Here is a 288358-nt window from a genome sequence, read left to right as displayed (position 1 = left end):
TCTCATGACGACTCCCAGGGATGAGCCAGCATCCGCCCATAGCCTGGTGAGACCCTCCCCCAGAGGGTTGGAGCTGGTTCAAGCTGCAGGACCCTCAGAAGTGAGGGGTTTGGAAACACTAGCCCCATCTGAGATAAAATTCAGGAGGGAGGGGCTACTTGGCAGGCTGACAGCTTGGTTGTGGACAGTGGAGAAGCAGGGATTGGACAGAGACTGGAGGCAAGGAGGGGTGCTTGATTGCTGGTTGGCAAGAGTACAGAGTTCTGATACTAGAGACTGGGAATCTGGATGTCGCCATTTTCACCTCTCCCGCGCATGTTCATGCACACATACACGTGCCACACCAACCCACCCCAGTAAGCTAAGCAATGCCTCTTTGTGGAGAATGGAGCTGTTACACCAAGCCCCATCCAACTGTGCCATCCAAGCCCTAGAGGAAAGCCACAATGTTCTCCACCAGCTTAGTGTACGGTGTATAAAATGCTTCATAGTTTGATTTCTAGGGGAAACTGGATGTAATTTCGTTCAGATTTCATTCTGTTTAATGGTCCATTCATTCGGGTTTTTTTTCTTTTCTTGGATAGAGAAAGAGAAAGAATTTATTTTTATTTTCCGTTTTTATAAAAAATATTTTTATTTTTTTCCACTATATTTTTTATTATTTTTTTGTTTTTTTGTAATTTTTTTCAGTCTATTTTACTTTCATCATTTCATTTTACTATTTTATTGTACACATTTTTTAAAATTTTAAACATTTTCTTACCTTTTTTCTTTTTTTTTAAATTTTATTTTCTTTCCCTTTCTTCTCTAGTCTATCAAGCTTCTTTCAGAAACCAGATCAAAACATACCTAGAATCTAGTTTCCTTTATTTGATTTTTTTATGTTGTTTTAAATTTTTTATTTACATTTTTTATTAATTTTTTTCTTTCTCCAAAATGACAAAACAAAGGAATTCACCCCAAAAGAAAGGACAGGAAGAAATGATAGTGAGAGATTTAATCAACACAGATATAAGTAAGATGTCAGAACCAGAATTTAGCGTCACGATAATAAGAATACTAGAGGGGTTGAAAAAAGCATAAAATCCCTTTCTGCAGAGATGAAAGAAGTAAAATCTAGTCAGGATGAAATTAAAAATGCAATAACTGGGATGCAATCTCGAATGAATGCCATGGTGGCAAGGATGGATGAAGTAGAGCAGTGAATCAGTGATATAGAAGACAACTGTATGGAGAATAATGAAGCAGAAAAAAAGAGGGAAACGAAGGTAAAAGAGCACAATATAAGAATTAGGGAACTCAGTGACTCATTACAAAGGGATAACATCAGAATCATAGGGGTCCCAGAAGATGAAGAGAGAGAAAAGGGGGTAGAAAGTTTATGTGAGCAAATCATAGTGGAGAACTTTCCTAACCTGGGGAAAGACACAGACATCAAAATCCAGGAAGCACAGAGAACTCACATTAGATTCAACAAAACCCAACCATCAGCAAGGCATATCATAGTCAAATGCACAAAATACACAGACAAAGAAAGAATTATGAAAGCAGCAAGGGGAAAAAACATCCTTAACTACATGAGACGGTTCACAGCAGACCTATCCACAGAAACTTGGCAGACCAGAAAGGAGTGGTAGGATATATTCAATATACTGAATTGGAAAAATAGGCAGCCAAGGATTCTTTATCCAGCAAGGTTATCATTCAAAATAGAAGGAGAGACAAAGAGTTTCCCAGACAAACAAAAACTAAAGGAGTTTGTAACCACTAAATCAGCCCTGCAAGAAATTTTAAGGGGGACCCTCTGAGGGGAGAAAAGACAAAACAAAACAAAAAAGACCAAAAGCGACAAAGACTAGAAAGGACCAGAGAACACCACCAGAAACTCCAACCCTACAAACAACACAATGGCATTAAATTCATATCTTTCAGTGCTCACTCTAAATGTCAATGGACTAAATGTTCCAGTCAAAAGACATAAGGTAACAAATGGGTAAGAAAACAAGATCCAACTACGTGCTGTTTACAAGAAACCCATTTTATTTTATTTTCTTAATACAATTTATTGTCAAGTTGACTTACATATAACACCCAGTGCTCATCCCAACAAGTGCCCTCCTCATGCCCATCACCCATTTCCCCCTCTCCCCCACCCCCCCATCCACCCTCAGTTTTTTCTCTGTATTTAAGAGTCTCTTGTGGTTTGCCTCCCTCTCTGTTTGTAACTATTTTTCCCCTTCTCTCCCCACATGGACTTCTGTTAAGTTTCTCAAGATCCATATATGAGTGAAAACATATGACATCTGTCCTTCTCTGACTGACTTATTTCACTCAGCATAATATCCTCCAGTTCCATCCCCATTGCTGCAAATGGCCAGTTTCATTCTTTCTCATTGCCAAGTAGTATTCCATTGTATATGTAAGCCACATCTTCTTTATCCATTCACCAGTTGATGCAAATTTAGGCTCTTTCCATACTTTGGCTATTGTTGAAAGTGCTGCTATAAACATTGGGGTGCATGTGCCCCTATGCATCAGCACTCCTGTATCCCTTAGGTAAATTCCTAGCAGTGCTATTCACCTCACATTGGTCAGAGTGGCTAAATCAGGAAACTATAGATGCTGGTGAGGATGTGGAGAAACGGGGACCCTCTTGCACTGTTAGTGGGAATACAAACTGGTGCAGCTGCTCTGGAAAACAGTGTGGATGCTCCTCAAAATTTTTTTTTAAAATTAAAAACAAGAGACCCATTTTAGACCTAAAGACACCTTCAGATTAAAAGTAAGGGGATGGAGGACCATCTATCATGGTAATGAATGCCAAAAGAAGACTAGAGTAGCCATACTTATATCAGACAACCTAGATTTTAAAATAAAGACTGTAACAAGAGATGAAGAAGGGCATTATATCATAATTAAGGGGTCTATCCACCAAGAAGATCTAACAATTGTAAACATTTATGCCCCCAACATGAAAAACCCAAATATATTAATCAATTAATCACAAACATAAAGAAACTCATTGACAATAATACTATAATAGTAGGGGACTTCAACACTCCCCTTACAGCAATGGACAGATCATCTAAGCATAAAATCAACATGGAAACAGTGTCATTAAATGACCACCTGGAGCAGATGGATTTAACAGATATATTCAGAACATTTCATCCTAAAGCAGTGGAATACATATTCTTCTCGAGGGCACATGGAACATTCTCCAGAATAAATCACATACTGAAACACAAATCAGCCCTCAACAAGTACAAAAAGATCGAGATCATACTGTGCATGTTTTCAGACCACAATGCTATGAAACTTGAAATCAACTACAAGAAAAAATTTGGAAAGACAACAAACACTTGGAGACTAAAGAACATCTTACTAAAGAAAGAATGAGTTAACCAAGAAGTTAAAGAGGAAATTAAAAAGTACATGGAAGTCAATGAAAATGATAACACCACAGCCCAAAACCTCTGGGATGTAGCAAAGGTGGTCATAAGAGGGAAGTAAATGGCAATCCAAGCCTTCCTCAAGAAGGAAGAAATGTCTCAGATCACAACCTAACCTTACACCTTAAAGAGCTAGAAAAAGAACAGCAAATAAAACCCAAAACTAACAGAAGATGGAAAATAATAAAGGTTAAAGCAGAAACCAATGCTATCGAAATCAGAAACAAACAAACAAACAAACAAACAAACAAAAACAGTAGAACAGATCAATGAAACCAGGAGCTGGTTCTTTGAAATAATGAACAAAATTGATAAACCCCTAGCCAGTTTGACCAAGAAGAAAAAGGAATGTACCCAAATAAATAAAATCAAGAATGAAAGAGGAGAGAGCACAGCCAACACTGCACAAATATAAACAATAATAAGAGAATATTATGAGCAATTATATGCCAATAAGTTGGGCAATCTGGAAGAAATGGACAAATTCCCAGAAACATATAAACTACCAAAACTGAAACAGGAAGAAATAGAAAATTTGAGCAGACCCATAATCAGTAAAGAAATCTAATTAGTAATCAAAAATCCCCCCAAACAGAAGAGTCCAGGGCTAGATGGCTTTCGAGGGGAATTCTACCAAACATTTAAAGAAGAGTTAACACCTATTCTTTTGAAGCTGTTCCAAAAAATAGAAATTGAAGGAAAACTTCCAAACTCATTGGGGAAGCATTTCCCCCAATGAGGCCAGCATTACCTTGATTCCAAAACCAGACAAAGACCCCACTAAAAAGGAGAACTACAGACCAATTTCCCTCATGAACATGGATCCAAAAATTCTCAACAAGATACTAGCCAATTGGATCCAACAATACATTAAAAGAATTATTCACCATGATCAAGTGGTATTTATACTTGGGATACAAGGCTGGTTCAATATCCGCAAATCAATCAATGTGATACATCACATTAATAATTAAAAAAAAAAGACAAGAATGACATGATCCTCTCAATAGATGTAGAGAGAGCATTTGACAAAATATAACATCCTTTCTTGATAAAAACCCTCAAGAAAGTAAGGATAGAAGGATCATACCTCAAGATCATAAAAGCAATATATGAGAGACCCACCACTAATGTCATCCTTAAAGGGGAAAAACTGAGAGCATTCCCCCTAAGGTCAGGAACACAACAAGGATGCCCACTCTTGCCACTGTTATTCAGCATAGTATTGGAAGTCCTAGCCTCAGCAATCAGACAACACAAAGGAATAAATGGCATCCAAATCGGCGAGGAAGTCAAACTTTCACTCTTCCACAGACTGACAATGATACTCTATATGGTAAACCAAAAAGATTCACCAAAAAAACTGCTAGAACTGATCCAGGAATTCAGCAAAGTCACAGAATAGAAAATCAATGAACAGAAATAAGTTGCATTTTTATACACCAATAATGAAGCTACAGAAAGAGAAATAAAGGAATAGATTCCATTTACAATTGCACCAAGAACCATAAAATACTTAGGAATACACTAACCAAAGAGGTGAAAAATCTATACACTGAAAACTATAGAAAGCTTATGAAAGAAATTGAGGAAGGCACCAAAAAAAATGGAAAAATAGCCCATGCTCATGGATTGGAAGAACAAATATATTATTAAAATGTCAATACTACCCAAAGCAATCTACATATTCAATGCAATCCCTAACAACATAACAACAGCATTCTTCACAGAGCTAGAATAAACAATATTATAACTTGTATAGAACTAGAAAATACCCTGATTAGCCAAAGCCATACCGAAAACGAAAACCAAAGCTGGAGGCATCACAATCCTGGACTTTAAGATGTATTACAAAGCTGTAATCATCAAGACAGTATGGTACTGGCACAAAAACAGAAACTCAGATCCATGGAACAGAATAGAGAACCCAGAAATGGACCCACAAACGTATGGCCAACTAATCTTTGACAGAGCAGGAAAGAATATCCAATGGAATAAAGACAGTCTCTTCAGCAAATGGTTCTGGTAAAACTGGACAGCGACATGCAGAAAAATGAACCTTGACCACTTTCTTACACCACACACAAAAATAAACTCAAAATGTATAAAAGACCTAAACATAAGACAAGAAGCCATCAAAATCCTAGAGGAGAAAGCAGGCAAAAACCTCTTTGACCTCCTCTGCAACAACTTCTTACTCAACACATCTCCAGAGGCAAGGGAAACAAAAGCAAAAATGAACTATTGGGATCTCATCTAGATAAAAATCTTCCACACAGCAAAGGATATTATCAGCAAAACTAAAAGGCAACTAACAGAATGGGAAAAGTTATTTGCAAATGACATATCAAATAAAGGGCTAGTATCCAAAATCTATAGAGAACTTATCAAACTCAACACCAAAAAAATAAATAATCCAGTGAAGAAATGGGCAAAAGACATGAATAGACACTTTTCCAAAGAAGACATCCAAATGGCCAACCAATACATGAAAAAATGCCCAACATCACTCATAATCATATCTCAAAACCACAATGAGATACCACCTCACGACCAGTCAGAATGGCTAAATTTGACAACTCGGGCAATGACAGATGTTGGCAAGGATGTGGAGAAAGAGGAACCCTTTTGCACTGCTGGTGGGAATACAAACTGGTGCAGCCACTTTGGAAAACAATATGGAGGTTCCTCAAAATATTAGAAGTAGAACTATACTACGACCCAGGAATTGCACTCTCAGGTATTTATCCAAAGGATACAGGTGTGCTGTTTCAAAGGGGCACATGCACTCCAATGTTTATACCAGTGTTATCAACAATAGCCAAAGTATGGAAAAAGCCCAAATGTCCATTGACAGATGAATGGATACAGATGTGGTATATATATACAACGGTGTATTACTCGGCAATCAAAAAGAATGAAATCTTGCCATTTGCAACAATGTGGATGGAACTACAGTGTATTATGCTAAGTGAAATTAGCCAGTCAGAGAAAGACAGATATCATATGACATCACTCATATGTGGAATGTATGATACAAAACAGATGAACATAGATGAAGGGAAGCAAAAATAATATAAATACAGGGAGGGAGGCAAAACACAAGAGACTCTTGAATATAGAGAACAAACTGAGGGCTGGTGGAGGAGGTGTGGGTGGGAGGATGGGCTAAATGGTCAAGGGACATTGAGGAAGACACTTGTGATGAGCACTGGGTGTTACATGTAGGAGATGAATCACTGAATTCTACTCCTGAAATTACTACTGCAATATATGTTAACTAATTTGGATGTAAATTAAAAAATAAAACTAAATAACAATAATAAATTAATTAAATTACATTTAAAAATAAATATAAATAAAGACATAAATTTAAATATGGAAAGAAAACGATTTCCAAGTCACAGATTTTTAAAAGTTGACATAAAATTCACATACCATAAAATTCCCCCCTTTGAAGTACAGTAAAGTGGTTTTTGGTATATTCACAAAGTTATGCAACCATCACCACTATCTAATTCCAGAATGCTTTCTTCTTTAGAAATCTGTACTCATTAGCAGTCACTTCCCATCTTCCCTCTCTTCAGCCTCTGCCAGCCACTAATCTACTTTCTGTTTCAATTTAAAGCTTTTTTGTTTTGAATTTTTTCCTGATCTACATAAACTACCAAATTAAGCATTACATATTTGTGTGTGTGTGTGTGTGTGTGTGTGTGTGTGTGTAGTGGGATTAATTATAAACCAAGAGATTAAATAAATTGCTAAAAAACTGAAAAACACAGCATCCATGCATAGTGTTTACTCACTTATTCATTCAACATTTAACAATAATTTATTAAACCCCTTTTAAGGGCATGCTAGATGTAGGGGCACATATGAAGATACACATTGGAGGAAGAAAGACAAAAAATTAAAATACAATAGAAAATAGTGGGGTGTCTGGGTGGCTCAGCTGGTTAAGTGTTGGACTCTCGATTTCAGCTTAGGTCATGAGCTCTGTGAGATCGAGCCCCACATTGGACTCCATGCTGACAGTGTGGAGCCTGTTTGGGACTCAATCTCCTCTCTCTCTCTCTGTCCCACTTCTGCTCATGCTCTCTCTCTCTCTCTTTCTCAAAATAAATAAATAAACTTCAAAAAAAAGAAGAGTTTGTCGCTGTCATTTAAAAAATAAATACATAAAATAAAGTAGAAAACAGTACAATAGAAAAGAACATAGAAATATAGAAGGCATATAACCACCATACTCTGGCATCACACCCAGAGTAGGCTACCTATAGGGGATGGGCAGGAAAAGACTATGGGGGGGTGCGGTGGGGAGAGGGATTAGGGGACCAGAGAAGATGGTGCTGTTTTTGATCATCTTACTATGGTTATATAAGATGTTAATTTCAGGGAAAGCTAAGTGAAGGGCATATGAGAATCCTACCTTATTTTTGAAACTCTTCTGTGAAGTAAAAAATTATTTCAAATTTAACTTACAGCAATACAGGCTTACCTCAAAAAGCAAGAAAAATCTCAAATAAACTTTATACCTGAAGGAGCTATAAAAAGAAGAACAAACAAAACCCAAAACCAGTAGAAGCAAGTAAATAATAAAGATTAGAGAAAAAATAACGAAATAGAAAAAATAAATAAATAAATAAATAAATAAATAATAAAAAGAAGAAGAAGGACAGATCAAAGAAAGCAGCCAAAAGCCAGAAGCTCAGAAGCTGGTTCTTTACAAAGATCAACAAAAGCAATAAACCAAGGGGCGCCTGGGTGGCTCAGTCAGTTGGGCATGTGACTTTGGCTCAGGTCATGATCTTACAGTTCATGGGTTCAAGCCCTGCATCAGGCTCTGTGCTGAACGCTTGCTCAGAGCCTGGAGCCTGGTTCAGATTCTGTGTCTCCTCTCTCTGCCCCTTCCCTGCTTGTGCTCTGTCTCACTCTGTCTCTCAAAAATAAATAAATGTAAAAAAAATGACAAACCTTTATACAGACTCATAAAAATTTTTTTAAAAGGAGAGAGAGAGGACTCAAACAAAATCAGAAATGAAAGAGGAGAAATAACAACTGACACCACAGAAATACACAGAACTATAAGAGAATATTATGAAAAATCATATGACAAAATATTGGACAACCTAGAGGAAATGGATAAATTCCTAGAAACATATAACCTTCAAAAACAAAATCAAGAAAAAATAGAAAATTTGAACAGACCAATTACCAATAATGAAATTGAATCAGTAACCAAAAAATTCCCAACAAACAAACATTCAGGACCAGATGGCTTCACAGGTGAATTCTACCAGATATTTAAGAAAGAGTTAATACCTATTCTTCTCAAACAATTCCAAAAAATAGAACAGGAAGGAAAACTTCCAAATTTATTTTATGAGGTCAATATTACTCTGATACCAAAACCAAATAAAGACACTACAAAAAAGAGTGAGAGGGAACCACTCTGTTGAGCCAAAACCTCAACAAAATATTAGCAAACTGAATACAAAACATCTTAAAAAATAACTCACCATAGTCAAGTGGGATTTATTCCTGAATTGCAAGGTGGCTCAATATTCAGAAATCAATCAACATGATACATCATATCCACAAAAGAAAGGAAAAAAACCATATAACCATTTCAATAGATGCAGAAAAAGCATTTGACAAAGAACAGCATCCATTCATGATTTAAAAAAAAACTCATCGGGGCGCCTGGGGGGCGCAGTCGGTTAAGCGTCTGACTTCAGCCAGGTCACGATCTTGCGGTCTGTGAGTTCGAGCCCCGCATCGGGCTCTGGGCTGATGGCTCGGAGCCTGGAGCCTGTTTCCGATGCTGTGTCTCCCTCTCTCTCTGCCCCTCCCCCGTTCATGCTCTGTTTCTCTCTGTCCCAAAAAATAAATAAATAAAAAACGTTGAAAAAAAAAATTAAAAAAAAAAACAAAAAACTCATCAAAGTAGGTTTAGAGGAAATATACTTCAACATAATAAAGGCCCTATGTGAAAAGCCTACAGCTAACATCTTACTCAATGGTGAAAACCTAAGAGCTTTCCCCTAAGATCCAGAACATGATAAGGATGTCTATTCTCACCACTTTTATTCAACATAGTACTAGAAGTTCTAGCCACAGCAATTACACAAGAAAAAGAAATAAAAGGCATTCAAATTGGTAAGGCAGGAGTCAAACTTTCACTATTTGCAGATAATACAATACTATAGAGAGAGAACCCTAAACACTGCCCCCAAAAAATGACTCAAACTGATAGATGAATTCAGTAAGGCCACAGGTTACATACAGAGAAATCTGTTTCTGTGCACTAATAATGAAGTGTGAAAGACAAATTAAGAAAACAGTCCCATTTACAATTGCACCAAAAATAATAAAATACCTAGGAATTAAGCTTAACCAAGGAGCTGAAAGACCTGTACTCTGAAAACTATAAAACACTGATGAAAGAAATTGAAGATGACACAAAGAAATGGAAAGATATTCCATACTCATGGATTGAAAAAAAACTGTTAAAATGTCCATACTACCTAAAGCAATTCACAGACTTAATGCAATCCCTATCAAAATACCAACAGCATTTTTTACAGAACGAGAACAACCTTAAAATTTGTATGGAACCATAAAAGACCCCAAGTAGCCAAAGCAACCTTGAAAAAGAAAAACAAAACTGGAGGTATCACAACTCCAGACTTCAAGGTATATAACAAAGATGTAGTAATCAAAACAATATGGTACTGGCATAAAAATAGATATAAAGATCAATGGAACAGAATAGAAAACCCAGAAATGAACCCACACTTATATGATCACTTAATCTATGTCAAAGGAGAAAAGAATATACAATGGGAAAAAGTCTCTTCAACAAATGGTATTGGGAAAACTATGCAACTACATGCAAAAGAATGAAACTGGGCCACTTTCTTACACCATACACAAAGATAAACTCAAAATGGATTAAAGACCTAAATATGAGACTTGAAACTATAAAAAATCCTTGAAAAACGCACAGGCAGTAATTTCTCTGACATTGGTCATAGCAATGTTTTCCTAAATATGTCCCCTGAGGCAAGGGAAAGAGAACCAAAAATAAGAAACTATTGGGACTACATCAAAATAAAAATCTTCTGTACAGCAAAGGAAACAATCAACAATACTAAATGGGAGAAGATATTTGCAAATGACGATATAAGATTAGTGTCCAAAATATATAAAGAACGTCTATAACTCAACACCAAAACCCCCCAAAATAACCCAATTAATAAAGAGACAGAAGAGGGGCACCTGGATGGCTCAGTCGGTTAAGCGCTGACTTCAGCTCAGGTCACGATCTCACGGTTCATGAGTTTGAGCCCCATGTCAGGCTGTGTGCTGATATCTCAGAGCCTGGAGCTTGTTTCGGATTCTGTGTCTCCCTCTCTCTCTCTCTCTCCCCCCCCTCCCCCATCACACTGTCTCTCTCTCTCTCTCTCTCAAAAATAAATAAACATTTAAAAAAATGGACAGAAGACATGAACATACATTTCCACAAAGACATCCAGATAGCCAACAGACACATGAAGAAATGCTCAACATCACTCACCATCAGGGAAATGCAAATCAAAATAACAATGAGATATCACCTCACACTTGTTAAAATGGCTAAAATAAAAACTCCAAGAAACAACAAGTGTCAGCAAGGATGTGGAGAAAAAAAGAACCCCCTTGCACTGTTGGTGGGAATGCAAACTGGTACAGCCATTGTGAAAAACAGAATGGAAATTTCTCAAAAAATTAAAAACAGAACTACCATACGATCCAGTAATTTCACTTTAGGATATTTACACAAAAAAACACAAAAATACGAATTTGTAAATATATATGCACCCCTATGTTTATTGAAGCATTATTTACAATAGCCAAATTATGGAAGCAGCCCAAATGTCCATCAATAGAAGAATGGATAAAGAAACTGTGGTATATATATTCAATGGAATATTACTCTGCTATAAAAAAGAATGAAATCTTGCCATTTGCAACAATATGCATAGATCTAGAGAGTATAATGCTAAATGAAATAAGACAGAAAAACAAATACCATATGATTTTACACACATACGGAATTTAAGAAACAAAACGATGAGTATATTAAAAAGCAAGAGACAAACGAAGAAACAGTCTCTTAACTATAGAGAACAAACTAGTGGTTGCCAAAGGGGAGTTGAATGGGGGTATGGGGGAAATAGTAAATGGGATTAAAGAGTACACTTACCTTGATGGGCACCGAGTAATGTACAGAATTGCTGAATCATGATATTGTACACCTGAACTAATATAATACTGTACGTTAACTATACTAGGATTGGAATTTTAAGAAAGTTTTTCAAAACTTAAAAAATAATTAGGGATTTAGAGGAACAAAAATTCTTATTTCTCCAACATACTTACTTAGTAGCTAGTAACCACTGGCTTCTAACCTTCTAAAACCTTCAAAGTAGAATGCCAAAAACAATCTTTCCTCAAAGACGGTTTTGTTGTTTACATGGGAGTGCAAACTAGACAAGAACCATTCTTTGGTGATTTCTCAAAAAGTAATTGTCCACCGCTAAGACAGTATAATTTTAAATAAATTATTACTCAAGAGTTTTTTTAGCTGTAAAGTGACAGAAATTAAATTCAACATAAGCTTCTTTAAGCAAATTAAAAAGGGGAAAGATGGGTATTTGTTGGCTCACTGGTTGGGAGGTATATTGGGGCAGAATTAATTGGGGTGGAATTAATCTAAGGGAGTGCTACCAGAAATCAGGGCCTACAGTGAGGAATGGAACCTCAGTGCTCCCCCAACTCTCTCCCATCCTCTGTTATCCAAGCCTGCACACTAGAATCATTCTTTCCTGCCAGACTTCCTTCAGGTAGCCAAGGAAGATGGCCACTGGCAATGCCAGGCTCTCATTCTAGTTGAACAATTCCAGCAGAAAAGGCAGGGCTTTTTCTTTCGAGCTTCCTTATAGCAATCTTCAGAGAGAATCTTAATTGGTTCTATTTATGTCATGTACTCAATCTTTTGTCCAATCGTTTCCAAAGTATAGAGTTCTTTGATTGGCCAAATCTGGGTCACTTGCAGTTGCTGGCATTGCAATGTCCCACCTAGGTTCCCTTCAAGAAAGTATTGGCTGCCCAGCTGTGAAGAATGTGGTTAGCTGATATAGATTTTGTCTCATGGTGGCTTGATGGTTCCTCTGCCCAATTCTTCTTCCTCTTTTCTTGTCACAGATGTTATCCCACCAATAAACCTTCACAAGTCAGGACTCCTTGGAGAAATAATTAGTTTCAGGCCTGAGATACGTATCTCTGAGAAAATATGTAAAATAATCTGGGAACTTCTTGCCATAAAGAAAGCAAGGAATCTATCAAAAACCAATTTTAGCAACAATAAGAATAATATCTGCAACAGGGGCACTTAGTTGGCTCATTGAGTGGATCATGCAACTCTTGATCTCGGGGTTGTGAGTTTGAGCCCCACGTTGGGTGTAGAGATTACTTAAAAGTAAAATCTTTTTTTAAAAAAATAAAATATTTGCAATGGATTGAAACACACCAAATATGTTTAAATGCATGAGTTCACAATGATTCAACATTTTTTAACTCATTGGACACTTGTAAAAATTCTAGGGAACAACTCATCATTTTGAAAACTGGTAAATAGGGGCACCTGGGTAGCTCAGTCAGTTAAGCATCCAACTCTTGATTTCGGCTCAGGTCATGATCTCATGGTTTGTGGGATCAAGCCCCACATAGAGCTCCACGCTCACAGTGTGGAGCCTGCTTGGGATTCTCTCTCTCTTCCTCTCTCTCTGCCCCTCCCCCAGTTGCTCTCTCTCTCAAAATAAATAAATAAACTTAAAAACAGTGAAAACTGGTAAATAAAGGGAGCAAATAATTTATTGGCCATTTTATAGGAATTATACCAGAAGGTAAACAGTTGATGAGGAGAATTTTCTCTATTTAGAAGCATTACAGGTAATAAATAAGGAAGGGATGTGTGTGAGCCCCCTGTGAAGCAGACGCCAAGACTGAATGAGAAGAGCAAGGGGTTTCTTGGGTGAAATGATTGTGTGAAAGGAAGTAGAGAAGGAGCAGGAAAGGGCTGGGAAACCGGTTGCATCTGGACTGTGATGCAAATCCCCCTGGGCGTCAAGCAGAGGGAGAGAAAGCTGGTTGAAAGCATTCTAAATGGCCATGCAGTCTAAGGAAGGTTGGCCAGAGTCAACTGCAAAGGAGTCCATGTCTGCCTTAATATCCCCACTGCACTCAGTCACTGGAGGAGCTGCTTGTGGAGGCAGGGCCTCAGTGCCAAGACAGCACTAGATTTCAAAGTGCAGCGGTTGGACGCCAGTTAAATATGCTCCGTGCAGACACAGAAAGTCTCCTAGGCATATTCCCGAGACTGCCACAAAACCATAAAGTTAGAATGTCATCATTTTGCACCTTCTAATGGAAGAATAGACCTAGGCAATGATCATCAACCAACACCAGACAAAGAAAGATGACTAAACATTATGAGTCTTGTTAAGAAAGTATACAGCAAAAAAATTTTACCAAAAAAGTTTGACGTGAATCTGATCAAGCTTCTAGATCTACAACCACTTTACAGGAAATACAGGGGACAGAGAAATATGTTAAATGACATCATGGGGATATAACCTACCAAATATTGATTATAGGAAACACTCCAGACAAACAACCAGGTTTATTTCCTACAAAGGCATATGTGGAGAGGAGGGCAAGGAGACTAGGGAATAGAGACAAGAAAGGACATCTACAGATTTAAAACAACTTAAAAGATGTATCAACCAATGGCGCTGTGTATACCTTATTTGGATCTTGATACAAACTAACTTTAGGAAAAGCAAATTTATGAGATAATCAGAAAACTTGAACATGGATTGAATATTTGATGATATTAAGAAATTGGGGGAGAGTGAGGTGTAACTTTTTCAGTTTATAATTTTTTTAAGAGTTTCTTTTAGAGATAATACTAGAATATTTACTGATCTTTTTCTTTTAGAGATACATACTAAAATTCTTACTGAGGAAATGATATGATGTCTGGAATTTGCTTCAAAATTATCCAGAGGAAGAAAGAAGTTGTAATTGGATATGGATATAAATAAAACAATATTGGTCATGAGTTGATTATTATTGAAGATGGATGATGGGTCCATACAATAATCTCGACTTATTTTGGCTTAAATAAATACAATGATTTTAACAATTTGCAAAAGCCAAGCAGAACCATATGAAACTTTCCCTCCATCACAGTCTATGAACCACAGACAGAGTTCAGTAGGGTGGCCATCCAATGTCCACAGTCTTCCCAGGCTGGGGCACTGTGACATAATAACATATATATGCATATTTTGTCTTTGTCCCCAGCTCCTGATACAGAGCTTCTAAAACTATGGTAATTTCCTGAGTGATAGAAGCATCTTTTTTTTAAGACGTTTATTTATTTATTTTGAGAGAGGAGAGAGAGAGAAAGAGAGAGAGAGAGCACGAGCAAGGGAGGGGCAGAGAGAGAGGAAGAGAGAGAATCCCAAGCAGGCTCCACGCTGCCAGGGCAGAGCCTAATGCAGGGCTTGACCTCATGAACTATGAGATCATAACCTGAGCTGAAATTAAGAGTGGGTCGCTTAACCAACTGAGCCACGCAGGTGCCCCTGATAGAAGCATCTTTTGATGATGGGAATCCGAAGTTTCAGGCAAGTCATGTTAAGCTTGAGATGCCTATCAGACATTCAAGAGACATGTAGAGTGAACAGTTTTTCTGGCAGCAACCCTATTTCAAATGCATCCCATTGTCCCCATTTAAGTCAAAGCTTTTGGGTCAGAAAAGTAGTCACTCAGCTTTCTTCATAGTTCCTTTCTCTTTTTCTTGGCTCTATTCCACCTCTGCATTGGCCTCTGCATCGGCACCAATTCAAGTCCTATCCTTCAAGATTTACTTTCCATAGAATTAATTTACTTTCCCAACCCACAGTGAACCTCACCGATAGTTAATCCCTATTACATAGTATTCTGCCCACATTTTTTCTGTCTGCAAATATGTCATATCACATTCTTCTCCAGTTACCACCAGCATACCTCAAAGAGCTGGGCTGGGTGGTTAAACTCTTATTCCCCACTCTTAATTCTCAACACAGGCTTGACATGACTTGACCCTTTCCTTCATACATGAATATTTATTCATGAATAAATATTCAGGGCTGGGATCAGGTTGAGGCAAACAAAGGGCGCATGGGTGCAAAATTTAAGACGCTCTTGGGGCACCTGGATGCCTCAGTCAGTTAAGCATCCAGCTCTTGATTTCAGCTCAGGTCATGATCTCAGGGTCATGAGATTGAGCCCCACGTCAGGCCCTGAGCTGACAGCATGGAGCCTGCTTGGGATTCTCTCTCTCCTTCTCTCTCTCTCTGCCCCCGTCCCCCACTCGCACTGTCTGTCTCAAAAATAAATAAAAATAAATGTAAAAAACAGAAGAAGACATTCGTTCTTAGTGAAATTTCAGGGCTAAAGGATATCTTCTAATTCTGATATATAATATATATTAATACTATATAGTATATATACTATATAGCCAAGACTGTTTTCCAAAAAGGAGAGTACCAATTTATAATGCCACCAAAATCAACCAAGTCTATCCATTTTGCAGAACTTTGTCAAGACTACATGTCATCACTGTGAGGAAAAAAAGCACTGTGTCAGATTGTAGTTGGTACCTCAAGCATCTTTCAGTGGTATCAGCTTACATGTATTGAACACTAAAATAGGCCGCACATTATCAATGACTCTCTAATGACTGGTAGGTACGCCTGACTTCTCTAATTTTAGAGCTAAGGAAACCAAAGCTCATGTTTGTGAGGTGACTTTCAGAGGCCACATAGCTAACAAATGGCATGACTAGGATTTTATCCCATGTCAGCTCAGCTACAAACTATGGCTCTTCTTACTACACCAAGTTCTTTATGTTATTTTTGTACACATGTGCTTCTTCCTTCAGAAATACTTGTTCACAGTCTTTGGTTTCTGATTCGTAACTGAAGCCTTTCAGAACTGAGAGAGATCAGCCTCCTTCTCACCCACTGTGAGGTGTTTGAAATGGCAAATATTTCCCACAAGAACAGGGCTAATGTCAGACTATAAGGTGAGAATGTGAGAGAGTTTGTTGTGAAAACACCAGAGTACACAGATTAAAGTCCATTTCAGCCAAATCCTAGCTGCCATCTACTAGCCATTTAACATCGCTGTGACTCAGTTGCCCTGTCAGTTAAATGGAGGTAGCCATTCCTACCTTACAGAATGGTGAGCAGAATTCAATAAATTAAAACATGCAAAGCATTTAGGACAGTGCCTAACACATAGTAAGCATTTCATCAACATTAGAGAAAACAAAAAAAAGAAGTCCAGAAAACAAAAAAAAAGAACGCAGAGAAAAAAGAGAAAGAAGTGTCTGATTAGGTATGGAATTCCAGATAGCCTGTTTTCTCCCAAATGGTGCCAATAAGCTTCCCAATATAAATATGGCAATAGATATACGCTAGACCACATAGCATATTACTTGTTGTGTTAAAGGAAGAAAGTAAATTTTAAAAATTGGTAAGCTCTTCCAGGCATGTAAAACCAATCAAATTATACAATGAATCAAATCCTTTTTCCCCCTAAAAAGATACGTGATTGTACTTCACACAACCCAGGAGAAGGAACACACCTTTTGGGGCAAGAAGTATTTTCACTTTCAAGTGAATAGGAATACACCTTGCTGCCAGACTTACACTGGCCAATAAAAACCTCTGAATCAGTTCGTTGTACTATGTGCTGCAATAGAAACACACTTACTTCTCTGTCTCCACATATCTTTCTCTTCTAGTGAGATTTGCTCCCAAGCCACAAGACACTTCCTGCTCAGAACCTATTTCTTAACTGTAAGTACTCTAAAATTAAGCAATTCTTTAAACGTTTATCTTAGCACTGGGGGGGAGTAGGGCAGGTTTTTTAAAAGTATTCGATTTAAAAGTATTTTATTTCTAGCGTGCTGTAATTTGAGATTCAGCTGAAAGAGCAATGTTTTCTTATCTACTTGGTTAAAACTTAGTCAAATTCAACAAGTATGTGCCAAGCATGTGTTACATGCCATGCTTGTCAGAGTAGTGTTAAGTTAGCCTTGTATCTTCATCAACATTAAACACATCCTGGATATTGTGCTTACTAACCTGATCGTTAATTTCATTCTTTGTGTTAATACGTATGCATGTTTACTTGTGCTGGTCTAATCTCTTTGTGCTTTGCAAATATCTTACTTGATCTGTCCATTTAAAATACTAGAAATTGGAAACGGAATTTTTTGGATTTAGCTAACGAATCATGAGAATCCTTGAATTTTTAGCATGAAAGTAAGAAAACAGACTAGAATGCTTCAAAATTAAATTCTGGTGCTTCATTTATATGTTTAGAAATGTTACCTTTCTCATCTTACATTTGACAGCTAATGAGGTGAGAGATTATGAAATGAAAATGTTTCAATTGAAGTGAAAAAAATCGGGGTGCCTGGCTGGCTCAGTCGGTGGAGTATGCAACTCTTGATCTCGGGGTTGTGAGTGTAAGCCCGACGTTAGGGGTAGAGATTACTTAAAAATAAAAGCTTAAAAAAAAGGTGAAAAAATCAAAATTTAACACCAGTAAACACTAGGAAGAAGAGGAAAATCTAGGCAATGTACTTAGTCCCTGGATTGACTAATATTAATGGGATTAATGTAACATATTAACGCTATTGGCTAATATTAATAAGGTGATAGGCTGTCTTCTCAAGAGCGAGGTGTTCCAAGGCGGAGGAGACAGGTATATGGTTAGTTGTAACTAAGACTAATTGGTGAAATTAGGATGTTTAAAATGTGAGCCAAACTCTGCAAGGTTTCCTGGCATTGAGGTCATTCTAAAGAAAGGACTTGTAGTCTCTTCAAAACTTGTGCACCAAGATTCCCTTTTCAATTCCTCCTGCCCCCATTTGTTCTTTTTCCTGAGTGGCATTTTCCTTCCCTCTCTGATCCTGTGGGATCAAAGATGGCACAAAACAAAACAGCTATGTGGTTACTCAGTGACGGGCAGAGCCGCTGGCCGTGGAGAAGAACTACAGACATCTCCTCGGTCCCCACCAGATCTAACACAACGCTTTACATACATTGGGTGCCCGATAAATGCTTGCCGAATTAGACTGGATTTGTAACAGAAGAGAAATGAAAAAGCCCGGGGCCACGGGTTGCAAAGTGTGCTCTGCAAAGCCACTAGCACTGTAATCTCCCACGATGCCAGGGTTCTGCACAGGCAGACAGCAGAGGAGGGAGTGGGGCTAGGAGGGAGCCTCGGGCAAGCTGGAGGCCCTGGCATAGGCTGTATCTGCCTGGAGAAATGGGTACTATTTTCCTAATTCTCACCTAGTTGTGTCTACCCAAAAGGGCCACCTTTTGGCACAGGGGCAGCAGCCCTGAGGGTGCTCAGTACAATTCCTCCATCCCAGCCCATCCTACCCGAATAACAATTTTTGAGGCTAATGCCCAGCATTCTACCTCTCCAAGTGGTTTTTACGCCCAGTAAGCATTGAGGACCACTGAACTGGGGAGACAGGCTTGTTGTAGATAAGGTCCCAGAAATTCTTAGCAAGGTTACTGGCACTAGAGAGATTTCAAGAAAGTTGTCTTTTGTTATCACCACCACCTCCCCCACCCCAAATACTGTTGATTTCTGATCTTGAATGGCTAGGGTTAAACACTATTAGATACTTAAGGCTGAAGCAAAGAGATTTGTAGCCCCTGGGGAGGCTTTGCATTTGTTACCGTTTTACATTTTATTGCAACTTAAAGTTCTCTAGATTTTTGAAATGATCTTTGAACCACAGAGCTGTGTAAGAGTGTGTTTGCTTTCTCCTCTCAGTTTTATAACTTTCAAGGAGGGTATTTCCTTGAGTAAGAAATCTCACGTGAGAGTTTACAAAACCCTTTGAAAGTTAGCTAAATAGATCAGATGAATGTCTGGGACACTGGTTCCTTCTAGCACTACTCTTCTGGGCTGGGCTGGATAGAGCAGCCTTCCTCACTCCTGTAGGTAACCTTCAGCAGAAACGAACTTCTTTGAATAACAGGAGAAATCTCTTGAGGCTCAGTTATCGGCGCTAAAGTCCACGGAAGCACCTGGCTCCCCACAATTTCCCATATTTAAAAGAGGAAGTCAAAAGTAGTGCAAGAAACAAACCTAAAACTTGGGTGTGCTGAAGACTGTTTCCGCCACTAAACTGAGAAAGTAAATTTTTGCACAAATTAAGAGGCAGTCAGCATAGGGATATTTTGGATGAAGCTGTTTGCTACATAATGAATACACTGGTTGGACTTCAAAGGTACTCCGAGAATGTTCAGATCTTATGCTGCTAAAAGGGCTAATAGCAGCCAATTGGAATTCATAAACACGTATAGTATACACTGAGTGAAGACAGGTGAAGGGAAGGACAATTCTATAATTGCAGACAAATTTTTACTCTGCAATTTTCAGATTACTGTTACTATGTTAAAATCACAATGCAGACTTCTTAAAAGATAAGCGGGTTACATGAACATGTTTTTCCTCTGAGAGAGGTTGTGGAAACATTCACTCACTCACCTGGTATTTATTGAATGCCAGTTGTGTGCCAGGCATTGGCTGGGGGCTAAGGAAAAAAAAACATACAAACGGCTCTAGGATAATCGGCATGACCCCTTTACAATTTTTTTAAATCACAGTGTTTGTTTTTTGTTTCCAAACTGGGTATTTCCTGTGTTAGTTATAAAAGAAGTAAATGGGGGCACCTGGGTGGCTCGGTCAGTTAAGCTTCCAACTCTTGATTTCAACTCGGTCATGATTTCATGGTTTGTGGGTTTGAGCCCCACATCAGGCTCTGCAGCCTGCTTGGGATTCTCTCGTCTCCTTCTCTCTCTCTGTTCCCTGCCACCTGCTCACGCTCTATCTCAATCTCTCTCTAAATAAATAAATAAATAAACATTTCTTTAAAAAGTTCCCCAGGACTTCTCTTTTAATGAATGAATGAATGAATGAATAGAAATAAATAGAAATAAATGTTCATTGTAATTATTTAGGCAATACACGAATTTATAAAGATAAAAGTAAAAAAAAAAAAAATCTATCAGTCAAGTACCCAGAGATAACCAGACACACTTCGTGGTATAGCCTCTTATATTTTTCTGATATTTGATTACTGAAATACCATATATCTATAGCTATATCTATATCTGTATCTATATCATCTATACACACATATGCATTTTTTAAAATATTCCCCGCAATGCCTCTTCTTCCCCAAATGTAGGAAGCTATCACGCCCAAATTTGGCTTCTATCACTTTAGTACTGGAGTTTGGGATATAGGGAAAAACTGAGTCCTCATACTCCGGCAGTCTAAAGGGTCCTGCGAAGAAGGGCCATTGCTTCAGCAGGCATTAGCCAGTGTCTGATGCCCACCATCTCCAACTGGCATCACGCATTGCCTCAGCAAGATGGGGATTAAGAGCACGTGGTAGTGGGAATGTTAGAGGGCACCTACTGTGTGCCAGGCCCCATACTAAACTTTTGAAGTACATCAGCGAAAACAGACCACAGAATTCCCTGCCCTTGTAGAGCTTCCATTCCACACTGGAGGCTTACCTTTCCCAAAGTCAAGCTAATTGTTGTGAAAGGGTGAGCACCTGAAAGGAAAGAATTGCAATTACTTGCTTTTTCATGAGATTGCCAGAAGGAAATTGTTCAGAGAGCTGCGGTTGCTGCCCATTAAGATAAAAACTGGGCAAGTGCACCGGTAGTAGAATCTGGGGCCCACCTAATAGACGTTAAAATCAGCGAGGCGTGTTACTTTCTTTCTGTCTTCCTTCCTGATCAGAAGGAAGCTGATCAACCCACACCAGCTGATGAAAACGTTTCTAAATATATGTAAATGCCTAGTGAGACTGGGTGATTGGGGCACGCGGGGCGGCCGGCTGGCTGCCGGTGAAAGGGGCCGCTGGAGCACCTGTTCCAGTCCCTCCCCCCTTGTGCTGGACCGCTGGTTCTGCGGCTCCGCAAATGCCCAGCCTCTGTCTCCTCCAGGCGCTTCCTGACCGCCGCGCTCCCTTTGTCCAGTGCGTCTCGCCGCGTCCAGCTGGAGAAACCAGCGGGTCCCAGCTTCGCGGACCCTCCCTACGGCCCCGAGGGGCAGATGCCTGGAGCGGTCGGCCCCTCACGGCGGCCAACCCTGCCCGTGGGACGGTGGCGGGTTGCCCTGGAGAATTTGGAGGCACAGGCAGGGGAGACAGCCCGGCACCTAACCAAAGATAGCAGAAGGCTGAATGTGGGTTGGAAAACACCTTCCTCTCTGGCAGGAACACTGCAGCTCGCACTCACCATCCTTGGTGGCGGGGTTGGGGGGGGGGGCAGACCAGATGAGAAGCCCACCCCACACTCCGCACGGCAGAGCTGAAGCCAGCCTGCCCCCTCATCCGGGGAGGCCACCTCGCCCGTGGATCGCAACTGGGGCCAGATGGGCTGTTTGCTCTAAAGAAAAAACAGGGGCTGCTGACGGGCAGGGAGGGTTTGACAGCTTGGTTCAGCCTGACACCGACCTGCTCTCCGCCTCCTTGACCTCCTCCCTTGAAGGGAAGCGAGCACAGCCAGATGGTTCACTAAATTCCATCACTTCAAGATAGACGACTCCTCCCCACGTGGACACCCGCAAATAACAACCCCCCCCCCCATGATCAGCCCCCAGGGGTTTGTGTTTACTTACTACAACATTCCTTCACGTTGTTTTCTTTGACATCCACAATCGTTAGCCTCTCCTTTATTGCCAAACAGCAGTAAAAGGCCATTATGGTATTTTTTTTTTATAAAGCAAAAATCAAAACCAAAAACCACTTGAATGTATCTTTAATGTATCTTTATTAAGGGAAATTTAAAACAAGTTTCAACTATTCTGGATGCAGTTTACGGTATTTTATACAAAAAAGGGAAATTCTTTAGAATAGTTCCTAAGAATAAGGGAGGGAAATTCAACAATTTTATAATGGCTGTATTTACTTTATGCATTACTTGAATTTAGGAATATATTTTTACAGCATTTGTAACAGATTGTTTTTATATTTTCACTGTAAATCCTATGGGGCTCCCCTCTTCCCGTATTCTTTTTTATGTTTTGTTTTGCTATATTTTGATAATTTTAGATTTATGAGAAATGTTGCAAAAATAGCCCACAGAAAGACAGACAATAACAAACTTTGACCAGGATGTGCAATAATTGTAACCCTCGCACAAAATACAGCCATTTGGGGAAACAGTTTGAAGCAAGTCTTCAAAATGCTATACCTAGGTCAGCAGCACAGTGGTGAACATAGCTGCCTTCCAAAATGCTAAATATGGAGTTACCATTTTGATCCAGAAGTTCAAATTCTAAGTATATACCCAATAGAAATGCAAAACAAATGTCCACACAAAAACCCATACACGAATAGTAATCTAACAGCATTATTCATTGATAATCAAAGAGTAGAAACATCCTAAATGCCCATCAACTAATGAATGGATAAACACAAAATGGTATATCTACATAATAGAATATTATTAAGCAATAAAGAAGTACTGATACATACTAGAACCGAGACGAACCTTGAAAACATTATGATAATCAAAGGAAGTTGGTCACAAAAGACGTACACAGTCTTCTATATCCCCAGGATATGTTTTAAGACCCCCAGTGGATGCCTGAAATTGCAGATAGTACCAAACCTTATATATGCTATGTTTTTTTCTTATGCATACATACCTATGATAAAGTTTAACTTATAAATTAGGGACAGTAAGACATTAAAAACAATAATAAGGAAATAGAATAATTATGACAATGTACTATAATAAAAGTTATGTGAACATCGTCTCTCAAAATGTTCTTATACTGTACTCACTCTTCTTCAGATGATAAAAAAAACTTATGTGATGAGATAAAGTGAGGTGAATGACTTAGGCATTTGACTATCATTGACTTGACCATAGTTCAGAAGGAGGATGCTCTGCTGCCAGACTTTGGTTGACCATGGGTACCTAAAATCACAGATAAGGAGGACTACTATAGTCTATGGTTCCATTTACATGAAACGTCTAGAATAAGCAAACCAATAGAGACAGGTTAGAGATTGTTTGGAGCTGAGTGAAGTGAAGGGAAGTGGGTGGTGACTGCTAATGGATATGGGTAGATTTTAAGAGGTGTGTGATAAAAATATTCTAAAATTAGATTATAGTAATGGCTGTGCAACTATGGATATACCAAAATTGCTGAACTATACATTTTAAATGAGTGAATTTTATGGTACATAAAATATATCTCAATGAAGCTTTTTTTTTGTAAAACACATATTGAACCCCTGTATACCCTTTACCCAGTTTTCCTGGTTCTTCATAGCCTAGCATAAATATTGAAACAAGAAAATTGATGTTGATAAACTGCTATTAACTAATTAATCTACAGATCTTATCCTGATTTTACTAGTCATCCTACTAATGTCCCAGGGGAGAGAAAAGCAGTCCTTGTCACCCAGGTGGCCCCAGGTGCCTGGTGCTGCCAGCCAGGGTTTGCTATTGCTGCAAGCTGGCCTGGCCTTCACACTATTTTAGTTTCCGGTCTACAACATGATGATTCAATATTTGTATATATTGTGAAATGTTCACCACAATAGGTCTAGTTAACATATGACCACATGTAGTTACAAATCTTTTTTAATGAGAACTTTAAAAATTTGTTTTCATGTTTGTTTTTGAGAGAGAGAGAAAGAGAGAGAGAGAGAGACAGAGCGTGAATGGGGGAGGGGCAGAGAGAAAGGGACACACAGAATCCGAAGCAGGCTCCAGGCTCCAAGCTGTCAGCACAGAGCCCCATGCAGGGCTCAAACTCATGAACCATGAGATCATGACCTGAGCCAAAATCGGACGCTTAACCAACTGAGCCATCCAGGTGCCCCCTTTTTTAATGATAACTTTAAAGATTTATTCTCTTAACAACTTCCAAATATACAATGTGGTATTATTAACTGTAATCACCATGCTATCCAATGCATCCCCAGGACTTACTTTACAACTGAAGTTTGTACATTTTTACCACCTTCCCCCATTTCTTCCACTCCCCATTCCTCCCCTCTGCAACCACCAATCTGTTCTGTGCATCTGTGAAGTTGGTTTGGTTGGTTGGTTTTAAATGTTTATTTTTGAGAGAGAGGGAGAGAGAAAGAGAAATAGAAAGAGAGATGGCAGGAGGGGCAGAAAGAGAGAATCACAAGCAGGCTCCATGCTGAGCCACCCAGGTGTGCCTGGTTGGTTGATTTTTAGGTTCCACGTATAAGGGAGATCATACAATATTTGTGTTTCTCTGTCTGACTTATCTCACTTAGCATAATACCCTCAAGGTCCATCCCTGCTGTCACTCACACTAGGTCTTCATGTTTTTCTCTCACAGGTCAACAATTTCACAGAGTATTCATGTCAGATAAGGCTAGTCTGTGATCGTGATGGATCAAGATAAAAACACTAGCATTCCATAATCATATTTGAACACATATTTGAACTTTAAACATTATCCAAGCCTCAACATACCAAATGTTTTCCTTTCCTGGCTAATAAGAATGATTGCTGCTGCTTTACCAATTGCAGGGGGTAGCCTTGCACTAGTCAGTGCTCCCTGTAGATAAGATTTATTAATATGCCCACTCATAGAATTGTATTACACTTTCTGGATCACCTCCATTTCCTTGATCCTTTTCCAAAACTACCCAACTGAAGTGTCTTCTAATGCCCTGTTACTCAGATGCCCTACAGTCCCCGTGGGGTGCCTTCTCCCCTGCTATAAGGAATAAACTCAACTTGTCCAACGAGAGTTGTGTTCTTCATGATCTCTGGTTGGAGAGCATTGACAGTCCTTTTCTGTTCCAGGATTCATTTCGGGGTCCCAAAATGCATCTTGTCACCATGTCTCCTTAGTCCCCTTCCACCTGTTTTTCATGATCTTGACACTTTTAAAGAGGACTGGCCAGATATATGGTAGAATATCCCTCCCTCTGTGTTTGTCTTGATACTTCATCATGAGTGGATTCTGAGTATGTATTTTTGGTAAAATAACACAGAAATGATGCTGTGTCCTTCAGTGCATGATAATAAACAAATACATGATGTCAGTATGTCCCATTACTGATAATATTAATTTTGATTACTTGGCTAAGGTAGTGTGTCTGCCAAATTTCTCCACTATAAAGATGCTATTTTCTTCTTTATAATTAGTAAGTAGCTTTGGGGGATATACTTTGAGACCATGTAAATATCTTATTTCTCATCATACTTTCAATGCGTACTAGTGTTAGCATCCACCTATGAGTCTTGCCTTCAACAATTATCACTGTGGTGTTTGCCAGATGGTGATCTTGTATCTCCATTATTCCTTCTACATTCATTAATGGGGATTCTACCATAAAAAAGCACTATACCTTCCCCCTCATTTTAAAATGTATCCTTTTATTTATATCAGAGTGGAATTATGGGATAGTTATTTTGGTTTATTAACATTGCTGAAATTGTCCCAGATTTGGCCACTGCAAGAGCCATCAGATGGGCTCTGAGGTCCTGTCTCTAATCCATTCTTGAACCCTTTTTTGCCTTTTGGTCCTGCAACAAGATGTTCCAGTTTTCTGTTGTACTTTCCCTGCCCTAGCCCTGGAATCAGCCATTTCTCCAATGAACTCTGGCTCGTTTTTGTTGGAAAATGGCATTTTGAAACGAAGATTTGGGCGTGAGAGATATAATAAGTGATATTAGGTATCTATATCTGTGTGTGTGTGTGTGTGTGTGTGTGTAAATAATCATGAGTTTGTATCCCTGGTTCCTATCCAACCACACAGGATTCATAATAGCCCTCCTCCTTTCCTTATTTATAATTTCTTTCTCTGATAGTAAAAAACCTCAACCTCATTATCCACAAATATATTTATTTATTCAAGCCCATCATGGATATATATATATATAAAGAAATTTCAGAATTGCTAACCCATACTCTTATGAAAAACAACTTTACTAACTAGGGTATAAATATTTGTTCTTTTTACCTTTAGTCTTACATTACATAGTCAAAACATTGATTTCTGAAGATGTTATGGTTACCTTTTTCTTCCCCACTCCTTTCAATGTGGTTCTAACATTAATTATAATACAGGGGCATCTGGGTGGCTCAGTCAATTAAGCATCTGGCTTGGGCTCAGGTCACAGTCTCATGATTCTTGAGTTCAAGCCCCGTGTCAAGCTCTGTGCTGACAGCACAGAGGCTTGCTTGGCATTCTCTGTCTTCCTCTCTCTCTCTCTCTCTCTCTCTCTCTCTCTCTATCTCTATCTCAAAAATAAATAAATAAACATTAAAAAAAAAACCAGAATGGACTCTTCCCATGGTGGTGGACTCTAGTCCTACCTCTCCTGTTTTTTTTTTTTTAATATTTTTTTCCTAATGTTTTTATTTGTTTTTGAGACAGAGAGAGATAGAGCATGAGCAGGGAAGGGGCAGAGAGAGAGGGAGACACAGAATCGGAAGCAGGCTCCAGGCTCTGAGCCATCAGCACAGAGCTCAATATCGGGCTCGAACTCACAGACTGTGAGATCATGACCTGAACCGAAGTCGGACGCTCAACCAACTGAGCCACCCAGGCGCCCCCTACCTCTCCTGTTTTGACTCCCCTTTGTCTTCCAGTAGGCTCAACTTAGTTAGCTGGTGACTTCCTCATGATGATTGATGTCACCCCATCCCTACCATTCCATTTCCATTCTCCCATTCTTTTCACCCCATTTACTCTGAGCATAACACATCTATTCATTTCTGGTTTATTCCTTCTGTAATTCTTATTGTATATGTATGTTTTCTATATATTCCTTTATTTCAATTTTTTTAATTTTAATGTTTATTTATTATTGAAAAACAGAGAGAGAGAGAGCATGAGCATGGGAGGGGCAAAGAGAGAGGGAGACACAGAATCTGAAGCAGGCTCCAGGCTCCCAGCTGTCAGCACAGAGCCTGACGCGGGGCTCGAACCCACAAACTGCAAGATCATGACCTGAGCCGAAGTCGGATACTTAACTGACTGAGCCACCCAGGCGCCCCAATATATTCCTTTATTTCTTACATAAAGGATGTCAAATGACAGATACTCTTTTGTACATTGCTTTTTTCATTTAACAGTATATCCCGGAAATCATTCTCTATGAATTTATAGAGATTATCTTCATTCTTTTTTTTTTTTTTTTTTTTGGTAAGTGACTTGTTAAATGAGCCCTTACCCTGTGGGATCTGAGGCTATCTCCTGTAAACGATGTCAGAATTGAGTTGAGCTGTAGGACATTTGAACTGGTATTGCAGAATTGCTTGGTGTGGGAAAAAATACCACACGTTTGGTGAGTAGAAGTGGACTATTCTGTGGGTAGACAGAAAACAGGGGAGGTTTTCCTTTACAGCTGCTAATCAGAAATAAATTCAAAACAAAAGGGAACATATAAAAGAAACAAGAGGGGAAGGATGTGTGTGCACACAAAAGCTTAGGCTGGTGGTGCAATTTTAGAGAAGCCTACTGTGTTCTGCAATTCACTACTTCTGACAATGATTATAAGTTGGTCATTTGTTCCCGTCTTGGGTAGATACAAGGTACCTGTCTAAAAACAGTACCAATAACCCTGTTTTGCTCCCTTACTCCAAGAGAAGCAATTGTTCCTTTGTCCAGTTCAGGCAATTCCTTCCCCCAGGGGCCTCCATCCTGTGGGGGGCAGAGACAGAAATTATCTTCTTCAAAGATCAGCCAGGATGGAGGGAGGTGGGCAGGGGATGCACTAAGTGGGTGATGGGTGATGGGTTTGTTGTGATGAGCACTGGGTGTTATATGTAAGCAATAAATCATTAAATTCTATACCTGAAACCAATATTACCCTGTATGTTCACTAAAGAGAATTTAAATAAAAACTTTATTATGTGCCTGGGTGGCTGAGTTGGTTAAGCGTCCGACTTCAGCTCAGGGCATGGTCTCACAGTTCATGAGTTCAAGCCTCACATCAGGCTCTCTGCTGTCAGCACAGAGCCGCCTTCAGATCCTGTCTCCCTCTCTCTCTCTCTCTTTCTCTCAAGTAAAAATAAACCATTAAAAAAAAAAACCTCTCAATCTATCAAAAATGTCAGCAAGCAACTTAATCTAAATTGTCACGCCCGCCTTTGAAGTAGAATGCACCAAAACAGGTTTCCATGAGCGAACTTGACTACCTACACCAACTTTTTCCTTTTCAGACTACTGCTATTTCAGACCCTGCATTGAAAATGCAAGCTCAGTCACCAATGGTCATTGTGACTCAGCCTGGATATGGTCCTGTACTCCAGAACCCCAACTGGCAGACAGGCCTGTGTGATTGCTTCAGCGACTGTGGAGTCTGTAAGTGCTAAGAAATTCCCCTGTAATTGCCATGGGGGTGAATGATCAAAGGCCAAAGCCTTCCCTCATCCCTCCCTTACTGTATAGTAAAGGTGCCTGGCTTATTACAGAGCAACTGGCATGTCAGGCAATGAATGGTAAGTTAAGAAAAAAGGCTTGTGCTGATTATAAGTTAATTTTTCTCCAGCACATGAAACAATAGTCTTACTTCTTATTTGTTTTTTACATTTTATTTATTTTTGAGAGAAAGAGAGACAGAGCACAAGTGGGGAAAGGCAGAGCGAGAGGGAGACACAAAATCAGAAGCAGGCTCCAGGCTCTGAGCTGTCAGCACAGAGCCTGACTCAGGGCTCGAACTCACAAACCGTGAGATCATGACCTGAGCCGAAGTCAGACGCCCAAACTACTGAGCCACCCAGGCACCCCAGTCTTACTTCTAAAATAAGTTCTGGGGTTAAGATAACAGTACAAAGCTGATGATTCTCACAATGAGTGGATATGGTCAAATGATTATAAATGGACCAGACATTAATTTAAAAGACACACTTCCAGTTTAACTTGATTTAAAAAAGAAAAGAAAAGAAAAAGGACTGTTTTTGTTATATATAAACTCATTACTTTATAGCTACATTGTGCCCAGTATACAAGGGGTATTACTCATCCATGATTTCAACATGAGCTCAGAAAAGAATTATTTTAATTTCTATATTTAGGTTTTTTATATACCTGAGAATACAGAATTCTAAAGGCAGCCGGCTTCTGCCTTTAGAAAGAATCTCTGGGGGCGCCTGGGTGGCGCAGTCGGTTAAGCGTCCGACTTCAGCCAGGTCACGATCTCGCGGTCCGTGAGTTCGAGCCCCGCGTCGGGCTCTGGGCTGATGGCTCAGAGCCTGGAGCCTGCTTCCGATTCTGTGTCTCCCTCTCTCTCTGCCCCTCCCCCGTTCATGCTCTCTCTCTGTCTTAAAAATAAATAAACGTTGGAAAAAAAAAATTAAAAAAAAAGAAAGAATCTCTGACTCTGCTTTGCTTTCTTTTTGTGAGATCTCTCTAAGTAAAGTTGGGGGAAAGTAGGTTTGGCGGGGGTGGGGGATGTTAGATGTCAAAGAACTTAGTTCTCAACACCAACAAAGAAACAAACAAACCTGCCTACAAAAAAAATTTTTCTCTGGGTTTTATTTGCCTGCCTCAAGTCTACATAGTGTTCTGAGACAAGGAAAGAAAATACATTAACCTTTAACTTACCTGTGAAATTGAAATTTGGAATCAAGTTGACTCCTGAACAACCTAGGTTTGAACTGTGTGGTTCACGTATATGCAGTTTTTTTTACCGGATAGTACTATAACAGTGTTTTCTCTTCCTATGCTTTTCTTAACATTTTCTTTTCTCTCGCTTACTTTATTGTAAGAATATAGTATATAATACATATAACATATACATTATGTATTAATCAACTGTTTGTTGTAAGTAAGGCAATAGTAGGCTATTAGTAATTAAGTTTGGGGGAATTCAAAAGCTACACACAGGGGTGCTTGGGTGGCTCAGTTGGTTAAGTGTCTGACTTTGGCTCAGGTTCTGATCTCACCGTTCCTGAGTTCAAGCCCCACGTCAGGCTCTGGGCTGACAGCTCAGAGCCTGCAGCCTGTTTTGGATTCTGTGTCTCCCTCCTTCTCTGCCCCTCCCTCCTGTTCTCATGCTCTGTCTGTCTCTCTCTCCCTCTCAAAAATAAATAAACGTTAAAAAAATGTTTGTTTTATTTTTTTTTTAATTTTTTTTTCAACGTTTATTTATTTTTGCGACAGAGACAGACAGAGCATGAACGGGGGAGGGGCAGAGAGAGAGGGAGACACAGAATCGGAAACAGGCTCCAGGCTCTGAGCCATCAGCCCAGAGCCCGACGCGGGGCTCGAACTCACGGACCGCGAGATCGTGACCTGGCGGAAGTCGGACGCTTAACCGACTGCGCCACCCAGGCGCCCCTAAAAAAATGTTTTTAAGTTACATGCAGATTTTTGATTGTGCAGGGGGTTGGGGCCCCAAATCCCTGCATTGTCCAAGGGTCAACTGTACATTAAAAAGCACAGAGAGAGGGGCACCTGGGTGGCTCAGTTGGTTAGGCATCCAACTTCAGCTCAGGTCATGATCTCGCCCTCTGTGAGTTTGGGACCCACGTTGGGCTCTGTGCTGACAGCTCAGAGCCTGGAGCCTGTTTCAGATTCTATGTCTCCCTCTCTCTCTGCCCCCCCCCCACTCATGCTCTGTCTCTGAAAAATGAATAAACCTTAAAAAAAAAAAAAAGCACAGACAGAAAAACTTACCTAGAAAATGGAACAGTGGTCTTGTTCATTGTCTCTCATTGTCTTACTGAATGACCTGGGGTGATGACTTACACATCTTGAGACTTTAGTTCAACATCTGCAAATCATAGTAATAGTAAGACTACATTCCTAAAACACTCTAGAGATGAATATTTAAATCTTCCAGCCCCTAGTATTGTGACTCAAATAAATGAATTACAAGTTCTAAATATAAGCTTAATTGCTTCATGGCAGGATTTCTTAATTACAACCCTGACCAAATCATTCTTCCTTCTTAAAATATTTCAGTGGTCCCTCATGACTTTCATAACCAACTCCGAGCACTCGCATTTCATCATCCAGTCCCCAACCTGCCTCGTCCTCCAGCTTTATCCCCATCCCATCCAGCCATACTGAATGAACACCAGCCACGATTGGGGCTGCCATTCGTCAAAGCAAACTAATTTCAGACATGGTGGGAACAGAGTAGAGTAACTTGTGCCTCTGGTTCCATGTGTCCAGGTCTCTGTGGCACGTTTTGTTTCATGTGCCTTGCTTGTCAAGTTGCAGCTGACATGAATGAATGCTGTCTGTGTGGAACAAGTGTCGCAATGAGGACTCTCTACCGGACCCGATACGGCATCTCTGTGAGTCTCTTACAACACTGTGTCATTCACATATGCTCCCACCCTCAAAATAATCGCTCTAAACCTGGAAGCCATTTGATGGTGTCCATCACCTGAATTTGATTGGTAGGTGTTTCCTATCATGTGCAACCTTGTATTCAGTTGCTGTGGCAACAGATCCTTTGGGTATGTGACCTCCTTCTAGGTTTCTGTTAAAGACCCTAGAACATAGGCAGCTCTCATTTGTATGGATATCATACAATGGAAGGGGATTATTCAGCGCTTACCAAGCCCCAGGTACGTTACATATAGTTACCTCACTGAATGCTTACACCACCCCTGTAAAGTGAGTAGGTCCACATTTTATAGATGAGGGCTTTCAAGTTTTAAGAGGTGGAGTAACTTGCCCAAAGATACGCACCAGCAGCAGAAGTTATCAATATTGAACTGTAACTTGCCATGCATACACATTCCACTCTACCACAAGCTATACTTTATGTAATAGGAGAATGTGTTGGTCAGGGCTTTCCAGAGAAACACAACCAAAAGGAGATATAGATGATATAGACATAGAGAAATCTAGATGAAAATAAAGAGAGAGATTTTAAGGAATTGATTCATAGAATTTTGAGGGTTGGCAAGTCCAAAAAGCAGAGGAAGCTGGCAGGCTGGGAAGAGTTGCAGTTCAAGTCTGAAGGCAACTTGCTGGCAGAATTTCTTCTTGCTCTGGGGCGGTCAATCTTTTTCTATTAAGGCCTTCAACTGATTGGATAATGCCTATCCACATTACAGAGGATAATGTGCTTTACTCAAAATCTACCGATTTAAATGTGACTCTTGTCTAAAAAATCTTCACAGAAACATCTAGAATATATGGGCACCATGACCTAGCCAAGTTGCTACATTAAATTAACATCACAAAGAACAAATGAATAGAATACTTTAGTAACTTTTTTTATTCCATTGAAATTATTTTATTTGTTCATTTAAAAATATTTGTTAGTTTTTTATCACAAAAATAATATATGCTGTATACATAATTTTATGACAAATTCAAACACTGAACTGTGTGAAGTAAAACGTGAAAATCTAACCCCTTTACACACAATTCCACCACTCAGTGATAAACCCTATTAATAATTTGGTGTGCACTCTCTTTTTAGGTTTTTTTCCTATGCCTGTAAGACATACAAATATAGATTAGATGTAGCTCTAGCTATGGATGTGGACATATGGAGTTTGGGGGGTGAGGGACTCTTTTATTCTAATTTGTTTTTATCTTTTAAAATGGTGTCATATTGGGACGCCTGGGTGGCTCAGTCGGTTAAGCGTCCGACTTCAGCTCAGGTCACAATCTCGCGGTCGGTGAGTTCGAGACCCGCGTCGGGCTCTGGGCTGATGGCTCAGAACCTGGAGCCTGTTTCCGATTCTGTGTCTCCCTCTCTCTCTGCCCCTCCCCCGTTCATGCTCTGTCTCTCTCTGTCTCAAAAAATAAAATAAACTTTTGGGGCGCCTGGGTGGCGCAGTTGGTTGGGCGTCCGACTTCAGCCAGGTCACGATCTTGCGGTCCGGGAGTTCGAGCCCCGCGTCGGGCTCTGGGCTGATGGCTCAGAGCCTGGAGCCTGTTTCCGATTCTGTGTCTCCCTCTCTCTCTGCCCCTCCCCCGTTCATGCTCTGTCTCTCTCTGTCCCAAAAATAAATAAAAACGTTGAAAAAAAAATTAAAAAAAAAATAATTAAAAAAAAATAAATAAAATAAACTTTAAAAAAATTTTTTTAAATGGTGTCATATCATACTGTAGCTTGTTTTTTTTTCCCACTTAATATTTAGTAGACCCCCTTTATGTCTGTAATACAGAGCCTTTTTAATGTGTTAATAGTATTCCACCATATAGATAATTTATTTAATCACTTCCCTACTGATGAAGAGTTAAGTAATATTACAGATTAAATAGTTGTTAATACATATGCTTCTGTATAGGCACTGGTATTTTTGTGGAATAGTGTCTGAGATTAGATTGATAGACCTCAGTATCTGTACATTCAAAATGTGAAACTGTCAAATACCCCTCCAAAAATATTATATCAATTTATAAATCCATTAACATTATATGTGTGCCCAATATTGGATTTTTTTTCCTTTTTCCCATCAGAGAGGCAAAATGATATTTCATTGTTGTTTAAGTTTTATTAGTTAAGATCAAGCAAATTTTTTAAACTTCTTCGTCTTTTTGCATTTCTTCTATAAATTATGTGTACATATCCTTTGTGCATTGCTTTATTTAATTATGCTATATTGTTTAACATGAAGTTTATCTAGTTTTTTAAAGGCTTAGTCCAAAATCAGCAGTTCCTGGATGGCTCAGTGTCTGACTTGACTCATGTCATGATCTCGTGTTCCGTGAGTTCGAGCCCCACGTCCGGCTCTGTGCTTACAGCTCAAAGCCTGGAGCTTGCTTTGGATTCTGCATCTCCCTCTCTCTCTCTGCCCCTCTCCTGCTCTCACTCTGTCTCTATCAAAAATAAACAAACATTAAAAAAAATTAAAGGTTTAGTCCATAATCAAACTTTCTTTTTTTCTCTTTTTTTTTAGTTTGCATCCAAGTTAGTTAGCATATAGTGCAAGAATGATTTCAGGAGTAGAATCTAATGATTCATCCCCTACATATAACACCCAGTGCTCATTCCAACAAGTGTCTTCCTCAATGCCCCTTGCCCTTTTAGCCATTCCCCCACCCACACCCCTTTCACCAACCCTCCGTTTGTTCTCCATATTCAAGAGTCTCTTATGTTTTGTCCCCCTCCTTTTTGTTTTTAATTTTTTAATGTTTATTCATTTTTGAGAGAGAGAGAGAGAGAGAGACAGAGTGAGAGCAGGGGAGGGGTAGAGAGAGAAGGAGACACAAGGTCCAAAGCAGGCTCCAGGCTCTGAGCTGTCAGCACAGAGCCCGACGGGGGGCTTGAACTCAAAAACCGCAAGAACATGACCTGAGCCGAAGTCGGACGTTCAACCGATGGAGCCACCCAGGCACCCCTCCCCCTCCTTTTTTTAATATTATTTTTGCTTCCCTTCCCCTATGTTCATCTGTTTTATATCTTAAATTCCACATATGAGTGAAATCATGTGATATTTGTCTTTCTTTGACTAATCTCGCTTAGCATAATACACTCTAACTCTATCCACATTGTTGTAAATGGCAGGAGTTCACGCTTTTTGATTGCTGAGTGATACTCCATTGTATATATATACCACATCTTCTTTATCCATTCATCTGTCGATGGACATTTGAGCTCTTTCTATACTTCGGCTATTGTTGATAGTGCTGCTATAAACATGGGGGTGCATGTGCCCCTTTGAAACAGCACACCTGTATCCCTTGGATAAATACCTAGTAGTACAATTGCTGGGTCATAAGGTAGTTCTATTTTTAATTTTTTGAGGAAGCTCCATACTGTTTTCCAGAGTGGCTGCACCAGTTTGCATTCCCACCCTCAGTGCAAAAGGGTTCCTCTTTTTCCGCATCCTCTCCAACATCTGTCATTGCCTGAGTTGTTAATTTTAGTCATTCTGACTGGTGTGAGGTGGTATCTCATTGTGGTTTTGATTTGTATTTCTCTAGATAAACTAGATAAATATTTGATTTGATGATGAGTGATGTTGACCATTTTTTCATGTGTCTGTTAGCCATCTGGATGTCTTCTTTGGAAAAACGTCTATCCATGTGTTTTGCCCATTTCTTCATTAATTTATTTGTTTTTTGGGTATTAAGTTTGCATAATCAAATTTTCTTAATGCTCTTTAGGAGTCTGAAAAATTAATAACAGTCTGAAAGTGAGGTGCCTGGGTGGCTCAGTCAGTTAAGCGTCCAACTTGAGCTCAGGTCATGATCTCACGGTTCGTGAATTTGACCCCCATGTCGGGCTCTGTGCTGACAGCTCAGAGCTTGGAGCCTGCTTCAGATGCTGTGTCTCCCTCTCTCTACCCCTTGCCTGCTCACACTCTGTCTGTCTCTCTCTCTCTCAAAAACAAATAAACGTTAAAAAAATAACAATCTGAAAGTAAAAGTTATTTGGTTTTAACAAAAATTTGGAAGATTGGAAGAAAGAGGAAGAATAAGGCATTCTAAAGACTTTATTTTGTATGACATTGATAGCTATGCATAGTTATTTTCCATTTGTAAAAAAGCAACTTTATTGATGTATAATTGACTTATAATAAGCTGCATATAAAGTGTATGATTTGATACGTTTATATATCCACGATACAGACCCATGAAACCATCCTCACAATCAAGGCAGTGAACATATTCATCACCTCCAAAAGTTTACTCATACCCATTTGTAATTCTTTCCTCTTTCCCCTCTTCTCTTCCCCAACTAACTGCCACTGTTTTCTGTCACTATAGTTTGCATTTTCTGCAGCTTTATATAATAGAACTATACAGTCTATACTCTTTTATCTAGCTTCTTTTACTCAGTATGATTATTTGAGATCCATCCAAGTTGTGTTATGTACACTCAAAATTTGTTAAGAGGATAGATCTCATGGTAAGTGTTCTTAACACAATGAAAATAAAATTAGTGGAAAAAGAAAATATTTGGATGGGAAATAAGCACACAAAAAGATGCTCAATATCATTAGTCATTAGAGAAACATAAATGAAAACCACAATGAGATACCACTACGCAACTAAGGGAATGACTAAAATTAATCAGACCAAACCACAGCATTGCCAAATATGGAGGAACTGAAACTCACATGCACTGCTGGTAGGAATGTAAAGGTATTTTCTTAAAAAGTTAAACACACCTCCCATTTGAGCCAGCCATTTTACTCCTGGATATTTACCCAAGGAAATTTATATCCATACCAAGACTTCTATCAAATGTTCAGATCAGTTTTGCTTGTAACAGCCCCAAACTAAAAACAATCCAAATATCCCCCTGCAGGTGAATGGATAAACAAAGTGTGATATATCCATATAATGGAATACTACTCAGCAATAAAAAGGAATTATTGATACACACAAAAACCTGGATGAATCTCAAGATAAATATAATTTTAAGTTGTGGGTAAAAAATGAAAGGAAATCACTAATCAGATAAAAATTAGTGGGACGTCTAAAGGGAACGAAAGGAATCAGGAAAGACCTCTGCAGCAAACGGAAGAAAAGAACTAAAAAAAAGAAAAAAAAAACATTCAGTGAATACCAAACATAAAACAATTGGCTATCCCATGAGTGAGAGAAATTTAGATTTTTCTGCTGTGCTAACATATCTTTACCTTTTGTTTCCCCTTTGTTTAAGTGTGTCTTAGGGAATCTGATCTCTTGGAAGATAAGTGAAGAACGGCCCCAGTACTTCCCCCTCTCCTCTCCTAGGGCCCAAAGCCCACATCAGAGTCCTCTGTTAAGGTTATCTGCATGCTGTCTCCTGGGACAAAGCCAACAGGTGGCTCTGGACTGGCCCCAATGCGCAGGCAGGCTTCAGTTAACTTCGCGTCTTCTGCTCCCCAGCCTGTTCTTCCTCCTGAGTTTCCAGGTTTTTGAGTTCGCTATTTAGCAAATGCCCTGCCCGTGACCCTGTTAGGTTTCAGGTTCCCTACCTCTGTTTTACCTTCTCCATCAGTGTAATCCTATCTGCTTCCTATTTCCAAAAAAGTACTCAAAATTTCTGGCCCACTAAATAACCCCACTCCTGTTTTCTAGTTTGGCTTTAATTTACTTACCAAAGCTCTGCAAGCACATAGTTTTTTTAGATTATCTAATTTTGTTTTAAGTTTATTTATTTATTTTGAGGGGGAGGGGTAGAGAGAGAGGGAGAGAGAATCCCAAACAGGCTGCATGCCGTCAGTGCAGAGCCCAACTCAGGGCTCAATTTCACGAACAGGATCATGACGTGAGCTGAAATCAAGATCGGACGTTTAACGATGGAGCCAAGCAGCTGCCCCAGATTATCTGCTTTTTGTTAAGAAAAACAGTAGTCCACAAACTTCTCTCCCCTACTGCCTCAGTCCCAGAACTCTGTGAGTGTTTCCCTCTGTATCTCCAAGTCATAGACTGTATTGCTACTTTTTGAGTTTTAAGTTTGGGGCATTGTCTATAGACCTCCCACTCTGAAAGATGAGAATTTATTTCCCTTTCTTCTCCTTCTCCACCCTCTCCCTACCCCAGTCCTTCCAATATTGTTATATGTAATTTGGGCTAAATCCATATTTGGTACTTACATTATGAGACTTCTGTTAGCTCTTCAGATTTGCGTCATGTAGTGAACAAGATTGCCTTTCCTATTAAACTTTGTTTTCCTGGTCTTAATAATTCTTGGCATTTTCATTAGTAATTCTCCACTTAGCCACGAGTAGTTTTCCACTGACTTTACCTCCAAAACTACTCTTTCCCAGTTTTCTAAATTTCTTTTCAACACATTCAACACATTGGACATTCTATCATTTTTATCTTCTTGATGAAATCACTCCCTGACTTAAACTACCCTTTGAACTAGTTGCCCTTCATTTCTGATGCTTAGATCTCACCCTGGGTTCTCCTTCACCATGAGCCTGGAGATTTCATTAGCTTCTTTCCTGGGTTAGGCTCCTGTTTCTTATATCCCACGTGTTCCTCTTTCTAGGTCTCCTCCCTCATTGTGATGGAGGTATCCTCACATAGCTTCCTGAGACAGGGATGGGGTGTGGGAAGCAAGAATTTTGAGATTTTACTTTCTGAAACTCTTTGTTTTTTCCTCTTACAGTTTGGTTGATTGATATCTTCTATTTTCAATATTACAAAGTATAGGAAACATTCGATGTCATAAAAAGAGGAGTTATACGGAAAAATCAATTAACATTTTCCTAAATGTATCCATCCAAACTCTGAATTCCAAGGATCGGTTCCTTCTGCTTCTCTTCAAAGTGTCTTGAAAATCCACAAGTTCTAACTTCCTAATAGGTGGATTTTAATTTCTATTTCTTTTATCTTTTCAACCAGGGATCCATTTGTGATGACTACCTGGTGACCCATTGCTGTCCTCAGTGTTCTCTTTGCCAAATCAAGAGAGACATCAATAGAAGGAGAGCCATGCATACTTTCTAAAAAAAACCTAATGGTAGGTTCCAGAAACTGTGTTTTTAAAAAATATATATAATTAAGGGATTTGTAAATTTGCATTATTTTGAGTAATGATTCAATAATAACAATTCTTTACATCTTTCAAATGTTATCTTCACATAAAGATTGATCTTGGTTTCCTCTTATGAAGAAAATAGCTTTATTAGGTTACTTGGGCCACCATAACAACAGCATAGGGTGGGTGGTTTACACAAGAATTTATTTCTCACAGTTCTGAAGGCTGGGAAGTCCAAGATCAAGGTGTGGGCCAATTCAGTTCCTGTGGGGGCTCTCTTCCTAGCTTACAGGTGGCCACATTCTCACTGTATCTTCAAATGGTGGAAAGAGATCAAGCTCTGGTCTCTTTTCTTATGAAGACAGTAATCCCATTGTGGGGGCTTCACCTTCATGACCTTCTTTAAATCTAATTATCTCCCGGAGGGTCTGCCTCCTAATACCATCACACTGGGGGTTAGGGTTTCAACAAATGAGTTTTGCTGGGGGCACAAACATTCAGTCTATAGCAATAGCTTTATGTTTTGAAATCATATTTTAGTAAATAAAGGGATGGTGACTTTTCTAGACTTCTCAGAATTCTCTTGATCCATTAATGAAGAACTTACCACTTGTAAAATAACAGAGTGTGGTGAGATACAAAAAAAGTAGAAAATAAGCCCCCTACTTAGACAAATTGACAAAAGAACTTAGTAAATAACTACGAAGTAGTAGAACAAATAAAAATTACATGCTTTGTAATATTTGAATTGATTGCAGCATAAAGCATCTATCAATAATGAGGTGAGTTTAAGCTGGAAAATCCTGTTGGGAAAAGTGAATCCTGAAAGTGGTGGTTATAGAATATAGAATATTTGAAAATGCTATATAGAATCTGAACTTCTGACAATCAATCAACTCATTTCCAACTAATTTTTCCAGGATGCTCAGAATTAGCTATTGAAGATGTAGTAAAGTAGAAATAAACATGATTTTGTCAGTCCTCTATAGAATTTATCTTGAGTATGGGGAAAAAAACGTTAATTTTCCCACTCTTAGTAATACGTCACTTTCTTTTTCAAGGGAATGCGAACTCTGTATAGGTTAACAAATATAACTCATGGAGAATATATTTTAAAATATCATTTATTTAGCAGATAATGTATCAAGTACCTAGTACGATGCAGGACACTGTTAGGTCCTGTGGGGAACAAAAATAAATAAGCTGGTCTCCTTGTCTTTAAAGACTTTATACTCTAAAAGAAAGGATTAGATAGCCTTTAAATAAAATGACAGGTTTGACTAATGACTTTAGACCAAGTGCTATTTTAAGTTCAGAGGAGGGAAAGATCATATTCTACTGACATGTGTAAATGAAAGTTTCTTGGGGGCATCTGGATGTCTCAGTTGAGCACCTGACTCTTGGTTTCAGCTCAGGTGATGATGTCATGTTCTTCAGTTCGAGCCCCTGCGTTGGGCTCCATGCTGACAGAACGGGGCCTGTTTGGGATTCTCTCTCCCTCTCTCGAGAGAGAGAAAGAAAGAAAGAAAGAAAGAAAGAAAGAAAAGAAAGAGCAAGCAATTTTCTTGAAAGAAGTGGTTTTTTATTCTAAAGTGAAAGTGAATATTAAGGTCACAATAGGAAAGAGATGGCACTGAAATTGTAATAGTACAAGGATTTAATGAAAACTACTTACAATAAAGGTGTGGGTGGGAGGTAGAGGGAAATGACCAGGGATGGTGCTGGAATCTAGGCTAGAAACAGTTAAACTATATCACCCCTTAGGGGCACCTGGATGGATGGCTCAGTTGGTTAAGCATCCAACTTCAGCTCAGGTCATGTGGTTCCCCGGTTTGAGGCCCGCCTCAGGCTCTTTGCTGACAGCTCAGAGCCTGCTTTGGATTCTATGTCTTCTCTCTCTGCCCTTCCCCAGCTTGTGCTCTGTCTCTCTCTCAAAAATAAATAAAAACATTAAAGAATTTTAAACTATACCACCCCTAGGCCTCAGAGAGGCAAGGAAGGAGAAGTTACTTGAAACCCAAAGGAGTGAGCTATGAGAAGAAGGCAGCCCTGAGAGGAACAGTAACCTCTCACTAGAAAGACAGGAGTAGCCTGGGGCAACCTCATAGGAAGGAAGTAGTCAAGAGAAAAAATTCCCTGACCTCACTTTCTGATGTCCTGTCTAGGCTTCCCACTGGCTGAACCCACAGGAAGGCAGAGGGCAGGAAAGTGGTGCTGTAATATACAGGTCAGCCTCCCAGAACACAGAGCAGGGAAGACAAGGATGAAAATGGATCAGATGGGACAAACATTAAAATTTCTGACACAAGATGTGGCTTTAATTAATAAAAATGGATGTGGCTTCTTTCTGTTTTTTCTTCAGCATTTTCACTCAGTTGCATTTTTTTAAAATTTATTTATTTTGAGGGGGGGGGGGTCAGAGAGAGAGAATCCCAAGCAGGCTCCAAGCTGACAGCACAGAGCCCCACATGGGGCTCAAACTCATGAACTGTGAGATCATGACCTGAGCTGAAATCAAGAGTCAGATGCTTAACCCACTGAGCCACCCAGGTACCCCTGGATGTTGCTTCTAATCAGCAGCAGCATTCGTGAAACTGTAGAAGCAAAAAAGGGAAAACATCTTTGTGAGTGTAGGTCCACTCAACTTGGTAGGAACATATAAGTAGGAAAATAATGAGAAATGAAAGACTTATAAGTGAGTTGGGCATGGCATTTAATGTACTGAAAACTGGGCTGATGATTTGGCCTTTGATTTGGTAAGCAGTGGGGAGTTACTGTAGGCTTTATGTAAGGGGGTAACATCAATAGAGCTATACTTTAGAATAATTAATCTGATAATGGTATATAGCTATAGCACAAACTGGACAGGATGAGGTCAGAAGCAAACATGTGGAATTAGACCAGTTTAACACTGTTTATTTAAATAAACACATGAGACAGGTTGGATGAAATATATACCCACACATACATAATGAATCCTAACATCTGACCTATTTCTTTTAACCCCAGAGAAATTATCTTACTGAATCAGTGGGTTTGAGGTAAAATACCTTGGTGGTTTTGACTCTGGTGCATCACCTTTGACCCTACATTATTCATCAACAGTGAAACTTTAGACATACAAACACCTGAAATGGGAGAATCAAGAGACAAAGATCAAAGAAGAACATGATTTATGTTAAGAATAGGTTGAAAAGGGGTACATGGGTGGCTCAGTTGATTAAGCATCCTGCTGACTCTTGATTTTGGCTCAGGTCATGATCTCATGATTCATGAGATCGAGCCCCAGGTGGGGCTCTGCACTGACAACGCGGAGCCTGCTTGGGATTCTCTCTCTGCCCCTCCCACCCTCAAAATAAATAAAGAAACACCTAAAAAAGTGGGTAAACCAAGGGGACATAAAAATAACTGAAAAAGCTCCCAATTGTGAACACTGGAACAATTGAGGCAACAAAGTAAAGTAGCATTAGATTATAAATGGAAAGATTATAGCCAAAATAAAATATCTATGAGTCATACTTCTATAAATACATGATTACACAAACAAATAAATGGGGGAGAGCAGACGAATTTTCCAGAAGTACGGAAGAATTCCAAACAATGTATGTATGTGTTCCTCCCTCAAGGCAATGGAGTGTAACTCCTACCTCGTAAGAATGGGTTTGCACAGTAACTTCCTTTCAAAGAGTATATATGAAAAGGATGAAAAAAGAGTAGCCTTATAGTGGAGAAACCTGACAGAACTACTTCAGCCAAGTGACCAAAGTGAACCTCATCAGTGATAAGTCATGTTGATAGCATGTCCCCTTGAAATGATGTGATGAGAATGGCACTCTACCTTCGAGGTCTTCTCTCAAAACCCCGTAACTCCAGCCTAACCAGGAGAAACACATGGGCCAAATCCAAACTGATGCATAGGTATTCTGCAAAATACCTGACCAGATCTCGTCTAAACTGTCAAGGCCATCGCAAACAAAGAAAGTCGAGAAACAATCACAGTTTAGAGAAGCCTGTGGAAACATGACAACTGAATGTAACGTGCTGTCCTAGATGGGATCCTGGAACAGAAAAAAGACATTAGGTAGAAATTGAGAAATCTAGCTAAGGTATATACTTTTATTAATAATATTATGTATCAACATTGGTTCATTAGTTGTAACAAATCTACCATAGTAAGATGTTAACTGGTAGGGAAACAGGGGCAGGGGATGTAAGAGCCCCCTGTACTATCTTTGCAACTTTTCTGTAAATCTAAAATAATTCTAGGGCGCCTGGGTGGCTCAGTCGGTTGGGCGTCTGACTTCAGCTCAGGTCACGATCTCGCGGTCCGTGAGTTCGAGTCCCGCTTCGGGCTCTGGGCTGATGGCTCAGAGCCTGGAGCCTGCTTCCGATTCTGTGTCTCCCTCTCTCTCTGACCCTCCCCCGTTCATGCTCTGTCTCTCAAGTAAATAAACGTTAAAAAAAATTAATTCTAAAATTTAAAGTTTATTGAAAATTAAAAAGTAGATTGAGGAAGCTCAAACCTATTCTTTGTGTATCCCTTATAGGTGAAAAGCTCTCACTGAAGCAACTAAAACCAGCAGGCATACACCTCTTCAGTTTGAATCCTTCTCTGCCTTTTGCAAATGAAATATGACAGATATGCTTAATCACAATCAATGGGATAAAAGAATGGAATTTTGATTTATTTTAAATGAATGTTTTTGCTTAGTTTTGCTAAATGGTTCAGCTTAGCTTCTCCTTGCTTTCATATTATTAAATTTTCTGGCTTATGAATTTTGTGTTACATTTCATATATAAACAAAATAAAAGATTTTACTAACAAGATACTATATGCTTCCTTGCTGTCAATGTCTTTAGGTCATTAGTTCATTTTAAGGGTCCATATCATCTTTTGTTCTGGTAGTTTGGTTTCTTCACAGGAGAGTTTGGTCCACAATAACTCGGTTCTCTTTCATCTAAGAACTTTGAGATAGAATGAAAGACTATGGATAGCTATTATAAGACACTTACAATACATTTAACTAATACTTTTTCTCCTTATCATGTTACCCAATAAGTATTATTAATGCTGACAAAGTAACAACACTCTATGTCCTGCTTCCCTGGACAGGGAACGTGGACAGGGAACCTGATGGGTTCGTTGTGTTGATTTTCTTTCTCTTTTGAAAATGAAGTATCAGGACAAGTAACAAAAATTCAGTGATCAAATTCAGTATGACTATTTTGATTAAATATTGATGATAAATGTGTGAAGCAAGAATTTTTTTCACATTTATTACTCTCTATGTTCCACATGCAACATTTTGCCCTGATGAAAATCTCACTTTCCCAGTTTTCCTCCTACACTTGAATCCATTTCATTTGTTGGGGTAGGGGAAGGGGAGGCAAAACTACCGTACAGGTTTATTGTGAAATTTCAGAGAGATAAAATGTAAAGGCACCTACAGGTCACCTGTGTGGCTCAGTCGGTTAAGCGTCCAACTTTGGCTCAGGTCATGATCTCATGGTTTGTGAGTTCGAGCCCTGCATTGGGCTGTTAGCACAGATCCTGCTTCAGATCCTCTGCCCCCTTCTCTCTTTCTGCCCCAGCCCTGCTCATGCTCTCTCTCTCTCTCTCAAAAATAAATAAATATTTTTTAAAAATTAAAAAAATGTAAAGGCACCTGGACCTTAAGCTCAGCAAACTGGAGTGCTCTGCCCCTTCTTTTATTACCTCATAGATTGTGGCGCTTTGCAAGGTTGTATCAGGGATCCGCTCCTTTTATAGCTCACGTTCTTCCTAGTGTCATCTACTCCTAAGGCTTCAACTGCCTCCTATAAGTCAAGGAGGACTGTATGTCCAATCTCCCCACCTTACTATTGGTGTTCTGAATGACTCTTCAGCTGCCTACTAACCAAGTCCATCTGGATGTCCCCTAGGCCTTCTCTCTACCCAGCATGTCAAACGATACCACCACTTACTCAAATGTTCAAGATCCAAACATCGATGATTCCTGAGTTGTCTGATCACACCCTTCTCCCTTATCCTCACATCTAATCAGACACTGGCTTCTGTCCCTTAAATTCCACTTGACACCCCAATGGATGACCTATTTTATTTGTTGCTATATCCCTAGTGCCTAGAACAATGCCTGACACCTGCTAGATACCCACTCAAATCATTTATTGAATGAATCAATCTGACCTCTTCTCTTTATCTTCACTGCCATGAATGTAGTTCACACCCTAATTATCTCTTTGGAAAATCAGGCACATAGCTCCTGAACTAGTCTACCTGCCTCTAGTAACTGCCGCTCCCATTACCATCTTTCCACTCCATCATATAAACTGCCTGCCACAAGTTAAACTATGAACATTCTGAAAAAAGACCCCAGATTTTCCCTGGTCCTTCATAATATAGCCTCAGTTTACCTCTTTAGCCTATCCTCCTGCCACTTCTTCACTCATATAATTCCCTATTTTCGCTACGTTCAACACACATACATTTCCAAATTTCAAATTCCACTGTTCATTGACATATATAGGAAAGCCGTGGACTTTTGTATATTAACTTTGTATTCTACAACTTTACTATACTTGTTTTTTAGTTCCAGGAATTTTTTTTTTCTGATTCCTTGGGATTTTCTGTGTAAACAATCATGTTAACTGTGAACAAAGACCGTTTTTTCCTCCTTCCCAATCTGTATAAGTTTAATTTCTTTTTTTGGTCTTATTGCATTCTTAGGACTTTCAGTATGATGTTGAGTAGGAATGATGAGAGTAGACATCCTTGCCTTATTCCTGATCTTAGGGGGAAAGATACTGGTAATCTATTTTCTATTAAATATGATGTAGCCACAGGATTTTTTGTAGATTCTCAATTTTAGGAATAAATAATCTAGCAATCTATTTTCTCACCATTTTAAAAAAGGTTTATTTGTGCTCGCTTTGGCAGCACATATACTAAAAAATGTTTATTTTTGAGAGAGAGACAGAGAGACACAGAGCATGAGTGGGAGAGGGGCAGAGAGAGGGAGATACAGAATTCAAAGCAGGCTCTAGGCTCTGAGCTGTCAGCTCAGAGCCCGACCTGGGGCTCAAACTCATGAACTGTGAGATCATGACCTGAGCACCTGAGCCAAAACTAAGAGTCAGATGCTTAACCTACTGAGCCACCCAGGTGCCCAGTTTCTCATCATTAATATGATGTCAGTAATAGGTTTTTCTGTAAATGTTATCAAGTTGAGGAAGTTCTCTATCCCTAGTTGCCTGAGAGTTTTTATCATGAATAGGTGTTGGATTTTGTCAGATGCTTGTTGTTTTTTTTTTTCTGTGCCTGTTGATACAATCATATGATTTTTCTTTAGCTTGTAGATTCTCTTAGAATATCAAATATATATATATATATATATATATTTAAAAATTTGACAGTAGTTGCCTTCCAGTTTGCAATATACATTTCAAGTAATCTAAGTTCATGTTTAAATACCACTGTACTGTTTCATGGGTAGTGCAGGAATCTTAGAATATTCCCAATTCCTGCCTCCCATCATTGTTGTCAATTATTTTACTTACCATACAGTATAAACATTCAAAAATGGTTACCATTGTTAGTTGGAACAAAGTTATCTATTAGACCAAGTAAAATTTTTTTTTAAAGATTTTATTTTATCTTCATCTATTTGTCCCCTGATGCTCTTCCTTTATCCAAGTATCATTTCCTTTGCTCTGAAGAACTTTTAGCGTTTCTTGTAAGGCAGGTGTCCTGGCAACAAATTTCTTTAGTTTTTCCTCAGAGAGTCTTTATTTTTCTTTCACTTTTAAAGGATAATTATGCTGGATTAATATCCTACATTGGTAAGTTTTTTCTTTCACCATCTTAAATATCTACAGTTTCTTGCTTGCATGGTTTCTGACAAGAAATCCAGTATAATTCTTATTCATGTTCCTTTACAAAAAAGGTTTTTCCCCCCCAGCATCTTTCAAGATTTTCTTGTCTTTGTTTTTTTGCAGTTTAAATATGATATGCTTAGGTGTAGATTTTTTTTGGTATTTATCATGCTTGCTGTTCTCTAAGCTTCCTGGGTCCGTGGTTTGGTGTCCTCATCAATTTTGGAAAATTGTTAGCCAGTATTGTTTCAAATATTTCTTCTGTTCCTTTCTCCCTGGTATCCCCATTATACCTATGTTACCATTTATATAATTGTCCCATAGTTGTTGGATATTGTTTTTTTCTTTTTCTTTTTTTCCTATTTGCATTTCAGTTTGGGAAGTTTTTACCTACATATCTTTAAGCTCACTGGTCTTTCTTCAGGGTGTGTTCAGTCTGATGATTAGTCCATCAAAGGCATCTCCATTTCTGTTTTTTATTTCTAACACTTCCTTTTAATTCTTACAGTTTTCACCCCTCTACTTACATCACCCATTTCTCTACTTACATTGCCCGTTGCCTACTTTTCCCATTAAAAACCCTTAGCAAATTAATCATAGCTATTTTAAATTCTTGGTCTAATTAATTCAAACATCCCTGCCACACCTGTCTGATTCTGATGCTGGACTTATGTCTTCAAATTGTGTTTTTGTTTTTGTTTGTTTGCTTTTTCATTATGCTCCTTGCAGTTTTTTGGTTGAAAGTCAGACATAACGTATCAGGTAATAGGAACTGAGGCAATTAGCCTTTTACTATAAGGTTTTATATTAATCTGAGTAGGAGCTGGGTTGCATTTAATGTTTGCTATACCTGTGTTAGAGACTTCTGTTTCCTCTATTTTCGTTTGTATTCTTCCCTGTTGTATTGTTTACCTAAGACTTCTTTCTTAAAGAGTGTCCTGCAGCTCATGAATTCCACTATTATTACACTGGAGCCCCTTTTGATGGAACAGATTTGGGAAGCAATCTATAATCTTTGATTCGATCTCTGTTTTTTACTTATCTGAGTCCCTGGGCTGTGACCTTCAGAAACCTCCCGCCACCTTCTCTTACATGACACAAGAAGACTCAAGAGGGCTAGAACTGTATAACTGCACTTGCCCCATGTCAGACAAGGCTCTGGTAATGGTATTTTTCCTTAGAGGAAAGGTCTTTGTCATGGAAAATCATCCAGGTGTATTTCAAAATAGTTACTTTCCCCTCCCCTCCCCTGCCCTGCCTGAAAAACAAGGGGATCCCAATCATACTCCTGAGACTCTGATGGGGTTCCTGGGGATGAATCCTAGAAAGTGTAGGGGTTCTCCTAAGAGTGGGCCCTCAGGGGGCTTTAACCTTCCAGCTAGTTTACACTCAGCCTCCAGTAACTTGTCAGTTACCGTTTCACGGTTCATATCAGTTACTGCTCCAGAAGCTTCTGCTCCCAATAAGTTCTCTCAACTGCGATTCTACCTGCCTGTCTTTCCATTTTGTGGTGGTCTGTCCCGTGACCTCAATTCTCCGGTGGAAATAAGAGAAGCCATTGATTTTCAGCCCGTTCAGCCTTTTTCTTACTGTGAAAATGGAGTCAGGCCCTCCAAGCTCTTCACATGTTGGAGCTGAAACTGTAACCTGCCCACAAATTTTTTTAAGAAGTCCTTTCCCCATTTTCCCTATAAAGCTAGCCTGCAATAATTCTGAGAGGCCTTCCCTGATCTCTCTGCTACCCAAAAAGCTCCTCCCCATGTGATCTAGTACTTGGTGCAATTGCAAGTATTACACATACCATCTATCGGCTCTGTGACTCTGAATGCCTGGAGAACAGGCATTACGGTCTGTCTTTGCATTTCTAGCATATGGTATAAATCGATGTCTGTTGAATTGAAAGGAAAAATGAACAAAACACCATTCACTAATTAGAAACAAAGTACTACTTTTATTTGGCTCACTTCTCCATTTATTAGAATTACCACATTTGGAGAGGCACAAAGCACTTAAGTTTTACATGACTACAAAGTTATCACAAATCCCAAACTTTTTAGCCACAGATATTTCACTTACTCTGTTTAAAGAAAAAGCTTTCAAAACATTTGAGTTAGCTTGATACATAGAGACCCTGAATATATGGTAACTACATATTTTTAAATGCTTGCACTTTCTGTTCTAATGTCTTCTTTAAATGGAATCCAGCATAAAAGGGATTGAAATATGTAAGGTCATGATGCAAATGCTTTGGACAGACAGTGAAATTAATCTGTACAACATTGAAAAAGATGTAGTGTGCACAGAAGTTTTGTAAGGATTCACTGAGCCATCTGGGCTTCCATGGCTTGTGCTGTCCATTCTGGTGCTGTCTGGCTAATTTTCTCCAAAAGGTTATTCACTTGGAAACAAAGTGACTGGATCTGTTTGTCCCACGTTGGCAGGGCTTCTCGTGCTAAACAAAAAAAGAAAAACGTACAGAGTTTACTCCATACATTACTCCATATATTCATATGGAATGTGAGTTAAAAGATAATTTATAGCAGTATTAATTTTAAAAGTTTCTTCTGAAAATCTTGGCTAATAAAGTTAAAGCTAATTAAGCAATAATTAAGGAAAGTACCCAAATTACTGGCACATGGTATAAAACAAAACCAAAACACATACACGTAGATACATATTATTATTCAGGAAAACAAAATAAAACCAACCAATCAAAGCACCTCAGTCACAAAAACCACCACAATAAAAGCCTCACTGAGCCATCTCATCACCAGTTTTTCTTGATTCACAAGACACTGCCACCTACTGGAGAGAGCAAATCTCTTTATATAGTCAAAACTGTCTCTACTTGACTCTGAAGGACACATATTTTACTGATGAAACAAAAACCAAAAAAATTCATCATGAAAACACAAGGTTTTTCTCTATACCAGCAATATACAGTTAGAAATGATGAACTCAGGGGTGCCTGGGTAGCTCAGTTGGTTAAGCATCCGACTTCAGCTCAGGTCACGATCTCACGGTTCGTGAGTTCCAGCCCCGCGTGAGGCTCTGCGCTGACAGAACTGGGAGCCTGCTTCAGATTCTGTCCCTCTCTCTGTGCCCCTTCCCTGCTCGTACTCTGTCTCTCTCTCAAAAAATAAATAAACAAAGAAAGAAAGAAATGATAAACTTGGGGAACATCAATTCAAAATAGCACCCGAATTTACAAAAGTAGGCACAGAATTAATGAAAAAAACTAAAATAAAAAAATTTTAATAAAGGACATAAAATAACTTTAGACACAAACCATGGTCCCAGATGGAAAGATGCAGTATCATAAAAATAACAGTCCTTCCCTATCAATATATACATTTTAAAAACTTACAAAGATAATCACCCTGATCTCTGTTTTGCTTTCTACACAGGATAAAGTTATTAACTACAGAAGAAGTGATGTTTGAGAACAGTCAAGATAATTTTGCAAATTAAGAACAGTGGCAACATTGTAGGATATCTCTACAGTGGAATGTTATTCAGCCTTAAAAAGGAAAAAAGCAGTATGTTAAGTGAGAGAAGCCAAAAGCTCACTTAGTGTATGACTGCATTTACACGAAGTATCCAGAATAGGTAAATCCATAGAGATAAAATTCAGACTTCTGGCTGCCAGGGGCTGGGAGGAGAAATGAGGAGTAACTGCTTACTGGGCACAAGATTTCCTTTTGGGAAGATGAAAATGTTTTGGAACTAGGTAGAGTGGGTGGTTGCAAAACACTGTGAACATACTAAGTGCCACTGAATTGTTCACTTTAAAATGGTTAATGTTATGTGAACTTCAATTCAACAAAAATACATTAGTAGAGGGGTAGGAGATGCTTTTCCAACAGTAAGATTTAGTCTAAATTTGTTTATTACCATATTGTTACAGATCAGTGGAAAGAAACTGATAACAGAAAGAGACCCAAACATACATGTGGAAGCTAATATATGTCAAAGATCAGAAAGTAAGTTTTACCTAATAAATAGCACTTGCAAATTAACAATACATCTTTAAAAAAAGACAAACTAGCCCATACCTTAAAATTATATACAAAAATGAACTATAGACAGATTAAATTTCTAAATATAAAACAGTAAATAAAAATATTAGAAGAAATTTTAGAAAAATATTAGTTTTACCCCAAGGTAAGTGAAACCTTTTAAATTAATACAGGAAACTAAAAAGCCATAAAATTAAAAAGTGACATATTTGGCTACATAAGAATTTTATTTTTTTTATTAAAAAAAATTTTTTTAATGTTTTTATTTATTTTTGAGACAGAGAGAGACAGAGCATGAGCAGGGGAGGGGCAGAGAGAGAGGGAGACACAGAATCCGAAGTAGACTCCAGGCTCTGAGCTGTCAGCACAGAGCCCGACGCGGGGCTTGAACCCACAGGCTGTGAGATCATGACCTGAGCTGAAGTCAGACGCCTAACTGACTGAGCCACCCAGGCGCCCCTGGCTGCATAAGAATTTTAAACTGTGTTTATGGTATGCATTGCCTTACTTCAAAAACACGACTGACAGAATGGTAAAAAATATTTGTACACATTAACAAAAAAGAGTTTAAATTATCATTAAACCAAAAGCTATAGCAAATTGATGCTGAGAGATCTGAAGGAGAGGTGTGGGGCCAGGAAAGAAACAGACCAGAACTAACATCAACTCCACAGAAGAGGAAATGCTAATGGCCAGTAATACATGGAAAGATATTAAACTTCCTCAGTACCAAGGAAATGCACATTAAAACAATAATGTAGTATTTCCCCCCACAATTAGCAAAAGATAAAAAGAGGAACAATATATAGCTGTTGAACATTCATTTCTTCATATTGGTGAAAGTGCAAATGGCTACACTTTTCTGGGAAGCAAACTGGCAGTACCCATTAAGGATCAAAATACATATGTCCTTTGATGGAATGTTATCACTTTTGAGACCTTGCTCTATAGAAGTAAGTGTACCATATATAAAGATATGCACAAGGAAACCACTTGAATGTTCATCAATAGGTGAACAGTTGAACTCCATGAAATTCTACATAGCTATTAAAACAAATAAATTAGATTTATGTCTACTGACTTGAAAATATGTGCATGATTATTTCAAAAAGTCTGTAGAACACTGTGTGCTTAAAATTATTTTTAAGTTAAAAAAAACTATGTTCTTCACATATCTATATAAGCATGTAGAAGCTTTAGATTAGTACTAGTTATGCAAGGGGGAGGAAAGATATGATGAACTCTTATTTTTGTTTATAGTTGCAATACTTGTTATTATGAGCATATTTTTCATGGCAATTCTTTAAATCTAAGAAAACTGGAAAGAATATTACTCTATCAAGCTGTCCTTTCACTTGGTGACACGTCTGCTAAACTATTCATTATGTACTGTTTGTTTTTCCAATACTTATTTACTTCCCACTAAGAATGTGTGGGGCACTGGAACACATGTTCTATATATGATGAGAACAAAAGAGACTTAATATCTACCAGCAGGAAGCTTAGCTGGGAAGCAAAAACAGACATTTAGACAAATGGTTACAGAAATAAAAATAACTGATTAATGCTAGGAAGAAATTCAGAGTGACCAAAGAATATAGAACTATAAGCCATAACTAACCTGGGGAGTCAGGAAAATCATTACCAATTAACGTTGCTCAAACTAAGACACGGGAACAAAAATAGCTGAGAGGATGCTGGTGGAGAGAAGTGGGTATTTCAGAATGTCTGATGTGGGAAGGAATTTACAGTGCTAGAAAGAAACAAAAAGACCTATGTGGTTGGATTAGAAACAGAAAGTTATAAAGATCAGGCAGCACCTGTTGACTTCACAGAACTTTGTTCTATAAGCCATGGGGAAGCCATTCATTACAGTGTCAAAGAAGAGAGTAACATGACCTAACAATTTGTTTTTTATATTTGTTTTGTTTGTTTGCGTTTAAAAAAAATAAAGATCACAATCATTCTGGCTATACTACAGCAACTGGACTAGAAAGGAGCAATTGTAGATGTGAGGGAAAAAGCCCAGAAGGTGGGAGAGGCTTCACAATAGGCTAGTGACAGTAAGAAATGAAGACAAGTATGTGGATTCCAGATACACGCAGGAGGTAAAACTGAAAGGATTCTGGGCAGTGAAGAAGAGGGGTCAAGGATAAGAAATGCTGGAGAGAGTGAATAATGTAGCTTTTGGCTGGCTGGTTGGTTGGCTGGCAGGTTGTGGGATGGAGGCAGGAAGGAGACATGGTGAATTCAGTTTTGGATATGTCCATTCTGAGATGTCCAACAATCAGTCAGGTGGAAAATACCTAGCACGCAATCAGCACCACTAGGTCTAGGACTCAGAAGAGAAATTTACACTAGAAAGGCAAATCTGAGCATTGTCTGCACAAAGATAGCAACTGAATCGATGGGAACAGATGAGATTACCAAGGAAATTTAGTAGAGTGAGGAGGAAAAGGCCTTGGGAATAAGCCCTAAGCAACTCCAATATTTACACTTAAAGGCACTACAGAATCTACGAAGAGGACTGGAAGAATACCTGGAGGAGGAGGGAAAGCAGGAGAAGGGGGTGAAGGAGACGACAAAAGCCATGATGGCACAGGGTGGTGGGGACAGTTCAAAAAGGAGTAAAGGATCAATGCTATTCGATAATGTTAAAAAATTAAAATGAGGTCTGAAAGATAAAAGTCTTTTTGTTAAAATGGGAGAGACCCAAGTAAGTTTAAGTATTAAAAAAAATTTTTTTTTAAGTTATTTATGTTTTGAGAGAGAGAGAGAGAGAGAGAGAGAGACACGCAGGGGCGAGGCAGAGAGGAGAGACAGAATCCCAAGCAGCTTGTGCATCACCAGCGCAGAGCCCAACGTGGGGCTTGAACTAATGAACTGCAAGATCATGACCTGAGCTGCGATCAGTCGGATACTTAGAACTGACTGAGCTACCAGGTGCACAGCCAAGTATGTTTAAATACTGATGGAAAGAAGCCAACAGAGCAAGCAAGGGTGAAAACTGACAAAACAATGGCTAATTTTAGGTTCCTAAAAACCTGTTTTTGAGGGATAGGGGCAACAGTCAAAGAAGGGAGCCAAAGCACAAGGAGAAGAACTGGAAAGGAAGACAGAACACACTTCCAGCAAAAGACAAAGGAGGAAAAGGTAGAACTAGATGATATTTAAAATTCAGAAGGTTTTTTTTTTGATGTCTACTTATTTTTGAGAGAGAGACAGAGTGTAAACAGGGGAGAGGCAGAGAGAGAGAGGGACACACAGAATCCGAAGCAGGCTCCAGGCTCTGAGCTGTAAGCATGGAGCTTGTCACAGGGCTCAAACTCACACACCCGAAGATTGTGACCTGAGCTGAAGTCAGACATTTAACCGACTGACTCACCCAGGTGCCTGTAAAATTCGGAAGTTTTATAAATCAGATAAAGAAGTTAATTTAATTTCACCCTGACAGATTTTTTTTTTCTGTGAAATATGAAACAAGGTTTGGTGCTGAGAATGAAGGAGAAAAGTCAGAGATTTAAGAAAAATGAAATCTGAGGGGCGCCTGGGTTGCTCAGTCGGTTGGACGTCTGACTTCGGCTCAGGCCATGATCTCGCGGTCCGTGAGTTCGAGCCCCGCGTCGGGCTCTGTGCTGACAGCTCAGAGCCTGGAGCCTGTTTCGGATTCTGTGTCTCCCTCTCTCTCTGACCTTCCCCCGTTCATGCTCTGTCTCTCTCTGTCTCAAAAATGAATAAATGTTAAAAAAAAAATTTTTTTTAAAAAAAGAAAAATGAAATCTGAAATCCCCTTGCAGAGTAGAAAAGAAGAGTAGCCTAGAGAAATGTATCAAGAATCCCAGGTACTGCTGAGAACCCAAGACCTTGACTTTGCAGTGGTACCAATCTCCAGCAATGTTAGTTAGCTACTCACGTACTGGAATGAAAAAGATGGAGAATGGGTTCATCCCAGCTGAAGTTTTGCTGGACAGCCAGAACAAAAAGTTAACAGGCAAGTGATCTAGGGCATTTGCGAAACAGTAACTGGAATAATGAATCATGGAATCCATGGATAGGAAAGAGTAGTAAAGACAAAAAAGGGCTGAGCTGACTGGAAAAAAGTAAAAGTTAATGGACTGGAGGCTCAAAGGTAGTCAAGGAAGAGCTAAAGTGGAAGTAACTGACACAGACTGCTAGAAAGACAGGAAAAACGTTGTGAGAATGGGGCATTTCAAATTGAAACTTTACACGTAGAACAGTTCCAGTTATAGGAAGGTCCAGGGTGTAAAGAGGTAGGAATAGGGGCTGAGGAGGTAATACACAATGAGAGAGTCAAGAGATCAACTTATCTGTCTGCCTCTACTAGTTTAATGAGCTGCTGAAGAGGAAATCAACTGGCATTCCCACATGCCTGATACATGGTATGTGGTTAATCTATGTTTGATGGGTAAATGAAAAAACTGGTAAGACGACTCCATCTTCCAATTTTTCTTCAGCATAAAAAATGCTGTATTAAATAGATTCTTAAATATAAGCTCATAAAAATTATTCTAAATTATTTCTTTGGAAAATGAGCTCATTCTAGTAGTAATATGCTGGGTTAAAGGAAATTGTTCAACGTGTCTTAATCACAAATATACAACTGTTTACTGCCATTTCATTATGACAGAAATAAGCAAAACTTACTTTCAAAATGAACTATTCCATCAATCTGATCAATAAATCCATTCATACGTCCTTCTGTTATCATTTGTGATGCTATCTTTTCTGCCTGTAAAAGAAAATCCAAAAAAAATTCTCACAAACTTTAATTATCATATCCAACAGTTAGTTACTCATGTATAGAAGAACTGAAATCTCTTGGTTTAGCTACCCACACGCTTTTCGTATGCGTTCATCTGCTGTCCATTACAACAGTGAATCTAGTAAAGCTGCCTATTTTATTCCCCAATTCTCCCTGGGTATAATCGATTATTTTAAGTTAACTGGGATGTTTTTCTTGTTGTCAGATTTTGGACGAGAATCTAGTGATCTTAACAACTTTTTCCTCTGCTTAAAATCAAACTAACAATTTTTCTTCTTACTGAGATGCATACACAGGAACACCCAAAGTAGTTTTTCCTTTTACTTCATCTAAATTTTCACAGTGTTTATCACCTAAAAAATTCTTTAAGAAAGTGGGGTGCCTGGGTGACTCAGTCGGTTAAGTGTCCAACTTCGGCTCAGGTCATGATCTCAGTTTGTGAGTTCAAGCCCCGCATCGGGCTCTGTGCTGACACCTCAGAGTCTGGAGCTTGCTTCGGATTCTGGGTCTCCCTCTGTCTCTGCCACTCCCCCACTCACACTCTGTCTCTCTCTCAAAAATAAACAAACATTTAAAAAATAATAATAATAATAAGTTAAGAAAGTAATTATTTTTGAAGAAAAAATTATAAGGAGGAATGATCTTCAAATTTGAGATTTGAGATTAAGGGGCGCCCGGCTGGCTCAGTAGGTAGAGCATGCGACTCTTGATCTTGTAGTTAAGAGTTCAAGCCCCACACTGGGTGTAGAGCGGTTACTTAAAAAAATAAAAGCAATCATTCATTAAAAAATTATAAATAAATAGCAATTAAAAGAGGATTTAAAAGACAATTAAAGGGAACCAAAAGTTCTTCTACCTAGTTCCTAAAGACACGTTTCATATTTATTATATGTAAGAAAACTGGCTTATGACTTAGTCATTTTAGTAATTCTGACCATCTTCATGATTAATCCTAAACAGACTGTGACTAGCATTTATTGTTAAATATATATTCACTTCCCTAAGTGTCAGCCTAAGAAAAAGTATCTTTTAATGGTAACCTCAGCTTTGGTTCCCAAATTGTTCCACTTCTTGTACTGTGTATTAAATATGCACAAGTAAAGTAACCATGTTAGGAATTCTAAATTAAAATTTCTCAACAGATAAAAGGGGATGTAATCATTACTACATGACTGTAAGGTATGCAAGTTAGGTAAATGTAAGGTTGATTGCTTGTTTTTACTCATATTTAAAATTAAGAGAATGTTTTGTAAATGATACCTGAAATACCCTCTACGTACTATTGGTACTTTGTTGGTATTTGTACACAGCCAATCAAACTCTTATCGTGACTAAAAATGAAATTAATTTCCTAGTAACTCAGTCAAATTAAGATAAATCAAGCAGAAAAGTTACAAGAGAATAGCCTGGAGAATTACCACAGTCATTCTTTCAAAGAGATGAAATATTTAACTGTGAGTCAATCCAGAGCAGAAAACAGTAAGGCATGTATCAAAATCTTAAGTTTGTCAGAAATCAGAAACTACAATGAACTGGATTTAAACAGACACCACTCGAAATGGGTATCACAACCCAAAACCCCTTTAAGATTTTCATTCTGGTTCACTTTACATAAAATACAGTTTAAAAGAAGCAAAAAACAAAGACAATTCCATTACAGTACTATTGTAACATTCAAATAATTTATTTCCATTTTCCTGAGGTTTTTATGTGTATTTTTATTGCAGTTGCCAATACTTATCAATTACGTATTTTCTTACTACAGCAATAGTTTAGTCTCTTAACTTCTTTTTTTATATATTAGAAACAAGAAAATACCTTAGCTGCAGGAATCTCTAAAAGAGCTCCAAGTTCTTCAAAGGTAATATTATTATATAATTTGCTTGCAGACAACAAATTGTGTTCAATAACAGCTCTGTCCAAGATGCTAGAACCTTAAATAAATATAAATTAGACAGTTTTAAGTGAGACTTGTCTTACGCTTTTAAAATACTCATCCTTTTTTTCTAAAAACTTCTAGGCACATAACAACCCATAATCATTGTCTTTATTCCTCTTACGAAATTTTAAAAGTAACGAAAATGCCTTATTTAGTAGAGTTTAAATAGTATACAATTAAATACAAATAACATATTTAGAAAATGAGTGACTAGCAAATAGTTACTAACCGGCTGAATGGATTTAACCCTTAAGGTTTGAAGTTTTACTTCCTTATGGTAGCTGTCAGATTGATTAACTTTACTTTTCTTGGTAGGAGCACAAACTTTTGTTAGCAAGAAGTGGCAAAACCCCCGTGCAACCTGTTCTATAAGCTTGATAAAGTCAGTGCATGTACAGCTCAGTAGAAATACCTGTTTTCTTTTGGGCACTCTGTAAGTACCTTACCATGATGCAAAGATGAGAAATGTCTGGAAGGTAGGGCCAGCTAACCATGAGAGATCAGCCATAGCACCGTCCCTTAAGTGAAGTAATATAAGGCCTGATGAAGTACTGGACACAAGGCCCCATTCTGAAGGTGCCTGACTTGCTAGGCTCACCCAATTCTTTTTTTTCTTTCCAGTTTTATGGAGATATAACTGACATATAATATTGTTGTTTTTTTAATTACAAGGATTTTTTTCAAATTTTTAAAAAAATTCCAGTTAGTTAACATACAGCGTAACATTAGTTTCAGGTGTAGAATCCAGTAATTCCTCATTTCCATACACTACCCTGTGTGCAACACAACAAGTGCACTCAAGTGCACTCCTTAATCCCCACCACCATTTAACCAATCCCCCACCCCGCCCACTTCCCCTGCAGTAACCCTCAGTTTGTTCTCTATAGTTAAGAGTCTGTTTTTCTAGTTTGCCTCTCTCCCCCCACGTTCATCTGTTTTGTTTCTCAAATTCCAAATGAATGAAGTCAGATGGCATTTGTCTTTCTCTGACTTATTTTACTTAGGATAATATTCTCTAACTCCATCCACGTTATGGCAAATGGCAAGATTTCACTCCGGTGGATGAGTAATACACACACACACACACACACACACACACACACACAACATCTGTATCCATTCGTCAGTCGATCAACATTTGGGCTCTTTCCATACTTTGGCTATTGTTGACAGTGCTGCCATAAACATCAGTGGACACGTATTCCTTTTGAATCAGTAGTTTTATATTCTTTTTTTTTTTTTTTTTTTAACGTTTACTTATTTTTGAGACAGGGAGAGACAGCATGAACGGGGGAGGGTCAGAGAGAGAGGGAGACACAGAATCCGAAACAGGCTCCAGGCTCTGAGCTGTCAGCACAGAGCCCGACACGGGGCTCGAACTCACGGACCGCAAGATCATGACCTGAGCTGAAGTCGGATGCTTAACTGACTGAGCCACCCAGGCGCCCCAGTAGTTTTATATTCTTTGGGTAAATACCGAGTAGTGCAATTGCTGGGTTGTAGGGTAGTGCTATTTTTAACTTTCTGAGGAACTTCCATACTGTTTTCCAGAGCACCTGCACCAGTTTGCATTCTTACCAGCAGTGCAAGAGGGTTCCCCTTTCTCCGCATTCTCATCAACATCTGTTGTTCTTGTGTTGTTAATTTTAGTCATTCTGACAGATATGAGGTGATATCTCATTGTGGTTTTAATTTGTATTCCCCTGATGATGAGTAATGTTGAGCATCTTTTCATGTGCCTATTAGTTTTCTGTATGTCTTCTTTGGAAAAATGTCTCTTCATGTCTCCTGCCCATTTTTTTACTGAATTATTTGTTTTTTGGGTATTGAATTTTGTTAAGTTCTTTATATATTTTGGATACTAACCCTTTATCAGATGTGACCTGTATTAGTTTAAGGTATACAACATAATGATTTGATATATGTACACACTGTGAAATGATTATCACCATAAGTTCATATAGCATCCATCACCTCAAACAATTTTTTTCTTGTGGTGAGAACTTTTAAGATCTACTCTCTTAGCAACTTTCAAATATAAAGACCTAAATAAATGGGAAAATAGAAAGACCTAATACTGTTAAGATGGCAACAGTCCCCAGGTTTGTCTATGGAGTCAGTGGAATCCCTATCAAAATTCCAGCTGGCTTCTTTGCAGAAACTGACAAACTGATTTTAATTTAAAAAAACTTTTTTTTAAGTTTATTTATTTATTTTGAGAGTCGGGGAGGGACAGAGAGAGACGGAGAAAGACAATCCCAAGCAGGCTCTGTGCTGATGTGGGGCTTGTGAGATCAGTTTGTGAGATCTTCACAGTTTATGAGCTCATGACCTGAACCAAAATCAAGAGTTAGACGCTGAACCAACTAGGCCAACCAGGCGCCCCCCACCCCCCCCTGCCAATTTTGTTAAGTAGGCTCCATGCTCAGCATGGAGCCCAACATGGGGCTTGAACTCAAGACCTTGAGATCAAGACCTGAGCTGAGATCGAGTCAGGCACTTAACCGACTGAGCCACCCAGGTGTCCTGACAACTGATTTTAGAATTCAAAGAGAATTCTAAACTGATTTTAGAATTCAAAGAGAAGCCAAAACAATATCGGAAAAAAAGAAACCAAAAAACAAAAAAAAAACAAAAAAACTTGCACATCCTGATTTCAAAACTTACTACAGAGCAACCAAAGGGCACATGGGTGGCTCAGTTGATTGAGCATCTGACTCTTGATTCTGGCTCAGGTCATGCATGATCTGATGGTTCGTGGCTTTGAGCCCTGTGTCAGGCTCTGTGCTGATGGTACAGAGCCAGCTTGGGATTCTCTCTCTCCCTTTCTTTGCCTTTCCCCCACTCGTGCTCTCTCCTCCTCTCTCAAAATAAATGAATAATTAAAAAAAAAAAAAAAAAGAGCAACCAAGATAGTGTGGTACTGGCATAAAGATAGGCATATAGAATAAAGGAAAAGAACTGAAATTCCAAAAATAAACTCTCACATTTATGGTCAACTGATTGCCAACAAGGATGCCAAAATAATTCAATGGGAAACTTCTAGTCTTTTCAACAAATGGTGCTGGGACAACTGGATACCTACATGGAAAGAGTAAAAATTGGACCCCTATCTTACACCATATGTAAAAATGAACTCAAATGAATATAAGAGCTACAACTATAAAACTTACAGAAAAAAACACGGCAAATCTTCACGACCTTGGATTAGGCAATGGTTTCCTAGATAGGATACTGAAAGCACAGCAAAAACAACAACAAAAAAATCCCAGATAAACTGGACTTCATCAAAATTAAAAACTTTAATGTTTCAAAGGACACCATCAAAAAAGTGAAGAAACAACACACAGAATGGAAGAAAATATTGGCAAATCATCTGATAATGATCAGGTCTAGAATATATAAAGAATTCCTACAATTCAGTAATAAAAGGACAAATAACTCAATTTAAAAACTGAAAAGGATCTGAGTAGACTTTTCTCTAAAGATATAAAAATAGCCAATAAGTACACAAAAAAAATCTTCAACATCATTAAACCTAAGGGAAATGCAAATCAAAATGACAAGATACCACTTCATACACACTAGGATGCCTAAATCAAAAAGATAATAAATGTGGGCCAAAATAAGGAGAAATTAGAACCCTCACACACAGCTGGCAGGAATATAAAAAGGAACAGCTATTTTGAAAGCAGTCTGGCAACTTTTCAAAAGACTAAACACAGAGTTATCATACGACCCAGTCATTCCACTCCTAGGTGTATAACCAGAAGAATTAAAAACCTGTGTCCATACAAAAATTTGTACATGAATGTTCATAGCACCATTATTAATAGCCCCAAAGTAAAAATAACCTAAATTTCCAGCAACTAATGAAGAAATAAAATGTGGTATATCATATAATAGAATACTATTTGGCAATAAAAAGGAATAAAGTACTGATAAATGCTACAACATGGATAAACACTTTGCCAAGTGAAAAGTCAATCACAAAAGGCTACATATTGTGTGATTCCATTTACATAAAATGCCCAACACAGGCAAATCTATTGAGCAGAAAGGAGATTAGTAGTAATGTTATACAACTCCAGGAATATACCAAAACACAATTAATTGTAATGAAAAAAAAAATACGTCTCAAGATTGCTAATGTATGGTTGTAATGCCAGTAGACAAAAATGTCCATGGGTGCTTGGGTGGCTCAGTAAGTTAAGTGTCCGACTTCAGCTCAGGTCATGATTTCACAGTTTGGGAGTTCAAGCCCCACATTGGGCTCTGTGCTGACAGCCTGGAGCCTGGAGCCTGCTTCAGATTCTGTGTCTCCCTCTCTCTCTCTCTCTCTGCCCCTCCCCCACTCATACACTGTCTCTCTCTCTCTCAAAAATAAACATTAAACAAAAATATTAAACAAAAATGCCCAAAAGAAATAAATAAGGAAAGCAATAAGGTCTAAAATAAGGAAAGCAGGGGCGCCTGGGTGGCGCAGTCGGTTAAGCGTCCGACTTCAGCCAGGTCACGATCTCGCGGTCTGTGAGTTCGAGCCCCGCGTCGGGCTCTGGGCTGATGGCTCAGAGCCTTGAGCCTGTTTCCGATTCTGTGTCTCCCTCTCTCTCTGCCCCTCGCCCGTTCATGCTCTGTCTCTCTCTGTCCCAAAAATAAATAAACGTTGAAAAAAAAAATTTTTTTTAAATAAGGAAAGCAATAAGGTCTAAAATGGAAGAAGATAACAAAACACCTGTCCTCTCTATATAGTCCCACATGAGAAATCTGAGAATCATTTGCATCCTCAGAGGTCCTAGTGAGTCTCTTTCTTTTTAGGAAAGAATTATGTGATTACATTCTTTTCACATTTTTTTTTCATGGCCAGAAACTCAAAGTCAAATCTGAGGCTTGACTATATCAATTCTGGAAACTTTTTCTTTTTATCTATCTTTTATCTAGTTTGTCAGACACCTTCTTGCAAAAAGAATTTAAAGCTGCTCAGAAGAATATACAGAAGATAAGAGAATTTAAAAGTAGCAACAATCAACATACATACACACACACTATTTACAGTTGGGTTACAAATTTAACAAGTTTTCTAGCAGCCAAGATAAAAAAAAAACAGTTTATAGTTTGTTTAATAAGATAAAAACTAACTGTTCAGGAGAATCACAACTAACTCTAAGATTGTGAAGAAATTTTTCCTGAGGATCTGCGTAACAAATATCCTATAGAAAAAAAAAAAAAAAAACACCTCCTTTAGAAAGAAAGATGAGGATCAACTAGTTTGCTTCTTGATTTTTTTATTTTTATTTTTTTCATGTTTATTTACTTTTAAGAGAGAGAAGGACAGAGAGTGAGTGGGGAAGGGGCAGAGAGAGGGAGACAGAGGATCCCAAGCAGGCTCCACACTGTCGCACAGAGCCTGATGTGGGGCTCGACCTCACAAACTGTGTGATCACGACCTGAGCCAAAACTAAGAGTCAGATGCTTAACCAACTGAGCCACCCAGGCCCCCCTCAATTAGTTTGCTTCTTAAAGTACAAATTAAATGAAAGAAATTCCACAGGAAGTCACTATAATCCCTTCAGCGGTCTGGTTTAACTCCAGCCAGTAAGACTGAGTGAAGTGAATACCTTTTAGCAAACCCCTGCATAAATGACTCTTTATAGATAAATTCTCTTTGGTATAGGATGACACTGAATCCAAGGAAGTGAGTCTAACAGATCTGTATGTTTATTTATCTTGACCTTTTTCATGTTTCTGATGGTCTATGTGTTTACTTTTATTATTATGTATGTTACTGTTATAAGCTTCTTTAAAACCTCTGTAGACAAATGTACACAAAGTAACTGATGCTATAAGCAGACAACTTATTAAAAACTTCTTTTCTGGAAAAGGTAGCCTGACTTAAGCAAATACATCCTTGAACTAGGAAACACGACACCAAGTTCTATTCTTATAGGCAAAACGTTCACCCTGATTAACCTTAGGCAAGTTACTGTGCCAAATTTTGCTCTATCTAAAATAGGACTGGATAATTATACTCTGTTACAAACTGATGCTTAAGATTAATTAAGGTACTTATCGAAGGGTTTGAGTTTTTAAAAAACCAGGTCTATAATTCTGCCCTTACAGTTTCCAAAAATGCATTATTCTACAATATGTTTTCCAATAGGGCTACTTTTATAATTCAAACCCATATTTGTATATTATACTCATCTTCAGTCAATGTAATATTCCTTTTTTGGTCATCAAATGTTGGATAAAAATATTATAGAAAGATATCAAGATGCTTCAAATTTAACACACTTTTCACTAGAGTGTACCTAAATATTTGCTCCCACATATTTATAAGACATGATCATTACCATCAGCTGTAGTTGCTTTTTGGTGAGGCATCAGCATGGCAGCAAATTCTTGAAGCTGATTTCCTCTGATGATTCTGTCTAGGTACATTTTCTCTAGGATCCCATAAGCAGCAAGTTGCTGGCATCTTTCATCCTTAAAAAGGGTAGCTAGCATCCGAGAACGCTGCTGTCCTAAGGGAAACAAATGAGCATCAAATACTCTCACAATCTATTTCCCCAATAAAAAACTATGTTATGACTTCATTCTTGCCTACTAAAATATACAGACAATTCTCGGAATTTGTGGCAGTTATGTTCTACAAAGTTGTTGCCAATTCCTACTTCTAGGGGAAATACAGGATTAGGCTCCTATGAGCCTCTGGACACACTGTTTTTGTCAACTGATCAATATGTAACCTTGCTTTATGTTACTCTGTTAAAGGTACTTTATTTAATATATATTGTCGGTTATTTGTAATATATATTGTCAATTCATCATATGTATGATGATACATAAGGAGGGAGTGTCACGATGGCCTACAACGAAAGAAAGCAAATATAACAAACAGCTAAGAAAATTTAGGAAAAAAAAGTCATGAAGGGGGAATAGCCCTGCCAGATAATAAAACAATAATCAATAAAATAAAATCAATAATACTATGATAATGCCAGTAGCATAGTACTAGTATATCCATAAATAGGCTAATTAATGGAACAGAATACTAGATTTAGAAATCTGTAATGTGCTAAATCAATAGGGGAAAAAAGATTACTTAACAAAAGATACTAGGTCAAATAGCCATTTAGACAAAAAAAAAAGGGTAATTCCCTATCTCATTCCCTACACCAATATAAATCCAAACGGATTAAGACTTGCAGGTAAATTGAAGTGAGAAATAGGCAACATTAATCTAAATTAGTGATTAATCTGGGGCAGGGGGTGGGGGGGGTGGCGGTTGGAGATAGTGCCTAGAAGGAAGCATCAAAGTAAAATATGAAAGCCTAAAGCAGCAATTCTCAAAGGGGGTCTCCAAGACCCTTCAAGGGATCAGTCGGTGAGCCAATGCTATTTTATAATAGTATAAAAACATCCTTTACGTTTTTCATTGTGTTGGCACTTACATTGCTGGTGCGAAAGCAATGGCGGCTAAAACAGCTGGCACCACCGCACAAATCAAGGCTGTGGCACTGGCAATGAACTGTATTGTGCCACACACTCAACAGTCAAAACAAAAGAAGCTTGCAGCAGAAAGGAGTTATTTTTATTAAGTACCGACATGAGAACACATCTTTTTAATATTCTGTGCAACAAAATGGGAAATGCATGTAAAGCACTTCTGCTGCAAACCGAACAATGGTTGTCCCAAGGAAACCCTGCAAGCTGAACACCATTTACGTAAGACAATGACTAACAGACAAAATGATGGGTTTTCAGACTTGGGTATTTGGTAGATATTTTTTAAAAAATGAACAAAGCAAGCCTATCAAGTCCAACCAACAGTATTTGTTGTCGCTGATAAAATTAGAATTTTTAAGAAACAATCAGAATTTTAGAGAACTTCTATCTGCCACCATGAGCTTGACAGCTTTCCAATAGTTAAAGGTTCTTCTGATAAGATCAGGTGTAATATATTCAAATGTAATTTTTATATGTTGTATAATAAAGTATGTCAATATTTTGATTGCATAACTCAGTGAATCAATAGTATCCAAACCAAACATAATGATACAAAATGGAGTAAAGGATCCATTCAAGCGCAAGACAGACCAAGACTTTAACATTAACAAAGTGCAAAAAGTTCATTGATACGGTTTCAGATGCCACACTGCCACTAACCTATAAGAAACTATACCACTGGTCAAGTTAAGTGTAGCATGAAAGAATATCACAATTATCTGAAAAAGTCATCAACATGCCTCCTTTTTCCAATTACACACTGTGAGCTGGATTTTCTTCATATACTTCCTTTAAAACAACATATCAAAGCAGGCTGAATACAGAAGTACTTTTAAGAATTCAGCTTAAAAAAAAATTCAGTTTTTGTCTGTTAAGATAGACATTGATAGGATTTGAAAAGATGTAAAAACAACTTCATTCTCTTAACTTTTTTTACTTTAGAAAATATAGTTATTTGATAAAAATGTCACTTTTTATTTATATGTAATGGACTTATGATTGCTACTTTTAACGTTTATTTATTTTTGGGACAGAGAGAGACAGAGCATGAATGGGGGAGGGGCAGAGAGAGAGGGAGACACAGAATCGGAAACAGGCTCCAGGCTCTGAGCCATCAGCCCAGAGCCTGACGCGGGGCTCGAACTCCCGGACCGCGAGATCGTGACCTGGCTGAAGTCGGACGCTTAACCGACTGCGCCACCCAGGCGCCCCAAGATGATTGCTACTTTTAAATGAATTATTATTTTTTAAATTTATTATCTCAATTGCTAATATAGTATCAATAGATATAACCTACATAAGCAAAGGAAAGGGTTCTCAATTTTTCAGTGTAAAGGGGTTCTGAGACCAGAATCTGAGGATGTGGGAAACTAAGGTACTGAAAGAAAACATGTGGGAATTTAAAATACCTAATTTCAGAATAGGAAAGACCTTTCTAAGCAAGTAAACAAAACCCAAAGTCCATAAAAAAAAGAGATTAATATATTTAACCGTATAAAAATAAAGAGTTTCTGCATGGCAAAAATTTCATAGACAAAACCAAAAATGAGACAACAAATTGGGAAAAAAATTGTTAAATTTCTTATATACATGAGGCGCTTTCATAAGTCACCAAGATAAAAACTCAAAGCCTGGCTAATAAACATAAACAGATAATTCATTCAAAAAAATACAGGTTTTTCAATAATGATTTTTCTTAACATATGAAAAGATGCTCAAGAGCATTCCTAGTAAATGAAATGCAAATTAAAACTGGAGTGAAATACTACCTTTTCATCCATTAGCAAAGATGAAAACATTTGGTAATACAGGTTGAGAAATCAGGTCTGCATGGACACTGTTGCCTGGAAGGTAACACTAAAGGGCAGTATATAATTTCTATCCAAAGTTTAAAGGTATATACCCTGGGACTCAAGAATTTAACCTATATATATATTCATATATGTGCACAATCACTATAGCACTGTTTGTAACTGACTAAATAAATTATGATAAAGCCAAACAATAGAAGATCAAAAAGAATGAGAGATATGTATTGACATATAAAGATCACTGATATATACGTACAGGAAAAAAACAGGTGGTGAAAGTGTGTATATCATGCTACCGTTTATATAAAAAAAAGGTGGGGGGGGGACACAGACACTTTTACATTGAAGGAAATACAAGTAATTGGTAAAAGCTCGTTAGAACTGGAAGCAGTACCACATTATGTATTGCCTTTTCAGTAACAAAAATGTAATAAATAAGATCACTGCTTCATAAAGAATGAAATGTGTAGTGTGAACATGTCATTAGGCTCTCAACCAAACACAGATCAAGAATAGACATTCTAAAAATGATTTAGAAAAGCCAGTTTAGAATTACCAGCATTTCTCCTCAATGCCCTTTCTGCTTTATAAGTTGAGTGATGTACATGCTATAATTTAGTAAAAGAGAACAAAGAATATTTTTCACATTTACCAAAGAAAAGGATAAATGTGAGATCTGAAACTAAGGCTTGAAGGTTAAAAAAGATCTCAAAAGCAGTGTGTTAATTATCATCAATCTCTAGATTTTAATTTTAACTTCTCTTTATGTAATTCTCACATAATTTTGTTATTCATTTTTAAGTTATCTATTAGGCGAACTAAACTCTATATTATCTCTCTTAATTACTCCCAACACATGCAGGTAATAGACTGATACATGCATATTTAAAAAATTTTGAAGTTAACAATCTATTTTATTGCTGTTTTTAACTGTTCAAAGTGTTTAAACTAAATTTACCATAATGGTAGTAATAAGACCTCCCCTTGAAGAATAAATAATTCCTTACTAAATCTTCCAATAGTAACAAACCTGAAATTATTAAGCAAAGATAACTGTTTATGAAAGCACAAATTACATGTTTACCTGCTGATGCTAAGATGGTACAGTGCAAAGCATGTTTTAAGGCCTCTAGTCTTTCACTTTCGTGCACTATTGTCTTGTAGGAGAGCTCATTGTACCTTTGTGCAGCTTCAATGAATTTTCTTCTATAGTCAAGAACACGTGCATAGCATACCTACAGAGGGGAAAATGTTTCAATTAGGGGGAAAAATTAAAAATCAAAGCAAAAAATAAAAGAGAATTTCTAATACATAACACCATTTATCATATTATCTGGAATATCTCAGTATAGTAGGACTCTCCAATACAAACTTAATTCCAAATCAACTCATCTGTTACCTTATAATGTATCTGTAACTGTTCATTGGTTGATTCATTCTGAAGCAATGATGCTCGATTTATGTAAGCCTCTGCCTGGACTGGGTCATCATCCTCCAGATATAGCCTAGCAATCTTCAGGTAAGTCTCCAACTTATAATCTACATTGTACTGCCTAGGATATAACAGAAAAATACAATGACTAAATATTTTATCAAGACAACTTTTAGGAGTGGTAAAAAAATGTATTTTTCCTCCATACATGCTGTTAATATAAGCATATCAAATTTTTACTGCATTAGAGAACAATCTAAAAAAATACTTCCAAAATAAATGTTACTGAATTTTTATTTTATCATCATGATTCCTCCATTGTATTTTAGTTTCCTTCAGTCCTCAAATAATCTCACAGTCAAAGAACTTAAAAGAAAAAATGCCCAGTTTAGGGGTATACCATACACTGGTGCTGGGGCTATTAGTACAACCATCCTGGAAAACCATTTGGCAATATATTCTCCAATCATTCTTTGAATCTTTTAAAATGCATATATTCCTTATCTACTATATTTTATTTCTAGAAAACAAATCGCAAGAAAATAATAAGGGATGTGCACACATATGTACGAGGAATATTCATCTGTAAAGCTACTCATAAATACGTGTAAGAGAAAAAAATTAGAAATCACCTATTAAGATATTTTTAATAATCAATTAAATTGTGGTACATAAAGATGGTATAATAATATATAGTTATTATAATCATTACTATGTGAAAATAGTCATCATGTGTTTTTGCTAAGTCAAAAAATAGGATAAGACAGCATGGAAGATACCATTAGAAAGTATTTCTATACATATGTATGAAGATGGTAATAGCAATTATTTCTAGGCACTGAGATTCCAGGTGGTTTTCATTTTCTTCTTTATCCCAGTAGCCACATTTTATGCAAGAAATGCACAACTGAACACCTCACCTAATTCAAAACTCACATAATTCACGATTAAGCCTTAGAGAAAAATGAATCTTTTTTATTGCCAGCAAAGTGATGCCACCATGTGGCAAGAACTGAGTTTACAATTTACATGGCCCAACTCTGAAATTAATTCTTTACTTTTTAAATTTTTTTATACAAATTTGAATTTTTTCCACAAGTCATATATTACCGACATTTGGCACTACACTGTTTCCTTTCACAACTCAAATTTACACAAACTGCTATACATAGCACTATACTTTTTTCAATTTTCCAATTTTATGCCAAGTGTATCTATTAAATGTATTACTTTAATTATCAGAATGAATCATAGTTTAAAGAAACGAGTTCTCAACCGTTTATCCAGATTTTACTTTTAATCACTTTTAGGTTAATTTGTTTAGAAAACTTCTAAATTAAAAAAAACAATGGCTAAATTTTCAGTTCTCTGATATCCTCACAAAGATAATGCTATAGGACTACCAAAATGATAAATCCCATCACTGCAAAGAACAGTATCTAATTTTATATTTATTTCAACTACCAGTGAAAATAAATCAATTGCCCTGTACTAGGAAGAAAATACTCCAGACAGAGTAAGACCAAAGCCAATAAGCCAAGCCTTTTCAAACTATCAAAGAAAAAAACCCAAATTAACAAGAGGCCTTGGAAAGCAAAATTCAGTATCTACATAACGAAACCATTTTCATAAACTGGTTGCTTTTTCAAGGAGCATCACTGCCTAATAATTTCATAAGTAATGCAGAAAAACCAAGATGCCTGAAGTAGTGTCTGCCTTATCATCCTTCATAAATATTAATGAAGACCAAAAAAGAATCCCTCATTTCCCTGGTAAAAAAGTAGAGAAACAGATGAAACATTTTTAAGTCATTCACAGTTGGTACTGAGAGGGGAAGTGTGTTTAAAAAGTGTAACCAAGAATCTCACATCTGTCTTCTTCCTTGTACAATATACTTGGGAGGAATGTTTCATAAAGCACTATAGATGTTTTTAAAAATACTTAACAAAAAGTTAAGATTAACTGAATAAAAGTTACAACCTATCATCTTAATTTTTTCTAATTGTTTCTCCATCTCACTTCTAGCATCTCAAATCCAACAACCCACTGAACTCACTGTGACCTCCAAACCACTGATCTTATTACATTGTTACCTCTTTTTCCCCTTGATGGCTTCACTTAACTCCTAACTAGCTTAAGCCCTATGGTGAATCATTGTAATTATTGATTTGAATGTGCATTCATCTCCCTTGTCCCACTTTTGCTGTCACACTTGGCCAAAATCGTAACTCTGGTTAAACCTAAGTTTGCCTACTCCTTTCCTGCACCCATATAGCTGACCTCTGATGGAGAAAAACACCTAACCAATCTGAATGACCTCATTTCAATCACTACAACCTTCAGATGAGCCCTTTATGCTACCAAGTATATTATATATTCCTACTCCATTCACTGTCTCACTCTCCTAGAAAATTTTTTCTCATATTCCTGCCTTCCCTCAACTTCGACACTCCCAACCCGGTCTACACTTCCCACTGATGACTGATTCTGACTTCATTAAGAATACCAGAGCAATCAAAGAATACCTGCACAAATGCCACCACCACATTGCTAATATCAATATCACATACTCTGTATTCCTAGCTGTTACTGTAGATCACTGGGCACTGTTCTGCCCATCGGAACATGTCTCAATGTCTACAGACATTTTGACTATCACAACTAGGGGCGGTGATGTTACTGGCATCTAGTGAGTAGAGGTCTGGGATGCTGTTGAGCATCTTGCAACCCATGACAAAGAATTATTCCATCTAAATGCCAACAGTGCCTGGGCTGAGAAACTCAGCCATAGATCAACTATCCATGCCCCTGTCTAAAAACTATCTCTCCACTAGATTCCTTCTCCTCCTGTCCACTCCTGCAAGAATCCTCTTCTCTACCCTCCCATATTATATTTTTGCTTTCCAAAAAATTAAAGGAAAAATCATTAAAGAAAAAATAATCTCTTAACCTAACCTCTGCTGCTTCTACCAGATTTCTTTCTTTTTGTAAAAACTTCTGCAAAGAGCTGCCCATACATACCATTTCCAACTCTTCTCTTCCCATTCTCTCTTAAACCATTCCAGTCAGGCTTCTTCATTCTTACCATTTCACCAAAACAGCTTTTGTCAAGGGCCCCAGTGACCTCCACTTTACTAACTCCAATGGTTAACCCTCACTCCTCAGCTTAATTGACCTATCAACACCATAGCAGATCACTTGCTCCTTCTTGATACATTCTCCTCATTTGGCTTCTAGGCTGCCATAGTCCACATTCTTCTGGTTTTCTTCTCAATCCTCATTTGATCTATCTTCTTCCTGCCCCTCACCTCTTAGTGTTGGAGTGTTCCAGGCCCCAGTACTCAGTCCTCTCCTCTATCTATATTCCCTCCCTTGGGGATCTCATCCAATCTAATGCCTTTAAATTCCATCTCTCTCTATATATCAGTGACTTCCAAATGTATATTTCTAGCCCATATCTCTCTTTTAGTATATTCAACTCCCTACTAGATATTTCCACTTAGTTATCACATGTCCAAAATGGAATTCCTGCTCTTCCCTCAAAACCTATTCTTTACTATGCAGGAGACGACAACTCCATCTTTCTAGTTGTTCAGACCAAAACCAGGATTTATCATGGCTCCTTTTCTCATACTCCATATGTAAGCTACCAGAAAATCCTTAGCTCTACCTTAAAAACATATCCAGGATCCAACATTTCTCACAATCTCCATCTTATCTGCAGTAGTACATAAGCCTCTTCACTCATGTCCTTACTTCTATCATTACTTGCCTACAGCTATTCTCAACCAAGTACTCAGAATGATTTTTTTTTTAAGTAGGCTTCATGCCCAGCACAGAGCCCAATGTGGGGCTTGAGCCCTGAGATTAAGACTGAGCTGAGATCAAGAGTCAGACGCTTAACCAACTGAACCACCCAGGTGCCCCCAAAATGATTTTTAAAAATAAAAGTCAGATCATGTCACTCTTCCACACAAAATCCTCCAATGGTTTCCCCTCATTTCACTTACAGAAAAGACAAAGGCCTTACAATGACTTACAAGAACCTATATAATCTGGTCCCCAGTACTCTCTGATCTCAGCCCCCCACCTTCTCTTGGCTTACTCCATTCCACCCATACTGCTCTCCTTGATCTTCTGAAAACACTCCAGGTATGCTCCCATCTTAGGGCCTTTACACTAGCCTTTCTCTCTAAGAGGATCTACTTATAATCTTCCCTAAACTCATGACTACTTCCTTCATGTGTCTGAGAAGGTATATCTGGACCACTCTACTACTCCAATCATCCTGTTTAATGATACAACCTGCTCCCTACTTTCCCTTTACTCTTCTCTCTGGCACTTAACACCTAACATACTACAGAATTTAATTACTTATTAACTTGTTTATGATGTTTCTTGCACTAGAATGTAAAAAAAAAAAACCAAAAACCCACAAATGAACAACAATACATATCCTATATACATCTCCATCCAATATCCACTATTTACTATACTTTTGTCCTGTTTCCAAAGGAATTCCCACCAACACTTGGGCTGCATTTCTCCAATCTTCTTCTTTTTCATATATGGATGCAAGATGCTGTCTTATGGAAGCAACCTGAAATAGTAGGTAGACATTTTAAATTATTTCAACTGACATTAGTAACTAATTAAAATAAATGGATGGTAAGTTTATCTATTGTGATAATGTTTTCATTCAACATTCTAAGATAGCAAGTAAATAGCGCAAATTTATCTAGACCACCCCAAATTTTTTTTAATGAATTCTGAATTCATGGAATATCAAAATACTGAACTGAAATTAACACATTTCTGCAATGTGGATTATGGCAATAATTTAATTTAAATATTAAGTTTTATGTTTATGTTAACTGTATATATAACACTGGTGTTTTCCTAAGTTTTCAGCCTTATTAACAATTTTACTGACTCTTTTTCTTTTTTTAACTTTTATTAGTTTTTACTTTTACAATCTGTTTTTATTCCCAACAGAAATGAGGATAGAATAACTTATTCTTCTTTGAACTGTGGTCCCAGGGTTTTTAATCTGTTTAAGGCCACTGACCCCTGAGTCCCTATTCACCGAAGAATATAGTTAAGCTGTTCAGACTTGGCCTGGCCACTACAGACTACTCACCACCCTATTCCTCCTCTTTAAAAACAAAGAACCTGCATGCTGTGCAAGCTAGTCTCCTCACTGTGGAAATTAATATGCTCATTTCTAAACTTGGAAGGCAGTTAGTGACTAAGCCTAAAGTTCCAAAGACCAAAGATCTAGAACTGAATCCTGGCTCTGCCACTCAGAGTCTGCAATTTTACTGATTTTTAAAAATTGTCTGAAGAATAATATTTGATTCATAAATCAAATTGTAATATCTGAGCAAATGTCAGCTGGAGTTACAACATCCTGGAGTTTTTACACTGTAACATGCTGTTTGGCACACTGTTTTGTCAAAAATAAAATTGGATGATCACCTCCTTTAAAAATGTAATAATATCTCTCAAAATAATTACTGCTATCTCATGTTCAAAACTCACTGTTATAGATTTTTACCTGCTCCTCAAATGAAATGACTCTAGGCTGGATCTTTTCCAAGGTGAAATGATAGATTTCTTTGGCTGTGCTATCAGGCAGGTTAGGGAGATGTGTACAGAAATCAGTCAGCAACTGTCGAGAGATCACAAGACTGACGTTCTCATTCACCACTTGTCAAAAAAAGAGAGAGATAAAAAAATTGAATAACTTACAAATTTTCATTAAGCCATCAATTTTTACCTAAAACTATTATTAAAAACAATATATATTAGTACAACCCTCAATGCATTATTCGGGGATTTCCAAACCCATATCATCTTATATAACAGAATCGGTTTTCCTTATGCAGAATTATTTGATTATATAATGACTACACCATTAAATACTACACCAGTAAAAGTCCCTTAAGTTTTCTAAGAAACAAGTGGCTGGGAAAAGTTTTGTTTTACATTTAAGAATTTTATATCTTCCTTTCTCTTCCTTTATTCTTCTACAAAGGGAAGGTACAGAAACATCTATACTTTCATCTTTCATCCTACCTCGTTATAAAAAGGAGTTAAAGAAGAAACAGTGAAATAATTTTCATGAAATCTAAATAAAGCAAGTAGTGACAGTTACTGACACTTGTACTTTCCTAATAAAAACAACAAATAATAACTGAGGTGAGCACCAGATGTACAGACATACTTAATGACACTATTTATAAACATTTTATTACTGTATGTGATTAAGGAAGAAAAGCTCTGAGGCCACGCATGATTAGATGCCCTCACACAAGAAACTTAACCTCTCTGTGCTTCTGTTTCCTCATCTGTAAAATATGGATAAGGATGCTGTGAAGCTCAAATGCAATATATAGAGAGCACTATGAACAACATGTGGCACAAAGCGCTCAACAAATGTTCACTATTATGATCATTATTATTATAGTTTAAAAGATACATCATGCTTGTGACCACTACTCAGATAAATTAAGTCTCAAAACAACAGTTACTGGGGAAAAAACTGTTCAGTCGATATAAAGGATTTTAACAGTAGACTGCTTTTCTTGGTGGTTCAGTGGATTCAAAGTTTATACAAAGATCAAAGTTTATAAAAATCATTATTCTTTCGCTATCATATTGCAATGTTCTCAATAAAACCATTCCTAACAGCACTGTAAGTTCATCACACATTGCAGGCCACAATTTTTGAGGCAGTAACTTACAGTAACCTGTAACAAAGCTTGTCATCAGTTTATGATGTATTAATTAGAATTCATTATTGGATAATACTGAATGCAGCTGAGCAAACAGTTTCATTATAAGTGCCATTAGGCACTTTCAGCTGTTAGAAAGAAATTACCACACACACTAGCACTTCTCATGATAATGTGCATGAAAGCACTCTCAAGTATCGTTAACACTGTTAACTGAGCATAAATTCAAGCCTGAATTTTGAGTCATTTTCAAGATAACTGGATATGTTTAAAGTCAGGAAGTGGGAGAGAGTGTTTTGAAGAACGGAAATTTCTAGTCCCCATTCAAAAGGAATGTTCTTAACGTTAATTACAGTTAACAATTACATGGCACTTATTAAATGCCAGGTACTATTCTAAGCACTTTACTATGTATATTAACTCATTTAAACTCCCAACACTTCTACAGGGTTGCTATCAAATCCCTCATTTTAGAGACAAGGAAAAGGAGGCACAAAGGAACTAACTTAATAAAGCAGCAGACCAGGTTGAATTTAGACTATTCTCTTTATCATTAGGCTATATTGCCTTCCATCAGTGACTGTATGAATAACTATACAAAACCTTAATTGGTAAATGTAACTCTGAAGACAGCTTACTGAAAAATAATCAAGTTGTAAATAGTTTAAATTCTAAAATCAATGTCAATGCATATTTAATTTAATCTCAATGAAAATTATATTGATAATTTGATATAAAACAAGCTTGAGCAAGCTTTGAAGTCCTAACTCAATAATACAAGGCAGACATGGAATTTTCGTTCTACTTACTTGCTTCCACAAAAGCTTTCAAAGCTTCTAGTTGTTCTGCCCCAGATAACTGAACGGCTTTTTCCAAGATCTGACGATACCTGAAACAATACCAAATAAAAAGCATCTTCAGAGGACACTATATATTCTGATGCTAACTCTGATGTTTATTCATTTCTATTTCTGCTGGTTTCTTTCATAATGCCCTAGTTTGTGCTTTTATTTATAGTACACCACAGATTTTTGTTGTTGTTGTTGTAGGTTCCCAGTCTATAAATTCTAAGGTGCCACTTCCAATTTCCTCTACAGTATATCACAATTTTTTAAAAGTTTTCAAACCCCGGGGTACCTGGCTAGCTCAGTTGGTTAGGCATGCAACTCCTGACCTCAGGGATTGTAAGTTCAAGCCCCACATTGGGGATACAGCTTACTTGAAAAAAAAAAAAAAAGTTTTCAAGCCCATCACAAGAAAGAGTGAATCTGTAACTCTCAGTTACTGGATCTAAGGTGCCATTTTTTTTGGAAAAAGTTTTAGTTTGGAATTTAAACTAAAAAGTCAACTTTCTTTCAAATGCCTTAAAAGATAAACTATACTTCCTTCAACTGTGTATTACACAGACACACAAGAATGTTATATGAGGTGACCCAGATTGCTTTCCTCTTGTGGACCTAATGAAACTAGGGTCACCAACAATAGGATAGTGTTGACTAGGCAGTGAAACCAAATATTAGAGATTAAATGTCTTAGTATGTACCAAATAAACTCCACCAAGCCAAATGTACTGATAGAACACCTTTTATGTTGTCAAATGGTGCCTACATATTCTTTATTTGCAATCATTTCTAATAAGTATTCTAATATTCATGAGCACATAAGATTCAAATCAGCACTCTAAAAAGGATGGGGGAAATGCTAAAGATAGGAACAATGACAATTATCAGGCAATGGCAAATTCCTTCCTAAAATGTAAACTCAATGAGGACAAGGATTTTTGTTTGTTTTGTTGACTGCTATATACACAATGCCTAGAGCAGCATATCACAAGCACTCAAATATTCAACATTTTAGTAAATTAAAAAAAACAGTATTTTATTTCTTAAACTGAGTGGTGGGTACACAAGTATTATACTATATTTTATCCCTTTTGTCTTTATAGTAATATTTATTAAAAGTATTAGTTAGGGGCACCTGAGTGGCTCAGTTGGTTGATCATCTGACTTCAGGCCAGGTCATGATGTCACAGCTCATGGGTTCCAGCCCCATGCTGGACTTTGCGCTGACAGCACGGAGCTTGTTTAGGATTCTGTCTCCCTCTCTCTATGCCCCTCCCCCTGCTCACACATGTACTCACGTTTGTGCACTTGCACATGCACTCGCACATGCTCTCCTTCTCTCTCAAAAATAAACATTAAAAATTTTTTAAAAAGCATTGGCTGGGGCACCTGGGTGGCTCAGTCAGTTAAGCGTCTGACTTTGGCTCAGGTCATGATCTCATGGTTTGTGAGTTTGAACCCTGCCTTGGGCTCTGTGCTGACAGCTCAGAGCCTGGAGCCTGCTTCGGATTCTGTGTCTCCTCCTCTCTCTGCCCCTCCCATGCTCATGCTCTCTCTCTGTCTCTCAATAATAATAAATAAACGTTAAAAAAAAATTTAAAAAGCACTGGCTAATGCATTTTACAAACCTAATAGCACTGCAACTATTCAGAAAATCATCCAGAATATACTCAAGAAAAAAATATACAAATAGGAAAAAATATGTATATGAATAGAGCCCAAACTCATTCAAATTTATGATTTGTATTTTTAAAGCACACCTTCAAGCTACCATTCAACATTTACTGATTCTCAAACCCATACAATATTCTCACAACCTTGGTTATATGATTTTTCAAAATGAATCAAACTGACTTTGTAAGAAAGGTATACAGAAAGAAAAGACAGTGAACTCCAAAAGAAGAGAGAAACTACTCTAATAAAGCAAGGAAATCTTATTAAGATTTAAAATAAAAATTATGTTTTAAATTGTTTTTAAAATTTGAGGAAGAATATTCAGCCATCTGAAAATTCATTACGGAATATCTCATTTTCTGTATACATAAACATACACAGATGTGCACATATATTATTTCCCATACCTATATTTATATATCTACTTTATTGCCCTGGGTATGCTTTTATTTAATATATTCAATGGTTTATTCTTTTTTGATTATTCTTCATGTTCATATTCTTCACATTCATGGCTAAGCCCTCTTAATTTTAGATCCCCATAAATTATTTTATACTAACATTACATTCAAAGATGACAATGTCTCACAGAAATTTTCTGATTAACCTAAGTTTTAAATCATTACTTCATAATTATCAACTAATCTATATAGAAAAACACCATCCCCCCCAAAAAAAACCTAAAAAGTGACAAAAGTTTTATATTAACCACATCGTACAACTTGCCAGAGCATTACAAACTGCCTACTCAAACTCTCAACTTCTATGGACTAAGAAAGTGAGGTGCAGAGTTAAGGCTAGATGTTAACTTGCTCCTTCTCTAATATATAAATTCTAGTATCTAAGTGGTGTCTGGGTGGCTCAGTCAGTTGAGCATCCAACTTTGGCTCAGGTCATGATCACGCAGTTCATGAGTTCAAGCCCTACATCGGGCTCTGGGCTGACAGCTTGGAGCCTGGAGCCTGCTTCGGATTCTGTGTCTCCCTCTCTCTCTGCCCCTCCCCTGCTCGCACTCTGTCTCTCTCAAAAATAAATAAACATTAAAAATAACTTTTTTGGGGGGCCGCCTGGGTGGCTCAGTCGGTTAAGCGGCCCACTTCGGCTCAGGTCATGATCTCGCGGTCCGTGAGTTCGAGCCCCGCGTCGGGCTCTGTGCTGACAGCTCAGAGCCTAGAGCCTGTTTCAGATTCTGTGTCTCCCTCTGTCTCTGACCCTCCCCTGTTCATGCTCTCTCTCTCTGTCTCAAAAATAAATAAATGTCAAAAAAATAAATTAAATAAATAAATAAATAAATAAAAATAACTTTTTTAAAATTCTAGTATCTAAGAATAAGAAATTACTTTTTCACAATAATAATATGGAATGACTAACAAACCTAATTTAAATCAAGGATTTAAATAATTATTTAATATTGCCATATAAAATCATACAAAATTGAGCACCTAGGGTTTTTATTTTTTTTTTTTTTTTTTTTTTTTTTTTTTTTTTATTTTATTTTTTTTTTTTTATGAAGTTTATTGACAAATTGGTTTCCATACAACACCCAGTGCTCATCCCAAAAGGTGCCCTCCTCAATACCCATTACCCACCCGCCCCTCCCTCCCACCCCCCATCAACCCTCAGTTTGTTCTCAGTTTTTAACAGTCTCTTATGCTTTGGCTCTCTCCCACTCTAACGTCTTTTTTTTTTCTCCCTTCCCCTCCCCCATGGGTTCCTGTTGAGTTTCTCAGGATCCAGATAAGAGTGGAACCATATGGTATCTGTCTTTCTCTGTATGGCTTATTTCACTTAGCATCACACTCTCCAGTTCCATCCACGTTGCTACAAAAGGCCATATTTCATTTTTTCTCATTGCCACGTAGTATTCCATTGTGTATATAAACCACAATTTCTTTATCCATTCATCAGTTGATGGACATTTAGGCTCTTTCCATAATTTGGCTATTGTTGAGAGTGCTGCTATGAACATTGGGGTACAAGTGCCCCTATGCATCAGTACTCCTGTATCCCTTGGGTAGATTCCTAGTAGTGCTATTGCTGGGTCATAGGGTAGGTCTATTTTTAATTTTCTGAGGAACCTCCACACTGTTTTCCAGAGCGGCTGCACCAATTTGCATTCCCACCAACAGTGCAAGAGGGTTCCCGTTTCTCCACATCCTCTCCAGCATCTATAGTCTCCTGATTTGTTCATTTTGGCCACTCTGACTGGCGTGAGGTGATACCTGAGTGTGGTTTTGATTTGTATTTCCCTGATAAGGAGCGACGCTGAACATCTTTTCATGTGCCTGTTGGCCATCTGGATGTCTTCTTTAGAAAAGTGTCTATTCATGTTTTCTGCCCATTTCTTCACTGGGTTATTTGTTTTTCGGGTGTGGAGTTTGGTGAGCTCTTTATAGATTTTAGATACTAGCCCTTTGTCCGATATGTCATTTGCAAATATCTTTTCCCATTCCGTTGGTTGTCTTTTGGTTTTGTTGGTTGTTTCCTTTGCTGTGCAGAAGCTTTTTATCTTCATAAGGTCCCAGTAATTCACTTTTGCTTTTAATTCCCTTGCCTTTGGGGATGTGTCGAGTAGGAGATTGCTACGGCTGAGGTCAGAGAGGTCTTTTCCTGCTTTCTCCTCTAAGGTTCTGATGGTTTCCTGTCTCACATTTAGGTCCTTTATCCATTTTGAGTTTATTTTTGTAAATGGTGTGAGAAAGTGGTCTAGTTTCAACCTTCTGCATGTTGCTGTCCAGTTCTCCCAGCACCATTTGTTAAAGAGGCTGTCTTTTTTCCATTGGATGTTCTTTCCTGCTTTGTCAAAGATGAGTTGGCCATATGTTTGTGGGTCTAGTTCTGGGGTTTCTATTCTATTCCATTGGTCTGTGTGTCTGTTTTTGTGCCAATACCATGCTGTCTTGATGATGACAGCTTTGTAGTAGAGGCTGAAGTCTGGGATTGTGATGCCTCCTGCTTTGGTCTTCTTCTTCAAAATTCCTTTGGCTATTCGGGGCCTTTTGTGGTTCCATATGAATTTTAGGATTGCTTGTTCTAGTTTCGAGAAGAATGCTGGTGCAATTTTGATTGGGATTGCATTGAATGTGTAGATAGCTTTGGGTAGTATTGACATTTTGACAATATTTATTTTTCCAATCCATGAGCAGGGAATGTCTTTCCATTTCTTTAAATCTTCTTCAATTACCTTCATAAGCTTTCTATAGTTTTCAGCATACAGATCCTTTACATCTTTGGTTAGATTTATTCCTAGGTATTTTATGCTTTTTGGTGCAATTGTGAATGGGATCAGTTTCTTTATTTGTCTTTCTGTTGCTTCATTGTTAGTGTATAAGAATGCAACTGATTTCTGTACATTGATTTTGTATCCTGCAATTTTGCTGAATTCATGTATCAGTTCTAGCAGACTTTTGGTGGAGTCTATCGGATTTTCCATGTATAATATCATGTCATCTGCAAAAAGCGAAAGCTTGACTTCATCTTTGCCAATTTTGATGCCTTTGATTTCCTTTTGTTGTCTGATTGCTGATGCTAGAACTTCCAGCACTATGTTAAATAACAACGGTGAGAGTGGGCATCCCTGTCGTGTTCCTGATCTCAGGGAAAAAGCTCTCAGTTTTTCCCCGTTGAGGATGATGTTAGCTGTGGGCTTTTCATAAATGGCTTTTATGATCTTTAAGTATGTTCCTTCTATCCCGACTTTCTCAAGGGTTTTTATTAAGAAAGGGAGCACCTAGGGTTTTTAAAATGCTATATAAGATTCTGTGTATGACACTAAAGGAATTTTAAATAACCTTAGTCTTTGAAGATATTATAACACAGTTAGGCAAATAAAAATTTACAATTCAAATAATATTATCACACATTAAATTATAATAAAACAAAACAAACGTTGCAATAAAACTAAACAATATAAGAAATATAACTGTTAAAATAAATGAATTCAGTAAAGTTGCAGGGTACAAAATCAATACTCAAAAATCTGCTGTGTTTCTATACGCTAATAACAAATTACCAGAAAGAAAAAACATCCTCTTTACAACTGCATCAAAAAGAATAAAATAACTAGGAATAAATTTAATCAAGATGAGGATTTGTACACTGAAAACTGTAAGACCCTGATTAAAGAGACTGAAGATATAAATAAAAGGAAAAATATTCCATAGTCACAGATTGAAAGAATTACTATTGTTAAAATGCCCATATTACCCAAAGCAATCTACAGATTTAATGAAATCCCTATCAAAATTCCTGGGCGCCTAAGTGGCTCAGCTGGTTAAGTACCCAACTCTTGTTTCAGCTTAGGTCATGATCTCATGGTTTGTGACATCTGAGCCTGTGTCAGCCTGACAGCACAGAGACAGCCGGCTCAGTATTGTCTGTCTTCCTCTCTGTCTGCCCCTGTCCAGCTCACAAGTGCACTCGTGAGCGCTCACGCGTTCTCGCTCTCAAAAATAAACAAACATTAAAAAAAATTCCAAAGGCATTTTTCACAGAAATAGAATACATAATCCTAAGATCTGTATGGAACCATAAAAGACCCCAAATAACCAAGCAATCCTGAGGAAAAAAAAGCAAAGTTGGAGGCATCACAGTCCTGATTTCAAGTTATTACAAAGCTACACTAATCAAATGGTATGGTATCAGCATAAAAACAGACATATAGATCAATGGAACAGCATAGAGAGCCCAGAAATAAACCCACACACATATGGTCAATTAATTTACAACGAAAGAGGCAAGAATATACAATGGGGAAAGGACAGTATCTTCAATAAATGGTGCTGGGAAAATTTGACAACCACATGCAAAAAAATGAACCAGGACCACTATATTACCCCATACACAAAAATAAACTCAAAATGGATTAAAGACTTCAATGTAAGACCTGAAACCATAAAACTCCTACAATAAAACACAGGTGGTAAGCTCCTGACACTGGTTTTATTAATATCTTTTTCGATCTGACTCCAAAAGCAGTGACAACAAAAGCAAAAATAAATAAATGGAGTTACATCAAACTAAAAAGCTTCAAGTGGAGGAAACCACCTACAAAATAAAAAGGCAACCTACAGAATAGGAGAAAAATACTTGTAAATCATGTATCTGAGAAGGGGTTTGTATTCAAAATATATTTTAAAAACTCACACAAATCAATAGCAAAAAAAAAAAATGTGATTAAAAAATGGGCAGAGGGACTGAGGGACTGAATAGACATTTTTCCAAAGAAAATATACAGATGGCCAAAAGGCACATGAAAAAAAAAATGTTCAACATCACTAATAATCAGAGAAGTGCAAATCGAATCCACAATAACATATCACCTCATACCTGTTAGAATGGCTTTTATCAAAAAGAGAAGAACTAACAAGTGTTGGTGAAGAGATGCAGAAAAGGGAACTTTCATGCACTGTTGGTGGGAATGTAAATTAGTACAGCCACTATAGAAAACAGTATGAAGGTTCCTCAAAAAAACAAACAAACAAACAAACCCACAATATGAAGTTTCCTTAAAAAAAAAAAAAAAAAAATAGGTGTCCCTGGGTACCTTAGTTGGTTAAGTGTATGACTCCTTGATTTCAACTCAGGTCATGATCCCAGGATCATGGGATCAGCCCCATGACAGGCTCCTCTCTGAGTGTGAGGCCTGCTTGAGATTCTCTCTCTCTCCCTCTGCCCCTCTTCCACTTGTTCTCTTTCTCTCTCTCTCTTAAAAAATAAAAAAAATAAAAAATAAAAAGTCCACCCTGTGATCCAGCAATTCTACTTCTGGGTATTTATCCAAAGAAAATGAAAATATTAGTTTAAAAAGACATGTAAATTACTATGTTCACTGCAGCATTATTTATAATAGCCTAGATATGGAAACAACTTAAGTGTCCATCAATGAATGCATGGATAAAGAAAATGTGGTATGTAAACACAATGGAATATTATTCAGCCATAAAAAAGGAAATCTTGCTGTTTGCAACAAGATGGATGGATCTTGAGGGCATTATGCTAAGGGAAATAAGTCAGACAGAGAAAGACAAATACCAAATGATCTCTCTTACAGTGGAATCTAAAACAAAACAAAACCAAGCTCACAGATACAGGGATCAGATTGGTAGTTGCCAGAGGCATGGAAAGGGGAATGGGCAAAATGGGTGAAAGAGGTCAAAATGTACAAACTTCCAATTACAATACAAATAAGTCATGGGGATATAATGTACATCCTGGTGATAATAATACCATGTATTGCATATTTGAAAGGTGCTAGAAGAGTAATTCTTAAAAGTTCTTACCACAAGAAACAAAATTTTGTAAGAATAAAAAAACAGATGTTTCTTTGAAATTAAGAATATCTATCAATAGCCATTAAATTCCATTAGAAAAGTGATGCATTGTTTCCTCTGTTCCTGCTAAGATGCTCAGTCCTTCTGAGGAATCTAATGCCGCACTGGGGTGAGGCCCTCATCTCATCCTGAGACTAGCACTAGCACACCGGGAGCCCCAGCATCAGCTCGCTCAGCGCTCAGCGGTCAGTGCTCAGCGCTCAGCACTGGCTCATGACTCTTTTGCTCAGAACTTGCTTAGCACTTGCCGGCTCCATGGCCTCCGTCTTGGAGCTGGCCAGGAGCAACTCCGCCCTCATCCTGAAGAACAATGAGGTGATGGTGATGGATAAAGATCAATGCCCTCCTTAAGCAGCACGTGTGAATGTTGAACCTTTCTGGCACGGCTTGCTTGCAAAGGCCCTGGCCAATGTCAGCATCAGGAGCCTCATCAGCAAGGTAGGGGCTAGAGGACCCGCCCCAGCAGCTAGTGCTACACCACAGGAGGTCCCGCTTTTTCCACTACTGCAGTCCCTCGCTGTGAAGGAAGTGGAAGCCAAGAAAGGAGAATCAGAGGAGTCTGATGACATGGGCTTTGGTCTCTTTCACTATGCCTCTTCTGTAATCTGTTCAATAAAAAGCTGAACTCTTAAAAGAAAAAAAAAAAAAAAGTAAAACATGAAAGCCAGTAAAGATATTTGTAATCCATGGATTTGTAATCCGTGTCATTTGGAAAAAAACAAAAAAACTAAAACCCTCCTATCCAGAATATATTTAGAATGCCTGTAAGTCAGTAAAAAACAACCCAATTAAAAAACAGACCAAATGTTTAAATAGGCACTTCACTAGAGATAATATCCAAATGCCCAATAAGCATACTAAAAGGTACTCAACCTCAATACTCATTAGGTTAATGCATATTATAAGCACAGGAAATACCGTTACACTTCCACTAGAATGAGTAATATTTTAACAACACTAACAAACCTGAGTGTTGGTAGGGATATAGAAGAACTAATCTCATCTATTCCTAGTGACTGGGTAGTGACTGGGAAGGGACATGAGGGAACCACTGGGCATGCTGTAAATATTCCCCAGCTTGTTCTGGATTAAGTTGTTACATATGTATGTATGTGAGAAAATGTATTGGTCTCTACTGTTAAGAGTAATGTGGGGCGCCTGGGTGGCGCAGTCGGTTAAGCGTCCGACTTCAGCCAGGTCACGATCTTGCGGTCCGTGAGTTCGAGCCCCGCGTCGGGCTCTGGGCTGATGGCTCAGAGCCTGGAGCCTGTTTCCGGTTCTGTGTCTCCCTCTCTCTCTGCCCCTCCCCCGTTCATGCTCTGTCTCTCTCTGTCCCAAAAATAAATAAACGTTGAAAAAAAAAAAAAACATTTAAAAAGAGTAATGTACTTAATGCAATGTACTTTAAAATATATACGTATCTGTATACACGCATATATATTTTTATTTATTTATTTTAAAAAATTTTAATGTTTATTTATTTTTGAGAAAGAGAGACAAAGCGTGAGCAGGGGAGGGGCAGTGAGAGGGGGAGACAGAATCCGAAGCAGGCTCCATCAGCAGAGAGCCCAATGTGGAGCTCAAACCCACGAACCGTGAGATCATGACCTGAGCCGAAGTCAGACGCTTAACCGACTGAGCCACCCAGGCGCCCCTATTTTTATATTTTTTAAGTTTTATTTATTTTGAGAGAAAGAGAGTACGTGTGTTGCAGAGGGGCAGAGGAAGAGGGAGAGAGAGAATCCCATGCTTGTCAAAAGAGGAAACACTAGCACTTTGGAAATAAGATTACTAAGGATCATCTAGGGAAACCAAAAAATTCTGAAGCCTTTGTCATAGCTCGGTAACCCTCAGGCGACTGGCAGAAGAAAATGAAAATCCTCTCTGAAAGATTACATTCTAAGCGTCCAAATGTTTCTAAAAGTATATTTTTAAATAACTTGCCCAACAAAGATTACAAGGCACATGACAATATGAACTAGAATCAACAAAAGCAATAGACAATAGCAACAAGCAGGGACTCCAGGTACTGGAGCTATCAGAAAGACTGTAGTACAATTATATGTTTACAAAGATAAACTCAAGCTTTAAAGTTTCAGCAAGTGTGGAAGTTGAGAAACTCAACAGAAGACCATAGAGGAAGGGAAAGAAAAAAAATAATTACAGAAAGGGAGGCCAACCATAAGAGACTCTTAAGTACATAGAACAAACTAAGGGTTGATGGGGAGTGGGTGAGGTGGGGAAAATGGGTGATAGGCATTAAGAAGGGCACTTGTTGGGATGAGCGCCAGGTGTTGTAAGTTATGAATCACAGGAATCTATTCCTGAGCCAAGAACACATTGTACACACTGTATGTTAGCTAACTTGACAATAAACTATTAAAAAAAAAAGTTTCAGCAAGAAACTGAAAACCATAAAAAGTGTCATTTGAAAAGAGAACCACTGGGATGCCTGGCTGGCTCAGACTCTCAATCTCAGGGTGGTAAGTTCAAGCCCTGTGTTGGGCGTGGGGCCTACTTAGAACAAAAACTTTTAAAAACTGGACGCCCAGGTGGCTCAGTCGGTTAAGTGTCCGACTTTGGCTCAGGTCACAACCTTGTGGTTTGTGAGTTCAAGCCCTGCACTGGGTTCTCTGCTGTGAGTGCAGGGCTGGCTTCAGATCCTATTTCCCTCTCTCTGTCTGCCCCTCCACTTGCACTCTTTCTTTCTCTCTCTCAAAAATAAATAAATAAACATTAAAAATTTTTTAAATATATTTAAAAGAAAAAGGAACCACCAAAAACTATAGAATTAAAAAATACTATAACCAAGCTTAAATATTCAATGATGATCTGAAGAGCAGATGACACTTTTTAAGAAATGATAAACTAGGAGCAGGTCAGAAAAATCTACCCAGAATTAGGGGCGCCTGGGTGGCTCAGTCGGTTAAGCATCCAACTTTGGCTCAGGTCACGATCTCACAGTCTGTGGGTTCAAGTCCCGTGTCGGGCTTTGTGCTGACAGCTCAGAGCCTGGAGCCTGCTTCAGATTCTGTGTCTCCCTCTGTCTCTTCCCCACCCACATGTTCTGTCTCTCTCTCCTTCAAAAAATAAACATTTAAACTGAGCATTGATGGGGAGTGGGAGGGAGAAGGGGTGGGTGATGGGTATTGAGGAGGGTACCTTTTGGGATGAGCACTGGGTGTTGTACGGAAACCAATTTGACAATAAATTTCATATATTGGAAAAAAAAACATTTAAAAAATTTAAAAAATAAAAGAAAATTAAAAAATAAAAGAAAAATCTACCCAGAATAAAGCACTGAAATGGTAAGTACAGAAGACAGAGTAACAGACGTAAAGGTCCTAGTAAGAGGGCCTAACTAAGAGGGATTTCACTGAAGTCCTAGAGAAGTAAAACAGAATGGGACACAGGCAACATGTGAAGATATATAGCTGATGGGGCGCCTGGGTGGCTCAGTTGGTTAAGCGGCCGACTTCAGCTCAGGTCACGATCTCGCGGTCCGTGAGTTCGAGCCCCGCGTCAGGCTCTGGGCTGATGGCTCAGAGCCTGGAGCTTGCTTCCGATTCTGTGTCTCCCTCTCTCTCTGCCCCTCCCCCATTCATGCTCTGTCTCTCTCTGTCTCAAAAATAAAAATAAAACGTTAAAAAAAAATTAAAAAAAAAAAGATATATAGCTGAAACATCTCAGGACCATGAAAAGAATCTAATCTATCCGATTCAACAACTGCAATGAAGCACAGCCAGGGTAATGCAATATTTACAAACAAAAACAAAACAAACACCACAATTCTTTAAAAAAATTTTTTTTATTTTTATTTATTTTTGAAAGAGAATGAGAGAAAGTGTGAGCGGGGGAGGGGCAGAGAGATAGGGAGACACAGAATCTGAAGCAGGCTCTGAGGGCTGAGCTGTCAGCACAGAACCTGACACAGGGCTCGAACTCACAAACGGCAAGATCATGACCTGAGGTGGTAGGATGCTTAACCAACTGAGCCACCCAGGAGCCCAAAACACAATCCTTTCACCTCCTGTATCTATGCCCTCTTGGAATGTGAGTTTGTAGCTCTTCACATCAAGAGGTAGAGCTTTTTTCCCCACCCTTTGATCTTGGCTTGTTTTGATTAATAGAATTTGATAGAAGTGAAGTGCTTGTTCTGAACCTAGACAGACCTCAAGAGGTCTTGTATGTATCCTTTTCTCTTGGAACACTGCTGTGGCCACATGAACAAGCTCAGGCTAACATACTGGATAATGAAATATGTAGCCCAGTCACCTCCACTGCCCCAGCCAACAGACCGAAGCAGCACTGCCTACCTGCCCTGCAGCTGACTACAGACACATGTAGGAGCTCATGTGGAACCCAGACCATGTGGAACAGAGAACCATCCAGCTGGGCCCAGCCCAAACTGCCAACCAAATTAATTATAAGGAAAGTAAATGACTGTTGTTTTAATCCACTAAGTTTTAGAGTGGTTTATTTCACAGCAAAAGCCAAATGACAGATAAATATTAAAACAAATCCACACATGGGGTGCCTGGGTGTCTCAGTCGGTTGAGTGGCCAACTCCAGCTCAGGTCATGCATGATCTCACAGCTCGTGAGTTCGAGCCCCACATCAGGCTCTGTGCTGACAGCTCAGAGCCTGGAGCCTGCTTCAGATTCTATGTCTCCCTCTCTCTCTGCCCCTCCCCTGCTCGCACTCTCTCTCTCTCTCTCTCTCTCTCTCAAAAATAAACATTAAAAATTTTCTTAAATAAATAAAAAATAAAATAAAACAAATCCACACAGATATATCATAAAGATGTTTCAGAAAATTAAACACAAAATCTCAAAAACAGGTAAGTGCTAATATACTTAGAAGGAATAATTTCCTAAATGAGGTTGATCTTTAAGCATTCTAAATATTTCAACATAGTGTCAAGTGGGAAAGAGTAGAGGCAGACAGGTATTCTAGGCCCCCCCCCAAAAAAAATCACTACCTAAAATGTAGTCCAGTTTGGGGAAAATAATATAAGTCCAAAAGGTACATGTGTTTAGAGTTTAGGGCTATGAGCCAAACAGATAGGATATATCATGGCCTTGCCACTAGCTATGTGGCCTCGAGCATACTTCACCTCTGTACTTCAGTTTTCTCATATGTAATGTAAATATTACTTGTTAAGGATTAAAATATGTAAGCAAAGATGTAAACAAACATAACACTATATGATAAGGAACTTCACTCTTGAGATGGGAACCACTAAAACTTGTATGTGGGAATAACAGAGAACCAGAGAATCTGAGTTACAAGGGGCCCTGGAGATTAAACAGTCTATCCTCCAATATGTGTGTGTGTCCTCCATTTTTTCACATTTTTTTTTTAATGTCTACTTATTTTTTGAGAGAGAGTGAGAGGACGAAAGGGACAGGGGCAGAGAGAGGGGGACAGACAGGATCTGACGTGGGCTCTGCACTGTCAGCAGAGAGCCCAATGCGGGCTGGAACTCATGAAAGGCGAGATCATGACCTGAGCCGAAGTTAAGATGCTTAACTGAGCCACCCAGGTGCCCCATTTTTTGACATTTCTATTCCACTCTATTATTAGAAAGTTCTAATCCAAAGTCTACCTCTGTAAGATAGAGGAGTCTATTTTCTTTTCTGCAAAATAGCCTTTCTAATAGTCAAAGAAAGCTAAAAGGTCTCCCGTTACTCTCTTTTCTCTAGGCTAACAGCTTCTTGTAAAATGAAATGTTTAGACTCCAAAGGCTTGCTATCCTCTTCTGGGTACCTTCCTTATAGAGAACTGAGAAGAAGGAAAAAAAAGGCCCTATTCTACAGAATTAACTGAACAAAGACCTATAATCTGTAAGATCATACTTGTCCTCAAAGAGATCACATTCCAACTGAAAAAGCAGACAAGTAAACAAACAAGTGCTATGGTAGAAGTAAAAATTGTCTGCCACTGGGCTAACAGCAACTAACCAGGTACTCTGTGAGGGTAGTTATGAATGTGTGTTGGTGGCTGTTTAGAGAAGGCTTTTTGGAAGAAATAACATTGCAACTGAGTTTCAAAGAACTAGTAGGTTTTAGCCAAGTAAATAAGACAGGCTATCACAACAGCTACCTATTCAAATGCTCCCTCTTCAAGGTTCTCCTCTTCTAAAGCTTTGTATGAGGATAATGAACACAATGTATAATACGTAGAGAAGCAATTTATAAAATCTGCAAAAATGAAATCTCGTACGGCTAATTTCTTGCATCGACTTTAGAATGTTCTGTTAATTCATGGTTATGAGAAAGCATTTTTTTGTTGTTGTTGTTTATTTACTTTTGAGAGACCGAGAGACAGACAGACAGACAGACAGGCATGAGTGGAGGAGGGGCAGAGACAGAGGGAGACACAGAACCCATGAGATCATGACCTGAGCCGAAGCTGGACGCTCAACCGACTGAGCCACCCAGGCGTCCCTTGAGAAGGCATTTCTTACTGAAGATTGGACAAGAAAAGACATATAGGCAAGTAGGTTAAAAATAAGCTTTTTAGAGTAGACAAACCTGGGTTCAAATATAAGCTCTACACCTTTCTAGCTATTCAATGATTCAACCCAATACTTATTAAAGGACTATTCTGTTACAGATACTCTGCTAATTGCTGGGAATACACAGTATCAGTATTTTAGAAGCAAATGTACTCTGCCATTCCTTAACAAGGATTCCTCTGTCATTCAATTCCTAACATAAATCCTAAAACTACTGACAGATTTCAAGAGTGTTTTCCTCATAGACATGTAGCTGGCAGAACTGTTTTGTTATGAAAATAATTATCCTGACATGTTCTTGTCCATGAAGGACCAGATATACCTGCAGGCAAGGCCAAGACTTTCCTCAGAAAGCACTGGCTATGAGTTATCAAGCACATTATTTATTTTATTTTCATAATAACCTCATCTGGTAGATGGTTAGAGTAATGGCCTCTAATGAATCATACTCCCATCTGCCCATGCCCCTTTGCAATGTAACTTGGCTACTCCTCCCATAAAGAGGTAGACTCCATCTCTCCTTCCCTTGAATCTGGGAGGGTCATGTGACTTACTTTGACCTGTTTTAGAGAACTGACATTATGAGATTTCCAAGGCTCGCCTTAAGAAGTCTAGCAACTACCACTCTCACCCTTCTGGAACACTCCCATGGCTCTGTAAGGAACCACTGAATAAGAGACCACACAGAGAAACACAGTCAGCCAACAGCCTGATATATATGAGTTCATTTTAATTCCACCAGCCCCAACTGAGCTGCCAGCTGACTCTGCACCTGTATGAGTAAGCCTAGATCTGGACCAGCAAAACAATCCAGTCAACCCAAAGAATCCTGAAAAATAAGAACTGTTTCACACCACTAAGTTTTTGGTTTGTTACATAGTAATAAACAACTAAAGTACCCTATAAGATAGGTACTACTGTTTATCCCCAATTCAGAGCTGAGGAAGTGGATTCTTAGGTTAAGTTTCAGAATCCTGCGAATACTTGAAAAACGGTATGTCTTCCGATAAATAATGTACTTCGTGTTCTTCAACATAACAAAAAAGAAAGCAAGCATGGGGGGAAATATAAGCTGAGCATGGTGAAAAATATATGCTTATTTGACTTTCACTCAAATCTGTGAAAACTGCAAGTGAAAAGGATTAAGCCAGGAAGACACATTCAACTTATTTACAACTCATGGAATAAGTCAATATATGTATTGACTAACTGCTTTATAATAATAATAGTACCAATGACAATCTTGTGGCACTAGGCATCAGATACTGCTCTAAGTGTATGTGTGATATAAGTGTATATACATATACATACTCATTTTGTCCTCAGACAAGAATAAGTCATATTATCCTCATTTTCATGAGGAGGAAACTGCGGTACACAGTAGTTAAACCCAAGATACATAGCTAAATTTCCCATTGATAAAACTAGATTACATATACCACCAGAGAAAAGACAGCAGAGCCTACATAAAGCACAGTCAAGGTTTCAACGGCCAGGTTAGAGCAGGTGTATCCCATTAATATAGATCAATGTGATCTCAGCTGTCAGAATGTAAATATTACCATTAACTTGAGACTCAAACTTTAAACAGAATGCAAGTTCATTAGAAAAGAACGGTGCTACATAATCTACAAAGAGAAAAGGGGCAATATCTATCTATCTATCTATCTATCTATCTATCTATCTATCTATCTAAAGAGAAAAAGGGCAATATCTACCTACCTACCTAAGATTAACACTACTGAATAACTGCTTCATGACAGGCACATGTCACAAATTTTAATGTGGAGTGGACCTAAACCTTCACCATAAAGTCCAAGAAATTCCTAAATAATTCAGATTTCTGCAAACATCACGAATCTAGACATCCTGACCGACGTAGTGAGGACTTTCCTACGTGGCCCTGTTCAGAGTTGGTGGTGCAGAGAACCTAAAACACAAGGACTCACAGAAGATGGTCCAAGTGGTTCTGATCATGATACCGGCCATACCTCCTCAGCTCCCGCCAGCCTCAAGAAGCCATCTCCTAGAAAACTCATCAAAATCCCAGAATATAATTTTCTCTCAATCAAAAAAGAAAAAAAAAGGGGGGGGGGTCCAAAGAGAGACCAGAATTTGGTGTGATAGGCCAGCAGCAATGGAAAGAGGCACCAAGGAAGGCTAAGAAGGCCGTGAGAGCAGTCGTCTCTCATACCGTGCTTAAGAAACCGGTAAGGAAGCTATCAAAGATAGAATATGTTGACAGTCACCCCAGGTCTGTTGCCCCAAGGGTTCCCTGCACCAGCTTTCTGCTGCTCCTAATATCTGCGTCCGCAGACGACCTCAGGCCCGCCCCCTTGGTCGTCAGGCCGGCTCCTGGCCTCACATTCCAAAGCCGCCATCAACCCAAGGAGAACAGGTCTGTGGGTTCCCTCTCCACCTCCCAGGCCCCTGGGAAATACTCACTTGCCCGCCAGATCTTTATGAGAGCCGCTCGAATTCATGAGCTGGGCCAAATCCTGCCGCACGGCTGCCGCCATCTTTCTTCCAGCTCAGCAGAGGCTATCGGGCCTCGCACCCCCAAAAAGAAAACGAGCGTAGTCCTCCAGAGTGCTGCTAGAGGGAACCTGAGGTGCCACAGAGTAGCGACTGTGTGGGCCAGAGCGTCCGCTATGAGAGCCGGCTCGAGGTCCGTCCCCAGAGCTGAATGACGCGAGGATCCACTCAAGACTGAGGCCCGCCCAGGATTCTCCCACGGGCTCAGGCTCGCACGCTCCCACTTAGGATTGGCGGATGAAGTTCAAAGGCGTGTGTTGCCTGTGCAACTCCAGTAAGTGCCGGGTAGCCAAAATTACCGCGTTGTCATCGAGTTCCGCATCTCACTTGTGGTTTACTGTTGTTCTTCGTTCTTCACGACAGTCCTAAACTTGTGCTAAAAACCGAATTATTTCTAATTCACCACGGAGTGGTACTGTTGTAAAATACAATAAAAACGTATATATTTCTTGTCCTATTTTGTACCCTTTATATAGGTTGATCATGCATCCCCGTTTGTCCAGGATGGTGCCATTTTCATCTGTTGTCCTGGAGTGATTATTAATAACACGCCCTTTCACTGTAGAAACTGTTCCATTTGGATGTCAAATCATATGGTCACCTATCTTCATATGTAATTGTATTAATTCCCCATGTATCCTTATAGAATTTCTTTCTGCAAATAAATATGTGTTTATCATTATTCCTCTTAATTTATTTCACTTTTTTTGGAGATGTTACCATGTATGTCCAGAGAGCTTCCTCATTATTTTTTTGAACCGGAGAGTATTACATATAATGAGGGGATGTCATAGTTTAATTTTTATAGCTAGACACTTAAGTTGTTTTTAATCAATCAGCCAGTGCTGTGGTAACTTCCTACCAACAATGTGTAGGAATGCAATTTTCTACAGCCTTGCCTACAAAGGATGTCAAACTTTTGAATTTTTGCCATCATGGTATGTGATAAATAGCATGTTCCCTCTATTCATTATGGGAAAGAAAAGAAGACCAGAACATGGAAATCCTTTAAGAAAGTAAAGTAGATATTGCCCACCTCAATTCAGATCTCAGGCTGTTGGCAAAAATTTAAGGAAAGTGGATATTGCCCACCTCAATTCAGATCTCAGGCCGTTGGCAAGAATTTAGTCATATAACCATGCTTGGCAACAGTGAGGCTGGAAATCTGATTTCCAGTTGGGCAGCCTTTTGCCTAAGAAAAAGAAAAAGATGAGTTTAAAGGGACAATCAGTGGCCTCTACTACAATCTGTCTCTCTGATCACCTAAACATCTGTGTGTATCTTTCTTGCAGTAAAACACTCTTACCCGTGAAGAAGAGAGATCAATTCTCTATTCAGTTTCAATACCAACCCAAAAAGCAGGATGTCTGATGATGCACAACCCTCTCCATCAGATTGGGATATGTCTTTTCATGGCCCAGAGCCATATGCACTATAAAACAAATTATCTGCCTCATGCCCATACATGTAATACAAAACAACAGTGGAACAGGAACAGGATAACCACAGTTAAAACTCAAAAAAAGTAAGAATGTGAAACTCATAGCAGTTACTTGTTCATAGCAATGGTGGAATCTTGGGCAGGAATTATGAATACTCATTACCCTAGTAGTAGAGTAAGTTCCTTGGGTAGAACCTGGTTCTGCTCTTTGAGAAGAGCTCCATTGTCCATTACACTCTGTGGGCCCCAGCTTTGCCCTACGAATACGAGTTAACTGGATGTTGGAGAATATTCCCTCTTTGGGGGAATGCCTTTGGACTTGGATCGAGAGCTTTTGTAGGCCAGGCTTTTCAGTATTACTTTTTTTAATGTAATTTAAAATTGAATATTTAGTAAACTCTGACTGCTTCCAGACAGTTTTCAGGTTCCAGGAACCACACCCACAGTTGTTTCTAGAAACAGTTGTTAAACGTGGCGTATTCCCTGGCTTCTACACTCGAACGATTCTTAACATCTTTTTAATGATGACAATCTTGAGATTATCTGAAGCAACAGGCTTAAGTGAAAAGAGAACTCTATTAATTTGATTTTTGCCTCAGTTTATCTTTGTTTTCTGTTGTTTTCTTGTTCATTTATGTTTGTGAAAAAGCCTTAATGGGCTATGGAAAATCTCTAAGCCAAGTCTTCTCTTCTGGTGTTTAGGGGTACCTAAGCAGTTGGCTTTTTCAACTTAGTGAAGCCCAAGAATTTCCAGACGTTCTATTTGCTTTTTAACCTGACTTCGAACTTTGTTTGTAATACCTTGCTGAAAGCAAAAAGGAGCCAAACACACAAACTGGTTCTTTCCATGTACCTCCCCTAGAGCTACAAGCTAGGCAGGGAAGTTGTCTGCCTTCCAGACTGCTCATTACCCCTGCCCAACCTCTAAGAGAATCTACATGTTTTTAGGTTTTATTTACAGCAGGGAGGAAAAACAAACAAGCACGGCACTGGAAACTTATTCTCTCTTTTCAGTTGCTTAGCAAGAAGTTAGCTAGGCACATCTGAATTAGCAAATCCTAGTTTTATGTCACTATGCAAAACCTTAGGTCCAAGCCAACACCTACTGAATCAAAGCTGTCAATATTAACAAAATCATCTAGTGATGCTTCCACATGAAAGTTTGGGTAACAGCGCTCTAGCTTAGATGTCCACACCACTAGATGAACTGTTTTCACTAAACTCTTGCATATTAATGGCTATCAAAGCCATTTCCCTGGCCAGGAAACTCCCATTTTTATATAACCAACTAGTTGGTCTCTACCCCCTCACAAATTCCCTACAGATATGCAGAAGAAGTCATCCTGGGATCCTATTCCTGGTGCTTTTTCTACTCTGTCCCATGTGCCCAGCTGAAATATGCCTTGCTATAGGAGGAAGAAAAAAAAAAAGCATAGGTGATTGCATATGTTCTGCTGTTTTCTGAGCACCCATATTTACTCTACATTTATTCCACATGTTGCTAACACTGTGTGACAAAATTATTCTAGAGTCATCTTGTGTGTTTCCTAGTCTAGACTCAGAATCAATTGTTTCACCAAGAAGTCCTTGTTCCTTTAGTTCCTTTTAGGAATGATATTTACAGATAACAATCTGAGTGCTAGGGTGCTCATTGCTACTGTCTTGGACATTTGGAACCTTTTCATAGGACAGAACTAGGAAATATATACATATTTTAAGAATAAAATAAGTCAGGAGTTCATACTGATACTTCCAATTTAGGTGATTTTACTTAACCTCTTCTGTATTACATCTATATCTCCTTACTTCCACATCCAGAATCCTGGTTCACAAGTACACAGATTACAGAATCAGAATATTCCAAAATTATTCATTTCATTCCCTCCTGATTGTACACACAACAACTTTGGCATAGCAATACTAATATTACCATCCCCAATATGATTGCTGAAGAATTCAGCATTTTCCTGCTATTTCTCTCCCATTTACTCTCATTTTTCATAATTGGACTATATCTATATTGTGAGCCCCCAGAGCTATTACAAAATATATTTTCTTCCTCTTAGTCCTCATTTAGTCTTAGTTCTGTAAGTAATACACATGTAATGCTCACTGTCGGCTCTCATATTGAAACCTCTCTAGTTGTTTTAGTTGATGGAAGCTAGTTCTTTAATAGGTTTCTCAGGAAGGGCTTCTGGAAAACATAATTTTGAATGTTCTTGTGTGTTGGAAACATCTTGTGCCTTTCATGTTTGAAAAATCAGTTTTGTTAGATATAATAATCCTTGACTCACTTTTCTTGAGAATCTGCAGTGTGGTGTTCCATTTTCTCATGACCTAAAGCATTGCTGAAAAATATCTCATGAGAGTTTAATTTTCTTTTCCTTGTAAGTCACCTGCTATTTTTGCCTAGATGCCCTCCAATTTTTTCCCCTTTAACATCAAGTAATTTTACTAAACCAAGGTTTGGTGTTAGTCATTCTGGGTCAATATTCTTCAGTATACAGTGTGCTCTTTCAGTAGTTTCAGTATTCAATTTTTCAATAACATTATCTATAATTATACTTTTTGTACTTGTTCTATTCCTTTGGCTTCTTTTCTTGGGCACTACTATTGTCTTTATGTTAGATCATCTTTACCTCTTTTAATGTTAGTCACTTTTCATCAAAATCTTTTTATTTTTTCACATTTTTTGATTAATTTTTTTCTTTTCATTCTATTTCTCTTAAAGCATTATCTGTCACTTCTATTTACTCCTCGTTTCCTACGAATTGAGTCTTCATTTCTAAAATGATGTTTTTTACTTCTAATTCTTACCTGAGTTCTGCCGCTCATTCTGGGTGTTCCATTTCTTATTATGCTGTTCTGTCATGTCCTGCATCATTTCTTTTCAATTTAACTAGTGTGAAAAGTGTATTAAAGCTCGTCTTCTTTTCAACTTAACTGGTGATTACCTTCCCTTTTCTGACAATCACTATCACTTTTTCTTTAACAATATATGAGGACAGGTTTTTAGCCCTATCCTTGCTTCTGGACGCTTTAGTCCCCCATTGCCTCTGTAAAGGCATTTACCTCAGTAAATGAGATGCATAGAATATTTTTATTTCCACATCCTTTGCTTCTAGTTGAGACCTTGAGAATATACTGACTTCTGGCCCTTCCACCCTTACTGAATTCCTTAGTTGCACTGAGATAGGTTGGCACTTTGTTCCACTTCAGCAAGTACTTGCTTTTCCTTTGCAGTATGTCTCCCCTGTTTTAGGAATCACTAATTTAACACTTGTGCTATTAATTCCCAGTTTCATTGTCATTTTTCTCTTACATTACTATATAAATTCAAACTAAATTAATCATTACAGATTCCCCTTCTCTTCATCTGCCCTGTCTTGATAGGAGGTTTCTGCTCTGATTGTTTTGTTGTTTGGTAGTGCTCCCTCTTTAAAGTTTTTTTATGTTTCTTCATTTTTGAGAGACAGAATGCAAGCAGGGGAGGGGCAGAGAGAGAGGGGGACACAGAATCCAATGCAGGCTCCAGGCTCTGAACTGTCAGCACAGAGCTGGGCTCAAACCCACGAACCATGAGATCATGACGTGAGCCGAAGTCAGACACTTAACTGACTGAGACACCTAGGTGCCCCTGGTAGTGCTCACTCTTCACTGATACCTCAGAGGCTGTGCATGGGTAATCTATTTGTGAATCTGTGCATATTCACAAATATCTATCATCTTGATGGTTGAATGGGATTTGGGCTGTGCTACTGTCCTTTTCCCTCAGCAACCTTAGAAATGTTACTCCACAGTCTTTCAGTTTCCAGGATTTCACATGAGAAGTCCAATGCTAGTGATTTCTCTCCCTCTCCTCCTCTCCCTCCTTCCTTCCTCCCTCCCTCTTCTCTCCATTCTCATTCTCTTTCTTCTCTTTGAGAGACTGAGTATGCAAACAGACAATGACAAGACCATATGTAAAAATAAAACTGACCTGGGGCGCCTGGGTGGTTCAATTGGTTAAGCATCCGACTCTTGATCTTGGCTCAGGTCATGATCTCACAGTTGGTGAATTCAAGCCCCACATCAGGCTCTGTGCTAACAGTGTGGAGCCTGCTTGGGATTCTCTCTCTCCCTCTCTCCCTGCACCTTTCCTGCTCATGCTCTTATGTTCGCTCTCTCTCTCTCTCTCTCTCTCTTTCAAAATAAAATAAATAAACTTTAAAAAATAAATAAATAAAACTGACAAAGTAGTCTTCAGCAACCAGTCCAGGAAAGCAACTCACCATCTGCAGCCACCATCCCAGGAAGCCAAACAACTGTAGTTATCAGCCCCCAATGGCCACCACTTGATTAATTACTGACAGCTTCCCTAATTTTTGCCCCAACCAGGGAAAGCCAAATACACTCCCCTAACCAAATATGTAGGATACCCCACTTCTAGGTAGCTTCCGACAGCTCCCCCATGCCAACAACCTCAATCAGGGCATACCTGAATTCCCTTTTCCCACTATAAAGCTTTCCATTCCTCTGCCTGCCTTTGAGTCTCTGTCAAACACAAGTGATGGTGTCTCAAATTTCTTGCTATAGAAGTTCTGAATTAATAGGCTTTGATTGTTCTCATTTGGCTTTATTTCTGCACCTTTCTTCTCCTTCTCCCTCTTTTTTTCTCCTCTTCTTCCTCTTTTTCCCCACTCCTCCTCCTCCTCCCCCAGCCCCACAGTCTCCTTTGTTCTAAGTAACTTGTTCTTTCCACCTAAAAGTTTTAAAAGATCTTTTCTTTATAGGAATTTTCCTCAGATATGCCTAAATGTGTCTTATCTCATTGACATTACCTGGAACTCAGTGACCCCTTTCATCTGCAGACGCACATGTATCTTTAGGTCAGGGAAATTTTCTATTATTATTTGTTTAATTATTACCTCTCTTTATCTGTTCCTTTCTCTCCTTCTGCAATTCCAACAGTCATATTTCAGGTCTTTAGGATGTATCTTCAAAGTAATGTGCCTTTTACATCATAATTTCTCTCTTTATATTTTTTTGCTCTGTGTTTTGAGATATCCTTTCCACTTTTCAGGCCACTTAGCAAGATTCAATCATTCTTCAGTGTATCATCAGTTTTGTGTTTTTAAAATCATGATTTCCATTTGTTTACTTGTGTAAAAATGTTATAGCTGCTTTATTTATAATAGCCTCAGGGGAAAACAACACAAATGATCATCACAAGGAAAGTGGATGGAGAAACTGTGGCATATGCATTCAATAGAATACCGCTCAGCATTAGAAGGGAAAAAACTACAGATATGTGCACGAACATGAATGAATCTCAAAACATTATACCGAGTGAAAGAAATCAAACCTCAAAAAGTGAATATAATAGGAGTCCCTCTACATGAAGTTCTTTTTTTTTTTTTAAATCCAAACCAGGCTCCAGGCTCCAAGCTGTCAGCAAAGAGCCCAACACAGGGCTTGAAGTCACAAACCATGAGATCATGACCTGAGCCAAAGTCAGACACTTAACCAACTGAGCCACCGAGGCACCCCTGAGGTTCTAAGTCAAACAAAACTAATCTGTGGTGATAGAGACTCAGAAATTACCTAGGAAGGAGGAAATAAAAAAAAATGGTGATTTACTGGGGAAGTAGCAGGAGGTGGTGGAAATATTCTATATGTTTATAGAGGTATGGGTTATGTGGGTGGTATGGTATGGATTTATCAAAGTTTATCACACTGTACACTTATGATCTATGCATTTTATTGAATGTGGAACCTCAATTTAAAAAGGGAATAAAATGGTTTTTGTTCAATAGTCTTGTGTGTGTATTGAATTTAGTCTTCTTGAGGGCTTTTATTTATGTATTTATATATTTATTTATGGTTTAAGATGTCTTTGGTCTTCTCCAGCAGTTTCAAAAGCTAGTGCTATATCAGCTTCAAAGGAAGAGAAGTTTCAGTGCAACAATTCTGCTTCCTCAACGCTCCTCTTTGTCAGAATGACCCAGCAAGTCCATTTTATTTCCTTTTTTTTTTGAAAATTTATCTCATTTTATTATATTTTTAATTGAAGTATAATTAACATGGCATTATATTACTTTCAGGTATATAATACAGTGATTCACAGTTCTACATATTACTCAGCACTCATCACAGTGAGTGTGCTCTTAATCCCCATTATCTATTTCACACATCCCCCTCACCCACCTCTCCCCTCTAGCAACCACCAGGTTGTTCTCTGTGTTTAAGAGTCTGTTCTGTTTATCTATATTTTCTTTATTTGTTTTCTTTCTTAAATTCCACATAAGAGTGAAGTCATATGCTATTTGTTTTTCTCTGACTTCTTTCACTTAGCATTATACCCTCTAGGTCCATCCATGTTGTTGCAAATGGCAAGATCTCATTCTTTTTTATGGCTGAGTAATATTCTATTGCGCATATATATATATATCTCCCACATCTTCTTTATCCTCTCATCTATCAGTGAACACCTGGGCGGCTTCCATATGTTGACTATTGTAAGTAATGCTGCAATAAACATAGAGGTGCGTTTATCTTTTTGAATTAGTGTTTTTGTTTTCTTTTGGAAAATACCCAGTAGCGGAATTACTAGATCATATGGTAATTCTATTTTTAATTTTTTGAGGAATCCCTGTACTGTTTTCCACAGTGGCTGTACCAATTTGCATTCCCATCAACAGTGCATGAGGGTTCCTTTTTTCTCCACATCCTTACCAACACTTGGTATCTCTTGTCTCCCAAGCCCCATCTCCAATTAAAAAACAAATCTGGGAGCACTTGGGTGGCTCAGTAGGTTAAGTGTCTGACTTTGGCTCAGGTTATGATCTTGTGGTCTGTGATTTCAAGCCCATGTCAAGCTCTGTGCTGACAGCTCAGAGCCTAGAGCTGCTTCGGATTCTGTGTCTCCCTCTCTCTCGGTCCCTCCCCTGCTCGCGCTCTGTCTCTCTCTGTCTCTCTTTCAAAAATAAATAAATATTTAAAAAAAGAAAAAGTTTCTAGTCTCTCTAATGGCAAAATTTTTCTTCCTCTATTAGGTGGAAGATGAGCACATTTCTTCAAACACATTAAACTCTGGGTCCAGATCCAAATGAGCAAGGCCAAGAGACTGGTAGCACTTTGCTGTCTGTGTGAGCCCTTCTTTCAAGTTCCTATATCCTGTCTTGCGATGTGCCTTTTCTCAGGATGACGAACACTGGAAGTACTTCCTTCAAGGGTAAAGCCCACTCGTAACACTAGGGATGGTTACACCCCTAGCAAGACAAGTTCTGGCATATCCGCAGGGGATATGTTCTAAGCCTCCTGGTAGATGCCTGAAACTGCAGATAGTACTATACCCTACATACACTATGCTTTTTCTTGTACATACATACCTATGATAAAGTTTAGTTTATAGTCACAGTAAGAGATTAACAATAGCTAATAATAAAATAGAAAAATTATAGCAATATACTGTAATACATATATAAAAGTATATGAATGTAGTCTCAAAATATTGTACTGTACTCACCTACTTGTGATGGTGTGAGATGATAAAATGCCTACATAATAAGATAAAAGTGAGGTGAGTGATGTAGGCATTGTGATTTAGCATTAGGGTTAGGCTGCTACTGACCTTCTGATGACATGTCAGAAGGAAGATGTCTATTTCTGGACCCAAGTTGACTTCAGGTAACTGAAAATCAGAATGTGAAACGACAGATAACTTGGGGGACATTGTTATCAATATTAAAGATCACAGCATTACAGAGAATCCTCTACTTCTATCCTTTTAATTATGTAAAAAAATAACTATTATAGAGGCAAATAAATCTTGTTGCCAGAGGAAAAGTAATTGAACACTGCCTACCACCAACAGATGATTTTATTGGTTCATTTTTAACTTTTAGGTGGTTTGACATTATCAATCACTTCATGCATCATATGTGAAAAAACTTAGGGTGTGTTCAAAGTGATACTGATCTATATTCCCTTATTAGAAATCACTGAGTATCAACGTATTTTGGAACTGAGGACATTTTGGACTTAAGAACATGTATACATAATTTTAAAAACTTTTTCTTTTAAAACCAACTTTAAGGGGTATAATTGACATATAATAAATTGTATCCATTTTAAGAATACTTAGTGAGTTTAGGCAGTTGTATACCCTCATGCAACCACCACAGCCAAGGTCAAAAACATCCCATCATTCCAGAAAAGTTCCTTTCAACCCCTTGGGCCATAATGAGACCCCATAATCAAACACATTCATATTTCTGCACTGGCATATATGTATACTTACACTAAATGGTATAGAATACTAATACTTTATGTCATATTGGGCAGGTTTTTCTCCTGAGTTTTTCATAAGCTTTATAAAATAGTTTTCAAAAATTTTGGATGTTGAGGGGCACCTTGGTGGTTCAGTCAGTTAAGTGTCTGATTCTTGGTTTTGGTTCAGGTCATAATCTCACAGTTCATGAGTTTGAGCCCTGCACTGGGCTCCATGTTGACAGTGTGGAGCCTGCTTGGGATTCTCTCTCTCTCTCCCACTCTATCTGACTCTCTCCTGCTCCTTCTCTCTCTCTCCCTCTCTCAAAAATAAATAAATTTAAGCAATGAAAAAATTTTTGGATTTTGAAACTGTTGATAAGGGATTACAGATCTGTTTTTTTTTTGTTTGTTTTTTTTTTTTAATTTTTTTTTCAACGTTTTTTATTTATTTTTGGGACAGAGAGAGACAGAGCATGAATGGGGGAGGGGCAGAGAGAGAGGGAGACACAGACTCGGAAACAGGCTCCAGGCTCCGAGCCATCAGCCCAGAGCCCGACGCGGGGCTCGAACTCACGGACCGCGAGATCGTGACCTGGCTGAAGTCGGACGCTTAACCGACTGCGCCACCCAGGCGCCCCTCTTCGTGATTTTTTAAAAAAATGTTTATGTATTTATTTTGAGAGACAGGGAGAGAGAGTGGGGGAGGGGCTGAGAGAGGAAGAGAGCTTCCCAAGCAGGCTGCGCACCGTCAGCACAGAGCCTGATGAGGGGCTGGGTCTCACGAACCATGAGAACGTGACCTGAGATGAAATCAAGAGTCTGATGCTTGACCAACTGAACCACCCAGGCCCCCCTGTGATTGTTTTTAATAAGGACCACTTAGTCTCTTCTTTCCAGTATTCAAACGTCTATTTTCTTTTTTCTTATTTAGTTGCATTTAGCTAGGACACCCTAGAAAACATTACATAATAGCTGCTATAGCCCTGCATCCTTGTCTGGTCCCTGACTTTAATGTGAAAGCTTCCCCCATTTCACACTAAGGTATGATGTTACTATTTTCTGATGATTATCTCGATCCACTTAAAGAAATGTTCTTTTATTTCTAATTTACTATGAATTTTTAAAATTCAGAAATGGCTGTCGAATGTTATACAATGCATCCCTAAAGAACATCATTTGGCTTTTCTCCTTTAATAAATTGTCTGAGTAGATTTTCTAGTGTTAAACCACCATTCTTGGAATAAACCATATTTTGTCATGTTATGAATTCTTTTTAGTATCACACCACTGTTTCTGATACTTTAATACTCAACTGTCTGCAACAAAGTCATGGTGAGAACAGAACTTCCTCCCTTTGGGTACTGTTTGTTTTGGGTTTTGATATTAGGGTTATGCTAGCCTTGTGAAATAAACTGAGAAATTTTCTCTCTTTTTTGGCATATTTCCCTACAATCCAGCGAGGTTTGGGTACTCTGTCTCAACTTCCTTCTTCCTTCTACAATTGTCATACATAGTACCACCAGTCACTTAAGTTTGAGAATGTTTTCTCAGGCTAGCTCCCAAGGGTCCTCATAAACTGGACTCACCACCTAGGGATCCCCAACAAAGACTGTTTACCATTCAATTTTCTCCCTTTCCTTGCACAGGCCACAGACATTCTGGCTTCCAAGCTTTTGCTAATTTCATGCCACTTGCCTTGCCATTGAGTTTGCAATGGTAGATAAGGGGTGGTGTTGATTTCTGCTGAACTGAACTAACATTTGAGGTGGGAACTGTGTAGCTGCTTGACACCTCTCTCTTTCTTAACCCTCAAAATCCTGGGAAGCTTTGTTATTTTTATTTTGTAGCTAGGTAAAGGAACTTGATAAATTGCTATACACTAACGTATGAGGTGCCAGAATTTAAAACCAGGACTGCTTAATTCCAAAGCAATTGGAACAACATAAATCTCACCTCGTCCATTTTGTTTCCTGGTCATAGTCTCTCACGTTGATTTGTGTATGTCTTCCGTGCTCCATTAGCAATTATGGACTGTACTACACCATTTAACATTACCCCGTTTTGTATTGTTTGTTTCATCTGTGTAGTTCTTGTCTCACACAACAGTTATTAACTGTTTATCTGGCCCCACATTTGGCTGTCTTTTATTTTTTAATAAAGGACAGTGGGAAAAATAAAAGAAGTAAAAGGTGACTAAATGCAATAATTTTGATTGTGTTAGTCTTAGCTACACATTGCAAAAATCCCTTTCAAAATAAGTTTAACTCTGAGTGGTCTCCCAGGGACTTTTTCGCGATCCCTGCAAAATTAAAGCCTAAAAACAACGAGAGATGACATTTATGAATACTGATCACCGAAACACATTAAACAGTGACAGTTTGCTGGAAATCACACCTACAGCACTGACTTCCTAACAAGGAAAGCTAGAAGATGCGGCAGTCTCTCAACTGCAGGCGCATCCCGGCTTTCCCCCTCCCAGCTCTGCCAGATGGAACTTTCCCTGCGAAAGCTTTGACGGAACGCCCGCTAGGAGTCACGTGGAGCTGGCGCGTCTCCCGCGCCTTGCGGAATGACGCGAGGCTCGCGTTGCCAAGGGGAGGGGCAAGGCGCCGCGGAAGGGGCGGGGCGAAGGAAGCCAGCCGGGGAGGCGGGGCCGGTAGAGTAGAGGGGCGGGCAGAGAGGGGCGCGCGGGCGGGGAGGGCCCGGCGTATTATGGGATGCGGCGGTGGAATGGCGCTGGGCGCGTGATTTTGAACAAACCCGGGTCTGTGTCTCGGAGGCGCCGCCGCCGCCGCGGCTGCTGGGAGCCTAGGGAGCGCGGCGCGAGGAGCAGGCGGCGGCGCCGCCGGCTTTGGTAAGTGTCAGCTCTGGGGGTGGGGACATCTGGGCGGGCGGGAAGGGGGCGCCGGCCCCCACTGCGGGTGGTGGAGCGGGCGGAGGGCGCCGGACCGCCCCTTATGGGAGCCTGGGCTGGTGGGTCTTGGTGGAGAGCGGGAACCTGGCGCCCGGGGCTGCCGCGCTTCATCCCCGGGCCTCAAGGGGCGGGAGACCCCTCCCGGCTCGGCCTCTTCCCGCCTGCACCCCGGAGGGCGGCTGTCACCCGGCAAGGCCAGCGCAGGGGCGGCCGCCCGCCCTTCCCGGCAGTCTGGAGGAAGAGTTCCGGCGGCTGTTGACACGCACCTTGCGTGGCCAGAGTAGCAGACTGTGTCAGCCCTGGGTTTCTGGGAACCGGTTTTGCTGCTGTGTCATTTTGTACCAGCCTCTCCTTTCCTTGCTGCCCGCCGCCCCGTTCTTCCTGCGCCCCTTTGTATGATCTCTTATTCGTGTGTGTCCGTTTTCCTCGCGAAGCCCACCATCTAAATGTCATAATGTCCCCGAGGTGCACGGGGAAAGGGAGCGGGCCGGGACTTAGCTTGGCCAAGCAACGGTAAACACCAAGCACAGTGCGGATGGACGGGGCTTGCGGGGGGTGGGGGTGGGAATAAAGTTTAAAGACGAAGAAACTGGGAACACTTGAGACTCTCATCCTAGTCTAGCAGGCTGCATAGGTAAAGAGCGATTGGGCTGGGTGGTAGATAGCACTAGTTTAAAGCCTGAATCTACTGGCTTTTATATGGAGTTGTCATTCAAGAAAGGTAAGGAAATGAAATGGTTTTTTCAACTTCCACCTTACTTAGACTAACTTTTAAAGAAGACAGTAGACTGACCCTGTTCTCAACCTTGAAATTCAGTTTGCTCATTTCAGGTAGATCTTTCAGAGTATATACTGTAGTTCAGTAGTGGGTTTAGAATTCAGCTTTTGAATGGGCGATTAGCAAATCTTTCTGATAATAAAAAAGGTAACCAATTTAGTTTTTTGTTTTTGCTTTTTAATTGTGTCACAAGCCTTGCAGCTTATGGTTTTGTGTTATTTCTAGGATGATTAAAAACTGCTTACGTTCTTTTTTAGTTATTAATCCGCATAATGAGAGTAGCTGGTGGGAAAGATGGGTAACTCTGGGGTCTTGTTCTAAAGTAAGCTGTTTATTTTCTCTGTATTGAACAAATATATCTGCAGCAGATTTTTTTTTAATTTAGTGACTTAGATCTTAATATTTGGCAAATAATTTTTGTTTAGAGGTGTGTTTCCTGTATTTTAGAAATTGTTCATTCATGATTAGGATCGATATATTTTAAACCTACTTGGGCTTTGACGCCTTAAACCAATGACAAATTGGAAGTCAATGTTCACGGACAGAAATGATGAGATGAAATTAAGTGAAGAGAGAAATAGTTGAAACTTTATTTTTAAAATTAGTCGTCTTGACCACATTATCAGCAGGAGGATCAGTGCCTGTAATTTACAGATGTGACGGGGAGATAAGACATGCATATGGAAATGGATCGCTCTGTCAAAGTAGTGCTGAAGTGGAGGAAAACGTCAGTCAGTCGGTGAATGACATTAAAGGTCTTCATCATGTTTTTAGTATCTGAAATGAGCACAGTGAATAAAACGCATTGCTTCATCTGTCTCAAGTTGCTTTACTGAAAATGAAAGTGTTTGGATTCTTTATTGTCCTTATGCCGCCTTCCGTGTGGCTTTTGCTCTTCAAAACAAAAATATGCCGGACTTGGGACTCAGCAGGTAGAGCGACTTCCTTTCGCGTAGCTGCCGGGCCCGCAGAAGCACCATTTTTCGCTGTGGGGTGAAAGGTCTCGGCGTGGGCTGTGTGAGCGCTTGTATCTCCCTGTGCATTTGAAGGTTGGCGGGGCGGGCGGGAGGTTTCCCCGGATATGTGGGTGTGCGCCTCTCCGGAGGGGAGGGCTGAGGAGGGGAGGAGGAGGAAGGGGGAGGTTACTGGCGGCGGCGGCGGCGGCGGCGGCCCGGGCTCGGGCTGTCGGGGAAGCTGCTGAGCTGTGATGGTGATGACGAGGTGAAAATGGCGGATCTTTCGAAATACAATCCCGGCCCCTGACATACCAGAGGCGGCGGCGGCGGCGGCGTCGCCACCCGGGCTCCCTCCTCGGCCCCCGGGTCCCCTGTAGCGCTCGAGTTCGGGCAGACTGGGAAAGGAAGCTGCTGGCCGGAGCTACCGTGCACAGGCAAAACAAGCACCGCCCGGGCTCGGAATTGCCCGGGACCTTCTGGAGCCCCCACCTCGGAGCCGGAGGGAGGAGAAAGCGGCAGCCGCTGGAGGTAGAGGGGAAGGGGGTATCCGAGGGCTTCTCTGCACTGAGATCTCTATTATTTAGGGGGGTGGTGGTTAAGGGAGGAATTGCGTTGTGGATCAAGGAATGACTAGTCCAGAGTGCAAAGAATCAGTAGCCTCGTAATGACATCAACATTATTCTATGAGTGTTAAGAGGGCTCGAGTTTGCTCTTATACCTAAGGCTGCTGCTGAGGCCTAGAGGAACCACTAGCACTTATCATGATTTCCTTACTTAATATTTAAAACATCCACTGTGGCGGGTGTTGTTATGGTGATGTTCAGTTTTATAGGGGTCTATGTTTCTTTAGGGAGGCAGAGCATAGGCATTTTATTCTGCATTTAAGCTCTGTGTCTTAGATCGTAGTCTGTAACTTGTTGGGGTGTGGATGCTCACATTTTTTAAACATATGGACCAGTTTTGTTACAATTAAAAATGTTGTCTTTTTCTTTTATGGCTCTGTCATCCATAGAGTGACCCCTTTGCCCCTGCCGTTTGGCAAATAACAATTGAGATACTGTCAGTCATATTTTATATCCGTGTTTTTCCCTGCTCCCCCCTCCATTTCATGAATTTGGAGACTAAAGTTATGGAATATTTTGCAATATGTAGATTTTATAATCCAAGGGAAATACAGCTGTGGGAGTTCTATTTTGACTCACAAGTTTTACCTTTGTTGTTAAGGAAGTTGTGATGGCTGGACATTAAGTTGGTAGAGATGAATAGAGACCTCTGCTTTTTTCTGAATACTGGACTTGTTAGCTCTTTGTTTAAAGAGCTGGAGCATTGGAGTGATTGACTTTATGATAGCCAAAGTTTAATTTTGTTTGGTTACCTAAAGATCCAGGTATGTTTTAGATTGTGCTACAGATCCCTCAGGAGTGTTTCTGCTTCCATACACCAGTAGTGTTACTGAAAAGTTACATTTGAATCAAATTTTTATACATTAATTTGGGCCCTCTAGTTTTCCCAGCTTTTGTAGTGGAAGGTTGGGTTCAGTGATGTTGAATATATGAGCCTGAACAGAGAAGTGAGTATTTAAGAAATGCCCACTGGTAGTGTTTATGATTAGCAGTAATTTTCCTTATCCAAGTGTCCTACAAAGAGATGATGTCATAGAATGACATACAATATCATACATCATGTGTTTCGTTCAGAGGAGAAATATTTTGTGTGCATGTGTGTATGTAGCCTAGCCAATTATTTGGCTTTCACTCATTAGAAGAATAAGGGACCAAAAAAATTTTAGAGGAAATAACTGTGGAGGTACTCAGAAGCTTTAGTGAATGAATTTTTTTGTTAATCATTTGATGTTCTTGTATTATCCAGTCGGGATTTGGTTCTGTTTTTTTCTTACAGCTTTTATGTTGCAATTATTTGGTACATGTCAGCTGCTAAGTTAGTAGCAAAACTCAGAATTTAAAAAGTAATTAAAATAAAGAGGGAGATTAAAATGCTTTTTCATTGGCTTTTCTTTTAATCACAGAGGACCATTGTCTTTTTTGATTCTTTGTCTTTAAAGGCCGGTTTTCACCTTGTTACAGTTAGAACAATTTGTCTATTACTAGTTAGAAGTATGCTAGAAAGAGATGAAGAGTTATGCTACTGGAGATAGCCTAGTGTCTTTTTTGGGGGGGAAGAGGAGCATTATAGATTTTCATTGCTTCTTTCAAGTGTTACTATTGGATATCTTTTATATGTCATATACTGTGCTAGGAATAGAGGATACCTCAGTATCATCGTCTCAGGAAACTTTCAGTTTAGGAATCCATGGGAGATAAAGTTGGAAGGATGGATTAGGTAGAGCTTTAATGCAGAAGACCTTGAGAGTTACAGAAAATTTAATTTTTTAAAAGTTTTATTTAAGTAATCTCTATACCCCATGTGGGTCTTGAACTCATGACCCTCAGATCAAGAGTCATATGCTCCTCCAAATGAGCCAGCCAGGCACGCTGACAGTTACAGAACATTTTTAAATAGGACAGTGACAGCCTCAGAGATGCACTTGAGAGAGATACGTTCTGTAACTTTTCTGTAGAATGTGTTGTAGGTTAAAGGAGATGGAGGTAAAGATACCATAGTAGGTTCCAAACTTCAAAGATTTAGCAATTCTTGGTTGCAGTGGGAAGGAGACATAATAAAGGTATAATATGCATGTATATTACAGATTAATAGTTGTATGAAGAGACATCAAAGATGATAAGATCTTAAGCCTTACTGTTTGGTAGAATATCGAATGTGGTACATTATTAACTCAAATGAAAATTCTTTTCCTCTTGCTCCATCTAAATCATAGTAACCCTGCAAGTAAATGGAGGCTTAGAGAGATTACTGCTTGGGGTTACGTGTTAAACAACTAGGAGAGCCAACATTCGGAAATGAATCTTTCTGATTTGAATCCCCATGTTTTATCCACCATGTTAGTCTTAAGCATGAATAATATACGTATATATAGTTCTTCTTTAAAGGGAAGAAAGTGTATAGGTCCTTAGTATTGGCCTAAATAGTTTTATTAAAATATTTAATTTTTAGATGTATATAAGCATAAATTCTTTATGTTTATTGCTTTTAGTAAGTGTAAAATGCAAGTAGATTTATAAATGAAATAGAAACAAAACTACAAAGCCAGTAAAACATTAAATTTAGGGTAATGGATGATTTTTTTTTTTTTAACATTTATTTTTTGAGAGACAGAGCACGCACGAGCAGGGGAGGTGCAGAGAGAGGAGGAGACACAGAATCTGAAGCAGGCTCCAGGCTCTGAGCTGTCAGCACAGAGCCTGACGCAGGGCTCGAACTCACAAGCCATGAGATCATGACCTGAGCCAAAGTCAGTCACTTAACTGACTGAGCCACCCAGGCGTCCCTGGATGATGTTTTGCTGAAACAAACTCTTTCTTTGCATAGTGAATATACTATTGCCCACCTTGGCAAGGTGTGCAGTTTTCTATATACTGTATATCCTGTGATATACCACTTTTCTCTGTTTGAATGCTGTAAAGCTTTCCTCCTTAAATCACAGATGGTTTGGCTTTTACTTAGCATAAATATATCATTTACCTTGTAAGACCCTTCTGTGCATTTTTTTTTTAGACCACCCTAATTCTAGTACCATTGATTGTGAGTATGAGGTGGTTATTCAGATGATCCAGAGTACACTATTTAACACATATTATCAAAATGAAAATACAGACTTTTCAAATATTCCTCAGGAATAGTCTAGTCCTCCCAGTTTAGTTTGAGAAATGTAGTTATGTACTTCGTTTTTTGAGCTGTCAGTGTTTGATTTTAGAAATCCGGGCTAAAATCCAGATGTTATAGTTAACCAGTTAGTGCTGGTGGTAAGATTTAGGTACAAAAGTATAGCTCTTATTACTCAGATATTTTTGTCTAATCTGACAAATTATTCACCTGTAATATGACGATAGGTCACCACTTCATAATGTTATATGCAAGGATGAAAACATTTGTTCACCCAGGTTGTCCTTCACCTATAATTAAGAAAGTAACAGTGTTTCAGCACTGATAATATTCCATGAGAAACTTTTTATTAGAGTGCATGAGTGGAGGGGAGGGACAGAAAGAGAGAGAGAGAGAGGGAGAATCCGAAGCAGTCTCCATGCTTAGCACTGAGCTTGACACAGGGCTCAATTCCAAAACCCTGGGATGATGACCTGAGCTGAAATCAAAAGTCAGATGTTCAACCAACTGAGCCACCCACCCAGGTTCCCTTCCGTGAGAAACTCTTAAAAGATGTAAAAGCATAGAGCATTTGCCATTTCTGTCTTACGTTATTTTTTATTTTATATTTATTTATTGTAATCATTCACTATCCTAAGTCAAACCCTCCGTAAATCTCTGTCTCAAACTAATTACTGTAATAGCCTTCTAACTGGTCTCTCTGCCTCCAGTCCACTAAAATACTGAGATGAAGTTAATCCTCCTAGAGTACAACTGTGATCATGCCATTCTACACTTGATCTTAGCCAAAAGGCCGAGAAGCGATGTGATCATGCCATACTATTGATTTCTAAGCTTTGTCAGGGCAAGATCTTTGGTTAATTATCCATAATGCCCTTACAAAGTTGGGAAGCAATAAGTATTTGTTAATTAAATGACTGATAACAATTTTAAAATGGTTAAAAATTAAGAGAACCTTATCAATTTTAAGATGAATATAATTGCAGAGGGTATTAGTTAAAAGTTAATTCTGAGTATTTAAAAACTTATTTGAAAAGGAATTTCTCAGTTTGTGCCTTGTGAACTTGTTATTTTATTTGAAGTGTTGTGAAGTCTTAGAGCATTGTATAAACCTGTCTTACTCAAATAGACAAACCAAAGTTATCTTTCAGACCCCAATGTAAATAATGCTAGAATTTTAGATGATACCTCTTCTCCATGATTAAATGATTTATTGTTCAAATTTGTATTGAGAAGTTATTATGTGGCAGCTCTGTTCTAGGCATTGGAGATATGGGATCCAGTGATGAAGACAGACAAGTCCCAGTCCTCATGAAGCTTGCATTCTAAAGAAGTAGGGGAGGAAGAATCAGACTATAAACAGATACTTTCTAGTGGTAAATGCTATGATCGAAATACCAGGGTAATGTGACAGAGTGCCTAGGACAGTGGAGATGAGAGTGAGGGTGCTTTTTTAGGTAGAACTTAAAATGTAATATAATTGGACATATTAGAAATCATTAGGTTTTCTGAAATCAGTGAATTTTTAACTCTCATTAGACTTAAACCATTCAACCATGTTCAACTGTGAGAAGGAAAAACTCAATGTATGGCTTCCAGAATTGTACCTTGCTTTTAGAACTTTGTTTTATGAGCAAAAAAAATATTGGAGGCATGAGGAATACATTGTATGTTCTGTCTTCTTTCCTACTCTACCTTGACGTGTAACCCTTTGTACAGATGAGGTGAAGCAAAGCTCCTCAGTCCTCTTGGCTTGTGAAAACCCTCTCTTTTCTTGGAGTGGTCCTCAACACAGTGGTGATGAGGTTGCATGTGCTAGTACATATCTTCCATTCCTAAGGGATAAAATTAGAGTGATGATTCATGTAGCTACATGGCCAAACCCTTTCCTGCCATGCCCGCAGCTCCTTTTCAGAGTTTCTTTTAGCACAGGCCACCATGCCTTGCATGTGACCCTGATTGAAACAGATATAGATGTCTAACTATAAAGCATTTATCATAGTCTGCTCAGTGGCTTTGAGGTGTGCTGGCTCCAGAATTCTGCAAGGCCCTGTACTGCATAGAGACTGGCCAAGTTAAGCAGACCTTTTCTTGTTAGAAGTTTGAACTTTACTCCTAGTTCAAGGGAGACTCCAATCCTGTAATTCCTAGTCTTTTTTAACAGGACAAATAAAAAGACATTCTGAATAACAAGCTTCAAAATATATGAAGCAAAGATGCACAGACAAGGAGAAAAAGAAAAATCCACAATCATATCTAGGGATTTTAACAGTCTTTCTCATTAATTGATAGAAGAAGAAAAAGTGACAAAATAGAAGATATGAACAACACTATCAGCCAACTTGATATAATTGACATTTGTAGAACACTGCCTTCAGCAACTGTAGAATACATGTTCTTTTCAGGTGCACATGCAGTGTTCACTAAGATAGACCATATACTGAGCCATAAAATAAGTCTCTAATTTGAAATAATGGAAAGAGTATCACATTCTTTGGCAATAAATAGTAAATTAGAAATCACTAATAAGATAGAAAATCCTCAAATATTTGGGAGTTAAATAGCATGTTTTTATTTTTCCATGGTTCAAAGATAAAATCTCAAGGAATATTAGAAAATATTTGAAGCTAGTAATAATAAAAACATACTGAATGCAGCTAGAGGTTTAGGGCAAATTTTTAATATTAAGTGTTTATTTTAGGAAAGAAGAAAGGTTTAATCCATGAAACTAAGAATTTTAGACATACTTTTTTCTGGGAAGAGCCAGATAGGAAATATTTTAGGCTTTGGAGGCCATGTAAATCTGTTTTATATAATTTATATATACTTTTCCCCCCAGCTATTTAAAAATACAAAAACCATTCTTAGCTGGAGAGCAGTAAACAGACTATGGGCCTGATTTGGTCTGTGGACTATATTTTACTGAACCCTGATCTATGCTTCCATCTTAAGCTTCTAAAAGAACAAATTAAACATAAAGCAAGTAGAAGGAAGGAGATAAAGGTAACAGTCAATTAAATAATAAATGGACAAAGAATTGAGAAAGTCAGTGAAGCCAAAATGGTTCTTTGAAAAGATCAATAAAATTGATACATCTTCAGCCAGACTAATTAAGGAAAAAAAGAAAGAAAGAAAAAAACACAGAAATTACCAAAATGAGGAATGAAGAGTTGACATTTCTACAGACATTAAGATGAAAGAATATTATGTATAATTTAATGCTAACAAATTTGACAACCTAGAAGAAATAAATTCCTTGAAGGATACAAACTACCAAATATCAAAGGTCACTGAGTAACCTGAATAACCCTATAATTACCAAAGAAATTGAATTTATACTTAAAAAACAAGAAAGATTTATGTCTAGATGGACTCACTGTTGAGTTCTAACAAACAGTTCAGGAAGAAATGGTAACAATTCTATGCTGACTTTTCCTGAAAATTGAAGAGGAAAGAATATGCCCCAACACATTTTATTAGGCTAGCATTATCCCCGACAGCCACTCTAAGAAAAAGAACTACACACCAGTGTCCCTCATGAATGCAGACAAAATATTAGGGAATAGAATTCAGGGATATATACAAAGTATAATACATCATGACTGAGTATAGGGCTTATTTCGGGAATGCAAAATTGGCTTAATAATTAAAAAGGCAATATAATTCAAGGCTAAAAGAGAAAAGCTGTGTGATTATCTCAATATTTGCAGAAAAAGCATATGACAGAAATATCCATTTATGATTGGGGAAAAAAAAAGAAACCAACCAAACTCCAAAAACTGGAATATAAATATGCTTCCTGAACCTGATAAAGGGAATTTGTGAAAAACCCACATCTAACAAATGAGATTGGTAATAAGGCAAAGATGTCTGCTCTTACCACTTTTATTAAACATTTTACTGGCGGTCCTACTCAGTGTAGTAAGGCAAGGAAACGAGATAAAAGACACACTAACTGGAAAGGAAGAAATACAGACATTATTCTCAAACAGCATGGATTGTGTTTGTAGAAAATCTTAAAGAATCTACATCAAAAAACTAAAGTTAATAAGTGAGTTTACCTGGGTTGTAGGCTACATGAACAATATGAAAAAAAAATCGTTGTATATACTAGCAACAATTTGAAAATGGAAAAAACAATTGCAATCCATCAAATAACATGAAATGCTTAGGGATGAATTTATGTGCAAGACATGTGCATTTGAAATATAAAACATTACTAAGATAAGTAAGTAGAGAGATATACTGTTGGGAGACAGTTTTCCATTGCTCTTTGCATTCCTGCACCTCTGCAACTGAGGCAGCAACTGCCCTTTTAAATGATCATTTCTAGGTTGTTTGTATAGCAAACAGCCTTGAATGATAGAAATAGTGACTCGTGCTGTAGCCAAGGGCAGATTTGCTTATTGTGCAGTATAATAAAGATAATATCTTCTTGTGGACAAAAGGGCAGGTGTGCTTCAGCCCATTACAAATGAATCAGATTCTCTGAGCTCAGGGTTCTTAGTTGTGATACAAACATGATTCTCTCATGTTCCTACTATACTGTAGTAAGTCCTGTGTCTCTACCTAGGACTACTGTGTGGTCTGCCAGTATCTGTGAAATGGTAACAGGAAACTTAGTTAGCTTACAAAGAGGGTCTGAAATCTCAGATTGCTCACAGGTCTTGGCAGTTTGGGCCATGAAAATGGAGTGCTGGCAGAGACATAGCTTTATGAAAGAGGAAGGATGAGAGCCATGTCCACTAGGTTAGGGGATATGAAAAGATTCTGGCATCTAGTAGTGAATGCTGTCACCCAAGTGGTGGGCAAGGGTGGCAGGGGCAGGGGAAGTATTGCAGTGTTCTGTCTCTTAATGGATAGTTAGGGTCTGAACGGAGAGCCCAAATGGTGCTTTGATTGTTGTACACTCAACTCCATAGCCCCAGCTGAAAGGCAGTGTGGCTGTAGTCACTGAGTTAAGGATCCCGAAAGCTGAGATATTGGTGTCAGAGGATATAGAATTTTGGGTGAATTAGAAGTTTGTTTAGTTGAGTTGGAACTGTGGGTACTTGAAACTGAAAGTAAATTCATTGCCAAACCATATCTCCTTCTGTGACTTGACTTCTCCCTCCTCCTACACCTTGACTTCAGGTGCTTTAAGGAGAGGGATGAATAGAGATTGGGCAAAGATCTCCCTGTCCTTAAGCGGGGACCAAAGGCCATACCCACATGTCTAAATATACTGGTGGAGATTCAGAGCAGGGAGTCAAAACTTCATGGCTCTGTTGGATACTGGCACTCAAGTCATCATCCTGCCTTATTCTGTGGGGAATAGAGTGTGCAGATGCAACTGATGGGGCTTGGGCACCGTTTGCAGTAGGTAAGGGAAGCTAATGTGACATGATGGGTTGGGCCCTTTGTTGTTACGTACTATTGTGACTCCCATTGCTAAAGACATAATTGGTGTTGATGTTTTTACATGTCTACTTTAAGTTCCCATAAATATCTGAGGGGATTCTCCTGATCAGAAAGAGCTGCATGTAGAGAAATGTTAGTACTTTGAAGTCTCAAAATGCTAGTCATTCCTTTGAGCTACAAGTTATTGTGACTGATGATTTTATAGTATATATAAAGAGCTTATCCAACTCAATAAGAAGACAAAAAAAGCGGGGCGCCTGGGTGGCTCAGTCGGTTGAGCGGCCGACTTCGGCTCAGGTCACGACCTCGCGGCCCGTGAGTTTGAGCCCCATGTCAGGCTCTGTGCTGACAGCTCAGAGCCTGGAGCCTGTTTCAGATTCTGTGTCTCCCTCTCTCTCTGACCCTCCCCTGTTCATGCTCTGTCTCTCCCTGTCTCAAAAATAAATCAAACGTTAAAAAAAATTAAAAAAAAAAAAAAGACAAAAAAAGCCAGTATATTTTTTTAAAGGCAAAAGATTTTAACAGGCACTTTTCAAAAGAAGATGCACAAGGGGCACCTGGGTGGCTCAGTCAGTTAAGCATCCAACTTCAGCTCAGGTCACGATCTCACGGTCTGTGGGTTCGAGCCCCGCGTCGGGCTCTGGGCTGATGGCTCAGAGCCTGGAGCCCGCTTCCGATTCTGTGTCTCCTTCTCTCTCTGCCCCTCCCCCATTCATGCTCTGTCTCTCTCTGTCTCAAAAATAAATAAAAACGTTAAAAAAAATTAAAAAAAAAAGAAGATGCACAATACACTGCATATATAAAAAGATGCTCATTGGGGCGCCTGGGTGGCGCAGTCGGTTGGGCGTCCGACTTCAGCCAGGTCGTGATCTCGCGGTCCGTGAGTTCGAGCCCCGCGTCGGGCTCTGGGCTGATGGCTCAGAGCCTGGGGCCTGTTTCCGATTCTGTGTCTCCCTCTCTCTGCTCCTCCCCCGTTCATGCTCTGTCTCTCTCTGTCCCAAAGATAAATAAACTTTGAAAAAAATTAAAAAAAAATAAAAAAAAAAAAAATAAAAAGATGCTCATTGTTATTAGTCATTTGGGCATTGCAAGTGAAAACCACAATGAGATATCACTTCACACCCATTGGAATGGCTAAAATTAAAAAGACTGATAATTCCAGTTGTTAGCGAGGATGTGGAGCTGCTGGAACTCTTGCACATTGCTGGTGGGTGTATACAGTGGTACAGCCAAGTTGGGAAATAGTTTGGCAGTTTCATGGAAAGTTAAAAATAAATTTACCTTATGACCCAGCAAGTCTACTTCTTTGTCTTTATTCAAAAAATATGAAAATATATATCCATAACAAACTAGCAGTGTTATTTATAAGAATCCCAAACTGGAAACACTACAGATGTCCATTCACAGGTGAATGGATAAACAAATTGTGGTAGATTCATATGATAGAATATTACTCAACAATAAAAAGGAACAGAACTTGTAGTAAGTGAAGGAATGAAGACAAATTTCAGTCGTATTGCGTGGTTCCTTTATGTCACAAGTACATAATGTATGATTCCATTTATGTGAAATCCTAGAATGGGCAAAAGTCAAAACTAATCTATAGAGATAGAGTAGTGGTTGTGTAGGATGGGATGTTTGGGGTAGGGGATTGACTGTAAAGGAGTAGACTTGTTTTTTTCTTCATTTAAAAAATATCAGTGGTAAAAGTTTAAGGCAATGTAATTTTGTGATTAAAATTATGAACTTTGGTATCATAAAACATATCCTGAGTTTGAGTCTGGGCTCTATCATTTACTAGTTATGTGACCTGGGACAGATTTTATAATCTAAGTTTCTTCATCTGTAATGTGGGAGTGGTAATGATACTGTCTCAGAATGGTTGTGAGGATAAATTGTGCTATCATTGGCAAACACTCAATAATGATTAATTTTGGCCCTATTAGTATCTGTCAGTGCTAATTATAATTTGTTGCTCATGTCTGTTAATCTCAGAATGGGTATTGTATTTTTGTATTTTAAAAAATGGGAGAAAGAATGCTGATTAGGTTTCTGTGGATCTTTAATGTTGTATGGGCAAGCAACATTACTATTTAGTCAGTCATGATCATGATGTAATGTTTAGATAAGGGTACTGACTTCTTTATTGGAAGTTCTACATAACCTTTGGCTAAAAGCATCACAATTCCGGGGTGCCTGGGTGACTCGGTTGAGTGTCCGACTTTAGTTCAGGTCATTATCTCATGGTTCATGAGTTCAAGCCCCACATCGGGCTGACGGGCTCACTGCTGTCAGCGCAGAGCCTGCTTTAGATCTCTGTCCCCTTTTCTCTCTGCCCTTCTGCGCGCATCTGTCTCTCAAAAATAAACATTAAAAAACATTAAAAGTAATAAATAAAAGCATCATAGTTCTGATTTGTTCGTAATCTGCTTTATTATTATTACCACTTTTTTTGTAATGAGACTGGTTTTTACACCTTTTAAATGCTTTCTTTTTTGACATTTTAAATGGCCAAGGAGGATTTGAGAATCTTTTTTCCAAATAAAGTTGTTTTTGGTATGAAGTTAATTGATCAGACTTGAGCCAAATAAGTCATTTAATCTGCACTTGCTGAGATGGATTACTCTGGAACTCCTTTAACATTATTTTGAGTATTTAATGGATTTTTATAGATGGCAAACTACCCTCATTTTAGGACCTAGCTCCCTAGAGATTTGAAGATATTTTCCAATATTTGTTTACATTTTAATCTTTCTTTGTGTGAATCAGCAGTTTTCAAGTTTGTCAGTAGTTTCAAGTTTGTCGCTCAATTATACATCAGTAATAAATAATGATTTTGTCACTTGCATTTTTTTAAATAATTTTTTTTCTTAAATCTGTTTTGAAAACTAGTAATTTATTCATTTTCAACTTTATTGCAGCGCCTGATCAACTTTCTAGCTGGAGAACGATCATGGAGGTGGTGCCAGCTGAGGTGAATAGTTTGCTTCCAGAGGAGATAATGGACACTGGTATAACTTTAGTGGATGATGATAGTATTGAGGCTGTTATTGTTTCATCCCCAATTCCCATGGAGACAGAACTGGAAGAAATTGTCAACATAAATTCTACTGGTGACTCTACAGCCACGCCCATTTCCACGGAACCAATCACAGTGTACAGTAACCACACTAACCAAGTTGCAGTGAATACCACAATTACTAAAGCAGATTCTAATACCACAGTGAAACCAGCTTTTCCAAGTGGCCTTCAAAAACTTGGTGCTCAGACTCCTGTGACTATATCAGCCAATCAGATTATTTTAAACAAAGTATCACAGACATCAGATCTTAAACTTGGCAATCAGACCCTTAAACCAGATGGACAGAAGTTAATTTTAACAACTTTGGGCAAGTCTGGTTCACCAATTGTTTTAGCACTACCCCATAGCCAACTACCCCAGGCTCAGAAAGTTACAACTCAGGCCCAGTCAGGAGATGCTAAGTTACCACCGCAGCAAATTAAAGTAGTTACCATTGGAGGGAGGCCAGAGGTGAAACCTGTCATTGGTGTCTCAGCATTGACCCCAGGAAGTCAACTGATTAATACAACAACTCAGCCCTCTGTGTTACAGACCCAACAGTTAAAAACAGTACAGGTAAAAAAAAAAAAAAAAAAAAAAAAAAAAAAAAAAAAGAAGAAGGGGGCTTATTAATTCAATTGCATGTTAAAAATTAAATTGATTCTTAGTTGTGTTTGTAGGGTAATTAAATGCATAGTTGTTATTGAATTCTTTTGAATGTTGCTTTTAGTAATTTTGTGGGTTTCTTTTTTTTGTAAAATTTGATATGTCTAATGCTTTGAAAATGTTTGCTAGAGGACTTAGAGCAAACTTAATTTTTGTTAAATTTCTAATTTAGTGTATTTATAGCTTTTTCCTCATTTTTAAATGCATTTTATTCTCAGTAGTAGTTTGATTGCACGTATGCTCTGCTGGTATAAAGATACCAGAGTTGCTGCTAGGCTGTCAAAAAATCATTCAGACATAATTTTTTTCAGTTAACAGATGGCCAAAGTCTAGGAAAACTTGCTGCTCTGAGAAACCCTTGGAGCCAGCAATAGTACATACTAGCCAGCGTGTGCCGCCTCTTTGTTTACTGTCCATTGCCATCACTCGTGTTTACAGTGTGGAAGAGGCAGTGTCACATGATGGAAGGTAACATATTGGCTTTAGAATTGGACCAGCTGGATTTGAGTGACCTCTGTGCTACCCTATCACCTGTGGAACTTTGGATCGGTTACTTCTCTTGAGTTTTTTGCTTTAGCTGGAAGATGGCTATTTGATCATGATGAAATACATAGTAAAAGATAGTACTGATGTAGTTCTCAAAACTTCAAGGATCCTTCAGAATGGTTCCTATTGTTAGTATGAACAGGATCCTAAGATAGAAGGTTAACAGAGCATACATTCAATGGTTCCCAGTTTTTTAAGCTCAAATAGGCCTTTTGAGGTCACCACTACTCTTAAAATAAAATGATCCACTTAATATCAGGAAACACAAATGCATTCCCTGTTTGAAAGGTTCATCTTCCAGAAAAAAGGAGGTGTGAGTTAGAGAACTCATGCAGGTATATAAAGCAGTAGGAAGATTTGAGAAACTATCCACACTCTGCTGATATTAGAAATAATGTTTTGGTTATTATGTTGGCAAAATAACTAGAAGCTTATTTTTCTTGGGTTTTTTATTTAAGCACTTTGTATGATTTCTCAAACCTTGTAATTTGCCCATGTTCCTCCTGCCACTATTAAATATTTAGTGCCCTTTTCTTTCTTGTTCATTATCATCTGTCACTTATCTCTGACTTCCTTTTACTTCTTTTGATGAGAATCTCTTGAATGAGATATACTAATACCATCAAGCATCTTGTTGTCAAGTATCTTGTCTTTTTAAAATCAGTTTTGAAACTTGTTTTTATTAGTTTACCAGAGTTTATCTGGCTTTGGAGATGTGGATCATAACCACATTCACAATAAACTGATAATGAAAATCAGAATGTCATTTTTTTTTTCATTTATTAGAGCAATGTATGCATGCTGTTTCATGACCAGTTTACTTGTATCTACAAGGTTTCTACTACAGTCCCCTAAGTACTTACAGTGAAAGCATTTATTGTTAATTTTATAAAACCTGATTCTGTTTATTAAAAAAAGAACTTCTATTTTAAAAAAATAACAAAAACAGAAGAAACCCCAATTAGAATATTGTTCCACTTGTCCAGTTATTTTTAGGCAAATCAGATCTTTCCAATTCAAAAGTAAAAAGCTACAAAGCTCTAAAGCCTAGAAAAAAAAAAACACAAATAAGAAGCTACACATCTATGTTTCCTCTTTAGGCACCAGAATATGTGGTTTAGTATTACACGGTGTATATGATTCTCTGGTTTTTTTCCTAGACAATCCTCAGCGTTGTCTTAAGTTTAATCAGAGTATTGAAACTGTTAGGGTATGGACAGCAGGTAAGGGTGGAAGAAGGAGACCCATCTTGAAAAATGAAGGAAAGAGGTGACAGTTGAGGCCAGAGGCAGTAACAAAGAGGTATAGTTACACTTAATTACAGATATATAAACACTTTCCCATGTTTCTTGTGTGTAGTGTGTAAGAGTAATTAATAACTAAGAGTTTGGAACAGTATAGCTCCTTATTAGTTGCTGAGTCTATATAATACAATGCCAATTATTACCTGCATGTGTTATTTGATTATATATTGGGCTATATTTGTAAATTTCCTTTTTTGATTCATTTTTGTCTTTGTTGATTAGATAAATTTATTAAAAGTGATACTTTATGTTTTGTTTTACTTAATAATTTTGTTCTAGAGTAGTTTAGAATTTATAATACAAATTATTATAGTTCCTTGAAGGAACTATAAACTGTTATTTTCAACAATGAGCCACTAAAGAAATGTAGCCACAGGGGCAAATTGGAATTATTCATTTGAATAATTAATGTGCCTTTGGTTGTATTGTTTACATTTTTTCCTGATTGGTAAGTATTCATATAGTCATATGATTGTGAAAATCAGTTAAAAATGGAGAAATACTCTAAGCTCCTAAAAGAATGTTTATTATAAGACATGGGTTTCTAAGAACATCAATACTTTTATCTTTAGAGATTATTAATAAGTCAATAGATGACATATTCTGACTTATTTTAGAATTTAGGCCTGTAAATACATTTGGGAAATATATCCCCTTTATGTCTCCCAAATTGCATCAATGGTTATACATTTATTTGGATATATCAGTTTTGCAAGCTGGGTATTTTTTTTTTTTAATTTTTAATGTTTATTTATTTTTGAGAGAGAGAGAGACAGAACGTGAGCAGGGAAGGGGCAGAGGGAGACACACACACAATCCGAAGCAGGCTCCATGCTCCTAGCTGAGCTGTCAGCACAGAGCCCGATGCAGGGCTTGAACTCATGAACTGTGAGATCATGACCTGAGCTGAAGTCAGATGCTTAACCAATTGAGCCACCAGGCGCCCCCAAGCCGGGTATTTTTTTATACAGTAATGGATCTCCTTGTTTTGTTTTTTTAAAAAATGATTTGTATTTCATTTATATATTTTTTTGTCAGTAACATGTTCTGAGTGTAAGAAAGTAATATATTCTAAGTATAAGGTAATGTATTATTTAGTTTATAATTGAGCACAACGCTGATATTTTTCTAGGTCTGTGATCCATTGCAGCTTCTGGTATGCTTATGTTATTCAAATTGGTCGTGTTTATTCATTTAAAATTTTTTTGTAATGTTTTTATTTATTTTTGAGACAGAGAGAGACAGAGCATGAACGGGGGAGGGTCAGAGAGAGAGGGAGACACAGAATCCAAAACAGGCTCCAGGCTCTGAGCTGTCAGCACAGAGCCTGACGCGGGGCTCGAACTCACGGACCGTGAGATCATGCCCTGAGCCGAAGTCGGATGCTTAACCGACTGAGCCACCCAGGTGCCCCTCGTGTTTATTCATTTTAAGTCTTTATTTCCAATAATAGCAATTTCAGGGCCTTAGTTTTCATATCTGACAAAATATTTAATGTCTCCCCTATCACAACTAAATTTCTGCTTTTAACTTTTAGAAGAAGCTATATCTTTGCATACATTGATAATTTCAATATTAAAACATTGATAACTCTACCCTCTTTGACTTGTGGAGAATTTTAGTTCAGGTGAACAGGATGCCAATATAATTTAAGATCAGGAATGAATAAATATAGACCCTACCTTCAAAGAATTGATAGTCTAATAAACAGTATTTTAGCAAATGGTATTTCTAGAGGGTTTGTCTTCAGAATAGTCTGTTTTGCCAAACTTGTCTCTTTGTATCCTAGGATATTAACTTACTCAGTTGTTTGTTTATCTGCTCTAATATATAGATCTAAAGCTGAGGATCTAATCATAACCTGTCTTTAATGTGTATTCATATTTTGCTTCCAGGGGCCAATGTAATTGCATTTACAGGTGGCTTCATCATTTGCACTATGCTTTCTTAACTGACTCTATCTTTTTATTACTGAATAATTTGTTACTTTGAGAAAGAATATTGCTGTCATGTTTTATTATTGTTTATTATTAAGTAAGCATTATTAAGCATTAAAATTATTTTTAAATACTCTTTTCGTTTTCATCATATGCATATTATCCTACAGACTAAAGTAAGGATTTACAATAAAATGTAAAGGTATTGCTATATATTGGCTTAAGGATGGGATCATATTAGTATTTTGATGAATGGCTGCATTTTAGATGTTTTTAACATTAATATTTAGATATATTCTGTTAAATGAGCTGGTTTCATATGTACTTCTGTATATCAATCTTCTGTTTAATTTTGACTGAATAGGTGTTTTACAGAAACAAATGGCCTTCATAGTTATTTATATATTTCAGATTGCTAAGAAGCCTCGAACACCAACCTCTGGTCCAGTAATCACGAAGCTGATCTTTGCAAAACCAATTAATAGTAAAGCAGTTACAGGACAGACAACTCAAGTATCACCACCAGTCATTGCAGGTTATATTTCTTTATAGTTTATTAAGCTATATATTTACCTTCCTTTTAGGTTTAAGAAAGGCTGTTCTGCCATCTTGAAATGTTTTAGTGCAACAAGTAGAGTTATTATAAACCAAACTAGTTAATAAGAAATGTTATTTCTTACACTTATTTAAATGTGTGCTCTGAGCAAATGCCTTATCTCAAAATCAGTCCATTACTTTAGTCTCCTTAGTTTTTGGTAGAATTTTACCATGAAAGTAGCAAAGTCTTAACCTTCAGTAATACTAGCTAACATTCATCTAGTGTTTACCACAGGTCTCGCACTATTCTTAGCCCTTTACATGTAGTCACTTATATAGCCCTTGGGCAATCCTGGAAGGTAGGTACTAATAACAGCCCCATTTTACCAGTGTAGAAATGGAGGCACTCAGCCAGTAAATGGCCGAACTGGGATTTGAACCCAGGCAGTTTGTCTCTAGAGCACACGTAGCTAAGTTTAATAGATTTAAATTAATACACGTGAGAGTATACTATTTCATGGTTTCTGTTTGTTTTTGGTTTCAAAATGCTTTATATGCAGTTTTCTATGAACAGAAAATGGTCACAATGATAGTAATTACTTATGTGATAACAAAATTGTAGCTATATTTACCAGCAAATTCTTCAGTGTGGCCGAATGCTCTTTATTATATACTTTAATAATTTGTCATCACCAATTACTGTAACACCTCAAATCTTGACTTTGAGTATTTCATTTTCTTTATTAGTTTATCTGCCATTGTATTCCCATTCTGGCAGTTCTTTGACTTTGAGATCTCTGATCTGTTAATCATTCTCAAGAATCACTCACTTCCTGTCCTCAGATTCTTCCTCAGTCAATATGGAGTCCAAGACCCATAATTATCACTTCGTTGCAACACCATTGATATTCCTTTCCCTTTCTCCTTCTATAATGGCTTAAGTCCAGCACTCTTCTTACTCTGCCTGGCAAGCAGTGTGATCTTTCTAGAAACATACAGCCATGGTGACTGGTCTTTAATTCAGAGCTGTACTAACATGAACGTTTTCACCACTTAGGAGCTCATTTCTAATTTCCATTGTGTTTTAAGGGCTTATGGAAGCACCTCAGGATGGTAAACTTTGACTAGATACTTTCAAATGCTAATTACCTACATTCCTAGAATGTGTATTCTTGAGGAAGGTACTTTAAATGTTAACTAACCGTGAGGGGTAGGTGGGAGAGGATATATATGAAAACCACTGTCCACCATTTTTGATAAATTTATAGACAGTGTAACAACAGGCAACTCTGGAGTCAGTGGCAGTGATCTGTCATTTTCCTGAAGCTTTGCATTGTGTTTAGGGAGGCTTCTCGTTTTAGCAAGTGAGAGGAGGCATGGAAAGATTGTAGTTTGAGGGCAGTATTGTTGGGTGAATGTATTTTTCTCTTTTGGCCCTCAGCAGAGATTTGTGATGTTATAGGAGGCTGCTGTCTTGAGGGCTGTCATGGGGACAAGTATGGCCCCAGAGGGAAGATTGGAAAGCGTTTGGATTTGGATCTGGTTCCAGAAGTGGGCTTCAGTTGGCTGAAAGTAAGGAAGGCTTTGGATGTATCAATGAAAAAGGGACCCCAACATTCCCCTGGGAAGTTTTTGGGAGTTTTTGGTGGAGGGGGTTAACCAAGAGGAATTTCTCAGTGCAGTGTTTTTTACTATTTCTGAGCTTGAGAGAGTCCCTTACATTTTTTAATTGTGTGGGAAAATTATACGCTAAACAATTGTGGTGTTTGTACATGTGCCTGAGTGAACATTTGGTCAATGCCAAGATTTCACCTTTGACGTTTGACTATAATGATATCATTGCTGGGTCTTTGGGTCATTTATATAATGTGTTTGCACATTAATCATAGTTTCACCTTTTAATTACGGGCAGACTTCTTGGCCCTAGCAAAAGGCATAGATAGACTTCTATTGAATTTCATTAGAATCATCGGCATTAAGTTCAGTTTGGAGAGAGAATTTCCACTGTCAACTAGTTCCATTATATAGCCTTTTAAATTCTTAGGAACTAAATTTTAAAACACTGAAGTACCTCTCCTGTTGAATTCTCTTATCACAAGGAGGTTCTGTAATCTTTATATTGTAGCTATTGACTTTTCAAAGTACATTTAGATTGTTTTTTAACGACTTTTGGGCTTCTCATTGAAGATGGAAATCTTTTTCTGTCTTACAGTCAAGATAAACTTAAGTTTGTGTGTAAGTGATTTTTTTAAAAATGCAGATCTGATCTTGTCACACCCTTGCTTCAGATTTTCTTGGCCATATTCATTTCTTATCAGTTTCTTGGCTTCAGTCTGTCAGATTTGAATTTAGATGCCAGTGCTTTTTTAACATTAAAGGCATTTATGATCGAATACATACCTTTTTCATTTTCACCTAATTTAACTTATTTTAAGAAATTACCAAATAGACCATGTTCTCTCGGGATTTAGGATCTTGGCATTCCTTTTTACTTACGATGCCTTTGTTTGCCATACTCTTCCCCTGATCATCTCCTATGTATTCCCTTAGAACTTAATTATACCTACCAAATTCTTAACTTTAATTAGACTTCTATTACATTTCATACTGGTTTTTAATATTTCCATTAGTCACACTGTGTTATAATACTTGGGTTTCTTGTCTGTTTCCCCTACTACATTTATAATTTTTCTTAGTGGTAATTTTTTGGCTTTGTTTTGTTTGTCATGTAATTTTTAAAAATTAATTTATATTGGGGCACTGGGGAGGCTCAGTTGGTTGAGCCTCTCTCTGTCTCTTTCTCTCTCAACAAAACAAAACTCTCTTAAAAATTAATTTATATTTAAAAATTTTTGATAAAAATACATACATAAATTGTGGCATAACATACATAACATTTTAATCATTTTTAAGTGGACTATTCAGTGGCATTAAGTATATTTACACTGCTGTACCACCGTCACCACCATCCATCTTCAGAACTTCTTTCATTTTGCAAAACAGAATCATTATTAAACAATAACTCCCCATTCTTCCCTCCCTCCCAACTCCTAACAGAAACTTTTTGTCTCTTATCAATTTGACTACTCTACATATCTCATATAAGTGGAATCACACAGTATGTGTCCTTTCATAATTGGCTTATTGCACTCAGCACAATGTCCTCCTAGTTCATCTGTGTCGTAGCATGTAAGAATTTTTTTTTAGGCTGAATAATATTCCATTGTGTGTATGTGCCACATTAACGATAGTTCTTTTACCTTGTTTATCTCTCTTTCCAGACTTGGCACAGTTTCTGGCACATAGATGTGGTTCAGTGAATATGTATTTTGAATGAATATGTATATCATGGAAGCAATGTGGTGGTGTGGAAGGAGCTATTGGGAAACTTGGGTTTTAGTCATAGCTCTTGTATAGATTTTGTCTGTGATCTTGGGTAAATAATTATCGATTCCTCTTCTATAAAATGTTGATTCCACACACTTCAGAAGGCTTTGGAGACAGTTTAATGAGATACAGAGGTCCTTGTTATCAGAGCTCCCGAGGTACAAGGTTTCTACAGTGGAGCAAGCTTTATCAATGTGAAAATATTCACTAATAAATTAATCTCTTAAGAATTAGTCCTTGCTTAGATAAGCCAGCTCCCTGCCTGTCCCCCATCCCCTATCTTTTGGAGTATGTTTCTTGATTCTTGGAGAACACCTGACAGTGGAGTGTAAATACCTTGCAAATTGATTTCAAGGGGAGGTTGTAGAATTTGCATACTTGTTGAATCTGTCTGTGGAGCTAAGGATAAATAGGGATTTGGAGATTAGATAATCAGGAGGGATGCTATCTGGATGAAAAACAAGCAAGCCCCTCAAAAAGAATAACTTGAGGGGCGCCTGGGTGGCTCAGTCAGTTAAGCATCCGACTTTGGCTCAGGTCATGATCTCATGGTTCGTGAGCTCAACACCCCCCCCCCTCAGGCTCCACACTGTGTCTCCCTCCCTCTCTCTCTGTCTGCACCTCGTGGGATTCTCTCTCTCCCTCTCAGTCTGCCCTCACTCACTCATGCTCTCTCTCAAAAAAAAATTTTTTTAAGAGTAACTTGAATTTTAACAGTATAGAGGGTTCTTGGGAAAATTGATGAAATCCTGAAATATTTTGGCCTGGCAGAGATGACCTTCAGTATGATCAAGTTGTGCCCATTCAAACTGCATCTGTCATTGTGCTGTCACACTAATTTTCAGAAGAATCCTCTTTCCCCTAGACTTAACAGTTCATCCTAAGAGTTACTGTAGTTTTAATTATAAACTCGAGTTTTGTTAAATATAAGCAAAAAAAAAAAAAAAAAGGAAAAGGAAAAGAAAACTGAAAGATTTACTCTTAGTTTTCTTATTTGTAGTGAAATTTTTGTCCCTGTCTTAAATGAATTCACTTTAAGTGGCCTTTTCTGGATCAGCTATTTTCAGGAATTGAGGATTTTCTGCATTAACTTTTTCTGACACTTTTTTCTGAATTTATGTAATGCCAAACAAATAAGAAGTTATAGTAATAACCATAAGTGATGAGCATTTTATAAAACTGTGTCTTTATTGGTCATTTCTTTTCTTTTTTTTTTAATGTTTGTTTATTTTGAGGGGGGTTGGGGGAAGAGCAGAGATAGAGAATCTCAAGCAGGCTCTTCACTGTTAGTGCAGAGCCGAATGTGGGGATTCATCCCATGAACCACGAGATCATGACCTGAGCCGAAACCGAGTCAGATGCTTGACCGACTGAGCCACCCAGGTGCTCCGATAATTTATTTTCTTAATATAATCATTTTTTGGGCTTCAGGTTTATCCCACAGATAACTAGTTTTAGAAACTAGAACAGGCAATCATTTTACTTCAGGCAGGTTTAGCACTTTAGGGTGGTCTAAAAATATTTGATGCAGATTCATTTAGTTTATATAGAATTGACTTACTTAGTTATGTTATTCAGGTTAAAAAAAATCAACTCTCAACTGAAATTTGTTAATGACTATTTCAATGAAATTAAATGTAAGTGTGTACTACAAATAAATTGAAAATATTTTTTTCTAAATTTTTTTTTTTCAACGTTTATTTATTTTTGGGACAGAGAGAGACAGAGCATGAACGGGGGAGGGGCAGAGAGAGAGGGAGACACAGAATTGGAAACAGGCTCCAGGCTCTGAGCCATCAGCCCAGAGCCCGACGCGGGGCTCGAACTCCCGGACCGCGAGATCGTGACCTGGCTGAAGTCGGACGCTTAACCGACTGCGCCACCCAGGCGCCCCTAAATTGAAAATATTTTAAACATTCATAAATGTCAGATCAACTTGATTTTAAAAAAGAAACTGTATACTGTGTCAGAAAAAAATAATCCGGAAGCTCTTAAGTGCTAGTTTTTTATTTTTGTCTAAAGAGAAAGTCCTTTCTTTTTTCTCTTTCTCTCCCCTCTCTCCCTCTCTCTTTCATCTCCAGATATATTTATAAGTTAAATCATAGCATCTAAGAAGGAATTTTAGAGATAATGTAGTTATCTACCTTTTCTCTTCTTTGGGTGCTTGAATTCCCTTTTCAGCCAGTGAATTTGATTATACAGCGTCTGCTTGGAATACCTTCAGTGACTAAAAACTCACTTGTGGTGAAACAGTCTTTTCAAGTGGAAATTTTTGTTAGAAGTTCTTTCCTAGTGCTGAACTGAAACTTCTGTTTCTGTGCATTTGTGCTATGCATCTGATGTGATAGAGAGTGGCTCTAATCCTTCAACTTGACAGCCTAGAGATGAGTCGGGATAATCTTGGCTTTCCTGCCATAATAAAAATCTCTAAATCTCAGAAGTTTAAAAAATTTTTTTCACTTTTTATTCATACTTGATAAGATCACATATCCATTGTGGATTAGAAAGGGGGCTCTTCTTACAGTCTCACAAGGACTCAAGCTGACAGAGGAACCGACATCTCAGATGTGGCAGAGGAAAAGTAGAGCTTTGGAAGGTCTTGCCTTGGCAGAAATGTTCTGGCCCAGAAATGCAATACCTCTACTCATAGTTCATCGGTTAGAACTTGTCATGTGACCCTAACCTAATCACCAGGAATGGGGTGGGGGCGGGGGGTGCAGGGAGTACACAGTTCTACCATGTGCCCAGAATGAGAGAGAACCAGAATACTTGGTGACTAGCACTAATGACTGTCACACAGTCTTTCAAGAATTTGGAGATGTGTCATGTCTTTGTATTCCTTTCTTGACTAGGATAAAAATTCCTAGTATTTCAGTTCATGGTGAGATGATTCCCAATTTCCTAACCCATCCAGACACCCTACAGTTTTCTGTGTTTTTCCTGAAGGGTAGTGTCCAGAAGGGTTCACAGTATTCCTGTACTCCTGTTGGAATCTGTCCGAGAAGAACTTTTTGTTTTCCTTTTGGCAGTCTAAAATCAGATAGTATTAAATCAGATAGTCTTCAGGTTAGTCCAATGTCTGTTTTATAGATGTGGGTTGAAATTGTATCCTGAATGATTTAAGTTCAGAGTAAAACAGCTGTAGTATAGTACAGAGATTAAGTTTTGAGACTTGGATTCAAGGCCTGACTTTCAGGAACTGTGTTACACAGGGAATGTTGCACAGTTGTCCTGAGCCTATTTTCTGATAAATATAACTTAACAGGATTGATGAGAACAGTGAGAAGTGTTTTCATGGACTTTACATAAAGTGGTATTAAGATACTAAGTGTTACTAAGAAGCATTGTTTTGTTTCCTTCTGACTAGTTTCACCTTAGTTCATTAGGGCCTCACTTGAGTGTTTAAGTTCCTACCTGGATACATATGAAATAGTGAACATACAGACTACAGTCTTTGTGGGTGTAGATCATCATCACATACATTTTATATCATTATTGAAAAAAGTCAAACTGATGTGCTGCCTCTCATTTGCAGGTAGGGTTCTTTCACAGTCTACTCCCGGGACTCCATCAAAGACCATAACAATATCTGAAAGTGGTGTTATTGGATCAACTTTAAATTCTACAACACAGACACCAAATAAAATAGCCATCTCACCTTTGAAATCGCCAAATAAGGTAAAAAAAAAAAAATTAGCCACAAATGCTCAAGTGTTGTGGTTAATGCCTTTATGTTCTTACTAGTCACTTTAGATACTTCAATTTTAACATATTCCCAAACAAGTAATAGGCTTTCATCGAATACTAGATTAATTTAGTAATCAAGAAAAAAGAACTTATTCTAAACACATAGTAACTTAGTAATCTTTTTGCATGCTAAGATAATTTCCATGGCCCATATCAATGCGGGTACAACAAAAATCTTTTGAATGAGGTACATAATGTGTATAGTTCTCAAGTTAATATTTGTGCAAAATTATTATCTTTGGGAAGTCACATATGTAGTGACTATATGAATATAAAATGTTGAATGTAACTTTATTGTTATTTTGATAAAATACTCTGTTTTCTGCTTAAACTGTCCTGGGTTTTGTGGAGACCTGAGTTTTTGCTGGGTAACAGATTACCCAGAGTACTAGAAATTGCCATCAAATGCTGGTCACCAGATTCTCAGAGTTTTTAGATTTAAGTATAGTTCATTCAAAGCATTTGAAAGCTTTTCATGATCTGTTTTTATTTTAAGGTAGCTAAGTACTTGTCATTTTACTCTTAGTTCACTTCCTAAAACACGCAGATGTCATTATACCAGCATAACATTTTGAAAAGGTATATTTTAAGGACATTTCAGGTGTAAAGCTAACCATCATTATTCTGTGAGATGTCACCTTTGTGATTCTGGAAACTTACTGCCCTTTTTATGGCCTTTTTCATTATTTACTACTATTCATAAATAGAACAAACATTAAATATTTGTTTCACATTTTTTAGAAGTATAGCTGTTGGTTTCTGTTATAATGAGACTTGAATATAATATATAAATATGATGTCTCTTTCACTTTATTAATAATGGGATTCTACCTGCATGATAATAGAAAATAATTATTTACTTAAATGGAATGAATGCAGTAGATATTTGAGTGCTTACTATGTGCTATGCCTAGTGATAGGCACTGGGGATAAAAGCATGAATAAGACACGTTTTTCACTTCAAGCAGTTCAACAGGGAAGTTAGATGTAAACATTAAGAATTGCCCTACAGAATCAAGACAGTTACAGGTGGGTTGATGAGCTCAGCTGTGTGTTGGGGACACTGTATACAAAGGCTGTTCTTGAAAGATCTTAACCTTAAAGGTGGTTTGGGTCTTAGCTGTGGGTGAGCAGTGGAGGTAATACTTGCTTTGAGGTAATTTCTCGATTGAGGTAATACTTTACACAAAAGGGGAAAAGTGTGGCCCTTTGAGGGAACTATATTGCTCTGGTAGTGTGAGTGGTGAGGGTACGAAGGTTAGAGAGAAGGTTTTATTATCTGCAGGGGAGTTTGCATTTTATTGTTCTAAAAGACTTTCTGTGGCTTCCCATTGCTTCTAGAGCAGTGGTTTCCTTGTCTGTATATTGGGATCACCTGGGAATACCTGGTTTGTATTCCTAGAGACTGTTTTAATTGGTCTAGAGTTTGGCCTGGTATCAGGATTTTTAAAAGCTCTCTAAGTGATTCTAATGGGTACCCTAGATTGAAAACGACTACTTAAGGTTAATATGAGATTTGCATGTTTTTTCTTTTTAATTTTTTTTAGAGAGGGAGAGAGAGAGCAGCACACAAGTGAGGGAGAGGGGCAGAGGGAGAGAAAGAGAAAGAATCTCAAGCAGGCTCCATGCTTAGCACAGAGCCTGACTCAGGGCTCAATCCTGTGATTGAGATGATCAAGAGTCAGACACTGAACCAACTGAACCAGCCAGATGCTCTAAGATTTGCATTTTTAAAAAGATGATTCTTGTGGCATTATGAAAGACAGTCTGGAAGAGAGACCAGTTAGGTTAGTGATTCTCAACCATGTATGAACTTTTGAAACACCCTGGAGACCCCTTGAAAAAACTTATGGCTGGGTCCTACCTGACTCCATAAATGAGGATCCCCATAAATGGAGCCGAGGTATTAGTTTGAATTTAGTTTTAATATTTTAAGATTCATAAGTATGGGCCAGGGTAGAAAATCACTAAGTTAGATTATTCCAGTACTTTAGGTTTGAGCTAGACTAGCAGCTAAGGGGCTTGGGAAGAAGAGATGTGTTAAAAGAGGTTTAAGACATAATATTGGATGTCAGGGTCTTAGGGAGGGGGAGAATCTAGGATGACTCCTAGGTTCCTGACTTGATTAACAGAGTAGATGGTGGCACTGTGGACTGGTAAGTCTGGTATATGGGCTATATCTGATTTGCATACAGATAGGAACTAGCTTTATTTTTCTCTCATCCTTGACTTAAGCTATGCCATCTTGGATCTTCCTTCCCTACATCTTGACAAGAGATTATTTTTAACTATAAGAACAAGCCTTATTTTGGTGATTAAATTCACAAGTATGAAAAGTCTAGTCAAAGACTTAAATCTAGTTTGAAAGCTTCTCCCCTGAATTCAGACCCAATCATGACTCAGGGACCATATAGTCAAGAAGGGGAGTGTGCTCTGTTTCCTTCACTTTTCTACCTCCTCCCCGTTTTTGCTTTTGGCTTCTGATTGGAAGGAAGATTAGAAGAGAAATGACAAAGACTTCTGTGACCAGGACTGTTGTAATGTAGCTGCCAGTGTAGCAGGTGTCCAAGTGTGGACATTTACAGTTGTGCATTTAGGAAAGTTTTTGAAGATCCCCATGGATATGTCCCCATTGCCCACTTCTTTGTTGAGAGTGTGGTACACACTCAGGCTATCTTTGGCAGTTTCTCCTGGCTGTCTCTTACCTCCTGTAGTCTGCCCTACGACCTGGTACTGCAGTGTACCAGGCACGTGCAGCACAGTGTAGCAGAGGCACGTGTCTTTGGCCCATTAAGACGCTTTAGCCCTTCTGCAGCATCTGTTTGCCTAATGGGAAACCTATTGAAGAACCCACTGGTAGAAGTACAGCTTGACTAACTACTGTCCTCCTTTTCCTTGCTCTACAATTTTGACGGTTCCATCTAGCCTCTTGCATTCAGAATTCTCTAGGCTGGGACCAGTTTCTGTGTTCACATATGTCCTAAACTCCTGCAGGTATGTGTCAGGTTCTCCCAAGAAATCTCTTCCTGCATCCATTTCTGGTGGCTAGACCAAGATAAGCATTCTTATCACTACCAAAAAGTTTATTATAGTGTGTTGCTAGCCAAAATTGAGATGTCAGGTTTTTCCTTCTTCTAGTTATTACTTAGTCCATCCCAGAGGTTTTCTTGGAGAACCCCTGCCTTTGTTCTTATGGAGGTATAGTCTTCTCTACATTTATAAATTCACTTCTTTTTTTTTTTTTTAATTTTTGAGAGAGAGAGAGAGAGAGTGAGTGCAGACGGTTGAGGGGCAGAGAGAGAGAGGGAGACACAGAATTTGAAGCAGGCTCTAGGCTCCAAGTGTCAGCACAGAGCTTGACACAGGGCTTGAACTCATGAACTGTGAGATAATGACCTGAGTTGAAGTCGGATGCTTAACCATCTGAGCCACCCAGGTGCCCCTACTTCTATTTCTAATCTGTTTGGTTTCATTTCCTCTTCTTTTCTTTTTGTTTTTTCAATTTCATTTATTTATTTGTTTTTAAATTTACATCCAAGTTAGTTAGCGTATAGGTGCAACAATGATTTCAATAGTAGATTCCTTAATGCCCCTTACCCATTTAGCCCACCGCCCCCCACAGTAACCCTCTCTTTGTTCTCCATATTTAAGAGTCTCTTCTGTTTTGTCTCCCTCCCTGTTTTTATATTATTTTTGCTTCCCTTCCCTTCTGTTCATCTGTTTTGTATCTTAAAGTTCTGATATAAGCGAAGTCATATGATATTTGTCTTTCGCTGACTAATTTCACTTAGCATAATACCCTCCAGTTCCATCCATGTAGTTGCAAACGGCAAAATTTTATTCTTTTTGATTGCCGAGTAGTACTCCATTGTATATATATATACCGCATCTTTTTTATCCATTCATCCATCGATGGGACATTTGGGTTCTTTCCATATTTCAGCTATTGTTGATAGTGCTGCTATAAACATTGGGGTGCATGTGCCCCTTCGAAACAGCATACCTGTATCCCTTGGATACCTACTAGTGCAGTTGCTAGCTTGTAGGGTAGTTCTATTTTTTAGTTTTGTGAGGAACCTCCATACTGTTTTCCAGAGTGGTTGCACCAGTTTGCATTCCCACCAGCAGTGCAAAAGAGGTCCTCTTTCTCTGCATCCTCGCCAACATCTGTTGTTGCCTGAGTTGTTCATGTTAGCCATTCTGACAGGTGTAAAGTGGTATCTCATTGTGGTTTTGATTTGTATTTCTTTTTTTTTTTTAACGTTTATTTATTTTTGAGACAGAGAGAGACAGATCATGAATGGGGAAGGGTCAGAGAGAGAGAGGGAGACACAGAATCTGAAACAGGCTTCAGGCTTCGAGCTGTCAGCACAGAGCCTGACGCGGGGCTCGAACTCACAGACCCTGAGATCATGACCTAAGCCGAAGTCGGACGCTTAACCGACTGAACCACCCAGGCGCCCCTGATTTGTATTTCTCTGATGATGAGTAATGTTGAGCATTTTTTCATGTGTCGGTTGGCCATCTGGATATCTGCTTTGGAGAAGTGTCTGTTCATGTCTTTGGCCCGTTTCTTCACTGGATTGTTTTTTGGGTGTTGAGTGTGGTAAGTTCTTTGTAGATTTTGGATACTAACCCTTTATCTGATATGTCATTTGCAAATACCTTCTCCCATTCTGTCGGTTGCCTTTTAGTTTTGCTGATTATTTCCTTCACTGTGCAGAAGCTTTTTGTTTTGATGAGGTCCCAGTGGTTCATTTTTGCTTTTGTTTCCCTTGCCTCTGGAGATGTGTTGAGTAAGAAGTAGCTGAGGCCAAGGTCAAAGAGGTATTTGCTTGCTTTCTCCTAGAGGATTTTGATGGCTTCCTGCCTTACATTTAGGTCTTTCATCCATTTTGAGTTTATTTTTGTGTACGGTGTAAGAAAGAGGTCCAGGTTCATTTTTCTGCATGTCGCTATGCAGCTTTCCCATAGCTAGTCCAGCTGAAAGGTCCAGCTTTCCCAGCACCATTTGAAGAGAGTCTTTATTCCATTGGATATTCTTTCCTGCTCTGTCAAGGATTAGTTGGCCATACGTTTGTGGGTCCATTTCTGGGTTCTCTGTTCTGTTCCATTGATCTGAGTGTCTCTTCTTGTGCTGGTACCATACTGTCTTGATTACAGCTTTATAATACAGCTTGAAGTCTGTTTGGTTTCATTTTCAACAGGCAGGAGATGGATGATAGTGATGCTGTCTCTCAGTAAGTCTGCCATGGATGCCTTTGTCTTCCTTTTTAGAGTGTGAGGATTTATCATTTGTAGTTCTTAGCCTTGACCTCACTTCACCCAAATTTTGAGATAATAGAAAAAATTCCATTATCCTCTTAAACTAGAAAGGAAATATAGAGAGAATAATTGGTTTGGTCAAAGAGATGTTGTTTAGTTCTTGCAGGTGTTTGTCATTGAAGTACTCATTGATAGCTAAAGTAAAATGTCCTTTAGGAAGCTGAATATAGGCAGTGACTAAAACTATGCATATAGATGAAATCAACCAGGGAGCATGAGGTTGTGTGTACAGATAGAAGAAAGCAGGACTGAACCACAGAAATATTAAGAGTTATTAAAAGAAAAGGAGTCAATGAAAGAGAAGGAATGATAAGAGGTAGTAGGAGAAACCAAAAAAAAAAAAACAAAACAAAAACAAAAACCAAAAATAAAAATACTGGAAAGAGAGATGACTTCAAGAATGCTCTTGGGCTATAATTTTAAATACCAAGAAAGTCAATTAAGAAAAAGACTGAAAAGTAAAGCTTTGCCCCCATTGGTCAAAAGTGGTCAAAAGGAAACTCCCAAGTATCCACCTTTCCCTACCTGCCAACACTCAACAATCTTACCACCATCTGCCTTGAATAGCCAGGACTTCTCTCATTATTTATCCCGATTTACATTGGGTACCATCCAAAGGCCCAGACTCCTACATCACCTTTTATCTCCCACATCTAATCTCCTTAAGGTTGTCAGTATCTTCTGTCCTTGTTCTCACTTATCCCCAACTCTTGAACTACTTCCATTGTGCCCTCTCTGGAGTTCGTATCAAAATAATCCCCTAAATCTTCAATCTCTTCGCTGAATGTTCTTTTTATCTTGTTCTAACAGATACCCAGCTCTCCCCTACAAGACTGCTTCCCCAGCAGATCTCTTAAATGATGGCCATTTTTTCCTCCTTCAGCCATTAGGCCACTGATCCTGCAGTGGAGGGGTCGGACTACATGTTTTCTTCCTTCCTCTCATTACTATCTGAAAACTGTTCTCACTTTCTTCTCCATCTTTGACACTAATGTAACCAGGTTTGTTATGGGAAGTCAGGCAAGTCTTAATATTTTCTCAATTTACTTGATACTATAGTTGTCTATTATTATAGGACGTATTTCTTCCATTATATTTATTTTGTAAAGTAATCCTCAGTTCTCTACAAAGTATTTATTAGACATGTAAATAACCACTATACCAATGCAAATGTGATTCTGCATGGTTTACTTTCTTCTTGCTTTAGATTTTAGCAAAGCTGTTCTCTACTTTCTGACATTTAATGTGTGTTTTGTCCTGTAATCTTATTCTTACCTTAAGTAATATTTTTTTTCATGGAATATTTGGATTTATTTTAGAAATGCAGTATGATTTATGGGGCGCCTAGGTGGCTGAGTCAGTTGAGTGTCCGTCTCTTGATTTCGGCTCAGGTTATGATCTTGTGGTTTGTGAGTTTGAGCCCCACATCAGGCTTTGCACTGACAGTATGGAGCCTGCTTAGGATATTCTCTCTCTCTCTCTCCCTCTCTCTCCCTCTCTCTCCCTCTCCCTCTCCCTCTCCTTCTCTCTCTCTTTCCCTCTCTCCCTTTGCCTCTCCCTCTCCTGCCCCCGTCCCCTGCTAGCATGCATGTGTGCTCTCTCTCCCTCAAAAAGAAGTAAAAACATTTTTAAAAATGCAGTGTGGGGGCGCCTGGGTGGCGCAGTCGGTTAAGCGTCCGACTTCAACCAGGTCACGATCTCGCGGTCCGGGAGTTCGAGCCCCGCGTCGGGCTCTGGGCTGATGGCTCAGAGCCTGGAGCCTGTTTCCGATTCTGTGTCTCCCTCTCTCTCTGCCCCTCCCCCGTTCATGCTCTGTCTCTCTCTGTCCTAAAAATAAATAAACGTTGAAAAAAAAAATTAAAAAAAAATAATAAAAATGCAGTGTGGTTTAACATTCAAAAATCTATCCATTGAATTCACAACAATTAATAAGAAAAAAGAATAATTTTATGAATATATACAATACATCTCAATACATGTGGAAAAATGCTGATGGTAGCCAGCCTCCATTTTGGTTAAAAATACTTGAAACAATAAAAATAGAAGGATACTTTCATAATTTGAAAAGGGGGAAATACATCAGACTTCATGTTATGGTGCAGTGTTGAACAAGGATATCCACTTCCAACACGTGTTCTTTTTTTTTTTATTTAATATATGAAATTTATTGTCAAATTGGTTTCCATACAACACCCAGTGCTCATCCCAAAAGGTGCCCTCCTCAATACCCATCACCCACCCTCCCCTCCCTCCCACCCCCCATCAACCCTCAGTTTGTTCTCAGTTTTTAACAGTCTCTTATGCTTTGGCTCTCTCCCACTCTAACCTCTTTTTTTTTTTTTTTTCCTTCCCCCTCCCCCATGGGTTTCTGTTAAGTTTCTCAGGATCCACATAAGAGTGAAACCATCTGGTATCTGTCTTTCTCTGTATGGCTTATTTCACTTAGCATCACACTCTCCAGTTCCATCCACGTTGCTACAAAAGGCCATATTTCATTTTTTCTCATTGCCACGTAGTACTCCATTGTGTATATAAACCACAATTTCTTTATCCATTCATCAGTTGATAGACATTTAGGCTCTTTCCATAATTTGGCTATTGTTGAGAGTGCTGCTATAAACATTGGGGTACAAGTGCCCCTATGCATCAGTACTCCTGTATCCCTTGGATAAATTCCTAGCAGTGCTATCGCTGGGTCATAGGGTAGGTCTATTTTTAATTTTCTGAGGAACCTCCACACTGCTTTCCAGAGCAGCTGCACCAATTTGCATTCCCACCAACAGTGCAAGAGGGTTCCCACTTCTCCACATCCTCTCCAGCATCTATAGTCTCCTGATTTGTTCATTTTGGCCACTCTGACTGGCGTGAGGTGATACCTGAGTGTGGTTTTGATTTGTATTTCCCTGATAAGGAGCGACGTTGAACATCTTTTCATGTGCCTGTTGGCCATCCGGATGTCTTCTTTAGAGAAGTGTCTTTTCATGTTTTCTGCCCATTTCTTTACTGGGTTATTTGTTTTTCGGGTGTGGAGTTTGGTGAGCTCTTTATAGATTTTGGATACTAGCCCTTTGTCCGATATGTCATTTGCAAATATCTTTTCCCATTCCGTTGGTTGCCTTTTAGTTTTGTTGGTTGTTTCCTTTGCTGTGCAGAAGCTTTTTGTCTTCATAAGTTCCCAGTAATTCACTTTTGCTTTTAATTCCCTTGCCTTTGGGGATGTGTCGAGTAAGAGATTGCTATGGCTGAGGTCAGAGAGGTCTTTTCCTGCTTTCTCCTCTAAGGTTCTGATGGTTTCCTGTCTCACATTTAGGTCCTTTATCCATTTTGAGTTTATTTTTGTAAATGGTGTGAGAAAGTGGTCTAGTTTCAACCTTCTGCATGTTGCTGTCCAGTTCTCCCAGCACCATTTGTTAAAGAGACTGTCTTTTTTCCATTGGATGTTCTTTCCTGCTTTGTCAAAGATGAGTTGGCCATACGTTTGTGGGTCTAGTTCTGGGGTTTCTATTCTATTCCATTGGTCTATGTGTCTGTTTTTGTGCCAATACCATGCTGTCTTGATGATGACAGCTTTGTAGTAGAGGCTAAAGTCTGGGATTGTGATGCCTCCTGCTTTGGTCTTCTTCAAAATTACTTTGGCTATTCAGGGCCTTTTGTGGTTCCATATGAATTTTAGGATTGCTTGTTCTAGTTTCGAGAAGAATGCTGGTGCAATTTTGATTGGGATTGCATTGAATGTGTAGATAGCTTTGGGTAGTATTGACATTTTGACAATATTCTTCCAATCCATGAGCAGGGAATGTCTTTCCATTTCTTTATATCTTCTTCAATTACCTTCATAAGCTTTCTATAGTTTTCAGCATACAGATCTTTTACATCTTTGGTTAGATTTATTCCTAGGTATTTTATGCTTCTTGGTGCAATTGTGAATGGGATCAGTTTCTTTATTTGTCTTTCTGTTGCTTCATTGTTAGTGTATAAGAATGCAACTGATTTCTGTACATTGATTTTGTATCCTGCAACTTTGCTGAATTCATGTATCAGTTCTAGCAGACTTTTGGTGGAGTCTGTCGGATTTTCCATGTGTAGTATCATGTCATCTGCAAAAAGCGAAAGCTTGACTTCATCTTTGCCAATTTTGATGCCTTTGATTTCCTTTTGTTGTCTGATTGCTGATGCTAGAACTTCCAGCACTATGTTAAACAACAACGGTGAGAGTGGGCATCCCTGTCGTGTTCCTGATCTCAGGGAAAAAGCTCTCAGTTTTTCCCCGTTGAGGATGATGTTAGCTGTGGGCTTTTCATAAATGGCTTTTATGATCTTTAAGTATGTTCCTTCTATCCCGACTTTCTCCAGGGTTTTTATTAAGAAAGGGTGCTGGATTTTGTCAAAGGCCTTTTCTGCATCGATTGACAGGATCATATGGTTCTTCTCTTTTTTTTTGTTAATGTGATGTATCACGCTGATTGATTTGCGAATGTTGAACCAGCCCTGCATCCCAGGAATGAATCCCACTTGATCATGGTGAATAATTCTTTTTATATGCTGTTGAATTCGATTTGCTAGTATCTTATTGAGAATTTTTGCATCCATATTCATCAGGGATATTGGCCTGTAGTTCTCTTTTTTTACTGGGTCTCTGTCTGGTTTAGGAATCAAAGTAATACTGGCTTCATAGAATGAGTCTGGAAGTTTTCCTTCCCTTTCTATTTCTTGGAATAGCTTGAGAAGGATAGGTATTATCTCTGCTTTAAACGTCTGGTAGAACTCCCCTGGGAAGCCATCTGGTCCAGGACTCTTATTTGTTGGGAGATTTTTGATAACCGATTCAATTTCTTCGCTGGTTATGGATCTGTTCAAGCTTTCTATTTCCTCCTGATTGAGTTTTGGAAGAGTGTGGGTGTTCAGGAATTTGTCCATTTCTTCCAGGTTGTCCAATTTGTTGGCATATAATTTTTCATAGTATTCCCTGATAATTGTTTGTATCTCTGAGGGATTGGTTGTAATAATTCCATTTTCATTCATGATTTTATCTGTTTGGGTAATCTCCCTTTTCTTTTTGAGAAGCCTGGCTAGAGGTTTGTCATTTTTGTTTATTTTTTCGGAAAACCAACTCTTGGTTTCGTTGATCTGCTCTACAGTTTTTTTAGATTCTATATTGTTCATTTCTGCTCTGATCTTTATTATTTCTCTTCTTCTGCTGGGTTTAGGCTGCCTTTGCTGTTCTGCTTCTATTTCCTTTAGGTGTGCTGTTAGATTTTGTATTTGGGATTTTTCTTGTTTCTTGAGATAGGCCTGGATTGCAATGTATTTTCCTCTCAGGACTGCCTTCGCTGCGTCCCAAAGCGTTTGGATTGTTGTATTTTCATTTTCGTTTGTTTCCATATATTTTTTAATTTCTTCTCTAATTGCCTGGTTGACCCCTCATTCGTTAGTAGGGCAACACGTGTTCAATTCTACTGCAGGTCTGAGTTAATGCAGTATTGCAAGAAAAAGAAATAAATGACATAGGGTTTCAAAAGAAAGTAAAAAATTGTTACAAATTACATACCATTATATGCATGTAAAATTTAAGAATCTGCTATGAACTGTTAGAACTAATGTATAAATTTAGCAAGGTGATTAGATACACAGTCAATATTTAAAAATCAGTATTTATAGGGGCGCCTGGGTGGCGCAGTCGGTTAAGCGTCCGACTTCAGCCAGGTCACGATCTCGCGGTCCGTGAGTTCGAGCCCCACGTCAGGCTCTGGGCTGATGGCTCAGAGCCTGGAGCCTGTTTCCGATTCTGTGTCTCCCTCTCTCTCTGCCCCTCCCCCGTTCATGCTCTGTCTCTCTCTGTCCCAAAAATAAATAAACGTTGAAAAAAAAAATTTTTTTTTTAAAAAATCAGTATTTATAGACCATTTATATTAAATTCTTTTTAATGTTTATTTTTTGAGAGAGAGAAAATAAGCACTAGCAAGTGGGGGAGGGGCAGAGAGAGAGGGAGACAGAAGATCCAAAGCTAAAAGCACAGAGCCCGATGCAGGGCTTGAACCCATGAACAGAGAGATCATGAGTCGAAATCAAAATTCGGACACTCAACCGAATGAGCCACACAGGTGCCCTGGGACCATTTATATTTAATATAATTGTTGATATGGTTGGATTTTTACTAGTTATTTTCTTTTTGTCTCATTTGTTCCTTTTGTTTTTTAACTCTTTTTTTTTTTTTTTTTGCATTATCTCCACTATTGGCTTATTATAGTTTAAACTTTTAAAAACTTATTGGTTGCTCTAGTGACAAATACTACATTTTTGACTTAATAACAGTCTACTTTTATATTTATGTCACTTCATGTAGGATAAGAACCTTACAATAGAGTACTTCCAGTTCTTTTTTCCTATCCTTTGTAAGCTGTCATTGTTAAACATTTTACTTTTACAGGTTATGAACTCCATAATACATTTTTTGTTTTTGCTTTACACAAAATTACCTTTTAATACAATTAAAAATAAGCAAGTCTTACTTATTTTCATTTTAACTGTATCTTACACAGTTCCTTTCTTTCTGTAGGCCCCAATCTTAGTTTGGTATAAAATTCCTCCCTAAAGAACTTTCTTTAGGAAAATTTAATATTTTTAGGAAAGTTAAAAAAAATTTTAAGGAAAATTCTGCTGACGAGAGATTTCTCAGCTTTTGTTTGCCTGAAAAAGTCTTATTTTGCTGTTACTTGTTAGAAAGATATTTTCATTGGGTAAAAAATTCTAGGTTGGCAGTTTTCCCTCAGTGCTTTAAAAATGTCACCCCATTGACTTCTAGAGTGCATAGTGTTTGGTGAGAAGTAATGCCGTAATTTTTGTCTTTTCTTCCTTTGTATATGTGTCTTTATTTTCTCTACCTGCTTTCAAGATTTTCTCTTTATACTTGGATTTCTGTGGTTTGACTATTATGTATCCATATATGTGCTGTGTTGTTATTGCTTTCTTCTTTTAAATACACATTTATCTTGATTTTAAACCATCTTGGATCTATGATTTATTATATTTTATTTTATTTTTGTTTGGCTATTATCTCTTCATTTATTTCTTCTACCTCATTCTTTCTCTCTTCTCATTCTATTTTTTTAATTTTTTTTTAGAGAGAGAGCATGCATAAGCAGGGGAGGGGCGGAGGGAGAGGGAGGGAGAGAATTTCAAGCAGGCTCCATGCTCAGCGTGGAGCCCAGTGCAGAGCTTGATCTCATCGCTGTGCGATTGTGACCTGAGCTAAAATCAGGAGTCGGAATCTCAACCAACTGAGCCACCCTATTCTCATTCTAGGACTCTAGTTTCATGTTATTTTAAAGTTCTTATCTGATGGTTGCAACATCTAGGTCATCTCTGAATCTACCTCTTATTTTATTGGAATGGCTGTCTGGACCTTTTTAAAAAAAAAAAGTTGCATTTTTAAAAAATGTTTATTTATTTATTTTGAGAGAGAGAAAGTGTGAGCAGGGGTGGGGTGGAGAGAGAGAATGCCAAGCAGGCTCCATCCTCAGCATAGAGCCCGATGCAGGGCTTGATCCCACAACCGTGAAATCATGACCTGTGCACCTTGACAGGTTTCGGTAAAAAACATTTTTGACATAAGCCCTAGAAACAAATGACTGAAGATTATTAAAACATTTTGCTTGTAACTCACATTGATTTCAGTTTTTTTTTCTCTCTACTAAATTAAAGGAGGACCTAAGTGAGTTTTCAGATCATCAAGAATAATTTTTGGAGGTAGAATACAATTTAAATTTTGGTATAAAATTCAAGAGAAGTTCAGAATACTAATGTATAGTAGTATAGTAAATATTCTTCTGTTCATGTATACTTATATGTGAAAATAATGTTTTTCAGTGTTTATAACCAAAATAGGAGTAGAATTGGTGCTGAGCTCTCACTCTTGCAATATATAATATTCAGCCGTGGATACATGAAGTAATGAATCCTGTCATCCATCTGATACCTCCCAATAAAATCTTTTTCATTTGTGATAATCATAATTTATAATATATTTGTGTTGCTTTAAGTATATACAGTAATTATTAACTCAATCCAAATTATATATATATAATATATAAATAGCATTGGTTTCAGAAGTAGAATTCTGTGATTTATCACTTACATACCCCACCCAGTGCTCATCATAACAAGTACCCTCCTTAATACCCATTACCCATCTAGCCCATTTCCCACCCATCTCCCTCCATCAACCCTCAGTTTGTTCTTTGTGACAAGAGTCTCTTGTGGTGGTTTGTTTCCCTTTCTTCTCTTTCTTCATCCCCTTCCCATATGTTCATCTTTTTTGCTTCTTAAATTCCATATGGGAGAAGTCATATGATATTTGTCTTTTCTCTGATTATTTTGCTTAGCATAATACATTCTAGCTCCATCCATGTGGTTACAAATGGCAAGATTTCATTCTTTTTGATGGCTGAGTAATATTCCTCTGTCTGTGTGTGTGTGTGTGTGTGTGTGTGTGTGTGTGTGTGTGTGTGTATACACACCACATTTTCTTTATCCATTCATCAGTCAGTGGACATTTGGGCTATCTCTATAGTTTGGCTCTTGTTGATACAGACAAAATTATTTAATGCTTAGAGCTGTACAAAAAGGGTAATAGGAAATAATGTTTTCAAAATTTCAATTTATATACATCTTTTTGTTTCAGAGAATTTTAAAAGAATTTCAAGCATAAAAATGTTACACTAGAATAAAGTTTTTAGAGGATATGGAATTAAATACGAACTCACAGAGGAAAGGGAATAATGTAAATTTCCACCTGCTTAAGAATGGTTTATTTATGTTTTAAAAAATATAATAGATACTGGTGATATCAGATCACCATGTTGATATGATTTCATGGAATGTTTCATAAACAGTGATGTGACACGTATATTTTAATTTAATTTTGCTAATATTTTTAATAGGCTTGAAATTAATGATAAACTGAATGATGTTCTCAGTCTCTCTGAAAGTTATCTCCATTCTAGCCAGCTGGAAGGCAAAAGACATGGAAAAGCACATGTGAGAGGCTTTTCTGGACCAGACCTAGAAATAGGCATATAGCATCCATTCACCTCACTAGCTAAAATTGAGTTGCATGGCCTCATCTTAACAAGGGAGGCTAGGAAATATAATCAGCTATATGCCTAGGAAGCAGAAGAGACTCTGGATTTTGGTTAGCAGCACGCCGTCTGTAACATGATCGGCCATACATATATAGCATAATAGTGCTACATTAGTACAGGTAATTGACAGAAAACTGGGACCCTGAACAATAATGAAATTTTCCATGATGGAGGGACACTCTTCCATTCTGTGCTTTTCGTGGCTATTGGTATTTATTGAGTTGAGTGTGTACCCTCTGCTGGGGCTGTAGAAACTATAGAAGAGCTTACAGTGGTTGGAGAGACAAAATTGAATGCATGTAAAACAATAATGAGTAATGAAATAGGTGCTTAGTTGTGTGGTATAGACAAGATGGTTTGAAACTAAAGAAAGATAAATCCTGGTACTTCTTCATTTACCATTTACTCAGATACTTAATCAGTATCTACTATGTCTTAGGGGCTGTGGTATGAAACACTAGAGAGCAATGAATATGCATAGAACCTAAAGCCTAAGGAGGTGGTGAGAGGGGCTATGGTAGAAATGAATCAAATAATATAAAAACAGATAAAATTGCAAAACCATGAAAAGATTTATGATGGTATGAGATCCTGTATAAGGAGATTCAACCACAGATAGCTCAGGGATGCCTTCTCTAATCATCCTAAGATTTTTTGTATGGGTATAAATTAGAGTGGATGTCAGCCACAAGTGTGAAGGTCTAGAGCTGAACGAGATTACTGTACATGTAGGATGGTAAGACAACTAATCTGATTGGCATTAGTAATGCTTTGGAGGGAATGGAGAGCATATAAAGATAAGGTTAGATTATGGATGATTTTTAAAACAAAGCAAATTTAGGTTTCATTTTGTCATTAAATGGAGACCCATGGAATGTTTCTGAGTCGTAATGAGCTATAGTCAAAGTGTGAAAGTGAAATTTGCAAAAAAATTAGCAATGTCTCTGGTAGCAGATAGAGGCGAGTCATAAAGATGATTGAATTTGTTTTGCAAATATCCAGACAGGAAGTGATATGAGCAATGACAGAATCGAAAAGTTGAGGTAGAACTGTTTGGACACAGAGGTTTCAGAAGTTGATAGCTTTTGGCATGAAGCTCTTACATGTTTGAGTTGGGGATGATTATTTTTGTAAATGAGTACAATTTGAAGTGAAGGGTGTTTGTTTTCCTGATAAACTTTGACATAGATTGTTGTAAGAATAATAAGAGGTGGTGTTGAGGTGATTACAGGTTGTAGGCTCCATTGATTCTGTTGCCTGAAGTTTTATTTTGTCTATAGCTCCTCATACCAGTACCCATTAGCCAGGTTATGGAACAGAAGGAATAAATGACTGAGAATTTATTCTTTTTTCTGTTATCTTTCCTGATGGTTTTGTTTTATGCTTTTATAATTATGTTGATTGAGTACGAGTGGGGTCCTGTGACCATATTACTAAAACCTTTTTGTACTATACAAACTTAAAATTATATGTTAAAAGCCTAAAAATATTAAAAAGTTAGGATATTATTAATTCCCATGTGTCCTTTACCCAACTTTAGAATTATCAGTTTTACCTTGTTTTTATCTATAACCTCCTCCCACATTTTTTTTAAGTAAATCATGTCATTTCATCTATAGATATTTTTTTTATATATATAAAAGATAGGAACACTTTTTTAAACTTACCCACATTCCTTTGATGCTATTAAATACCTAGTTAATTCAGATTTCCCTAATCATTATATTTCTTTTTTATGCTATGTTTGAATTTGGGATTCAGATACGTTTGGGATTCAGATACGTCGTGCCCTTTAAAAAAACAAAAACAAAAAACAAAATTGGGTTGTGTACATCCTATAGTTTTTCATAGGCTGGTTGCATTCCTGTGGTGCTTTTTGGTTTCAAGAATTTCTGGAATGGAACCCAGATGGCTCTTGCATCTTAGACCTTACAATGTGTTTTGCAGATCTTTTCTCCCAGTCTGTGGCTTATCTTTTATACTCTTAACAGTATCTTTTGCAGAGCAGAAATTTTTAATATTAATGAAGTTTGACTTACCAGTTTTTTCTTTCATGGATCATGCTTCTGTTACTGTATCTAAAAAGTCATCACCAAACCCAAGGTAAATTAAATTTTCTCCTATATTATCTTCCAGGAATTTTATTGTTTTGTTTCATAGTTTTATAGTTTTAGGTCTGAATCCATATGAGAGGTGTCTGTGTTTAGATTCACTTGTTTGCATGTGGATGTCCTATTCTAGCACCATTTGTTGAAAAAACTATTTCCACTGAATTATTTTTGCTCCTTTGTCAGAGATCAGTGGACTATATTTAAGTGAGTCTATTTTTGTACTCCTGTTTAATACATCACTTTTAGCCTTCGCCAATCTAATTAAAAGATCTCACATAGGTTTATATCTTTTTTTAAAGTTTATTTACTTAGAGAGAGAGAGAGAGAGGGAGAGAGAGAGAGAGAGAGAGAGAGAGAATGTGTGTGTGTGTGTGTGTGTGTGTGTGTGTGTGTGTGTGTGAGAGAGAGAGAGAGAGAGAGAGAGAGAGCAGGGGAGGGGCAGAGAGAGAGGGAGAGAAAGAATCCCAGCAGGCTCAATGCTGTCATCACAGAACTTCATGCAGGGGTGGGGCTTGAACTCACAAGCCACAAACTGGTGAAATTGTGATCTGAGACAAGATAGAGTGGGCCGCTTAACCAACTGAGCCACCTACGTGCCCCTCACATAGATTTATATTTTTAAAAATTATTCATGTCTTTGTGTCTTCTGGACTCCTCTTCTGTGGACTCTGATGCCCATTGGGTGGTTTGTCTCTTTTTCCTTGTGAACTGAAAACTGAAAAAAGCCCATAGCATATTAAGGAAATCACTTGTTTGTTATTAATGTAGTTACAAACATTTTTCCCAGTTGGCTTTGTCTTGTTTCTGTTCCTTGCAGAAATATTGCTCATGAAATTAGTTAAAATATTGTAGTGTCTTTATGAATTTTGAGTTTTTGAGCTATATCTAGTTAGTCTTCCTTATTCCAATATTATAAAATGTGCATTCATTTTTAAAAGTTATTTGGCTGTATTTTACTTATTTTACATACAATATTCTTTTATTACACATTAAGTACAAGAACAGATAGACTTGTTCTTTAAACTTTATGAAATGGTTAAATTAATATTAGCCTCTATATCATTTTTATCCTGATTTTCATAGCCCATCTTGCAAAGCAGATATCTATTTGGGTAGGGTACACACACCATAAAATTTACTGTCTTAACCATTTTTAAGTGTACAGTTCGGTGGTATTGAGTGCATTCATCCTGGTGTCCAGCCATCCCCACCATTCATCTTCAGAATGCTATCTCTTGGAACACTGAAACTGTGTACCCATTACATAACAAGTTGCCATTCTTCCCTCCCACCAGCTCTTGGCCACCACCATTCTACTTTCTGTCTCTGTGATTTTGGCTACTCTAAGTACCTCATGTAAGCAGAATCATACAGTATTTGTCTTTTTGCTTTGCTTATTTCACTTAGCGTAACGTTTCTAAGGTTCACCAGTGGTGTAGCATATGTCAGAATTTTCTTCCATTTTAAGGCTAAATAACACTTTATTTTATGTGTATTCATCTGTTGATGGACACTTGGGTGGCTTCCACGTTTTAATTATCCTGCTATAAACATAGATGTATAAATATCTCTTGGAGACCCTGCTTTCAATTCCTTTGAGTATATACCCAGAAGTGGAATTTCTGGATCACATGGCAATGCTGTGTTTAATTTTTTGAGGAAACATCATAGTACTTTCCACAACAATTGTACCATTTTACAATGTAATTAATGCACAAGGGTTCCAGTTTCTCCATATTCTTTTTTTAAATTTTTTTAGTATTTATTTATTTTTGAGAGAGAGAGACAGAGACAGAGTGCCAGTGGGGGAGGGACAGGGAGAGAGGGAGACACAGAATCTGAAAGCAGGCTCCAGGCTCTGAGCTGGCAATGCAGAGCCCAACATGGGGCTTGAACTCATGAGCTGCGAGGTCGTGACCTGAGGACACTTAACCAGCTGAGCCACCCAAGCGCCCCCTCCATATTCTCATTAACACTTTTATTTATTTAAAAATTTTTTTAATGTTTATTTATTATTGAGAGGCAGAGACAGAGCATGAGCTGGGGAGGGGCAGAAAGAGAGGGAGACACAGAATCCGAAGCAGGCTCCAGGCTCTGAGCTGTCAGCACAGAGCCCGACATGGGGCTCGAACTCACCGACCGAGAGATCATGACCTGAGCCGAAGTGGACGCTTAACCAACTGAGCCACCCAGGCGTCCCTCATCAACACTTTTTTTGATAGTACCTATCCTAATGGGTGTGAGGTAGTATCTCATTGTAGTTTTGATTTGCATTTCCATAATGATTAGTGATGTTCAAATATTTTTTCATGTATTTATTGGCCATTGTATGTCTTTTTTTTTTTAATTTTTTTTTTTCAACGTTTATTTATTTTTGGGACAGAGAGAGACAGAGCATGAACGGGGGAGGGACAGAGAGAGGGAGACACAGAATCGGAAACAGGCTCCAGGCTCTGAGCCATCAGCCCAGAGCCCGACGCAGGGCTCGAACTCACGGACCGCGAGATCGTGACCTGGCTGAAGTCGGACGCTTAACCGACTGCGCCACCCAGGCGCCCCAACCATTGTATGTCTTTAAAGAAATGTTTTTTCAAGTTCTTTGCCTATTTTTGAATCCATTTGCTTGTTTGAGTTTTAAAAGTTCTCTCTTTAGGGGCGCCTGGGTGGCACAGCCGGTTAAACATCTGACTCTTGATTTCAGCTCAGGTCATGATCTCACAGTTTGTGAGTTCAAGCCGCACATCAGGCTCTGTTGATGGCATGGAGCCTGCTTTGGATTTTGATTCTCCTTCTCTCTTCCCCTCACGTGCTTGTGAGCTCTCTCTCTTTCTCTCTCTCTCTCTCCAAATAAATAAATACAGTTTAAAAACTTTTTTTTTTTAAGTTCTTTGTTCTGGATCTTAATTCCTCATCAGCTATATGATCAGTGAGTATTTTCTCTCATTCTCTGAGTTGCTTTTTACTTTGTTGACAGTGTCTTTTGAAGCACAAAATTTAAATATTTCCATGAAGGTCCAGTTTGTCTATTTTTTCTTTTATTTCCTGTGCTTTTAGTTTCATATTCAAGAAATCATTGCCAAATCCGATGTCATGAAGCATCACCATATGTTTTTCTTCTAAGAGGTTTTTAGTATTACATCTTACATTTAGATCGTGGATCTCTTTTGAGTTCATTTTTTTATATGTTGTTGGCAAAGGATCCTGGCAAAGGATCCAACTTCATTCTCTTGTGTGTAGATACCCAGTTTTCCTGACACCCTTTGTCTTTTCCACACTGAATGGTCTTGGCACCCTGGTCAGAAATCATTTGACCATATATGTGCAGGTTTATTTGTAGACTCTATTCTGTTCCATTGGTCTGCGTCTCTGGCTTTATGGCAGTATTGGTTTTGGTGTTTTCTTAAGGTTAAATCTTTGATCTATTTGAAACTTATTACACGGAATGAATTCTAGGGATCCAGTTCTTTTTCTTCAGACCGAATAGCTGATTCGTACCATTTACCGAATAGCTCATCATTCTCTGTTGATTTGAAATGCCAGCTTTCATCATGAACTGTTCTATATATAGGTTCTTTTCCTTCTCCAAATAATTTATTTCAAAATCATTTTTGTTATAATACCTAATTTAATAATTTGAAACTTGCTTTACAACATAATGTGTAAGATTCACCTATGTCATAATCTGTAGCTATAGTTAATTGTTCTGTAGTTTTTTTTCCTTTTTCCCCTTTTTGTTATTGAAGTAAATTAACATACAGTGTGATATTAATGTCAGGTGTACAATATAATGATAAAACAATTCTATACATTATTCAGTGCTTATCACAATAAGTGTGCCCTTAATCCTCTTTATTTCACACATCCCCCTACCTACCTCCCCTCTGGCAACCACCAATTTGTTCTCTGTATTCGAGAGTCTGTTTTTTGTTTGTCTCTTTTTTTTTTTGTTCATTTGTTTGTTATATAGGTTCTTTTATCTATTCTTTTGATCTTTAGTATTCTGCTCCTAGGCCAATCCCATGCTATTTTATTTACCCTATCTTGATAATGTTTTAATTTTTAGTAGGGTTGGCTTCTGATTTGTATAAGGCTGATGCTTATAGAGCAGGTTGTCTAATTTTGCCTGTTATGGTCATTTAACCCTTTCCTTGAATGCTTCTGTAGATACTAATATATTTAAATTACTCATCCTTGTCACTGTAATTCATAACTGTAAATACACTTAAGGTGGCTTAATGTCTGTGCAAAAATAGCACAAGAATGCCTATGCCTATTTCATAATATTTCACCAGTCAGTAGAAGAGTGCTGAAAGTTCTGGTACTCATCCCAAGGTTTGACTCTGACATTAGTCATATAATACATACAATATTTATCTCTTCTTATCTTCTCATTTGTTTCTTAGCCTGGAAGCATTTGACAGCTTGCAAATTTGCTTCTTGGTGGGTTTATTTAATAACCTGAAGTTTGGGAATTAGGTTATTGTAAACATAGTTTTTCCATGGTGATAAACTCTGTAAACATTTCACCATAAATTTTTAAAAGCTATATTAATATGGAACCCTACAAAGTCCTGATTTTAAACTATATTACAAAACTGTTGTAATCAAAACAGTATGGTATTGTCATAAACACAGATACACAGATCAGTGGCACAGAGTAGGGAGCCCAGAAATAACCCACATGTATATGGTCAATTAATTTATGACCAAGGGGCCAAAAATATACAATGGGGGAAGGATGGTTTCTTTAGTAAATGGTGTTAGGAAAATTGGACAGCTACCTGCAAAAGAATGAAACTGTATTATTATCTTATCATACACAAAAATAAACTCAAAATAGATCAAAGACTTGAACATAAGACCTAAAACCATATAATTCCTAGAAGGAAATAATAAGGGTCTTTGACATCAGTCTTGGCAGTGATTTTTTTGGATTTGACAACAAAAGCAAAAATAAGTAAGTGTGACTATATCAAACATAAAAGCTTCTGCACAGCAAAGAACACCATCGACAAAATGGGAAAGCGACCTATGGAATGGGAGAAAATATTTGCACAGTATATATTTGAAAGGAGTGATATTGAAAATATATAAAGAACTCCTAGAACTCAACTGAGAAGAACCAAACAATCCAATTAAAAAATGGGCAGAGGAGCTGAATAGACATTTTTCCAAAGAAGACATACAAATAGCCAGCCAGCACATGAAAAGGTGCTCACCATCACCTGGGAAATGCAAATCAAAACCATAGTGAGATACCACCTCACACCCGTTAGAATGGCTGTTAGCAAAGACAAGAAACAAGCGTCAGGGGAATGCTGGTGCACTGTTGGTGGGAATGTAAACTGGTGCAGCCACCCTGGAAAACAGTGTGGAGCCCCCCCACCCCCCACGAAATTAAAAATAAAACTACCATACAATCCAACAATTATATTTCTGGGTATTTACCTGAAGGAAATAAGATCACCATCTTGAAAAGATGTCTGTACTCTAATGTTTATTGCAGCATTATTTACAATAGCCAGGACATGAAAACAACCTAAGTGTCTTTTGACAGATGGATGGATAACGAAGATGTGGTGTATCTTATATATAATGAATGGACTAGTATTCAGCCATAAAAAAAAGAATAAAATCCTGCCATTTGCCACAACATGGAAGGACCTTGAGGGAATTATGCTAAATGAAGTAAGTCAGATACAGAAAGACAAATAACTGTGATCTCACTTATATGTGGAATCTTAAAAAAGAAAAAGAAAAAGGAACTCATAGATGCAGAGAACAGACTGGTGTTTGCTGTGAGGTGGGGGTGGTGGTGGTGGGTAAAATGGGTGAAGGTGATCAAAATGTGCAAAGTTCCAGTTAGTTTTCTAAGATAAGTTCTGGGAATGTAATGTACAGCATAACTTTAGTTAACAATAGTGTATATTTCAAAGTTGCTAAGAGAGTAGATCTCAAAAAGTAGATCCCAAAACTTCTCATCACAAGAAAAATCTCATTATGTTCAGTAATGGATGTTAACTTATTGTGGTAATCAATTTGCAATATATACATATATGAAATCATTATTCTTTATACCTAAAACTAATACAGTGTTATGTCAATTATATTTCAATAAAAAAGAAAAGAAAAACATAAGTTCTTTCCTCTTACAAAATTATGCTGAACTTAGCTGCCATTTACCTAGATTCAAAATGAGTCTCAAGTCATATTCTATGTAGAAATACATACAGATTGCTACTTTAAGAGATTTCACAAATATTTATGGTGCAAGTTGCTTAGGATTTAGTATGTCTGTGCTAACATTTTATATTACAGCTTTTGTGATACTTTCCTTATTTGTACTATTTCCTAAGCTATCTCTATTTACAGATTAATATCATAATTATGTGTTTAAAAATAAATGTCTTTGGACATTATTTTCCAGTTAGCAAATGGCAAAAGTCTTTGCTTAATTCAAGTTTACCTATGAGGAAAGGAATAAAACACTCTTCCAGTTCTGCAAATGAGGACTCTTATTCTCTCTGGTAAAGCTGGAGAGATAAAGAGGGAGGGAGGGAGGGAGGGAGGGACAGAGGGGGAGAAAGAAAAAGAAACAGACTCAACCAGTACTCTTAAAACAATGAGTTTGTGGGGTGTCTTTACATGATACTGTCTGTCTTTCTCTTGGCACCAATATATGAAAGAAAGAAAGAAAGAGAGAGAGAGAGAGAAAGAAGAGAAGAGAAGAGAAGAGAAGAGAAGAGAAGAGAAGAGAAGAAGAAAAGAGAAAAGAAAAAAAATAAAAGAAAAATTTCCCCTCCAAATGCTACTGTTAAATAAGTTTGAGAAGCACCCTATACCATACCCATCTAGGAACTTTATAGTGGTCATTAGCATAGTAAGGACTCTGAGAAGGCTTTTGTTTAACATTGTTTACTTTAGGGTTTCATAAATTAATTTGACAAAGTAGACTGTTTCATGTAATAACTAATCCTGAAGAGCTAATGTTCAGTGAAACAAACACACTTTAGTAAACACTACCTAGTTAGCATGAAGGAAAATATTGTTATGATTTTGCATTAGATTAAACAAAGGCCATCTTAACATCTGTTTGAAACAGTATGATTTGTGCAGGTGTTTCAAAGTGCTGTACAGATTTCATTTAGTGGTAATGTTCTCCCTTGTACAAAAGAGAAACAAAGATATAAAAGCATTAGGTTTGCTTGCCAAAATACACACAAGACTGAGACTAACTGGAACCAAAGCCCATATGTCCAAACAATGATTTCTAAGCAGTATTTACAAACAGAACCAAATACGGAACGCTGCAAACTCATTGTTTTAGAGTATTGGTTGAGTCTGTTTCTTTCTCTTTCTTTCTCCCCCTCTGTCCCTCCCTCTCTCCCTCTTTATCTCTCCAGCTTTACCAGATAGAATAAGAGTCCTCATTTGCAGAACTGGAAGAGTGTTTTATTCCTTTCCTTATAGGTAAACTTGAATTAAGCAAAGACTTTTGCCATTTGCTAATTGGAAAATAACGTTCAAAGACATTTATTTTTAAACACATAATTATGATATTAATCTGTAAATAGAGATAGCTTAGGAAACAGTACAAATAAGGAAATCTTTCAAGTCCATGTATTTTAGGGCAGCCCCTTAATACCTGTTAAATGTTGCTATCTGAATTTAAATTAAGATAGCTGGTTTTTAACCCAGCTGTCAAGAATGTTAATCAGGAAATAGAGATACTGAGGATTCTTATTGAATACACATTAGCTGTTTTTCTGGTAATGTTGTATGTTCAGAGGGGCATTCACATGGAGTTTCTCAGACCACTGTACTTAAAGGAAGGGACTAACTTGTAAATCCTCAAAGAAGTTAGTTGTATTCCAGTGCTTCTGTCTTTTGCAAAAATAGTAACTGTTGTATGTTACCAAGTATTTCAGGTGTTCGGAAAATGCAATTTAATCAGTTTGTCAAGAGTTAGGGTTGGGGAGGAGGGTGTGACTATGAAGGGTAGTGCAAGAGAGTTTCTTTGTCATGATGGAACAATTTTGTATCTTGATGGTAATGTTGATTACATAAGTCTATACAGTCTTTAGCATACATCCTCCAAAAATGCATATAAAAACTGGGAAATCCAAAATAAGTTCTGTTCTGTAGTTAATGGTATTGTACCAATTTCCTGGTACATTTTGATAATGTTCTATGATTATGGAAGATGTTAGCCTATTGGGGAAAGTATGGGAATTCTGTATTCATTTTGTAACTTCTTGTGAGTCTGAAATTGTCTTAAAAACATTTAAAAAATGTGTTTATACTTCTATTCAGCATACTGAATAAAAAATAGTTTCAAAGTTTCTTAGAGGCAAATATGCAACTTTAGTTCTTAACAATTCTTGAGGACTGGATACTATTTAGTTTTGTTAAGTCATTTAATAACTGTTGATTAAGCATGTAAAGTTGGAGGCATTATGATGTCTTACTTAAAAGAATGGCCCTTGGAGTTGGGTCTGGTTCAAATCCTGGCTCTGCTACTTTGTATTAGCTCTATGACCTTGGGGAAATTTCTTAATCTCTCTGAGCTTCAGTTTTTCCCTTCTGTAATGGGCATAATGATGATATAAATAGCAGCTCACGTTTATTGAGCATTATAATATGTGATGTTATCAGCACTTCATATGATTTAACTCATTTAATCCTTGCAGCAATCCTATAAGAAAGGTATTATTTTCAGATGAGGAAACTTAGGCACAGAGAAGTTCAGTTACTTGCATAAGGTCACACAACAAAGGAGTGTGACCTAGATTAAAACCCAAGTAGTTGGTATTTTATTTTTGGCTATACAGAACTAGCTTGTTGGAGACCAACTGTCTCGCTAAAAACAACTAAAAAGCAGGGGAAAAATATTTTAAAAATCTGTTTGAAGTAACATTCATGAAATAAAGGGAAGCCTAGTGAAGTCAGCCTCATGTTCACTATGACACTTCTTAGATCATTTGCTGATTTGTAAGTTGTGGCTGAGAGACTGAAGTGATGAACAGAAAGTGGCTACAGAGAGATTAAGGAGCTGAGCGGATCTGTCAGTCTTCTCGATCTCATGAACAAAAATTTGGTTTCAGGCCCACCAAGGAGGTGGAAGCCTGTAAACACCACATTCCTAGTTGGGACCATTGATATAATATATAGGGGAAGAGTGAACCAGAAATAGACCAGGCCTATGGAAGATTGAAGCTGTGCTTCAAACTGCTCAGTTTGTGATTGGTTTAGGATGATCTGCCCCTACTTTTAACTGCGTGCCAGAAGCTGAAGTGAATTATCCCTGGAGGAATATAACATCATTCAGAGCCTCAAAGTATGTCTTTAATTTTTTTGTAAACAATGTCTGGCATTGAATCAGAAATCATCAGGTCACCAAGCAACCAGACCAAATTATTCAAAACCAAGAAATATAGATAATGGGAGTTATCAGACTCAGACTTTTAAAATAACTAAGATTAATATATTCAGAAATGTAACAAGATGAAGAATTTCAGCAGAAAGAAACTGTAAGAAGGAATCTGATGAACCTGAAACTCATGGAACATTGTGTGTCCAGTATGCCTCAATTAAAAAAAAGGAATCAGGTGAATATTTTCAAATTGAAAACATAAAACTGAGATTAAGAATTTAGTAGATGAGGAGTACTGGGTGGCTCAGTTGGTTAAGCGTCCTACTTCGGCTCAGGTCATGATCTCTTGGTCCGTGAGTTCGAGCCCTGTGTCAGGCTTTGTGCTGACAGCTTGGAGCTTGGAACCTGCTTCAGATTCTGTGTCTCCCTCTCTCTCGCTGCCCCTCCCCAGCTCGTGCTCTGTCTCTGTCTCTCTCAAAAATAAATAAATATTAAAAAAAAAAGAATTTAGTAGATGAGTTTATCAACAAATGAGATACAAATAACTGGACATTTTTTGAGAAACAAAATGGAAAGAATTCCTCATCAGCAGACCCACACTTAAGGAAATCCTCAAGTGCGCTCTTTAGGCAGAAGGAAAATCATTCGTACTTTGAAGCAGGATGATATAGAAAGGGTAAATTTGTGAGTATATGTAAATTAATGCCTTGTGGAGTTAAAATTATTATATATAGAGGGACGCCTGGGTGGCTCAGTTGATTAAGCGTCCGACTTCAGCTCAGGTCATGATCTCACGGTTTCTGGGTTCGAGCCCTGTGTTGGGCTCTGTGCTGTCAGCGTGGATCCTGGAGCCTGTTATAGATTCTGTCTCCCTCTCTCTCTGACCCTCCCCTGCTCATGCTCTGCCTCTCTCTCTCTCAAAAATAAACATTAAAAAAATTTTTTTTTCAATTATTATATGTAGAATTAAAATACTTAACAGTAAGTAAATGGTATTCGTGTTTAGTGGTTCTTTTCATTTCCTGGGTGATGTGTAAAGTACTGATTTAATTCCTACATTGTCCATTGTAATCTCTAGGGTCACCATTAAAAGATTAGCAACATAATGTATAAATAAAAAGCTAATACAGGGAGGGGGAATGGAATAATAACACAAAAGAAGGTAAGAAAGAGAAAAAAGAATGGAAGTGAACAGGTGGTTCAAATAGAAAACAGTACAACAGTGGATTTAAATGCAGATCTTTAAGTAGGTCTGTTAGATGTAAACAGACATAAACGATTTAAACTTACAGTCAGATCTGATTTTTGTTTTGAAGACCCAATTCTATACATCTTGTAAGAGTTGTAGCTTGAAGCTTAGGATGCAGAAACGTTGAAAGAGTTGGAAAAAGGCATGCTATGCAAATGTACCCAAACTAGGCTCTGTCCTGGGCTACACTATACCTAGCCCATAATATGGCTGCTAGATTTAAAACAGCTCATCTTAGAGTATTAAAAGCACTATTCTTTATTCATATTAAGTATCTAATAAATCTATGCTTGAGGCACCTTAAGATAGTATTTTTTTTTCCCATTTTGAGCTGATACGTGTCTCTTGCATCATTGTACATACTTGTCTCGTGCTTGCTTGATTTTTCAGTAGCTTCCATATGTACACATTTTATCCCTTTTCTTAAGCTTTATATTTTCATTTAACCAAATGACGGTTGTGGCTCTTGTCTCTTATCTTTATTTTAGATCTGCTTTGTGGTACTGCTGCCCAGTGATAATGTGTGACTCGTTTTATGAAGTAATCTCCTTTGACTATTGCCTGTAGAGTTTCCATGCTAAATGAATTCCTCCATCTCTCTCTCTCTCTCTCTCTCTCTCTCTCTCTCTCTCTCTCTTTTCTAGGCTTTTATGAAAATGTTCAAATTCTTAAGAATTATTCTTTCATAAATTATTATCCGCATAATATAGATTTCCAACATCAGTGAATGGTCTTTTAGCATGAGGGCTCTTTGACAAATAGGTGGGGATATAATTATAAAATAACACGATAGAACTGGTTGAGAATCTGGCCTAGACCTTTATAGGACAGTCTGTTGTATGTTGATTAAACACCAACTGAAGACATCTTGAGAGACTTTTATTCTGTTCTGCCTCTGATGTTTCATTTAGCTTTTTGGGAAGTCACATTGCTGTTTATCAGAATGAAGGAAAGGATTAAAATGATTATATTGACTCAAGTTTGAATCTCCCAAAATTAGTTTTGTTAGACAACCAAAACTGGGGTAGTTTTAGACTGAATTTGACCCCTTACCCATATGTTAGTGGCTACATTTGTATCTGCAGATACAGTTGAATTGACTGGACTTAATGAGGGTATAAGATGGGCTTTTCTTTTGGGTTTCTTCTTTAGAACATGTGAAAATGAAATTTGTCATAGTTAATTTGGTGGGTAGCAATAAATAAAGCCAAGTGTCTGCATCCTCTTTTCTCGATGTTGAATATGAAGCTAAATTCTTGGGGTTTAAAATAATTCTTTTCTTATAAATATTAACAAAACTGAGTAAGTTCTTGTAATTTAAGTAATGATTTCTTCATAGCAAGTCACCTGACCTGGATTCTCAAGGAAGTAACTACTAGAGATGGAAGGTAGAACTCGCCGATTTTGGTTTCACTCCTGTATTCATTACTATTCTTTCCATTTCTCTTTGAACAGGTTGTTCCTTTCAACAGCTTTTGATGAAATACAGGAACATACTTTTTTACCTGAGCAATTGTCATAAGTTTAAAAGAGTAGGCAAGTTAAATCCCAGATTAACGATAGCCGTGTTGTATTGTTTAATAGGCAGTGAAATCAGCTGTGCAGACCATCACTGTTGGAGGCGTGAGCACATCACAGTTTAAGACAATTATTCCTCTGGCAACTGCTCCCAATGTCCAGCAGATTCAAGTGCCTGGAAGCAAGTTTCATTATGTCCGACTTGTTACTGCCACAACAGCCAGTAGCTCCACCCAGCCAGTTAGTCAGAATCCCAGTACAAACACTCAACCTCTCCAGCAAGGTTAGTAACCATTTTTTAAAAACAGTCATTAATTCTTTGAACATTATTAAAGAACATTGGTCCTTTTCTCACTGAAAGCCTGATTAAGTATGGCATTTCAGCCGACAGTATGAGTTCAGCAACTGTTGCAGAAAGCCGCAAAATAGAATCATAGTTGTATATAAATATAGTATTTCACTCTGCTAGAAGTTGGTACACAGTGTACTATACTACCAGACAATCAGAATTATTTATCAGTTTGTGCGTAGCCATTATGTTGCTGGTTTGTAAGCCTACCGTCTACGTTAGTGGGACAAATTTAGATGAAACCAAATTATTTATCTTGTTTTCTAAACTGTGAAGCTGTTTGATAGGGTTTGGGTCAATTGAAATGACTAGTAGGCAAGGTATAAATGATAAATAAGAACTTTGCACCACTTTCATCCTTTACTTACTTTGAATCTGTAGTTGCTAATAAAAAGTACTTACAATGTTCTGTTATTTTGCTCAGTTGTACTTTTGGAGGATATGCCTGTTTGTAGTCCTTCCATTTTCTGTTTGTGTTTAACCCTTCCTACCACCCGATACCTATACATAGACTCACACACAGAACCTCTCTCCATATTTATCTACTTGTTAAAAATTGAATGGTATGAAAGGCTCAGGACAGTTTATGATTTAGGGCCTGATTTTTGGTCTTGGAAGACTGCTGCGTATCCCTTCAATGTCACAAAGCAGTTGATGGCAAGTAAATGACTTATTATTTACTGGATGTAAATAGCAGAATTAAAGATCACTTGTTTCTTTTTTCATTTTGATTAAGGGATCAGAGGGTTGGAGCAACATATTGCCGATAGCTAGTTCACTAAGGGAAACTGTGGAAGAAAAATCCTATCTATTTTTTAAATTACTGATGGGAGAAAATAGAGGATATGTGAAGGAAACAGTATTTTAGTTTGTATTCTATTAAAGTTAGACCTATCAAGTAGTTTTATTTTCTAATCCCTCTTTAAGCTGATTTTAGAAGAAAATCTTTTATTACAGTATTCTTAATGAAAGGAAAATGACACATATTGCTGACTAAGGGAGTCAAGTTTTATATTCTCTCAGTACTTAAACTTAGCAGGGTACTAAAAGAGGTGCTGCAAGTCCAGTGTACCTGGATAATCCCAACGATATGAAGCAATCGTGAGATACAGTTGTTATATTTTATGTGTGTGTTTGTATGTGTACTATATGCTGAGATCCATTTCCAATGTGATGTTAACACTAATTTCAGTCAATAATAAGCCTTTGGTATAAGTAGAAAAGAAGCTAAAGATCCAGGAAGAGTACATGAATAGGTTGGATACTGCATAATTCTAATTACTGGTACTTCCTTTTCTAAGTTTTTATCTACCTTTCTGCCTCTCTCTACTTAGGCTCTTTGCCTCCTGAAAACCCACCCCGCCTCCCCACACACACCTTTTTCTATTTCTCTGCTTCTTTCTTTTTTTGCCTTGTACCTTCAACTTTCCCTCCCTGCCCTCCCCTTTACCTTTCCAGCTCCTTCAGTTATTCCTGTATATACCCTTTTCGGGCCTGCTCACATACACAACCACCCATGCAATTTCCCTTATGTCCACCCATATTTTTCTTTTTTTGTTCTCCTATCCCATAAGAGACCTAGGTATATATAATATATATTATTTTGCAGGAATAATGAATTAAATTTATAATTTTTATTAGAGATACATGAAAACTAGTTGCTCTCGTTCATGAATGTACTAATATGTCTTTATAAGGGCTTAATTTCCAGTGAGGGATTTCCTTATGCCAATGGGGGTTAGGGTCATCTTGTACATTTCCCACCAAAGCCAGTATTCAAAGGTTCTACCATGTTAACTGCTGGTTGGATAGCAGGCCACACACTAGAAAGATCCAGAAGACTTCATGGTTAATCTCTTTAGAATGTAATCTACCATCTTGGTGAAAGTCAATTTAAGAAATTAAAAAGCCTTAAACACTTGCACGTATGGTTTCTAAAAGTTGGAATGAGGCTATTCTAACAAGATTGTTCAGAATTTCTGTTAAAGACTAAAAAAGAAAAGATTATTCCAGTTTCTATGAAAATGGCAGTAATAGTAATGTGGGACTGTGCTCAAAAGTTGAGGGGGAGGAGAAATAGAGACTGGTGATGTAGTTATATAACATTAATATGTTCCCCTTTCCCTAGGTAATTTGTAATGTTCTCTTTTCTGGCCATTTCATTTTTTATTGTCTTCATTTCCCAGGTTTTAGTGAAAACTCAGCATGCAGATGCAAAGCTAACGTAAACCTAGAGTTTCCAAATGTTCTAGTTCTGTGTGCGTGTGTGTGCTCGCACGCGGGTGCATGCACACGCGCGCGCACACACACACACACACACACACACACGGAGACAGTTAACCCTTTCTTTATTATCCAAATAAAAATCATTTGCATCTGTCATTTGATGTGACTGAAGGCAGGCCACACGCTCCTTCCCTTTGTTTCAGAGACCAGCAGGAAATTCTTACCTTCTTTGGTTGTTGGAGTCACTTCAGAATCACTGCTGTATGTGTCCATGGAACAATGGCCAGCATCTCTTCTCCAAGGAACAAGTGGAGTAGGGAGTCTGTTCTTCTGTGTTCCAAGCAGGAATTCAGTCTTATAATTTCCTTTAATTCTTTTTAGTACTGCTGAGATCAGTCTGTAGTGGTTAGTATAACTTAACCAAATAAAACTGAAGTAACTGAAGAGACTCAGAACAGGAAGTAAGTTCAAATTAGGTATCCGATGTCACTGCTTCTATAATTCATGGTCATGTACTCTTTTTGTATGACAACTTTATTGAGATAGAATTTGTGTTGACTATAGCATCCACCCTTGTTAAGCATACAGTGTAGTGGTTTTTAGTGTATTGAGAGAGATGCATTCATCACCACTGATCAAACACTTTCTGGAGGTCCCCACTTACCCTACCCTTTCCCTTTGTCCCCTTGCTTGCAGGGGCCTGCTCTCTTTAGGTCAGAGAACTGTCTAATGTTCTTCCGGGACTCTCAGCCTTCTGTCTTCAGCCATCAGCCCTCCCAGCCTTTTTATCTAAGGAAGTGTGTTCTTTTTCTTTTGTTGTTAGATCCCATTATCTCCAGCTCTCTCTTTCAGACCAGGCTCTAGGCCTTTTTGCATAAATAAAACCTAACGGGCTATCCTTCCTATCTTCTTCAATCCCTTTTTTAGACTGTGGAAATGGCAGTAAGCAATTTGAAAGGTTGTACTTCTTTTCGTCCAAACATACAGGTCTAGTGCCAGCCTCTCTCGTCCATTTCATCATAGTTTGTCTCTATGTCAGGGTTCATCTTCCCTTCAAATCATCTCACCCTTGAGGTTTTCCATCTGGTTGCTGTCCTTTTTCTGGCCACTTGGAAGCTTCACACTGACTTACATTTTCTTCCCTAATAACGTGCAATTTCTGCCCTCTCTTGGGTGGTTCCTTTCACTTTCACCTTCTCTTTTGCAGTTGCTCTCTCCTGTCCGTCCCCAGCTGTGTCATCCCAAGTAGACCCTCAGTTTGTGCACTCTTCTAACTTTCCTTGTTTTGTGGAACTCCATTCTGTTTTATACACTGTGGCCAAATACAGTTTCTTTTTGTGCTATTCCAAGTAATATTTCTGTACTTCAAAATCCTCAGAAACTTCTCATCGCCTACTGAATTAAGAATGCAGATTAAATATGTAGATTTCTACTCTAACGTTAAAGACCCGTGCTTGCCTACTTTAATCCTAGGTTCCAACCAGACTGGTCTGTTCACTAACATTTTGTGAAATGCTTCGCTGCTTCCCAGCATCAGGCCTCCACTGCTCTGCTTCTACCTCTTCATGGAATGTCCTGCTCCAATTTGTGTGCCCTCTCTGCAACCTGACCATTGATCACGACCCACCTCAGACACAATGCCTGTCATGCATTCTTTCAGTATTCCATATCCTCTGCCAGTCAGACATACATTCTGTCTCCCTCGGACTCTGCAGCACTTTCTCCTTTTTACTCATGTTTATTTTATTTGGTATATGTCTCATCTGCTCTACTGGAGTGTAACCTCTTTGAGCAAGTGTCTTTATACTTTAGTTTCCCCGGAACACTGTCTACAATGCCATTTATAGAGTAATGTTGGTTGTAATAACAATAATCACATTTATTGAGCAACTAACATTTATTGAGCACTTACTGTTTGTTGGACACTGTTCTAATAAATGTTCATAGATTAACATATTTAATCTTTATACTCTGTAACGGAGGTACTATCCCCATGTTGTAGATGGAGTACAGGCAAAGAGAGTTAGAAAGCAGCAGAATTGGGATTTGAACCCCCAAGGGTGTTATGACTTAAGAGACCATCTTCTTAACCTTCATGCTGTGCTGCCTTTTAGTAGGTACTCTGTAAATAATGTATTATACTATAAAAATGATATCTTCTCTGGTTTCGGTACAAACATGGCAATTAGAATACAGAACAGCATTGTGACTCAAGCTCCTGAATGGCAGTTTTTTAAAATTTATACAACATTTCATCTCACTGGCTTTACTAGGGAATGTTTGAATCACCTGAGTAGAGATTGAAATATTTTCAGTAGACTGTCTTGAATGACGAACATTCCCTTAGCAGGCGGATAGACTGGAGCTCCCTGAGATATACCGTCCTTGGTAGATGGGCTAAGGAATTTTGAAAAGGGTAACTATCTTGATTAAAGAGTGCTCTAGACAGGAAATAAATGAAATTCTTTAAGCTCTTTTATCAGGATATCTTGAGAGAACTAAGTATCTTAAATGTTTCAAGCACTATTTTCTGAAAATAAATTGTCCTTCCTCCCCTTTTTCTCAAAAGCAAAGCCAGTGGTTGTTAATACCACTCCCGTGCGGATGTCAGTTCCTCTTGTCTCCGCCCAGACTGTCAAACAGGTGAGTGTCACAGAACTTGTTTTCCCAGTCTCTCCCAAACAGACAATTCAGTTTTACAATTGAAAGTTAAGATTCACGTACAAGAGATATATGCTGAATGGAGAGGCTGTCAAATTTACTTCTGTAAATTCCTCTTTTTTTAAGGTTGTTCCCAAACCGATCAATCCCACTTCACAAATAGTTACCACCAGCCAGCCACAGCAGCGGCTTATCATGCCTGCCACACCACTGCCACAGATCCAGCCAAACCTCACTAACCTGCCACCAGGCACTGTGCTGGCCCCGGCTCCGGGGACAGGGAATGTGGGCTACGCAGTGCTTCCAGCTCAGTATGTTACTCAGGTATGAGAAAAAAATGGAGTCGTCGCATTTCAGAAAGGATGATTTGGTCTAAGATGTGCAGTCCTATCACATTCTGAAACTACTCAAAAACATCTTACTCAGTATGAAAATGGCTCTTTCTAAAATCTTAAGATGCTAACAAAAACTTCTGAATTTATTTATGTATCTCTAGCGTTTAGAAATGGCACAAGTCACATATGCAAGTCACTTAGGGACTGAGAGCAGCTTGGAAAGAGGGCAAGACTATGTAGATCGAAGAGAAATTGAAATTGAAGTTGGTGGAGTCCAAGTGCCTTTAGAGAACATTGCCACTGTGATCCAGCTCTTCCTCACATATGAGTAGGATGCCACTGACTTGCTCCTGGAAAGTAGACCGTGAGATACATTTCTAGGTGACTCATCTTTAGTGACCTCTCCAGATACTCTCATCTGGTCATCTTTAGAGTTAAAACCATGTATTATCTAACTGGCTGGTGAGGGTTAGGAGTGCTGCTTCTAAAGCAGATAGAAGTTTTCTTTTTCACGTAAGAATCCAGCAAATTAGCACCATGTTCTAAGCTGTTGAGTTGATCTACACAGATTATAAGAGAGAGAAAAGAAACCTGTGTACTTTAATGAAATGTACTATGGAGTATGCTAATGTGACCACTGATTAGAAAATGAATGTCTAGTATTTTTGTCTCCAGCATCTCTTTTCTTGTATAGAAATCAATGTAAAATAGAAACTTATTGCTCATGTAACTTCTCATTCCCTATAACTTATAATGTGATGAATGATCAGTATAGTGCCTATTTTATTTACAAGTAGACACTTGCGTTTTTCTAGCCAATACAAATTAATACTTAATATTTTTGAGTCATTCATCCAGAATTTCTTAATCCTGATATGCTTACTCCTCTATGAAAAGTTTCTTGTATTTGTACCATGTAGTACTTTAAAATGTTCACGTTGTTTTCACCTCTGGTATTAGTTTGGGCCTTTAGAAGAGCTCCATGAAGTAGTGTGTATGAAATTCTCCATACTGTTTTTCCTGTTTTAGTGGATGAATTTGTGTTCCTTATTGATCATTATATCTGAGAGTATTGTGCATTTTTGTAAATATGGTCTAAAACTACCTTTCTTTCTATGTAGCTACAGCAGTCTTCATATGTGTCTATAGCAAGCAACTCAAACTTCACCGGAACACCTGGTATCCAGACCCAGGCAAGGCTTCCATTCAATGGGTGAGTCTTTTGAAAATATGTAAGTGAAGTTGTTGGATCAGGTTAAATGCAACATTAAATATATGTATTTTAAAACATCATAAGATATTTTTTCCTCAAAGCCATGTGAGCACACCTCTATAGAACTTTTTATTTGAGATGCTTTAAACAGAAAAGTTACAGGAGGAGAGAATTCCCAAATGTCTTTTGCTTAGATTCATCAGTTTTGCCACATATTCTCTGTCTCTTTCTTTTCTCTCTCTCATCCTGAATATGTTTTTAAAAATGATATTAACTAGTTTTCAAATTGTTTATGTTAGGTCCTTTCCTTTTTTGTTGTTGTTATTAATCTGTTTTTTAATCTGTGAATTGCTTCCTTTGTAATATTGGTTTAGAAGCGGTGCTTAGTTAATTGCATGGGACCAGTCCACCTCTCTCCACTTCCAACCCCGTATACCCCTTTCCCCTCATTGCTTTTATAATTGAATCCCAAAAGTTTTGAGCAGATTTCAGCTCTAGTTCTCTCAGAAGGAGAGTTTTTTTGTTGAGTGTTCTTTAGAAGCTATTCATAACCTCCTTCTTAAAAATTCCCTGTCTTGACTGTACAACTTGCTTTTGAATTTGATGTGAAGGGACAACATAGAGATGGATTATTAGAGATGGGTGCATTTGTTAGGAGGAATTTGCAGAGACATTTCCAATTTGCAATAGTTATCTTTAATTGATTAAAATCTGTATCTTTTTTTTTGTATCTGTATAGCATAATACCATCAGAGTCTGCCAGTCGGCCCAGGAAGCCCTGTAATTGTACAAAATCGCTGTGTTTGAAATTGTAAGTCTTTTTGCTACTATTTCTTCATTGGATATAACTGAAAATACTTTTAAAAGTAAATGGAGTTAAATAAAAATTCTTAACAAACCAGTTTCATAAGTCCAAGTAATTTAAATAAACGTGCAAGTGCATGAGCACTTATGACAGTGTAAAAATACTGTTTCATACATTCAGAAGTTATTTTATAGTCTTTACCATAGATGAGGCACTGGAGTAGGAATATAGGGACACAGCAGCATGAGACAGACATAGTCTCTTTTGTTAATAATAATAAATTTGATTATACTTATGACCTTTATATTTGGTCTCCTAAGTGAGGTGATACTCTGAGTAGCTTTAAAAATTGTTGGATTGGGGCACCTGGGTGGCTCAATGAGTTAAGCATCTGACTTCGGCTCAGGTCGTGATCATACAGTTCATGAGTTCGAACCCCACATCAGGCTCTCTGCTGTCAGTGTGGATTCTGTCTCCCTCTCTTTCTGCCCCTCCCCTGCTCGCACACACTCTCTCTCAAAAATAAAAAAAAATAAACATTTAAAAAGAATTTGTTGGATGATTAATTTGCATATTAGGTCTGAACCAATAGATCTGACATGAAACACTTAAGTGAAAAGCACTGGTCATGTAAGTGGTTTAAAATCCCAAGAAGCATAACTGTAGTTCAAGTAAGCAGATTGCACTACTGGAATATAGCTCATGTGTTTCCTCTTTAATAATTTTGAAATAACTTACTTTGGGTTCACATAAAATCACGTAGCTGTTGTGTTGACAGCAGTTACTACTGGAACTAAGTTTCTAAACCAAAATTCTAGGAGCCAGTGACTTTAATTTTGAGGCTGATCAACGTGGTTGACAGTCAGTAAAAATAAACTCTGTAAGTAGGTGGCTCTGCATATATAATGCTTTTAATCAGATAATTTCTAGTTTTATGTATTTTAACAATGATTTTTCTGGGATGCCTGAATGGCTCATTCGGTTAAATGTCCGACTCTTGATTTTGACTCAGGACACAATCTCACAGTTCATGGGTTTGAGCCCTGTGTTGGGCTCTGTGCTGACAGCATGGAGCCTGCTTGGGATTTTTTTTCCTCTCCCTCTCTCTCTCTGCCCCTCTCCCTACTCTTGCTTGCTCTCTCAAAATAAATAAACAATAATAAAAAAAAAAATAACCAATGACTTTTTTATGTGACTTGCACTGATTTTTGTATTCCAGATATTGTGATTGCTTTGCAAATGGTGAATTTTGCAACAACTGCAACTGTACTAATTGTTATAATAATTTGGAACATGAAAATGAAAGGCAAAAAGCAATAAAGGTGATTACTTTTTATTTTATTTAACTGACAGAAATTTCCAGTTTCACCTGATTTTTGTAGAACTTGTTTCCTTTACAATGAAAATTAATTCCTTTTGCTGTATTTAATCTAATGTGATTGAGCTTCAGTTGATATTTGATCTGTTTTAATAGGCATGCCTTGACAGAAATCCAGAAGCTTTTAAACCTAAGATAGGGAAGGGAAAGGAGGGAGAATCAGATCGACGTCACAGCAAAGGATGTAATTGCAAACGATCAGGATGTCTTAAAAACTACTGTGAATGCTATGAGGTGAGATGCTGGTTGGGGAACATAATCTAACCATTTTTTTGAAAATAACTTTAGAAAGGGTATATTGTAAAAATTTACTTACAAATTGGGAAATTATTCTGCTATCGCAGTTTGAAAATATGCACAGTTGTTGCAAGGGCCCTAGTTTGAGGAAGACCTTCTGGCCTCCCAAGCAGGGCTTCAGAGGAACAATACCTTGGTCTTGTCATTATGGCTTTGGGACTCATTACCTGATTACCAGTTCATAACTTCTTGATCATTATACCTGGAAGTGTGTAAATCAGAGCAACAATTTATTGATTTTTAGTAAAAATAACATCAGGGGGCGCCTGGGTGGCCCAGTCGGTTGGGTGTCTGACTTGAACTCAGGTCATGATCTCATGGTTCGTAAGTTCGAGCCTCGCATTGGGCTCTGTGCTGACAGCTCAGAGCCTGGAGCCTGCTTCGGGTTCTGTGTCTTCCTCTCTCTCAGCCCCTTCCCTGCTTGCTCTCTCTCTCTCTCTCAAAAATAAGTAAACATTAAAAAAAAAAAACTTTCTGGGGGTGCCTGAGTGCCTCAGTTGGTTGGGCGTCCAACTTCAGCTCAGGTCATGATCTCACGGTCCGGTCTGTGAGCTTGAGCCCCACATCGGACTCTGTGCTGACAGCTCAGAGCCTGGAGCCTGCTTCAGATTGTGTCTCCCTCTCTCCCTGCACCTCCCTCACTCAAACTTTGTGTGTGTGTCTCTCTCTCTCAAAAATAAATAAACATTAAAAAAAAATAAATAAATTTTTTTTTAAATAACATCAAAGTGGTTTGGAAACTAGCAGTTGTCTTTAATGGAAGAGTAGTGCTACCAACTGTCCCCCCTGGGCTTTTGAAAATATATGTGGTTACAAAATAGTCTGCATTCCAGGGGCAGTCCTGAAAGTGAAGATTTATCTTGCCCAACATGCCTATAGTGCCTTGTTGAAGAACAGTGCTCTTTGGAAAACTGAATTATGTTACGAAGTTTGCTTTCTGAGCATAAAAATAGGAAAGAAACATGAAATATTGCTGGTTGAGGTTATTGGTCATTGTGAAGTGATTGCATCCATTTTTGCTGCTGACCATGATTAGTCAGGCATCTTTGACAGGTGCTATTTATTTTATTTTTAAATGCTATTTAAATCATCCCCTTCTTGCTATAGACGAAGTACTGTATAACTACATTGTTTTTATTTTCAAATAAACATTGTTTTTATTTTCAAAGCTTAAATAGAATAATCTATTCATGCCCAAGATGAACCCTGTGTTAGTGTATTTGCTTTTTTGGTGTACCTGAAACTCTTCACTGACAATCTTTGGAATTGAGTCATCCCTACAGTTAGCTGGCTCTTCTCATCTATTAGATTTTCATACTTTCAGATTTCATATTCAGAAGGATACCTTATTTTTTGTTTTGGCAGAAGCCCTGGCGTTGTACTTGGTAAAGCAGTACCAAGGACGGCATTCTCCCCTCATAAGGTTGCTCTGCTTTAGGAGTGTGTGCCTGCCATTCCGTGCCCCTTCCCATTCAAAATGTGTCACAGTAAAGATTATGTGTGCTGTATTCCCTATGTAATGAATTCGTAATTCACCTGTGTTAGAAGTCAAATACTCCTGGGGCGCCTGGGTGGCGCAGTCGGTTAAGCGTCCGACTTCAGCCAGGTCACGATCTCGCGGTCCGGGAGTTCGAGCCCCGCGTCAGGCTCTGGGCTGCTGGCTCAGAGCCTGGAGCCTGTTTCCGATTCTGTGTCTCCCTCTCTCTCTGCCCCTCGCCCGTTCATGCTCTGTCTCTCTCTGTCCCAAAAATAAATAAACGTTGAGAAAAAAAAAAAAATTAAAAAAAAAGAAGTCAAATACTCCTTCTAAGAAGTATAGTAAGGTAACCTCTTGTTGGTCCTAAAGTAAAAATGAATGAAAATTGTGTATAATTAAGAGTATTTTGAAAGTGTCTTAAATAATGTTTTAGAGTCCAACAAGTCAGTTTTTTATCCTTTTTTATCCTGAATTTTTATTTGAATTAAAAAAAATTTTTTTTAAGTTTATTCATTTTTGAGAGACAGAGAGCAAGCAGGGGTGGGGCAGAGAGAGAGGGAGACGCAGACTCTGAAGCAGGCTCCAGGCTCTGAGCTGTCAGCACAGAGCCCGACGTGGGGCTTGAACTCACAGAATGTGAGATCAGACCTGAGCCAAAGTTGGATGCTCAACCAACTGAGCCACCCAGGTGCCCCTGGACTCCTTTATTTGAACACATGATGAAATAGGTGGCATCTGTTCATAAACCATGTCATACAAAATTTGTCATGGATATTTAAAAAATGTAAGAATAGCATATTCTTATTATCAAACCAAGTCCACAAAAAGAGACAAAATGGAAATTGATGTAAAGCTGGGTCAGAAGGGCAAAGAAGCCCTTCCATGCATATGGCATTGAACGGTCTGTACATGCTAGGCATATGATAAACATACAAGAACTAACAATTATATATTTATATATAGAGAGAGAATTTATAGAAATAGAAAAGCTGGTTGAAGTATACTAAAAGAGAGAAAGCTGCCCAGTTATAAAAATCCTTGACTTTCAGGACACACATAGTGTCTAATAACTAACTTGTCACTCTCAAAGACCAAGAAATGGAAGAACTGGAATGCACTAATCTAGGACTAGCAGTGGCTGATTGGCCCCTTGTGAATTGGTTGTGATATTGTCTGACAGTTTGTGTGTTCATTTGTTGGTCTTTTGAACTGAATTGGCTTTTTTGGTCCAGTTAGTCTGCATCTGGATAACACATGCCTGTTCCTTTCACTCAGCTTTCAAGGCTTGTTGAGTGGAGGTGTGAGCGTCCACATTTTTTAAATGGCTGTGCCTTGTAACCTTTTTTCCTCTCCTTGTTTTTGACCACAAGGGAAGTTGAATCAGCAAAGCTAAACGGATACTCTGTCATTCTAATTTCTTCTTCCTGAGTTCCTGTTAGATTATTAGTACCTTTCTTATGGTTCTTCATACTTAATCCAAATTATCGTTATTGGTGTGTCTTTTTCACCCTTGATATCAGGGATTTTATCTCTTCATCATTAGATACTTATTAAGTGTAGCTTAACTCCATTAACCCAGAATGTATATCCATTTTGTTCCCTTGGTAAAGAGAATTTATTTGTGTATTGTAAGAAAGGAGCAGGGTTAAATGTGTTCGTCATCATACGATTTGTTTGTCTTGCTAGGTGCTGTAGAGAGAAAGGGCAGTTGGTATGTTTCTTTAAATTGACATGGGTTCACTGAAGAAACTGCATCCAACAAAAGATACTCAAATTTACTAGGCTTGGGAAATGTCAATGACGGAACAGTGAGATCTCACTTCACCTCTTTCCCCCAGATTGCTAAATATTAAAAAGAGCTAGAATATACACTGTTGGAGGGAATGTGGGAAAGCCTTCTTTTATACATTGCTGATGAGATGTGAGGTGTTACAGCCTTTTGTAAAGACAGTCTGCCCACATCTATTAAAATACACATACCCTTTGGCCAGTGAGCCCAATTCTAGAAATGTAGCTCATAGAAATAAAAGCATATATATGTATGTGTGTGTGTGTGTGTATATATATATATATATATATATATATATATATAAAATAATCTTTTATGCATTATTTGTAGTACTCAAGAACTGGTAACAAAATAAATGCTCAGCAACAGGCAAGTGAATGCCCAAATAAAAGGTGGCACATCTATACCAGGGATTAATACTCAGCCATTAAATAGAATGAATCCAGCCTATGCTAGATGACTTGGGGGGAGGGATTCCATGAGGCGTAGTGTGAGAAACGGAAGATGCAGAAAGTGGGGCATATGATTTTGTAAAATGAACTAAAAAAAAGACGTGTATTTGTTACTTAAGATAGGTATATGTACATAAGGGCTGTGTTTTTCATAAATATATATGTTTTACACATTTTTACATACAAGGGCACACTGGTTTAATATGGACTATGGAAGGATTTGGGGAAGCTGGAGAAGGGGATTCACAGAGGGAGATTATGGAGATTATCCATAATAAAAATAGCATCTATGAAATTCCTTTCATGTGATAATTGTGTTTGCATAAGTGGAAAATGATCAACATGTTGAGGTGGATGGATTCCGGATAACTGGTATTTTTTTAATATTGTATCATTCATATTCTTTATAAAGAACACACGTTAATCATATCAGGAGGAAAACCTTTAGTGGGGGAAGAAATGATGTGGAAGCACTCAAAAACAAACACTGTGTAGCCACTCTCGGACTTAAATATTTGACCTGTCCACGTGTAGGTAGCCCATTGAGTGTCAGGAAGAGAGGTTTCCATTGTATCTTATGTCATTTGAGCAGTTAGTTCTGTTGTCTGTTGATTTGATTAGAGTCTACTTAAGAGTAATGCTTTTTGGGTTTGATTTGGAAGCTTTTCTTTTGTAAATCTTTTAGGCAAAAATAATGTGTTCCTCAATATGCAAATGTGTTGGCTGTAAGAATTTTGAAGAAAGCCCAGAACGAAAGACACTGATGCACTTGGCAGACGCAGCTGAAGTAAGGGTACAGCAACAGACGGCAGCGAAAACTAAGTTATCTTCTCAAATTTCGGACTTGCTTACTAGGCCAACACCGGCTTTGAATAGTGGAGGAGGAAAGTAAGTCAGTATTTTAATGTCTTTTTATAGTATAACATCAGTATTATTTCTGGTAAAGTTTCTTCTTTTTGGACAAGGCTAAGTTCATGCTTTGCCTTGTTGCAAACCTCTTTTTGCATTTTCTATCTCTAGTTACTTGTAAAGGATTTTGAAGGTAATAGGAAAACCACTGTGAGATATAGTACACACTTCTAACATGCTTTGTGCTTAATTTGATTTCTCTCCACTAAGATGAGGTAGTGATGTAATTTGACAAATCCCTAAGAAAACTGAATTTTTACACCTGTTCCTGGTAGCAGTATCATTCACACTTTTGCACATCCTTACCTTCTGTTGCCTTTTCCGTGCCCATGTAGCACTTTTCCCCATCCTACTTGGGCACCTTGTTTCACTGGACTGCTAAACTCTGGAGTAGGAAAGCTCGAGCTTTAAAGTTCGGCCGAGCTGAGTTTAAATACTGTGTGTGCTACGCAGTAGTTTATGAATTCAACAAGCACTCCCCCTCTCTAGGGTCTCGGTTCTCTTGTCCTTCCCATCATCCTTACCAAGTGGCCACAAAGAATAAAGCATCACTGTCCCAGTGTTTGGCAGGGTCCGATGCCGCACAGCTTCCTGGTGTGGATTTGTATCAGAGGGTTTAGTAGAGGTTAGCTTGCAGAATTATTAAATGCAATGAGCCTTCCAGATGGTATATTATGTAAAATGCCTAAGTTGAAATAGGCTCCAATGCTTACAGAAATGCTTCTTTTTGTACAAAATATTTCAGATAGCAATTCTGAAGAACTATTATACAGTGTTACTAACTATACAATATTAACGTTATTGTAATAGTATAATATTTTCTAATTTAAAGTGTTTTACATTTTAAAGATTTTTATACAACTGTACAGCAGCCCAAACCCTCAATTACTCTCTTGTCACAGTAGGTCTGAATTTCAGACTTCATTTGTTTTGCAGTTTCCTTCTGTCAGTGTCGTTGGTAACATTAGTGTCGTGGTTACGTTTGGTTGCCTGATTTGTCTCTGAAGGCTTTAAGACGAGGCTACATATAGCAAGCCTCAGGATGGATTGCTCTTATTTAATACTTAATAGTTGAGGTCTTTATGAATGAAACTCCATGTAGAGAACAGCATTTGGTTTCCCCACTGTTTTGTTTGTCATGATGGAAAAATGCAAAATTTTGGTGTGCTTTTTGCTTTGTGAACAATATATGGGACTCTGGGAAAGTACTTTATTTTTAGTGTTGTCCAGGAGATACTGCTTGCAGTGCTCAATTTTATTCATTCATTGAACAAATATTCATGGAGTGTTTCTATGTGTCAGGCAGTGTTCTAGGCTGTGAAGAAACAGCAATAAATAAAACAAAGAATGCACTCTGAAAACTAATTCACGAATTAGGAGAATTTGTTACAGAATTATCCAGTTGACATACAGAGTTAACATCTTTTAGTTAACCAGATAACCTTGTGTAGGTAATAAGACATGTATTTTATGTAAAATTATATTTTCTTATATGCAATAATAAAACAGGTCTAACTTTTTAAAGCTCTTTGGGCTGTGCTTGTGCTCACTGCACAAATTGTAATGTTCAGTGTGTTGGTGAGTCATGAACATGTTAACAGATATTCATGTGAAGTAATGCCATCCACTTTTGTTGTTATTCAACACCATCATCGTCTCTCTTTCTCTCTCAAAAAATCATTTCAGATTGCCATTTACATTTGTAACTAAGGAAGTAGCGGAAGCCACATGTAATTGCCTTCTTGCCCAGGCAGAGCAGGCAGACAAGAAGGGAAAATCAAAGGCAGCAGCCGAACGGATGATACTGGAGGAATTCGGACGATGTTTGATGAGCGTCATCAATTCTGCAGGCAAAGCAAAAAGTGACCCTTGTGCCATGAATTGCTAACTCTTGCACAAAAGACTGATAAATGGAACTGTACAGAAAATTGAAGGTCCAGGGACACTTGATTTTCTGGAAGATAATTTAACAATGATTGTACTGTTAATTCAGTCCTTGTGTGACCTGAAGTTATAATATTGAAAGAAGAAATTTTAAATGAGGAAATTAATACATTTTAAATCTTAGTTAAATCTGTTTATGCCCCTTCTAAATTGAGTTTTTCTTTATTGTATTATATAGATTTTTAATTTGCATGGGTTTCTTAAGAATTAGATGTTCTATCCATCTGATGCTGTTGACAAAGGACATTTATAAATTAATATAATTTATAATGTATGGCGTTGTAGGACTTTGCTCCAGTAGAAAAAGCCAGAGAACCATTGGTATTACCCAGTCATTCTTTGGCACTAGACCTAAGCAGATAGAATGTCTACATAAACAAATTCTTATGAAACATATTCAAATGACATTTTTGTGTTTAGAAAAGCACTACCTTTTTAAGAAAAAACTTTTTAGCACAGATTCTGGAATAATATCGTGTTGTCACTTTGGGAATGTCAGAAGGGGAAGGAATCCATAGGCATACTTTTAAAATTAAGAAGTTGTTTTTTAAGAAAAACTGTTAAGGGACAGGCAGTAGTTCTTGATAGGCAAGGTTTCTCTAAGAAAGAGTGACTAAGAAATGCTCTGGGATGTTTCCATTTTCTTTGAAGGAGGTGCTGTGTATTTGAAATGATATTAATAAATTGTCAAAGTGATTACTGGGTACTATTAAAAGTGAGAGGTGCATATGAATAGAATTTATTATGTAGTGATAGTACAGAAACTTACATAATCATCAGGTATAAAATTTGACTTGGAGAAATAAAGAACATTGAAGCTCTAATAAATGAATTGAGGGAAAGACTTTTCATCTATACAATTCTCTTTATAGACTTTTGAACTAAGAGGTCTCAATCCAGTGTAGGAGTCTTATTTGATTTACTGAAAGGGCCTCCTAACAAAGCTTTCAAAATTATAGTGGGACTTCTTTTTATAAGGGAAGCTTAAAATGGCATTATTTTTAGCCAGTGATTTGATAAGCTGAAGGTATGAGTGTTTTCTTATTACTAAAATAACCTAAATCATTTTCACAAATTCAAAACTCAAGAGCTTTATGAATTTAAGAGCCTGTACGAGGACTCTGGATTTTATGACAAGAAAAACCATGTTGAATTCAGGCATTTTGTTAGGTACCTTAATCCTCAGTAATTATTAGTATATGATTATTACATTTCCTACAAGGAATCTATAGTTGTATGTATTAAGTTTGTATATATGTTCATATGAACATGCAAGATATAGGCAATAGAAATTAAGTAATCCAAAAGAAGATTCCGTTATTCATTGAAGTATCTTCCTTTTGAAATTTGGATTTATAAAATTATAGTGCAGTAACTTTAAATGTAGATAGTGCAAACATTCTTAGCACCTCAATCTAGTATGTTTAATTAAAATTTGTATAAATGTAAATTAGTGTAAGAGGATAAAATATCTAATCAAGTTATTTTTCAAAAGATTACAATACCTTTTTGGTCTAAACCTAAACTTTGTTCATTTTGTACATATTCTGTGTTTAATTCTAATTGCACCTTTGTGATGTGTATTTATATACAGTGTGCAGAAAATGTTTGTGAAATTTGGATTACAATTGTAGATTATGTATGACGGCATTGCTTGAGAATGTTTTGCTTGTAAAAACTTGAAGGTGCAATCAAATGCTACTAGTTTTTCTGATTTTCAAGAAGCTATCTAAAGTATTAAGACTTTCCTTCCTGTGTAGTACTTACTAAGCAACTTTTTGTATTTAGGCATTTGCATCAAATTGCTGAACAAGATTAATATCCACATTAATTCAACAATTTTAAAAGACTATTTGGGGAGGGTTGGGTATATAATTTTTTTAGCTCTATTTACATCCCAAAGTAGAAAGATTAAATTTATATTTACTAGAGCTATTCGAAGAATACACTTTTCTATATTGTAAAAACAGGACAGCAAAGTAAATCATACAGAAAATAAACATTTATACTATTCTGTAAAAAAAAAAAGTTTGTTTTTTTTCTTTAAGAACACCACTTTTAACCATTTAATGTACCAGAAAAGAAACTTAAAATATCTGATTTTAAGTAAATTTGACATTACTTCTGAAAGCACACAAATAATAAGTATAATTTTGCCCAATTATCATTAACCCAAAATTGCTTTGAAATGAAAATAGGCCTTTTTTCCACTGTGTAAGGGCAGAAACTCAGTCTACTCTTTCCTTTCTTTTTTGATGTTTTTCTTTCTTTTTTAATGTTTGATGTTTTTATGGTGAGCACCTTTCTCAGTTTCCTTTTCTTTCAAGAACAAAAAGCAACCTGTAGGTCTTATCTGGGAAACAAAACCTTAATGTTGCAGGTAATAAAACAAGCAGAGCAGCGACTACTGCTTTAGCTTCCCAGTTCTTGGATTCAGACAACTAACATTTTCTAAATCTTATGTCAAATGTGAATAAAAAAAATCTTTAGAAAAGTTTTCCACTTTTATTGTTCTGTAACAAACAGCTAAGAGAATACTTGTTATGTAAACGCAGCTTCAAACTAGGATCTCTACCATCATGTTGCATCCTTTTTCAGCATTTTCTGTAGAAATTCCGTAGCAGCAACCCAAAGGAGAAGGAAGCCAATCAGCTATAGAAAGCCTTTACTTTTGGAGTTATTTTCTACTGTGTCAATTACTTAGGGCTGTGTGTGTGTGTGTGTGTGTGTGTTTCCTTAATGCAGATTTTGTCATTATCTATAGACCAAATGTGAGGTTTTTATGATCCAAATGACTTTATAAAATGAAAGGTATAAGGGCTTTTTAATTATAATTTTTAAATAGTTTTATGAAAGCATTTAGGGCATTTTTTTTTCTCAAAAGCATTAAGAAAATATATTCAGGGTAATATTTACTATAAGGACAGAGACATTTAACTCCCTGATTATATTATCAAATGAAGTCTAGCAATAGATAAAAAGAATGCATCATGACCAGGTTGGGTTTATCTCCGGAATAAAAAGTTGACAACATTCAAAAATAATGTAACTCACTGCATGGATATAAAAAAGAAGTAAAACTCTATGATCGTAAAAGTTGCAGAGAACCTTTTGAATATACTAAAAACTACTGAACTTTAAAAGGGTTAATATTACAATATGTATATTATAGCTCAAATATTTTTCCAAAAAAGTTAAAAGGTACAGAAAAATTATGACAAAATTCAAGACCCACTTATGACTGAAATGTGCACGCGCGCACACACACACACACACACTCTTCAGCACACCAGGAAGAGAAAGGATTCTCAACCTGAAAAGACCATTTACTAAAAAGCCTACAGCTAATATCATATGAATGGTGAAGACTGAATGTTTCCCCTGCTAGACTAGGAACAAGACACTCCTACGACATTGTATTGGAGGTTACTGTATAGTAAGCAGGGGAGCACAGATTGGAAATAAGACAGTATCTACTGGTCAACGTGACTGCCTATATACAAAAGTCAGTAATCTTTAAAGAAAAAAAGCTAGAAAAAGTGAGTTTAAGCAAAGTCAATATGTAAAATTGTATTTTTACATAGTAGCAACGAACATTTAGAAACAAATTTTTACAATTAGCATAGTAGCACCACAAAATGTGAAATGTAACAGATATATACAAGATCTGTAGGTGAAGTGTAGAAAACATTGATAAAATCAGAGAAGACCTTAAAAAAGGAGAGATCTACCATGTTTGTGAATTGGAACATTCGATACTATGAAGATATCACTTCTCTCCAAATTGATCTTTAGATTCCCCAAAGCTCCAGCCAAAATCCCAGCAGGAATCTTTGTAAAAAGTCAACAAGCTGATTAAAGAATATATAGAGAAAGGTACAATTAGAAGAGCCAAACATTTCTGAATAACGAACAAAGGTGAAACTCCTACTTGACTTCAAGGCTCATATAAGGCTCATCAGGTCACTGTGGTACTGGTGAAATGTTAGACCAATGGATCAATGGAACAGAACAGAGCCCAGAAGTAGACCCATATATATGTGGTCAATTTCTTACAAAGGCTCAAAGGTAATTCAGGGAACAATAATCTTTTTAACAAACACTGCTGAGATATCCATATGTAAAATATGAATCTCAGCTTCTACCAAAGACCAGAATGAACTGAAAATGGATCATAACCTAAAAATGAAAAACCTAAAGCGACCAAATACCTGGAAGATAACATGAGAAGAAAAATCTGTGGCTTTGGGTTAGGCAACGTTTTCTTAGATATGAAACTAAGAAGTATCCCTAAAAGATAAAAACTGATAAAATGCATTTTTCAAAATTAATGTCTGCCCTTCAAAACACAATAAGAAAAGCCACAGACTGGCAGAAAATATTTGCAAAACACATTAGATAATGCACTTCTATCCAGAATATATAATTAACACTCAATAAAAAAAACCAACCTTCCAAAAGAGGGGCAAAAGACTTCAACAGACCTTTCACCTAAGATTATGTGGATGGCAAATAATCCTATGAAAAGATGCTCAGCATCATTAGCCATTAGGAAAATGGAAATGAAAGCCACAGTGAAATATTACTGCACACCTATTAGAATGGCTAATTCAAAACTAAACCCTGGCTATACCAAGTACTGGGAAGAAAGGAGAGGAACTGGAAGTTTCATACATTTCCTGATTGGAATGCAGAGTGGTGAAGTTATCTCACAAAAAGAGTTCTGGCAGTTTGTCATAAAGCATAATATATACTTACTATGTTACCCATTGTATGGATACAACACATTTTTACTTATCCATCAGTTGGACATTTCGGTTTTTTCACTTTGTAGCTATAATAATATGAAATTTGTGTAAAAATCTTTACATGAACATGTTTTTATTTCTCTTGGATATGTTATATATATGCCTGTCAGTAGAACTGCTAGGTGATATGGTAACTCTGTTCAACCTTTTGAAGAGCTGCCAAGCTGTTTTCCAAAGCATCCACATTCCCACCAACAGTGTAAGAGGGTTTCAATTTCTCCACATTCTTGTCAACACTTGCTATTAACTTTCTTACTATAACCATCCTAGTGGGTGTAAAGTGATACCTCAGTGTGGTTTTGATTTGCATTTCCCAGATGGTTTATGATGTTGGGCACATATTCATGTTTTTATAGGCCATTTGTATTATCTCCTCTGAAGAGTGTCTATTTACATTCTTTACCCATTTTTCAAACTGGGTTATTTGTCCTTCATTATTGAGTTATAGGAGTTCTTTGTATATCCTAGATACAAGTCCTTTATCAGATGTGTGAGTAGTAAAAATTTTCTCCCATTCTGTGGGTTGTCTCTTGACAGTGTCCTCCTAAGTAAAAGTTTTTTTGTAGTTTTTTTGGTGAAGTCCAATTTATTTTTTGTTGTTCATGTTTTTGGTGTCATATTTAAGAAACTATTGCCTAATCTAAGTCTCAAACATTTGCTCTCTTTTCTTCTAAGAGTTTTATATTTTTACCTATTACATTTAGGTCTTTGACCCATTTAGAGTTAATACTTTTGCATGTGGATATCCAGTTGTTCCTGCTCTATGTGTTGAAACATAGGAAGGATAAATTTCTAAAGAGAATGTTTTTCTCTGACGAAAAAAGGACAAAGGTGCTAAGTGGAAATTATAAAGTAAATTACCCTCATCAAATATGAATAACTTATTTTAAAAATTCGCCATAAAGCATATCATGTTAAGTAAACTTGATACCAGACTTGAAATACTTTCACTAAGGGGCGCCTGGGTGGCTCAGTCAGTTAAGCGTCCGACTTCGGCTCAGGTCACGATCTCGTGGTCCGTGAGTTCGAGCCCCGCGTCGGGCTCTGGGCTGATGGCTCAGAGCCTGGAGCCTGTTTCAGATTCTGTGTCTCCCTCTCTCTGACCCTCCCCCATTCATGCTCTGTCTCTCTCTGTCTCAAAAATAAATAAAACGTTAAAAAAAAAATTAAAAAAAAAAAAAAGAAATACTTTCACTAAGGCAAGAGCAATTAACTGTTAAAGGCAGTGAAGGAGGGGTGCCTGGGTGGTTCAGTCAGTTAAGGGTCGGACTTCAGCTCAGGTCACGATCTTACAGTTCATGGGTTCAGGCCCTGCATCGGGCTCTGTGCTGACAGCTCAGAGCCTGGAGCCTACTTTGGATTCTGTGTCTCCCTCCCTCTCTCTGCCCCTCCCTGCTCACAGTCTGTCTCTCAAAAATGAATAAAAACGTTAAAAAAATTTTAAAAAGGCAGTAAAGGAAATATTCCTGTTGTCAATATTTGTCCAATTTATCCAGCACTCAAATAGTGCAAAACACTAAACTACAGAATATACTAGTACATTAGTAAAATGCAACAGCAAAGAACATGAGACACCTACAGATATAAACCTAGTTTTAAGTAAAGATCTGGACAAAATTTGGATTTATATAAGCAATAAGTTAAAGGTGGTGATTTACAAGTAGGATTCTTTTAAATAAGATTCATCCTGGTGTATCTAAAATTCTATTGCAAATACAACCCACACTATTGAGACTTCTCAGCGATAGCTCTTACATAAAATTTAGTACAACTCTGGTTACATCTCCAAACTTAAACCTTTGTTTGAGGTAGAACAAAACAAATATATCAAAATATATAATTTAAGGAGAATTTCAGTTAATAAAACTCAAGTTTTGTCTAGTCATTAATCTTTTGCAATTTTAAGTTTTCATATTAATTATACTTCATGACTATTCACAAAGAGTAGATGTTTTACACACATAGGGGAATCATGCGCTTGTTTCTTCTTTTATCCATTTAAAACACTCCTCGTATGTGAAAGTACAACATATACCTACGTTTTTCTACTCATCTTTTCAAGTCTGGGTGTGACAGAATGGAGAAAATTGTCCTTAGGTATGTTTCCATCTTCAGATCATTTAAGCTTCTCCTAAATTTCTGAAAAAACTAATCATAATTAAGACAAATATTTTCATAACCACTGTCTCAACTGCCCATCTTTTTCTAATTTATTAATTGGATGGTGTGAAGTCCCTTTATTCATTCAACACTGAAAATATATTTCAGCCCCCTGCAAAACACAAGGACACTTCAGAAGAGCTTGAAATAAGGCTTCTCCTCATTCTCTGATGAGCATTGGGCTCTTCCAGTGGAGTCAAGTAAGTATCTACTCTATTATTCAAAAGTAGTATTTTGAAGTCCAAGGACAATGGATTGTGAAAATGACATCCCCTATTTACTTCTCAGACTACATTCCCCAACTTTGCTGCAGCACACGGAACCATCTCATGGCACATGTGCTTACATTCTGCCCGATAAAGCCTAAGTATTTCCATCTTAGGGTACCCTGGCAAAGGGATTTTGTGGTATTTGATATTTTAACTCAGCCTAATTTTCAAACCACATCTAGATTTTCACATGTAAGTAAAAATTACATCCAAGGTTTTATATTCCTTTTTCTTTTTTTTTTTTTTTTTTCCTGTCAGCATTCTTAAGAGCTGTAAACCAAAGCTCTTTTGGGGAATGTAGTCTATTTATAAAAGAAGTCAATGTTTTAATGACTCTTAGTTGTTGTTATTCTCTCTTGTTTTAAAGTAGACTGAACAAGTTAAAAAGTATGTCCAGTCACACTACTCAGTCTTATAGTAGTATATTCAAAGGCAGCATCTGTTGGCTGGTCTGTTCCTACTGACTTAACTGCGTTCTACATTCCGAGTTAACTGAAATGTTGCAAACCATACCAAGTACAAGCAGATTTTATAATACGCATAATTAGAAATCCTAGTATTACAAACTTGTCAACTGTGCAGAATGGTCAATTTATAAAATATGGTAGGTTGAACTTTAAATGTTGACCAATAATTTTTCATGAAAATTTTAATATATTTTAGGTCCCTCATTTGAATGGATATCCGTCATTACTTAACAAATGCCTGCATTTATTGGTATTAGCAAAACTTGAACATCTGTAATCCTGTAATGATGACCAGTGTATTCTTGGCAAAGTTTTCACTTCAATTCTTTCTGAATGGTGTTTTAAAGGGTACTGAGCTGCATCTTTACCTCTGATCTTTAAGAAACAGATTATTATATCCTTTAGTAACTTTACAAAGTGATTGATGGCACACACTTCTCCGTCAAAGAGATGCTCATCTAAATCTACAAAAAGATAAATATGCCCAGAAAGCTCACATAATATTTTCTGCTGAAGATACAATTCTCTCTGTTTAGGAAGTAGTTCATAGACTGTCATTCTTGAATGGGTTCTTACAACTCGCTCACAAATATTTATGACTTGACAAAGACTTTGTGAAGGGAAATGTAAACCATTCTTCTTTTTAACACACAACAGTGACCCAATTTTAGCAACCTTGAGATCTGATGCATACAGTGCACTGATGCACTCCTCACAAGTTAAAAGAGCTGATAACTTATTTGCAACATAACTGGCACAACAGATGAGTTTTTGCCTGTGATCTGACAGATCTAGTAACGCCTCACTTAGCGAACAATTAGACCAGTCTCGGCAAATATCCTCTTTGTGAAAAAGAGTCTTTATGCCGCTGACGCCATACTGACGCTGAACTGTCCAAAGGGCCAAGTCTGTCCTTCGAGCAATTGAAATGTCAAGGATGCTTACTTCACTTAGAAAGGCTTCGTCTTGTGATCTGTATCTGGTCTCCAAATTATGGTAAGCTTTCTGGAATGCCATACAGGTAGGGTTAGAACCGGTTACTAATACCTGTCTAAGCATCTTGAGAAATAATTCCAGATGATCTTGACTGAATTTATAAGTCAGAAGATATGGAAAAGGCATGACCTTTGGGAAAACGTAATTCTGATAGAGCCATTTTAGGCTCTCAGCATTAAGCAAAAATCCCAGGAATCCTAGTTTTCGCTTACCTTTAATTATTTGATTATTGCTAGCGTCAGATAATGTAACAAAGATTGTCTTGGCTTCAATTAACACGCGATTAATTTTACTATAAGTTTCAGGCAGTAGAGGTCCTTTAAGTCCCTTTCCATAACAGTTCCTACTATTAAAAATGTCAAACAGGTTGTTAATTAAGCGTAAAAAATGGACGGTACCAATACAGTTTTGAAAAGGAGGCAGGCCTAACGATAGCAAGCACTCCAACGCGCTGGCCACACTCTCACTGAACAGTTGGGCAGCACAGTTCGTCTTCAGCACGTGGTTTTTCAAATTTGCAAGTTTTCTTGGGAGTCTTTCTATGTTTGCTAATTCCTGGTCCCCCAGGGCTACTAAGTCCACAAGGTGCTGCCAATGTGCCGTGCCATTAATAAACTGAATGCTTTGAAAATTCTGAAATGCATTTCTTATTAATCTGAGCAAGTGGCAAGAATCAAAGAAGTATGCAATCTGTTGACTAGAAGATGAGGGATGCTGAAATGTACACTTCATGTTGTCTCCGTCAATATGTATTCCCAACGCTTTTGCCATCTGAACGCTGTGAGCTGTAGCATCAGAGGTGACGGCCAAAACTGTGATCCCTATGTCACTTAGTTTGCCAATGGTAAGACGAAGCAGCTGAGCCTGCAAATATCCAGATGCCCTGTTAACAAAAAAATAACCAAGAGGCGTTCTCCAGTGACCAGAAATACCCACGGCCATTAACAAAATAGTTTCGGATGCAAGGGGTGTTTCATCAGCATCAAGTATGCCGAGGCCAAAGTCCATAAATCCTTGCAAATGGTGACTGCTGGGGTCCCACTGAAGTTGTTGCTTGAGAGATACGCCTTTTATTATCAGTGAACAATACTGGTAGAGCTGGTCTCCGTTCTCTACTCTTCGCTGAAGAAAAGAAAAAATGTTGCTGTTGAAGCCTGGACTGGGTTTGCATTTGGATAACCATCTGGGAAATATAAAAATATATATATGTATATATATATATATATAAAACTAAATGAAGAAATTAAAAAAAAAAGGAAAAAATACATTAACTGCTGCTAAGTTGCTTCAGATCCCTATAGAAACACAGCCAAATATAAGTAGCCAAATTCTATGGACATTTTCAAGCATCTATTCAAATAGTTACCATAAAATACTAAGATAACAGAGAAGCTTAGACACAGAGTAAGTATTTCAATACACCATTGCTCATCTACTTCTTTAAGATATATACAAAACAATTACCCGGTTTGTTGTAACTGTCGTGTTTAGATCATAAACCAGTCTTACCTGTAAATTCAATGAAATGAGAAAATGGTTGAAGGGGAAGGAAACTTTGAGAACATCTAGCACATCTACCTCATTTTAGAGACTGGGAAACGGGGACAGAGGCAGAACTGAAGCCGCACAGCCCTTGCTGTGCTGCTAGCTGCATACAAGTGTGAAGCCCAACTTTCCCGGTGTCCTGACAGTGCTTTTCTCACCGCTCCTTGTGACGTCAAATTGTGCCCTCAAGGAACAATGAAGGCGTCTGCATCTGTCTGCCCTGCACAAAGTACATACACTACTACCTTAGGAGTTCTTTTGCAGTGTCCCTGACCTTTCCATACTGGTTATGCTTTCCAATTACTGTTAGTGGCTGTCTTCAGAATCCTTTTCACTCAGTTCTAATTTACCTCTAATTTGCTGTAGGGTCAGGAGAGACAATAGCCAAGTTTAAGAACTATCTGAAATAAGACAAATTGGATTCTCTAGTAGAGACTGACGTGTTCATCTTAGCTAAAGTTTACTTCTGTAACTCAAATGACTTTTTGGGATGTTATATTTCTGACTTGGGGGCTATATTCCGGACTGCCAAGGTTTCTTCCTGGACAGCAGGCCTCTAATTGAGATTTTAATGTACCTCGCCCTAAGTATTTCAGGACAGGGCTTTCCACATACTTTGCCGCAAACTAAAAGTTCCATAAATGAAATTTACCCTCATTACGTGCCATGCACACATATATGTAACATATGTGTGTCTATAATGCCAATTATGACCCACTGAATTGATTTCAAGATGCACTAATGGGTTTGAAAAACACACAGCATGCAAAAGACATCAATTTTAAGCTGCTTATAACCTATTTAAGAGACAAATGTATTAATCAGTTGTTTATATTTTAAAATAGGATGAAACAGTAAGATAATGAGAAAATAGGACAGTGGTTACCCACCAGGGTGCTACAGCCCAGTAGTATATTGAATGTCCTTTGCAAACGGGTCTCCAAATTTTAATTGTTTAAATTTTTTTCTTGCATTAGGATGGACTCTCAAATGAACACCAAAGATGCTGTGCTGCACATGGAGTCAGTATATTATGAAACTACTTAATGCCTCTATGTAAAAGTTTTTATTTAAAAAAAATTTTTTTTTAATGTTTTTATTTATTTTTGAGAGAGAGACAGAGCATGAGCGGGGAAGGGGCAGAGAGAGAGGGAGACACAGAATCTGAAGCAGGCTCCAGGCTCCGAGCTGTCAGCACAGAGCCTGACGCGGGGCTCGAGCCCAGACTGTGAGATCGTGACCTGAGCTGAAGTCGGACGCTTAACCAACTGAGCCACCCAGGCGCCCTGTAAAAGTTTTTATTTTAAATAGGCTTTTTAAAAAAGCTTGTTCTTTGAGCTTGATTTTTAAATAGATATCTAAATGGTATTTTTTTAATGTCTTGTTTATTTTGAGAGAGAGAGAGAGGGAAAGAGGGAGGGAGGGAGAGAATCCCAAGCAGCCTCTGCACCAGCAGCACGGAGCCGAAAGTGGGACTCAAACTCACAACTGTGAGATCATGACCTGAATCAAAATCAAGAGTTGATGTTTAACCAACTGAGCCAACCAGGCGCCCCAAGAGGATATTTTAAATTGAACAATAGCTTAGTTATAGAGTGATTATAAGGAGTCAGTTGGGTGGCTTAAAACTCTGCCTGAAAAAATACAAGGCTGAAGAGCCATCGTGCCAAGGAGTGTTTTTCTTTAAGACTATTAGCTCCACTGGCACTCTTTTTTCTTTTCCAAAATAAATAACATTAAAAAACAACAATAAAAAAAGACTCTTAGCTCCTCCCATGGTCTTGTTTACCTTTGAATCTCTCACATCATCTTACCTATAGAGGGAGCTAATTTATTAATCGCAATGAAAACCTAAATAGAAAATCAGAGACAGAGAAAATCTACTAAGATCATACCATATATATCACTGTTATGATAAGGAAGGCTGAGGATGTTATGACATTCTTACAAAAGATATGTAAAAACAAATTACCTTAAAGACCCAAAGAACTGGAATTATAAGAAGCACAGCTCTGGGAAGGTTCTAGACATAGAGAATTCAAGAGAGAACTGATAAAGATCCAACATCAACACAAAGAAAATTACAGAGGTGACTGATAGTGGCTAATAATTAGAAAAAGATATGACAAGTTGAAATTAGTGAAGCAGGTACCTGTCTCACTGAACAAGGGTTTTCAAAAATATGAGTCTAGGGGCGCCTGGGTGGCGCAGTCGGTTAAGCGTCCGACTTCAGCCAGGTCACGATCTCGCGGTCCGTGAGTTCGAGCCCCGCGTCGGGCTCTGGGCTGATGGCTCAGAGCCTGGAGCCTGTTTCCGATTCTGTGTCTCCCTCTCTCTCTGCCCCTCCCCCGTTCATGCTCTGTCTCTCTCTGTCCCAAAAATAAATAAACGTTGAAAAAAAAAAAAATGAGTCTAGCTTGGTCTGTCATCATCTAATTGTTTACCATATAACTGTTTCTCCATCATCACAGGAGGAAAAACAACTATTCAAATTGTCTCTTTTCTCCTCAAACTTTTTTTTAAAGTTTTAAAATTTATTTTTGAGAGAGACAGCGTGAGCAGGAGAGGGACAGAGAGAGGGAGGGAAGGAGAATCCAGCACAGAGCCTGATGGCAGGGCTTGAACTCATGAAACCATGAGATCATGACCTGAGCTGAAACCAAGAGTCGGATGCTTAACCGACTGAGCCACCCAGGCACCCCTCTCCCCAAATTTATCTCTGCTTCCCCAATTCTCTGCTATTATCTTTATATCACTGAGAAAAACAGAAGCAATCCAATAAAAACTCATTTTCCTACCACTAAATCTGCTAACCTATTGAATCTGTGTCTCTGCCTCTTCCTGTTTAAATGAATGAATTGTCCCTACTCCTAATTAAGGCTAAACCTCTCTCCACAATGGTGTTAGATATTATCCCCCACAGTTATCCCTTCTCTTATGCACCACCAGTTCTCCTCTCTACCAGACCATTCCCTTAAGCATGCAAACATGCTGGAACAAGTGCCCTCTCAACAGGTGCCCTCCCTTTCATCTATGCTCCTTTCTACCCACAGACCCATTTCTCTGCTCCCTTCATAGCAAAACTCCTTGAAGGAGTGGTTAATCATTGTTTCTGCTTCTTAGGCTTCCAGTCTTCCTTGATCCCACTTTGGCCAGGCCTACCTCTCTACCACTCCACTGCAACTGCTTTTGTCAATGTCATCAATGACCTCCATCTTGCAAAATCCAATGGTCAATTTTGTCCTCCTCTTACTTGATCTCCCAGCAGCAGGGACAGAGTGGACTATCTCCTTGAGATACTTTCTACACTTGGCTTCCAGGCCATCACATCTCCTGGTTTTCCTCCTGCCTCACTGGCCACTCCTGACCAATAAATAAATTTACCAAATAAATATTAACTATAATGATTATAAATGTAATACATAAGCAGAGGTGTGTTAAAAAGATATATCTTTTTTAATAAAAAAATAAATAGAAATGTAATCAAATGTGAATATGTTTGACTATTCAGAACTGTCAAGATAAAATCTAGATACTTCCAATATATGAGAGTAATAGATAGACATTAACACAAAATTTTGTGGATATATATTTTTTTAATGTCTGAGAGAATATATACCAAACTACTAATAGCAGTTATCTTGGGAATTAGGGGAATGGTCTGGAAAAGGTCTATAAACCTTTTTCATTTTCCAGTATTTACATACTTACATATTGTCTGAATGTTTTATAACAAGCATGTATTACTATCACATTAAACAAGGTATTTTAGTTTCAGACAAAGTACCCAAAGAAATAAACAATTTTTTGAGTACTAAAATTATACTAAATAGATAGCGTCATAGCAAAAATACAAAATGGACATAAAGAGAGAAAAGATCAGTGTGAGCTGGAATTGCCAGAGACTATTTAATCCAGAAGTTAATGGAGAACTACAGGAAATGAAGAAATGTCTCACACAAACCACAGGGCAAAATCCATATGCAGTGCTTTAAAACCAGTAAAGAGAAAATTTGAGTAACAAAAGGTAGAGAGGGGGATATATCAACACAGTATCTATAAAAACATCTCCTGCCTAGCAAAAAGTAGACATTTATAAATAAGAATAATATCTGGCCTAAATAGTAAAATCAGATGATAGAAGAGAGTGAATAAGCCTATACACAACTATCCAAATGTTTCTGGTCACTACAATCAAAAACGGAAACAATATAAATGTCCAATAGTTGGAGAAAGCCCCAGATAAATGGGGTACAACTACCTGATACTATGCAGCTATTAAAGATCATTAACTATGTAAAAGGAAAAAAAAAAAAAGCTAGCAAATCTAAGCACAGAAACAAGACTGGAAGCAAATTCCCTAAATGTTAATAATTGTTGACATACAAGGTAGATAAACAACTAATGAATTTTCCATTCTTTTCTCTCACTTCCAAATTTTTTATTAGTATTACTTTAATAGTATGTGGAGGAAAGTTAATCATTTTTAAAAAGAAGATGTAATATACAGCATTGTGACTATGGTTAATAATACTGTATCATGCATTTTAAAGTTGCTAAGAGGGGGACCTGGGTGGCTCAGTTGGTTAAGCGTCTGACTTCTGCTCAAGTCATGATTTCACCATTCCCAGAGATCAAGCCCCACATCAGGCTCTGTGCTGACAGCTCAGAGCCTGGAGCCTATTTCAGATTCTGTGTCTCCCTCTCTCTCTCTCTCTCTCTGTCCCTCCCCTACTTGTGGTGTCTCTCTCTCTCTCTCTCTTTCTGTCTCTCTCTCTCTCAAAAATAAATAAACATTAAAAAAAGAAAGCTGCTAAGAGAGTAGATCTTGAAAGTTCTCATTGTAAGAAAAAAGTAATTTTAACCGTGGAATGGATATTAACTAGACAGTGTGGTGATCTTTTTGTAATATATACAAATACTGGATACCTGTTATACACCCAAAACAACTAAAGTGTTATACATTAATTATATCTCCATTAGAAAATAAAACAGATGTTTTCCCCAAAATGGAAAACAACAATATCATAATTGAAGGGGTTCAGGACAGGATCCCCAGAATGTGCTGCTCTGGCATGTGGATTATTTGTTATTTGAGAGAGCGAGCCCACGAGCAGGGGGGCAGAGAGAGGGAGGGAGAGAATCCCAAGCAGGCTCTGTGTTGTCAGCATGGAGCCTAAGCCAAAGTGGGGCTTGATCCCACAAAGTGAACCCTGAGATCATGACCAGAGCTGAAATCAAGAGTCAGATGTTTAACCGACTGAGCCTCCCAGATACCCTGGCATGTGGATTATTTTGAGTTGAAGGCATTTGAGACCCTGCAGGCTCAAGAGAAACTTTTATCCCTTCCTAACCACACAGAATAATCTAAACTGGGGAGGCTTTCCCAGAATAAGAGTTATTAACAGAGATAGATTTTATCTAAGTGAACCAAATGTATGGTAGGGCAAACATCTAATTACCAAACATCTGCTTCACATATTGCCCTGTGAAGTGCATGCCTTTCCTCTGAAATCCCAGACCCCTATCCCCATATCTCCTTAGTTCAGAATGACACATATACCTCTTTTGTCTGTCTTTGGAATTTCCATGTCTATGTGGATTCCCTGTATGTACAGCTATTAAATTTAATTTTCTCCTGTTAATCAGTTTCATGTCAGTTTGATTTAGTCCAGCCAGAAGGACCTTTGGGGGGCCAGGAATTCTTGTTCCCTTATATAATTAAGGTCCTACTGCCTACCAGCCCTCAATTTCCCCCTTCTTTAAAATGGGTGGGGTCAGCGGATGGTGGACTATGTGCTCTCTTAGAGTTTCTCCAGTTCAGAGCCCCTGAATCTGTTTTAAAGTTGAAGCAATAAGAAACCAAGAGGTACCTTCCAGGAGGGAGAGATGATGCTACTCCTGGCTGGCCTCTATCCCACTTGCACTGAATTAAATGGAGTACTGCTCTTCAGAAAGCGACTTAAGGTCCACTGCATTTCCTCCTTCCATCTACTCAAAATGCTAAATGACCATTCAGGCATTCTTTCTTTCTACAAATATTTATCAAGGGACCATTTAATGCTTCAGGTACAATGCAGAGTTGGGGGTTCAGTGGTAGTGTAACAAAAAACCAGATGCACCTCATACTTGGGCAGCTCATGGTCCAGTGGGGAAGACAGTGTTTTAAGAACTATGATTCAGGTCTGGGGTGCCTGGGTGGCTCAGTCGGTTAAGCATCCGACTTCGGCTCACATCATTATCTCATGGTTCGTGGGTTTGAGCCTTGCATCAGATTCTCTGCTGTTAGCACAGAGCCCACTTCAGATCCTCTGTACCTCTCATGGCTTCTCAGCCTTTTGGCTAAGATCAAGTGCAGATCTTCTGTACTCCTCTCTCTCTCTCCCCCCCCCTCAAAAAAAAAAATAAACAAACATTAAAAGAAAAAAAGAACTATGATTCAGTTCTTATGTGTGTGAGAGGAGCACTTACAGCAAGCAGGCTTCTGAAAGGAGGTCTAATTTGAGCCTGAAGACTGAGGAGTAATCACTAGGACCAATAAAGAGAGAGAACGGGCATTTCAGGCACAGGGAATAGTAAGTCCTGGTGGCAAAAAGAGGCCATTAAGGAGTACCTTACAATTGGAGCATGGAATGCTAAAGGGCAGGGAGGGAGGCCAGAGATGAGCCTCAGAGCTTAGCAGGGGCCGCACCACCGGAAGCTCAATAAACCACAGGAAGGAGTCAAGCCTCTGGTCTGTAGGTAATGGGGAGGCTTATGCATCAGGAAAGTGACTGTTATGGGCTGAATTGTGTCCCTCAAAAAAGATATATTGGAATCCTAATTCGCAGTACCTCAGAGTGTCCTTATTTGGAGATACAGTCTTTACAGAGGTAATCAAATTAAAACGAGGTCATTAGGGTGAATCCCAATCCTAAGACTGGTCCTCATAAAAAGAGGAAATTTGGGCACAGAAGCACACATACATAAGGGAAGATGATGTAAGGATACACAAGGAGAAAGACTACCAAGTACAAGTTAAGGAGAGAGGCCTGGAACAGACCCCTCGCTCACAGCCCTCCAAAGGAACTAAACCTGCTAATACCTTGATTTTGGACTTCTAGCCTCCAGAAGTGTGAGACAATATATTTCTGTCATTTTTAAGCTCAATAAATAAATAAATAAAAATAAAAAGGCATCTGTAAAACCAGTGATAAAAAACAGTAAAAATTGAGCATTACTTTTGTAAGACATTACTGTAAAGTCACTGAGTTATTTGCTTCATACTAAGTGAATTATAAATATATCCGTGTATTTTGACCACAAATCCTACAAAATTATTTACCAAAATTTCCTCCCTGAACAACCCACACTGGGCATCAACTACAGTGCTTAACAAAAATGCAGATTTTTATGCTTAGCCTCAAACCAATGGTGTCAATCTAGAACTATTGCAGATTTTTCTAGGATAGTCAGATATTAAAACTACTGAAGTATATTAGAAATCCCAATATTTTCAGATTCAAATTTTATCACCGAGAATATCTCTGTCTGGAAGATGCAAAAAATTTGTCAGATTATAGACCTTCATTTTGTTGGTGAAAATCTGCTGTTGTGATAATATGCAAATACCACTAGAAGTTTTTAAAAAGAGCAAATGGACTAATAAATGAGAGTCTGAATACGAATAGCTTCAAAACATAAAATGCAATTAAATAATAAAATACTTGTTTATTTAGCATCTAAAAAGTAATTCACTTACGTCCTGAGGATGGAAGAATGAGGCAGCTTGAGAATCTTTCTTACATAATCATAGACTTTGCTACTGCACAAGTAGAGTGTACATGCAAACTGTTTCATTTCTGTGGAGTACTCAGCTGTTTCTCTCCAGTTATACAATTCCCACTTAAAATCTGTTAAAATAAATTTATTTATTCTTTGTGATGAAGAAGGTGTACAGTAACATTCTAAGGTACAGATCATAGCATCTGGATATAAAAAGCAGTGGCCATCAAAATACAGATACAAATACCATCACAGTTTAACTGAGTTTGTTTCAAAGGCTAATATCCAATCTTAGGACCTCTTGACCAATTTATCCTGCTCATCCTGGATCGTTTCACTCAAAAGAGGGAAGAAGAAAGTTTCAACTTGAATCACTATGTTTTATAATTCACTGGCAGCCTAAGTGGAGAATTTCAGAGAAACAGGGAAGAAGATAAAATAACTGGATAAAATTAAGTCTCTGGATTATGAGCACATTTATTTATTTTGCTTCCTGGTTACTATTTATCTGAGGGTACAAATGAGACACAAGAAATAATTCCGGCAATAGGATGCTATTCAAATTGAACAGATGACCTTGCCTACTTTGAGGGGAAAAAAAATCCTCTGTTCCTGGTGGGGATCCCTGTTTATTACACCTCTGTTCCCCTCCTGGAAAAACACAAAATATTCTCTTCCTTTGGAGGTACCTGCTCTTTTCTAGAAACAAGACATACTTATTTTTTACCAGGATGTAAATCCAAAATCTCTGCTGGCTTTCATCAAAGAGTAAGTTGGCTATACTCATTCCGTCCCTCTTCAAATATGCTGGTTCACAAAGAAAAGAGTAGGTAGTCTTTCCAATGGACATGTATATCTTCCATAGGATATTTTAGAAAATAATATATGGAGACTCAAAGAATTTTCAAGCTCAAAGGGAACTGGAAAATTACCTGGTTCGACTCCACTGCAAAAACGCTTCGGTGATAAATTATGTAAGCACTTAAATTGTTTAAAAAGAATTTGCAGTAAAGCGAGTAAGTGCTTTATAAAAAATGAGAAGTACAGTATATGGTATAAGCCATATGATCTAACTTCTGGGTAGTTGGATTATGTGTTACTTTTATCATTATATATTTCTTTGCCTTTCCTATAATAAGTACATTACTTTTAAAACTGGAAATACATAAAAGGATTTTGGCAATTACTTTTCCTTCTTTTTGCTTACCCTGAGACTTCATGTCTCAGCTAAAAGCATGTTTTCATAGGCAACAGCAAAGTAAATACTTTAATGATATTTCCGGAAAAGGGAACATCACAGGGCAACAATGGGTGATTCAGTCAGTTAAGCATCTAACTCTTGGTGTCATGGTCTCACGGTTCATGAGCTCAAGCCCAGCATTGGGCTCTGTGCTGACAGCACAGCACAGAGCCTGCTTGGGATTCTGTGTCTCCTCTCTCTCTGCCTCTTCCCCACACACATGTGTATGTGCATGTGCGCACTCTCTCTCTCAAAAGAAACTTTAAAAAAAAGAAAGAAAGAAAAAAGAAAAGGGAAACATCATACCTGAAAACTGTGCTCGTAGCAGACACTCTGTTTCTTCAGAAAGTAGTTTCTCTTCGACAAGTGCATCAATTAGTCGTAAGCCCTTTCTCTTCTTGATCATCCTGTAGTTTTTCACAGAAACCAGTCTTTTTTTGGACACTTGTAGCATCTGTTGCACCTCAGCCAGTTTCTCTGCACCAATTGTCAGAGGTCTCTTTAAACTGTAGTTGTGGTCCTCAGTAGCAACCTCTTGAGAATTATCAGGAAGTGGCTGTTTTAGGATTTTCTGTTTTGCTTTACCTTTAAGGTGTACACCTTGAAGAACCTACAACAGAAATATAAAATTAAGGTTATTTTTGAAATGATCACACAGAAGGCGGTCTATAAAAATACCACTAAATCAAAGGACTCACCTTTAATGTGGAGAGTTGTTTTAAACAAAGGTCATAATCTCTAATTTCTTCAAATGTATTTATAGGAAAATGTGAACAGGGTTTAAGGTTTTTTTTCATCCATATAGAAATAGTAACCTGATGTCAAAAGTTAATGTGATGTTGAAAGTTTCTGAAATGGTTTAAGTAACAAGAGAAAGGTGGTAATTTGGGAAGGCTTCGTAGAAATGAGTTTTGAGCAGTGTTTTAAGCAGCAATGACATGATTTAATGGAGGGGACAGGAAAATTATTTGTGCAAAAAAGGAAGGCATAGTGGACAGAGCATGGGCTTTGGAATTGAGACTAATCTGGGTTTAATCATGGCTCCCTCATTTATTAGCTGTCACTAAACCTCTACAATCCCTCATCTCCTCATTTGTATTACTGTAATAATACAGAGTTGTTTTAAGGATACAATAGAATAATTTATGTAAATCTCCTAGCACAATGCCTAGACCACTGTAGGTCTCAATAAATAGTAACTATTATTGATTTTACAAAAGCATGAAAGTTACTCAATTTATCACATATACAGAAGTTAGTACATGTGGTTTGAAAAGAGAATTTGGAGCAGTTAGAAATGCACAATTAAAAGGAAGCTCTTAGAGCTTAGGAGTTTGGATTTGACACCAATGACATTCTTCTGAATACAGGAATGAGAGAAAACAATATCGAAAGGAAATTCCAATGGATAAGAGGAGGCAAGGATAGCGTCAGCAGAGAACAGCTAGAGGACTACTGCAGACTGTGCAGCGAGGAGTGCGTACAGCAATGTGGCCAACGGGTAAAAGGATAACATAAAAAAAGAAACCTAAGAACGTAACACTAATCCTGGTGACTGATTCATAGAAAGCCCTCTATTTTCCATAGATACGTCTCTATATCAATGCTAACAATTAGGTATATTTTTGGTCAAGATCAACATTACTGGGAGGAGCCCGAAAAAGGCATAATTTCTAAGTATTATGGAAACTGTGTCAAACAAAAGCCTGAATTCTAAGGCATCTACTAGTTACTTTTTGCGATCAATTTAGTAATCTTTATGTGGGTCTAGAAAATGATTTGCATCTATATACCTTAAAAACTTCAAAGCAGAATTACTAATATTACATATAGATTAAAAACAAAAAACCAAAAACCTAGTTTTCTACACATTTAAAATCTATTAATGGATTTATTTTAAGATTTAGGATTTTTTTTTTTAAATCTTTGTAAATTCTAGCTATAATGTGAGGTATCTTGGTTTTTAAAGGCTCTGTAGAATTTAGTTTTGTTTACACCTAGATTTAAGTACCTTGTATAGAGAAACAGAAGGCACAGCTCCTTTTTTCAGCTTTCTTCTTATGCCATATGACTCAAAGTCACTTTCTTGAAAATGTTTGGAACATAGTATAGCACCTGGTCCTGGGATCCAAATCTTTTTGCTTCTGGGGTCCACACGATTAACAGCCCTGATCCATTTTGAGCGCTGTATGGTATCAGTTGGAAATCTACAGCAATCATATTAAAGTTCCATTAACATGAAAATATGGTAATACTACAGTATTTATTACATAAACCCATTTATTATTTAACTGCTTCGTATAAACATGAAGTCCAATTAAACTTACTTAATCTGATTTCCAAGTTCTTTGATTTTTTGAATCCAAGAGTTCAGTATCTAAGTGAGCTCATTTGCTTTAATTTCTGAGGGTAATTCTCATATTAAATATCCTACATTTTGTCTTCACTGACTACATTAACGGAATCTGCTCAAATTTGGTATGTGTGTTTTTAAACTATGTCCCCAAATTCTTTACTTCTATTCCTTTCAAGGGGTGGAGCCTAATTTCCTTCCCCTTGAGGGTGGGCTAGGGTTAGTGATTTGCTTCTAAGAAATACAAAAAAAAAAAAAAAAAAAAGGAGAAGAGACAACGGGCAATAAGACTAAGTAATAAAAGGTACTTGCTCCCTCTATTCAATGGTTTTTCTCTGGGAAAATTTCTCTGCCATGTGAGAAGCAGTCCTGCAGAAATATGTCCACTGGGCAAGAAACAGGCTTCCCCGCTAAAGGCCACATGAGTCTTTCTGAAACTGCACCCTTCAGCCTCATCAAGTGTTCAGAACATTCTAGTGTTGGCTAACATTTTACTACTACCTTATGAGACAGCCTGTAACACCCAGTTAATTCACTCCCGGATTCCTACCCTCAGAAATTTGTGAGATCATGTTTCTACTGCATTTTGAAGAAATTTGTTACTCAGCAGTAGAAAACAAGTAAGTACATTTCCCATACTCAATTTTCCTCTTTTGTTTTGAAAGGCACCACTTTTTCCTAGCCTTGAATACAAAAATTACCTCGTGTTTCTCTCTTTTTAATCCTAGCCAAATTACTATGTTTAGAAATTTGTTGGGGGGGGGGCGGATCACAAAACTACTCTTTCTGCACCCTCTCCCTTGATTTACCTTGGAGACAGATCTACAGGCAGCTGTGTGAATTTTGTATATTTTAACTTGGGTTTTAAAGCATATGGTTGTTAGGAATTGAAACTAGTGAAAATTTTAATGTCCTCAGCTCATTGTTGGGGAAATATAGCAGAATGGTAAAACATACTTCTGAGATATTCTCTCAATCACCTTGAGAAAGAATACTGTATTGGAAAATCTGTACTTAACCTTCAATTACCTTTAACAGACACGTCTCAATCTCTCAGCTGCCTCACAGGGTTGTAGTTAAGAGTGCACAAGGTGACAAATGCATTCAAAAGCACTTTGTAAATGGCAAAGTGCTACCCAGAGTTTGTTCTTTCCTAGGAACAACAATTCCACTTTCAAGACTTTCATTTTATTGTTCCAGGAAGATAATGCCACTTGATCAAGAGGAAATTGTTTTTCTAATAAAGGTGAGGCAAATCTATGTCTTTTTACTGAATTCTTTTCTTAACTAATGGCACGTTTGTGAGGCAGCTTTTCCACAGATGGGGTGTAGTCTCTAACCATGCAAAGGACAGTAAAAAGTTGGCCAGTCCACCAAGTTACGTTACTAGCCTGATCCTCTGATGCGGTTTCCCAACTGGCATGCCTGCTCACTACAGCCATCAATCCCCTTATCTCATGGAATGGCCTGGGCCACTTGGAGCCCTTGAAGTAGGTATTACAGGCCAGTCCCAAACAGCTTTGTTGGTTTGCCCCAAAGTATTAAATATTTCCTATGCATAACACACCATGAAAGGCTTGAAAAATACTGTAGTCTAACAAGCATGACTAATATGAATTCTGGACAAAATTAAATTGGTAATAATAATTGATACTACTTTTAAAGCATTTACCTTGTGCTATTTTTACGTGTGTGGGTGTGCATATGTTTTAAAGTTTATTTAAGTAATCTCTACACCCAACATGGGGCTCAAACTCATGACTCTGAGATCAAGAACCACATGCTTTTCCTACTGAGCCAGCCAGGCGCCCCAGTGCTTATGTGTGTTTTTAAAACTGTTTTAGTCTTTAAAAAATTCTGCACGAACAGGTTACCTTTTACTGAAGATGAAACCAAGACCAGAACTAAGTATAGCCACCAGTAAATAGTAGTTGAAATTGGAATTCATGTTCCCCTATTCTAAAATCACCTGTGGCAAAAGAAAAATCCCAAACCAATCATCATTTCATATACACAATAATGAATTGGTTTACACTAATGCAGAATCTGTTTTCTCTCCTGTTAACTATGCCTTTTTTACACTATTGGCAGAAATTACCTTGGGCTCTCTGCATATCATATTTTCTAAAAAAGTGGCTAGGAAAATCCTTTCTACAGTGGTCATCTCTGGGGAGACAGAGAAAGGATTGAGGGGTAAAGCTTTATACCTGGTAACTTAATTCTCTTCTAACAGAAAAGAAAAAAAAATGAAACAAGGCAAAATGTTAACATCTGCTTAATTCTAGTGATGGGTATATCAGTGTTTGTTATGTATTATTCTTTGCCTGCTAATGTGTTTGAAATGTTTCATAGCTAAAAGTATAAAAATAGAATTCATTACAATTCAGGCAAAAACTCTTCCAAGTTATCATACATATATTTGATTATGAAATAAGTTGTTTAATTTCTTTACACCAATAAAAGGAGAATGAATCAAACTGTCACTTCTTTAAACTTGCCAGTCCCATCTCATATTTAACCATTTATGTGTTTGACCAAGTATCAGTATTCTCATAACAACAGTTTCCACACCTTTAATCATTTTGATTCATGCTTTTCAGCCAAAGCCCCTCGCCTGTGTCCTTGCAACATCTTTCACAATTCTGGTAATGGTGGTGAGGATGTTGGGGAAGGCTTCAGAAGACAGAATATTGGAGCTAGAGCTGATGTATCAACAGGAGTTTGCCATGCAGACAGTGGCCACTCCAAGCAAATGCATAAACACAGATATAAAATAACTACTAGGATCTTACTGGTTGACAAAGCATTGAAAAATAAGTTAATTTGTAGACTGGAGAGGGTTAAAGAAGAGTACAGAGGTAGCTTGAACTGGTTATGGATGGGCTGGAGGGGTGGCTAAAGGCCAGATCACAAAAGATCGTGTGTGCTAGGAAGTTTGGGATCCATCCTTTAGGTCAGTGGCTACCAGAGGAGTGTGCACTCATCTACTGAGATTTGAAGAAAACATTAGAATTTATTTTTATAATGTTTTGTCGCATCGCTTAATTTTTGTGTTTCATAATACATATTAGTTCATCACTTCGTATATGTAATTTATAAATCAGTACACATTTATCAGGCCATGTACTCAAATTTCTTTGTGGAGAGGGCTCCATGTTCAAGAAGTCTGAAGATGACGCCTTTGGGCGATGGCAAGTTGACAAATTCTTTCCAACCTATATTACCTTTTTGCTGAACCCTTACTTCTGATCAATATAACTTTGTTGCTACGATTAACACCATAGTATTCTAACTCCTTTTCCTGTCTCTACCTTCTTCTGCATTCCTTACAACTTCCTAGGCATAGGAAGACAAAGATTATTCCCTCCCATTCATACATAAGGGCATGTGTTTAATTTAGCACACATAAAAAATAACAGAAATACAGAGGAAATTAAATTCAGGTTGGAAGACAGGTATTGGAGAAAAGTCTTCACAGAGGAGTTTGGACTCTGCCTTTAGGCATTTGAAAAGCCCCAGGATTAAAATCCTTTTTTAAGGGAACTAGTATAAAATTTGCATTTTTAGAAAAATCATTTCCAGAAATCAGGAAAATGGAATGAATGGGAAGAAATCAGCCTGGACGAATCATAGTATACTACTGTAATAATTGCATCACTTTCTCTTCTTAAAATTAAGTAGGTCTTACTTTGGTCCTCAATATATAAAATAAATAAAAGCAATAAATGAATTCTTCCTCGCTTAAAGAATCTTAAGAAGGCACAGGAAAAGCAGGGCAGCAAAAAATTTAAAAAAAAAATTAGAGGAAAAGGAGAGAACTCTGGACAGAGTGTGTCAATAAAGCCAATGAAGATGAGAGTTTCACGGAGCAGTCGATATAATTAAAAGTCAAAAAAAAAAAAAGGTTAAGAGGACTTAGAAGTGCTCACTTAGATTTGGCAACATTACTGTTGACCCTTTGTCAGTGCATTAGAGCAGTAGTGATCTGGCTACCATAGGTTGAAAAGTCAATAGGACTTAGGAAAATAGGTGTATGTTCCTGTTTAGAGGAGCCTTGTTATAGAGGGAAAGCGTGATAGGGTAGTGCAGAGGTGCACATAGGCTCAGTTTGTGTGCCTGTTTAAAAATGGAAGTAATGTCGACTTTAGGCAAGTAATCAGTAGAGGGAGCAATTTAAAATGAACAGGAACTAATTGATGGGGGAAAATCCCAGAGAAGAAAAGAAAGGTTACAAGATACAATTCTAACAGCTTAGGTGGAGGAACCAGCCCTATTTAAAGAACAACACAAAACAATGACTACAAAAGGCCTACCATACAGAGTTGAAACTCCTTAACCTGACATTTTTTTTTAATGTCTTCAAGATACTTTTTCCACTCCTCTGATATCTGCACTCTCCACCCCTTTACATTTCCCCATGTTATTCGTATTTAAGCGCTATCTTCCTCCCACCCCCACTCTACAACCTAAGTTCAAGGTCCAACTCAAATACCATCTGTCCCGTAAAACTACTTTTGATTTTCTCATAAAAGTCCTTTGTCAGTGGTTTAACTCTCTACATCTATTACCTTAACAGACTACCTCTTTTTGAAGTACGTTTCTTTTTGTCTACTCTTCTACTTCGCATTGTGCCTTGAACTTTGAATCAACTGTATGTCATGGATGGACTATAGACGTGGGTTCGAATTAGACTGGTCTGAAAACCCACCCCACTCTTGAGCCAATGTACCTTCCTTGCCATGACCAGATCCAGCCAGAATAGGACCGGCCTTGTGGAGCTCAGCCAATTCTACTAAATAACTTGCAGTAACAGGCAGTATTCGTGAAAATCCATCTGTACTCCTGTTCCTGGGTAAGCCACACAACTCTAATGGAATCGAACGCTTCAACAGTTCTCCCAAACTGTCCACCCTTCCCATCTCCTCACGTCAAATAGTAAGACGACCGAAAAGAAGCATGACTCCTTTCGAAAAACCCTTGCTAAACGCCATTAGGTAAGCGGTAGGCAACGAGAGAGAATCAGCAATTTGGAGGCACACGCTAAGCCGGAAAGACAGGAAAAACACCAACTCTCAAAGGTCCCTCGTTCCTTTCCCCCACGCTACGCACGTCACGTCACGTCAACGGCGCAACGCAAGCCCGGCCCCGCCCCACCCTGGCCTACTGCCCGCCAGGCCGTGCTGGGAGTTAGACAGCCGGAGGCTGCTCTCACGCACTGGTGGAAGGAGAGGCCGCGCTCCCGGCTCAGCACGGTGTCCCGGGTGCTGCAGCCAACTGCCGAGCAACTTCGGGTCATCTTCTTGCTACGTGGGGCTCCACTTTGGGTGGTCCTACGACAGCATTAATCGTGATAAATTTAGCTCCGCCCGTGGATTCGGCGGCTACGACCTTTATTTGTCGGAAAAGGCGGGCTCTTAAGGTGCAAGACTCCTACTCTTCCTCTTCGTGGGCGCTGCGCTTGACGCCGTGACCAATCACAGGCCACGTCGCGTCGCTGCAGCCAATCGGAAGAGCCCAGAACATTAAGACGAGCATTTGACGACTCCTCCTCTCTGTTCCAGGGTGCTTAGTGGATTTAGTTGTTTATGGTCTAGTTTTGCTACTGTTTCAACACGCACCGGTTACATCCGGTGCCATCGTGGTTCTTGTGAGGCAAGGCCTGAGAATGCGAAGCGGGGAGGTAGGAGTAATATTGAGGTGAAACTAGGGGCATGCCGTTAGGTCTCCGGTACGAACTCTTAAAGGGACTGGATATGGGTGAAGAGATGGGAGGGAGAGCGATAAACGCGATACCCTAGAAATGTTAAAGACAAAATTGGGCCCCCAAATAAATTATCTACTGAGAGGCATATAATTTCCTTGCATTTTATTTGGTAGTTCCCTGATGTGGCGATATTATAGGAGCTGTTGGGATGGTTGGCCTTAGATATGTGACCCCGGAGGAGCATGAATAAGAGTGTTAATACGGGGATACGTCGTTTTTTAATTCAACGAACCTTTTCTACAAGACCGTTTGTCACTGTGGGGCAATTAAGGAATCAAGGTAAGATCCTTGGGGCACCACATGTCTAGTGGGGAATCGTCAATATAATTAGTAAGAGGGTCAGGACAGAAAGCGCAATGAAATGATTTGGGTTGGGATGTGGCGCATTGTAGATAGTTTTCAAGAAGTGAGAAGGTCTTCAAAAGATGTCTTTGTTAAGCTCTATATGTTTACGGTATGAGATTTCAATTGTCATGGAAGAAACAAAATGGGGCCAAAATAGGGCATAATTTCTGTCTTTGGAGAGACACTTAGCATATTAAGTGGCTTCTTTCTCTCCTGCTTACATTGGAGGCCCATTAAGGAAACCAGAAAAGTTTGTACTTTTCATTCAGTTTTTTCATTTCCTTCTCCTGTAGGCGAGGGTGATTCCAACATTTCCAAGCCAGATTGCGTCTTTTTCCCCTTGTTGTTTTCTTAGTCCAGATTCCAGCCAAAAGGTACTACTTATTGACATCTGCTTTCCATTATAATATGCTTGTATCTTGTTTGAACGAGATTAACAGAGCTTTTGTGTATGTCCCTTTCTTAAAAGTCATGTGGCCTGAGGATAGTCCATGACTTTGGGGAAAATTGAACCATGGGCTGTGTGCTTGCTTGGATGTTAGACGTGCAAAGGGTAGGATCTGGATTAAAATTATCTTCAGTCTGTTAGGCTATTAGAAACTTTCTTAGTACTCAACCAGTTAAGACCCAAATGAGGCTAAGTAGAAATACATAACAGTTTTATCTTTAAGGAAAAAATTGGTTGCCTTGTTTTTTTGGTAACAGTTTTGTTGAGATATAACTCCTACACCATACAGTTAGCCCATATAAAGTGTGCATTAAGTTTTAGTATATTCAAGAGTTGTGCAGTCATCACCATGATCAATTTTAGGACATTTTCATCACCACCCCTCCCCCCCCCAAAAAAAAACCACATTCTCATTAACAGTCACTCCCTATATCTTCCCTATCCTCTGTTCTTGGAAACCACTATTTTTTTTTTTGTCTATGTAGATTTGCCTATACAATTTCATATAAATGGAATCAAAAACTAATATACGGCCTTTTGCAAGCAGCTTCTTTCATTTAGATATTTACTTATTTATTTTGAAAGAGAGATTTAGAGCATAAACAGAGGAGAGGTAGAGGGAGGGGAAGAGAGAAAGAATCCCAAGCAGGTTCCACACTGTGAGCACAGAGCCCAGTATGGGGAACTCACGAGCTGTGAGATCATGACCAGACCCAAAATCAAGACATTTCTGAGTTACACAGGTGCCCTGAGTACTTCCATTTTTTTTTTTAATTGTCAAAAGATGTTCCATTGTATGTATATACTGCTATGATAATTTTATTTAACCATTTATCAGTTGACCATTTGAGTTGTTTCCATTGTGGGGGATTATTATGAATAATTCTGCTGTGAAAATTAGTGTACAAGTTTGTGTATGGACATATGTTTTCATTTCTTTTGAGTATATACCTGAAGGTGGAATTGCTAGGTCATATGCTAAGTGTTATGTTTAACCTCAAGGAAATGCCAAACTGTTTTTCCAAAGTGCCTGGACCATTTTACATTCCCATTAGCAGTGGATGAGGGTCCCATTTTCTCTACGTTCTTGTGTGAAGTGGTATTTCATCGTGGTGGTTGCCTGATTTTTAAGGACTCCAGGTTTGCAGGGAACCTGCTAGAGGATGCTCCTTGCATGTAGAGACCAATGTGTAAGGTGAATTTGTCTTTTCAGGCTCTACCACACAAATACATGTCCCTGAAAAATACCTCATGTTCAGCAAAATTATGCATGTGAAAGTAGTGCTTGTAGGAAAAAGAAAAAGCATTGAGTACTCAAAATCTGTGCAATTGGATAAGTTCTAAAATAGTAATCAGTACCTGGAAAGTACTCCTGTGCCCTCCTCTCACCCCTTAAGGGTAACTTAAATGGACACTACCGTAGGGTATATTAAAAGAGCAAGCCTGGTGGGTGCTAGACATTACAGATAGGAAGTGGAGCTCTGAGCTCATAAGCTGCTAAACGGTACAGAGGGCAGGTGGGAGTAGCTGGGTGGGAGGGAAGCCCCAGGTGCAGGCTCTCATTTTTCATTTTCTTTTTTTTGTTGTTATGTTTATCTTTGAGAGAGAGGGACAGAGCATGAGTGGGGGAGGGACAGATGGAGGGGGACACACAGAATCCGAAGCAGGCTCCAGGCTCTGAGCTGTCAGCACAGAGCCTAACGTGGGCCTCGAACCCACGAACCACGAGATCATGACCTAAGCTGAAGTCAGACACTTAACCAACTGAGCCACCCAGGTGCCCCAATCTCATTTTTCATTTTCTTAAGTTAGAGTTGAAAGTACCCCTGCTTCCAGTTCAGCATCAGAGTTCAGAGGGAAGGGTTTTTTATTTTAATTTTCTTTTAAGTGGATTCCAGATATTGTGGCTGCCCAAGGATAGATGAAACCGTGGCTCTCACATTATTCTGAAAGCATTCTTGAAATTATTAATTACAAATGAGTTACTGAAAACTGCTATGCTGCAAAACAGATGTACTTAAATGTAAACTGGTTAAATGAAAACTCACTTTATGGAAGCCACAAGGGGTCTAGGTTTTCTTAATGTACTCCTGGATAGGGAAATAGGTAATTCCTCATAAAAGCATGCTTTTTTTTTTAGTTGTAGTTATGTATCTTTATGTTCGTTTATAACTTGTGCATTTTTGTTGCTGTTTTTTACTGTTTTACTAGTGACGTTGAGGTTCTCAGTTTAATCATTTGATTGTCTTTGCTTCTTCCAATAACTTCATATCCAGTGATTAAACCTTTTCACTGCTGTTCACATAATGAACCGTTGTGATTATTGAATACATTAATGAGGATATGTAAACTGTATTAAAGATATTGGGAAAATGCATGGACTGTTGTGCATTGTAATATAAAAGAAAATATCTCTTTTTAGGAATTACATTCTTGGAGATGTTGGAAAAAGATTCCTGGGACTTCAAAGATAATCACTCCAGATATACAGGGGAGGTAGTATATCTTTTTTTAAATGTATTAAGTGTTCCCAGAACAATGGTAGTGCGTTGGAAATGGCAGATTATCTAAGTAAAGATTTACGAAGACTTTGGTGAAATCTAATTTCCTGTTACAGAATTTTATTAATTTGGTCACTTGGAGAAAAAAGAACAACTAATGCTTCTTGAACGACTACGTGCCAGGCATTGTGCTAAGCATTGTATAGACACACAAGTTTGTTTTATAAACAAATGTATTTCTCACAACAACCCTAGGAAAGCAAATAGACCTTTTGCCTTCTAGGACTGGTGTCTTCCTTGTTGAACACCTACTCTTTTGTCAGATTCTTATTTCTACTAGAACCTTTATTTATTGTCCTGTTGTATTAAAATGTATTTCTGGTAACTGACTTACATTCTTGCTGAATTTTTCACCGTTTCATTCAGAAAGCCTTCGGGTTTTGAAATTATTGGTGGCCAACTTAAAAACTGTTCCCGAATCTGACCCTTTCCTAAAACTTCAGACCTTTCCAGCTAATTCATAAGTTGTACATTTTGCTTTTTGAATATGGATTGTGACCCTCTGTATGAATTATTTATTGCTATGTAAAAGTTATTCAAAACTTAGTAGTTTACAACAACACTTATCTTACAGTGGGAGGAGGGCAAAGCAGAGAGACATCATCTTCTGGGCTCTCACTTGGCAAGCCTTGGTTTCTTGATGGCTGTTGACTGAAGACTTCAGTGCTTCACCATGAGAACCTCTCCATAGGCTGCCTGAGAACTCTCGCAACATGACAACTATCTTTCCCCAGAGGGAATGATCCAAGAGAGAAATGCCAAGTTAACATGTAAGTCGACACATATGAGGGTGTGAATACCAAGAGGTGGGAGATCATTGGGGACCATCTTGGAGGCTGACTATCACCCTTTACTCTTTTTTTTTTTTTTTTAAACTGCTTCAATTTATTGAATCAAGAGATTTAACATTAGACCCTCTGGTCAGGTAATGAGAAGTATGAGAGCATATGTATTCAAATAAGTGCTCTCATTTCTAAGATGCACGGTTTCTTGCCCGTGAATATATAAATTCCATAAGTGATGCCACTCCTATTGGAAATTTTCTAGAGAATATATAAGAAAGCTTATTTTATAGATAGAGAATATTGGACTTTGATCATATATGTTTTTTTTTCTTGGACCCATTTCTCCTCTCCCAACTCCTCCTTAGGTGAAGGTGGTTAGAGAAGCTGGAAGTAGACTATAGATAGAAATTGAGTACCCCTATCCCTGGTATTTTGCTTGGGGTGCAGACTGACTTGGAATGGTTGAAATTTCTGTTTAGAGTTTTCTAAGGAATGCAATCCAATTACTTAAAGGCACTTACACATATATTTGACATTGGATGGAATAAAGGTATAAATACACAGCAGCAGCTTTAGAGCGATTTGTCCTTTTCCTCAAAAGCTTGATATTTATCCAGTTTGGTGAGTATATTTCCTTTTCTTTCTGTTGCTCCCCCCTCCCACCACGGTCTTTTATCTCTCTTGATGTGCAAAATACAGACTTTGCCAAGCCCCTAATTGGGGCATTCTGAGCAGAATGCCCCTAATTGGTAGAATTCTAATTTGTGCCTGAGATTTGTAATCTTTTGAGTCTTCTGTTCCCTTAATTGCTGCTTAAAAGTTCTTTGTTAGCAGTGACAACTCTTTTCCTTTAAAGCTTAAGTGCTTCTGGTTATTTTGGAGACCTTGTGTAATAACAAAAAGCATTACGTAAAAAACAAGATACAACCAGTTTTGGGATGTGTTTGTATTAGGTATGGTTACCCTTTCTATGTCAAGCTTAATATTAAGACATTTCTAAGTTAGCATAAGGTAATCTGTGCGAAGTAGTTAAATGATACACTTGAGATTATCTTTGGTATGATTTTTCCAATTGGAAGTAAAATTGGAGGTGTTACCGGTTCATGAAAATTAAAATTTATAGAAATGTGTATATATTATGTGTTCTTTAAAAAGGGCTAAACAATGAAAAACTTATGACTAAAGCTCAAGTTGAAAATAGGAAGAAAATATAAATGTCCAATGATTAAACTTTTCCACTGCTGTTCACATCATGATCTGTTGTGATTAATGTATGTGGATGAGGACATAATGGAAAAAGAAAATCCTAGTGGGAGAAAAAAATTATAGATACGATGTAATTTTTTTGTATATTGATTTACTTGTAAATGTGTTCCTGTTTTAGGAATGAAATTGAAGGGTGTTTTTGTCAGATTTATCTGATAAAGAATTTGAACATTTATATAGTAAGGTAAGTGGTTTATAAATTTGCTAGTTTTGACAAAAGGACAATCAGATTTGAGCAAAAAATTGATATTTGAGCATAATGTGGACATTGTACTCAATTAAATTTTTTTCCTTATTTTTTCATTTTTCAAAGATAACAAGAATATGATTTCAAAGATAATTTTCTGAATCAATAGATTTGATGCAGGATAGGCAATTGGGTGGCTGGGGTCAGGACTTTTAACCTTGATGATTATCTTTTCTCAAAAATAATGGTGTAATTCAGCCTCTGAGGTTCTTAGAGATCATATATTCCAGGGTTTAAATTTGCTGAACTTTTGTATGTCCTATAAATGACTCTTTGATATGCCACTGAATGACCATCCTATAACTTAATCTTTATTCAAGAACAGTAGATAAGTAGGTGGTTAGAAGCTGGGAATCTCAAATTTAATACCAGATTAATCTGTCACTAATTAGGCATGTTGTCTTGGGGTGTTTCAAATTTGAGGAATATAAAGAGGAAAAATTCTTGCAAATACTCAGTATTGATTTAAGTTTATTTTCTATTTCATAAATTTCTACAAACATAAAAGTTGATATAAATTTTGTTGACGGGCCTTAATCAAAAGATTTACAAAATAAGTGCATTCAAAGACAAAACATTAAATGGGATGGATGCTACTGTTACACAGGAGAAAACATGGTACTGGCTGGTGTGGAATAAGTTGTAAATACATACAGTCTTGTGCTTTGTGATGATTATAAAGCTTTATAATCAGGACAACAGTAGAGTTGTCCAGAACTTTACTCTTTTGCAGACCTCAAAATTGTTGAAATGAGGGAAGGGGCCTAAGTTCTCAAAAGGATGTCTTTGGACTGTCTGCAAATGCTAATTTGAAGAATTCTGTATTACCTTGTCTCCAAACATTTTTCCATCTCCAGTGGGAATTCACTCTGGAACTAACATTCCTTTGAGAAAATCTTCAGTTTCTATTTTGATCTATGGTTAAGTTTGGCTAGTAGTTAACTAAATTGGATTAAAAGTTGATTATTTTGTGAACTAATATAAGTTTTTCTTTTTAGATACAGGTGGTCCTTACTTTGCACCGTTCCATTATACATGAAGATCAGTTTTCACAGTTTAGTTAAATAACACCAATCCTCCTACAACACAGTTGTGATTTCAGATACAATAGTAACTGAATTGTTGCATAAGTTTTGTTGCTAGCTCTTTATTCCACAACTGATTATGCATTATAAAAGATGTGCATCATGGTCAGTAACCAGTTACATCACATCTTTCAAAGTCTCTTGGTGATTGATCACTAAACATCTATTAGTTCACAGAGTAAAGCATGTAGTTGTATTGCTTACTTGTTTCCCAGTAATAAACCCATGCAACATTGTACAAAACTGGATAATCAGAAGAGGGAATTGGCAGGGCAGCAAAGAAACAAGTGATTTTTAACACTGGAAGTGAAATTGGATTTGAAAATGGCGACAGCATAGTGAAGACGAGACGAGACCCAGGCCTACATAAAGCTGCAGCAGAAACTGTGGTTTAAAAGTTCGAGGAATATAAAAAGCAAAGTAAAGTTGCTTCAACATTTTTTAGTTTAAATTACACTAGGAACAGAAAGCCACTTACAGTTGAAATGGAGTGCTTGCTTCTACTTTGGATGGAGGACTGTAATAAAAAATCCTAATCAGTTTGGCTAGCATTCAGGCCAGAGTGTTGAGGTTAGTTGCTGCACTGAAGGAAAATGGTAATTACCAGGAGACTAAAAAAGAACGTTTTTTGCTGGGAAAGGCTGGTTGCATCGTTCAGAAGTCTGGAGCGCCTGCGTGGCTCAGTCGGTTAAGGTTAAGCATCGTTTGGAGGTCGGCGTGAATGGAATAATGTTCCACTGGTGAAGCTGCATGTTCAGATAAGGATGCTACTGGGAAATTTGCACCCATGTTCCAAGAATCACAGGCAATCCTTGCTTTGCACAGTGGTATGAGACTACTGTGCAAAACTTCATAGGATTTGGCTGGAATGTAAATGGAGTTCCGGAAGATATGACTGTGGGAATGTTTACACTGCTGCCATTCAGGAAGTAGTTCTGGATATACAGCCAGAAGGTGCTGCTTCAGCAGCACATACACTAAAATTGGATATATAGCCAGAAGAATTTAGTGAAGGTGAACATAGTTATAAATGAGGAAAGCAGTTGTGTGTTGTGAAGGATGAATACATTTGGAGGAAGTGATTCAGGTGAAAAACCACATTAAAGGAACTCTGAGATGTTTCATGACACTGTGCAAAGCATTAAACGTTAGAAACAGATCAAACTCAGAAAAGAGGATGACAGTTTGCCAAGGCATAGGAAAGATGCTTGCTCCATATTGTAAGTTATATGAGAAAGCAAGCACTGTTCAAACTACTTGAGACTTGTTTATAAAGAAATAAAACATTCTAATTTTCAATGTTTCTAATGTTTTGAATATTTTATTTTTTATATTTCAACCAAAATCAGTTTCTAATGTTTGGACAAATTTTAAGGTTATAGAACAATCAGATTGTGCTTTGCGTGGTTTCAGCTTTCATAGTCCAAGTGAGAACTCCCTCTATTTAAAACAAACTAGGAACTCTTTATATTTAACCAGATATATCAAGTCTAGAAACAAATACACTTTTCCCTTAGATTACCAGTTATATTATGACAGTTTTCATACTGTCTTTGTATGCATGCTACTATAACAAGGCTTTGAAATAAAAATTTATACAATACTGTATGTCTCATACTTTGACTTGTAGGCAAATCCTAATAGATAGGGATTGGCAAACTTCTTTTAAAAATACAGCCATACAGTGAATAGGCTTTGCAGACTCTTTAATGGTCTCTAGCAACTACTCAGTTTTGTCCATGGAGCACAAAAACAGCCATAGGCAATACAGAGACCATTGAAAGTGGCTGTGTTCCAGTCATGAAATACTGTTCATACCTCACAGTCTACAAAAGGGGGTGGTGGGGAGCAGGGAAGTTTGTAGTTTGACTTCTGCAATAGGAACATATAGTACATTAAATGATACCAAAGAATGTAACCACTGCTTGAATCATTTGAGTTTTTTGGTAAGTTGTTCTAATGAGCCCTTTCTCCATACTGATGTACATTTACAGGTAGTCGGGGGTCTTCTGGGGTTGGGGCAGTAGGGAGTTAAGTTTTCGGTTGATTCAAGTGATGGGCCCACTTCTAAGTTGGATTTTTCATTGGCATCTATAGGTAAACTAGTCCTTGCAGCTGTAAGTAAAAATGGATTTGTAGGACACTAGAAATTTGCTGCTGTAGCCTAAGTAATCCGTTTGGTCTATTTCTGTACTAGAGAAATAAACTTCCTTTTCAAATTGAACTGTAAGTATAAGACACTAAAAGGGTGTGTGAAAGCGTGCAGTGGGAGCGCAAAAATGTGCCTACTCTGATACCTAGAAGTGAAGGCACTTCAGAAAAAACTTGAGGGGCACCTGGGTGGCTCAGTTGGTTAGCATCCGACTTCAGCTCAGGTCATGATCTCATGGTTCGTGGGTTCAAGCCCAGCATGAGGCTCTGTGTTGACCACCTGCTCAGAGCCTGGAGCCTGCTTCCAATTCTGTCTCCTCTCTGTGCCCCTCCCCCGCTTACGCTTTGTCTTACTCTGTTTCTCAAAAATAAATGTAAAAAAGAAAATTTAAGAAAAAACTTTAAAGAGATGGTTGACTCTTCGGTGTAACGGTTAGAGAACTGGCCTAGAAGTTAGGAGACCTGGGTTGAATCCAGGTTCTAATTGTTTATAAGTACTTTTCCTCCGGTTTTACTTTGCTGTAAAACAATTCCTAAACTAAAAACGACATCCAGACAATACACTAATTCGAAGCCAGGGTCTGGCGAAGCCCAGTGACTAAGGGCAAACCCTAGTACATCTTAAATAGTGCCATATGGGGGCGCCTGGGTGGCGCAGTCGGTTAAGCGTCCGACTTCAGCCAGGTCACGATCTCGCGGTCCGTGAGTTCCAGCCCCGCGTCAGGCTCCGGGCTGATGGCTCGGAGCCTGGAGCCTGTTTCCGATTCTGTGTCTCCCTCTCTGCCCCTCCCCCGTTCATGCTCTGTCTCTCTCTGTCCCAAAAATAAATAAAAAACGTTGAAAAAAAATTTAAAAAAAATAAAAAAAAATAGTGCCATATGATGCTAACTGGACTACTTGGCTCCACTATGCCTCTGGAGTAACAACACTGTCCACAACAGACCTCGGGTATAGTCAGATCACTTGGTTTTGAAGTCCTCAAAAGCAATACTGTAGAACAACTTTTAACCAACCCAATCACAAATTAGTTTCTGCAATTAGGGCCGTGCAGTCCCATTTCCAAGTGATTTGTCCAGTGTTGGCAGTGTCGCGGAGGCTGCCGATGTCTCGCAGGACTAAATCTAGGTGGCATTCTTGCAGGCCTCGGCCCTTCTTCGAACAGATAGCTACACCCAGCACAGCAGGACCTGTTTTTTTTTTTCTTTTCGCGTATGCCGGGTCACCGCATCCTCAACCTGTACGCCGCCCTTCAGTACGGGTCCCCCCAACCTCACAAGCCCGCGCCACCTACACGCTCTCCACGCCCGCCTGCCACCCCTCCCGGAAATGCCGTGAAGGGGAGCGCGCCGAAGTGGGCGGGGCGAGGCGTCGCTCCCGGAAGCGTCCGCGGGCCGCCCGGGCGGGGCTGTGGCTGCCACGTTGAAGCGGAACGTGGAGGTGGCTTTGGGGCGGGAGGAGGGGCGGCGGCGAATGCTGGGAGAGTCCGACGGGCGTCGCGCTAACGCAGGAACCGGTCGCCGAGGGTCCCCACAAGGTGTGTCTGCCTATTCCTCCCTGTCTTCTTCGCCGGTCCTCGGGCCTTGAGGTGGAGCACAGGCAAAAGCTACGACCGTGGCATCGGCCTCCGCTGGTCCCCGTCAGCCTGCGGCCCGGTCTGTGGTGGCGGCGCGTCCCTGATCTTCGTTTCGGGCCCGTCTGGATAACGCCTGGCGTCACGGCTGCTTCGGGGATCGCGCGGATCCACATCCGCCAACGTTTCCACTGCTGAGCAGGAGCTCCCCTGAGGCTTGCGACAGGGTGTCGTGCCAGGTCCGGTAACGGGGGTCTGAGGTCAGAGGACACTCACACCCTTGTGCACAAAGAGGTGCGGGCCCCAAGGGCGAGGGAAGGAAGCAAACCTCAGGATCACTTTGGTTCATTTTAGTTTGGTTATGATTTTTTTGTTTGTATTTGAACTGTTGCCAGATTTAAAGGTTCATAGGTTTTTAACTGGAAGCTACTGTCATTGAACCAGGATTGGATTATTTTAAGGATAGTTACCAGTTGCCGTCTATTCCTCGAAGGAAATGTCAAAAAGTGTTGTATGTTTTTGCTAATAAGTTATTATGATGAGAGATCAAGTTACAGGACAGGTGAAAAATAAATCAAAATATTGCGTGGGCTTGTGGGCATTATGAACTTTTATGTGAGCATAAGCAACTAATTTTATTTAGTCTTTCTGAAGTTGCAGTGATGGTCTGTGATAAATCCTTTCTCCAAAACTGCTTTCTAACTACAGAAAACTGAAATGTGATTGTGTTTGTCGATAATTGTAACTGTATTCAATCAATATCAGAGCCTTGCTCTTCTATCATACCGTCCTACGTTTTCTGTACATACTGATTGTTCTGGGATTGGCTGAAGTTTACTCATCGTTTTTTAGTGGTTCTTCTGTGCTCTTTCTCTTGATTAAATAGACCTGGGGAAGGTTTGTAGACTCTAACAACTTTTGGATAACCTGAAGTGTTTTTGTAGTTGTGAATTAATGTTACACACATCCAAGGTTGTTTGGGAAATGTGACATTGGAATGGATTAAGAATTATATTGCCTAATTTTAGATACATAGGTTCTTTTTGAAACTAATATCGTAAGAAAAGAAAGAAATTTGTAACTGTAAAGAGCAGTGATTCTTAATTTTTTGGAATTACAGTCCGTTTTGAGGACCTGAGGAAAGCATTGGATCACCTTCCTAGAAAAATGCACTGCACAGGGGCTTATGGATGGCTCAGTTGGTTGAGCGTCTATCTCAGCAGGTCTTGATCTCAGGGTGGTGAGTTCTAGCCCTGTGTGGGGGTACTTAAAGAAGCCTACTTTAAAAAATACACACAGAATTTTGTATGTAATTTCATGAAGTTTAGAAATTCTTGTCAAGTGGTATTATTAAATTGATTTTTACAGTGTTTTTAGAAATATTCTTATAAAAATTTTTTTAATGTTTTATTTATTTATTTATTTTTTAACGTTTTTAATTTTATTTTTGAGACAGAGAGAGACAGAGCATGAGCGGGGGAGGGGCAGAGAGAGAGGGAGACACAGAATCCGAAGCAGGCTCCAGGCTCCGAGCTGTCAGCACAGACCCCGATGAGGCGCTCAAACCCACACACGGTTAAGATCATGACCTGAGCTGAAGTCAGTCACTTAACTGACTGGATCACCCAGGCGCCCCAGAAATGTTGTCATTCTTCGGTTAATTTTAGTTCAAAATGTTTTATTTATTAGATTCTAGATAAGTATGACACCATTTAGTTCAGTGCACAGTTGGCACTTTGATGTGATTTTGGTTGAGTGAAATGAGCCTTAGAACATCGATAACAATAAATCCTCTAGAACAAATTTGTCCATCCATGGTGAGATATTTGCCCACACAAGATGGATTTTTAATAAGGCAGTCCCAACTAGAGATTGTATTCCTGGTTTGAGAGTCAGAATTTCCATTTCCATAAACTCTTCTACTTTTTACTTTCTGAAGAATGGGTCATCTCTGTATGGAGCATTGTAAGATTGGTATGTTTGAGAAAATAGTACTGTTGGAGTTTAGTATTGCTTTACAAAATTAGCAACTAGAAAATGAGCGGAAAGAGAAAAGCTTCCACTAAATTGCATGCATTTAACTACGTGCATGTTGTAGGGAGAAACTTGGACAAAAAAATAAGAGTTCTAGTCTGAAACATAAATTATTCTTCAGGTGTATTCTTTGGGATACGCATTTTAAATTGTGACTTTTGCAGTAGCTGACATTTACAGGCATGCATTTACTATGTGCCAGGCACTGTTCTAAGGCCTCTGTGTAATGCCTTATTTAATTCTCACAACAACCCTTCTTATACATACTTTTATTATACTTATTTTACCAAATGGGTAGCCAAGGCACACAACAGGTAAAGGTACATGCCTAAAGCCAGAGCCTAGGACATGATGGAGCTGGGATTTAAACTGAGGGTTTGGCTCTGGACTCCATACCCTAAACTGTTACGCCATAGATATTGTCTTATAGATGTCATATGTGAACAAGCCACTGTCCTCACACTTTTCTTTTTGTGTTATAAGAATGATTTTGTTCTGTGTAAAATAGTCTTGAATGAAATAAGCCTGCATAGTGTGAATTCTTATCACATTTGATATTGAAAAAAAATTGCACAAAGCTTTTAAAGCAAGTCTTCATTCGGGGAAGTACACTTGGTTTAATCTAGTCTTCATTCGGGGAAGTACACTTGGTTTAATCTAAGCCTTCTTCAGATTTTTAAGAAAATTAATTACAACTAAATGATCATTTCTAAGGAAAGGAAATATGCAAGTTGTATTTTCATAGCAGTCTTAGTGTTTTAAGAATGATTGCAGTGGGTAGATTATGGTATTCTTATTTAATTAGATTCAGACCACGTAAGGTAGTTCCAGGCCATTGTTGTAGTGATTGGGGGGAAAAAAAAGTAGCTGGTATTGAAGCCTTGTGTTCAGTACAAGTTAATAAGTGGAACTGCATCTAGTGGAACATTAAGTGCTAAGGACAAGAAGTAGACTTTTATAAATGTTTTGAATTTCCACTTAACCATTTTATGTGCTTATGAATTTGTCTCTTTCTCTTTCAGTAAATGTTACACATTAACTAAGTGTTCATGAATCAGGTATCCTCTGTTGTACCTTTGCTCTTAGACATACTGTAGTTCAGTTGTTTTTTTTTTTTTTTAATATACATGGTTGTTTTGTTTTCACTTTTAGAAATTATTCTAAGACACTTTATAAAATCTTTTTTTAAAACAAACTTTTTTACCCTTTTAAAAAACCTCTTTTTACCCTAGTAGTATTTTTCCCTATTAAAAAAAAAAGTGGTTTTTTTTTTAATGTTTATTTATTTTTGAGAGAGAGAGAATGCGAGAGCAGAGGAAGGGCAAAGAGAGAGAGGGAAACACAGAATTCAAAGCAGCCAGCACAGAGCCCAACACGGGGCTCAAACTCATGGACCATGAGATCATGACCTGAGCCAAATTCTGACCCTTAACTGACTGAGCTACCCAGGTGCCCCTCCCTAGTTTTTAAATAAGAAAAGTTAAAGTTAGTAAAGTTATTTTTTTCTTTTAAACACTTAAGAATTTAAAAATTAGGGGCGCCTGGGTGACTCAGTCGGTTAAGTGTCCGACTTCGGCTCAGGTCACAATCTCACGGTCCGTGAGTTCGAGCCCCGCGTCGGGCTCTGGGCTGATGGCTCAGAGCCTGGAGCCTGCTTCCAATTCTGTGTCTCTTTCTCTCTCTGCCCCTCCCCCCTTCATGCTCTGTCTCTCTCTGTCTCAAAAATAAATAAATGTTAAAAAAAATTAAAAAAAAAAGAATTTAAAAATTAAATGTTTTACCTGAAAGTAATCTTTCTAGCTCATCACTCTTTTTGTATTTCCCTAATAAACATTTAAAATTGAACAAGCAAAGCTTTGTATCTACTTCACCCTGTGCTAAGCAATTTTGAGTCCAGAAAGGGTAAAAGTTGTAATTTTTTATTGAAAAAAGACATTATTTGTCTAGTTAGTGAGACAAGATGCTATATAAAACAGTTGGTGAAAAGGCAGTGGAAAAAGATGTAACAATAGGTACTAATAGAGTGTTATAAAGTTTTAAGATAGAATAAGATACTTTATTATAATATGTTTAAAGTGGTATAGACAGTTAAGAGATTATTTAGATAATTGTGTATTGGATCATTAGGGTACTTATGAAGGAACTGGGACTTGAACTCGTTATTAAAGACAGTTGGCTCAGAGGAAGAGGACATTTCATATATAGAAAATAGGCCTCTTTTTCACTTCTTAGAAAATTGAGATTTTGCCCTTTTTTTCAGAATAGTCTTAGGAAACTAGATGTATGGTTTTCTTGGTTAATCTCATGATAGTAATAATTTTAAAAAGTAGTTAGCATATTAAAACTCATGTTAACCTATGTGCTGGGCACTGTGTTTGGCCTCGTATTTCAAATATATCATCTCATTTAAGTTTCACAACATCCCATGAAGTAGTCTCTTTTGTCCCTATTTTACAAGTGGGGCTCAGAGAGGTTAAACAGTGTGTCCAAAGTATCATAAGTAGCACAGCCAACAGTCAAATCCAGTGTTGACTCCAAAGGCTCTACTACTTTTAACCACGTGATGCAACCTCCTAATCCACTCTTGCCTAACCTAGCACAGTTTCTAAAATACATTCCTTCTCTCATTGTCCTCCTGCATCCTAGTTGTTTTGTCAGTATTTCTTCTAAATGTTAGCATGCCTTCTATGATTAAAATCGAATACCTGAATTTGTTAAGGTAACAAGTAAGAGCTTGGACTCTGGAAGTAAACTTCTGAGTTCGAGTTTTGGCTGTGTCCCTTGCTAGCACGTACAAATTATTTAATCTTTCTGTGCCTTCATTTTTATCATCTGTAAAATACTCTTCATGTATGAACACTTTGAACATGTAAGACCCAGGGCATATCGTTAGTCTTAGGCCCTCGTAAGGAAACTACTGGAGGATGAACTTTATTCTCTAGAAATGAATGAGAAAGCTGGCAAAAGTACTCTTGGAGAGCATTGAATATATTTAACTGTAAACCCGAGACTAAAACAAAGGTGGGAATGAGGAAGAAAGAATAAAGTGTATATGTTCAATATCTGATAATGTAGGAATTCATTATAAAACTAAAAAATTAAGAGAAGTGGGAAGTAAGAAAAAAATTGGAGGTAGAATAAGTTAATGGGTTGCCTCATCTGTAATAGCTGGGAGTCAAAGGACGTTATTTAAAGCTGACAAATCAGTTAGTGGAGGTATAAGCATATTTAACAGTACAAAGGTAAACACCGAGAAAGATAATACTATTGACTGTAATAACTGTGGAGTACAAGAGGGGCAGTAAGATTATGAAAACTGATTTCATTAGTGCTCACAGTAATTACGGTGTAAAGAAATAGAGGATTAATGGTACTAAATAATACTGGGTTTTTTTTTATGCTTATATATTTCTGAGAGAGACAGGACAGAGAGCAAGTGGGGACGGGCAGAGAGAGAGGGAGTCAACAGAATCTGAAGCAGGCTCCAGGCTCTGAGCTGTCAGCACAGGGCCCAATGCAGCGCTCGAACTCACAAACCACGAGATCATGACCTGAGCTGAAGTCAGACACTTACCTGACTGAGCAACCCAGATGCCCCTAAATAATATTGTTTTAAATTATTAAGATAGAACCAGAAGTACTTATGAGAACAAAAATACAAGTCATACTAATTATCAGAAAAATGATAAATACACAAATATGGACAACAGGGAAAGTACATTTCTAAATTATAAAACCAAACATAGCAAAATAATATAGAACTAAGCAATCATACCTGTCAAATCAGGAAGAAAAGACTTATATCAGTAAATTTTATATGGCATTATTAGCTAATCTATTGAAAAATGTTCAAATTGGATCACTAAGCAAAATCTGAAATTTTTCTTTTTTTTCTGTATTGAAGACAGCCAGTGAAAACAAAGTGGCTCAAAATTGAAAAGGGCAGAGGCACCTAGAAGACTCGGTTGAGCATCTGACTCTTGATTGGGCTCAGGTCATGATTCTAGGGTCATGGGGGATCAAGCCCTGTGTGGGGCTCCGCGCTCGCGCGCTCTCTCTCTCTCTCTCTCTCTCTCCCCCCTCTGCCTCTTCTCCACTCCACCCCCGCCCCTCTCCTCACTCCCACACAAGCTCTCTTTATTTAAAAAAATTTTTTTAATGTTTATTCATTTTTGAGAGAGAGAGAGAGAGACAGAGTGTGAGCAGGGGAAGGCAGAGAGAGAGGGGGACACAGAATCTGAAGAAGGCTCCAGGCCCTGAGCTGTCAGCACAGAGCCCGACACAGGGCTCAAACTCACAGACAGCGAGATCTTGACCTGAGCCTAAGTCGGGTGCTTAACCGATTGAGCCACCCAGGCGCCCCTCTTTATTTATTTAGTTTTGAGAGACAGTGTGAAACGTGAGCAGGAGAGGGGCAGAGAGAGAGAGAGGGAGAGAGAGAATCCCGAGGAGGTTCCGCACTGTCAGCACAGAGCCCATTGCTGGGCTCAGTCCCACAAAGTGGGAGATCATGACCTGAGTTGAAATCAAGAGCCGAATGCTTGACTGACTGAGCCACCCAGGTACCCCTGATACGGGTCTTAATATGAGATAAAGTGGAATTCAGACCCAAAGCCTTATTTAAAATGAAGAGCAATACTATACAAAGCTATAAATGTGTATTTGACAGTGAACATTTAATATTATGAATACCTGTCAACCAAATAACTATGTGTTAAATAACAAAGCAACTTTCAGGAGATAACAGGAAAAATAAGCACAAATACATTAGTAGTAGTGACCTTTAATTCACTGTTCTTGGTCCAGGACAGATCAAATGGAAAAACAGTAAGGCTGTAGACGACCTAAACAATTAAGTCAATAGAGTAGATTCGATTAATATATATTGATCTTGATCCTGAAAACAGAGTACCTGTTCTTTTTAGATCTCATGAAACATTTACAAAACCTTCTATATAGGCCCCAAAGAAAACTTCAATAAATTTTAGAAAGGAGAGATACTATAAAAAAAAAAAAAAAATCACAATGCAGTAAAAGACCCTTCCACTTGCATATTAAATTCAGTCAACTCTTGGATCAATGGAGACTACAAATGGAAATCGCAAAATATGTAGATGACCATAGTGATGAAAATACAAGAAATATATGTAATCTAGCTAAAGCATTACTCAGAGAAAATTCAAAGCTGTAAATACTTACAAAAAATAAGTAACAAAAATGAGTGGGTTAAGCATTTAACTTAGAAAGTTAGGAAAAGATCTAAGTAAATGAAAAGAGAGTAGAAGGAAGGAATTAATACAAATAAAAGAAATTGATGAATTAGAAAACAAAAAGGACTACTAAACTACTAAATTGGCTGTTTGAAAATAAACAAGTCACTAGCTAAGCTGATCAATTACTAAGAGGAGGGTAGGGGGAAGCAAAACACAAATATATGTAATAAAGACTAATAAACATAAATAGCATAAATTAAAAGAATCGTGAGTCTGTGTTGTTCAAGTCTGAAATAATGAGAAAATCCGTAAAGAAAAAAAAACTAAAGGATTATCATAGGAAAATATAATTTACAAAAATGACTTTGTATAAAGGAAATTCAAATAGATCAATTTCCATAAAAGACCTTCAAAAGTACCCAGCCCACATGTTTCATGAGAGAATTCTGCTAAATCTTTGAAGAACCAATAATTCCAATGCTGTTATTGAAGTTGTTTTAGAGCATAGAAAAAGAAGGAAAACTTTTTATGACTCAAGTGTTACAACATTGGTATCAAAACGTGACAAGATTGCACAAAAGAAGAATAGACTCAGTCTCACAACTCTAGAAGCAAAATTCTGTTAAACAAATGGAATCTAGCAACATGTTAGTAGAAATACATCATGAGAAGTTTATTCAAGGTACAAAAAGATGGTCCATATTAAGAAATCTGTTAGTATAATTTGTTTCAGTGATAGACCTAAGAAGAAGAATCTGTTCATTCTGATTACCTAATAAAAAGCGTTTGACAGAATTTAATACCTGGTCTTTATAAATAGCATTGAATAAAACAGTAATCAATGGCTAATTTCCTTACATTATATATATTTATATGTGCATATGTATGTGTATTTCAAATCCTAAAGTCATGCTCCATGGTGATATAGTAGGCTTTTCCACTAAAGAAAGGAACAAGAAATCCCACTGTTATTGCTACTGTTTAATATGGTAGTACAAATACCACTAGCCTTTGTATAACAATAACAAGAAGACAGTCTATGTAATAGGGGTGGGTTAGGGGTGAGCCACATTTACAAACCAAACCAAAACATAAAATACTTGGGAATAAACAAACCCAATATGTCAAAAAGCTTAAAATAATACTGAAAGATAAAAAAAGAAAACTTAAAAGGCAACATGTTCTTATTGGGAAGATTCTGCATTATGTCAATTTCTCCATAAATTTATTGTTATTTTTAATTTTTTTAAATGTTTATATTTGAGAGAGAGAGAGAGAGATCATGAGTGGGGAAGGGGCACAGAGAAAAGGAGACACAGAATCCAAAGTAGGCTCCAGGCTTTGAGCTGTCAGCACAGAGCCCAATGTGGGCCTTGAACTCACTAACCACAAGGGCAGGACCTGAGTTGAAGTCAGATGCTTAACCGACTGAGCTACCCAGGCGTCCCTGACCATAAGTTTATTAATTTGATGCAGAGTCAGGAAACATATTAACATTCTCTTTTTTTCTGGAATTAGACAAGAACTATTCTGAAGTTTATGTAGTAAAATAAACAGTAATAATAGCAAAAAAAAAAAAATAGGGTGGAAAAAAAGCAATGGATAGAGGTTATTGGAATCATACTTCTATAAAGCCTTAGTATTTAAAACAGTGGAGTGCTAGCATGTAAATAAACAGCAGATGGACATAAGGAATGGAAATCCAGAAATAAACCTAAATATATACAGGAATATAAATCCTAATCTACATCATAATACCTATAGGAATATAAACCTAAATATAGGAACTTAGTACATGATAAAAGTGATTATCTTAAAATTAGTAGGAAAAAGAGACTTTTCAATAGTTTTGTTGTAATAAAAAAATAAACTATGAACATACATCGTATACCAGGACCTGAGTCAAAATTTAAAAGAAAAGCCACAAATGAATTTGCCTAGAAGAAAAATATGGGTGAATTTCTTTATAACTTTGGCATGCAAAAGGCCTTTGTAGTTAATCAAAATTCAGAAACCATTTTTTAAAAAATGATAAATGTGACTACTAATTCATGGTACCTCCATACAATGGAATATTTTTCCATGATAAAAAGAAATGAATTATCAAGTCACAAAAAGACAGGGAGGAATTTTAAATGCTTGTTGCTAAGTGAAAGAAGCCAATCTCAAAAGGCTACATACTATCTAATTATAACTAAATGACATTCTAGAAAAGGCAAAAGTATGAGGAGAGGAAAGAGATCAGTGGTTGGCAGGAAGGAGGAGGAGGGATGGGGAGAGGAGGGGGATAAAGATGTGGAACACAGAATTTTTAGGGCAGGAAAACTTCTGAATGATACTATAACTGTGGGTAGGTGGATATGTGTCATTATTCATTTGTCAAAACCCAAAGAGTATACCCTAAAGTAAACCGTGGACTTTGCTTGATAGTAATACACCAACATAGGTTGGTTGTAACAAATACACTACTGTGGTACAGGACAGTTTTATGGTGGGAAAGGCTGGGGTGGGGGTGAGGGGAGGGGGATGGGGGAGAAGGTAGAGAGGTATGTGAGAACTCTATACTTTTCACTCAGTTTTTCTGTGAACCTGAAACAGCTCTGATAAATCTATTTTTTTTTTTAATTTTTTTTTTCAACATTTATTTTATTTTTGGGACAGAGAGAGACAGAGCATGAACGGGGGAGGGGCAGAGAGAGAGGGAGACACAGAATCGGAAACAGGCTCCAGGCTCTGAGCCATCAGCCCAGAGCCTGACGCGGGGCTCGAACTCACGGACCGCGAGATCGTGACCTGGCTGAAGTCGGACGCTTAACCGACTGCGCCACCCAGGCGCCCCATATCTATTTTTTTTTAAAGTCAAAATCTTGGGGCGCCTGGGTGGCTCAGTTGGTTAAGTGTACAACTCGATTTCGGCTCGGATCATGATCTCACAGTTCAAGGTCCGAGGGATTCTCTCTATCTCCCTCTCTCTCTGCCCTGCCCTTCCCCTGCTCATGCGCTCGCTCTCTCTCTCTCTCTCTCTCTCTCAAGATAAATAAACATTAAGAAAAAGAATCAAAATCTTGTGAAAGGTAAGAAAAAAAATCGTAACCAAAATAAAAAAATAAAGTCTGACAGACAACTCAGTAGAAAAATACGCAAGAAGTATAGACAAGGATAGACAGAAAAGGTGTATTATGGATGGCCCATAACCTTATAAAAAGATGCTCAACATTATGGTATCAGAAATGCAAATTGTAACTACTTAAGAGTAAACATTGTTCATCTATCATTGGTAAAAATCTAAAAGTGTTCCTCTTGTAAGGTGGTAGAGGGTGTGAAACAGTATAGTGATTATGGAGAGCAACTTGACAATAACCATCAATGTTACAATTGCATTTATCTTTCTTTTTAAGGTTTTAAATCTTATTTTTGAGAGGGAGAGAAAGTGAGCATGAGTGGGGAAGGGGCAGAGAGAGAAGGGGGGAATCCCAAGCAGGTGCAGAGCCCACTGCGGGGCTCGAACTCACAAACCCATGAACTGCGAGATCATTACCTGCGTCACAATCCAGAGTCTGCCGGTTAACTGGCTGAACCATCCAGGTGCCCCAGAATTGCGTTATCTTTAACCCAGCAGTTTTGCTTCTGGAAATTTATAGCTATCCTGGCCCATGAATGGAATAACATGTACATATGGCTATTTATTTCAGCATTGTTTGTAAAAATAGCAAAAGATTAAAAACAACTCCAGTGTTCACCAGTAGTGGACGAAGTGAGTAAATTATGGTACATCTTACAGTGGAATACTGTGCCATGTGATATATTTATGTATAATAACAAATTTTTTTTTTTTAAACTACAGCACAGTATTTTTCTACCAAAGTAACTTTAACAGAAAATACATAAACTAGTGGTATATGGAACCGTAGCTTGGAGTGACCGGCTATTTAAAATTTCTGCTAAATTTATCTTTAAAATCTGTGATGTTACTACATTCTTCTCTGAAATTAGCCTGTTTTAATTTAAAATTAATTTCTAAAACTGCTGTTGCAATTTAGTAATCCTGCTTTCAGAAGATGTACCTTGTTTATTGCGTGCCTTCTCTGGCCCCTGATGTACCGCCACCTGTCCTTACCTGAGAAGTATATTGTGTAGCAAAGTTAGTCCCTCACTCTGTATTGTTTTCTTTTTTTTTTTTTCAGACTGATTTTTCAGTTGAAGGACTGTAATTTGTAAACAATTCGAAAAGCCCTATATTTGTCTCAATATAATTTAACAAGTTTTTCTTCTTTCTAATATTGAACATTCCTGACAAATGATACCGAAACCAGTTTGATTTATTGGCATTTGAACATTCTAATGATGTAGTCATTAGTTAAGTGTATTTCTATGTAAAAAAATGTCTTATGTTTTTTTTTTTTATTTTTTTTAACGTTTATTTACTTTTGAGACAGAGAAAGAGCATGAATGGGAGAGGGTCAGAGAGAGAGAGAGGGAGACACAGAATCTGAAACAGGCTCCAGGCTCTGAGCTGTCAGCACAGAGCCTGACGCGGGGCTCGAACTCACGAGCCATGAGATCATGACCTGTGCCAAAGTCGGACACTTAACCGACTGAGCCACCCAGGCGCCCCTCTATGTTTTGACATGTTCAGTTTATTTCTATATAAAATATTCTCTTTAGCAGGATGAAGTTAAAGGAAGTAGACCGTACAGCCATGCAGGCCTGGAGCCCTGCCCAGAATCATCCCATTTACCTAGCTACAGGTAAGTTCAACAGAGAGAACATAGTAGGAGTCACTTATTTCTTCTTTTCCACATTTGGCCTATCCGTGCCTGTCCTTTTGAGATTCATATTAAGCTTCATCTCCTCTAGAAAGCCTCTCCTTCCCTAGCAGGATACCTCCATCCTCCTTGTGAACTGCGTTCAGTGACCTTCCTCTGTTTCCTTAGCACGTTGTTCATTATAGCATTAATCATGATATGTTACATTTATAGTGTGTTCCCCACTTCATAAGAGTTCTTTCATCATTATTCCTCCAGTGTTAAGCACGATAGATAACATGTTAAAAAAAAAAAAAAGGTAAGTATTGATTTGAATGAATGAAGAACAGTTTTGATGCTAGCATTTTTATATGAAGTGTTACATCATTTGTAGCTATAAGCGGACATTGTAAATAATAAACATCTACATGTTTAAAAAATTATCTTCACTACCCACTCTTAGAAGCATTATCTCTAAGCCTTGTGTCAGAATCTCATTGCTGTAGTAATTTAAGCATCTGTTCAATGGCACATATCCTGAGATTTTAGTCATAAGCAGCATTCATGAGTGAGATAATTGAAAAACATGCATTTAATTTCTGTTTTGTATGTTTTCTCCAAGTCTTTTATTTTTGCATGTGTACTCACCATAAATGTATTTTCTATAGGAACATCTGCTCAGCAGCTGGATGCCACATTTAGTACCAATGCTTCCCTTGAGATATTTGAATTAGACCTTTCTGATCCATCCTTGGATATGAAATCTTGTGCCACTTTCTCTTCTTCTCACAGGTATGAGGTTGATTAATCTTAAATTCACATTATTTATGGTTGTGATTATTATGTTGTGGTTGATGCCTAATTTATCTATAAATAAGGTATTATTAGAAACTGCAAGGCATACCATCAATTACATGAAATATTTTGAGAAAAAGTATATGAGTAGATTTCTGTTTTTTTTTTTTAATATAATTTATTCTAAAATGGGCTAACATAGAGTGTATAAAGTGTGCTCTTGGTTTTTGGGGTAGATTCCCGTGGTTCATTTCTTATACACAACACCCAGTGCTCATCTCAACAAGTGCCCTCAATGTGCATCACCCATTTTCCCCTCTCCCCCACCTCCACATCCACCCTCAGTTTGTTCTCTGTATTTACGAGTCTTTTATGGTTTGCCTGCCTCCCTCCCTATATGAGTGAATTTCTGTGGAAGTAAAAGACTTTTTTATTGCTGACTGATGTGTGGGATAGGAGGGAAAGGCTCTTTTCCAGTAGTTTTTTTCCTCATGATACAGTAGACATACTTTTACCTCCTTTATCTCACCTGTTTACAAAAAAAGGATAAGTATGGTCAAAAAAAGGAGTGGTTGGATAATATTAAGATGTTGTTAAGATAATATTAAGATGTTAATAGGATTATCTCTGAATGGTAGGTTATTTTTATTTTTTCCTTGTACTTATCTATATTTAAAAACATTTCACAGAGATTTTTATTGACATGATTTTTGATACAGTGTTATTTGGATCGCCTTTCCAAGTACTTAACACCCTATTGTAATACAGAAAAAGAACCCTTTCATCTGAGTAGTAAAATATGCTTTATTGTCTCAGTAGTTTGGCAGATTTTGGTGAAGAGATTGTACCCTAGCTAACATAACTTCACATAGCTCAAATCATGAAGTCTCAATGTACCTCTCATCTTCAGAGCCCTCCTCTGTGATGGGAGCTTCAGATGCATTTTGTCTATCAGGTTTTCTACTCACCACCATTTGTTTCATTATATAACTAATGCCACCTTCATATTTCATCTCCTTTCAAACTATAATCTTTTATTCTCCACCAGTGGGGGCACTTGTCATAATAGACATAATTTTGATGTCATTTTTCCACTGTCATAATACATTACTTTTCTTAGAAAATTTCAGGGACGCCTGGGTAACTCAGTTGGTTAAGTGTCTGACTCTTGATTTCGACTCAGGTCAGACCTAACAGGTCGTGAGATTGAGCCCCGTGTCGGGCTCTGCACTGACAGCATAGAGCCTGCTTGGAATTCTCTCTCCTCTCTCTCTGCCCCTCCCCTGCTTGTACTCTCTCTATCTCTCTCTCTAAATAAATAAGTAAACTTAAAGATTCACACACACACACACACACACACACATACGTAAAGAAAATTCCATATAACTGCTTTAACACCTTTACTATTTAACAGACCACTTGTCAGTGAGTACTTCTGTAATGAAACAATATCAAGGGAAATGGTTGATTAGCTCTATTTTACAGGTGAACTAAAAGCAGCTTAGCAGGATTAAGTAACTCACCCAGGGTCTCACAGTTTCTAAATGGTAAAACCATTCTTAAGCCCATATATTTTGACACACAAATCAGGTATACTTTGTGATACTATATTACCTCTACCAAAAAGTTTTTACTCTTTAAGATTATAAAGTCAAATATGCACATATGAATACAAATAAAAACTAAAATGCTATTTCACCAAGTCATGCACAGTTACCAGGAATAGAGGAAAAGCAGTGTTTTTAGATTATTTATGAAAACATAGGAATTAAATATGTAATTTCAAGTTCTTTTCTATAGTTATTTGACTTAAAAAATGAGTCATTTACTCATTTTCTCTTAAAGGTACCACAACTTGATTTGGGGGCCTTATAAGATGGATTCCAAAGGAAATGTCTCTGGAGTTCTGATTGCAGGTGGTGAAAATGGAAATATTATTCTTTATGATCCTTCTAAAATTATAGCTGGAGACAAGGAAGTTGTGATTGCCCAAAATGACAAGCATACCGGCCCAGTAAGAGCCTTGGATGTGAATATTTTCCAGGTTAGACTTTTGACATTTATTCATAATTCTTGAGATATGTGCTGCTTATTTGAAATAAGAATATGAGGGGTGCCTGTGTGGCTCAGTCGGTTAAGCGTCCGACTTCACCTCAGGTCATGATCTCATGGTTTATGAGTGTGAGCCCCATGTCAGGCTCTGTGCTGACAGCTCAGAGCCTGGAGCCTGCTTCAGATTCTGTGTCTCCCTCTCTCTCTGCCCCTCCCCTGCTCACACTCTGTCTCTCTCTGTCTCTCTCAAAAATAAATAAACATTAAAAAAAAAGAAAAGAATATAAATCTACTATGCCTCAGTCTTGGAATTGAAAGCTAAAAATGTGTGCCTGTGCAGGTTGATGAGTGAGTGTATTTTTTTGAAGAATGGAGGGTTCAGAGTTGGGATCAGGGTAAATGATAATAATTCTATGGAGGGGATAAGGCTGATGGGTTTAATTCTACAAATCTGGAGCTGTAATGCCATCTGAGGATATTTTTTATTAAACATTAGGAGCTCCAGAGGTTGGAAACAATGACTTTTAAAAGTTTGTGCTAGTTCAGCATTAGGCTAGTGCTGTGGTGTCTGGTTAATCCTCTGTTTTATTAATTGAAAAACTTTGTATTCATGACAGCGATTACTGCTCTATCAAATAATTAGAAAATTACACAAATACAGTGCAAATCTAATGGGGTAGACAAGAGTTAGTCTATTGTTGCCATCATAAACATTACTGAATATTAACTATATAGATGTATTGGTTAGTAAAGATCTTGAATTAATAGGATAGTAGAGCATAACAACCAAAACATAAATGTTATCTTAAGAAAGTTTAAAATGGGGCCACTGGGGTGGCTCAGTGGGGTTAGCTTCTGATTCTTGATTTCAGCTCAGGTCATGATCCCAGGGTCGTGGGGTTGAGCCCTGAGTTGGGCTCCACACTGCGTGTGGAGCCTGCTTAAGATTCACTTTTTCTCTCTTTCTTTCTCTCTCTCTCTCCCCCTCTCTCTGCCCCTCTCCTCAGCTCATGCTCGCTCTCAAATAAAAAGTTTAAAATAGTTATTTTTATTGTATTATAAATAGGTACTTAGAATACAGAAATACAGAAACCCAAACTTGATTTCTATAGTTTATGGTACCTACTCTTTAGGTTAGATAGCTAGTTCTTTTGCTAATGAAACAACTGCTGATTATTGGTTAGTGTGTTGTATTATAGGTGACTACAACCATAGAATTCCTCTATTTCCATAGTTACATGATGGTCGATCAGGGAAGAATTTATAATAAGAATGAATAATAAGGGATGAAAGTCAATATATGAAACTCATTATCTTTCTGTACTTTCTATCACAGTTTTAGGATATTGTTGATCCTTAAGGTATGCAACAGAGATAACCTAGAAATACTGCCACCCAGAACAAGATTGAGTGTAAATGAACTAGAAATACATGAGGATTTAAGACAAGAGATTTTTGTAGCCCTGTATTGGTCCGGCTCCAGAAGCTGGCTTTGAGGTATCTGTAGATAGATGCTGTTATTTTAGGATTCAGTTATTGGTCTGAAAGCAATAATTGGTTTTGTCTGTTTTTGCCTTTTACAATCAGATCCCCTTTTAGGGATGCAGAAATGATAATCCCCATATGGTTGCATGATTGTTTAAGAATTTATCCATATAATTATTTTTTTAATGTCTTATCATGTCAGTAGACATGTTATCTTGTGAATGAAGTAGAATTTTATAATACACGTCTCTAAAACATCATTGCAGTTTCATGGAGTGCCTCGGTGGCTTAGTCAGTTAGGCATCTGACTTCAGCTTAGTTCATGATCTCTCAGTTCGTGAGTTCAAGCCCGCATCAGGCTCTGTGCTGATAGCTCATACCCTAGAGCCTGCTTCAGATTCTGTGTCTCTCTCTCTCTACCCTTTTCCTGCTTGTGCTCCATCTCTCTGTCTCTCAAAAATAAATAAACGTTAAAAAAATGTTTTTAATTAAAAACAAAAATAAAACACTATCACAGTTTCAGATTATTATGCATAGTATTTAGGAATTCTTGAGTTCTGCTTTTTTTAATTAAACAGAAAAGTTGTGTGCCCTAAAACTCCTAGATCTTTCCATCTCTGAACAGTTAATTGAGTTCTCTTAATTATTCTTAAATGCTGTTTAGTTATTAATTATTTCTTACTGCAGACTAATCTGGTAGCCTCTGGTGCTAATGAATCTGAAATCTACATTTGGGATCTCAACAATTTTGCAACTCCAATGACACCAGGAGCGAAAACACAGGTATTGTGTTGATTTTAATGTAATCAAAATAACCAAAGTCAGTTCTTCAACACTTATTTCATTTTTTTCCACACAAAATATATTTGTTTAAAATCAGTGTTGTTATTGATTTTCCTTAGGTATTGTAAAGTACAGTATTAGTAAATGTGTTTCTTCAAGGTATCAGTGAGTCCTCAACAGCAAATATTTATTCAGTGCCTAACACCAGATAATTGTTTGATGTACTTGACATGTAGTAGTGAATAAAATAGACAAGTCTCTGGTAGTTTTTTCAGATATAGTATTATATATAGTATAGTATTTTGCATTGTGTAGTATTTTGACAATATCCAACCACAGAATAAAAATCATAGACTAGAAAGGAAACTAAATCTTTAAAAAAACAACTCCGTCCCTTTCCTATGTATTTCTAATAAGTTAAGAGAGAACAATCCTCCACTTGCCTCCTTGAAGTTTATCTTATAATGGACCCCAGCATTTTGGCAATCTTAGAGGTAGCGTAATGGTAGCATAAGATCTACCATTTATAAAGATATTCTTCTAGTGGTCTAGGCTGTAACTTTTGTTCTCCCTAGTTGTCTGTCATACTGATCACCGTCTACTTTGTAGTTCATTATCTACCTTGTGGCAGTTGCTAAGTAAAGAAAAAGTGCTTGATTTATAGCAGGAGCTTAATAAATGCCTGGTGAATGAGACAATATTAAACAAGGTAATATACTTGAAGTGGCATATATCTGAGCTTTAAGATGTATTGTATATATTGAGAACTTATGAATATAAAAAATTTGTGGAATGAATGGGTCAGATTTAAATTAATCCCTTTTTAAAAAGAAGGATCAGATTTTATAGTTAAATTTGACCGTAATTGGGAAATGGTTTTTAGTAGTTTATTCCTTTTAGCCTCCAGAAGATATCAGCTGCATTGCATGGAACAGACAAGTCCAGCATATTTTAGCGTCAGCCAGTCCCAGTGGCCGGGCCACTGTATGGGATCTTAGAAAAAATGAACCTATCATCAAAGTCAGTGACCATAGTAACAGGGTAAGTATATGATTGATTTATAACAAACATGTTATGTTTCTGCTGTAGGTATTTCTATATTGTTTGTCCGTGTTGACAGCAAATCAGATTTTTATAAAGGCAAATCCTGTCTTTTCATGGACCAATCATGTTGGAATGAGAAGATTTTTCCTTGGGGAAAATAATAAAGTTTCCAATAAACCATGCTGGATATTATTAATAATGAAAGGAGAGATTGTTAATTAAATAGCTTCTTCCCTGATATACTGATTGTTTTTATTGTATTAGCTGTTTCAAAGTATTATAGTAATATTTTATCTTTAGCTTTCTCTAGAACACACAAATTTTTCCTGCTAGTAATTGTGTGACTATGAACTTGTAGTTGCCAAACTCCTGGCTTCATCTCCTCTCATTAAGTACTGCTAAAGTGAGCTAATATTCTCCTACTTGCCCAGTAGATGTAGCTGTATAGCACATTAAAGTTTTGACCTTACAGATTCCTTAATACTGTGTGACAGTGTGCTATAAAATAATTTAGACATAATATAGGGCCTTATTTTGTTTGTTTTTAATTACATTATTTAGTTTGACATTTTTAGAAATAAGTTTGCCTAAATCCGAGAATATATATATAATTTAACTATAACAGCAAAAAACTATTTAGAAGAATATTTCATCAGGGTATTGTTTTCCAATGAATTAGGAATTTAAAACAAGTTTCAGTTGAATAAAGCATTTCAATAAGCATTTCAGTCATCTTCTGGAATATTTAGTGGGACCTAAACTTCAGGTAATTCTCAATAGTAATGTTAACTTATTCTATGTGAAAATTTAAATGGTAGTTGTTGCTTTAGACATTTTGTCTTGGTTTTTTTGGCAAAATAGAGGAAAGGTGTGGATTTTTTTGTTATTATAATCTTTTATCTGTTTTCATTTTTCTGAAAGTATTAAATTTAAATTTATATAAAACTTTCCTCCTAGTTACAATTTTGACAGGTAAACTCATTTTTGGTACAGAATTATTCTGATCCAGAATGGTGATGTGTATTGAATAGCGAGATGAATTGAAAACATTCAACCTTTTACTTTAAAACTACTGTTTTAAGACTGTTTAATAAAATTTAATCGTTTTATTTAATCATTTAATCAAGAAGCATCATAGCTTGACATCTCCAAATGCAGGCTGTGAAGATAGTAGGGTTCAAAATTTAATAGTTTTAAGTTTGGGTTTTTTTTTTTTTTAAATAAACTAAGCCTGAGCTGATGTTTTCTACTGTTTGTTTCAACAAAGGCATATTCCTCAAGCTCATTTTGGCTCTTCATAAAGTAATAGGATTGATACAGTGTGAGCCTTAACTATCTGCAGATGCATTGCTCTGGGTTGGCGTGGCATCCTGATGTTGCGACTCAGATGGTCCTTGCCTCTGAGGATGATAGATTACCAGTGGTCCAGATGTGGGATCTTCGCTTTGCTTCCTCTCCACTCCGTGTCTTGGAAAATCATGCCAGGTATCATGCTGCTCATCTAAGGAACTTGATTTGTTTATTTGTAAAAACATATTTACTTCTTTGAATTATCAGATAATTATTTTTAAATTAAGGAATCTCCTTTGTCTCTATCCTGTAAAAGTTAAATGGTTTTTATTTGAAGCAGTAGTCATCTCATTTTCTGTTCCCAAAAATTCATATTATAACAGTACAAAAATGTGTTAAAGGATTTTCCACTACTTATTTCATGTAATAATTAATAGATCAAATTTCCAGTATATCACAGCACTTTGGGACAACTCATGACATTATACAATTTGATCTTTATTAGGGTCATCATGCTTATGAAGAGTCTTCCATAACATTCAGTGACAAGCAACAATTGAAAAGTTTGTTTTATTTCTAAGTTTTTATTTTAGTTTAAAAGCATTATTGAGAAATTAGCTGGGTTATTCTGCTTTCAATTTTAATAAATGTGCAGATTTTCTACATAGATGTGAGGGGTAAAGCGTGCAACCCTTGGTCTCGGGGTTATGGAGTTTGAGCCCCACCTTGGGTGTAGAGATTACTTTAAAGAAATAAAATCTTTACAAATTAATAAAAATTAAAAAAATCAAAAGATATGAGAAATTACTTATGTGAATTCTGGTAGCATTAAATTTAGTTGGTAATTTGGCACATTTCCTGTCATTGATATTCAGGTGTCCAGGGGTTTATACATATTTTTTTCATGGTTTTAAACAAGAAACAAATCTCTTTTAATGGTAGTATTTTCTAGGGCACCTGGGTGGCTCAGTCAGTCCGACTTTGGCTCTGGTCATGATCTCATGGTTCATTGAGTTCAAGCCCCATATTGGGCTCTGTGCTGACAGCTCGGAGCCTGGCGCCTGCTTTGGATTCTGTGTCTTCCTGTCTCTGCCCCTAGACAGCTCACACTGTGTCTCTCTCTGTCTCTCTAAAGTAAATAAACATTTTTTAAAAATTAAGTCTTGGGGCGCCTGGGTGGCGCAGTTGGTTAAGCGTCCGACTTCAGCCAGGTCACGATCTCGCGGTCCGTGAGTTCGAGCCCCGCGTCAGGCTCTGGGCTGATGGCTCGGAGCCTGGAGCCTGTTTCCGATTCTGTGTCTCCCTCTCTCTCTGCCCCTCCCCCGTTCATGCTCTGTCTCTCTCTGTCCCAAAAATAAATAAAAAACGTTGAAAAAAAAATTAAAAAAAAAAATTAAGTCTTTTTTTTTTTATAATTTTTTTTAATGTTTGTTTATTTTTGAGAGAGAGAGAGACAGCGTGTGAGTGGGTGAGGAGCAAGAGAAGAAGACACAGAATCCGAAGCAGGCTCCAGGCTCTGAGCTGTCAGCACAGAACCCTACGCAGCGCTCAAACTTGTCAACCTTGAGATCATGACCTGAGCTGAAGTCGGACACTGAACCGACTGAGCCACCCAGGCGCCCCAGTCTTTTTTTTAAACATGGTCTTTCAAAAAGCAAAAGTTTAAATTTGATTATGTCCAATTTATAAGTTTAAAAAATATTTGTGTTTTTTGTGACCTATCAAAAAACACTTTATCTAACTCAGTGACACAAAACGTTTCTCCTGTGGCTTCTCCTAGAAGATTTATAATATTAACTTTTTAAAAAAAATTTTTTTTAACGTTTATTTATTTTTGAGACAGAGAGAGACAGAGCATGAATGGGGGAGGGGCAGAGAGAGAGGGAGACACAGAATCCGAAGCAGGCTCCAGGCTCTGAGCTGTCAGCACAGAGCCTGATGCGGGGCTCGAACCCACAGACTGTGAGATCATGACCTGAGCTGAAGTTGGATGCCTAACCAACTGAGCCACCCAGGGGCCCTGAAACAAACAAACAAACAAACAAACAAACAAACAAATAAAGCTAACTAGCTAGGTAGCTAGTTAGCTTGCTAGCTCTAATATTTTCTAAGTACTTTGGGGCTTTCTTTCCTATTTAGGGATATATACACTAAAACTTTAAATCCCTTTTCTCCCACTGGGAGAAGTCTTAAAGTTTGTGACCTCTACTTTAGCTTTAGGAGAAGAGTGCAGTAAAAATGTAATCCTATTCAGATGTTATGCTTCGATCAGCTTTTTAGTAAAGAAAGGATGATTCTGAGAAGTCTTAATATTTTTCTGTTAGATAAGGTTTTATTCATTCATTTAACACATACTTCTTGAACATGTGCTCTGTACCAAGCACTGTACTGAGATTCAGTAATGTAACAGACAAAAATCTCTGCCCTTGGGGAACTTACATTATGGTGGGAGGACAACTAACATTTATATAACAGGTAAAATGTACAAACACTTTGAATGTTAGCTTGATTAATTCTCATAACAAACCTGTGGTATAGATCCTATTAACCCATTTTACAAATTGGAAATTGAGGCTCAGCAAGGTAAACTTGGCCTATGTCACATAACTAGTCAAGTGCTTACTTCCAACCCAAACTTTCTGATCCCAGAATCCATGCTCTTAACACTTTATTGTACTGCCAGTTTTAGGAGTGATCGTAATTTAGCAAGACAGAAAACCATACTGAGTGCTAGGAGCAAATCAACTCTCTAGTTTCTCAATTTTCTCCTTCTAATATATGCAAGAGTTACATTATAGGATCTTTAAGGTCCCTTCCAGCTCTATAATTCTGTGATATTTTTGTCTTTAATACTTAGTAAGAACCTAAATGATCTTTAAAATGTGATATTAAATATGTACAGATTTCTTTCAAAGTCATTCCTGACATGCCTTAATTCTTGACATGCATGATTAGATTCTAATGGGAGGACTGATATAAAGTATATTATTGATACAATTGTGGAAATTTGAATATAGACTATATATTTTTATTTAAAAAAATTTTTTTGATGTTTATTTTTGAGAGAAAGGGTAGACAGAGCATGAGTGGGGGAGAGGCAGAGAGAGAGGGAAACACAGAATATGAAGCAAGCTCCAGACTCTGTACTGTCAGCACAGAGCCTGATGTGGGGCTCAAACCCACGAACCGCGAGATGATGACCTGAGCTGAAGTTGGACACTTAACCAACTGAGCCACCCAGGCGCCCCCAGACTATATATTTTTAAATGTTACATATAAATAATAAATATTTTCAGTATGTAATTGTATTATGGCTACATAGAAGAATGTTTATATCCTCAGAGATAAGTGTAGGGGTGACATGTCATAGTATCTGCAATTAACTCTCAAGTGGTCAGTGTATATATGGGGAGAGAGAGAGAGAGAGAGAGAGAAACACATTAAGTAAATGTGGCCAAATCAGTGAGTCAGGGTGAGGAATATAAGGCTGTACATTTTACTGTCCTTATAATTTTTACAAAGATTTTAACTTTTTATTTTTAATTTTTTTTAACATTTATTTTTGAGAGACAGAGAGCATGAGCATGGGAGGGTCAGAGAGAGAGACAGACAGACAGACAGACAGAATCTGAAGCAGGCTTCGGGCTCTGAGCTGTCAGCACAGAGCCCAATGCGGGGCTCAAACTCACGAACCATGAGATCATGACTGGAGCCGAAGTCGGACTCCTTTTTTTTTTTTTTTTTTTTTTTTTTAACGTTTATTTATTTTTGAGACAGAGAGAGACAGAGCATGAATGGGGGAGGGTCAGAGAGAGAGGGAGACACAGAATCCGAAACAGGCTCCAGGCTCTGAGCCATCAGCCCAGAGCCCGACGCGGGGCTTGAACTCATGGACCGTGAGATCATGACCTGAGCTGAAGTCAGACGCTTAACCGACTGAGCCACCCAGGCGCCCCGAGTCAGACTCTTAACCGACTGAGCCACCCAGGCACCCTAATTTTAACTTTTTAAAAATATAATGTTGGAAGCAAAAGCCAATCTTAAACAATTTGAGTTTCCTATACTGTATTTCCCTGATTATGAGAGGATATTGAATATCTTTTCAGTGATCAAAGAACATACACATTCCTAAATTGCTTTCCAGAAAGATTATATTAAATTACACTTCTATTAGCAGTATGTTTCTCCAAAGCCTAAGCAGGAATCATTTGGAGACTTGGTTTTCTCAAGATTAAAAATTTCTTCACCTCGTGTTTTTTTTAGGGGGATTTTGGCAATTGCTTGGAGCATGGCAGATCCTGAATTGTTGCTGAGCTGTGGAAAAGATGCTAAGATTCTCTGCTCCAACCCAAACACAGGAGAGGTATGGGGAGGAAATGTTTCTCAAACTTACAGCCAGTATAATTTTATCTCTAGATGAATAAGAAATTTTCCATAAGGATTCTTTAGTGTATTATTAGAATTAAAGACAAGAGATGGAGGTATGTGTGAGATGTTAATCTAGCAGAGATTTTATCAGGAACATTATCTAAGCTCAGCTGTTTCTTCTAAGAAAATCAGCCACTGAAATAGTATATTTGAAATTAGTAACCATCTCCCACTCCCCATTTCCAATAAACTGTGTTTACCTACACTCAAATACTTCATTTGATTTATTTAACATGATCTCTGGAAATCGGTGTCTTCAAAGTTTGGGTCTTTTTCCTGCTTTCCCATTTCTGAAGATCCTGACTTTTGGAAATCAGTAAATGTATGGGTTTTTTTGTTGGTTTGTTTGGTTTTTGTTTTTTCATGTTTATTTATTTTGAGAGAGAGAGAACGTGCACAAGGGAGTGGCAGAGAGAGAGGGAAAAAGAGAGATTCCCAAGCAGACTCCATCCTCAGCATGGAGCCTGACACAGGGTTTGAACTCACAACTGTGAGATCACAACCAGAGCCGATGTCAAGAATTGGAGCCACCCAGGAGCCCAAGTAGATGTATGTTTTCAATCTCTCTTCTGAACTATACAGCAGGAATATAATACATCACAATATAATATTTGTCATATGTCCTACCCATAGAAATTTAGATGTAGGAAATTTTACCCCTTATTAAATATAAATGTCATATAAATATAACTTAATTGCTTTTAATTGCTTTGGGTTAAGTTAATGGGCTAAAAAAACTCTTAACTATTAAAAATTATTTTTCTTAGTTGAATGAATGGCTTCCGTCTTTTTCAGTATTGGGGAAGAGATCATAGATTTTTTTTTTTAAGTTTTTATTTTCACTCCAGTTAGCTAACATACAGTGTTATATTAGTTTCAAGTGTACAATATGGTAATTCAACACTTTCATACATCACCCTGTGCTCATCACAAAGTGCACTCCTTAATCCCCATTACCTATTTAACCCATCAAGACCATAGATATTACTTACAGCTTTTCAACTTTTACCTTCTATAATTATGATAGATTATTGTAAGTGTTTTGCTAGTTACTCTGATGGAATGCTAGCAAATATAAGATATCTTCAATAGGTTTTAATCTATAATATTAAGATAGAAACAAGCACTTTTGTTATTTGATTTGTGGTTTAAAATTTTCAGATGCAGTGATATCTGTAAGAATATAGAAACATTAAAGTTAGGGGACATAGGGGCACCCTGGTGTCTCAGTCAGTTAAGCATCTGATTCTTGATTTCAGCTCAGGTCATGATCTCACAGTTTGTGAATTTGAGCCCACGTCAGGCTCTGCACTGGCAGCACAGAGCCTGCTTGAGATTTTTCTCTCCCTCTCTCTCTGCCCTTTCCTGCTAGCAAGCATGCACTCTTTCTCTCTCAAAAAATTTTTTAAAAGTTAGGGGACATAGGAGAAAAAAATTAAAATAGTAAGTTTTGCCTCATGTGATTTGTAGACCAAATAATAAAATCTTGCATTTTATACTGTGCCTTCCCAAATGAGTTCAGAATCATGGAAATTACTCTAATATTCTTAATTATATGATTTGATAAAATGAATTTTTGCATATGACTAGTTGTGTGTGCTTAGAATTTGAAGGAATAAACTTTTAGTACATGCTGCAACTAAAAACTTTAGTAGATTTTTATTCAGATGCAAATTAGGAACAGACCAGTGATTCACATTTGAAGCTATGAGTCTTATCAACCTTAAGCCTTAAAGACAAGCAGGCTAGGGGTGCCTGGGTGGCTCAGGCAGTTAACTGTCCGACGTCAGCTCAGGTCATGATCTCATGGTTCATGGGTTCGAGCCCCATGTCAGTCTCTGTCCTGACAGCTTAGAGTCTGGAGCCTGCTTTGGATTCTGTGTCTCCTTTCATTCTCTCTCTCTCTCTCTCAAAAATAAAAAATAAAAAAATAAACATTAAAAAAAATTAAAAAAAAAAGATGAGCAGGCTAAATGCCTTTTCACTTAGTTGTTTTCTTATAAAGTAAAACATTCAAAATGTCTGAGTCAAATTTAAGATAATTTGACTTCTTTTTTTTTTTTTTTAATTTTTTAATGTTTATTTATTTTTGAGACAGAGAGAGAGCGTGAGCAGGGGAGGGGCAGAGAGAGAGGGAGACACAGAATCCGAAGCAGGCTCCAGGCTCCGAGCTGATAGCACAGAGCCCAATGAGGGGCTGGAACCCACGAACTGTGAGATCATGACCTGAGCCGAAGTGGGACGCTTAACCAAGACTTAGACACCCAGGCGCCCCTTGACTTCTTAAAACCATAAAACTTTTGTTCCTATAAGCATCAATTAGCATCACACTAACTTTGAGTTAGCAATAATTATTACATTGTAAATGTTTTATATCAACCATTTTTTATAGTTTTTCCATATTGTTTCCTTTTAAAGAAAACTGTTTATGCTAAATATGTTTCTATTTTGCAGTAATAAGAATGCTGTATACATGGTTTTGCTTGAGTAAAAGCCAAATTCTCAGTGAATTCTTCCTCCTTGAGGTTATTTTTTAAATTTGGTCTTCAAATAGTTTAATTATGGTTGTTTGGATCTTGGCAAGCAAAAGAGCAGAAGACCATTATCTTTGAGTTTAACAAGCTTACTATAATAGATTTTTCTGGTCTTTCAGATGCACCCACTACTACCATTTCAATAAAAACAGGAAAACCTTAGTTTTTAACACGCACTTCTTCTAAATTTGATTGAAACTTTGAATAAGCGTTATTATTTTTATCATAATAGATCATCAAAATGGGCTTCTAATATTTTAAACAAGTATTTATAATTTTTTTTCCTGGCTCAAGACTGTTTTTTAAAAGGAATTATTTAATTAAGCTGCACTTGTTAATCATATTAATACAGGTGTTTTGGCTGTAAAGTGGCTATACTGTTTTCTGACTTTTTGTTGTTGTTGCTTAGGTGTTATATGAACTTCCCACCAACACACAGTGGTGCTTTGATATTCAGTGGTGTCCCAGAAATCCTGCTGTCTTATCAGCTGCTTCCTTTGATGGGCGAATCAGCGTTTACTCTATCATGGGTGGGAGCGCAGATGGCTTAAGGCAGAAACAAGTTGACAAGGTAATAGAAAGCGTTAAGATTTTAAATCGTAACAATTGAAAAATATCATCTTATCATGGTATTATTTTGAAAATGACTTTACTATCAATGCTATGGATTAATTGGATAATTGTGATAAAAATATTTCTTGAGTATGACTTGAAAACATGTAATGTAATCTCATATAAATTATACTTGCATTATTTTTTTTAGCTCTCATCATCTTTTGGGAATCTTGATCCCTTTGGCACAGGACAGCCCCTTCCACCATTACAAATTCCTCAGCAAACTGCTCAGCATAGTATAGTGTTGCCTCTGAAGAAGCCACCCAAGTGGATCCGAAGGCCTGTTGGTGCTTCCTTTTCAGTAGGTGGATTTGTTTTTATGGTCCATAAGCACAAAGGACTTCTTTTAGTAAAGGGTTCTTATAGGATCACTCAGATGGAAGAAGATTGAGTGTGAAATATGTCTGTAGATTTTTCATTATTCAAAATGGTTTCTCAGGAAAAATAGGACCTACTTTGTTTTTTACTTTAAATTGTGGTAAAATATACATAACATAAAATTTACCATGTTAGCCATTTAGAAACATACAGTTCAATGGCATTAAGTACATTTACATCGTAGTACAACCATCACACTGTCCATCCCCTTATTAAACTTGCCTTCCTTCTCTCTCTCTCCTTCCTTCATAATTTTCTCTTCTTCATTTTTTTTTTTTTTAATTTGGAGGAAAGTGTATCTGTGTGTCCTCCTTCCTTCTCTTTATTCCTTCCAACTTTTTTTTAATTGCCAATTTCTTTTCTTTTTTTTATGGTAAAAATATGTAACAAAATTTACCATCGTAATCGTGTTTAAGTGTAAATTACAGTATGTTAACTAAATACGTTTGTTGTACAACAGATCATCAGAACTTTTTTATCTTGTAAAACTTAAACTCTTTTACTATTGAACAGCAACTGCTCGTTTTCCCCTTCCCTAGCCCCTGGTAATCAAATTTTACTTTCTGTTTCTCTGAGTTTGACAACTATCAATACCTCATATAAATGGAATCATGCAATATTTGTCTTTTTGTGATTGATTTGTTTCACATAGCATAAGGTCCTCAAGGTGTTGCAGCGTCTGACAAGATTTCCTACTTTTAAAAGGCTGAGAAATAGTCCACATTTTCTTTATCCATTAATTTATCTGTGGACATTTAGTTTGCTTCCACCTCTTGCTATTATGAATAATGCTGCAATGAACATTCATGTGCAAATATGTCTTTGAGATCCTATTTTCAATTCTTTTGGATATATACCCAGAAGTAGGATTGCTGGATCTTATGGTAATTCTATATTTAATTTTTTAAGGAGCCTCCCTACTGTTTCCCATAGTGGCTGTACCATTTTACATTCCCATCAACAGTGCACATGGGTTCTGATTTTTCCACATCCTCACTAACATGCTGTTTTTCAATTTTTTTAGATAATAGTCAATGGGTGGGAGATGATAATCTCATTGTGGTTTGATTTGCATTTTCCTAATGGTTAGTGATGTGGAACATCTTTTCATGTATCTGTTGGCCATCTGTATGTCATCTTTGGAGAAATGTCTGTTCACGTCCTTTGCTCATTTTTTAATCAGGTTGTTTTTGGGGTTTTTTTGTCACTGAGTTGTAGGAGTTCTTTATGGATTCTAAATGTTAACTCTGAATGTTAACAGATAAATGATTTGTAAATATTTTCTCCCATTCTGTAGGTAGCTTTTTTTACTCTGTTGATTGTTTATTTTCTGAACAGAAGCCTCATTTGTCTATTTTTGCTTTTGTTGCCTGTGCTTTTGGTATTACATCTATATCATTGTCAAGTTAATGACTTCAGCTTAGAAAAACTTCAGCTTAGAAGACTCTGGTAGATCAGAAAGAAGAAATAAAGTCCTTTCCTAAATATTCTTATTTCACTACTGCTTTTAAGTCTTGTATAGAACAGACCATTTGTCCAGTGTTGGGTTACTTTCTTCATACAACCTACAGGTAAAATAAAATTTCATTAGTAGTAATATTAATAGCTGAAGTGTATTTTTTTAATAGCTAAAGTATATTTATGTACTGTGTGCCAGACAGTGTTCTAAGCATTTTGCATATAGTAACATTTAATTCTCAGAACTGCTTATAAAATAGCTATTACTATTACCTCTGTTTTGTAGATAAAGAGAAGCACAGAGAAATTAAAGAACTTGTCTAATCTTACAGATATAAAGATTTTAGCTATTCTACTGTCAACCTAATCTGATGCCTCCTGTGCATAATGATGAGAGTGAGTCTGTTGGTGATAATGCCTAAAACTAAGATAGTAAACTTACATTATTTGAGGTGGCTGGCTGGCTCAGTCGGTAGAATATGAGACTCTTGATCTTGGGGTCATGAGTTCAAGTCCCACACTGCAGGTAGAGATTACTTAAAAAAACAAACATATTATTCAACTTCCCATCATTGTAACAGAATTTGTACACAACATAGAATTCTGTATATTCACTTTTACCAAAACTGAATGAATTATCTCTGCAGCTACTACTGAGTTCTTGATATCATTCTTCTATGAATCAGGCTTGGAACTTTTCCTTTGACCTCTTGTATTCATTCCTTAGGTCCAGATATTGCTCTCTTGATAAATCTCTTGGATTTAATTCTTCTTTTTACATTGTGGTTACTCTGCCTAATTTTTCATCTTTTCACACTGAGCTGTTATATGATTGCATGTCTATTGCTTATCTATTCCCCCTCCAACCTATACTACATACTCTAGATTAATCTTCCTAAAATAGACCTTTGATTATGTCACTCATAAATCCATTCTTTGGATTTAATTAGTGTCATCATTCCTGTTTAGTTTTCTCTACCATCTGTACTCCTGCCTTTGAATTTTTTCCTTTATGACTTTCCACTTTCTGTACTGAATCCTAACCATTCATCTAGTTAGTTCCTTCCTTCCCTAAGTAATTAATAATTTATTATTTTAAAATTGTATATGTACAAGGTTTAAAAGAAAACCACCTGTTCAGAAAAGATCCCCCAAATATAAGCTTCTTGAGGACAGACTCTCTAGTTCCCAGGTATGTTTTTAGTGCCTAGAATGGTGCCTGACAAATAGAAAGCGTTCACTATATATTTATCTTTGGAATGAGAAGTGAACGTCTTCCTCCTCCCCATTCACCCTCCTCTACTTACTAGTATTGGAGTATGATAAAGACAATAAATAACACTCTTTTCTTCCCCATATGAGTTTAAAACCAAATAAGAGAGATGGAGAATCAAAATATCAGCTTTAGTGCTGCCATAAGCTCGATTGGAGGCTATAGTTTAGAGGTGTTCAACCATAATGTACCTTTTAGCAAACTAGAACATAGACTGTGAGAGCTGGGCTGTTTTGTTTGCTTCTATATTTCCAGTTTCTGATTTGATGACTTTTTTTTTTTTTAGCTTCACCCGTGCATTAGGCAGCCTTACTAACCTAGTTACAGGCAAGTCCAAGTACTGGAGGGCTTTCTTTAAAGGTGCTGGCAGCTTATCTATATGGGCTATTGCTTTATGAAGAAAGGTACAAAAAGAAGCCCTGAAGAGCTGATGTGAGCATGTTGCATTTCTTTCCTGAAGAACATCAGTCAGTTCTCTTCCAGGAGAGTGCGAAGGACAGAAGAGGCTGGAAGTGTTCTTCCTCTGCTAGTTCCTCTTACAGAATGCAAGAAAAATGCCCTCTCTGTGGACATGAGGGGTAGAATTCAGTGTCCCCCTCAAATATCTTTAGGTTGCCATTGAAGTTTTAGAAGTTAGGGTTATTTTTGTGATTATCTTTATAAGTGTAAATAATATACCTAAATGTCCGTGTCTTGATATTATCAACTTCATATGGTATTAATTAAAACTCTTCTGTGCAGTATTAAATTCGTACATTTATGCTTCCTTCCAATTTTTCCAATTTCTTATTTCTACCAATTTTGGTAAATTACAGTATTTTTATATTGTTAAGACTTTAAAAATATTTTTATTGTGTTCAATATCCATATTTGTTTTGGTTGATTTGAAAAAATGATGACTAACAGGCAGCACTTACCATTATTGCAATTAAGTGACATTATATTATTACATAGAACCAAGTAAATGGGTAAATCCTCTTGTGAAACCCAGTTTAGGTCTTGGTTCTGGAGGGTGCAGTTTCACCAACTCCCCTAAAATTTGGGGAAACCTAGCAGTTTTGCCTTTCTGTAAAGTTCCATATCCTGTGTGGTATTACCTGCACCACATTTAGAACCTACAAGTGCCTATTGTTTCAGTTGTATTTTCATGTTAAATTCCATAAAGATAGTGGTTTATGTTTTCTTGCTATTTCCTAGAATGTGTGACATAACAAAAACTTTGCACATAGTAAACATTTAAAAAGATAAGTTTATGGGGGCACCATGGGTGGCTCAGTCAGTTAAGGGCCCGACTTCAGCTCAGGTCATGACCTTGTGATTCACGAGTTCGAGCCCTGCATCAGGCTCTGTGCTGACAGCTCAGAGCCTGGAGCTTGCTTCGGATTCTGTGTCCCCCTATTATCTCTCTGCCTCTACCCCACTCTCACTCTGTCTCTCTCTCTCAAAAATATATAAACATTAAAAAAAATAAGTTTATGTAAAAACCATAATCCTTACACAAAAATTACTGAGTATGAAGGATGAAGTTTGGTTCTGTGCTTCCTTCCTTACCTATATTTATTTGTATAAATAAATCAGATATTAACTGTATATTTGCTATATACAAGGTATTGTAGGTACTGTAGGAGATACAAGACTGAGTAGATACAGAACCACAGAACCTTCCTTGGAAGTATAGGAGAGGCAGAACTTTGCATCTACCCTCCTAGGATTTTCACCTGGGCCTGAGAATTAAATTGACAAGACAAATTAACAGGAGAAAAGCATACAAATTTTTATGTATACTTGGGCCCTCACTGGGAAATGAAGATACAAACAAATGGCAAAACCTAAGTGCTTATATACTAGGTTGAATAAAAAATGGCAGTTGTACCTAAAATATTTAAAGAGGCTAAAGGGAGATAATTATCATTTAACAAGTCTCTTTGTATAGATTTCTCTCAGCCTGACTCCCACCTCTGGTGATAAGAATGTTTCTTTCCCCCTGGAATAGACAGGGCAACTCTCACATGGGAGTTTCATCTCCTGCTTTTAGGAAGGAAAGAGGAGGTCAGAGGCACCTGGATGGCTCAGCCAGTTAAGCGTCCAACTCTTGATATCAGCTCAAGTCATGATCTTGTGGTTTGTGAGTTCCAACCCCCGAGTCAGGGTCCACGCTGACACTGTAGAATCTGCTTGGGATCCTCTCTCTCTGTCTCTCTCTCTCTCTCTCTCTCTCTCTGTCCCTCTCTCTCTCCCCCCTCCCTCCCTCTATCTCTGTCTCTGTCTCTGTCTCTGTCTTTCTTTCTCTCTCTCTGTCCCTCCCCAGGGACATTCTCTTTTTTTCTCTCTCTCTCAAAATAAATAAATATTAAAAAAAAAAAAAAGCAGGTCAGCGTGCCTTTCTTTCCTGCTGTCTTTCAAGTAGTCTTTAGCTCCAAATAATCCTTATGCCAAATGGCATATTTTGGAGGGGCATATTCTGCCACCCTTTAAAACTTACAGCCTAGGACAGAAAGTGAGGCAAATACATATAGCTAATAGTTGAGTCAAAAGAGGTCTATAGTGCTCACTTGGGCAGCACATATGATAGAATTGGAACAATGCAGAGAAGATTAGCATGGCCCCTGTGCAAGGATGACACACAGATTCGTGAAGCTCCCACATTTTTGGAAGAAAAAAAAAGAGATCTATGATATATTGAGGACATCTGAGGTGAGAGAGGTGACATTTGCCCAGGCCTTGAAGAGAAGTAACATTGAGTATGTAGAAGTTGGTGTAAACAAGTAGGTGAGAAATTATGGGGCACAGTAAATAGTACATTTTATCTAGAAGGTAGTAGGTAATAAGAATAGTAATTGAAGATCAAGGTCAGACAGTGGAGTATGGGATACTGTATCAGCTAACTTTATCCAGAGTGATAGATTTTAAGACCATAGTTCTTTCCGTTAGCAGGTTTTACACTAAGTGCAAGTTTTGGCCTTATCCTTGTGGTTGAGAGTGACTTTGTTCATTTGTTCTTTTCTAGTTTGGAGGCAAACTGGTTACCTTTGAGAATGTCAGAATGCAGTCTCAGCAGGGAGCTGAGCAGCAGCAGCAGCCACGCCCTGTGTTCATTAGTCAGGTTGTAACAGAAAAGGAATTCCTCAGCCGATCGGACCAACTTCAGCAGGTTGTGCAGTCACAAGGATTTGTCAGTTATTGTCAGAAAAAAATTGATGCTTCTCAGACTGAGTTTGAAAAAAACGTATGGTCCTTTTTGAAGGTAAAGTTGGCATTAAAACCATTTCATTATCTGCAAATTTAACTATTCCCATTATATTTGAAATATGTCTTAATAAAGAAATTATACAAGATTGTGATTTCAGGAGCTTCTTGATGAAATTAAAGAAACATGAAGAGCACACAACCATATTTTTATGTCAAGAGTTCTTCCTTCTCTGCTTTGAAAAGCCTAATATGAAGTACTTCTTTTAATAAGTAAAAAATGACATAATAGTTATATTTAAGTGAGAGAGACATAACGTTCAGCAGATCTATTTTAAAATTAATAACATAGAGTTTAGTATAATAGAAACATAGAATAATTTCTATAGTAGATCCAGTTAAGGAAAATGGGAAAAGAGGGAAAGGCTACAGGGGAGAGAGGTTGGAGGCATTTCTCATTCCTTTTACTGTATTGCATTTAAGACAATAGAAAATAGAGTTTTTTGGTTGGTCATTTTGCCTCCAGTGGAATGTCTGTTTCTTAATACCGAATTTTCCAAAGAGATCTTGAATATAACAAGGTTAACTTCTAAAATTATAGAATTTCATATCTTGTAATTATGAATTTGGGGAGAGAGTTTTAGGACATTGAGTGTTCCCCATAGTGTTGGGTTCTGCATGCATATAACCATTGGACGTGACTTAGTTTGTACTTAACAAAAATTATAGTTTAAACTTTGGAGTGCCTGGCTGGTTCTGTCAGCAGAGCATTTGACTCTTGATCTTGGGGTCATGAGTTCAAGCCCCACAGTAGGCACAGGGTTTACTTAAAAAATAAAAGTAAGCTTTATTCAACAAGGATAATTAATTACTGGTATACTTGATATTTAAAAAATATTTTGGAGACTCTTTCAGTGAGTCTTCTATATAGTAGATATAGAAAACTTTCCTTGATACAGTAGACTTTATTTTTGATGATTTTTAATAATTCTACTTAGAATTTGATCAGTTAATTGAAAATTTAAATGCAGGTCTTTATTTCAAGACTATGTCTTTTTAAAGGTAAACTTTGAGGATGATTCTCGGGGAAAATACCTGGAACTTCTAGGATACAGAAAAGAAGACCTAGGAAAGAAGGTAAATTTCTGGGAAAGGTTAAAAGGCTGTGCTTATAAAAGTAAATATTTACGTAGCATAGGTGTTCTGTTTTATAAACTTCTACACAGATAACCTCAAATCATTCAATATATATTTAATAAGAATTTGTGTTTGGTTGCCAAAGTTCTAAATACATATTATTAAATGTGTAACTTTACCTTGTACCTGGATTTAAAAGCTGCCAGAACCATCTATAATTCAAACTTGATTTAATGAGCTGTGTTGTATCGGGTAGAATTGGGCCTTGGAAGATAAGAGGCTCTGAACTTCAAACACTGGAAGTAACACTTAGATTTTAAGAGGGTATGTAACCAGTGGCCTTGGAGGAAGAGAAAAAGGGGAAACTGTTAGAGATCACCCCATGTTCACTACAGCTTAAGTAATAAAGAATAGAGTACTGTTTGAAGTTACCACAATTTTCTACCCTCACTGTTTATGCCTTAGCCCACGTTCCCAAACTCTGTATTGAGTTGGTCCAGCTGACAAGTAAGTAAATATTTTTGGAACAAGGACAATTTATTGTACTGAACCTGAATAAACAAAAGTCTGATTGATTAGCTTAATATTCAGCTTAATAATAATTGCTTAATAAAAAGATTCCCTTTTAAAAAGAGAAAGTCCTGGGGCACCTGGGTGGCTCAGTCAATTAAATGTCTGACTTCAGCTCAGGTCATGATCTCGCGAGTTCATGAGTTTGAGCCCCGCATCGGGCCCTGTGCTGACAGTGCAAAGCTGCTTTGGATCCTCTCTCTCCCTCTCTCTCTCTCTCTCTCTCTCCCTCCCTCCCTCCCTCTCTCTCTCTTAAAAATAAAACATTAAAAAAATAAATAAAAATAAAATAAATAAAAAGAAAGTCCTATTCCAGTTTTTCAGTCTTCTTCTCACAGAGGGGCTTAATTATTATTCATTCCACAATATTGACATGAACAGCATGAAAAACACTCTGACTTTGAAAACCTTGAAGGAAATACTTTAGATTCCTTGTGTAATTTGTATTAGCCCTTTGTTGTTCTTTCAGAGTGTCTAAAGTTCTCTATAGCATTGCAGAGTTGTTGCATATATGGTACAGCTTAGATACTACGCACTCTGAGCGGTGCTCAGCACCATGAAGATTCGTGACCCTTCAATGTCACATCACAACTCTGCCGCTTATTGGCTATGTGTCTTTGCTCAATCCTTTAGATATTTTTTATATTTAATTTTATTATTAGTCTGAACTTCTTGGTGCTATAATTTGTAGGTTTGTAAGAGATTAATATGAAAGTTTTGGGGACGTCTGGGTGGCTTAGTCGGTTGAGTGTCCGACTTTGGCTCAGGTCATGATCTCGCGGTCTATGGGTTCGAGCCCCACGTGGGGCTGTGTGCTGACAGCTCAGAGCCTGGAGCCTGCTTCAGATTCTGTGTCTCCCTCTCTCTCTGCCCCTCCCCCACTCATGCTCTGTCTCTCTCTCTCTCTCAAAAATAAATAAACATTAAAAAAAAAAAGTTTTGCTGAATGCCTGATAGCAAAAATGAAGAAATAGAACCTGTTTGTCAAAATACTTGTAATAGCAGTTCTTTCCATAGTGAGTGCCTGAAGAAATTTTCTTAAATTAATTATAGTGATTTAAAACAAAGTAAAAGAAAACATGATTGTTTTGAGGTTAGGTTTGTGATCAAATAGCAGATTTTATTCTTTTAAACACACCATCCTTGATCTGAATTTTTGTGGATTTTGCCAATGAAAATGGAGAAAGAGGTGAGCATTTGTTATATGCATTGAAATAGAATTCCATGTAGTAGGTGAGTTGTTGTTTTTATTTCAGATTGCTTTGGCCTTGAACAAAGTGGATGAACCCGATGTGGTAAGAAGGCCTTTAAAAATAGCTACCTTCCAAAAATTTGGTTTAGGTCATAACAAAGAAGGAAATGTAATTTAAGACATGTGTCTTTTTTATTGCTTTACAGTGTAAAAATACATGCTGATTGTAGATATTTTAATAAGTGAATAACTATCATTTTAAAATAGTATAAGTTTAGCTAGTAGAGCATTCCTTTCTCTTGACAATATTTGAATTTTGCGAAAGAGGGCAAACAATATCAGTGGCTGCTCAGATACTTAAGGTTAAGATCTCTGTTCCCAAGGGACATTTGATGGGGGGTGGGGGGAGAGGGAGAAAGGAAAGTCTTAGCAATCATGGCTCTTTGCTTTTCCTCTATTAGTGTTTCTTAAATAAATTTACTTAGTGTTGCTTCTTATGATTAAACTAGCTCTGAGTTTTGTTGGTTTGGTCTTTTGTCTTCCTTGTTCACTAATATTCTTTTAATGCTACGTCCTTCAACTTCCTCTGTAATTGTTTTGTGTACCAAAGGCTCTTAAAGATTCTGACCAAGTAGCACAGAGTGATGGGGAGGAGAGCCCTGCTGCTGAAGAGCAGCTCTTGGGAGAGGTACTTATTTTTTTCCTTTTTAATTACATTGGTAAAGTATGTTATATTTGTTTATCTCACATTGAAATATGGAAAATTTGCTTGACTACTTGTGCTAGAATGAAATTGGGAGATATTGTTTTCTTAGAGATTTTTGGGGTAGGAGTCTATTTACTAGTTTGACAGAACTGTCATCAGTGAAATCTTTAGTCCTCTGACCTAGCTTCTGGATTATATGTCTTAAAATTAACAGTTGACATGAGATTGACTTAATTCGGTCAGATGGATATCAGCATGTCACAATGAAAAGAGATGTTGCTCAGAAATCCACAATGCATTGCATGTAAAATTTATGTTTTTTCTTGACACATTAATATTTAGGACCTACGATCAGTGAGAAACAAAGGCTTCTAGATTAGTCTTGAACTTTGAATCCAGGTATAGAAATTTTCACTAATTTGAACTGTCATGATTTTTTGATTGACATGATAAACGTGTCATGAGTTGTAGTTGACAATTTTTATAACCAGTTAAAAAGAGTCCTTGAACACAGAGTTGTATCATTAATTTTTTTCCTTTTGTTTTTCTGGGTTTTTTTTTTTAACCACTACTAAATAATTCTGTACTTTTCTTGCTTTCTAATTATATTTCATCTTGGACAATTAATTAATCAACACGTTCTTGTTTCTCATCTCATCTTTGACTTTTTCATTGTTCTTTGTGGTATAGAGATACCTTGACTGGAATGTCTCTTACAATCCTTTGCTAAGTTATAAGAGTAATTCATCAGTAAATTTAGACTTTTACAAGAAAATTGTTAAAAAAACAACTTTCCTTAGAAGTGGATCTTCTGACATTTATTTAATCTGAAAATAAAGAATATGTGTAAAATCTTAGTAAAACTTTGAACCAATTTTGGGAATACCTATACAGAATTGTAGGATACCTTGAAGAAATGTATTTTCATTTATGTACAACTAGACTAACTATGTATTATCAAATAGAAGGCCATTTGGAAATACACTTATGAATGAATAGATTAGAATAATATGCACATAACAAAACGATAGTCACCAATGTGTACTTTCGGAGTATTCAAAAAAAGTTTAAGGAGATAGGATCATCTCCTTTACCTTGATGATGCCATTTGTTTATCAGACATAGTGGTTTACACATTGAAAATACTCAATATGTAATCAGCTGCTTTTTTCACCATTATTTACATTTCAGAAGTCAATAAATAGATTTTATTGTTTTCTTAGAAGGCAAATTTGAAAAATTGTGAGTTAAAAAAAGGGTTTTTTTGTAAGTTACTGAATATAATCAGATCAGTATCTGATTTATTTATTAATAGGAATAATTTAAGCTCTAAAATGTTTTTGTTTTAAAGTTCTAAAATGCTTCCCTGTAATTAGGGAAAGAGTTAAGGTTTTAGCTATTCTTCTGTAATAGTATTAACTAATTAAGCATTGATGATGCTATGCTGTGCTCTGCACTAAAATTCCCCAATCCAAAAATGCCCCTGACTTTGAATACTAGGTGTTTACATTCAGATGTATAGGTAACACACACAGAAGATAGCTATTTTATCTCCTGCAAGACAGCTATCTTTTTCTTTAAATTTTTCTCTATGATTTCTTTAATATATTTTATTTTTGTCTTCTTGTGACTTTTTATGCATAGAAGAGAAAGCATTTAAACTATTTGCCAGCAATATGCCTTCATTATGTTTCTTTTCTTCTAAAGAAAGAAAATATACTGATAAGTAGTTTCAGAAATTTATAACAGAACTGTGTGTATCTTTTTACCAGACCAACCTGCTATGGCAGGTATGACTAATTTAAGAGAATACAAAGTCTATAATTGAATTTGAGTATATTCATACAGTCTTTTATATAGCATTTATATAAGGGCACCAAGTGGTTTTTCTTTCATAACTGATTCAATTAAAACAAAAATACCTTATAACTAAACCTAATGGACAGAAGTTTTTAGACATAGAAAATTTTAGATGTGTAGAAGCAGAGTTGTTTTAACAGTCTAAATATGGTAAAATTAAAAACACGTGTATTTTGCTTGTTTCAAACTCCTCTTATTTGAAGTAAAAACAAACATTCTTCAATAATTTCTGAGCTACCAGTAATGGATATGTACACTTATAGTTTGTTTAACATTATTCCTGATGACTTTGGATTTTATTTATGATTGTATAATGGGAGTTAATACTTAGGAAAGTCTTAGATCTGAGAACTTTTCTGGAATAACTGCTCATGTCATCTAGTCAGTAGGTGAAATATATATATATATATATATATATAGTAAATATATAAATTTTGTTTTGCCAGTAAATTTCTCCACAGTTTCACTGTTGCTAAATTGCTGCCCTTTCCATCTTTTAGTGCATCAAAGAAGGAAAACAAGAATCTGAATTTCTACCACCAGCAGGAAGAACATTTAACATCTCCATCAGTGGTGGTAAGTACTTATTTCATTTTTATTTTTACCTATTTGAAAACAAATAGTCCCTAAATTTAAGTTACAAATGTTTTGTGACAAGTGGTAGAGGGTTGAAAAGAAGAACCCAGTTATTTAGTATATGTAATCAGGGGGCACCTGGGTGGCTCCATCGGTTAAGCATCTGACTTAGGCTCAGGTCATGATCTCGTGGTCCGTGAGTTCGAGCCCCACGTCGAGCTCTGTGCTGGAGAGCCTGGAGCCTGTTTCAAATTCTTTGTCTCCCTCTCTCTCTGACTCTCCCCCGTTCATGCTCTGTCTCTCTCTGTCTCAAAAATAAATAAAAGTTAAAAAAAAAAAATTAGTATATGTAATCAGTCTCTTGGAGATAGATGTTCTGACATCAATGTAATAAAAACTGTGTAATGATCTCTATTATTCCAGTTTAAGCGATCTGAAAATGTGTTATTTTACCTGATTTTACTTACTTGCATCTCAATATATTTCCATAGAAATCGATCCGCTAGTAATATTCAGAAATTAGCATTGTTTTCTCCTTTGTGTGTGCATGTAAAAGTTGATATGTATAAGATTTTTTCTTTTAACAAAACCTTTTTTTAACTTGGGTGTATTTCCTTATTGCAGATATTGATGGTTTAATTACTCAGGCTTTGCTGACGGGTAACTTTGAGAGTGCTGTTGACCTTTGTTTACATGATAACCGCATGGCTGATGCCATTATATTGGCCATAGCAGGTGGACAAGAACTCTTGGCTCGAACCCAGAAAAAATACTTTGCAAAATCCCAAAGCAAAATTACCAGGGTATGTTGTTTTAAAAATAAACTATAACACTGTTCTGAGTATAAAAGCAATACATTCTTAGAATAGATAATTGATATGCAGAAAACAGTTAAAAAAACAAAACAAAACAAAACACTCATAGTTCCTTGAACCAGAAATAGTTATTATTGATAGTTTGGCGTTGTTATTTTTATTTTTTGTATTTTATGTATATAATTTTTTAATGAAAAGTACTTTTCATATTTTTATTGTAGAAAAGTTAGAACATAGAAAAATTTAAAGGCAAATATTTTAAATTTTAAATTCTAGTTCTTCCATCAAATTGGAGTATTTAGGATGATTGGATAGTTATCCAATTGTATTTGTGGGACGAGGTGAGCCTAGGGTCTTCCTACTCTGCTGCCATCTTCCTCTTTCTCGACCTTGATGAAGTTAATTCTGACTTCATATCTCACGTGTACTCAAAACATTTTTTCTGATCCATCAGAGCAGGTCATGCCTTCCTGTTAATGTTTTGATAATACCCTATACTTTTCCTTCTCAGCATATTTTTTTAAGTTTATTTATTTATTTTTAAGTAATCTCTACACCGAACATGGGGTTTGAACTCACTACGCCAAGATCAAGAATCGCATGCTCCTCCAACTGAGTCAGCCTGGCACCCCTCCTTCTCAGCATATTTACATTACAAAAAATGTTTGTGTGATGGGGTTTGTTTGTTTGTTTGTTTGTTTGTTTTGAGGAAAAATAATAACCATCTTTTTTATGTCTGTTGGTTCAGGGATATTCTTCACTTTGTTGCTGCTTTATTCTGCATGAAATACTGTGAATAGTAGGTTTAAAAGATATGATTGATTAGCCAGAGGTAATTTTTACTAATATACCAGAGATTTTTAATTCTCCTTTATTTTCCTTTCTTAAGCTAATTACTGCAGTGGTGATGAAGAACTGGAAAGAAATTGTTGAGTCTTGTGACCTTAAAAATTGGAGAGAGGCTTTAGCTGCAGTATTGACTTATGCTAAACCAGATGAGTTTTCAGCCCTTTGTGGTAAGAAAATGAGCCTTATATTTATATAATGTATATGGCATCGTATATTTTATATAAAGTTAGTAACATATTATTAGAAATGTTTGCAAACCAGCTAATCATAGATAAGAAAAAAGTTCCCATTTGGATACTTTTCTTAGAATTATTAACATTACTTCTCCATATCTAGTCATTACTTTTAATAATATTTCTTAACAGTTTTGGTTTCCAGCAGACTGGACCTAGAATCTTGCCTCTGCCACTTACTAGTTGTATGACCTTGGAAAAATCACTTTCTAAGCCTTAGTTAGTCTATTATATGTAAAATTACACATAATTAGCTTTCACTTAATAAATACTAACTTGATAAAATTAGTAATTATAACATTTGATTGGAAATTATAAATTACTGTTAAAGGCTGTGACTAGACTGGTGGCTAAGGAATGATACTCCTTACCTGTAAGAACAGAAGCTTCAGAGTGCTAGTATCAGAACAACCAACCATTTGCTACCTTGAAAGTATTATGAGAATATGAAAGTTATAAGATATTAACTTTATTATCATAAGTGATTTATCGTAGTCCTACCTACCATTGATGTTCATTTCAAATGTGCCATATTTCATCTATTTACACAAATATCTGACATGTTGAAATGGAGTTAAATGTTCATTAGGATTTTTGTGTTCAAATGTCCTTTCCATTTATTATTTTTTAATGTAATTCAGGGAAATTCATTCTGCAACTAGGTATATAGAATCTTGAGAAGTCATTCCTTACATACAATTTGTCACGCACTTCCATTCATTTAATAAATAAATACTTACTGAGCATTTACATAACTGATTTTGTTTCTATCTGCTACTCATTGGTTGTGAAGTTTAATTCATACTTCTGAAAATATTATTGGCTTACTTACGACTTCATGTTCAGATTGCCTTGAGTATAGTCTTATTTTGTTTTCCTCTTGATCGGTAGATCTTTTGGGAACCAGGCTTGAAAGTGAAGGTGATATCCTCCTGCAGACTCAGGCATGTCTCTGCTATATCTGTGCAGGGAATGTAGAGAAACTAGTTGCATGTTGGACTAAAGCTCAAGATGGAAGCAGTCCTTTGTCCCTTCAGGTTAGTATCTTTGAAACAAGGGGTGCTTACTTTCTAGTGTTGTCTTTCACCCTACTTCTATTCTAGAAATTGACTTGTTCCAGAAGTTCATTGCTTTCACCTTAGTTACCTATGTTTTAGAAGTTCTTTTGCTGGATAATTTATGTGTATTTGTAGCATATTTGGCGGGGCAAAGTATGAGATGATGGAATAGTAAAATGGAGTTGCAACTGCTTGTGAAATCAAGGTTGTGATTTGGTAGTTTATTGGAAGAAGCAGGTGGCAAGAGCATGAAAACAGTACTAGAGTGTACGTCTTTTCCCCCATGCTTCTCTCCCTGCCTCTGGTGACCCTGTCTGCCTTGGGCAAGGAAAGAGGCAATGTGGGGTAAGGAATGGGAGACCTTCCCAGAACCAATAGAGAATCTTAATTGTCATGATTAAGGGAAAATGAAAGTAAGAGGTAAATGGAATCCTATGTAGCACTAAAACCTGGACAAGAGGGGGAGTAAAAAATATGGGGACTATTTTCAGGCATGGAGTAGCTGTATACAGTATTTAGATTTTTTTTTCGAAGCATTTATTCAGAGTCTCATAATATTTCATTCAGGTATTTCTTTTTCGCTCTGGAAAGAGATTTTCTCAGTACAGTTGTAACTTTAAAGATCACTTTATTAAAACTGAAAATCTGGTAGGAAATCACTGTTTTCCTAAGGTCTTTTGAGAGAAAGCACACTTGTTTTACACTTCTGGATCTGTGTACTTTTGAAGGGCCGATAGATAGGATATTCTTGTGCTTTATACTTGAGGCTTCCCATTGTTGAAATAATTGGTATTGAAGAACAATGTGAAAAATTTGGGGTTGAAATAGTAAGCTCATTGGAGGTCACCTCTTAGTAGTAGTGTTTTTATAGTATAGGTAGTATGATGTTTTCAGTCAGTTTCTTTTATACCTGCTGGAACCCAGTTTCTGCCTTTGGACATTTATCTGCTGATCACTTTCACTTTGGATGCTTGCCTACTTTAAGCTCACAAGACAAGTATCTGGCAGTTTAAGGATATTTAGGAGAAGGAAATAACCTATGCCCTAACCATGATAAGGTACTTTCTTCCTCCTTACTTTTTCAGTTTATGTGAATGGTGGACAGCTGTTGCAGAAGTTTTTAAGAGAGAGGATAATAAGATATACTTTTAGGAGGTTTTAGAAATCTTAGTATCTCTTCATTCCTGCTCTCTTGCATACACATCTTGGTAATTTTGTTTGCTTGCCCTTCTCTCTCCCTTCTTTTCCTCACTTAGGATCTTATTGAGAAAGTTGTCATCCTGCGAAAAGCTGTGCAACTCACCCAAGCCATGGACACCAATACTGTAGGAGTTCTTTTGGCTGAGAAGATGAGTCAGTATGCTAATTTGTTGGCAGCCCAAGGCAGTATTGCTGCAGCCTTGGCTTTTCTTCCTGAAAACACCAACCAGGTAATTAGAATTGACCATTTCTCTTCTTTTAATGTGTGAATAAGGTGAGTCCAGTGGGTAGCACTTAGTATTAAACATAAGAATATTGGTAAGTAGAATGTTTTGGAACAATTGAATTTCTGTCATCTGACCATAAGTGAATGTTACTGACAATTATTCAGGGATCATTTTAGGTGTACCCAGACGGTATTGGAGAGATAGGATGCTCTTGTAGTACGATAGATCCCTTTGTACTGATGGGCATAGTATTTGAGGGAAAAAATGGAAAAGGACCAACTTCTAATTTCTTGAGCCAAATGCTGATTCTTTGTACATGGTTCTTTGTAGGAATCTTCTGTGTTAGAAAGCTATGAATATTAATACTTAAATAATTGGGGTTGTAGTTTTAAAATTCCCACAAATGCTAGACATAGACATAGACATAGATATTAGTGAAGAAGTTCATTCTGTATACCATTTCAGTCTGATACTGTCTGCAGACAAGTATATTTTTAAAATACGCAAGGCAGGGAGAATGACATTTCTGATTTATTATTTGGTATGCATTAAATTGGGCTTTTTCAATGCAATGGAATTAAGTAAGTGACTGACAATATAATGATGGACACGATTGCCAAGATTCTTTTCCTAAGGGAGTTTTCCAAAAGTGATACATAACTATGATAGAGGTAGTAGTGCAGTGGAATCACAGAAGAGGGCAACCTAAATTTAATAATGAAGCATGGGTAGAAATCAGGGAGAGGTTTGAGGACAGTTATCCACAAGTAGGATGTTTGTATCTATATTGTGTGTGTGACAGAGCTTAATTTTGAGCCTTGAAGATATTTTCTTCTTTCTATGCTTTTTATTATAAGCTTTATTTTGTTTTTGATGGATTTTTTTAGTTAATTGTTTTCAGTATTTTGTCTCTTGTAGGGAAATATCAGTAAATTTCATTGAGTAGTTTCATTGAGTAAAAACACTTAAGTCTATGTTCCAGCATTATGGAGGTTTGACTCTAGTTGGTTTTGAAACACATTTACATGTCGTATTTTTCGATTTTATCTGTGAGAATATTAGGTAGAATAGAAACAGACTTTATGATGACCTTGGCATAATTATTTTATGACTTTTTAAACACCCCTTTAATAGTGAGTTATAAGACCCTTTAAGACTAACTTAATCTAAGACCTTTAGATCTTGTAGCCTCAGTATTAAACTCTTTATCTTCAATACCATTTATAACCACATACATTTTTTTTCTTTTTTTTTTTTTCTTTTTTTTAAAGTTTATTTATTTTGCGAGAGAGTATGTGCATGCACACAAGCACGAGAGGGGCAGAAAAAGAGTGAGAGAGAAAATCCCAAGCAGGCTCAGCACTGTCAGTGTAGAGCCCGACGCAAGGCTTGAACTCACAAACTGAGATCACGACCTGAGCCGAAGTCAGATGATTAACCAACTGAGCTGACCAGGCACCCCTAACCACATACATTTTCTGTATATTATTATTCATGTTTCCTTTGGACTTTTAAAGAACATTCTCTATGTAAAAATAAACAATTTTGAAGTTGCTGTCTTCTATATATTTCAGTAGACCCTTAGTATTTTCTGGGGAACATGTCCTGAGACTTTGTGATATCATTATAGTATCTAACCTTCCTCCCTAATAGTATACCTAACAGTTTAAATGACAGCTTTAAACCTTTAGTGAATTTATAGTAATGTATGACTTTTTAAAGTTACTAAAATCAGTTCTTGCTGAAATATTTTAACATTACCTTTTTGTTGTTGTTTGTTAATATCTGGAACATGTATGTGGTCAACTCATACTTATTGTAGATCTGTATAATTGTAGATCTGTGTAAGCTACCATGAGTGTGACATCTTACTCTTTTATTTCCAACATCTCTCTCTCTCTCTTTTTTTTTTTTTTTTTATTAATTTTCCTTCCTTTCTTAGGTCACCATTTTCTTTCATCACATCGTCAGCAGTTGATTCTTTTGGGGACCTTTTTTCCCTATAAAGAAATGAAGTTGTATTTTTTTTAACTACTTTTGTGATTTGTGAAAATTACTCAACTATAAGAAAATACAAAAGAGCAGAGATGATGAGTGGCATTGATCTTACATACTACTGTGTAGTGGGCATAATTCAAATCCTTGCCTCAGTTAAATGATATATCATGGGCCTTTGGTATCAGTCTTGAGTATTAGAAGCCATGATGTTAAACCCTCTTGTGCTAGGATCTATTATATAGGAAACAGCATATGAACAAGGAGCATATGACCGATCAAGCTTACTTTAAGAAAAGCAACATGCTGTCATATAGTTCAGTGAGTTCTAACATTCTGCTTTATTTTCTTCCATTGCTTGTTATAGCCAAATATTGTGCAGCTTCGTGACAGACTTTGTAGAGCACAAGGACAGCCTGTACCAGGACAGGAATCATCTAAAATTCCTTATGAGAGGCAGCAGCTGCCTAAGGGCAGGCCTGGACCAATGGCTGGCCACACACAGATGTCAAGAGTTCCAGCTCAACAATATTATCCCCATGTGAGTGATATGGTCCAGATTAAGTAGGAACATTTATATATTTCTGTTCAAAAATTTGTTGGGTAAGAGACCTTAATCTGCTATAAGTCTAGTTGTCTAGTTAGACAACATAATGTTTTAATAGTTTTTCTTTTTGTATTCTTGAAAGTGATGGTCTGTTCTTTTTATTTTTATTTTTTATTTTTTTTAAGTTATTTATTTATTTTTTTAAGTAATCTCTGCACCAAACGTGGGTGGGGCTCAAACTCACGACTCAGAGATCTAGAGTCACATGCTCTTTCCATTGAGCCAGCCAGGTGCCCCTGGTCTGCTTTTTTTTTTTTTAATTATCACTTTAATCTGGTCAAACAGATTATATTTTAGATATAAATTAATGTAAGCTCTCTGGGGAGATTTTTTATTTCCCCATCATTCAAACTACCCATACACATGTACATCTGTTCTTGAAACTGCTTCAACTTGATTCATCTGACAAGCTGTAAGTAAAGTAGTGGGAATAATTTGTGGGTGATTTGGTTAATACTATGAAATATTTTTAGAAAAGGTACTCTTATTTTGAGTATTTTATTCTGAATCATTATTACAGGTTTACTGTGTCTCTTGTATCAACACAGTATTCAGAACATACTTTTTTTGGATAACTTGGATATTAGTGAATGACCAAAGGTGTATGAAATTGTAGGTCATGGGGATTATAAAGATGATTAGATATTTTTAAGTAAGTAAGTAAATTAAAACATTTAGTGGCATAAAATGTGGCATTTTACTGTCTTTTACTATTTCATACAGAAACTTATATTTCCGGACCCGCAGATAACCTTCATGTTCTTGAATGAAAAGTACATTTTCATGAGTAATAAATGGTCTTGATTGATAACAAAGCAGATCCTCTCCCCATTTTAAAATACATCAGATTACTGATAGAATTGACAAGGTCTTTTTTATAATTTGTTGCAACAAAAGTAAATATAAAATCATGGAAAGCTAAAAAAAAGATCAATTAGTGCTCTTTTGTCTATTGCACTTTTGATTAATACTTAATCAGGAATAGATCACATTTGGATTTAACTGTAACTATCTAGAGTATTCTCTGTTTTTTTATTTTTTTCCTTTATTTGATAATTTATTGAGAGCTTTTCTATGAGTGCCTGTCTTTATTCTGTCTGTTGATACATTGGTAAACAAAGCAGATTAGGTTTCCCACTATTATGAAGACTTTACTAGTTTGAGAAAAGTCTATGACATAGGTAGGGCAAAGCAGGCAGTGACTGGAAGAACTAAGAGGCACAGACATCAAGTGACAAGCCAGAGTTTTAAGACAGAGCTTGAATTTCTTAATATCGCCTGGCCAACTTGATATTAGAACTCCCAAGCATCTTTTGTTCAGTCATGCTATCTTGAAGGGTACTGAGGTGAGACACCCTCTACTTTGGGAAAAGAGAATATTTACTCTCTATGTCCTTGAGTTTATCTGTCTTTCTGGGAAGATATAAAAACACTGAAAGACTTTCATTGTACTTTGACTTAGCAGTCTAATACTTTAACAAAAGAAAAACAAATTCAGAAACTAAGCAGTGATTTTCTTTTTTCTTTTTTTTTTTTTTTTGTTTTTTTGTTTATTTTGAGAGAGAGAGAGAGTATGTGTGCACACGGGAGCAGGGAAGGGGCAAAAAGAGAGAGGGAGAGAGAGAGAATCCTAAGCCATGCCCAGTGCAGAGCCCAACATGGGGCTTGATCTTACAACTGTGAGATCCTGACCTGAGCTAAAATCAAGAGTTAGATGCTTAACTCACTAAGCCACCCAGACACCCCAAGCACTGATTTTCTTGATTAAAGCTTATCATGTACCAAATGAGGACAGCAGCTTGCGGTTTTAAAGGAATGTTTACAGGAAGGGGTAAAAGGGTGAGAGGGAGGCCAGATTAGTAGGAGTTCCACTTCCACTTGGAATTTCTATGAAGATTTACTTGACCAGAAAGATTTTGGTGGCTTAAAAAATTTGTTTTGAAAATCTTAGGACTCCAGGGTAAGCAACATGGTGTAGTATAGCAAACACTGGCCCGGAAATCAGGAGGTCTGGATTCAGTCCTAGGTCTGTCACCAGCTAGTTGTATTGACCTTAGGAAGCCCTTTCATTTCTCTAGGTGTTGGTTTTCTCAGTGGTCATGGGTGGGGATTAGACTGATTGATCTCTAATATCCTTTGATTATATGTTTCTAAGCCTGATATGGGACTAATACGATTTTTGCAGCTCTAATAAAATCCAGAAAAGGGAACTTGTAGCAATATGCTTACAGATCTAATAGTAGCATGAATACTATTAATGCTTCAAAATCACTTTTCTACTCGATTACCTTTTTTCCTCCAATATCTTCTTTCCTTACCTACTTACAGGAACTAGCTTTTCCCCTTATTCTTGACACTTGAATGCTACTTTTTTTTATGCTTTGATTTAGTTTTCATGTTGATTTTTCTACTGCCTCCCTCTCCCTGTTTTGTTGTGAATGTGTTTTTCTTTTGGAATCCCAGCTACCTTGAAAGCAATTGCCTGACTAACATATGCTATCTTGCTACTCTTATTTTTTTGCTTTGCATCTGGCTGTTAATGCCTTCTGGGTGTTTTTTTTTTTCTTCTTTTAACATTTTTATTTTTTATTTTCTGTGATTGGTATTTCTTTGTTCAATTCAGGTTAGAATTGCCCCTACTGTCACTACCTGGAGTAACAAAACTCCTACCGCCCTTCCCAGCCATCCACCTGCAGCCTCTCCCTCTGACACACAGGTATATCCTTCATTATTCATCTTTGAGCAGAATTCTGCTCACTTAAATATATATATAGTTAAATATTCTCTACCCCCCTTTTCTTAATTTCCCCTTCCCCCATTTGTCCGCCTGCTTATTGCATTTTAATGCTTTAGGATGCAAGAAGTTTCTGGACAATTAGTTTATTTTCTTCTCCCTCTCCATTTGCAGTTCTAAATTGACCTCAGCTAGAAAAATATCAACTAAAGTTCTAACTATGGTTTAAATCTGATTTCACTGAAGATTTTCTTTTTTCTTTCTTCTTTGTTTTTGAGCATTGCAGAAATTGAAGAGAAACGAAAGTTCCCTTGTGGCATTTATACTTATATTTCCAAAGTGTGGATGGAATTTAGTAGAGATGGAAAATCCTGGTGACTTATTATAAATATCATTGACACTGTTTTGTGAAGTTATTAGCATCTGTTGCCATTTATTGCAATTAATACTTTAGACCTGTCTGATCTTTAAATCACTTAGAATGTGTTGCTCAGAAAATGTGTTCTAAAGAAGACAGAATGTGCAAAATGCAGTGTTTCTTACACAGTAAAGTTAAAAAAAAAAAATAAACAGTTCCGTTTCAGAGATTATAAATCCATCTGGTAAGATTTTTGGTTCCAAATGTAATCTTCCTTTTTATCATATTCTCATTTCCTAGGGAGAAAATCCTCCACCTCCAGGTTTCATAATGCACGGAAATGTTAATCCAAATGCGACCACAGCTCAGCTTCCCACATCTCCAGGTCACATGCACACCCAGGTACCACCTTATCCACAGCCACAGCGTAAGTAGTGTGACCCTGAAGTCCTTGCACAACAGCATGTCTTACCTAATGTAGTAACATGTTGCTTTAAAGCTCCAAACCCATGATCAAATCAGTTTTAACAAGTAAAGAAAGAACTGTGTAGGACTTGAGAGGGAGAAACACAGTTTCCCTAGGTGACATCCCTAATTAGCATGCTTGGAAACAGCCTCCTATGTCAGTCCATTCAGAACAGTTGGCTCCTGTTCCTGAGCAATTACTAAGAACAGTGAATTGTCCCATGATTTTGGTATTAAAAAACAGAATTTTTGAAATGATTTTGTTATATATTCTTTCCTTTCAGCAAGATGACACAAACCATTTTTGGAAAAATGGTTCCAAGGGACATTTCAATATCCAATATCTCCCCTGCCCCCATGTACAACCTGCTTGACTATCAACAGCCTGCACCCTAGTAGAACATTTGTTATAGTAGTGAATCTGCATTGACACATCATTATCGCCCAAAGTCCATAGTTTACTTTAGTGTTCTCTCTTGGTGTTGAACATTCTATGAATTTCGACAAATGTATGGTAATAACATGTGCCCACCATTGGCTTTTGTTTTTTAGAAAATATTTGCACTTATAAAGTAAAATATCACCACTATTTTAAAATTTACATGAAGAGAAAAAAAAATCTCCAAGGAGAAAATTGTATGATTAAACAACTATTACAAAAGCAAGAGGCCACTGCCTAGTAAGAACTAATCTTAATAAGCATGTTCTATGCTAAAGTGGATATTCTTACTTAACATGAATACAGATTTGACACAATTTTTCACTCATGAAAATGCTGTCTTCAGAGTAGAACAAGTACAGTTCTAGTAGATTCACTCTGTAGAGGTCCATACCTACCCCTGGTCATGAAAAATGTGGTAATATTCTCTAATCTGGGCTCAGGTCTTTGCATCAAAACATTAGTTGGCTGCCTGAATGCTTACTAACCAACTGTGTATAGTATATGAAATACTATGTAGTAATTGTTTTGTCAGGGATCTTAGAGAGTTGGCTGTTAATCTGGAACTAAGCTCAAAATCACAATGTGAGTAGCTGATTAGTTTACTAGATGTTGGAGAAGGTATTTGATTCATAACAATAGTGCTCACCCTACAATTCTTCCGGTGGAGGAGATGTTGAGCCGCCAGCAAAGTCCCTGTAATTTACTGTAACGGGGAGTGCTTGGGACGTGTAATTCCTGCATGGTTCCATCTGGTGGCTAGTCGGTGTCACTGCAGTCTTTTCTCAGGCACAGGAAGTCTGAGAAAAGGGTCGGTCTTTCAGTGTTTGGGTTTGATGATTGAAAGATTTTCATAGCCAGAAGCAGTCTGGAGATGGCATATTTCACATATTGATCCAATGGGTATATTTTAGTATATTTAAGGGTATCCAAGTCATCAAAAGCATAACATATAAGGGTTAATATTTGGTTGTAGCTTATTGTTCTAATAATAATGACAAAAATAATTTCCATAGAATGAGATAACTGGTTTTTTGTTGCTGTCAATAAACTTATAACTAATTAAAATTTCTGTTTCTTCTCCTTGGTGTAGCTTATCAACCAGCCCAGCAGTATTCCTTCGGAACAGGGGGGTCAACAATGTATCGACCTCAGCAGCCCGTTGCTCCTTCTGCTTCAAACGCTTACCCTAACACCCCTTACATATCTTCTGCTTCTTCCTATTCTGGGCAGTCTCAGCTGTACGCAACACAGCCCCAGGCCTCTCCACCTACCTCCAGCTCTGCTGCTTCTTTCCCTCCTCCCCCTTCCTCTGGAGCATCCTTCCAGCATGGCGGACCAGGAGCTCCACCATCATCTTCAGCTTATGCACTGCCTCCTGGAACAACAGGTACACTGCCTGCTGCCAGTGAGCTGCCTGCGTCGCAAAGAACAGGTCTGCGCTTGAAAGGGATTTGGTTTGGCTCCCTCCTTTATTTTTCCATGAACACGTGGGTGGATGGAGGGGAATTATGTCTGAATCTTTGTAAACTGAGTAATCTGAGGTGTTGAGTTTTTATCACAAATTCTGAAACTATTTCTAAAAGTGTGATCGTCCCATAATGAACTTTAGTTGCTAAATGAGGAAAACTTTAGAGCTTCAAAAGGGTAAGAGTATATAACCCGCCACTAAACTTAAAATAAGTGGTAAGAAATTAATTGGCAAGATAAGTGGTGTTTGGAACTAGGTTTAATTGACACTAATTTCTTTAGAGCCAAACTTTGCTCTGTTCTTATTGAGAAGTTTAGCATTTTTAAAATTATTTGTGCCTTAAGCCCATTCATGGAGATTAAACATGGTGATTGTATATAATTTTATAGTTATGTTTATTTATAAAGATGAGGGATCTGGATATGCTTATCTAAAGGAAAAAAGTGAGAGAACACAACTCTGACGGAGGATCTCTAATGAGACAGCAGAAAAGTAGAAAGTCTGTGGACAGTAGTGCAGCGATTCTTCATTAGGGCGGCATCACCCTCAGATAGTTTAGGAATTTCAAGGATTCGATAGATAGTCTAACAGTGTAGTCATGCCTGAAGTTTTCTAATGAAAACCATAATCTTAAATTATTATTATAATGAGATACACGTTTTCTAAATTCTTATCTCATTTTATAATTAGAGCATTACATTAATTTTTTATGGGGAGGTTTTATTATCTGGTTTTCATTTTGGCCCCTACCAAAAGGGGCCTCAAAGGCATGTGTTTTAAAAAGGGATCGATAGGGGCGCCTGGGTGGCGCAGTCGGTTAAGCGTCCGACTTCAGCCGGGTCACGATCTCGCGGTCCGGGAGTTCGAGCCCCGCGTCAGGCTCTGGGCTGATGGCTCAGAGCCTGGAGCCTGTTTCCGATTCTGTGTCTCCCTCTCTCTCTGCCCCTCCCCCGTTCATGCTCTGTCTCTCTCTGTCCCAAAAATAAATAAAAAACGTTGAAAAAAAAATTAAAAAAAAAAATAAATAAATAAAAATAAAAAGGGATCGATGAATCAGGGTTAGGAACCACTAACCATACTGGTTAAGAATGCAGGCTTTGGAATTCAATCTCCTGGGTTTGTACCCCAGCTTTGGGTAAGTTACTTAAACTTCTTCAAGCCTCCATTTCCTCAGAATAATATTAATACCTGCTCATAAGCTCATGAAGAAGATTGAATGCATTAATACATTAAAGCATTTGGGGATAGTGACTGTAAAGTTGGCTGTGATTACACAAAACCTGACTCAAAATTAGAGCTCTGTGCCTTTTAGTATTTGAAAATAGTTTCCCTTTTAGATTATAACCGATGTTTTTGAACTAAAGGAACAAAGAGATGAATGAATCTTGCTTTGCTCCTAATACTTTAGTTGCTCCTGGGGCGTCCAGTATGTATGTGTGTGTGTGTGTGTATATATATATATATATATTTTTTATATATATATATATATATATATATATATATATATATATATATATATTTTAAGCAGCTATAATTACTGAAAACAATTATAAAATAGGATCTATTGAAGAAATATTGTATTCTAACAAAGTCTCATGAATGCAGAATTATATACCTATCACCTTTCTTCTCTGATGTATAAAGGCCAGAGTACCAAAAATCTCACACATACATGCGTGCACATGTGTGCGTGCGCACACGCACACACACACACACACACACACACACACACATATCTCTATCACCCTTTACTGCACAAATAAAATTTCTGTAACTTTCAATATAAATAGTTCAGTAGATTGATATTTTAGAGAGGAGTGCTAATTCAGTTGTAGAGTTCAAAAATTACCTTCTGAAACCTCAATAGTGAAGATAGTATCTATTCTGAATAGTTGGGTGATAGAGTTCTTGACTGAAAGATGAGTTCCAGAAAATTCCCACTTTAAAGTGGTGCAGGGAAATAGAGAGGTGAGTCATCATTTACTGAACATACACTGGACATGTACCATCATTTGCCATATATTTTCTTATTTAATTATCAGAGCCATGAGAAATAGAAATGTTTTCTTTAGTTGACATGAGGAAACTTGGTTTCCTAGGAGTTAAACTCATGGTTGCATGATGATAGTCTCCAAGTTGAGATACAAACCCAGGTCTCTCAGTCTATAAAGCCTAATAAGTTCATTCTTCTTTACCAGATGGTCTAGTCCTGATATAAGTCATAGAAGTAGTTATCAATGTTAGAATTACAAAAATCCTATAACAACACTGTTTTAGGTATTTTGTTACTTCATCATCTAAGTTAAATATTTGCATGGGTATTCTTAAGCAAAAGTGTATTTGGCCTTGAGATAAAGTCTTTGCTTATATACAAAGTAACAGAATGTTCTAACCTGGCTGAGAAACAGAGTGACTAATAGGAAGAAGAAGCAAACATTTTTCAGTATTCAGCATGTTCTAAGCCAGCTGCTTTGTTACCTCTTGCCTGTTAATAGTCCCCTGTATTTTACCATATTTTATTTTTTGATTTCCTAAAAATGTTGTTTACAGTGTACAAATAATTGTGAATGAAAATTTTCTCTACTTTTTTATGGGTCTCATATCATATGGTTCTCTATCAGACTTGGGAATTCCATTTGTCCAGTGGATAATTTTGACAGACACTAGGGTTTGCAAGACTTGTAACTGTTTGTGAGCCTCCAAATTATGCCTGAGGCTCAGAGAAACTAATGTTGCAAATACCAGAACATTCATTGAGTAAATTCTTAATGGGTACTTGTTTGGTCTATAATCAGAATTATTCCAGGCACAGGTAGGGAGACAGAAGTGAACAGTACATTTCTAGTGAACATCACATAGCTTTGCCGTAATTTGGAACATAACATTTATATTTGGCCCAAATTTTGGAAAGCTTTATGCCAGGGCAAGAAGTTGATAGTTCATACAGTAGGCAGGAAAGTTCATGAAGGAGTTTGAACTGCTGAAAGGCATGGTTTTACTCTCTAGGATAATTAGGATACTGTCTATGACTTTTTCCCCGTCCTGATTTAATCTGTGCTTATTATTACTAAAGGAGAGCACTTTCAAATATGAAGGCCTTAGAATTTTACTCAAAAAATTATTTTCTGATAAAATGACCCTCAGGCTGTCATGAAACTATCTGAGTAAACATTATTGATTCTATTAAACCATGGAAAATTTAATTTAGGTATATAGTCTCATGCTTTGTCACATAGAAGTCTTGAAGGGGCATAATGTTACATATTTTCATAGAACAGTGTTCTGAAAATTTTTTTTTAATTTTCGTAAATATTCCTTACTCAAATTATAAGTACCTGTTTTATCTTGTGTCATTGGAAAATGACCTCAAGGATTCATGTCTTTCTAAACTTTAATTTTTAATTTCATGACCCTCTTGTTTTTAATGTGACATGCTAGGCTTATAGGGGAAATGGGAGGTTAAGAAGGATGCTCTGTTCTTTCTCAAATTGTCTGTTAGCCAAAATTCTTCATATCACTGCACTAATAAAGAATCCACTGAAAAGTATCTTAGCCAGTGTATATAGCACATTTTGCTTCTGCTGGAATACCTAAGAACGTTCCGAGTGAGAAGTGGGATTCAAGTAAAGATGGTACTCAGCTGCACTCCTGTATATGTGGGACCATGTGGTTCCTTCTTCCTTCCCCAAAGATACTGGAGAACTAAACCCTACACTAAAGTGGATAAGGATCTCCAGTAACATGCCATATTCAATTTTTAAATTAATTTTCCCTTGATTTTTATTAATTTTTCACTGTAGGATTTTTAAAGACTCAAAATATTATAAAGAATAAAATTTAAATTATCTATAATTCTACCGCCCAAATATTACCAGTGATAATATAGGTTTATTTATTCTTTTCGTACACATATATACATATATCTATGTATGTCTATATGCATCTATTAAAAATATTTTTAATGTGGTAAATATACTAACATAAAATTTACCATTTTAACCATTTTTATGTGTATAGTTCAGTGACATTAAGTACGTTTACATTGCTGAAGAACCATTGCCACTTATCTGTCTCCAGAAGTTTTCATCATCCCACACTGAAACTATGTACTCATTAAATAACTCCTTGTTTCCCCCAGCCCCAGGTAACCACTGTTCTACTCTCTCTCTGTATTTGACTACTCTAGGTACCTCACATAAGTGGAATCATACAATATTTGTCCTGTTTTGACTGGCTTATTTCACGCTCTCCAATATTCATGTATCAGAATTTCTTTACTACTTAAGGCTGAATAATATTTCACTGTATTATATTGCACATCTTGTTTATCCATTTATCTGCATGTGGGCATTTGAACTATTGTGAATAATGCTCCTTGAACACAGGTATACACATATCTGTTCAAGTCTTTGCTTCCAGTTCTTTAGGATACATACCCAGAAATGGAATTGCTGGATCAAATTCAATATTCAGTATTTAAATTTTTGAGGAAGCATTATACTGTTTTCCACATCTACACCAACACTTGTTTTCTGTTTGTTTTTTTCTTTCTTAATTCTAGCCATTCTAATGGGTAGTATCTCATTGTGTGCATGTATTTTTTTTTTTTTTAACATTTATTTATTGTTGAGAGAGTGTGAGCAGGAAAGGGGCAGAGAGAGGGAGAGACACAGTATCTGAAGCAAGTTCCAGGCTCTGGGATGTCAGCACAGAGCCTGATGTGGGGCTCGAACTCATGAACTGTGAGATCATAACCTGAGCTGAAGTCAGATGCTTAACCGACTCAGCCACCCAGGTGCCCCTATTTTTAAAGAATTGAGATCATAATACACATATATACACACACAATTTTACATCTTACATTTTTTCTTAATATTACACCATGAACCATATTTTTCATGCCTTTAAAGTCATGTCATGTTTTAAAAAGAGAGATTTATCTTCATTTTATAGTTTTTTGAAAGAATAAAAAAGATTCTCTTTATAGTTTTATGGGACAATTATGTCTAAGATTAGATTATGCTGTATTGATTTATTTTCAATGACTGTTCTATGTTGATTTTTTAAAAATGTTGACCAAGAGTATCATTTTGCATATCTATAATGAACCTCCGTAATACTGTTTCCTAGAGATATTTATTTTGTTCATGTAGTTTGCTTTACCTAAGGTTGCTATTAAAGCGTATTTACAGAGGTCAGTTTAGCTGTGTTTTTAAAAAGTCATATTTAGGGGCGCCTGGGTGGCTCAGTCGGTTAAGCGTCCGACTTCGGCTCAGGTCATGATCTCGCGGTTCGTGAGTTCAAGCCCCGCGTCGGGCTCTGTGCTGACAGCTCAGAGCCTGGAGCCTGTTTCAGAGTCTGTGTCTCCCTCTCTCTCTCTGACCCTCCCCCATTCATGCTCTGTCTCTCTCTCTCTCAAAAATAAATAAACGTTAAAAAAAAATTTTTTTTAATTTAAAAAAAAGTCATATTTAAACAGTCAATTTAAAGACATAAAAGTGAAAAAATTCAAAAGCGAATTATAGCTGAGACAAAACTGCATTAAATTGATAAGAGATTTGAACAAGGATTATCTGGGCTGAAATAAAAATGGCTAAATATATTGCATGGTTTGACATTGGGAGGAGTCAGTTAGGCATATATTTGGGGGAGAACTTTGATTATTGTACAACTGTTACTTTCTATTCAACAAGACATTCTCCACCCTCAAGTTATGTGAGCTACCCCACTGGCTATGTACTCCTGCTGCAAGTCTTTTTGTTTCTAATTTAGGTTGTCATTCCTAATTTTGAATTTGATTTGATTTCATCATAAATTTGGAGTCATTTTACAAAAGGGTTGTATGAAGTTGCTCCACAAACTTTTTGTACTTACAGTTTTTGAAATCTCCGGATACCCTCCCAGGCTTTAATACCCAGGGCTTAAGTCACTGCTATGAGAGATTAGAGGGAAAACTGCAAGCTGTGGGGTTACCTCCCCACCTCACAATTTCTCTGAGGCACGTGCCTCCTGAGTAGAACTCAAACCGAATTGAACTCATTAATTGCTATATTCTCTTGGTTCTTCTATCCCCAAAGGAAGATAGTTCAATTTTCGTAAGTTACATATGCATATAATATACCTCCACTGCATACTTTTGATTTGAGGCTGGGCCTGGCCTGACCCTGAATATCTGATAATAATATCTGATAATTTTGGCATTGCTGTGTTAGTTTTCACCCTTTTCTTGACCTGTGCTCAACAGTCTACAAATCCATATATTCTTACAGAAAAGACCATATGGGATGGTTACATATTTATTGGGCCTGTTCTCATTTATGTTTCTATTCATGGTGTGACATGAATTACATGAAATTACAGTTTCATCAGGGTGCAGCCCCCTGTTGCCTCCTAAATCTAGCAGTAAAGTGGCACCACCTTGCTAAAGCCTCCCATTTTTCTTTAAGTCCCCACTAAAAGAGTGCTTTGGCCAGCAGCATTGGCATTACCTGGGAGCTAGCTGGAACAATAGAATCTCAGGCCTTTCCCTGTACTTAGTGTGAATTAGAATCTGCAGTTTAACAAGATCGATCTCTCAGCTGATTTTGATTCACAGCTTTAAATAGTACCAAATGCTCTCCCCCCACACACAGTGATATTACTGATGAAGTAGTAGAAAAAAATTCCATGCAAACAGGGAAATATTTCAAGTAGGCAGGAAAATTTTTTTCTTAAAAGAGACATGTAGCACAGGAAGAGAAAAAAAGTAATGTTTAAGAGTTAATTGGATCTGGCACAACCTAGATGAATTCAATTTACCCAAAAGCTGATTATTTTCTTAATTAGATAAAAGACATTTCACATGACTTGACTAAAAAGTTTCTTTCCTTTATAAAATTAGTTTTTTTCTTTTTTGGCTTGATGGAGGGAGAAGAAGCAATTACAAAATGAGTTTAGAATGTTTTTCATGATAATACTGTTTAAGTGACTTTTACATTTTGTCTGCAGAAAATCAGTCTATGCAAGACCAGGCACCTATGTTGGAAGGTGAATTAGTTATAAAATATACCTCTGGAAAATTTTCAATCATTAAATATAGTTAATGAATGGACATTCACAATAATGCATGTGAACCTCAAAGTTGATGATATTCGGAATGTGATCAGTATCATTTTTTAATTTGGGTTCTTAAATCAAATCTTAGAGTTGATTGAATTAACATGGTGACACCAGTAGCTTTAAATCATTAAAGTCGTCTATTTTATATAATCATAAAGACCATGATCATATCAAGATTGTCTTAGCTATGAGTAAGATTAGAAGGTGATGAGAGAGATTTGAATGATTCTCTGTGCAAGCCCAGAACTTTGAGAATTTGTTAAGCAGATAGCAGCATGTAGTTTAATGTTTTGTGATTAGCTCTTCAATGTTTTGAGGCTCTTTTGGCATTCTGTCTCCTCGTAAACTTGTAGAAAATTAATTCCATTTTTAGAATCAAGGCAAATGAGGGATGCCTGGCTGGCTGGCTCAGGGGTCGTGAGTTTGAGCCACACATTGGGTAAAATAAATTTTAAAAATAAACTTTTTTAAAAAATCAAGGGAAATGAGTACATGCTGGTTAGAAGATCTTATTTTTTTAAAAAGTTTCTGTGACATTATGTATGGATCACAGGTTCTTTCGTCTAAGCAATTTTGTTGTGATTTCATATCGTGGATATCAGTAGAACAAGTAGAAGGTAAAATACTGAAAGAATGTTTAATTTGTTAAAAGAGGAGTAATTTTTGGTCTTTAAATATACAACATACACAAAATTCAATGAAATGTAAAATGATTATATTTTGATTTTAAAATTATCTTTATTTCTGGCATGTTTTCTTTAAACATACTGGCATTAAGATACTTAATGAATTCTGCTACTGATGTCTGTGTTTCACTTTGAGATGAAGATTTGGGGGCAGGGGGTACGTGTAGAGGAAATTTACTAACGTTGACAAGTAGTTTAATTTTATATTTGCTGCCAATCTGGAATTTTTTTTTGTGGCATTAAAAAAAATCTTATCACAGATACCTGAATGCTTTTTTATACTTTATAAGTAACTCTTCAGGGAAGGATGATGAAATTGCTGGTGTTGTGTAATTGGGACCCGGTTTTTTTGTTTTTTTTTTGTTTTTGACACTGTTTCTACCATGTGGATAATTTGCTTATGTTCAATTGCTTATGTTAAATTACTCTCTTGGGAAGTAGGAGATTGTTACTTTTATTTTATTTTTTTAGTATGCTGAATACATCAAGGTTTTTGTTTTTTTTAGCAGATTCAGGTGATTTTTTTTTCTTTATTACAAGAGAATTCTTAACTGATTTGAAAGTTATACACCAATATAGACATAAACACTTCACCATCCCTAAATTTAGTACAGCTCTTTCACTTTCAATGGAAATAATGTCAAGTTATCTTGCCTCCTAAGCCAAGACCTTGTGAATATTTGAGGGAATGAGTTTGTGAATCCAGGGCTACAGAGTGATCCCCACACCTGAGCTGGTAAAACCTTTGTGATGGTTATCCTCAGGTTAGTTAAGGCAGAATTTGAAGGTACTATGCGATGGATACAATTTAGTTGTCCTCTTTTCAGAATTCTAAAGGAAAATGCTCTTTATTATCTGTTATAGGTCCTCAGAATGGTTGGAATGATCCTCCAGCTTTGAACAGAGTACCCAAGAAGAAGAAGGTACCAGAAAAAGATGTCCATCCAGTTGCCTACAGATGTTCTTTAATCATGTAGCCACCTGGAACATACTACCTTTCACTGATCCTTTTGAAGGCAAAGCTTACTGACTGATAGGTTTAAAGTGCATTTCAGCTTGCATCTTCTCCATGAAGGGAAGGAAAGAAAGTTAAAAACAGTACAGTGGTGTGAATTTAACTTCCTTTAGAAGAGAAGATGTAGGGGCGCCTGGGTGGCTCAGTCATTTAAACGTCTGACCTCGGCTCAGGTCATGATCTCGCAGTTCGTGAATTCAAGCCCCATGTCAGGCTCTGCGCTGACAGTTCGGAGCGCCTGCTTCAGATTCTGTGTGTCCCTCTCTCTCTGCCCCTCCCCTGTTCGTGCTCTCTCTCTCTCTGTCTTTCTCTTTCAAAAATATATAAGTAAACATTAAAAAGAAGAAGATAAGATGTAAATTTCTAACAGGTTTCTTTCAAAGAATAGGAAACAAATTTTCCAGTGATTTTTATGTCTTTTAGGGGTTCCAACAATAGTCAGGAATTTGGTAATTATATTTTGGACTATTTTTGTTTATCACATATAGTATGAATGAAGAAATCACCTTGTAGCTGAGCGTTGTTTAAATGTCAGTAACTGTTGACAGCCATTAAAGCAGAAGTTAAGATTCTTCTTCTTTCTCCCCAAACATTTCTACTTTTTTTTTTTTTTTTACTCACCGTGATGTCCTTTTCTTAAATATAGTAGGGAGAGGTCATAACAATAAAATTGGGAGACACTAAATGAGCAAAAAAAAAAAAAAAACAAAACCCAAATTTAGGTTAATAATAATCAGAGATTGAATTTAATCTACTACTTTTAATATGATTGAATTGATAGTTAATGTCTATTTAGTGATCTAGGAAAAGGGTATTACATCTTGGTCACATTAAATATAAACACACATTATCTGATTCCACTAGTGCTAGATATAATTCTCTAGACTTTGAGATCCTCTTTCAAAAACACCAGGTGTTGGTTCCCCATACGAGGGTAAGTGTGGAAGGCAAAGGGGAAACTGAGAGGTCCAGTTTTGAGTTCCCCACCCCTCTGAGCCAGATTAGCTCTACTTTTACGTTTTACTGTAGAATTCTGCATAAAATTTCATTTGAAAAAGTATTCTACTATTAAAAAATTTTTTTTAAACCTTATTTAAAGGTGAGGAAATTGTACCTTTTTTTCTTATGCTTAGTGTCTTTTATTTCTGTCTTTTAAAAGATACCTGAAAACTTTATGCCTCCTGTTCCCATCACATCACCAATCATGAACCCTTTGGGTGACCCCCAGTCACAGATGCTGCAGCAACAACCTTCAGCTCCTTTACCTCTGTCAAGCCAAGCTTCATTTCCACAGCCACACCTTCCAGGTGGCCAGACCTTCCATGGCATACAGCAACCTCTTGGTCAACCAGGCATGCCACCGTCTTTCTCAAAGCCCAATATTGAAGGTGCCCCAGGGGCTCCTATTGGAAATACCATCCAGGTAACAAATCTGTGTTAATGGAATGAGGAGATGGCTCTATTTCAGTTCATTTTTTCTTTGTAATGTGTTAACGTTTATGTTTACACCTTTATTAATGAGCATCTAACTTTGGTTTCAATTAAGACAACCTAAGTAAAAAATAGTAACCCCTTTTTTTAAGATTGATCATGGATGGATATTATTTTTCAATTACATGGCCATAAACTTTCTAGAAGAGGCTTTTATAATTGCTTGTGTATGTTTACACTAACTTGACAATTATATTTCATTTGACCTAATCAGTACCCACAATTTAAGATTAGTTGAATCTGTATTTTCAGCCAAGCTTGCTAAGCAGAAGCTATTTCCAAAGGGTTTTCCTTTTAAAATCTAAAATAAAAATGTAATGAGTTATATCATTTCTTGTGTATGTATAAGAGCTAGTAATATACAGCTTTATCTTCAGCTGGAGATATAAATTTGTAGTTGCTATTCACATATAAACAGCTAGTTGGCACAGGGTTCTTCTAGACAATGAAAAGTCAGATACAACCGACTTAAACATACAAAGATGAACATTTTGATCAGTTTGTGAAAAGTAAAGAGTTTGGGTCAAAGTTCAGCATGTGAAGGTGAAACAAATCCCTGCACAAAGTATAAAATTAGTTCTGTTTTTGTCTTTGGTTCATTGAAGTCAAATTTATAAAGGTTGTATCTCTATCACAAGAGTGTGCTTTACTATTAAGAGATAGTTCTGCCTAAGGAACTTCTAAATATTAAAAGTGGCGTTCTAAAAACCAGTGTTTTGATGGAGGTGGGAGGAGTTGTTTCTTTCCATAGGAATATAAATTACAAAGATGCATTGTTAATTTCTTTTCTTTTCTTTTCTTTTCTTTTCTTTTCTTTTCTGATTACAAGTCTATGTTAGTTTGGGAAGCTACCCAGCCATTCACTTTTGTTTAGACTTTAGGTGCTCATGCAATACTCACCCAGACCAGAACCTCAGTTACCATCGAAAGGGAGAGCTTGCACAGATGTATATGTTCAGCCAGGCCATAATAGCCAGCTACCTGCCCACCTAGATGTCTCCAAGGCACCTCACACTCAGCATTTCTACAACCTTATTCGTAGTCTTCCTCCCAAACCTGATCTTTTTTTGGTGTTTCCTATTTCAGTAAAATGGCATCATAATCCATATTCAATCTAGCCAAAAACCTGGGAATCATCTTTATACTTTTTTTCCTTTAATCCCTCTTTCAAATCTATCCCCAAATCTTGCTGATATTATTTTAAAATCTCTCTCAAATCCTTTATCCGCATACACTTCTAATCTGGCCCATGCTGCCTTCATTTCCAGTCTCTGGCAGTGCAGGAGCCTCTAACTGGTCTACAAGCATTGACTTTGATCGTTGTATCTGGTCTTGTCTCCTCTTTGTTTAAAACATTGTTCTCAGGATAAAGACCAAATTATTTCACATTGTCTGGAAGCCCTTCAGCTTCATATTCCTCCTTGCTGTCTCTCTGCTTCAGCCACACTGGCCTCCTTTTAGTCCTCTTGTATCATGGTCCTTCCTTTGTACACATTCTTTCTCTGACACTCTAACTTCCCCATTTCACCAGTTAACTCCTACTTGTCTTTCTAATAGAATTTCCTGAAGGGAACTTTCCCCTCAGTTAAATTCCAGTTATATTGCCTGTTGGTTCCATTAATGTTAATTTATTAGCTATAAAATAGCAATGCAGTTGCTATTTTACATGTATTTATGGCATTTTATTATTTTACTTTTTGTTCAAGTAACATCTGTCATTAAGATGTAAGTATTTGTAAACTTGCTTTTTGTATGACATTTTAAAACTTCTTTTTCCTTCCTTTAGCTAAAAACTGCCAGAGAGCTGAGATCTTTTCTGAATTGGCTCACAAGTACATAGCCAGTGCCTAGAACATAATTGCTGAATATTTTTTGAATGAATGTACTAATAAATCAGAACCCTAAACACTTAAACATACCTTCTTTGTTTTTCCATCTGTACATTCAGTAACATCATGGTCTCTTCTAACTTTTGACTTAATCTTGCAGTTTGATAATAGCCCAGTTACCAACCTCCAAGAATAAATCAAAGAACAAGAATGGAAAGATAAACAAAAATGAGCCAACAAGCAGAGCAAGCAGCCACTCTAACTAGCCAGCTTTGTAACTGCCCTTTTATTTCCTACCGGCATAGGTCTACAGTCTCCTTCCCCTCAGGTACATACAATAGTGATCAACATATGTTCCGTAGTTCATCAAACTCTTTATATCCAATTCTGTTTTTCAAAATCAAAGCTGTAGGAGGAGTGTCTGTACCTTCTACTGAATATTTGATTTTCATTTCTACTTCTCCCAAGGGATTTCACATGTTAATTTGTCACAGCCTGTCTACAAGGTAGTTAGCTGGTTTCTCTTTATCACAGAGTTTCGGGGCTTTGCATATAGGTAGCTTTTGGTCATTTCTGGTCATTTATGCTATTATTTCTTCCAGCATGTGCAGTCTTTGCCAACAGAAAAAATTACCAAGAAACCTATTCCAGATGAGCACCTCATTCTAAAGACCACATTTGAGGATCTTATTCAGCGCTGCCTCTCCTCAGCCACAGATCCTGTATGTATTTTTTTCTCATGTTTTGCTTAATTAAAATAATCTTCAGGGCACCTGGGTGGCTTGGTTGGTTTGGCATCTGACTTCAGCTCAGGTCATAATCTCACGGTTTGTGGGTTCGAGCCCTGCATCGGGCTTTGTGCTGACAGCTTGGAGCCTGGAGCCTGCTTCGGATTCTGTGTCTCTGTCTCTCCCTCTCTCCCTCTCTCCCTCTCTCTCTCTCTCTCTCTCTCTCTCCCTCCCCCCCTCCCTGCCCCTCCCCCACTCATGCTCTGTATCTCTCTCTTAAAAAAAATAAACATTAAAAAAATTTTTTTAATAATCATTTATAGAGCTCTTCTGTAATTGTATGAAGTCCTACAAGATTCTGCAAAAGTTTGTACAATAGTAATAAAATTAGCACTTGTGTACTTTGCTTTACATAAAAAAATATAATTAATTTCTTTTATATATAAATTTATTTAATCCTTACAACAACCCCAGGGTAGGTAGATCTGTCATCTTTATTTTACAGATGACTAAGTTAAGACAAAAAGCAGTTAAGTAACACCCAAGGTCAGAGCCAGAATTCAAACCCAGTCTGGCTCCAGAATTTATGCTGTCAACCACTGTGCCGCATTGCCTTTCATCAGAAGACCTCATGTTTGGCACATAAATAGAACAGAATGGTGGTATATAAAAAATTCAGGTTAGGGATTTCTTTCTGAGCTTACTCAAAGCTTTTAAAAGTAGGTAGATAATCTTATATGTAACTTTGCAAAGATCTTAAAAATAATTGTTTTCGATACTAGCGTCATATTCATAGTTAAAGCAACTGATTTTACTTAGTTTACCTAGAGGATGCCTGTGTATTGGCAACAACAAAAGTTCCACAAAGCTGTCTTGTTTTAGATGAAATCTGTTTCTGCCAGCAAACATTGAATATGTTTATTTAGCCACTGGCCACTTGTCTGCTTGAAAAACAGCTCCTGGAATTTGTTGTTTCATCAAACATTGAGTATTAATATGTGCAACTTCCTTCCGGTCTTTTGGAAGGCAGTTCCCTGTACTAAAAGTGTCAGGAAAGCAGAAGCAAGGAAAGGTTATCATAAATCTTCATGCCCAGCATTCTGGAAGTGATGGAAAGACTGAGCTAGGAACAGAGAGCAGATGGCCTAGTATACGCTGTCCCCTGTGCATACCTCTAAATAGGACACAGTCATTCAAAACTAAAAATGAAGGAAGACTCCAGCCCTCCTTCAGGCATGAGTCAGTATAGAGAGGTTAAGAAGGCACATGATACCCAGCCCAACTTAATAAATTTTTGTTGACTTCAAACTCCTCTAGGTCAACATCTTATCTTCGTTCTGGGTCCACAGGAGGCCTGGGCCAGATGAGAACCACAAAAGACAAACTATTTCTATAATTCCTGTACCTAGTTAGGGGAGAGGCCCTAATATGCTATCCCATCCAGGTGACTCCGCCACATTGGGGCAGGGCTCCTACTGGTAGCTAGATGATACTAGCTTTGAGCGGGGACTGTAAGAGGTCCCTTCCTCACAAATAGCTGGAATCATTTTTACAGTATAGCTGTATTCCTATTTTCACTTTAGTTATGTTCATACAACAGAGAGCAATTTTGCCACGTGACTTAGTTTCTAATGTTATCCTTAATAGCTTTATCTCTTCCTCTGCCCTCTTCTTTATTTTTTTTTCTTTTAATTAGTTTCAGGTGTACCATATAGTGATTCAGCAATTCTATACATTTTTCAGTGCTCATGATAAGTGTACTCCCCCATCACCTATTTCACTCATCCCCCCACCCGTCTCCCCTCTGGTATCATCAGTTTGTTCTCTATAGTGAAGAGTCTGTTTCTTGGTTTGTCTCTCTTTTTTTCTCCCCTTTGGTAGTTTGTTCTGTTTTTTTTTTTTTTTCTTTTTTTTGTATGTTTATTTTTGAGAGAGAGAGAGAGACAGAGTGCGAGAAGGGGAGGGGCAGAGAGAGACCGAGACCCAGAATCTGAAGCAGGCTCTAGGTTCTGAGCTGTGAGCACAAAGCCTGACATGGGGTTTGAATTTATGAGCTGTGAGATCATGACTTGAGCCAAAGTCACACGCTTAACCCACTGAGCCACCCAGACGCCCCTAGTTTGTTTTGTTTCTTAAATTTCACATCTGAGTGAAATATATGATATTTGTCTTTCTCTGACTGACTTATTTCACTTAGCATAACACCCTCTAGCTCTATCCATGTTATTGGAAATAGCAAAGATTTCATTCTTTTTATTACTGAGTAATACTCCATTGTATATGTGTGTGTATGTCTATATACATATACATACCACCCCTTCTTTATCCATTCATCTATTGATGGACACTTGGGTTGCTTCCATAATTTGGGTATTGTAAATAATGCTGCAATAAACATAGGGATGCATGTATCCCTTTGAATTAGTGTTTTTGTATTTTGGGGGTAAATACCCACTAGTGCAATTACTGGATTGTAGGGTATTTCTATTTTTAACTTTTTGAGGACCCTTCATACTGTTTTCCACAGGTGCTGCACCAGTTTGCATTCCCACTAACAGTGCAAGAAGGTTCCTTTTTTCCTACATCCTTACCAACACTATGTTGTTTTTTGTGTTTTTTATTTTAGCCTTTCTGATAGGCATGAGGTGATATGTCATTGTGGTTTTGATTTGCATTTTCCTGGTGATGAGTGGTGGTGAGCATCTTTTCATGTGTCTGTTGGCCATCTGTGTGCCTTCTTTGGAGAAATGTCTGTTCATGTTTTCTGCCCATTTTTTAATTGGATTATTTGTTTTTGGAGTTTGTATCAATTCTTTATAGATTTTGGATACTAACCTTTTATCAGATAGGTTATTTGCAAATATCTTTTCCCATTCAGTATGTTGCATTTTAGTTTTAACTGTTGAATGTTTCCTTCACTGTGCAAAAGCTTTTTATTTTGATGTAATCCCAATAGTTTATTTTTGCTTTTGTTTCCTGTGCTTCAGGAGACATATCTAGAGAAATGTTATGGCTGATGTCAAATTACTGCCTATGCTCTTTAGGACTTTTATAGCTTCGGGTTTCACATTTAGGTCTTTAATTAATTCATTTTGAGTTTATTTTTGTGCATGGTGTAAGAAAGTGGTCCAGTTTCATTCTTTTGCATGTTGCCCTACAGTTTTCCCAACACTATTTGTTGAAGAGACCATCTTTTTCCGATTGCATATTCTTGCCTCCTTTGTCGAAGATGGATTGGCCATATAATTGTGGGTTTATTTCTGGGTTTTCTCTTCTGTTCCATTGATCTATGTGTCTGTTTTTGTGCCAGTACCATACTACAGCTTTGCTCAGAATTGTGATACTTTCAGCTTTGCTTTTGTTTTTCAAGATTGCTTTGTCTATTTGGGGTCTTTTGTGGTTCCATATAAACTTTAGGATTATTTGTTTTAGTTCTGTGAAAAATGCTGTTGGGATTTTGATACATAAAAAAAATCATTCAGCACAATCAAGTGGAATTTATTCCTGGCATGCAAGGTGGTTCAGTATTCATAGATAAATCTTTGCTCGCTTCGGCAACACAGATACCAAAATTGGACCAGTACAGAGAAGATCAGCCTGAGGATGACATGCAGTTCCGTGAATATTCACAGATCAATTGATGTGATGCATCACATCCACAAGAGAAAGGATAAGAACCATCTGACCATTTCAGTAGATGCAGAAAAAGCATTTGACAAAGTACAAAATCCATTCATGATAAAAACCCTCAACAAAGTAGATGTAGAGGGAACGTACCTCAACATAATAAAGGCCATGTATGAAAAACCCACAACTAACATTATACATGATGGGGAAAAGCTCCGAGCTTTTCCTTACTCTTCTTGTGACACGCTGACACTGTCCTGCAGCATACCCAGCGTGCGTCAGCACTCCTCTGCCTGGAATGCTGCCCCCACGTGGCTGCATTGCTTACTGCACACTTGCTCCAGGCTTCTGCTCCCGTGTCCCAGTAGCTTTCCAACCTTTCTTTACCGCCCGCACTCCAGCGCTTCTAAGCCCTTCACACTGTTAGCTTTCCTTCCTGGCACTCATCACCATCTCATGTACAACATATTATTTATTTAGTATCTTTTTCCCACCCAATGGTATCCGAGCTCCATGAGACATAAGCATGGCAAATAATAGGCACTCAATAAATATTGAAGACCAGTGTCACCTCTAAGGTTACTGCATAATGTAGGTCATTAAGTTAATCACATTGTAATTGAAGCCGGTAATTTTAGCTTTAGAATAGTTTTCTTTCACTGGACTTCTAGTACGTGGATTGGGAGGTAGGAAGACTCCTTAATTTAAGAACTCATTTTACTACTTCCGTGTTAGTAATCTTAAGCCACCAGAAGATAATTTTCTTTTTTTCTTGGTGTTCTAACAGCTCAGAAAGAAGCAGAATTAACTATCAAATGGACTAAGTGTACAAGTAATATTAAAGTAGAAAGGTTAAAATAAGATTCCAGTTCACCTCTGTGTAAGCCTGCTAGCACCCATAATTTACAATAACTGTCCTTAGATCCTCTTTTCTGGTGTACAGTGATGCACTGCTCCTCCAGATGGCCCTTCCTGCTTTTGTGAATAGTGCAGTTATACATGCACACACCTTGTCAGATGAGCTTGCAGTCCATGTGAAATCCACCACTACTCCATCTTGCACTCCAGAAGGAAGCCCCTTATCCTTTTACCTTTCTCCCCTGACGCTCCCGTTAATAGGTTACTGAACTCTGTCTTTCAGTAATGGTCTTTCAGGTTTCTGGTTCATAGTTGCCTCTGTTTCTTTATAAAATAAAGCTGGGCGCCTGAGTGGCTCAGTGGGTTAAGCGTGTGACTTTGGCTCAAGTCATGATCTCACAGTTTGTGAGTTTGAGCCCCGCATCGGGCTCTGTGCTAACAGCTCAGAGCCTGGAGCCTGCTTCGGATTCTGTGTCTCCCTCTCTCTCTGACCCTCCTCTGCTTGCTCTCTGTCTCTCTCTGTCTCTCAAAAATGAATAAACGTTAAAAAAAAAATTTTTTTTTTTTTAACGTTTATTTATTTTTGGGACAGAGAGAGACAGAGCATGAACGGGGGAGGGGCAGAGAGAGAGGGAGACACAGAATCGGAAACAGGCTCCAGGCTCTGAGCCATCAGCCCAGAGCCCGACGTGGGGCTCGAACTCACGGACCGCGAGATCGTGATCTGGCTGAAGTCGGACGCTTAACCGACTGCGCCACCCAGGCGCCCCAAAAAAATTTTTTTTTAAATGAAGCTGTTCAGCATGATGAGTGTCAGGGTTAGTGAAATGAGTTAAGGCAAAGTCTTTGGATTAAAGTTAACGTTCAAATATAACATCATCTGTTTTTCCTCTCCTGCAGCAAACCAAGAGGAAGCTAGATGATGCCAGCAAACGCTTGGAGTTTCTATATGATAAACTTAGGGAACAGACAGTAAGTTTGTGGGAAAAAGAAGGATCTATGATAATCATTTTTTCTTAGCTAGTAAATGAGCATCTCACCAGCACACGTATGTAATGTATTCGGGGATAAAATTGTGGTGACAGTTATAGAATGGGCTTTCTCTAGCTAGAGTCTTAAATGTCATTTATTGGGGATGGGAGGGTAGTGGGGAGAGAGAGAGTATGTGTTTGTCAGGCAGGGGTATAGTTTTAACTCCTCTTGTAACAAAGAGTAGAAATACATACTGACTTGTAGTGGCCCTGGAGTAACTGGTCTTCCGTTCATTATATATGTCCTGTATTGTTTCCATTTCATCATTCTCTTCCCTACCCTCACATCAGTCCCATCACTTATTTCACAAGAACCAAACCAAAGGAAGTTGATGTAACAGTAGAAGTGGTGTGGTCCATGGACTGATCCAAAATAAATTCTTCCCTCAAAAGTATGGGCATGTAGGCCAAATAATGGGGTACAGAAACTATAGATTTTATGGTTTTAAGAGATGGTAAGATTACAAAAAAACGTTGAGAATTGATAAATTGAGTACCTGGTAAGAACTATTGTCCTACGCATGCAGGTAGGCCACAAGTTCAAGATCTCTATTGTAGACAAGGTTTGAGAATAAATAGGGTCCTTACTCTGAGATATAGTGATTAAGAATTTTTAAACTCCTTCATATACATGGGAAAATTTTTAAAAGGTATGAGGCTATATCTAAAATAATTGAAGAAGTAAAGCTCTTAAGTGGAGGAAGATGTTAGCATTTCAGCTCGGGGTGGAAATCTGGCTTCATTTCTATAAAACAAAACAAAACAAAAACCTGGCTTATACATGTTCATAATTCATAATAGTTTCCTTACATAAATCATTTTGTCATGGTTATGCTTTATAACTTAAAGAGTTGCTTGGTCCAAGAAACTATTTCTAGAAATGCTAAATGGTTTATTTGCTTTTTTATAATATTTATTTTAGTTCCTTTTAAATATCAGTGTTTATGGGAAATTCTTCCTTAATTTAATTTTTTCTCTTGATTCTACCTTTATTTCAGCTTTCACCCACGATCATCAATGGTTTACACAACATTGCGAGGAGCATTGAAACTCGAAACTACTCAGAAGGATTGACCATCCATACCCACATAGTTAGCACCAGCAACTTCAGTGAGACCTCAGCTTTCATGCCAGTTCTCAAAGTCGTTCTCACCCAGGCCAATAAGCTGGGTGTCTGAAAGGACATCTTTATTCCCAGCCCATATTGCCATTCTTCCAAAGAAGCATATTTTAAAAAATGTTAAGATATGGACCAATCCTCATTAGCATGTTTCCATAGCAGCCAGTCAAGAGCATTTACACTATTCCTGCAGATATACTCACCTTAGAACTGCTCAAAACCCAGGTGCTTTCTTTTGTTTTAATCTTTTATTGCCCATGACGATTTTCCTATTCTGCAAATAGTGTATTTCCTGGATTACACTAGTATGTTTTCCTGAAGTATTCTGATCAAATGTGGTTTTTAAAACCTCAGTATACTTTTTGGGAAAGAAGCATCTTGTTATGCATAAAGCAGAGCTAAAACTAAATTTCTTTCACATCCTCCCTACTTCCTCCATGTCAATCAGATTAAAGTGTGTAATCCTATTTTATGTGTACGTAGTCTTTTTTTTTTAAAACAGCTGCTCACAGGTTAGTTTAATCCCTGTTTTTTTGTGTCTTTGGCTTCATTCCAGTCCTGAACAAATAACTAAATCTAGAAGCTGTTACATAGATTTTAGCAAATATTAATGAAAAGTGGGATCACTAGCTTTAAGTATCTATTGGAAAAGACTGAGCATTTTCATTGTGTAGAATTCATTGGACTTTCTTCTATTAATAAATGTTTTCACTATTGAGTTTTTTTTTTTTTTTTCAACGTTTATTTATTTTTGGGACAGAGAGAGACAGAGCATGAACGGGGGAGGGGCAGAGAGAGAGGGAGTCACAGAGTCGGAAACAGGCTCCAGGCTCTGAGCCATCAGCCCAGAGCCCGACGCGGGGCTCGAACTCACGGACCGCGAGATCGTGACCTGGCTGAAGTCGGACGCTTAACCGACTGCGCCACCCAGGCGCCCCCAGTATTGAGTTTTAAGATTGAATTATCTCCATTTTATATTTAGAAATTTGTTCATCCATTTTTTTAAAAGTCACCCAGAATTCTAAGGTTTAAGTTTAGAAAGAAAACTTTAATTTCTATCAGCCTCCTGAATCAAAGGAAAACATTTATCAGCCAGTTTTTCTGTCAAGTGATTTTATTATAATTTTGTCTTAAGAACAGTGCGATTAATAAAAGATAATGGTCCCCACAGAATCTTGAGAATTAAATACTAACAATTCTTCATTGTTACATTATGTAATTTTACCTAAGTATATTGGAAAACTAGAAAATAAATACTGTGACTACTATGGAGATAGAGTTGCTGTTTCAAGGATTAAGAGTAGCTCCAGTAAGATTAGTTCATCAGGCTTTGTATGTCCTGAGTGAAATAGTTTGCAAGAACCTCTCGTTTTCTTTTGCTGGGATTCCCTACTTGCCAAATTAAACCCCTCTTTTAAAAATTAACCACTCATTGTTTAGCTCAGAATAGTTTTATAACTAAAAAGGAGGACCTTGATAGTATGTGTGAACATTGGAGCCTCAGGACTAGGGTGATATACTGGGGCACCTACCCTTCAGTCTCCTGGGAGTTGAGTAGTCTGAGTCAGTTCTGTGACTCACTGACGTCACAGCTTGACCTTCTGGACCTGGTCCCCAACTGCAGTGTCAGTCCCAGACTCCATCGGAACAGCAGGTTGGCTTCTAGTAATTTTTTTCATCTATTGCCCTTACATTACTATTTGTGTTATGGCTGCACATTTACCCTGATAGGATAATAGCATCATTGGCAGCATTTTAGAAAAAAATAAATTCCCAAAAGAGAAAGAAAAGTACGTGGCAGTGGAGTCCTGGCCAACCCCAAAGATTTTACAAGTAGAGGGTAAAAAACTATTTGCCACTGACATCTGAGCAGCCATTATCTCTCCTTTCTCAATACAGCATTGTGATAATTTTTTTCCCACAGTGGAGCATTTTTTCACGTGGCTTGTAACCTTGGAGAATTTTCACATAAATGGATGGTGGTAAGAAGAACTGAACCCAAAATTCTGTGTTGTGTGAAGTATGAAGATATTAGGAGATTATGGAAAGAGCACACTTTGTTTTCTTGAAGAAAAGCAGAACAACTTCAAAAAGTTTTCTTTTTATAAAAGTAGAGAGAAAAACTTCAACTTGATTTTGTAAATGAGCCTGTTTTTAACATTTTCAACTCCAATGACACTGCACTGTATTCCTACACGATTCAGGCACCTCTGTATAAAGTTACTCTTACACGATGATGTGGTGGATCTGTTACTTAGTTTGGGAAAGTTCTAGCTGTACCCTTGAGATTATTTTGTGTATAGTGATGAATCAATTCATCCTGAATCCCAAATTCCTTCAGTTTTGCCCCTTTATTGGTGTGCTTTATATTTTTTTGAACCTACTTAATTTTAAAACAAGGAAAGGGGTGTGAGGGAAACTGGTAGGTGGGGCTGGGTGTGGCCAGGAGATGTATCAGACCTCTGGGAGGTGCTTTCCTTTTTTTTTTAATTTTTAAACGTTTATTCATCTTTGAGAGACAGAGCGCAAGCAGGGGTAGGGAAGAGAGAGAGGGAGATACAGAATCCGAACAGGTTCCAGGCTCCTAGCTGTCAGCACAGAGCCTGACGCGGGGCTCGAACTCACAAACTGTAAGATGACCTGAGCTGAAGCCGGAAGCTTAGCCAACTGAGCCACCCAGGCACCCTTGGGAGGTGCTTTTTTTGTTTGTTTGTTTAATGTTTATTTATTTTTGAAGGAGAGCATGAGTAGAGGGGCATAGAGAGAGGGAGATACAGAATCTGAAGCAGGCTCCAGGCTCTGAACTGTCAGCACAGCGCCCAGTGCAGGGGCCTGAACTCACAAGCTGTGAGATCATGACCTGAGCCAAAGTCAGAGGCCCAACCGACTGAGCCACCCAGGAGCCCCTGGAGGTGCTTTTTAATATTGCACCTGCTCTTCATTCTTCATACGGCCCTTTGTGCTTGGTGGGGTGGATGTATTCTTAGGCCTCATTTGAGAATC

General features: G+C 37.5%; 4 protein-coding genes, 1 long non-coding RNA gene, 1 other non-coding gene and 1 pseudogene across 35 annotated transcripts; 6 read left to right on the top strand and 1 right to left on the bottom strand.

Annotated features, from left to right (window-relative positions):
* The first annotated feature begins 17305 nt into the window (after window positions 1-17305).
* Window positions 17306-43844, top strand: LOC124520915 (placenta-specific gene 8 protein-like). Its single transcript, XM_047092039.1, has 5 exons — window positions 17306-17410; window positions 28839-28980; window positions 31798-31922; window positions 38884-39001; window positions 43567-43844. Exons 2-4 carry the CDS (start codon window positions 28869-28871, stop codon window positions 38986-38988), a joined length of 342 nt encoding a protein of 113 aa, XP_046947995.1. The 5' UTR covers window positions 17306-17410; window positions 28839-28868; the 3' UTR covers window positions 38989-39001; window positions 43567-43844.
* A 4978-nt stretch (window positions 43845-48822) lies between these two features.
* COPS4 (COP9 signalosome subunit 4) lies at window positions 48823-93182 on the bottom strand. Of its 2 annotated transcripts, XM_047091464.1 has the most exons (10): window positions 92935-93178; window positions 75931-76010; window positions 73942-74093; window positions 72881-72984; window positions 68352-68505; window positions 68037-68187; window positions 63986-64156; window positions 57512-57627; window positions 55576-55660; window positions 48823-49343 (listed from the first exon to the last, which is right to left on the bottom strand). In XM_047091464.1, the coding sequence occupies exons 1-10, from the start codon at window positions 93006-93008 to the stop codon at window positions 49210-49212; spliced, it is 1221 nt and encodes a 406-aa protein (XP_046947420.1). In that variant the 5' UTR covers window positions 93009-93178; the 3' UTR covers window positions 48823-49209. The 2 variants fall into 2 exon arrangements, with proteins under 2 accessions (XP_046947420.1, XP_046947421.1); XM_047091465.1 differs by lacking the exon at window positions 55576-55660 and having other exon boundaries at window positions 92935-93182.
* Window positions 83918-84603, top strand: LOC124520535 (60S acidic ribosomal protein P1-like; annotated as a pseudogene).
* Window positions 93183-105417: 12235 nt separating the features above from the next.
* Window positions 105418-187553, top strand: LIN54 (lin-54 DREAM MuvB core complex component). 8 transcript variants are annotated; one of them, XM_047091736.1, is made up of 13 exons: window positions 105418-105572; window positions 119429-119481; window positions 124433-124556; window positions 131481-131623; window positions 160475-160691; window positions 165553-165626; window positions 165771-165968; window positions 167101-167192; window positions 167932-168003; window positions 169217-169319; window positions 169472-169609; window positions 174076-174278; window positions 175986-181620. In XM_047091736.1, the coding sequence occupies exons 2-13, from the start codon at window positions 119461-119463 to the stop codon at window positions 176185-176187; spliced, it is 1587 nt and encodes a 528-aa protein (XP_046947692.1). In that variant the 5' UTR covers window positions 105418-105572; window positions 119429-119460; the 3' UTR covers window positions 176188-181620. The 8 variants fall into 8 exon arrangements, with proteins under 8 accessions (XP_046947692.1, XP_046947685.1, XP_046947688.1 ...); XM_047091729.1 differs by having other exon boundaries at window positions 119429-120144; XM_047091732.1 differs by lacking the exons at window positions 105418-105572; window positions 174076-174278; window positions 175986-181620 and adding exons at window positions 107607-107894; window positions 183320-183411; window positions 187466-187553 and having other exon boundaries at window positions 119429-120144.
* Window positions 187554-203146: 15593 nt separating this feature from the next.
* Window positions 203147-211949, top strand: LOC124520690 (uncharacterized). Of its 4 annotated transcripts, none has more exons than XR_006964369.1 (7): window positions 203147-203407; window positions 203723-203888; window positions 204248-204328; window positions 206825-206898; window positions 207538-207733; window positions 209133-209198; window positions 210260-211949. It is a non-coding gene; the product is annotated as an uncharacterized LOC124520690 (long non-coding RNA). The 4 variants fall into 4 exon arrangements; XR_006964366.1 differs by lacking the exon at window positions 203147-203407 and adding an exon at window positions 203415-203525; XR_006964368.1 differs by lacking the exon at window positions 203147-203407 and adding an exon at window positions 203415-203542.
* A 1980-nt stretch (window positions 211950-213929) lies between these two features.
* SEC31A (SEC31 homolog A, COPII coat complex component) lies at window positions 213930-286073 on the top strand. 19 transcript variants are annotated; one of them, XM_047090751.1, is made up of 28 exons: window positions 213930-214031; window positions 225980-226062; window positions 226728-226851; window positions 228700-228898; window positions 231079-231174; window positions 232075-232215; window positions 233561-233703; window positions 237772-237871; window positions 240880-241041; window positions 241234-241386; window positions 247202-247438; window positions 248443-248517; window positions 250344-250382; window positions 250890-250967; window positions 253346-253421; window positions 254046-254224; window positions 255126-255252; window positions 256210-256355; window positions 257633-257806; window positions 260166-260339; window positions 263029-263121; window positions 263798-263924; window positions 265495-265791; window positions 274521-274579; window positions 275831-276094; window positions 278594-278713; window positions 284105-284176; window positions 285234-286073. In XM_047090751.1, exons 2-28 carry the CDS (start codon window positions 225984-225986, stop codon window positions 285411-285413), a joined length of 3714 nt encoding a protein of 1237 aa, XP_046946707.1. In that variant the 5' UTR covers window positions 213930-214031; window positions 225980-225983; the 3' UTR covers window positions 285414-286073. The 19 variants fall into 19 exon arrangements, with proteins under 19 accessions (XP_046946707.1, XP_046946699.1, XP_046946709.1 ...); XM_047090743.1 differs by having other exon boundaries at window positions 265495-265836; XM_047090747.1 differs by having other exon boundaries at window positions 213938-214031; window positions 225983-226062; window positions 265495-265836.
* LOC124521372 (U6 spliceosomal RNA) lies at window positions 246739-246845 on the top strand. Its single transcript, XR_006964471.1, has one exon. It is a non-coding gene; the product is annotated as a U6 spliceosomal RNA (small nuclear RNA).
* Window positions 286074-288358: the final 2285 nt, after the last annotated feature.

The sequence above is a fragment of the Lynx rufus genome, unplaced genomic scaffold (genome assembly GCF_022079265.1).
Source record: "Lynx rufus isolate CCGP_SWC_20201006 ecotype Redwood Valley unplaced genomic scaffold, mLynRuf1.p SCAF_3, whole genome shotgun sequence".
NCBI classification, from domain to species: Eukaryota; Metazoa; Chordata; class Mammalia; order Carnivora; family Felidae; genus Lynx; species Lynx rufus.
This window is presented reverse-complemented; position numbering and strand designations above follow the sequence as displayed.

Bases quoted from the DNA above. Each gene is read 5' to 3' on its own strand.
- LOC124520915 (XM_047092039.1), top strand. From the start codon at position 28,869: ATGCAAGCTCAGTCACCAATGGTCATTGTGACTCAGCCTGGATATGGT. The intron at 28,981-31,797 runs GTAAGTGCTAAG...CCATGTGTCCAG, and splicing joins CTTCAGCGACTGTGGAGTCT to GTCTCTGTGGCACGTTTTGT. The intron at 31,923-38,883 runs GTGAGTCTCTTA...CTTTTCAACCAG, and splicing joins GGACCCGATACGGCATCTCT to GGATCCATTTGTGATGACTA.
- COPS4 (XM_047091464.1), bottom strand. From the start codon at position 93,008: ATGGCGGCAGCCGTGCGGCAGGATTTGGCCCAGCTCATGAATTCGAGC. The intron at 72,985-73,941 runs GTAAAAATCTAT...CTACTATTTCAG, and splicing joins TCATTTCATTTGAGGAGCAG to GTTGCTTCCATAAGACAGCA. The intron at 57,628-63,985 runs GTAATGATCATG...TATTTATTTAAG, and splicing joins AAAAGCAACTACAGCTGATG to GTTCTAGCATCTTGGACAGA.
- LIN54 (XM_047091729.1), top strand. From the start codon at position 119,461: ATGGAGGTGGTGCCAGCTGAGGTGAATAGTTTGCTTCCAGAGGAGATA. The intron at 124,557-131,480 runs GTTATATTTCTT...TCTCATTTGCAG, and splicing joins ATCACCACCAGTCATTGCAG to GTAGGGTTCTTTCACAGTCT. The intron at 169,320-169,471 runs GTGATTACTTTT...CTGTTTTAATAG, and splicing joins AAAGGCAAAAAGCAATAAAG to GCATGCCTTGACAGAAATCC.
- SEC31A (XM_047090743.1), top strand. From the start codon at position 225,984: ATGAAGTTAAAGGAAGTAGACCGTACAGCCATGCAGGCCTGGAGCCCT. The intron at 226,852-228,699 runs GTATGAGGTTGA...TTTCTCTTAAAG, and splicing joins ACTTTCTCTTCTTCTCACAG to GTACCACAACTTGATTTGGG. The intron at 284,177-285,233 runs GTAAGTTTGTGG...CCTTTATTTCAG, and splicing joins ATAAACTTAGGGAACAGACA to CTTTCACCCACGATCATCAA.